At 41.1% G+C, this 288,358-nt stretch overlaps 3 protein-coding genes and 1 pseudogene across 13 annotated transcripts; 1 reads left to right on the top strand and 3 right to left on the bottom strand.

Annotated features, from left to right (window-relative positions):
* Nucleotides 1-15,952: 15,952 nt before the first annotated feature.
* CLTA (clathrin light chain A) lies at nucleotides 15,953-35,500 on the top strand. 8 transcript variants are annotated; one of them, XM_065878367.1, is made up of 7 exons: nucleotides 15,979-16,275; nucleotides 23,110-23,147; nucleotides 25,258-25,375; nucleotides 29,633-29,744; nucleotides 32,823-32,876; nucleotides 34,065-34,100; nucleotides 35,048-35,500. In XM_065878367.1, exons 1-7 carry the CDS (start codon nucleotides 16,074-16,076, stop codon nucleotides 35,217-35,219), a joined length of 732 nt encoding a protein of 243 aa, XP_065734439.1. In that variant the 5' UTR covers nucleotides 15,979-16,073; the 3' UTR covers nucleotides 35,220-35,500. The 8 variants fall into 8 exon arrangements, with proteins under 8 accessions (XP_065734442.1, XP_065734440.1, XP_065734439.1 ...); XM_065878368.1 differs by lacking the exon at nucleotides 34,065-34,100 and having other exon boundaries at nucleotides 15,955-16,275; XM_065878369.1 differs by lacking the exon at nucleotides 32,823-32,876 and having other exon boundaries at nucleotides 16,074-16,275; nucleotides 35,048-35,219.
* A 4,910-nt stretch (nucleotides 35,501-40,410) lies between these two features.
* On the bottom strand, nucleotides 40,411-73,617 carry GNE (glucosamine (UDP-N-acetyl)-2-epimerase/N-acetylmannosamine kinase). Of its 3 annotated transcripts, XM_065878483.1 has the most exons (11): nucleotides 73,421-73,617; nucleotides 59,434-59,885; nucleotides 56,416-56,568; nucleotides 53,855-54,067; nucleotides 51,387-51,474; nucleotides 50,463-50,673; nucleotides 47,814-47,943; nucleotides 47,220-47,441; nucleotides 44,649-44,831; nucleotides 41,921-42,037; nucleotides 40,411-41,401 (listed from the first exon to the last, which is right to left on the bottom strand). In XM_065878483.1, the coding sequence occupies exons 1-11, from the start codon at nucleotides 73,582-73,584 to the stop codon at nucleotides 41,166-41,168; spliced, it is 2,169 nt and encodes a 722-aa protein (XP_065734555.1). In that variant the 5' UTR covers nucleotides 73,585-73,617; the 3' UTR covers nucleotides 40,411-41,165. The 3 variants fall into 3 exon arrangements, with proteins under 3 accessions (XP_065734555.1, XP_065734553.1, XP_065734554.1); XM_065878481.1 differs by lacking the exon at nucleotides 56,416-56,568 and having other exon boundaries at nucleotides 41,166-41,401; nucleotides 73,421-73,584; XM_065878482.1 differs by lacking the exon at nucleotides 47,220-47,441 and having other exon boundaries at nucleotides 41,166-41,401; nucleotides 73,421-73,584.
* Nucleotides 73,618-91,426: 17,809 nt separating this feature from the next.
* Nucleotides 91,427-118,128, bottom strand: LOC136125092 (pro-neuregulin-2, membrane-bound isoform-like; annotated as a pseudogene).
* A 22,488-nt stretch (nucleotides 118,129-140,616) lies between these two features.
* RNF38 (ring finger protein 38) lies at nucleotides 140,617-195,814 on the bottom strand. Of its 2 annotated transcripts, none has more exons than XM_065878857.1 (11): nucleotides 195,720-195,814; nucleotides 176,710-176,903; nucleotides 168,495-168,708; nucleotides 153,210-153,377; nucleotides 151,829-151,999; nucleotides 149,658-149,819; nucleotides 149,040-149,146; nucleotides 147,587-147,671; nucleotides 143,932-144,053; nucleotides 142,276-142,375; nucleotides 140,617-140,853 (listed from the first exon to the last, which is right to left on the bottom strand). In XM_065878857.1, the coding sequence occupies exons 2-11, from the start codon at nucleotides 176,814-176,816 to the stop codon at nucleotides 140,791-140,793; spliced, it is 1,299 nt and encodes a 432-aa protein (XP_065734929.1). In that variant the 5' UTR covers nucleotides 176,817-176,903; nucleotides 195,720-195,814; the 3' UTR covers nucleotides 140,617-140,790. The 2 variants fall into 2 exon arrangements, with proteins under 2 accessions (XP_065734929.1, XP_065734930.1); XM_065878858.1 differs by lacking the exon at nucleotides 195,720-195,814 and adding an exon at nucleotides 188,479-188,628 and having other exon boundaries at nucleotides 140,791-140,853.
* Between the last annotated feature and the right edge of the window lie 92,544 nt (nucleotides 195,815-288,358).

Below are 288,358 nucleotides of genomic sequence, written 5' to 3' on the forward strand. Positions count from 1 at the left end.
AATTTTAGAACATTTTCATTGCTCCAAAAAAAAACCTTGTACCCCTTACCTGTAACACTCCAACCCCCTCATTTTCCCAGCCCTAGGCAACCACTAATCTACTTTCTGTCTCTATGGATTAGCCTATTCTAGACATTTCATATAAAATATGACCTTTTTTCTAGCTCTCACTTAGCATAAGGTTTTCAAGGTTCATCCATGTTGTGGCATGTGCCAGAACTTCATTCCTTCTTACAGCTGAATACTATTCCATTGTGAGGTTATACCACATTTTATGTATCCGTTTATCAGTTAGTTGATGGACATTTGGGTTGTTTCCACTTCTTGGCTATAAGAATAGTGCTCTATGAACATTTGTGTACAAGGTTTTGTGTTCACATATGTTTTCATTTCTCTTGGGTATATACATGGGAATAGAATTTTTAGATCAAATTTTAACTCTGTTTAACCATTTGAGGAACTGCCAGACTGTTTCCCAGAGGAGCTGCATCATTTTACATTCCCACCTACAATGTATTAGGGTTCTAATTTTTTAGTGATTTTTTTTTTTTTTTTTTTTTTGCGGTACATGGGCCTCTCACTGTTGTGGCCTCTCCCGTTGCGGAGCACAGGCTCCAGACGCACAGGCTCAGTGGCCATGGCTCACAGGCCCAGCCGTTCTGCAGCATGTGGGATCTTCCTGGACCGGGGCACGAACCCGTGTCCCCTGCATCGGCAGGAGGACTCTCAATCACTGTGCCACCAGGGAAGCCCTCACCAGCACTTTTTATTATCTGTCTTCCCAAATATAGTCATCCTAGTGGGAGAAAGTAACATCTCATTGTGGTTTTGATTTGTATTGCCCTGATGTCTAATGATGCTGGATATCTTTTCAGGGGCTTATTTTTGATTACAGTTGTTTAATAACCTTGCCTCTTCTGTGCTCAACTGTTAGGAGAGAAAGTATTACTCTTGAGGAAGAGTTCTGTGAAGTCAAAACAAAGATAGCATGGCTCAGAAACATGACAGTTGTAGTGCATTATTTCATTCAGGCCACAGAATCATGACAAGTCTCTATGCCTTCCTACCTAGCCATCTATCTTAGAATATTTAAGATTTTAGAAAGTATGTTAGAAAATATCTACTACCAAGCATGTCCTCTCTGCATTTTCACCATTCTCAGTATTAAGAAATCACTCCCATTCTCCTGGGTCTATTTGCATATTTGGTAGCATTTAAAGGATGACATAAAAAGTTCCACATTTACTTACTTTTTAAAAGAATTTTTTAAAATTTATTATTTAATTTATTTATTTTTGGCTGCATTGGGTTTTCGTCGCTGTGCGGGGGCTTCTCATTGCGGTGGCTTCTCTTGTTGCGGGGCGGGCTCCAGGCACGCGGGCTTCAGTAGTTGCGGCTCATGGGCTCAATAGCTGTAGCTCGCGGGCTCTACAGCGCAAGCTCTGTAGTTGTGGCACACGGGCTTAGTTGCTCCGCGGCATGTGGGATCTTTCCGGACCAGGGCTCGAACCCATGTCCCCTGCATTAGCAGGTGAATTCTTAACCACTGCACCACCAGGGAAGTCCCCCACGTTTACTTTCAAAAGAACAGTGTTATATCTTTGAGCAAAAGTAAATATATCAACTGTAAGTTAGAACGCTTATTGGGAATTCCTTGGCACTCCAGTGGTTAGGACTCCGCCCTTTCACTGCTGAGGGCCCGGGTTCAATCTCTGGTCGGTGAACTGAGATCCCTCAAGTGTGCAGCATGGCCAAAAAAATTACAATTAAAATTTAAAAAATCAAAACAAAATTTGGGACTTCCCTAGTGGTCCAGTGGTTAAGACTCTGTGCTTCCACTGCCGGGGGCATGGGTCTGATCCCTAGTCGGGAAACTAAGATCCCACATGCCGTGCAGTGTGGCCAAAAATAAATTTAAAAAATTTTATTATTAGAATGCTTTATTCAGACTTGTAAGAAACATTTAAAACCTTTTTTATTAGGGATATAACACACATAGAAAAGTGACAGTACATAATTGTATAGCTTAACGAATTATTGTAAATATTGTAAATATCCATGTAACCACTATTGAGTTCAAGAAATAGAATATTGCCAATACCTCAAGTCTCCTATGTGGCCCCCTTCCTGATTATATCCCTTCTCTCTGCTCTGACCTTTATGATAATGCCTTCCTTGCTTTTCTATATAGTTTACCATCTAAGTAAGCATTTCTAATACACAGATTAGTTTAGCCTGTCCTTGAACTTTACATAAGAGAATTGTACAGTGTGAATTATTTTGTGTCTGGCTTCTTTCAAATTGTTTTCACAGTTGATCCATGTTGTTATGTAGGTGTAGTTCTTCCCATCCCTCTTCTGTATAGTTTTCTGTCATATGAACGTATCCTTTCATTTATCCAGTCTCCTGTTGATGGACATCTGGGTTGTTTCCAGTTTGGACAATTATAGGTAATGCTATTCTTGTAAATGTATCTTGGTGCACGTGTACTCAAGTTTATCTGGGACATATACCTAGCAGTGGAATTGCTGTCTTCATTTCTAGATAATGCCAAACTATTTTGCAAAGTGATTGTGCCAATTTACATTGCCATCAGCAGTACATGAGAAGTCCTGTTGTTTCTACATGCTTGCCAGTACTTGGTATTGTCCGACTTTTATTATCGCCGATCAGATTATAAAGTATTATCTCCATGCAGTTTTAATTTGCATTCTCTTGATTGATAATTATAGGTTAAGCACCTTTTAATGTTTATTGGACATTTGGATTTCCTCTTTTGTGAAATCTTTGCTTTTTTCTATTTGGTTGACTATTTTCTCTTTTTGACTTGTTGGAATTCTTAATATATACTGGATATGAGTCCTTTACCAGTTTCAAATGTGGTAAATATCTTCTTCCACTCTGTGGCTTGCCCTTTCACTCATAATGGTATATTTTAATTTTAGTTAGTCTGATTTGTCTTTTCATGTTTGGTTACTGCTCGTGATACTTGAGGAAACCATTCTCTACCCAGAGGACACGAATATCCCATATGGATATATAATTGTCCCAGTACCAATTTTCCCACTTCTCTGCAGTGCCACCTTCGTTGTAAATCACATGTCCATATGTGGGTGGACATGCTTATGAGCTCTCTTATTCCATTAGTCTATCCGTCTGACCTTATGCCAATACCACAGCCTCCATTTCTATAGCTTTAACATATCCTATACAGTTTAGAATTCATTTGTCAAGATCCCCCCCAAAAAAACTTTTGGGATTTTGGTTGTGATTGCAATGAATTTACAGATCAATTTAGGGAATTTTCATATATTTAGAATATGTTTTAAAATTCACGGACTTGGTATGTTTCCATTTTGGGGAGCCTTCTTTAATTCCTCTTAAAGTTTTATACTTTGTAGAGGTCTTACACAACTTTTGTTAGATTTATTCCTAGGTACTTGATGTTTTAAAATTAACAAATATTATTAAAATATATATAGTTATGTATATTATATTCTTTTAAAAATACATAGTATTCTTTTAAAATCCATTTCCTCTTTTTATAGTTAGTCTATAGAAATACAGTTGATTTCTGTATATTCATTATGTATTTAGCAGATTGTAGGAGATGTTTAGGTTTTCTAGATGTGAGCCCTTTATCAATTGTACATGTGGTAAATATCTTCTCTCCGCTCAATATGAATCACAGCTCTAAATGTAAAATGTAAAACTACAAAACTTCTGGAAGAAAACATGGACAAAATCTTTGTAACTGGGGGTTAAGCAAAGATTTCTTAAATATGACACCAAAAGCATGATCCATTTAAAAATTGGTAAATTGGACCTCATCAAAATGAAAAACTTTTGCTCTGGGAAAGGCACTGTTAAGGGGATGAAAAGACAAGCCACATATTGAAGAAAATATTTGCAAATCACATATCTGGCAAAGGACTTGTATCCAGAATATAGAAAGAATTTGTAATAATTTATTTGGAGATATTTCCATAGTTTCCATATAAACAATTATATCATGTATAAATAATGACTTGGGTTTTTTTAAGGAAGTTCCCTCTATTCCAAGTTGCTAAAAGATTTTATTGTGATAGATGTTGAATTATCAAATATTTTTCTGAATCTATTGAAATGAGCATGTATTTTCCTTGTTTTAGGACAATTCACTTTTATTAATTTTTCAATGTAAAACCATCCATCCATTCCTGGAATAAACCTAACTTGCCTATGACATATATATTTTTATATAAAATACAATATACATTTATATAATTATTAGCTTCAGTAATTATATAATTTCTTTAAAATATTACCAGATTCCATCCACTATATATTCACTCAGGTTTTTATTTGTAAAGTTATCATATGGAGCTATTATAAACAGTATTTTCAATTTTTTAGTTTCTAATAATACACTGCTAGTACTATATAGAAATACAATTGATTTTTGTGTGTCGACCATATACCTTGCAACTTTGCTAAACTCACTTATTTTAGGAGTTTTTTGGGTAGATTTCTTGAAATTTTCTATGTAGACAATCATGTCATCTACAAATAGGGACAAATTTATTTCTTCCTCTCTAATCTGTATGCCTTTTATGTCTTTTTCTTGTCTTGCTGTGCTGGCTAGGACTTCCAGTACAATGTTGAATAGGAATGATGAATGGGAACATCCTTGACTTATCCCTGATCCTAGGGGGAGAGCATTCAGTCTTTCACCATTAAATAGGTTTTTCATAGATGTCCTTTATCAGGCTGAGGAAGTTCTGCTCCATTCCTAGTTTGCTGAGATTTTATAAAAAATGAATGTTGAATTTTGTCAAATATTTTTTCTGTGTGAATTAATATAATTATGTGAGTTTTATTCATTAGACTGTGAATGTGGTAGATTACAATGATTTATTTTGCAAATATTGAACCAGCTTTGCATCCTGGGATAAGCTACATTTTGTCATGATATATTGTTCTTTTTATATGTTGCTAGATTCAGTTTGCTAACATTCTGTAGGATTTTTGCATCTCTGTTCTTAGGGGGATGTTGATCTACAGTTTTCTTTTCTTTTTTGGTACTACCTTTGTCTACTTTTGGCATCAGAGTAATGCTTGCCCCATAAAATGAGTTGGGAAGTGCTCCTTTTTCTCTCTCTCTCTTTTTAAAAATTTTTTATTGAAATATAGTTGATTTACGATATTGTGTATTTCTCTCTTTTTTCTTTCCCCTGGAGACATTGTGTAGAATTTGTCTTACTCTTTTAAATATTTAGTTGAACTGGCCAGCAATGCCATCTGGTCTGGAGGTTTATTTTCATGAAAGGTTTTAAGCTACAAATTCAATTTCTTAGATAGTTATAGGACTATTTGGAGTATCTATGTCATCTTTGGTGAGTTTGAGTAGCTTATGGCTTTCAGGAATTTGTCCATTTCACTTAAATTGTCAAATTTATGTGCATGGAGTTGTCCATAATATTCGCTTATTATCCTTTTAATGTTTGCCAAGCCTTTCATTCTGTGATAGTGGTAATTTATGCCCTCTATCTTTTCTTGCCAGTCTTGTGAGAGATTTATTGAATTTTTTCAAAGAGCCAGCTTTTAATTTCATTAATTTCCTATTTTTCAGTTTTATGGGTTTATGCTCTTATTATTTCTTTCTTTCTGCTTGCTTTGAGTTTATTTCGCTCTTCTTTTTCTAGTTTCTTAGGTGGAAACTTAGATTAGTTACTTGAGACCTCTCTTCTTTTCGAATATAAGCATTTAATACTATAAATTTCACTCTAAAAACTACATCCCACAAATTCTATATGTTGTATTTTCACTTATTCAGTTCAAAATATTTTCCAATTCCCCTTGAGACTTTGAGTTATTTAGAAGTGTGTTGTTTAAATTCCAAAGGTTTGGAATTTTCCTAATTCTGCTCTGTTTGCGATATCTACATTAATTCCATTACAATCAGAGAACACACATTGTACTTTTTCCAACTATAATTGTGGATTTGTGTTTCTCCTTTCACTTCTGTCACTTTTTGCTTCATGTATTTTGAGATTGTTGTTGCTTTACATACATATTTAGAATTGTAGTGTTTTCTTGGTGAATTGATCCTTTTATCATTATGTAATATATGCCTTTATCCTTTGTAATTCTCCTTGCTTTGAGTCTACTTTGTCTGACATGAGTGTTTGCATGGTATATCTTTTTTCATCATTTTATTTTGAATCTATCTATATTATTATATTTGAAGTGAGTTTCTTATAGGCAGAATACAATTGGTTCCTGTTCTGTTATTTGTTCTAACCACCTCTGTTTTTTTTTTTTTCCATTGGTGTGTTTAAAATACATTTAATGCAATTGATTGATACATTTGGATTTAGGTCTACCTTTTTATTTTTTCCCCCTTTTCCCTCTTTCATTCGTCTGCCTTCCTTTGGGTTATTTGAAAAATTTTTTAGTATCCCATCTTAATTTATTGTGTTTTGACTATATCTCTTTGTATAAAGGCTTTATGGTTGCTTTAGGGATTACAATGTACATACTGAACTTAGTAGTCTTTAAAAAATTTTTTTATTTTATATTGGAGTATGGTTGATTTATAATGCTGTGTTACTTTCAGGTGTACAGCAAAGTGATTCAGTTATACATATACATATATTTTATTCTTTTTCAGATTCTTTTCCCATTTAGGTTATTACAGAATATTGAGTAGAGTTCCCTGTGCTATATAGTAGGTCCTTGTTGATTATCTGTTTTATATATAGTACTGTGTATATGTTAATCCCAAACTCCTAATTTATCCCTCCCTCCCACCTTTCCCAATAGTCTTTTTTAAATTAATATTTTCCTACTTCAAGTGGAATATAAAAACCTTACTGCCATATAGATCCTTTTACTTCCCTTCTTTATATTATAGTTGTCTTATATATTACACCTACAAACATTGAAAACCCCATCAGACACTGTTGTTTTTTTGTTTTCAAATATCAAGCATATTTTAAAGAACTCAAGAGAAAAATAATAGTCTATTGCATGTACCTAGATATTTATCATTTCTGTCACTCTTTCTTCATTCCTGATGTTTCAAGTTTCCTTTTGGTGTCATTTCCCTTTTCTCTGAAAAACTTTCATTAGCACTTCTTTTGGAACATGTCAGCTGGCCATGAATTCTCTTACTTTTCCTCCTGAGAATGACTTTATTTTATCTTTATGAAATCTTCATGAAATATTCACTGATGGTGAAATATTCTCACTGGATATAAAATTCTAGCTTGATAGTTCTTTTTTCCAACACCTTAAAAATGTTGTGCCACTTCCTCTGGCCTTCATGGTTTCTGATGAGAATTCAACATTCATTCAAATCATTGTTTCCTTGTCAGTAATGTGTTATTTTTGTCTGGCTGCTTTCAAGATTTTTTATTTTCTTTAGCTTTCAGCTGTTTTATCATGAGTCTAGATATAAATTTCTTTGGATTTATTTTGTTTGGGATTCACTGAGCTTTTTGAATCTGTAGATTTATGTCTTTGCCAAATTTGGCGAGTTTTCAGCTCTTATTATTTCAAATATGTTTTCCAGCTCTGCACCCTTTCTCTTTCTAGGAGTCTGATGGAACGAATGTTGGACTTTTTGTTGTGGTTCCACAAGTCCCCGGGGCTCTTGTCAGCTTTTTTCTTTTTTTCCCTCACTGTTCAGACTAATATCTACTGATCAATCTTCATGTTCAATAACTCTTACCTCTGTCATCTCCATTTTGTTTTGGAGTCTATCCAGTGAGTTTTTAAGTTTGTTTTTAAAATCTTCCAGTTCAAACATTTCCATTTTGTTATTCTTTATATTTTCCATTTCTTTACTGAAACTTTCTAGTTTTCCATTTGTTCCAAGGGTGTTTACAGTTATTTGTTACAGCATTTTTATAATAGCTGATGTAAAGATTTTGTCAGATAATGCCAATATCTAAGTCATCTTGGCATTGACATGTGTTGATTGACTTTTTATTTGTGAGTTGAGATTTTCCTGGTTATTCATATGCCAAGTAATTCTAGATTGTATCATAAATATTTTGAATACCATGACATGAGACTCTAGTCTTATTTAAATCCTATGAAGAATGTTGATGTTTTTGTATTAGTATGCAATTGACCTAATTAGTTTCAGGACATAAGTTCCAACTGACCTGTTGTGAGCTGTGGTTAGAATTTCATTTCAATCTTCAAAGATTTTGCAATGGTATTTGGATCTGTCCCATGTTTGCACAACCCAGTGGCCAGTCTGGGACCTGGATGATGGTAAATTCAGTTCTGGAAGTCTTTTATATGCCGACTAAGACCAGATCAACCAAACTACAGGTAAGGGCTGAGCCCAGGAATTTGTAAACAATTTTTTATGGGGTCACTCTCCCAAGCTCCTCACTCTCTATGATCTCCCTTGTACTCTTCAGTTCCCCAGGGTTACTCTTTTTGATTCGCCAGTCAGAGTAAAGTAAAAGCTAGAGCTTTACTTAGCCCACTCTGCCATGCATTTTCATAGCTGTGCCTATGTCTGCAGTCAAGTGGCAGAGGACCAGAGGATAAAAAATGGTGAGCTCGTTGCCAGTTCAGAGCTCCATATTTCAGTCTTCCCCAATTTGCCAGAGTCCTTTTCAGAGTCCTCAGATAGCTTCTGCTCCGTTTATTCTGGCTAGGTTTTATAGCTCCATTCAGTGGGAAAGACCAAGAGGGATGTGCTTACTCCATCCTACTCCCACTCAGGGTTTTTTCAACTATATTCATGAATGACTTCGCCTATAATTTTCCTTTCTCTTACTGTCTTTGTTGGGTTTTGTATCAAGATTATGCTTCCCATAAAACGAGTTAAGAAGTGTATTCTCCTTTTTAAAATTCTCTGGAAGAATTTGTGGAGACTGGAATTTTCACTAATGAAGCCAAATGAAATTTTCTTTGAAGTGTTTTATTAAGATGTTTTTACTAGTTATAGGAATATTCAGTTCTATTTCTCCTCGTGTTATTTTTAAGTTGTATTTTCTAGGAATTTCTCTATTTCATTTACATTTTCAAATTTATTAACATACAATTGTCTGTATATACTTTTATGATCTTTATAATGTCTTTAGGCTCTTCAGTGATCCTATTTTTATTCCTGATTTTGAATTTTTAAAAAACTTTTATCAGTCTCACATAGGTACCTTTATGACTTTGGATAGCCAGTAGTTTCTTAGATATTACCAAAAACATAAAGAACCATCATAAAAATTAAAAACTTTTGTGCCTCAAAGGACACCATCAAGAAAGTGAAAAGACACAAATGGAAAAAATATTTGAAAAGCACATATATGACAAGGAACCTGTATTAGAATATATAAGGAAGTCTTACAACTCAGTAATAAAAGGGAAAAAAAGCAATTTAAAGATGGGCAAAGGATCTGAATATGTTTCCTCAAAGAAGATACACACATAGCCAACATGCACATGAAAAGATGCTCAATATCATTAGCCATCAGTGAAATACAAATCAAAACCACAATGAGATGCCACTTCATACCCACTAGGATGGTTATAATAACTTAAAAAAAAACAGATAAGAAATATTAGTGAGAATGTGGAAAAACTGGAACCCTCAAACAATGTTGGTGGGAATGTAAAATAGTACAACCACTTTGGAAAAAAGTCTGGCAATTTCTCAAATGATTAAACATGCAGTTACCATATGACCCAGTAATATATATACTGGGTGTACATACCCATTAATTTCATTCCTAGGTATACATACTCAAGAGAAATAAAAACATATATGCACACAAAAACTTGTACATGAATGTTCATAGCAGTATCATACATAATAGTTAAGAAGTAGAAATATCCCAAATGCTCCACTCATAAATAAATAAATGTAGTATATCCATATAGTGGAATATTATTAAGCCATAAAAGGCATGAAGTACTCACACATGCTATAACATGGATGAACCTTGAAAACATTATGCTAAATGAAAGAAGCCAGTCACAAAAGACCATATGTTGTATAATTCCATTTTTATGAAATGTCCACAATAGGCAACTCTACAGAGACAGAAAATAGAAAATTAGTTGTTGCCTAGAGCTGGGGGATTTGAGAGTACTGAGAAGTGGAGACTGAAAGTACAAAGTTTCTTTTGGGGGGTAATAAAAAGGTTCTAAAATTGATAGTGGTGATAGATGCACAGTTCTGTGACTATACTAAAAGCCACTGAATTGTATACTTTAAATGGGTTAATTGTATGGTATGTGAATTTTACCTCAATAAAGTTATTAAAAAGATACCATGCCTCTGTCTTGGTCATTCTTTCTTTCTTGGATTACTCACTCTGGAGGACGTCAACTTCTGTGTCATGAGCAAACTTTTGGAGAGGCCCATGTGGCAAGGAACTGACACTTCCTGACAACAGCCATGTGAGACAACCTCATGAGAGATGCCCCTCAGATTCCTGACCCTCAAAAACTATGTGAAATAATAAATGTTTGTTATTTTAAGGTACTAAATTCTAATTACACAATAGATAATACAAGCCCATCAAGATCTTTAAGACATGAAGTTCTAATAAAAGTTTACTTTTTATACTTAGTAATTATTTATAAAATTTTCTGGTATATTTTGTTGCTTTGGTTAAATGTATACTACTAATAATGATGTCAATGCAAAACAAAATTTTAACACTCAGAGCCTTATGGTCATAGGATATTTTAAAAAGTTAATTATATTACATATTTTTGTTACCAGGAAGTATGATAGGGGCAAGTGCTATGCCCCTATAGCACTTGGAATGGTAGTATGTGTTATGGAGAAAAAGTAAGAATCTGAAATTTAATATTAATGAAAAGCTTTATCATTTTTAATGGATTATGGTGAGTATCAAATCACTATGGTATTTAGATGCTACCAGATACATTTAAAAGAGAAATGCAATGATTTTATTTGAAAGGATCACTATTACAAGATATGAGAAATTATATCCCTTACAACTAATTAAGTTATGAAAAAAATTAGATGTCAGTTTTAAAATGCACAAGAGGCATGTAGATTTTAAACAGTTCTCTTAGGGAGCATTTTTGGGTTTTTTTCTTTTTATCTTGCTTGGAGTTCATGGTGATTCTCTTAAATCTGTGGTTTGATTTCCTTTACCAATTTTGGGAAATTCTTAGCCATTTTCTCTTCCAACATTGCTCCATTCGTTCTCTACTCTCCTTGCTGAAATTTTTTTTAAATTAATTAATTTAGTTATTTATTTTTGGCTGTGTTGGGTCTTCGTTGCTGCACATGGGCTTTCTCTAGTTGTAGTGAGCCGGGGGCTACTCTTTGTTGTGGTGCGTGGGCTTCTCATTGTGGTGGCTTCTCTTGTTGTGGAGCACAGGCTCTAGGCGTGCGGGCTTCAGTGGGCGTGGCATGCAGGCTCAGTAGTTGTGGCTCACGGGCTCTAGAGCACAGGCTCAGTAGTTGTGGCGCACGGGCTTAGTTGCTCTGCGGCATGTGGGATCTTCCCAGACCAGGGCTCGAACCTGTGTCCCATGCATTGGCAGGCAGATTCTTAACCACTGCGCCACCAGGGAAGTCCTCTCCTTGCTAAAAGTACATTATAAAACTTGTCCCTCATATCCCATGTTTTTTATGCTCTTTTCTGTGGTTTTCATCCTTTTGATTCTGTTTCAGCTTGGATATTTTTCTGCTCTGTCTTCTGGTTCACTAATTCTCTTTTCAGCTATGTCTAATCCACTATTAAACCTCTCCATTGAACTTCTAATATCAGATACTGTGAATTTTAGTTCTCAAAATTTTGAACTGCTGAAATTCTCATTATTTTAATTCCTTGAAGTCTTTAATCATAGCTAGTTTAAAGTCTAGGTCTGATAACTCCATTATCTGAATCCTCTGGAATTTCTATCGTATGCCTGTCCTTGAAAATATTTCTGAACATGTTTTGTCTTTTCGTGCTTATTTATTTTTGGATGAAATTTTTTTCTGTCAGAGAGAATTTACTCTTGCTTTTGACAGGCAGCTCTAAGGTAAAGGCACTAGAAAGCCTGGATCAATTTAATTCAGTCAAGGCCTTTTCCCCCTTTATTCCTAGTAGGTAGCCCTTTGGGGTCCCAACAAAAAGCCTGGTACATTTATCAGGGCCCCTTCTTCTTGGTAGGCCCTCAACTATTCAGCTTCTCAGCCTCTGCTTTTACAACTAACAGTCTCCTTGAGAGGAAAAATGGCTCCAAATGTTAGGCTCACTTTTCTTGGCTTCCCTTCCCTTCTAGAACTTTGGCCCACAATTCCTCACTGCTTTGGTAGTCCTCTGATGCCTTCAAAGAGATTTTTAAAACTTTTTGCCCAGATCTTCTAGTTGTTTTCAGCAGAACAGTTGGCCCAGAACAACTTGCCCACCATTGCTGGAATTAGATCCTCCTCTCTCCTGAACTTCAGACTTAGATTTCCAATATCCTTTGGAATGTTTCCTGAATATCCCACAGGTCCCTCATGCTCAATATGTCCACACTGAACTCTTCATTTGCCTCATCTCCTCCCATTCTACACAACCGGCTTTTCCTGTTGTGGCTATTTCTGTTCATAGTTTCACAAGCTATAAAAGTTATCTGTGAATCTCCTCTCTCTCTCTGTCCCTCCTCTCTCTGCTATTACTTACAAGTATTATATTATGTATATTACCTCCATTATTTTCCTTCCACCTGAGCCCACTGCTGTTTCCTAGAATATCATCCTTGGCCCCCTGCATCTCCCTCCTGAACCACTGCAGCAGTCTTTCCTAACTGTCCTCCCTGTTTTTAGAACCCTCTGCCATGCTAACTGCCTGAGCTGCCAGAAGATTCTTCCAGAACAGGGTTCTGACAGAGTCATTGGCCAGGTAAGATCCGTCAAAGGCTCCCCACAGCTTCTGCAAATGTAGTAATAATCCTCACCTGGGCGCTCAAGTCCTCCATGATATGACTCCAACACACTTTCTTCAGCTGTATCCATTTACTTTCCTGATCTTCCATCACCTAGCCAAATCACTTCCCAGAGCACAGCCTGCCTTTCTTCCTCTCCATCATATATATCTCACAACCCTTCTCCTTTGAGATCCATCTCAAATGCCACTCCATTCCAGCAACAAATGTTTATTGAACACTTGCTATGTGCCAGGTATAATGCTAGACCCTAAGAATACAAAGATAAGTAAGGCATACATGGCCCCTGCCCTCACCCCAGCAGATCTACCTTCAATTATTCCTCTACTAAGCCCTTCAGGCCCAGCCAAACTAATTTACTCTCTGTCCCCCAAACATGCCAAGCTATGAGAGATAGACACTGCATTTATCTCCCGTATGAAACTTTTCTAGGACTTCTCAACCAAATGTGACTCGCCTCCCTTCCGTCTTTTCAGTTCTTTGCTTGCTCACCACTGCCCTCTCCACACCCATACCACATCACCACTTGCACCTATCTTAGAGTAATTTGTATGCATTTCTTACCACCCTTCTTCTGGATCAGATACTTTTTGGCTTTAGAGAGTGGGGTCTGTGTCTTAACCTCTCAACCAAGACCCATAAGACGTCACTGTGTGGCCCTTGGTCTGGCTCTGGCAGAGTGCTGTGGAAAGACCCTGCACAGTCCAATCTCTGCCTCTCCCTAGAACCAAGGGTTCTTCCCAGCTGTGTCACCCAGTACTTCCCTCTCCCCATCTCTCCCACTCCAGCCAGGAGCTCCCCTCCTTGTGTATACTTCTAGCCACCTTCTGGATATCACCTAAATCTTCTTTTCTGTCTCCTGGCAATTACTGGAACTCCCCCAGAGGGCATAAACTAGTGGCTTTGGTGATTTCAGGTATGATTTATGACCTTATCCTTTCCCCCTGCAACTCTCCCAGTCCCTACCTCTTGTGGTAGGTAGGGACTTCCCATCAGTGCTCCCCAGATCATTGAAGTCCACATCACTGCCCTGCCTGGACCTTCATCATGCCATTCCTCAACTTCTTTCCCACAGCCTCTGTTTCCATCCATCCTGCACCCAGGGATCAGATTAACCTCCTAAGCAGCACTTTGATCAAAGCATTCCTTTTTCTGGAACTTTCCATAATTTCCTATTGCTAATAAGCCTCTTTAGCATGGACTGCATTCAAGACCCCAGCATATGTCTCCATATTTACCTTCAATTATTCCTCTACTTAAGCCCTTCAGGCCCAGCCAAACTAATTTACTCTCTGTCCCCCAGACATGCCAAGCTATGAAACCTCGCACAATTGTAACATTAGGGTGCCAGGAGTAACTCTTCTAAACCTTACCCAAATATCATAACTGAACTCCAAGCCACCTCCCCTGTGAAGTCATCCCTAAACGATGAGCTGATTTCCTCAATTTTGAGTGAATAAACACTTGCTGATTTTGCATGACGAGAGATGGTGCCCCCTCTAGCAAGTGACTCTCAGAACAGCTTCCCCAGAGTTACGCGCTTGCCCCCAAGAGAATGCTCTCTGGCCCTCAGCTACTACTGCTGTGAGCAACCAAAAGTTGTCTTCCTTGGGCCCTCTCAGGGTAGTCTCTGTCTCTTATCCTCCTAACAGGGGCAGGATATATTGTTTCAAAGAGAAGAGGAATGTGAAACTACTTCATGCGTTGTTGCCAATTTCTGTTAGGGATGAGTCCATTTATGTTAGGGATGAGCATTAAAACAAAAAGGGGGGGGGAAACTGAGTCAGGTGCAGGCCCTAAAATTTTAAATTTCTTAAATGATTTTCTTCAAAACTTTCCTACACTTCATACTTTAAACGACTTTAAAGGTAAATACATGCTTTAAGGAAGCAATTACCCTTTTGTGTCAACAAAGATTAGTGTATATTTTTAGGACCCACTTTCTTGTCCCTTACTGACTACCTCTGGAGGCAACTTTGACCTCTGGCTGGTTCTTTTGGTTTGTTTCTGTTTTCGACTTTTAGGGTGGTGGTGGTGAAGGAGAAAGGTCCTTCTTTTGGCCAGTGGATAAGCCCCTCCTCAACAGGAGCACGAGAAACTGGAATCACTGGATTATCCTCCCTAGGGTGTAGACAAAATTAACTAGCCATGTTATTAACATGTCCCTGATATTAAAGAAATACTGACAGCACTTTGTTTTCTAAGCAAGTTCCTGCTGTCCTTAGGTGGGAAGGGTGCGCACATATAAGATGTTGTGGCTAGTACCATTCGGGATTGCCCAGGAGACCAGGGTTTCCTCTTGGCCACTGACTTCCTGTGGGACTGACCCCTCATGGGGGCCTCAGCTTCCCTATGAACCCGATGATCCTTAAGGAATTTTTCAGTCCTAGAAACTTCTGTCTAGCTCTGAAAAGAGTACTGGCTGCAAAAGGGCTTTGTATAAGGGGATATATTCGCCTTTTTATAACAATACTATAGGGGAGAAACGTCAGAGTGTATTTGAATTGATTACATTTAAGTCAGGCGGCTGTAGGGGAGAAAACAACCCAGACTGGGTCAATGGGTTAACAAATAAAAATTTTTTTAGAAAGCCAGTACACAGCCGTAATAGGAGTCAGTTTTCCCAGTAATCCTGGGAGGGAGATAGTGCAGTATTCTTGTTCCCATTTTACAAATGAGGAAACTGAGATTCAGAAAGCCTAAGTGGCTTGACTCTTCTGCAGTCGGCCAATCATCGCCGCCCTAACTTCACCTCACTTCCCGGTTCAGAGTCCTCTGTGAGGTGGCGGTCCCGGGTCGGTCCAGCCACAAAGGCGGGTCAGGCAAAGCTGCTCTAAGTCACGCACCACTTCCTCCTGCCGGGGGCCGGCCGGGCTCAGCACCCTCCTCGCAGGTGCTTCCCGAGTCACGAGCTTCACTCGGGGGCCCAACCCTCCTCCGGCTGATTGGTTAGCTCGTGAACCACTTCTGTCCTCTGATTGGTTATTACCTTTTCGGCTCTCCAACACAGCCCAGACCGACCGGATATTGGGGCAGGGTTTCCGCTTCCGTCTTCTCCGTCCTCCCGCTTGATATCAGTCGCCACCACAGCGGCCGCTGCCGGGCGCGGAGTTGGGTGGTCGGTTGGTGTGTCTCTCAGCGTCGGTGACTGTGCTGTTGAACTGCCCGCCATGGCTGAGTTAGATCCGTTCGGCGCCCACGCTAGCGGCCCCGCGCTGGGGAACGGAGTGGCCGGCGAAGAGGACCCTGCTGCGGCCTTTTTGGCGCAGCAGGAGAGCGAGATTGCGGGCATAGAGAACGACGAGGCCTTCGCTATCCTGGACGGCGGCGCCCACGGGCCCCAGCCGCACGGCGAGCCGCCGGGGGATCCGGGTGAGTGCGGGCGCGTTCGGGGCGGGAGCACTTGTCCGGAAACTCGGCCCGGAGCGGGTCTGAGAAGCTCTGTGTAACTCTTGTACCTCGCTGAGCGAGAGGTTAAGGAGGAAGCAAAAAGGAAACGGGACCCCGGCTCAGTCATGCAGAAACGCAGGCTCGGCAAGCCTGGTCCGTTCTGTGAGTGTGTTTGAGCGCTCCCGGGCACGGGCGGGGGAAAAAGTCAAGAAAATAGGATAAGCTGAGGAGCCCGAAGAAGCCCGTTCAATGCAGGGATCTTTCATTGAGCATTTGCTGTGCCTTGAGCCTGGCCTCAGAGGCACAGCCGCATTGGCGCACTTTGGCCAGACTTACAGGCCAGTCTGAGCCTAACACAGACCAGCTAGTAGGAAGGAAGGCCGGGGGGAAAAAAAAAAAGAATCGTATTGTTTTCGAGACAGAAACGAAAATGGCAATGCAGTTTAGTGTTTCAGCACTTAAGGTGTACAGAATGTTGGGGGGGGGGAAGGAGGAGTGAATAGGGAACGCGAGAAAGACGGTCTAGCCCTGGAGAAACTGTGGCCAAAGAGGGCAAGAGTTTTACCGCTTGTGGAACGTATCACTGCTAGGACTTCCGGAGCTCTCCTTCCTCTGGGAAGAGCTTTGGTAGGCAGTGTTGCCTAAGCAGAACCTGAGATTATCCTGGATCGGTCTTCCATGAGGTGAAGGGAAAAAGTAGTGTGGCCTTTCCCCAGCCAAGCTCCAGCAAAAAAGAGAAAGCGAGCGTGGCAGGCTGCCAGTCTGACTTCTGAATGCCTTACCTGTGTGCAGTGCTTCGGGTTGTGGCGGTAGGAGGAAAGGATGAGTCTAAGAGACCTTTTTAATCGTATAGGGAAGTAGGAAATGAGCTACAAGAAACGGGACGCAGCTTTTCATTTCTTTAAAAAACGTTCCAACTAAGGGAGAATAAGGTACAGGTGGGACAGATAGAGGTGTTTATGCTACCCTGAACTCAGACCTTAAGGGGCCAGGCAGGTAACATAAATGAGAGAAACATGCGGGCTGTGAGGTAATAAGGAGTATTGGAGACTGCAGCTTTGGTGCACTAGAGTAGTGAGTGGTCTTCGTAAAACCATTCGGACTCCGAAATCTGTCTTCAGCCAAACAGAACCTGTTTGGGGAGTGGGGTGGGGAGACTGCTAGTTTGCAGCCTGAATTTTTATACTACATCATGCTGCCTCCTGAGCAAATCAGTTGCCCAATAAGAATCTACAGGAGAATGGGTAGTATACCTGAAAATGCAATTTATATTGGGCTGAACTAGGCTGTGGCCGGAAAATGAATTTGGCTTTAGGTGATTAGGGTTTCTTTGTTGTTGTCAGGAGGTCTTCAGCATTTGCCTGAGAATGGTAATATTTTTAGATCCTTCGTTTATCTCACTCATTGAATAGAAGGAGAGAACTGAGTCCTGTAGAGAAATGACTTGCTTAAGAAAAAAGGGCAAGTTAATAGCTGAGCGCCAAGTCCCCCCACCTTAGACTGTGCCATAGTCTGTTGCAGTTGTTTAAGCAGGGGTGGCGTGGGATAAGAGATTGTCATTTCTGAAAGGCAGTTGTGGTTGCCCTGGGGAGGACAGTTGGGGGTATCAGGACTCATAGAAGACTGTCCTGATTGAAGGACAGTGTTGACTCTTGCTCACTGTTGTATCCCTGGTGCCTAGCAGGGTGTCTGGCACACAGTAGGTACAAAGGAATGTGCAAAAATGTCAGGTACAGGGGTCCTGTATAGAACCAGCAGATCTTGGTGATGGGAGGGGTAAAAGGGAAAGAATAGAGCTGGACACGCAGATCCCTTGTGCATCAAGCTTTCAGCAAAGGGAAGGAAGGGATGATTGCTGACTTAGTTCCTAGGAAGGGCTTTCTTAGTGAACTAAGCATTTAGTGACTTAAAGCCAGATCTCTGACAGTGTAGTTGAGGTTGGTAATAGTGCAGTGGTCAGAAAAAAAATAGTGCAATGCTCAGCACTTCCTTTGAGGATTAGAGCACTAGTTGGACACTTTATCTTCTTTCTTTTTCTCTTTTCTTCTCTCTCTCTAGGGGTTAAGATTCTGTGCTGTCCTAGACTGCTTGAATGTGTTTAGCTTTGTGGTCTCAGACAACTTACATAACCATCGCTGCCACTGCCCTGCCTCAGTTTTCTTCTCTGTAAAAGGTGCGGATACTCACCACACAGGATTGCTAGGATTATATTGGAGAGCACCCATAAAGTGCTTACACACAGAACCTGGTATGTTATGACTACACACAGTCCCTGCCTATTATTCCTTGGGAGTGAGGTGAGAAAGGTGTTACAAAGCCTATAGGCTTTGGGGTGTGCTGAAGACACAGCTTTTAGGAGGGAGCTCTGTATCTGATGTGTTACCGTACAGAGATATATAGGCAGGAGAGAGGAACATACCTAAACTCTCCCAGCCTTGGGGAAAACTCCCATGGAGGAGGGGCTAGGCCTGAGCCTTGGATGGCGCCCTCAGTTGTTAGGATATCCGGAGAAGAACATTAGTTTAGAGGTGGGAGGTAACCAGCTGAGTGAAGTGGCTTGGGGATACTGAGTAAGAACAAACGGTCAGGAAAGAGGCAGCGTGAGTCTAGAGCTGAGGAAAAGCCCTCAATCGTGAGGGCTGAGGATGGAGGAGGCTAAGAGAGGTGATTAAGGAGCTACTGAGAGAGTATGGCAGTGAGGCACTCATCAAAGGAAGAGAGGTACATAAAGGAAAGCTTTCTGGAGGTGGAGAGTAATTTTCTTGGTAGCAGTGGTGGAGGGAAGTTCGGGGAAATTGCATGCATGATCCTTAGTGATACTGCACATTTGCTGTGCCCCAGGTTCTCTGTGTACTTTCAGATCCATGCAGTAACTGCAGGCAGAGTGGTAGTGTCATCCTGTTTCAGGTGAGAACTGATGGTTGTGGAAGTTAAGCAGGGTTCCTAAAGTGGCAAGCTAATGCATGACTCCACAGGAATTCAGACCCAGGTCTGCTTGACTTCCATTGGTTGGGGAACATGGAAAGTTGAAGGTGGGTTTGGGATAAAGAGTCTTTCATCTCTGGAAACTTATTCTGGCCCTTGTTTCTGTCTGGAGTTCTAGAGATGCCCTAGAAAGTTTCCTTCTGGGGCATCAAGTTGGTTAGCTTAGTTGTCCTAATAAATCAAGGCCCTGGGTGGCCTTTCTTCTGCATGTTTCTGTAGCAACAGATGATCCTTTGATTTGAGCCAGTTGAATGTCAGTACAGTAGTACAGTAACTAATAAAAGCTCAAAGCACTTGCCAGTGAGTCTGGATGAATCTTCAGACCTAAAGGACAGGCAACATGTGACTTAGAAAGAGCTATGGGATGAGAATTGCTTCTGATGTTGTGTCTGGAGTAGTGACCAAGGTCTCTCCTACTGACAGTGGCCCTGGGTTGAAATAAATATTAACTGGATAGTTGGTGTGTTAGTTGTAATATATTAACCAAAACGTAGGCCTGGCCAGACTAGCCATTGTAGGCCCGAAGATTTAAAATTATCTCACTTTTTAAAATAGTATTTACTTACTTATTTATGGCTGCATTGGGTCTTCGTTGCTGCACATGGGCTTTCTCTAGTTGTGGTGAGCAGGGGCTACTCTTCGTTGCGGTGCGCAGGCTTCTTATTGTGGTGGCTTCTCTTGTTGTGGAGCATGGGCTCTAGGCGTGCGGGCTTCAGCAGTTGTGGCTCTCGGGCTCTAGAGCACAGGCTCAGTAGTTGTGGCACATGGGCTTAGTTGCTCCGCAGCATGTGGGATCTTCCTGGACCAGGGCTCAAACCTGTGTCTCACTTTTAAATTTTACTCAAAAAAAATAAATTCCAGGTGGATTAAAGAGAGGCTTTTTTTTTTTTTTAAGTACCAGAAGAAAAGTGAATGTTTATCTTAGAGTAGGAAAGGCCTTCATCATAAATGCAGACAGAGAAATCATAAAGGAAAAAAAAACTGATAGTGTCTCATACAAGTTAAGTAGTTCTAGGCATTAACTATTGTAAACCATACAAAAAGATAATGGGGAAAATATTTGCAATGTGAGAAAACAAATAATACAGAAAGAATACTTAGAAATCAAAAGATAGCAGAAAAATGGGCAAAACTCAGGCAGTTTAGTAAAGAAGAAAATCAGATGTCAGGTGATCACCTCACAGAAGATTGGCACAACAAAGCCACCTTAAGGGTTTTTTTCCTGCTATCAGATTAGCAAAAATTTTAAAACACGCTAAAACTCAGTCTCTAGTAGCAATGAAAGTCTGAAAAATGGGGCACTTGTGGTGATGCTTTGGTCCACCAAATGGTGGACCAAAGGAGGCAAATGGCTGGTGTTTAGAGGTCTTTAGAATATATATTCTGTGATCCATCAGTTCTGTGTCAAGAAATTTATTGCTGAGGAAGGATTGAATATGCCCTCTGCAAATACTTTTATTAGTTTTTTGCTAAATTTACATTTTCAAAACTTGATAGAATATTTTAAAAATGATAGGGATAGGTGGCACAGAAACAGCTTAACGTAGAAAAAAGCCACGGACAAAAACTACAAGAAACTCATTTTTGTACTTTTATAAATAAAGCATAGGAGTAAAACAAGTAAGGAAATTAAGAAAAGTACGAGAAATATGTTGAAATGATTGATAGATAACCAGCAAGTGAAACATGGATCAGAGCTGTGATGGGTTGGTAAGTGCTTAGATCCTGTGGTTTGTCTTCATGCCTCAGGTTATCAGATGATCCTTCCTCTGACTTCTCGCTTGCCCAGGTATTGCACCACTTTTTAAATGCTGATTATCTCATGATACATGCATTTAATGTTTTTCTTATATATCTTAAACATAAAAAATAAATTTAAGAGTGAAAATACTGTGATTAGTTATCTGCCCCTTCAAGAACACCTTACTTACCTCTCAAGGAACCAACCCTACATGTATTTTAAGGTCGTTTGTGAAGTGCTGATACATACAGATTTGTTGTGAGGATTAAACTTAATGTATAGAAAGTGTTTAACATTGTGCCTGGCACATTGGAAGCAGTAAGTAGTAGGTGTTTTCATACTAAAAAAGTTGAGAATTTAATGATATAGATGAATGGATTACTAAAAAGCATCTGTTATAGGAGTCATTTTGCGGGAAGAAATTTTATGTGTATGCATTAGATAAAGTAAAAAAATAGAAACCAATAGGCTGAGTAATGAAATTATGTGGCATTTTCTTCTGTCTCCATTTTCCTTTTTTTAAAACAATGTTTTGGTATCAGGGAGGCATGCTGGGGAAATGAAAGTTTTCAGTACTCCCAAAGCTAAGAGGAGGGTAATTGGGAGAAGCAAGAGAATGAGGTTGATTTGGAAAATAGGCAGTTCAAGTTGGGTTTAATTAGTTAGGAACCAAGAAAACTGGAGTGGTTTGATGAAATCTTTGCCTGTTCAAAGGAAAGAATGCGACTCAGAGCACCCTGCCTCTGGCTTCTAGGAAAACCTCTGATGTTTCTGAGGGCCTTGTGATGGTGGCCCACACTAGCTGCTCTGCATTCCTTTTACTACTTGGGTTCTTGTATCTTTTAGGTTCATCTCTTTTCTCCTCTTCCCTCTCCCATCCCATGCAATAACATGATAAATTATTTATGATAAATTATTTTATCATAGTTTGAAAACAATTGGACAAAATACTGTAAGTCCTACATAGTAGGCAGTAAATATGGGTCAGCCAACAGATAGAGAATACATAGAATATGTAGGTGGACGCTGCATTTTTATGGTGCCTGTATTGAAGCTTTCAAGGGGAGGCAGAGCAGCCACTCCAAAGGGCTGGTGTGCAGCCTGGTACAGGCTGTATCAGTGATGGCTGTTGGGTCAGGGCATAGGTTAGAAACACATGCTTATTGGGCCAGTCAGGTAACTGAATTAGTGACACACAGAATGGGTTAAAAAAAAAAAAAATGGGGCTAGTGGGGACTGGCAAATTGTCCAGAGCATGCTGCACGTAAAGGCTGCCTTCATTTAGGAATGCAGGCCCAGTGTTGCCAGATCTTCTGTCTGCACACCCACACACACACACTGGGAATCCTGATTTTGTGAAATTTCCTGATTTAGTGCTTTGTATTTTAAATAAAATATGTTCAGCCTGTGGACCACCATTTTGTACTGTATGGATTGATAATCTCTGAGTCTTAGACATTTTTCATATTTCTGAGATGGACTTTCTCATTTAGCTCATGAACAATTAATTGTGCCAATAAGATCAGATTGTATACAATCTGAGTTTTTGTAACTTGCATCCTTGAAAACACTAATTTAATTTGGTATGCCCAAAGCTTACTGTTCTGGACTAATTCCAAGTAGACTTGAGGAATTAGTAAGAAGTCTCAAGTGTAGACCCTCAGGTGCCAAACCTATTCTAGCCAAAGGATGGAGAGTCCTGACCCCAAGAAAGTACCTTGGTTTAAATATGAAGCTGCATATCTCTGCTCACTGTGAAGGATTCCGGGCCACCCTTATCCTTTGCCTTCTTTAGAACTTTGATAGAGAAACTGTTGCTCTGTGAGGCTCTTCTGCTGGGCTTCTAAGTGTTATCTCTAAGCCAGAAGACAATTATCAAAAGCTTTTGGACAGATTTGTCCACATTTTGGTGAAGTCATTTGTGTAAGCACATCTTGATTTCATTAAATAGAAAGTTGTCCATTGTTTATCTGGTACCTAGCACAGGGATAGTAACTTAGAGTACTTACAGCACTGTGTCATACTCTGTAACCCTTTGGCCCAGCATATGACCAGCCCTGATTGACAGATTGAAATCTTATGTCTTGCAGATGCTGTTGAAGGAATCATGAATGGCGAATACTACCAGGTACAGAGTACTCTGATTATGTTGCATGATAGTGTTGAGAGTCTTCCTTTCCTGTGATTTGAATTGACTGACCTGGAAAGGACCCCACTCCTTTGACTTTCCTGGATGTATTAGTAACTGGTATGTTACCTGCCAAAGTGGAAAGATTTGAAGAGAGGTAACATTGATAGAGTAGTCTTTTAAAATGTGATTGACCTGACCCTAGTGTTACCAACTTTATTCTCAAGAAATGACCCTTCATGATGATGGCAGTGGTGGTGGCAGTGGCAGTGGTGGCTGATTTAAACACTGTGCCATGTAGTGTCAAGCACTGTTTATATTGAATTTTCTTTAATTCTCACAACAATCTGAGGGACCTGAACTATTGTTATTCCCATTTACAGATGAATAAACTGAGGCATACAGAGGTTAAACCAGGAGTCTAAAAGTAACAAAGGTAGTATGTGGTGGGGCCAGCATTGGAACTTTTCAGCTTTTAGATTGTCTTGAGGGTGGGGGGTGACTGGTATTTGTGACGACTACCATTATTTTCCCTCTGTATCACTGAGTTTTTGGTCACCAGCCCAACTTGCATTGGCTTAAATAGAGAGAATTCACTAGCTTATGTAATTGAAAGAACTCTGAGATAGGCTAGGGGTCCTCGGACCTGGATTCCGACTCAGTTCCTCTAGGACTCTGGTTCTGCCAGCTGAGTGTGCAGTTTTATACTCTTTCACGGTGGCAGAATGGCTACAGCACTTCTGGGTCTCACATGTGCATGTCATACTATCTAGAACAACATGGAGGTTTCTCCCAACCACTCAACAAAAGTCCTATGTTTCCCTCTTGACCAGATGGAAGTAATCACTGTAGCCTGGGGAAATAGCGTGGTGCTTTGCTTCTGCCTGGGTTTCTGCCCACCCTTCAACCAGTTAACTGTCAGGAAGGATGAGATTAGTCTAATTGGTTTAAGCCAAAGGTGGACTAACTTTTGCTGTAAAGGACCAGATAGTAAACATTTTAAGCTTTGTGGGTCATAAGGTCTCTGTCAACCTATTCTGTTGCTGTAACATGAAAGCATCTGTAGACAGTATGTAAACGAATGGGCGTAGCTCTGTTCCAGTAAAATTTAATTACAAAAACAGGTGGCCAAGCTGGCTATAGTTTCCAGTCCCTGGTTTAGAGCTTGGTCTTTAGAGTGAGATGGAATGGGGTTCAGTCCTGGCTTTATCTCTTACTAGCTGTGAATTTGGACATGTCATTTCTCTGCGCCTCAGTTTAATCCCCCGACTGCTGACGTGGGAATAAAAATTTGACTTGCAAGGTGTTTGGGAGATAAAGCTTTTATGTGGCTGAAACATGGAAAGTACTAACAATAAGTTAGTTACTAATAAATACTACTGTAAATAATTTTCTTTCCATCTTTGTTTATAGTCTGGTTAAGTTAAGCTGGTAATATTCCCTAGTTTAGTAGGTGAAATAATTCTATAAAGATTAGATTCTTTTTGAATCTTTATGAATTTATTTATTAGCTTCCCAATCTTAACCACTATAAAGAACCTGTGTGTCTCCCTCCCCATCCCGTACGCTGTGACTCACATTGGCCTGCCTTTTTATTTTCTTTGGTGTGACTGTAGTAACTATACATTTTCTTTTGGACTCTCTTTTTCCTAGAATTCACTATATTTTGATTAGGCGGTATGAAGTGTACTTTTCCCTGTATTGTATAATAACATTTAGAAGTGTCAGGTTCTAGGCCTTGCCGTGCTGTGTATTTACCTTTGTTACTTTGAAGATATCACAATCTCTGTGTCAAGTAAGGAAAATAAAACTGATCACACTGTTTCCTAGTAAGTCCATTACTCACTTCCCCAGCTTTCCCATCTCCCACTCATGTCCCATTTATTAACAGGATAAGAACTACTCAGGCTCCCTTGTGGATTGCAAGGATTGAGTGCATAATGTTGAAAGCTCCCTATTGGCACGTAAGGTGGTGGTGGTGCTTGTAAGGTAATCCTTTACATTTACCACAGCCATCAGTGTTGCACATAAACAGCGGTTCTAACGGGTGAAGCGCATTTCTGGGAGGAGGTTTTGGTACTGATAGAGCACAACTGTGTTTTGTGTTAAGGAGAGTAATGGGCCAACAGACAGTTATGCAGCTATTTCACAAGTGGATCGATTGCAGTCAGAGCCTGAAAGTATCCGTAAATGGAGAGAAGAGCAAACGGAACGCTTGGAAGCCCTTGGTAAGGAATCCCTTTCTGTCTTTGGGTATCTGTTTTCAGTGGAATAGTTGACCTTGACTCTACTTTTATCCCTTTTTAACATGAATTAGCCATAATGTTCTTGTACGGTTTTGGGGAAGGTATCTTTCCCAACAAGGTCACAAGACCACCACATGGAGATGCTTAATCACAGGCCGCTGTGTGGGGATTCAGGCAGCCCGGAGAGCCACGGTGCATCTGTCCTCTCAGGAAGGGCAGAGTGGTGCTGTGGAAAGAGCCTTGGACTTGGAGTGAAAGACTGGGCTCCAGGCCCAGCGGTAACTTATCAGCTGTGGGCACTTGGTTGCTCAAACCTTACAGAATCTGTTTCTTCATCTGTGAAGTAAGATCAGTGTTATCAACCCCAAGGGTAGTCTGAGATGGTATTTATGAGAGTGCTTTGTAAACCTGAAGGTATCATATCCATGTGAGGGACTGCACAGTCCATTTACCATTTGAAGGCTGGATTTAAAGTAATGCTTGAGAGGAAAATGTGAAGGATGTTAGGTAATATGTACGATTTGGTTTTCTTACCCTAATATCCCTGTAAGTTTTTACTTTTTATGGGTGAGGAAAGTGAGGATCAGAGGAAGAGTAAGTTTTTGGATCACCACGGCTAGAAGTGGTAGAGTCAGAATTTCAGCTTAAGTCTGCTCTGCTTCAGAATCCATACCCATCCCTTCAGCCGCATTGCATTTAGTGTACGCCATCTCGAGGGGCAGGCCGAGCCTGAGAATCAGTGCTAGCCAGCCTGGCCTTTGCTGAAGAGCCTTCTCCATGGAGTGTCAGCTGTTGGTCAAGATCAGGAGAGACTTGGTATCTGTACACGTGGGTTGGAAAGGTGTGGCAGAGGCGGGGGGGGGGGGGGGGGGTGTTATCCAGAGGGTATTCTTTTCTCAATTTTTTATTAAAATTTCAGACACAGAATAGAGTAAAACAAACATGTGTGCCCCTTCCTCCAGATTCAGTAATGAACATTTTGCCATATTGGGTTGTCTTTGTATAAATGAGGCATGTATGTGTATGTTTTATACACTCACATGTGCATACATTTATATGTGTATTGTGAATATACACATAATTTTTTTCCTGATCCGCTTTAAGATACAGACACCACCACATACATCATGCCTAAATATTTTATTGTACAACTAGAAATAGCAACATGCTTCTATGTTACCACAGTGTCAGCATTATTATTCCTTCCTGGGAATCGCTGAACTAGTGAAAATATGACTCAGATGGTGTAGAAATAGGAAAGGACACCCAGAAATAGGAAAGGAATTGACCCAGATAATACAGCCAATTAGTGTCTCTCCAGCCCAGTTTCTGTGGCTTTCAGAACAGAGGGCACACTTACGTTTAACCTTTACAGCAGTATCCAATAGTAGTTTCTTTGATGATGGAAATGTTCTATATCTGTGCTGTTCTGTATGGTAGCCACTAACTGCACGTGGCTATTATGTCTGAGAAACTGAGTTTTAAATTTTATTTAATTTTAATAAATTTAAATGGCCACATGAGGCTAGTAGCCACTGTACTGGATAGTGCAGCTTTAGAAAGATGAAGATAGGTCTTCTTGGTGCAAACAGCCTTGGTCCTTGCTTGTTCTTCTTTGAGCATCTCTTCTGAGTAGACTTAAAGGCAAGACTTAGCAGGTATTAGTACTACTGGAGTCTTTTTCATGATGCAGAACCCAGCTTTATCTTTTCTCTTTCCCCAAAGTTTAGCAAAGTTGTCTTCTCCATGGAGGAGCGTACACTCTGGTGTCTGGAAAAGTTTCATTTTCTTTTTCAGTTATCAAATTGGACCCTTGGGGAATATTCCACGAAGTGCTATTTTCTTAACTCATGTTGCCTTCCTGAGGGAAGTCAAACATTTGGCCTCGTATTCCAGTAGAATCGAATTAAACTGGTCCGTGAATTAGGTGTTTCTGCAGTTTCACATTTTTCTGTTGCAAGAACTGTGAGAAAGTGCAAGATGCTAAAAATAGAGAAGCAATGTCCATGGTCTTAAGCTTAGCTGTGTGCTACGTTTTCCAATAATCTTCTGTGAACATTAATGCGTATGGACAGAGAAGACAGCTGTCAGTGTACCCTGCTCTCTAAGAGGATTTTTCACCCTCTCCTCTCCCTTCTCCCTCCCAGATTCAGAGACGCTGTATTACAGCTTGGATCTTTGTTCCATCAAGCTAAGCGTTTAAGAATTCTAAATTCTTATTGCCAGTGTCACTTCATAAATTTATAAAAGAAGATGATTTAAAGGAACTATTTTATGCAGTAAAATGATCATTAGACTATACAGAAAGAAAATATTCTCCAATCAAAAAGTAATTCTTTGGAAGTAATTTCACAACTCCTGAAAAGGAGACCTTATTCTTTAAAGTTTTTTCAGTTTCTTGTCCACAGGGCACCGTCGGCCCACTGCATCACAGCACCCTCCATTCCACATACACTTAATGCCATGGACAGACACACATCACAAGTTTACTGTGTATACTTGAGTCATCAGTGGAAAATTTGAGTGAAATAATTCTCCTCCTGAGCCAGTATGTCACCTTCTGATAAGTTAGATAACAGGGTAAAAAGTTCTTTATAATCTGAAACTTTGCAGGAGTTTCTAGCTGCTATTAGGTTATTTCTAGTAGTTACAAAGTCTTCTGCAGGTTGTTACTACAAGACCTTTCTTGCAAAGGCCCTATAATTGCCCCTGAATGCTTACTTTCTTCCCTTCAAGAAGTTGTTTGCTTTGTACTTTGCTCCTCAAGGACACTCATTACAGGTTGGGCTCTGGCTCTGCACTGTCCAGACTCTGGTCTGGATCACTGATGCCCATCTGCTGGTCACATCTGTGACTGTTGCTGGGCCTGCCTCCCTTTCCGTCCCTCGTCCCTCTCTTTGGAGGCAGCACAGTGAAGTAAGAATGTGTGAGCTTTAGAGTCAGACCTGGGTGTGAATCTTGGCTCTGCCACTTATTATAACCTTTGGGAACGTTACTCAAACTTGCGGAGCTGTAGCTTTTCTCACTGCTGAATATGGGACTAGTTTACCTTCTTGGGATTGTTGTAAAGATTAAATGAGATGTCTGTAAAACACCTGCCAGAGAGGACATCCTTAAGAATGTGCTTAAAGTTTAGGTATTAGGGTGACTTCCGGTCTCAACTGTGGCAAAAGTATGACCTGTATTTCCTTCTCTCTACCATTTACTGACATGTTTCTTTTAGTATCTTAGGGAAACTTGTATTTAGTCCTGAGAAACTTTGTGGGTGAGAACCCAATCTGGCACACCTGCTAGGTGTGCATTTTCTCTCTCACCTAGAACCTTTTGGATAGCTGTTCATGACGACCCTCACCTCTCCCCCCACAGTTCTCCGCATTGGAGTTTCTCCTTTAGTTCTGCCCTAGCTCTGCCACAGACTCGCTCTGTGGCCTAAGCAGGAGTAGATATTTTGTGCTCCCCTCAATTCCATCTATACCCTACTGTTCCCTGCTTCTGGAATTATCTCTACCTCTGATAATTTTTCTCATAGCTCCCTGCTTCATAGATGTGCATCCACCATTAATTGTCCAACCTGTGTGGAATATAGTTTGTGAGGAGATTTTATTAAAAGATTATTTAATATGAATAGTCCACCCTGAACTGGCAGCATCATTAAAGAATCACCTGTGGGGCTTCCCTGGTGGCGCAGTGGTTGAGAGTCCACCTGCCGATGCAGGGGACACGGGTTCGTGCCCCGGTCCGGGAAGATCCCACATGCCGCGGAGCGGCTGGGCCCGTGAGCCATGGCCGCTGAGCCTGCGCGTCCGGAGCCTGTGCTCCGCAATGGGAGAGGCCACGACAGTGCGAGGCCCGTGTACCGCAAAAAAAAAAAAAAAAAAAAGAATCACCTGTAATTGCTTTTTCCCCAGTTGGTGTCCCAAAAGCCTTTTTTAAAACTAAAAGTCAGTATTTCCACCTCTCCCCCACCTCAAAAAAAAACCCCAAACCTAGTGATCCACTAACGTGTAGGTGGACTGGGATAAATGGTGGTGAAACACTTTGGATAGAATTGCTAAGATCGAGAGCTGGACATACAATCAGGGAAAAGAGAATTTTATCTTCCCTCCCGACTGTTCTCCCTCCAACACACACATGCGCCCGCACACAGCAGGAGATTAATAAGCCCAAATACACCGTGAAGCGGACTAAAATTTCCATTTCGCCTCATTTGTATTGTCTTTCTTTTCCTTCCCTTCAAAGATGCCAATTCTCGGAAGCAAGAAGCAGAGTGGAAAGAAAAAGCAATAAAGGAGCTGGATGAGTGGTATGCGAGGCAGGACGAGCAGCTACAGAAGACGAAAGCGAATAACAGGTCAGTCCGTACTGCTTCTAGAACAGCTCGTTTGCCAAGACAAAATCAGGTCCGTTGCCACTAGCCAGTGTTAGGTTTTCAGCTGCCGCGTCTTTTAGTGTGAAATGTCTTTGCAGGTTTTCAAAAATATACTTGAAACGTAAGGGTTACAAGTCTCTTGGATCTTGTGAGGGTAATTCAGCCTGTTTTTTCGCCACACTAGTTGTAGTGAGTCTAGCTCTGCAGCTGAGAGTTTGGTTAGTATGCACTGCCTGTAATGGTATGATTCTGCAGAAGGAAGTGTCATCTCACGGGATCAAGTCCACATGTAAAAATGTAACCCTGGAATGAAAGGCCACTTTCAGGACTATTCCAGGATCTCAGTACTTTGGAGGTGATTATAGACTCAGTCATGTCACATCCCCTGCCTCTGAGGGCTGCTCCCCACAGGGTCCAGTAGTAGGGATGTATGTTTCGTCATTAGGTAGCCAAGTGACTTCAGAATTAAGGGTTCTCTGGGTGCTTATCTGTGTCTAAGAAAATCTTGAGTTGACTTTTTAAAAATGCTCTTTTCAGAATTTACTCACTTACTGAAGATTAAGTAGTTGTAGGGAGTAAACAGTGTCATTCTCCTTCACCACAGACCAGCAGCTGTGGTCTTTAAATGCTCCGTGCTCAGAGTCCACTTGGAAGCAGCTCAGAGAGAGATGGGGGCAGCACTGCTCACCTGGGCGCAGGCCGATGGGCTTGCTTCCCCTGTGAGGCTCGAGACTGGGAACTGGCTTTCACTTCATAGTCACTCCACCCATTTAAGTGTAAAAGATAGGTTAGACTTGGCCTGGGGCTGTTTGTAATTTTCATGGTAAAGAGCCTTGGGTCCTTGTTCTGAGGCAGGAGTGGGTTTAAGTACCCTTGTCTCTGGCAGCTCTTAAGTGGAAATCTGCCAGAAGAGAGGGAGCTAACCTCTTTGCTGGACAGTTTCTGCCGTCGTGGGGCGGCTGCGGCAGAACAGATGGACTGTTTGTGCAGCAGCCTTCGACTACCTGTCTCCCGTTGCCCGTTCTTGGTTCTGTCACTGCCTCGAGCCTCTGTCCTGGCCACCTTCCTGTGGGGCATGTGTGCCTGTCAGGTTCCATTTGAAGTTTTGTGACAAGTATGGTGGGGCGGCCCTCTGGTCGGGGTTGAGTTGCCGAGGGTAGTAGCGTTAGCTGCCGGGGCTTCTGCTGTGAGATTGTGGTCAGTTTGAAGTGCTGACAGGTCCAGGTTCCTTAATCCTGTGCTCATTCAGGATGATTTCCCCCAGATGCAAGTTCAGATTTCTAAAGAAGGATGGATGGGGTGCTTTGTGCAGGAACCCTGTGAGGCCCTGTTTACCCTGGCGAGTTGCCTCAGGCCATGCATCTGCTCCGAAGTACTTGGTAAAACCAGGCTGACCCTCCAGGTGTGGAGTCCCCTTCCTGCCTTGCCTGAGGATTGCTGCTTTCAGGCCCCTCCAAGCAGGTGGAAGGGCCAGCTGAGTTTTCGTGTGTGTGGTTTCCCTTTTGTTCTGGGGCTGTAGCCTCTATGGGGCTGTGCTGTCCTGTCACCAACAGCTCCTTCCTCTTGGGCTAGCTGCAAAGGAGCAAAAGCCTGACAGCAAGCTTTTGTTGTCTCAGTAATGCTTTGAACAGGAGTCATTAAACCTTTATTCTTTCCCAGCAGAGGCAAGCACAAGTTGAAATTGACTAGGTTTAGCCCTGTGTGTAAACTGAAAGGATTATGGGTTTACAAGCTGGCCTGCCTTTCCTTTTCCTCCCACTCATTGTGCCCACAGACTACTCTGTTTTCCTGCTGACTTATTTGGAGTTACAATCAGGCTGTTCTTTTTGCTTTCTTTAAATTTCTACAAAACACCTCCTATGTATAAACCAGAATGGGAGAGAAACAAGGGTATGTGTGAGTTTAAAAATAAAATTACTAGAATTTCCCTTCAAATAAATATGCGAGCTTAGGTTAATGACCGGGCATGACTGTCCTTAAAGGGTCCCTCCCACTCCTGTGCCCCAAACCCACTGGGCAAAGGAGAGGGTAAGACTCATTGAGGGAGGTTCCCCGCCCACCCATGCTGGATGAGGGGGGCTGGCTGGGCCCAGGGATTCAGCCTGTCCCCTGCTTTGTGAACTTGTCCACCAAGCTTGCCCCCCTTTCCTTCTTGTCCCAGAGTTGCCACTTTGGTCCATTCCCACGTGAGAGTGAAGCGGGGATGAAGTTCTGGCTTCTGGGCTGTACGTTGTCAAAGCAGTCGAGTCCGGCAGGGACTGAGCGGACTGATGGTTGTGTTCAGGGACACACAGTACGCCAGAGCTAGGACCCTTGCCTGCAGGTCTTCTCACTGCTTGCTTCTAGCTCCTCTTTTTTCAAAGGTGGGCATTTTGAAATGACCATCTATGTTCCCAGGATACTGGCAGTTGGTCCCAGCTAGTCAGTGTGGGGAAGCAGTAGTCGCATAATCCAAGATTGAGCTGGCTTTGGGCCCTACCGTTCCTGGCGTCTGGCAGCGTTTGTGCCCAGTGGTGTTTACTGAGGCTGGCAGGAAGGAGGCGTGGCTTCCCGAGCTCACACCAGCTGGGGATCAGCAGTAACTTACAGTGAAAAGAGCCAGACCGCCTTGGTTGTGAGTTCTGCCACCCCTGTTGCTACTTGTTGCCAAACAGGTTGCTTCATCTCGAGGCCTCCCTTCCCTATCACGTCATCTGTAAAGTGCGGGGAGAACACTCAGCGTCCTGGGTTGTTTGGGGTTGAGGATGGAATGGACACAATGTCTGTCAGAGGGCTCAGCCCATAAGTGGGTACCTAGGAAATGCTCGTGGTTGCTGGGGTAAGGCCTGGGGATGAAGCTGGCAGCACTCACCCTGGAGAATCCTGCGGGGAAGGCCAGTAGGAAGCCTCACCTGCTGGAGTGTCTGGTGCTGGAAGCCTCACTCAGTTAGGATGGAGCCTTGGGAGCAGCTCCCCAGAGCACGGTCGTGCCTCTATTGTGGATTTGAGATGTTTCTGCTTCTCAACGTTCTCTCTTTTTTCCTGCCTGCTTGCCTGCCTTTTGGACCTCTTGCTGTCTAGGGTGGCAGATGAAGCTTTCTACAAACAACCCTTCGCTGACGTGATTGGTTATGTGTATGTTGCAAAACTAATTCCTTTTCTTGTCTTGATTGTTCCTACTTTTTGTTTATAGTTAATGCTCCTTTTATGTTACAAGTTGCTTTGCTTTTAAAATTATTTCAAACTGGCACTGTGGGGGCTGCCTAAGAGTTGATAAGCTGGGGGAATGTTCCATTGATTGTCTCACAGAACCACGACTCCCTGCAACTCTGGTTGCCATTTTTCATTTTGGGGTTTGGAGGGAAGGAAGCTAACTCACTTTCAAAATGTGAGTCATTCGTGATCTTGTCTGGGAAGGTTTTGGGACTGGGGAGGGCTCTGACCTCTTGTTAACTGCTGCCACTGCTGCCTCCCTGCCCCAGGTGGGAAGGGGGAGTGTCCCCACCTGGGGAGGGGGAAGAAGCCCTGGGTTAGGAACCAGTGCAAGCAGCATTTTCTACACTGGGTTCCTTTGAAGAATGTGGGGTTGGGGCAGAAGAGTCAGCAGAGGGGGCAGTCTCCCGTGGGGTCTGTAATTGTTCCTCTGTGGTCTCATACCAGAAATTGTTGTTTAGTGGCCAGCTTCTGATGCCCTGTCCCCCACTCTGGCATAAAGAGACCCCCAGCTTTGAGGTCGAGATAGCCAGAGCTGTATGACACAGGCCACTGTGGCTTTTCCTCCTAAAGAAAACTGCAACTTCTCTGGAAAAGTGTTGTTTTGTTTTGGTTTAAGGATTTCTGTTGTCAAAGCAGTATTGCTGAATTGCTTATTTCCTCCTTGAAAATTAGGACTAGGCTTTTGATGTAAGGGAGATGAGGGTGGAATGAAGGAAGAGAGGAACTTGTGGGAAGAGTAGACAACAGGCTCAGGTCTGTAGAGCCTCTTAGGGTGCACGACCTTGAGCCCTTCATCCCGTTAGGAGATAGAGCTGGGTTTCCTGGGCCCGTGGGTGCATTTGCAATGAGACTTGTGAAATGCTGGACTTACAGGTGGTGTTGGATTTACTTTTTGCACATTCTCTCTGGAGTAGAAATGGAGACTGGAAAAGTCAAGTCTGGGTTTGCTGGGCAGCAGGGTGGCCCAGCAAAGCCAGCCGCACGTCCCCAAGAGTACAGAGTGGCAAGGGCATGTCTAGCTTACTGACCATCTGCATTGAGCTCATTCTCATTTTCTGTATCTGACCTAAAGTTTTTCTTATTTCTTTTCTTCTCTTCACCTTTAAGCACAAACATAAACCATCCTTGCTACAGCCTAGAACAGTTAAGTAAACCTTTCTCACTGCCCTTGTGTGTGCCATGAAGTCGCAGTGTTGTAGTGGCTCTGGGCTTCAGCGGTGTTTGCCACGGCCATCCCTGTGAGAGTGCCACCCCTCTGTCCCCACAGACCAGTCATCTCCATTGCTTTCGCTTTGCCTGTTTTGCCTGTTGGAGTAGATGAAGTAGTGTCTTTCCTCCTCTTAGCATTGTCCTTTTAGGCTGTAGCTCCTACAAGTTAGTTCCCAACTGGGGATGGGCTGACCTTGGTGTGAAAAAATGTTGGAGCAGCATCCTACCAAAAAGCAGTTCACACTGGTTGGCTCTCGGCCGTTGGGCGCCCACCCCTGCCAGAGTGCCCCAAGAGGCCCATGGTACCCGGCTGGAGGGAAAATGGCAAACTTTTGGCTGAGGAGAATGTCCTAACAAACCCCTTCCAGAATGGCTTTAGTCTCTAGTGCCTGCTAGCATGGGAGCTTTGTCTTGAATTCCTTTTGAGCTGCCCTATTTCTCTCCAGCCTTAGGAATAAATCCAGAGGCTACTGTGCAGTGACCTGTGGGCTTCTTTGGAGGTCTCTAAATTTACTTGAAACTCAGTACAGCCCAACATAAACTGCTGTTCAAGTTCTTGGCCAGCCTGCTGCTTTGCCCTTGCTAATGAAGGTGGTGAGTAGCTGGCTAAGGACTGGCTTTTTAAATTCTCTATCAACAGAATGAGTCCTGAACCAAACACCTGTATTCCAACATTTTACACAGCAGTCCGGGGCCCCTGTGCCTAGGAAAGCTGGCCGTATGTCTGCTCCCGATTCTGACCTGGGCCAGGGGCTGTTACTCTTTGGAAAACCAGAATGCCATTAAGTCAGGCATAAAGAGGCAGTTGCTTTCATAACAGGGCAGCTGCCAGGTAGCTACCAGGGATTCTACATTAAACCAACATCTTTTGTTGCTTCCAGGGCAGCAGAAGAAGCCTTTGTAAATGATATTGAAGAGTCATCCCCAGGCACTGAGTGGGAGCGGGTGGCCCGGCTGTGTGATTTTAACCCCAAGTCCAGCAAGCAGGCCAAAGATGTCTCCCGCATGCGTTCTGTCCTCATCTCCCTCAAGCAGGCCCCCCTGGTGCACTGAAGAGCCACCCTGTGGAAACACTACATCTGCAATATCTTAATCCTACTCAGTGAAGCTCTTCACGGTAATTGGATTAATTATGTTGAGTTCTTTTGGACCAAACCTTTTGTCTTTAGAGTTGATCATTGTTTGTGATTGCATGTTTCCTTCAACTGTGTTGTCCCTGGCATTCAAAGAGATGGGGAGGTGGCGGAGGAAGGGAGGGGAAGCCTCCCAATGGCAGCCTCAACCTATGCTTTCGTGCGTTATTCTGAGAATAAATTTCTGTTTCAGACAATAAACAAACATGAAGCTTCATTATTGACCACAAGATATGCTGCAGTTGGGAGTGAGGTTGGTGAGGAATTTCCTTTTATCCTTTCTAGGGCTGAGGCACAGCCACTGGGTGCCAACCCCTGCCTTGAACTAAAATAGCTCTGAGTTTCTATTGTCTATAGTAGGAGTCTGTGGAAGTTTCCATTGAAAAGGGAGTTCCTTGGCTAAAAGTTAACCCCTTATTGCCCACCAAAGATAGAGCTTTGAATCCCCACACCACCCTAGACATTTTCTCCCAGGTGGCTCTTGTTTGTCACCGTCCCTTACTGTAGGATCTTGGATAGTATATTTCAGCAGGGGTCTCTCTAGGAAATAAAGCTAGTGAGACCCTTACTCCTCTGGATTCAGCCAGTAAACCTGAGTCAGGATGGCATGAATGTGGCTGGCCCCATTAACTCGGAATCCCTGTAGCACACATTGGGATCTGTGCCATCCTTAGCACTTTGCTAATATTTCTATTGTCAAGTCCTTCATCTAGACCTTGCTGGCCAGTACAGCAGCCACAGGTGGCTATTTAAGTCAATCAGAATTAAAAATACAATTCTAGCCCCTAGCTCCATTTCATATGCTCTGTGTCCACATGTAGTTAGGTAGCATTCGGATTGCACAGGGCAGATTATAGAACATTTACATCATCATAGAATGTTCTGGACCACAGTGGTCCACACAATAGGTGCCTGTAGGAGACTGTGTTCCATTCAGGCATCAACACATTCATTATTTGCTCTCAGAACCTGTCACATTTTAGGTGATGGTTTGAGTGACTGATAAAGCTGTATTTCAGAAATCTGCTACTAATGGTTACCTGATACTAGTCCAAGTTGGAGATTGATGTAATGCCACATTCAGGAGGTGGAGCAGGGATAGGTCTTGCCATTGCCGAGAAGGAAAGTCCACCATCTCTCCTATGGTAATTATGTCTGGAAGGGAGAGGAACATTTACTTTTCTGCCTACCTTCCCCTCTCCAAGCATCATAGTTGGGCATTCCTTGATCTGGCCCGCATTTCTGGCCTCTTCGCTATTCCTCCCCTTTAGCCACCTCTGCTTGTAATCAAGCAGTCACTTGCAAGCAACCATTAGTTGCTTCTGGGCCTTGCTAATGCCCTTGAAAATGTTGAAATCTGGTTTAAGAACTAGCTGAAAGGCCACCTCCGTAATGCCTTTCCTTTCCCCTGAGCTCCCATGGCCCTCTACGTGCAACAGCTTACCTTTTGATATTGTCTTGGTGTCATTTGGACTTGTCTTGCCTCCCACACAGGATGGGCTTCTTGAGGGTGGATGTGGCCGTTAATCAGATGTCAGTAAAGTCTGACTTTCTCGAAATCAAGAGGTGACTGGATAATATGACAAAAGTAATGCTATATGCATCCAAGGCTAGGTTGTAAAAGGCAACACAGCTTACGGCTGGTTTGTTGGAACACACAAGCTGGTAGTCCTTGAGCCACCATGTAAAAAGTTCTACAATCCTGAAGCCACCATGCTATGAGGAAGCCCAAATCAACCAACGTGGAGAGACCGGGAAACTACAAGCAAAGAGAGATGCATGGCCAGCCCTATTCCAACCTCCTGTTCCAGCTCCAGCCACTGTCTAACTGCACGTGCATCTGATGCCCTGAGTCAGAATTGCCAGGGAGAGCCTTTCCAAAATTCCTGACCCACAGAAACCACGAGAGAAAGTGATCACCGTGTAAGCCTCTTAAGTTTTGAGGTGGCAGTAGTAGCTTTGGATTGTTTCCAACGCCTACATTACTCACATGGGGCTTCATTAAAAAGGAAGGAGTTGGTTCAGAAACTCAGTGAGTGCTCAGTATTTAGTTTCAAACCTCTTTCTTGGGACCACTTTGATTTTTATGTCAAATTTTAAATGGATTCAACATAGTATTGGAAGTACTAGCCAGAGCGCTTAGGCAAGAAAAGAATAAAAGGCATCCACGTTGGAAAGGAAGAAATAAAACTGTCACTATTTGCAGATGACATGATTTTATATATAAAAAACCCTAAAGACTCCACCAAAAAAACTTACTAATAACTACTAATAAATGAATTACGTTGTAAGATACAAAATTAGTATACAGAAATTTGTTGCATTTCTGTACACTAATAACGAACTATCAGAAAGAGAAGAAAACAATCCCGTTTACAATTACATCAAAAAGAATAAAACACCTAGGAATAAGTATAACCAAGGAGGTGAAAAAACTGTACACTGGAAAGTATCAGACACCAATGAAAGAAACTAAAGACAAACAGACCCCAAGCTCATGGATTGGAAAAATTAATAAACTCAAAATGGATTAAAGACTTGACTATAAGGCCCGAAACCATAAAAATCCTAGAAGACACAGGCAGTATAAGCTCCCTGACATCAGTCTTGTGATGATTTTTTTGGATTTGATGCCAAAAGAAAAGGCAACAAGAGCAAAAATAACTGGGACTACATTCAAACTAAAAAGCTTCTGCACAGCAAAAGAAACCATCGACAACGAAAAGACAGCCTACTAAAAGGGAAATCATACATACAGTGAAGGGTTCATAGCCAAAGTATGCGAAGAATTCATACAACTCAATAGCATAAAAATAATCCAATTTAAACATAAGAGGATTTGAATAGACATTTATCCAAAGAAGCCAAACAGCTGGCCAATGGGTAAATGAAAAGGTGCTCAACATCACTAATCACCAGGGAAAATGAAAATCAAAACCACAATGAGATACCACCTCACATTTCTTAGAATAGCTGTTATCAAAAAGACAAATAAGTGTTGGAGAGGAGGTGGAGAAAGGGAACCCTTGTGCACTGCTGGTGGGAATGTAAACTGGTGCAGCCACTATGGAAAACAGAATGGAGGTTCCTCAAAAAATTATAATGAAACTCCCATATGATCCAGCAATTCCAGTTCTGGGTATTTATCTGAAGAAAACACAAACATTAACTCAAAAGATATATGCACTCTTACATGCAGCATTATTTACATAGCCAAGGTAATGGAAACAACCTAAGTGTCCATCAATGGATGAATGGATAAATAAAATGTGTAAATATATATGACAGAATAGTATTCCGCCATTAGAAAAAAAATGAAATCTTGCCATTTGTGAAACATGGCTAGACCTTGAGGGCATTATGCTAAGTGAAATCAGACTGAGAAGGACAAATACCGTATGATCTCACTTATATGTAGAATGTTAAAAAAACAAAACAAAACCAAGCTCATAGAGAACAGATTGGTGGTTGCCACAGGTGGGGGGTTGGGAGGTGGGGAGTGGGTGAAGAGGGTCAAAAGGTACAAACTTCCAGTTATAAGTCATGGGGATGTAATGTACAGCATGGCGACTATAGTTGACAATACTATATGGCGTATTTGAAAGTTGCTATGAAAGTAGATCTTAACAAGGGAAAAAAGCTCTTAACTATGTATTGTGACGATATTAGCTAGACAGTGTGGTGATCATTTTGCAATATATATATTTTAAAGTTATATAACAATGCTTTCTATTAAAGTTTTTTGGTGGGGTGGTTGTTAAATCAATATTAAATGCCTTAAAGAAGTTATATGACCTTCAGAAAGTAAGGAGCACAACAAATCTCTTTTGGGAAGGGGAATGCTTTTAGCTAATGAGCTAATTAAGAACAAAACAAAATACAAAAATGGCAGGATTTCCACAAGGAAATACATTTATTTTTTTAGAATTTGGCTCAGAACAGTAAAATAAAAATATTTACATTAAAATAAATTAAGACGTGATCATTTAACTGTATGTAATAATTATTATGTTGGAATATATTAGCCTTTCCATGAATTTAATAAAAACTAAGATTTGGGTTCAGATTCAATACCATCCTTCCAAATATTTGGTATGAAACTTGGTAGCAGTGCAACTGTCTGGTGTATACAGTGGTTGTAGGTTTTGTCAAAGAACAGCTGATGCCCCTTCATGGTATACCGACCCGCCCCAGACACTGATGGCCAAGCCAACTAGCTTCCTTCCCAGGAATCAACCAAGACCTGGAGATTATTTCAGAGCTGACAGAGTTCTAAGAATCAGCCAACGTATCTGTTCACATTAACCCACCAGGAAGGAAGTAATTCAAATGCAAACTTGATTCCTTCATTTTATATGTGAACACAGAAATAATGTTGTAGAAACCTTCAGGTTTTCCTAAAATAATAAACAATCTGAAAAACATACGCATGTCCTTTTTTAGGTCATCTAAAAGTACCCATAAAAACCTGTCACTAGACCAAATACTGTACTGGCAAAATTTCCACAGCATACAGGAATATTTTTTTAAATTCACCACTGAGATAGTGTCAAGGATGAATCGATTCATTTGCTAATGAGATATTCTTGTCAAAGCTCTTGGTAGCCTGGAATAAATTATATATATATATATATTATATACATATATATATATTTGCACTTTGGAAGTTTTTGATATGAAGAGAGGTTTGTGTGGCTTAGCAGAAAAAACACAGAGGGACCCGGGTCAAACCCTGTCTTTAAGACTCATTAGCCACGCAGCTTTAGGCACACCACTTGACTTAGTTTGGGGTTCTATAAAATGGGAATTAAAACACCTACCTTACTGGTTGTGAGAATTTAGAATAATGCATATGAAGCACCAAGTTCAGAGCCTGGCACACAGTAGGCACTTAATAAATGGTGGCTATCAGTATTTCTTCCAGGTTGAAATTAATAGCAAGAACCTTGGCCTTTGTTATCTTGACACCAATTCGAGTGTGGAATCTTATTTAGCCAGAATCCAGATTCACAGATGTGGGCTCTAGGTATGACACACAACAAACACTGCCTTAATCAACACTCCAGGGTCATATTCAACATAGTATGAAAAGCTATTGAAGGGAGAGGTGTCTGCTTGTCAGTAGCAACGATCCTTCTGGGATGGTTAATCTTTCAGAGGCTGTAAGTCCTATGGCTTCTCAGCTGGCCTTAAGAAGATAAGGACAAGGTCACTAAGGCCACTGTAATTCAGATCCCTGATCTAAAGTTGCTCAAGATTCTGAGAGAGTAATAGCAAATAACATCTTTCAACAAGTAATGTTTGGGGGTGAGAGATACGTACACCTGATGTCCTGATCGTGGCCATGGTTTCATAGGTATATATATGTCAAAACTCAACCAAATTGTGCACTTTAAAAAATACCTCAATAAAACTGCTTTTAAAAGGTTTACTTAAGCCCTTCATGGTGAGATTTCCTTCTGTTCCCTGACTGGATCCCTTTCTGTGTTCTGAACTTAGGGTCAGAGGAGGAAGGATTAATAATCCAAACTCCAGTATCAAGGTCACACCCCAAGCAAGGCCTGCAGGTCTAAGTGGTACATCTAGTAAGCAGAGTCCTAAGGCTTCCTCGGCTACTACTGTAGCTCCTTTTGGCACAGAAGATTGTGACAAGGTTTGAGCTGAAATGACCCCACAAGGAGCAGCATCTACAAAAACGGGTGGGGAAAAGTGACTCTGGAAGAGACTAAAAGCAAAAACTCTGCCAAAGTCGCCTGCCAAATAAATTGAAATACCAAATTTGCCTTTTAAGAAATGCTCATCTAGAAGACAACCTGATTCTGCCAAGGAGCTCTTGAATCTCGGTCCACCTCCACTCTTCAGAGGACTAGTAGATCCTGCGAGTCGTGTAGTCCAGAACCATGCTGGCCGCGCCGAGCAGGGCGGGTTCCACCAAATCCGAAACCACCACGTCCACGTCCTGAACCGAGGACAAGGCTTGCTGGCGGATGACGTCTTTGACAGTGTGGATATAGTGACTGGCTAGGACTCCAGAGAGGATCACAAGGGAAGGATTCATAGTGTGGAGGATGTTCACAACCGCAAGACCCAACGCTGTTCCAGCTACAGGAAAACAAAAATTAAAAACAAGTTTTCGGGGTGAGAGCCAAATCCAAAGTCAAAGAGGAAGGTGGAAAAGAGCACCAGCCAGGAATAGTTCGTTCACACTACCTCATGGAAGCAGTACTTTTAAAGCTGTTTATGATTTATCCTTAATATGAAAAAATGATTATGTGATACTCTGAAATGAAAAGAGCTGGATATAAAACTGTACATATACTATACTATATGATCTCAACTATGTAAAAAAAAAATAGACTGGAAGGAAATGTTAATAGTTGATATCTCTGAACAGTAAAACTAAAAGATACTTTTTCTTACTCTCCTGTATTTCTCTAAATTTCCAGAAAATGAACAAGTAGTTTTTTCATAGTTGTAAAACAAAACAAAAGCCTGTTTAAAAAGGCAACGCTACCAAATACCTTGAACAGTAAGTAGGAAAATTACCTCTGCACTGGTCCTGAGGGCTGGGCGTTTGTCGGAGCCCTGGGCTGTCAGAGCTGCCCAGACCTGCGTGCTCACCTGTTCTCAAGATGCTCTGGGCCTTTGCATTGCCAAGTTTCGCAGCTTGGATGAGATGGAGTGCGCCCACAGCTTCGTCTTTTGGCACTGACATCCCTTCCACCAAGAGCTGGTCTTCTGTTTGAGCAGAGGTGAGAAGGAGAAGCAGTCATTCATGAGCTTCGGAAGGCCAAGCTCATAATTATGCCTGTGGGCGGTAAGCCTCCAAGTGGGAAGATGATAATCTCTTTTCACATTTGCAAAGCTTTTTATCATTCGTAAATATCCATATACATTTGCCAGAGGGCTTTGCTGCCTGCTTATACATCATCCAGAACTTCTCTAACTGGAAATCCTCAACTCTGACCAGAGCCTCCTTCACTTCCCCCTTCCATATTAAACAACCTTGAAGTGTTTTTTTCCCCCAAGTTACCAGAACTCCTCTGCATTCCTCTCCTTCCTCATCTATGCCAGATGCAAGGCTGCATTATTTGCCAGTGACCCACAGTGGCAGGAAGGCACAGCACCTCAGAAACGGACAGACCTGGGTTCAGCTGTCAGCTCTACCACCACGGGCTGCACTACCCTGCCCGTGTCACCTCCACGTGTTGCTCTTCTAAGACTGGGGTAATGATACCTACCCTAGCAGGATTCCTTTAGGGATTAAATGAGAAAATGGACTTAAGTACTCAAGTTAAGTGCTGGCCAGAGTAAATGCTAAATGAATGGTAGATATTTCTGTAGTTATCTGTAGTCCTTGACTTTCTGCCCCTCACACTGCCAGCCACCAACCCAGATCAAACTCCTTCCTCATCTGCTATTACTTGGGCTCTGATGGGAGAAAATCCCAACCAAGCAGACGGTTACCTAGACACCAAGTGGTGGTCTCCTATCTTCCAAGGGCCCTCACAGCTGCTCTGGCCACTCTCTCCCATTCCTGTTCATTACCCTTCTCAGCCTTCATCTCCTCAGACCGTCTATCCCAGCTCCCGCTACCAAGAGATTTTCCCATTTCTGACCTCTCAGATAAAGGATGCCTCCAGGTAGAACTCCCTTACTCCTCTGCCCCTGCTTATAAATAGGTCTGTGTTCCCACATCCCGCTGCTCTCCCTCTCTCGCCCCTCCACCAGGGCTTCACAGCTCATCTCTCCCTCCCTCCCCAGGGGCCTTTTTGTAAGGGCTCCTCCACCCTTCCCCTCCTGTGTTCTCAACCCTCACTTCTGCTCCTACTCAGGGTAGTTAGGCTTCTGCTCCTCACTTGACTGAACTTCTTTAAGATACGCATTTACCCCCATGGGGGCAAAAACTGGTTCTTGTGGGCAAAAAAATTCTTACTCTTTTTATACAGACAGTAACAAACAACAGACAAACAATGTATCTGTGGTATTAAAGTTTCATGGGGTTGAATGATTAGGAAAAATTGTCTAAACATTTAGGCTCCTTAGTGGGGGGGTGATGATAAAAATGAGACTGAAAAATAAACACTGTTTTCAGGGCTTCAAATGATGTCCTTCCTCAGGGTCAAAGCCAATGAACTTTCTGGTTTCCTCTTACTCAGCACTTGACACTACCCACTGCTCTCCCTGAAACACTCCCTTTTTGCTTCCTGTGACTTCACCCTTTCCTGGTTTTCCTCCCTGCCCTCAAGTGCTGACATTTCACAGGATTCCACCCTGGACTCTCATCTCACTGCAAGTCTCATTCACAGGTTTAATGGCCACCTCAATGCCCATGATTCCAAATCTTGACTTCAGCCCTGTCCCCTCTCCTGAGCATCAGACCCCTGCAGCCAGCTGCCTCCTGCACGCTCCCACCTGCATGTCCCACTCGTTCCCAACTGTCAGCTTCTGCCAAGCCCTGTTCCTCCTCTCATGTCCCCACCCCCAAAGCTGTCCACCCAGAAAACTGGAAGTCACTCTAGAACTGTCCCCCCTTGAAGCCAGCCTCCATTCAACTACCATTTTCCCACTAGAAAAAAAAGTGTGGTGAAGAATCTAAAATTTGGATCTATGTCTTTTCCCTAAAATTTTTCAGTGGTTTTTCCATTAACTGCTGGTCCTGGCTTACCTCTTGCTACACTATACCCTGCCTTGCCCTTATGCACCAACACCAGTTTCCTATGCTTGGAAATGCTCCCTGGCTCATCCAAACTTGCCTCATTAATTCTATTTACCCTCTTGACTCTCAACTCCCAGGACAGCACCCTAACGCTCCCTTCCCTGTATGGAGAGGGCGGGGAGGGAACACTGGTGTCCTTCCTATATGCATCTATGTTCCTTGGCCATCGTTCTTATTGCACTTGACACACCAGGTTGTAATGATATTAAATGACTCGCTCTTGAATTAGACTAGAAACCATCCTGACATTTATAACATGTCCAGGAATAGGTGTAATTCAAATAAACCTCTCAGAGTTGAAAAACTAATATATTCATCCATTTAATTCTCCATTAAAATCTCTATAAAGTACCCATCCTGTGCTAGGGGCTGAGAAGGCAAAAAGGAAAGACATCTCCCCTGCTATCCTGGAGCTCAAGACCCCGGCCCTCCCAGTGCTGGAGAGGAAGGGTATTAATATGGGTCAGGACCAAGAAGACTCTGAGCTGCAGTATGTGGAGCCCTGATTTTCCTCTAGGGAGTGAAAAGGTTAAAAGTTCTGGTGTCAGCGTTCAGCTCTCTTTGGAATATCTACTTTGAAGTACTTGTCTACCATTTGGCTATTTAATTCCTCAGGTGAAAGAAACTGACCATCATGTAGCTTTTTTGCTTCCCTCTGCAAGGCCATTCCAGAGGCATATGCTTCAATACACCCATGGCTTCCACAGGAACAGTCAGGCCCATCCAGGGACACCACAATGTGGCCAAGCTCCGCAGCGCAGAAGGAGCTACCATGGATCAGTTCATGCTGATGGATGATCCCCCCACCAATTCCTATAGTGAAAGACGACAATCACTGAAGTGGCTCTGCACCTGAAACAGAAAACTGTGCTATGGCAATGCCTCCTCTGTTTAGCAAAGCTTTGGAATGTGAGGTTCTATATGGTGCCTACTTTCCTAGATAGCTGAAACTTACTAAGTACCAAAGCTTTACCTGGAATCATTTTGTATGGAAATATTTTTAGCTGATCCTCCAATGCCCTGTGTTGCATCTGCTTGGCTCACTATGATTTCAACTTGGTTCTCACCAAGGCCTTCTCCAACACTCAAGTAAGAGCCTAGTAGCCATGCACACACAGTTGCCCAGAAGCAACTGTCAACCAAGAAGAGACAGTAGCCAGCAGATTAAGTGGACAACTCTGGGTAGTATTCTGCAGGCTTTCTGGGAGGTTCTGGTAGATTTCAACCCCCACTGTCCTCAAGGCAACTTTGATAATACATCCTCTAATGGCTCCCCTGCTCTGTCCCACTCTTCCCACTCCCTCACTCCTGCTTCTCAGAATCACCTCCAAAATAAAATACCCACACTGAACTCCTTGTCTCAGGCTCCGCTGTGGGAGAAACCCAAGATAAGACAATCTTTTTGAAAGGTTTCATACCCCACCTGCTTTTTTTTTTTTTTTTTTTTGCAGTACCGGGCCTCTCTGTTGTGGCCTCTCCCGTTGTGGAGCACAGGCTCCGGACGCACAGGCCCAGCGGCCATGGCTCATGGGCCCAGCCGCTCCATGGCATGTGGGATCTTCCCGGACCAGGGCACGAACCCGCGTCCCCTGCATCGCCAGGCGGACTCTCAACCACTGCGCCACCAGGGAAGCCCCCACCTGCTTTCTTAAACAGAGAATATGAAACATGGTTTTGCCCCTTCATAATGCCACCATGTCTAAAAATCTATGATTCAATAATTATGAATATCGATGAGTACTTTTTGTTATGGAGTTGAGGAGCTAGTAAGGGGTAAAGGGCGTTTTGCTTTAATAGGGTCTGCATTTTAGAGTTGTCCTGCCATCTCTTACTTCTTGTGGCACCTACTCATGAACCCTCACTCCTCTAATTTGCAGGTTATTACTGCTCTGAACTAGGAAATGATATCCAAGCTTGCTAAAACTGTGTCCGAGACTAAGAGAAGTGCATGAGCTCAGCATTAGGGAGGTAGTATAATGTGGAGTTTAAGAGCGCACACGGTTTTATACATATTAGGATAGCGCAGGGAACTCCACTGTACAGTAGAAACTAACACAGCATTGTAAAACAGCTATACCCTAATTAAAAACAAAAAAAGAGCATGCACGGTTTGAAGTTAGGCATATGTGGGACCAAGTGCTGCCTCGAACACTGACTACCTGAGCCCGTCTTCTCATTTAAAAAAAAAATTGGCTTCCCTGGTGGCGCAGTGGTTGAGAGTCCGCCTGCCGATGCAGGGGACATGGGTTTGTGCCCCGGTCCGGGAAGATCCCACATGCCGCGGAGCGGCTGGGCCCGTGAGCCATGGCCACTGAGCCTGCGCGTCCGGAGCCTGTGCTCCGCAACGGGAGAGGCCACAACAGTGAGAGGCCAGCGTACCGCAAAACAAAACAAAAAAAACAAATTGGGACATCAGCAAAAGTGGTAGAGTAGGGAACTCCAAAAGCCCATCCCTTCACTAAAGCAATGAACAAACTGGCAAAAACTGTCAGAATCGAGTTTTTTGGAACTCTGGAAACTAACCAAAACTTTACAACAACCAGGGGAACAATTAATCAAGAAAAAACCGGCTGAATCTTAGTAAGAGATTTCTGGCATTTTCTGGTCCCATCACACCCACCCCTCACCCCCCAGCTTGGCGATGGCCTAGAATAATAGCCTACATTGCCAGTACAGATGGCAATACTGGAGAGAGCAGAATGAACCTTCTCAAAAAATTGTGGTGGTTTGTTTTGACCTGCTTGGTGGCTCCCGGAGGACCAGCTCAAAGGGCTTGCCTTTATCTCACCTACCCCAGAACTTCCCCAGGGCTGAGGGGGCTATCCAGGGGGCACTCATCAAAAACATTTAAAGGCAAAATATAGTTATTAGTCTCTACTGCCTAGGGCAATGGACAACAGCTGTGACAAACAATATACTAACCAAAGAGAGTAGGAGGAAATCCTGGAGAATGAGAAGCTTTGGGGAATAAGGGCTTTGAATAGCTCAGACGATTCCTGGGAATTTAGAAGGCCACATGCATGCACAGGGCGGGGCACATGTTCAGAAAAGACCTGGGTGGGCCCTCACTCTCACCTTCAGGCTCTACTCAAGCAGGAAGTGAAGGTGAAAGCTGACTTGTAAACTGCCTGGCTGAGTGGTAAAGGCACGTGCCCCAACACACACCCTAGCTCCTGAAGCAGCCGTCTCTACTCCTCTTACCTGTGCCTGTGATAAGTGTCACAAAGTTTTCAAGGCCCTTTCCTTGGCCAAATTTCCTTTCTGCAAGGGCAGCACAGTTGCCATCATTGTCTACCCATACGGGGAGATGCAAAGTGTCAGACAGGGGGGTCCTGAGATCCACAGAGTTCCACTCTTGAATCAGTTTGGTTGAATGCAGCACAATTCCTTCCCGAGGATTTACACGGCCACCTGTGGAAATGCCTGAGCTCCACCACAAACACAAGGAAAATGATTCTAATGAGCAATCTCAGAAAAGTGTGCTGACTTTCTGGGCTTGGAACACAAATTAATTCACCCAAGATCTCCTAAAACAAACATTACCAAGGACTGGAAGGAAATGTAAGGCAGTTCTGAGCTAAACCTGTGGCTCCCCATAGATTGACAGTTCCATCAGTGCTTCTCTCACAATGTTTGTTGGGGTCCCAGGAAGGCCCCATGCTTGGGGCCCACAGACAGGACCTGGAGCCATCTACACACAGGGCAGACAGTGACCTGATGTTCCATCATGCATCAGAACTCAGCAAACTGTACATTAAAATGAACATTGCTTAGGTATGTAATTTACAATCTCACCTACTCCCAAAATCCTGCAGTTCAGTTTTACAGCTTCTGCTGCAGCTTCTACACACATCTGTAGGATTAAATTAATCCTCTCTTCATAGGTTTTAGGATTGAACTGAGTATACTTCTTAACTATTTCACCCTAAAAGAGAAAAAACAGATCTGTCTCATGGGTCTCAGCTAAGGAGCATACACTGAATCTTTGACCTTTTTCACAATAAATCAGACATTACTCTAGGACAGTACTGCAGAGTCAGATGACTGCTGGGGAAGGGATCCACTGTCTGGCTTGGGCCAGCCCTGGGATACACTCAGGTCATTTCCTGGGAAGACAACCTAGCATATGGCCGTTGAAGCAATGACAACTCCACAGCCAACCAGATGGGCCCTCTCTTAAACATAAGGTGAATGTTGGCTAATCTGAATCGTCATTAAAAGGTCATTTTTAACTCTTTCAGGTTGACAAAATTTCCTTGTTTAAATACTGAAGCAACTAAATAAATATCCTAAGTCATTAAGCTTTAATCATCCGCCGTAACTGAAGTCAGTAATGGTATGGAACCACGATATTTAAATTACTGTGCTTAGTGATATGTTTTAATACCAGTCAGGGACAGTCCCTCCTAATTATTCTTGTTTTTAAATTTCTTTGCTCTTCTCACTTGTGTATTATTTTAAGTAAATTTCAGAATAATGTGGTTAAACTTTAAAAAACCTCACTGAAATACTGACTAGAATTACGTTAAACTCATAATTCAATTTGGAAAGTGCTGACATTTAAAAAAATACTCAGCACTCCTAACCAGGATATTTTTCAAGCCTTTATATTTTAAAGTTTTTAGATTTTCTTTTCATAGATCACATAGTTTTCTGGTTTAGGAAACCAGAAAACTTTATTTTATAAGTTCTGTTGTTCTAAATAGGATCACTTTTTCCATTCTTCTGTTATTAATGGATTTTTATCCATTTACAAGGCTTAAAGCTGTCACTAATGACTGTCATTAAAAATAAACCTAGTTGTGCTTCTCCGCCTTCACTGTGCATCAGAATCACCTGGGCAGCTTTGAACAAATATTGATGCCTAGTCCCTCCCCCCAGACACTGGCATCTAACTAGTCTGGGGTGGGAGCCAGGCATCCATATATTTTTTAAAGCTTCCAGGTAACACTAATGTGCAATCAGGGTTGACAAATACTCACCTAGAGAAAAACTCAAATCTTTACCTACAATTTCATGTAAGTAAAAAGTTATTGATATTTATATATTTATCATATCTAGCCATTTTACTCAATTGTGTTATTAATTCTACAAGCTTGTTGGTTTATTCATATTGTCTATAAATAACATGCTTTGTTTTACCCTGTCCACAATCGCCATTTTTGCTATTTGTTCCTTGCTTTATTCCCTTCCTAACTTTGAGAATTATGTTAAATGGTGCAGAAAACATCCTTCTTTTCCACTTGATTTTAATAGGAATGCCACTACAGAGGGTGTTCGCCATTGATATGGAATATATCACCTTTATGTTAAGAAAATATTTTTCTATTAATACTTTTTAAAGAGTATTTATAAAGAAGGCCTTTGTCTTCACTAAAATTATGTTTTGTTTTGCTTTTATTTGATCTAAACAACTTTGTGTTTAAAATCCTCTGTATTTCTCATGGATTCCTGAAACTTCACACATCTACAATGCTTCAAACAAAGATTTTTCTGTTAGGTTTATTCTTCCTTGTTAAGTCATCAGATCTTTTTTTTTTTTTTTTTGCAGTACACGGGCCTCTCACTGTTGTGGCCTCTCCCGTTGCGGAGCACAGGCTCCGGACGCGCAGGCTCAGCGGCCATGGCTCACAGCTGCTCTGCGGCATGTGGGATCTTCCTGGACCGGGGCACAAACCTATGTCCCCTGCATCGACAGGCGGACTCTCAACCACTGCGCCACCAGGGAAGCCCCAGAGATTATTTTAACATGGACAGTTTGGTGTTCTATAAAGGTTCTGTCAACACTGTGGTGATGGTTTGGTTAAGAGTTGAAGGTATGCTGTATGCAACTGAAATCATGATCTAGAGGAGAAGCAATTCCCCTCACCATTTGCAGACGCCCTCCCCTGGGTAGTGAGAGTAATCAACATACTCCATGCTACAAGCTATTACCAAGTATAGAATTTCAGGTCTCCTGGGTGGCAGATGCTCTCTCTGATGCCTAGTGGATCTCCCATTGTCAACTCAAGTCTACTAACTTGGATTCCCTGAGAACTTTACTTCTTTAAAATGTTTGTGAGGGCTTCCCTGGTGAAGCAGTGGTTGAGAGTCCGCCTGCTGATGCAGGGGACACGGGTTTATGCCCCGGTCCAGGAAGATCCCACATGGCGCGGAGCGGCTGGGCCCGTGAGCCATGGCCGCTGAGTCTGCGCATCCGGAGCCTGTGCTCCGCAATGGGAGAGGCCACAACAGTGAGAGGCCCGCGTACCAGAAAAAAAAAAAAAAAAATGTTAGTGATTAGTAAAATAGTGAGACACACATTGTAATGGAACCAAAAGCCAATACTGTGGACAAATGATTACAAGCTCTTGTGTATGTTTCTAGTCCTACCTTCCAACCACACTTTTTAAAAATCAACTACTCGTATGGGATATAAAGTTAAAACCTTAGGAGTTATTTTACCTTCATGCTGACTATTGCAACTCGGAGGTTCGTCCCACCAAGATCAACAGCCAAGGCACTTAGAGTTTCAAGAATATGGTCAATATCTTGGGAGATGTTATCCTTCACAGGAGGAAAACAGAATTTCTTTTGTAGTGGCTCTTGAAGATCAATAGATTTGAGAAACTTCAAAATCCTCGGAACAGCATTTCCATCCCCATATATCTTGGAACTGCAATGTCCAAAAAGTCAATTAAATTGTACATATTAAATTATATTGAGGACATAGTATTATTGGAATCTGAAATTTCAGGTAATAAATAGTTTGAGCTTCTTCTTTTAAAATAACAACATCTGGATCTCTTCAGCCACACTGTAACTAAATACCTTCATATTATTAACAGAATATCTAAAACCATTGTTGATTGCAATACAACTATTTCCTCCTGAAATTGCCTGTAAGATCAAAGAAAAATTATCTTTGTTAAGCCAATTTCAGAATATATCATAGTTTGGGACAGTAAAAAAATTTTTTTTTGCTTTTTTGGTTTTCATCTTTACTTTTGTAGGGAAAAATTATTTTCAGAAAAAAAGAATCACATAAAGGAAAATCTGATTAATTTGAAACAGAAAGGATAGTCTAAATTAAAATGCTGAACTATACTATTTTTAAAGAAAATCGTTACATTACTTTCTAATACTTACAGAAATTCAAAATAGGCTAAAGCAGTAGTTCCTAGCAGAAGTGCTGTATTAACTGAGACAAATTATTCTCCACTGGAACCCTTGGTAGAGTAACAGGGGGTAGATTAGCAAGCCCTGTCTCACCAGCAGATAGGGACCTCTAAGGATGCAGAGAGCGAGCACCATTAGGGTGACTACACAGCTTGAAAATGGTGCCCAAAACAGCTCCTGTTTTAAATCACTTTAAAAGTACACACTCACCAAGGGTACTGTTTACCAAACTGAAGGTGCAGCGCTTGCAATATTTTGTCTTGGGTATCAGCATCCCGGACATGAAGGACATTCTCCCCTAGGTAAATCCAGTGCCGTACAGTGATTCAGAAGTGGGAGAAACCAAAGAATATAGAAATGAGCAGTGTGTCGTGCTCATAAGTAGCCCTATAACCCAGAAGGCTTCAAACAAGTCTTCTATTAGAGAGACAAACTTTTCTACTTTATACCTTTTAAAGCACTCTCAGCAAGATCTCCATATATCAGATACTTAAGGAGCCGTAGGTTCCTTTATTCCCAAAGAGAATAAATCAAGCTCTTGTTTGTTTATTGGAACAAATAAGGTAATTAACCCAGTATCCACTTGCCACTCATCTGTTCATCCAGCATGTCCACTCTTTCCATCTGCCCTACCTTCCACCTACTCAGCCAGTCGTGGGATCAACTGGTCAGGCCAGGTTGCCAGTTAGTCAACTGGCCAGTCAGCTGTTGATGCAGTCACTTCCTTTCCGTACATTTTCTGACCAATTTGAGGGAGTAAATACAGTGACAATGACATGTTTTTTCAGTAGACTTGGCTATGAAGAGGAGAAAAGCAAAAGGGTGGTGGCTGGGGAGAGGTTGTTTTGTACTGTTTTGTTTTAAAGATACCAGAGACTTAGGCATGTTTAAATGCCGAGGAGGCTAAAGATACATGGAAGAGAAACGTCCTTGAGAAGCCAAGAGGGGTGGGGATTTAGAACACAGGTAGAAGGCAGAGCAGTGGGCAGGCAGGGGTGACCCCACACCCTCCAATGTAAAGAAGGTAAGAAGGAAAGGATAGAGGGGCATGTGTTTGTGTAAGTGTGGTGGCAGAAAGGACAGACTGCCTTTTTTTTTTTGAGAAATCTTTTTTTAAAATAAATTTATTTTTGGCTGCATTGGGTCTTTGTTGCTGCACGCGGGCTTTCTCTAGTTGAGGTGAGTGGGGGCTGCTCTTCGTTGTGGTGCGCAGGCTTCTCATTGCGGTGGCTTCTCTTGTTGTGGAGCACAGGCTCTAGGTGTGCAGGCTTCAGCAGTTGTGGCATGCAGGCTCAGTAGTTGTGGCTCGTGGGCTCTAGAGCACAGGCTCAGTAGTTGTGGTGCACGGGCTTAGTTGCTCTGCGGCATGTGGGATCTTCCTGGACCAGGGATCGAACCCGTGTCCCCTGCCTTGGCAGGTGGATTCTTAACCACTGCGCCACCAGGGAAGTCCCAGGACAGACTGCTTTTGATAGAAGACCCTGGTACCAAACCCAATGTTCACATCTTATTTGAACTCTCAGCATCATTCAACACCATCTCCTTGAAACCCTTTCTTTTCTGGGCTTTAATAATATCACACTCCCAGTTTTCTGGCAGTTCCTTTTCAGTCTTCCCTCCTGGCCCTTCCCTCCTCATCAGAAGGGCTCCAGAGTTTGGTCCTAGGCTCCATTCTCTTCCCTATTTACATGTTCCCCCTGGGTAATCTCATTTCATCCCTTGGTTTTAAATACCATTTCTGGCACAGTGCGTCATTATCCTCAATATCCTTTGTACAGTAGCAGAATTTTTAGCTTGGCATCTAATCACCCAGCTAAAGGGTATATGTATTCTTCAGCTACCCTTGCAGCTGGATGTGGCCATGTGACGACATTCTGATAGGATGTATGAAGAAATACTTGCAACTTCCAAGTTGTGCTTTTAGAGGGAAGGATATCTTCCCCTCTCCTCCTTTCCCAGTGGCTAAAATGTGCACTCGACAGCAAGAGATGGAGCAACCATCAAGAAGATAGATGGAGGCTAAGTCTCTGATGACTTACCAGTGAGAAACAAAGAAAATCTAACTTATTTGAGGCACTATTATTTTGGGTCTCTCTGTTACAGCAGCTGAACTGATATCCTAACTAAACACCATCTATACGCCATCACTCTCAAATTTGTATCTTCAACTTCAACTCTCCCTGGAACAACATAGCTGCCAACCTGCCATCTCCACTCATATCTAATAGGCATCTCAAACTTAACATGGCCATTAGAGAACTCTTAATTCTACCCACTCCCAAATTATTCCGTCCTCAGGGTACTCCATATCAGGAAAAATACCCCCACTACTCAAACCAAAAGTGTAAGAGTTATTGTTGATTCCCTTCTTCATTTTACTGGGCACATGAAAACGAAAGACTGGCATTCATATAACACATTCAACCACATTCTCTCTTAAACACAGCCATCAGAGACCATAATTAACTAAGAAACTCTTAGCTCTGATATTACAAAGACAATAAAAAATTTGGTAATCATTGTGTGCTACCTATAGGTTTCAGGCTACAATTGGTCATTAACCTCATTCACTCACTTATTGATAAACACATATGCCGGCACTGATACGTGCATACTTTATAATAACTCATACAAATGTATTAAGCTTAGTCAGTTGAAATACAAGCAAAGGAAAATACCTGTTTCTCTTCCAATCTGACGTGTTCCTAGGTTGATCACAGGTGTTCCAAAAGCTCCAACCTCTCGTACCCCACAGCTGCTGTTCCCAATCATACAACCAGCATGGGCAACCAGCTGTATAAACTGGTCAAATGGGACATGTTTAACTGCACGAAAATTGGGATGATGCTCAATGCCCTTCTTCCTCATCACTCGAACCATTTCTTTGCTCCCTGTGAAAATGAAAAGAACCAACTGTTAAATGGTTTACGAGATAAAGGAACAATTTTCATCGGCAAGTATAGCCCCACTTAAAGAAATATCCCCTATAAAAACTCATAACAGTTATTAGGGAAATAGTCCTTTTAATTACTGATCTTTTCATGAATGATGAACATCCAAAACATCTGGTCAGCCCTCTGTTTCAACTCGTCTAGAAACTTTAAACAGCAGCAGTGGGTCTCTTCAAACAGCACTCCACAAAGCAAATACTAACTCCCCAGTAAAAGCTCTTACCTTACCAACTGAGAGGCTCAAGACAGGCCAACAGTCTCTATCTCTTAAGCCAGGAGTTCCTAAATGGAAAGGTCTTGGGCTCCACATACCAAGCCGATCAGAGGGCCTCTGCCTCAGCTATGCTCACATCTACATTAAGGACAGCTCAATGGGACAGCAAGCACTCCCACTTACGTGGACTAAACAAGCTCTAAGCAAATACAGACAGATTCTGATAACTGTGGCTGATATTTTACTTTACATGCATGACTTTGTTTTGAAAAGTTACAGATGTGTGAGGGGGAGACGATATTCAGTGTCCCTCTGCTTGCCTCTCTACTCGCCCTTTCCTAGTGGCTGTGACCAAGGTGGGCAAGGAGGCTAATCTGATCAGTTACAAGGCAGGACGACGACCACACCGTGTCCACTGGTGTGCAGGAGCCGCGAATTTAACAGAAGCTGGGCATGCATGTGTTCTCCTTTTAACTTTCTCCATGGCAAGGCAGGCAACAGACTCAGGTCCTTAGAGCAGGCCCGGCCACTTCTCTCCTGCCAGAACATGCCAGTCATTACCTAGAACTCGTGTAGTGCAGGGCACGCCAGAAGCTGCTACTATTCCAAGGTTCAGATTTGGGTTCTGAAGGCTTCTCTTTGGCCCTATACGACAGGCACTAAACCTGTTTTCCAGAAAAGCCTACATTAGGGAATGGGGCACTAAGTCAGATAATGAGAAAGTGATGCCTTGATTCTTATTTCCCTCTTGTTCCTTGTGTATATTTTATCCAAAACCCTGTGAAAAGGAGAGGCGAGTGGCAGACATGATTTAGGCATTCATGGGACCCTTTCCTTTCATAGGGGTAAAAAAATCTCAAATTCTAAAGTATATACAATAAGGAAGGTATATTACAAACAGAATATCACTGACAATGAATACTGAAGAAGAGATATAATTACATTATAAATATTTATGCAAAAATTTAAGGGATTAGAAAAGAATAAATATTAAGGTTTTTGAAATATTGATACATAACCTGGATGAAATCTGGGTTGGGGGTCTTAAAGTTTTTTTTCCTACTAACACCCTATTTTGTTCCCCCTAACGGAAAAGATTATTCAAGACACACTAAGGGAAGGATTCTTTCAGTGTAAGATGGTGACATCTTGGCACTGCAGAGAAGGGATCCTGCCTCCTTTACCAAAAAATGCCTAAGAGCTCAGCAATGAGTGGTATCAGCTAATAATAACCAGTATCTGAAAATCCCTCAGTATCAGGCCCTGCTCTGGCATTTCCCATTTATATATCCCTACCATTAACCTAAGGTCTTACTAGCACTGGTTCCATCCACCAGTAGGTGATCAATCAGGTTAGGCTTAAGGATCAACTGGTTGGGAGCTAGAGATCGAAATTGCTTAAGCTCAAGATTAAATTAAGGTATAGCTAACATAAATAAGAGAACAAGAAATAAAAATAATGGCTATTTTACTGCAGTCAGTAGGATCATTACTTTCCTAGAGACACTCTTTCAGCTTCTAAGGTTTATATCTCTTGGCTATTGCATTTTTTTTTAACATCTTTATTGGAGTATAATTGCTTTACAATGGTGTGTTAGTTTCTGCTTTATAACAAATCAGCTATACATATACATATATCCCCATTATCTCCTCCCTCTTGTGTCTCCCTCCCTAGAGTCTGTCATACAGAGTGAAGTGAGTCAGAAAGAGAAAAACAAATACCATATGCTAACACATATATATGGAATCTAAAAAAAAAAAAAATGGTTTTGGCTATTGCATTTTCTCGTTGATGGAAACTGGAGGGAAGAGACTAAACATGAAACTAGAATGGAGATTTGAGTTTTTTTTAAGTATTTCTTTCTTTCCTATTAAGTTTCTACTAGACAATAATATCACAAACTCCTCAATCTACTGCAAAATCGGTGATCCTTTGAAAATCAGAATGCATTTCAGAATAGAATGGCCTTCAATGATAAGATGAGCAAGATAGGAAGGTCGGTCAAAAGAAGACGTAATAGAAACATAAAACTGGAAAGGTAGGTGGCATACTTTCATTTTGAAGTTAAATTACCTGCATCAATATTTGGAAACAGAACTAGGGTCCGCTTGTTAAATGAGATAAGTGCATCCAATGTTAGTTCAAACATTTTTAGGGAATGCTTAATGTCCGTGGTCACAGGGTGCTGTAGTGCAACAATGTAATCTTTAGATTTTACATCATCACCTGTTTAAAGAAAAATCAAACCACATTGCTTCATTAGTTAAGAATCTTAAAGGAGGAAGAAGCAAATTCTAAAAAGCAAGACCCCAAAGTCTATGTTTTAAAATTCTGAGGAAAAAACAATTTGTCACGTTCTAAGCAGGGCATCCAAATTCGGATCAAAGGATAAGAACTTACAGCAACAAGTCCAAGGATTCTTCAGGGAACTTAACGTTTTACAAAGGTGCTTGCTACCACAAACAAAATATATAATTTTAAATAGGAGACACTAGACTTCATTGTCTTAAAATTCACAATATTTCAAAGCGTTAGAAAAATGTGACTCTTCCCAATTTCTAACTAGTGTTTCTAATGAATTATCAGCAATATTAATGAGTAATAATGTGTTGCAAATCAGGGCGTTTAGAGATTGACTGAGCATGAAATAAATTTCGTATAATGCATAGGCATTTCCCCACTATCGCCCACCAGATTCAACAAACCACCAGTGTTTCTAACTCTGTTCAAAGGCCTAGAAAGGCTTCACTCATCCCCAGGCTGGGATCCCAAGGACAGTTCCTCAGCAAAAATGTAAAGTGTAAAAGATTTGGATGGACAGTGCCATGCCAAATAACACAAAGAATTCTGCAACAGGGCCTATATTTATCCTATAAAACTGAAGATTAGCTCTACTCACTTATTTTTTTGTTTGTTTTGTTGTTTTTTTCTACCTTTTTTTTTTGTTGTTGTGATACGTGGGCCTCTCACTGTTGTGGCCTCTCCCGTTGCGGAGCACAGGCTCCGGACGCGCAGGCTCAGCGGCCATGGCTCACGGGCCCAGCCGCTCCGCGGCATGTGGGATCTTCCCGGACCGGGGCACAAACCCGTGTCCCCTGCATCAGCAGGCGGACTCTCAACCACTGTGCCACCAGGGAAGCCCAGCAGTTACTTTTCATGATTTAATGGTAACAGAAATTTTTTACTAAGAATCTTCAGTAGTATTTGATTTAGAAGACTACAGGCTCCAAAATTTTATTTTAAAAAATGACTGGTCCGATATCATGTTCTAAACTGGGGGTGGGGTGGGGATATAATTACTAAATTTTTGTTCAAAGTAGTAAAAAAAGAACAGTGAAAAAGAAAGCACAGAGCGATGAGCTGGAGCTACCCATCCCTGGCAATAATACGTTTTGTGCAAAGCCTGCACCTGGTCCTCGATGTATGACTTCTGACATTTATCTGCCTTTGTCTCCATAACTCAGCAGCTTCAGCCCTTCCACACAACCGTTTCCATTACGGTACCATTACTTGGTTTTGGGTCAAAAAGTTCTATATTTACTGTGGTATTTCTTTCAGTATTAGGAATGTAACATGTCTTTTTAACTTTGCTAATATCTTTATTAGGACTGTTATTTATTAATGTTTTGGTTACAAAGCTGCGAGTTCTGAGTGGCTTACCCAATACTATTTTTCTTATAAGCAGAAGGATAATGTCAGAAATTGCAGGTTGAGAAGCAGGTACAGGCTTTGCACAAAAGGTATTATTGCCAGGGACAGGTGGCTTTGGCTCAATGTCTTTCCCCCCCCCCACTGGTTTAAAAAAAAAAAAATCTAGTTTTTGCTATTTCGTCATTCTTCTTTTCACAAACTGCTTAAAAGGTTCCAAAGAGAACCTTAAGCCCTACAAGTACAATTTTGCTGTATTCTGCTTTATAAGGGTTATTTTCTATTCATTACAAGTTTTTCAGAAATACAAAGTTTTTCAGAAGACATAGTGAGCTAACACTATAATCAGAACAGAATGCAAGAATGTTTACTTAGAAGCATGCAGAAAGGGGAGATTGAAGAGACAGAAGCCTGTTCCATCAGCATTATCTTGACAGGTTCCCTGATAGCTATGAATCTGTCCAAGGATAAGAAATATATAGAATGGATTAACTTACTTATATAGTAGAAAAACCCAATTTATTTCCTGTTCTAATGTGATCTGGATTTAAAATATACACAATCACTTTGATTACACAATCACCAAATTAATTTACTATTAACTTCATTATTCAACAGATCTACCTCTTCACAGAGGAAAGTCCTAAATACCTAAATAGACGATTAGTCCTGACTGGCCCTCTAAATAGTACTCTCACTATAAATTAACTAATAGACATTGTTTGTAAACCTATCTTCTTTGCCTCTGAGTAGCAAAAATAATTTCCAGGAATCTAGATCATTGATCATTGAAGATTTCAGACCTTAAGGCTTACTTACAGAGGTAACAATCTCTAATGGTACAACTATGACTTCTGCTTTTTAATAATAATCATAATCCCTTATAACTGCTTTCAACATCCATTATCTCATCTGAGTATTCCAACAAGCCCATAAGAAAGGCATTAAAATTAAAAATAACAATTTGTTTCATTGAGCTAAAAAGCAAAATAAAGGAAAAAAAAAACCTTAATTCTACTAACCAGAAGTGAATATTATAAATGACTTGGTGCACATACTTACCGACCTTTCTACGTTACTGTTTTTATAAAAATGTATCATTATATGTATAATTTTATAGCTTGCTTTTTTTTCCTTTTTGATATATCAGGATTGGTCCCTGTAACTAATATTCACCTATAACATTATATTTAATGGATTAAAAGCATTCCATTGTATAAAAATAGCACAGATTTTAAAAATTCAATCCATTAAGTCTATTTTATAGAAAAGGTGAGTCTCAGAGAGGTGAAGTCATACCATAGGGCGAGATCTATGAACTAAAAACCTTGGCCTTCTGATTGCTAACGGAACATTCTACCCACAGTAGCTTCCAAAGGACTGAAGCATACCCAAACTTTCGGACAAAAGCAACCATTAGACTGAATGAAGTCTGATACATACCTAACCACATCCGAATGATGCTCATGTAGTCTTTGTTCTTGGCGGAGAGAAGTTTGTCATAGGAAGGGCAGCCTGCCAACAAGATGCGATCATGGTCCTCACACATGGATATCAGGTGTTGCTCTGCACTTCGGGTGCAGCACACATGATAATGAGCCAGTTTCGTTATAGCGTGTCTGATAGAGTCGTCAATGGTCCCACTGACTTCCCCCCCTTCAATGTGAAGGATTCGGATGTTCATCAAGGCAGCAGACGTAGCCAGAGCCAGGGCATCAAACCTGTCTCCATGAACAATCATGATATCAGGCTTCAGGCGGTTAAGAACATCTGGTAGCTTCACAAGGGCCAGGCCCACTGACTCCACCATGGCTGCCTCATCTTCCCCTCTGACAATTGTGTGTAGTCTGGTGTTAATGTCGAAGTCATCTTGTTCAATCATGCGATATGTGTTTCTAAAGCAGGAGAGAAATAAAAATGTGAGAGCATGTTCTTAAGTATAGGGCTATAAAAACATCAACATTAACCCTGAAGGGAGAAATATTTCACAAAATTTCCTTGTTAAAATAAATGAACTGAAGTGTAACTTACACACAAAAATAAAAGCACAGACCATAAATATACAGATCACTTAATTAATTTTTCTACACAAACACCCCTCTAGCCACCACCCAGATCAACACATCCCACACCTGGGAGGTCTCACTTGTGCCCCCTTCAGTGAGCACCTGGAGGGAGGAATATTGGAGGGAGAATGTTTTTATCAGGAAAAGAGAGAGTAAATTTTACAGTGGTCACAACTATTTCTTTCTTTTTTAAAATATATATAAATTTTTAAAAAGAAATATGCTACTTAATAGAAAAAAATTACTTATAAAAGCAGAGCTCATTAAAAAAAATAGTATGGAACCAGGATACCTGACATGTCACTATAATATAAATTTCTGAATGATGGAAATTATCTCGTGAATTCTCTTTGTATGTTACCATTAATGCAGCATAATTCTGACTGGGGTGAAAATGTAGGTTTTTAAATTGGCTGTGAAATGCAGTTTCAGGTCTGTTTCATGCTTCAGTAACAACAGCAATTCTCAATGCCTTAAAGTTTCCTGCCTGTTATGACTAGATTTTAAAAGATCTGACTTTTTCTAAATATACATTTATTATTTAAAAATTGGAAAATACAGAAAATTATCATGCATAAACCTACCACTCGGCAATATCAGTATTACCATTTTGATTTCTTTCTAGCCATTTTATGCATAATATTTCAACATGGTTGAGAACACATCATAGTAAAATTCTGTAATCTAGTTAATCCATTTAACACTGTATTTTCTCAGATCATGAAGGATTCTTTACATACATCATACTGATGCCTTAGTAGTCATTTTATAGATTCCTTTGGATTTTCCTACAAAAGCTATGATGTCATCTGTAAATAAAGGCAATCTTGTGCCTTTATATCTCTTGTTTCATTGCACTGGCTGTTACATGCAGTACACAGAGAAGGGTGAAAGTGGATGTGCTTACCTTGTTACCAATCTTTGGAGAAAAGCACAAATTTTATGTTAGCTATAGGTTTTTCACAGGTGGTCTTTATCAGACTGAGGAATTTCCTTTCTATTCCAAGTTTGCTAAAGGTTTTACCATAACTAGTTGTTGAATTTTGTCAAATGCTTTTTTAATATCTATTGATATTAAATATAAATATAAATATCTATTGAGATGAATGTGTTGGTCCCCCCCACCCACCGCCTTTTTTCTTAATTGGGGTATAGTTGTTTTACAATGTTGTGTTAGTTTCTATTGTACAGTGAAGTGGAGTTTCCTGTGCTATGGAGCAGGTTCTCATTAGTTATCTATTTTATACATATTAGTGTATATATGTCAATCCCAATATCCCAATTCATCCCACCCCCACTTTCCCCCCTTGGTGTCCATAAGTTTGTTCTCTACATCTGTGTCTCTATTTCTGCCTTGCAAACCGGTTCATCTGTACCATTTGATTTCCCCCTTTACTCTGTTAATACGTGAATCACACTAATTGATTTTCAAATGTTAAATCAATCTTGAATTCCTGAGATAAACCCACTTGGTCATGACGTATTATCTGTTTTTGTATATTGCTGGATATGATTTGCTAATTTTTTGTTTAAAATTTTTATGTCTAATTCATGAGGGATACTGATCTGAATTTTCTTATAATGTCTTTCTCAGGTTTTGATATCAGGATTATGCTGACCTTATTAAATAATCTAGGAAGTACCGTGGCTCCTCTATTTTCTGAAAAAGTTTATATAGGATCTTAAAAGTTTGATAGAATTCAAAAGTGCAGCCAACTTGGTAGGAAGTTATTTTTATAGGAAGTGTTTGATAATGAATTCAATTTCTTTAATATAGAGCTATTGAGATTTTCTATTTTTTTCTGTCAATTTTGGTAAGTGGTGTTTTTCAAGGAGTTTGTCCATTTCATCTAAATTGACTGTCAAATTTACTGGCCTAATATTCTCCTTTTATTCTTTTAATGGCTGTAACATCAAGATGATATCCTCTTTGTTATCCTATATTGGTAAATACTGTGTTCCCTTTTTCTTGTTCTGCAGGAGCTTGTCAATTTTATTATTTTAAAGAAATAACTTTTGCCTCGATTAATTTTCTCTACTGTTTAATCTACTCTTACATTTCATTGATTTCCACTCTACTGTTCCTCCCTTCTACTTACTTTGGGCTTAATTTTCTTTTTCCTGTTTGTTAAAGTGGAAATGGATCCTTGACCCTAAATTTCTCTTTTTTCACGTAAGTATTTAAAGCTATAAATTTCCCCATAAGCACTGCTTAATCTATACCCACAAATTTTGATATACTGTAATATTTGTTTTTAATTTAAATTTATTTATTTATTTTTGACTGCATTGGGTCTTCGTTGCTGTGCATGGGCTTTCTCTAGTTGCAGTGAGCAGGGGCTACTCTTCATTGCTGTGCGCAGGCTTCTCACTGCAGTGGCTTCTCTTGTCGTGGAGCACGAGCTCTCAGTGCACGGACTTCAGTAGTTGTGGCTCATGGGCTCTAGAGCGCAGGATCAGTAGTTGTGGCGCACAGACTTAGTTGCTCTGCGGCACATGGGATCTTCCCTGACCAGGGCTCAAACCCATGTCCCCTGCATTGGCAGGTGGATTCTTAACCACTGCACCATTGCAGTCTGATACACTGCAATATTTATTATCCAATTCAAAACATTTTCTAATTTCCCTTAGGATTTCTTGTTTGACCCCTGAGCTTAAAACTCAACAATAAAAAACCCGATTTAAAAATGGGCTAAAGGGGCTTCCCTGGTGGCGCAGTGGTTGAGAGTCCGCCTGCTGATGCACAGGACACGGGTTCGTGCTCCAGTCCGGGAAGATCCCACATGCCGCGGAGTGGCTGGGCCCATGAGCCAAGGCCACTGAGCCTGCACGTCTAGAGCCTGTGCTCCGCAACGGGAGAGGCCACAGCAGTGAGAGGCCCGCGTATCGCAAAAGTAAATAAATAAATAAAAATAAATAAAAATGGGCTAAAGGGCTTCCCCGGTGGCACAACGGTTAAGAATCCGCCTGCTGGGCTTCCCTGGTGGCACAGTGGTTGAGAATCTGCCTGCCAATGCAGGGGACATGGGTTCGAGCCCCGGTCTGGGAAGATCCCACATGCCACAGAGCAACTAGGCTCGTGAGCCACAACTACTGAGCCTGCGCGTCTGGAGCCTGTGCTCCACAACAAAAGAGGCCACGATAGTGAGAGGCCCACGCACCATGATGAAGAGTGGCCCCCGCTCACCACAACTAGAGAAAGCCCTCACACAGAAACGAAGACCCAACACAGCCAAAAATAAAAAAATAAAAACTAAATTTAAAAAAACATTGCAATAAATCACATTTCACTTTAAAAAAAAAAGAATCCACCTGCCAATACAGGGGACGTGGGTTCGAGCCCTGGTCCGGGGAGATCCCATGTGCTGCGGAGCAATGAAGCCTGTGCGCCACAGCTACTGAGCCTGCGCTCTAGAGCCCGCGAGCCACAACTACTGAGCCTGAGCGCCACAACTACTGAAGCCCATACTAGAGCCCATGCTCTGCAACAAGAGAAGCCACTGCTATGAGAAGCCCGCGCACCACAATAAAGAGTAGCTCCCGCTCGCCGCAACTAGAGAAAGCCTGCGCACAGCAACGAAGACCCAACACAGCCAAAAATGAAAAAAAAATAAATTTACTTAAAAATAAATAAAAATGGGCTTCCCTGGTGGTGCAGTGGTTGAGAGTCTGCCTGCTGATGCAGGGGACGCGGGTTTGTGCCCCGGCCCGGGAAGATCCCACATGCCACGGAGCAGCTGGGCCCGTGAGCCATGGCCGCTGAGCCTGTGCATCTGGAGCCTGTGCTCCGCAATGGGAGAGGCCACAACAGTGAGAGACCCATGTACCGCAAAAAATAAATAAATAAATAAATAAATAAATAAATAAAAATGGCCTAAGACCTTAACATATACCTCACCAAAGATGATATAAGGATAGCAAATAAGCATATGAAAAGATACTCCACATTATATGTCATCAAGGAAATGCAAATTGAAACGAGATACTGCTACACACCTATTAGAATGGCCAAAATCCAGCACACTGACAACACTAAATGCTGGCAAGGGTGTGGAGCAATAGGAACTCTCATTCACTGTTGCAGGGAATACAAAATGATACAGCCACTTTGGAAGACAGTTTGGCAGTTTATTGCAAAAGTAAACATGCTCTTACCATACGATCTAGCAATCATGCTCCTTGGTTTACCTAAACGAGCGGAAAACTTATGTCACACAAAAATCTGCAAAACGAATGTTTATAGCAGCTTTATTCATAATTGCCAAAACTTGGAAGCAACCAAAATATCCTTCAGTACGGGAATGGAGAAATAAACTATCATACATCCACACAATGGAATATCATTCAGTGAAAAAAAGAAATGACTATCAAGCTATGAAAATACATGAAGGAAACTTAAATGCGTATTACTAAATTAAAGAAGCAAATCTGAAGAGGCTACATAATATGTGATTCCAACTATATGACATTCTGGAAAAGGCAAAAATCTATGGAAATGGTGAAAACATCACTGATTGCCAGGAGACTGTTGGGGGGAAGGGATGAATAGGTAGAGGAGAAGACTTGGGGGGCAGTGAAATGACTCTGTGTGATACTATAATGGTAGATACATGCCATTATACATTTGTCCAAACCCAGAGAAGCTGGGTTACACCACCAAGCAGAACCCTAATGTAAACTATGGACTTTGGGTGATAACGGTGCGTCAGTGGAGGTTCATCAATTGTAAAAAACGTACCACTGACGTGTGGTAGGGGATGTTGATAATGGGGATGCTATGCATGTATAGGGGAAGAGAGGTATATGGGAAACTTCTGTACCTTCTGCTCTATTTTGCTGTTAGAGCTAAAACTGTTCTAAAAAATTAGGTCTATTTTTTAAAGACATTCTTTCTTTTACATGTATGCATGTACTTTACCATTTCTAGTCACTCCTTTCTGTAGATCTAAGTTCCCAACAGGTATCATTTCTCTTCAGTTTGAAGAATCTGCCTTAGCATTTTTTTGTAGTATATACCTGATGGTGATAATTTGCTTAGCTTTTCTCTTCAACTTTATTTTTGAAAGATATTTTCACAGATAAAAAATTCTGGGTTAACAGGAGTTTTTTTTCCCCCTTTGAGCACATTAAAGATGCTCCACTGTCTTCTGGCCTCCACTGTCAGACAGTGAGTTAGTTAGTTATCATTCATATGATTGTTCCCCTGTAAGAAATGTAATTTTTGTCTTGTTGCTTTCAAGATTTTCTTGTTTGCAGCAAACTGACTATGCTATTGTCTACAGGTAGTTTTCTTTGTATTTATCTGTTAGGGGTTGTTGACCTTTCTGGATCTGTACATCGATTTTTTTTTGTTTGTTTTTTCTTACCAAATTTGGAAACCTCTGGCCAGTATTTCTTCTAAGATTGCAACATAGCTTTAATTCTGAGACTGTCCTGCCTACAGAATGTTCATACCTAACTGTTTGAATCAGGAACCAGAATCAGAATTCCCTTGAAATAGCATCTCAAAAAACAAAACACTATGTCCCATAACACCAAATATACTTGAAGAATTTGCTAAGCCCTGAATTAAACTGAAATATTGAGTTTATTTTTAAACTAAGTTCTGTATTAAACAGGTATTAAACAAACATGTTTTAAGTATTTAGTTTGAACTGCTGCCAAACTTGAAGATTTTCAAAAACTGTGGGACTGTAACAAAACTAGGCCACCGATATAATCTCGAAATGAAATTAGACTTGATCCAGTGCATTTGTCTTAAGTCCCCAAACTGAACCTCTTCACAGCAGTAGGGGCTGTCATGGTACCCACACCACCACAACCAATCTTCTGATTAATCTTTACTGATAGTACCTCTCCTCCTCCTCTTAAATAACCTTGTCTCTAAATTTGGAAGCATCATTCTTAGATGAAAATCAGCTGAATGATCTATCAGTTGTTGTTTTCTGATTATTTCTTTTCTTTGTGCTGTTGCATATTAAAAGTATAAAGAAATATGATTAGCAGTTCTCAAACTTCACCTCTCCAATAGCAGAAGGAATCTGATCCTTGAGGGACTTAAGCTTTCTCCTCAGCTTTTACATTTGGGATGGTCCCCCTACCATGTTTCTTCCTGCAGAAAAATGCTCAGACAGCTGCATAAAGAGTGCCAACTATCTGCTGTCTTGAGATACCAAACTTATGCACAATTGTGCTTTAGATACTTATTCTGTTAGAGTCAACTAGACTTAAAAATTACTCAATTCCTCCCGAGAAGATACTCCCACCTCCACAATTAATTAGCATGTTTGACAGTCTTATTCTAAGTTTTTCACGTTAATTTGTTTTTATTTTCACTTCCTATCCAGAGCAACTTCCTTTACTTATTAGAATATTAATCCTTCTGAGTCTACGACAGTCATTTTTAACCCTCTCTAAATGAGAAACTAGTTGGTATGGGAAAGTCTTCACAAGGCAATGAGCACCAGTTGAGCATACAGCGCAGGGCACTCTGTGTTAAATACTGTGTGTTGAGGAGAGAGAGAAAGGAGAGAGAGAAAGAAGGTTATTTACTTACATACACAGAAAAGAAAGTACAGCAGATTTTTGCATGCATGACTTTAAAATTCTCAAGCATTCCTGAAATACCAGGTCGTGAAGTCATGTGCAATTTTGCTAAGCATGAATTTGAATCCCACCTATTTGACATTAACCTTAATAGGCAAGCAAGTCACTTAGCTAATGATTAAGCCAACCTTTCAGACCAAAATACAGCATTGTTCCCATCATTTTCTTCATGTTTCTGTGGGGGAAATACCATAGAGCAAGGTCTCTCAATGTCAGCAGTATTGACATTTTAGGCCAGACAGATTCTTTGTCGTGGAGGGCTGACCCGTGAACTGTAGGATGTTTAGAAACATCCCTCGCCTCTTAAAAAAATGTGCTGAGATCGGTCAAACTGGAGGAGTAGGATGTGGAGCTTAGCTTCTCCCACAAATATGGGGTTGGCCAAAAAGTTCATTCGGGTTTTCCCGTAACATCTTATGGAAGATATTACGGAAAATACATATCAAAATGTTTAAATCAAAATATATCTACATGTGGGACGATTCTCACAAAACATCTACTGAATGCTGGCAGAAGACCTCAGACTTCCAAAAGGGCAAGAAAATCTCCATGTAATTGGGGAAGACAAAAGAAAAAAGAAAAATAAAGAGAGAAAGGAATCAGGATGGGACCTGCGCCGCTGGGAAGGACCAGCAAAAAAAGGAAACGTTTCCACACACTGGGAAGTCCCCTCACTGGTGGGGAGATCAGCCGGGATGCCTCAGAAGACAGTGCAGCAAGCGGTCTGTGGAGGGGAGAGGGGAGGGAGACCTGCACCGAATGTCAGCGCTGTTGCCCGACACTCCCCAGCCTGAGACGCTCGTCCGCTGGGCCGGGTGGGGGCTGGGAGCTGAGGCTCGGGCTTCAGAGGTCACTCCCTGGGGAGAGGACTGGGGTTGGCTGCGTGGAGACAGCCTGACGGGACTAGGGTGTCGTATGGGAGAAGGCCTGGGCCCGCCAGAGAGGCAGGGTGCCGTTGCTGGGTGGCACACAAGGAGACGGGCGGGACCGCCATAGGAGCTTCTTTCTCTGCTCACACACTAGCCAGCGGCAGGGCACTGCCTACATGAGCCCCAGGGGTAGGTGAGAGCCGCCACTTCCATCTCAGACTCGAGAGGCAGGCACGGACCACTGCTGCCGCTGAGGGTCCTGTGAGCAGTCGCCGGTCACTGCCCCCACCTTCCCGGGAGCCTGCGTGGCCTGCTACCACTGCTGCCAAGAATCCCTCGACCAGGTGCCATCCGCTGCCCCCACCTTCCCAGGAGCGCACACGGGCCGTACACCTGCACACCCCCTATCAAGGGGATAACAGTGAGCACATGCTGAGGAAAGAGATGGCAAGCATCCAAACTAAAAACAGCCCTCATGCCAAAAAAAAAATTAAATCCACACAAGCTATGCAGGGATGCTCCCACATATAAATAGCCCTCCAAGACCAGGGTAGATAATTTTTCACCTAAACTCACAGAGTAAAAGAAATATAAGCAAAATGAAGAAGGAGAGAAAGCACTCCCAGTTAAAAGACCAAGAATATTCCCCTGAAAGAACAAACAATGAAACAGACCTCTTCAGTCTAACAGACACCAAGTTCAAAAAGGAGGTAATGATAATACTGAAGGAATTAAGAAAGGCTTTCACAGAAATGCAGAGTACTGTACAAAGGAACTAAAAACTATACGGTGGAGCCAAGAAAAATTAGAAAGTTCATTTGCTGAGGTAAAAGCTAAACAAAAAGCAAAGAATAGCAGGATGAATAATGCAGAAGAAAGGTAAGTGATTTGGAAGATAGAATAATGGAAATTACCCAATCAAAACAGCAGACAGAAAGCCATCAACAAAAAAAAACAAGAAAGCAATATAAGAGACCTATGGGAAAATATAAAGCACGCCAATCTATGTATAATAGGAATTCCAGAAGAAGAAGAAAGAGAAGAGGGGATTGAAAATGTATTTGAAGAAATTATGGCTGAAAACTTCCCAAATCTAAAGAAGGAAACAGATATCCAGATACAGGAAGCACAGAGGGTCCCAAACAAGATGAACCCAAACAGAGCTACACCAAGACGTATCATAATAAAAATGGCAAAAGTTGGGGCTTCCCTGGTGGTGCAGTGGTTGAGAGTCCGCCTGCCGATGCAGGGGACACAGGTTCGTGCCCCGGTCCAGGAGGATCCCACATGCCGTGGAGCGGCTGGGCCCGTGAGCCATGGCTGCTGAGCCTGCACATCCAGACCCTGTGCTCCATGACGGGAGAGGCCACAACAGTGAGAGGCCCACGTACCGCAAAACAAAAAACAAAACAAAACAAAAGTTAATGAGAGGATTCTAAAGGCAGCAAGAGAAAAACAAAGAGTTAGTTACAAGGGAATGCTCATAAAGCTATCAGCTAGTTTATCTACAGAAACACTGCAGGCCAGTAGGGAGTGGCAAAGTACATTCAAAGTCTTGAAAGGGAAAAATCTGCAACCTAGAATACTCTACCCAGCAAGATTATCATTTAGGAGGAGAAATAAAGAATTTCTCAGACAAGCAAAAACTAAAAGAATACAGAAATACAAACTCTATCCTAAAAGGAATATTGAAAGGTCTTCTCTAAATAGAAAAGAAGCAAGAAGATATAGGAAATCACCGTAGGAAAGTAAATCACTTAAGCCAATATACAGATTTTTTTAAAAAAGCCTATCTGTGAAAGTGACGATAAACACAAGTAACGGCAAAAGGATAAACATGAAGTTGTAAAAAAGGAAATCAAAATCACAAAATGTGGGGAAGGAGAGTAAGAAAATGTAGATTGCTTTTTTTTTTTTTAAGAATGTGTCGGATCCTATGAGACTATCAGTCTAAAGCAAGCAAATATAGGAAGGGGTTAACATACTTGAAAAACAGGGCAACCACAAATCAAAAACATAAAACAGATTCACAAAACCAAAAAGAAGAAAACACAAGCATAAAAGAAAAGGAAATCATCAAACCACTAAAGGAAAAAGAAAGGAACAAAGAAGAAACATAGAATCAACTGGAAAACAAGGTTTAAAATGGCAATAAATACATATGTATGAATAATTACCTTAAATGTCAATGGGCTGAGTGCTCCAATCGAAAGACACAGAGTGGCAGACTGGATTAAAAATCAAGGGCCAACAATACACTGCCTACAAGAGACCCACTTTAGGGCAAAGGACACACATCGATTGAAAGTGAGGGGATGGAAAAAGATGTTTCATGCAAACAGAAATGACAAGAAAGCAGGAGTTGCAATACTCATATCAGACAAAACAGACTTTAAAACAAAGGCCATCAAGAAGGACACTATATAATGATAAAAGGATCAATACAAGAAGAGGATTTTACACTTGTCAACATATGTGTACCTAACACAGGAGCACCCAAATACTTAAAACAAATATTAACAGACATAAAGGAAGACATTGATGGGAACAATAATAGTAGGAGACTTTTTTTTTTTTTTTTTGCGATACGTGGGCCTCTCACTGTTGTGGTCCCTCCCGTTGTGGAGCACAGGCTCCGGACACGCAGGCTCAGCGGCCATGGCTCATGGGCCCAGCCACTCCGTGGCATGTGGGATCTTCCCGGACCGGGGCATGAACCCGTGTCCCCTGCATCGGCAGGTGGACTCTCAACCACTGCACCACCAGGGAAGCCCTATAGTAGGAGCCTTTAACACCCCACTCACATCAATGCACAGATCTTCTACACAGAAAATCAATAAGGCAACAGAGATCCTAAATGATACAATAGAACAAGTTTGACTTAACTGATATTTTCAGGACAGTTTTTACATCCAAAAACCCCAGAATATACATTCTTTTCAAGTGCACATGGAACACTCTCTAGGATCGACCACATACTAGGGCACAAAACTCACCTCGGGACTTCCCTGGTGGCGCAGTGGTTAAGAATCCACCTGTCAATGCAAGGGACACGGGTTCAAGCCCTAGTCCGGGAAGATTCCCACATGCCGTGGAGCAACTAAGCCCATGTGCCACAGCTACTGAGCCTGCACTCTAGAGCCCACGAGCCACAACTACTGAGCCCGCATGCCACAGCTACTGAAGCCCACATGCCTAGAGCCTGTGCTCCACAACAAGAGAAGCCACTGCAATGAGAAGCCCGCGCACCACAGCAAAGAGTAGCCCCCGCTCACTGCAAGTGGAGAAAGCCTTGGTGCGGCAGCAAAGACCCAACACAGTCAAAAATAAATAAATAAATTAAAAAAAAAAAACAAAAAACAACTCACCTCAACAAATTTTAAAGTATAGAAATTATTTCAAGCATCTTCTCTGACTACAGTGGCATGAAACTAGAAATCAACCACAGGAAAAGAAATGAGAAAAAAACAATTACATGGAGACTAAACAACATGCTACTAAAAAACCAATGAGTCAATGAGGAAATCAAAACAGAAATTTTAAAATACCGTGAGACAAATGACAATGAAAACACAACCATACAAAATCTACGGGATGCAGCAAAAGCAGTTCTTAGAGGGAAGTTTATAGCGATACAGGCCTTCCTCAAAAAAACAAGAAAAATCTCAAATAAACAACCTAACCTACCACCTAAAAGTATTAGAAAAAGAAGAACAAATAAAACCTAAAGTCAGCAGAAGGAAGGGAATAATAAAGATCAGAGAGGAAATAAATAAAATAGAGATTAAAAAATAGAAAAAAATCAATACAACCAAGAGTTGGTTCTTTGAAAGGGTAAACAAAATTGACAAACCTCTGGCCAGGCTCACCAAGAAGAAAAGAGAGAGAACCCAAATAAACAAAATAAGAAAGGAAAAAGGAGAAATCTCAAATGATACCACAGAAATACAAAAAACCATAAGAGAACACTATGAAAAATTATTTGCCAACAAATTTGACCACCTAGAAGAAATGGACAACTTTCTAGAAACATACAGCCCACCAAAACTGAATCAAGAAAAAATAGATAATTCAGGGAACTCCCAGGTGGTCCAGTGGTTAGGACTTGGCACTTTCACTGCCCACGGCCCAGGTTCAATCTCTGCTCGGGGAACTAAGATCCCACAAGCCGCATGGTGTGGCCAAATAAATTAAATTAAATTAACTATGGCACAAATGAATCTATCTACAAGACAAAAACAGACTCACAGACATAGAGAACAGATTTGTGGTTGCCTAGGGGGTGGTGGGGGAGGGAGAGGGATGAACTGGGAGTTTGGGGTTAGTAGATGCAAACTATGACATTTAGAATAGACATGCCACAGCAACTAAGCCCGTGCACCACAACTACTGAGCCTGCACTCTACAGCCCATGAGCCACAACTACTGAGCTCACGTGCCACAACTACTGAAGCCTGCGCGCCTAGAGCCCGTGCTCCGGAACAAGAGAAACCACCGCAATGAGAAGCCCGCACACCACAACGAAGAGTAGCCCCTGCTCGCCGCAACTAGAGAAGCCCCGCACGCAGCAACGAAGACCCAACACAGCCATAAATAAATAGATAGATAAATAAAACAAAACTCAAGATACAAAAGCTTGTACAGTGAAAAGGCTACTTCTCACTTCTGTTTTACCAGTTATCCAGTTCTTCTCCCCAGAAGCAACCAATTTCTTGTGCTAGAATGCACTGTAGACATACATTTCCATTAAGTACTAGTCAAGTTTCCATTTCAGCAGTCTCACCTGACAAATACTACCTTCCCCGCTTAATTACTGTGGTAGGCAGATAAGAAACCTACCACAATCTCCTTGAAAGCCTCTCCCCCACTAGTCTTCTGCCAAACTTTTCTCACAGAAGTAAAAGAACACACTTAGACTTTCCCCTCAGGCTCTAGCTAAAATTTCTCCTTTACTTTGTCCTATCTCTGTTCAATAATGTAAGAAAACCCAAGTGGATTTTCTTAGATAGCCAGAATTCATTTCACATTTTAAAAATCTGTGAACTTTTGAGCTCTCCATAAGTTTCTTCTCTTGTCTTTAAAAGTATTTTCTTAGAGCAAATTGCTAAACTGGTTTTTGGGGGCAGGTTTTTATTTGTTTTTGCTGTTATTATCTTATTGTTAAAGGACATTTAAAAAGACAGTTTTACCTTAACACAAGCTTCTTTCATATTTAATACTTTGGTGGCTGCATTAATGTTTTCATGCCACAAGGGTGCACTAAATGCCACTTTATTACATGTAACAAAATGTTCACCTTTGGTTTATACACCTGCTCCCTCAAAGATTTCCCAAGTTTCGTTTTTCATATTTAGAGTGTGATCGATAACAAACCTAATGTCACCAAAGTAAGAATTAATGGTAACGGTATTATAAAATTCTACTTTATCTTGTGGATCAATTAGATTTTAAAAATCTTGTTCCATATCTACTACTTTATATGCATTTTTAATATAGGATTAGCATTAGAACTCACAAAACAGATTACATAGAATCACATTATAGTCACACAACATACATTTATAAATGGCATTTCCGGATATAATACCAAATAAAAGTAATAATAATAATAGCTATAATTTACCAACCATCTAACAGGCAGCATCCCTGTATAGATACTTTATGTCACTATCTCCATTCTTCACAATAACCTACAACACAAGTTTTCACTCCATTTTATAACTGAGGAACCTGAGGCTCAGAGATGCTAGGCAACTTCTCCAAGGCCACCTAAAAACTAAGTGGTAGAATTGGGATTTGAAGCCGGGTCCACACAGCTCCAAGACCGAAGTTCTCACTGGTACATCGTGTTGCAATGAAGAATATCATAAGAAAATGCTTTCATCTTACCCATAGTCATCTATCAGGTGAGAGCCAAGTACCACCACGTCAAGTTCAAAGAACTCAGGTTCCATTTTAATGCCAAACATGATTGGGGCGAGTTTAGAATAATCAGCACGGTTGCAAGTAGCAACACAAACCCGAAGCTTTCGGTTATTCTCCTTCTTCTCCATGACTTGTTTTCTTTTTGAGAGGTTCTTAAAATAGAGTTCCTGAAGTTGCAAAAATAAAAATTAATATCCTATGATAAACCATAATGCAAAAGAATATGAAAAAGAATGTATATATATGTATAAATGAGTCACTTTGCTGTACAGCAGTAATTAACACAACATTGTAGTTCAACTATACTTCAGTAAAAAATGAATTTAAAAAAGATATTATAGACACAAAAAATAAAAATTCTTTATAATCAGAATGATAGGTCCTAGATATAAACGTAAAATTTTGCAGTCTTAAGTCCTTAAGCACCGTTTAGTATAGTGATTCTTAACTTTTCCACCCCACTTCTGTGTGACACACCCACTGGTATATCAAGTTATGAAATTCCAGCAGACCAACTATGACTCCACCCTTTTCTCCTACACTTAAGAAAGCATGCTGGAATGCAATTTAAAAAGAGTTTAATATAAATCAACTCTCATTTAAAAGGCAAGCAAACATCAGCTCTTTATTATTAACTAAAAATTACTTGCCATTCCTCACAATTGATCCCAACATACAAGATTAGAGCGAAAGTTTGGTTGAGAACCACTGATCTAGTTCAACTCCCCCACTTACAGAAAGAGAAAAACACAAGTCTTAAGAGAGGAAATTACTTCCCCAACATTCAAGATCACATCCTATAAGCAATGTGAGCTATTCACCCTCACGCTACACACTATATACAAAGCACTGTGATTAGTGCTAAGGAAAAGATGAGTAAGATGAAACAAAAACCCCTACCTTCAAGGTCTCATTAGCATCCATAGCCAGTACCTACACACTTGACAACTCCAAATACCTACCAGCTATCTCCGGTCCCATAGGCACGTCAAAGTCACTGTCCCAAACTGAACTCACTTTGTTTTCCAAACCTGTTCCTCCTTCCTTATTCTCTAACTCTGTTATGAACTTCCATTCATCCAAATGCCTTGACATCCTTGTCTTCTCTGCTCCTCACCCTGTACCTCCTCAGTCCTGTCAGTTCAACCTCCGGAATGAATATCTTTCAAATCAATCTCCTCTCCATCCCCACCCACCAGAACATCCCCTAGTCCAATCCCTGATCTTAGGTCAGAGCTATTCTAACAGCTGTCAAAGTGGTTTGCCTGTCTCTAGTCTTGCCCTGCCTCCCAAAAACTTTCAGGGTGATCTTTCCAAAGTTTATAAATCTGATTACAGGATATACCACCTATGGATAAATTGCAAATTGCTGATCTGGACCTAGTTCATCCTTCCAACCATTTGTCCCCTTACAACTATCCTTACTCTGAACCAAAGCCATGCCAAAGTGCCTGCAGTTCAACCAGTGGGTCTCCATATCTCTGTGCCTTTGTAGATGCAAGCTCCTCTACCTAAAACTTGCTTTCCCTCTTGCCTGGATTCTTCCTCATCCTTTAAAACTCAGGCTAAGTGTCATCTCTTCTGGAAGGCCTTCGCATAAACCTCAGTTCCTCCTTACTCCACCCCTCTTCGTGGCTGCCTCCCTCTGAGCACTGTGGCCCCATCATACACACATATACTATTGCTCAACTCCTTTGCCCACCCATCCCCCCACAATTCTATACCCTCCTTTCAAAAAGTAAAAACCAGGAGCAAGGGATAAGAGCTATGTTTCAAGGAGCTTTTAAAACTTCCTTATATCAATGTAAAATTTCACTTCACGGACTGATCTCAATGCTTATGTCTCTGGAAGTGTATCAATATTTAGAATTTGCAATCAGGAATCCAGAGAAGCTTGAGTAAGGACGCCAATAAAAGGGAAGCTGCCTTTTCAATCAGGGCAGACTCTGAAACTCAATGGAAATCTCGTCAGTAGCCTTCTGCTGTTGATATCTCATCTCTCGTAGGCTAGAACTTCTATAATCACACAAATTGCCCATCATTAGGCCCATTCAGAATTTATAATCTCCAGTAAGAGCTAATTTCACCCAATGGAAAGCATTTTTAAGATAGTGAAGCGAGCATTCTGTCAAGTGAGTTGTATTTGTGAGATCTAAGCACTACCTAACCAAAGAGACAAAAATATTTTTCCAAAAACAGTTGTCCTAAGTGTTCTTGTACATAAATCTTTTTCCACTCATCATTAAATGTGAGCTGAATAAATTGTTGGTGATATTTAATTTGCTGGGTGAGGCAAAGCAAATCATTCATGGTTGATAAATTTGTATTTATTTTAAGAGAATAGTAAACTTTCCATTGGGCAATTCTAAAATGTTTAGTATTTACCAAGTAACTCAACGGTTATTATACCAAAACTGAAAGTAAGGTAGCCATATACACAAACTATGAAAAATAAAACAATGTTACTAAGGCCAAAACTTTTTTAAGGAATAAAGTTAAATCTTAGAAAAAACAATAATAATGGTAAAAATCCTTTGTTAGGAGGAGAATTCTTGGGCTTCCCTGGTGGTGCAGTGGTAGAGAGTCCGCCTGCCGATGCAGGGGACGCGGGTTCGTGCCCCGGTCCGAGAGGATCCCACATGCCGCGGAGCGGCTGGGCCCATGAGCCACGGCCGCTGGGCCTGCGCGTCCGGAGCCTGTGCTCCATAACGGGAGAGGCCACAACAGTGAGAGGCCCGCGTACAGCAAAAAAAAAAATTTTATTTAACTTTTTTTTTATTAGGTAGTACATTCACGTGGTTTAAAACTGAAAAGGCACAGGAGGCTATAGAGCAAAATGTCTTCTCATCTGTGTTCCTAGACATGTAGTTCTTCTCCCTGAATGCTTAGAATTACTAGTTTCTTATCTATCCTTCTGCAGATAAACTATGCATATACAAATAAATACATAGTTCTTCACACATATAAATATATTTTATAAATACATAGAGTGTGTGTCATGCAATTAGTATGCTACACTGTTGTTGCATACCTTGTTTTTTAACTGCTCTTAATTATGTTTCTGAATTAAGTAGTAAAATGGGAAAGTTCAAAGGCATTAGAAATATCAAACCTAAAAGTGCAATTTTGAAAACTGCTGGCCATCAGCTTTTCAAATATATGTAGGGTTATGAGAGCCCTGGAAGTAAAAATGACCAATGTCACAAACACTTATTGAGAACTGGCTCTGTGCAGTGCACTGTAAAGAAAACTGAGAGGGACTTCCCTGGCAGTCCAGTGGTTAAGACTCCACGCTTCCAATGCAGGGGGCGTGGGTTTGATCCCTGCTCGGGGAACCAAGATCCCACATGCCACATGGCATGGCCAAAAAACAAAACAAAACAAAACAAAAACTGAGAGACAGAGCTGAGAAAGACCTCACCTCTGATTTTTAGGAACTTACAATCTAGTACATGACACCTGGCCACATAGTAGATCTTTACCAGTTCACTTTCCCAAACAGAAGCACGAGGAACAAAATTAACAAATTTTCTTTCTCCGCCTAGTATACATTATTATTTGTTCTGTATAAAACGCCATGCCTGGGCTCCCCTGGTGGCGCAGTGGTTGAGAGTCCGCCTGCCGATGCAGGGGACGCGCGTTCGTGCCCCGGTCCGGGAAGATCCCACGTGCCGCGGAGCGGCTGGGCCCGTGAGCCATGGCCGCTGAGCCTGCGCGTCCGGAGCCTGTGCTCCGCAACGGGAGAGGCCACAACAGTGAGAGGCCCGCGTACCAAAAAAAAAAACATTAAAATGTCATGCCCAAGGATCCATTTTTGTTTGTTTTTTGCGGTACGCGGGCCTCTCACTGTTGTGGCCTCTCCCGTTGCGGAGCACAGGCTCCGGACGCGCAGGCTCAGCGGCCATGGCTCACGGGCCCAGCCGCTCCGCGGCACGTGGGATCTTCCCGGACCGGGGCACGAACGCGCGTCCCCTGCATCGGCAGGCGGACTCTCAACCACTGCGCCACCAGGGAAGCCCCCTTTTCAGCATATTTGAAATATTTTATTAAAAACAAGAAATCTTTTAAATGGACACTGAAGCTGCACTGTCCACAGTCCTTAAAGCCTAAAGCTCAGAAAGCACATGGATTGGACATTTACATCCATTTCACTCAATTCCCTAATAGTTAGTAACCAGAGCCACTAAAACCAGAAAAATACCCGAAAAATACAACTTCACCTTGATCTCACTGGCAATCTCTGAGAAACCTGCATTCTCTCAAGACTGACCATTATTAATACTGACAAAAGGTGAGTGACCCTGTCCAGAAAAATAAATACTGTTGTCCCACTCAACTATAGAAAAAGACAAACACTTGGCTCAAGCAGTCTCTGAGCAGAAGAAACCATCAAAGTAAACAATTGCCAGGCACTGTGTTAAGAGCTTTACAAGCATTAACTCACTTCATCCTCACAGCCCTATCTTATTAGCCCCATTTCACAAATGGGCACAATGAGGTACAGTGAAAACCAATTTACTTGCCCCAAATCACAGTTAACAATTACCAGAACCAAACACCAAATCAGCATTTAAGATAGTGCCCATATCCAGTGTTTGCCTGTGTCTGTTCATTTCATAAACACCCATGAGTGAGAACCTTCCTTATGCCTGGTCCTGCCAGGCACCATGGAAATGAAGGGAACATATGATGTATCACTCTCTTCCCTCAGTGCAGACGGGATGACACAGGAATCAGGAGGGTCTGAAATTCAGAACTCTATCCTGAGCTATACTCTGGTGTGACTTCTTCCTGAGATCCCACAATCGGGTTAACCAGTTATCTCTAAATGCCAAGCTGTACCCCACCCCTCTTCTCCATCAGAATTCCAATAAAAAAAAAAACTTTTTCGTGTTTTACAAGTGTGCTCCGGACTGGAGGGAAAATAAACGCATATCAAGCTTCCAAGAAAGCCCAGACTCAGAATACAGTCAGGGTGGTGCGCAGGCCCTCAAGATGATCTTTCAGTCCAACCCTTTACACCCCGGGGCCACTTGTCCGTCACGGAGCTCTCCGCCCTCTCCTGCACACCTCCGTGACGGGATGCTTGCTATCTTTCAGGACAGCCGGTGGGATGGAGTGCAGCTGGCCTCCCTCTAACACCCCGCGCCCCACTCCCGGTTATTCGCCCGGGATCCGCACTCAACCCGTCTGCTCCACGGGCCAAAGGCTGAGCCCACATAGGAACTAAAGAGCGGCCCTGGCGTGCTGGCCCGCGGGAGACAGAGCCAGGCCCGGGCCGGGTGCGGAGCCTCTAGCCGGGGAGCTGAGGCCTCGGGGTGCGGGCCCGGAGGCTGCGCTCCCCGAGCCCGCCTCCCCCGAGTCCCCGGCGGGCGCGCGGTTCTCACCAGGCGCCGATCCGCCGTTCCTCCCGCGTTGCCGCTGCCGCTGCCGCTGCCGCCGCCGGGCCTCGTGGACAAGAGCTGAGCGCCGCGCCGGAAAGCAGGCCGGCGTGAGACCGCCCCCTTGGCTTCCGCCACTCGGCCCCGCGGGCGATGACGCGCCTCTACCCCAACCCCGCACACCCCGCGCGCCCTGCGTTCCCACCCGAATCTGCCGACGTGCCTTACGTGAGCGGGGACGAATTCTGCGATTGGCTGTGCGAGGAGGCCGGGGCGGGGTGGCGCCTTCCGTGGTCGTGGCACAGCCCCGGGCGGCCTGCCAGTGTCCCGCCCCTGAGGGGCTCGTTTGCCTGCCACGCGAAAGATCGGAAGCCGAGCGCCGCACGAGGCAATTGTTTTGGCCTTGGGCCCGAGGTGCAATTTCTTAACGCCTTCCAGCCAGCAGTCATTTCATAGGCATGACCAAAACAATACGGTCGTCTGGGGGTCGACCCAGAGCCCTGTCTTGAGTGAAGCTGTGCCACTCCAGAACCGTGTCTGCTAGAGGGCTCAGTGGAGTGCTGATGATGACTCAGGCAAGGCAGAGACCAGCTGATCCTTATAATGAGCTCAGCCTCGGCCTCCCCTGCAGGGAACACCCAGGCCTTCCTGCTCCAGGGAGAAGCACAGAGGTGGCCAAGAAACTGTCGGGAAAGGCCTCACACAGCTCCTGATGAAGACTTTCTAATGATCGCTTCGAATTCCTAGTCACCATTGACAAGAAGCTTTGAATTGGTGATACAGAACATTAAAATACTTTTTTTTACAACCATTAAAGAATTTATCGCAGGCGAAACTATTTAAACAGCCTAACAATTCACTGACGGTTCTTGCTATAAAGTGAACTTCAAGTCCAATCGAACTTTTGCACTTGATGTATTTCAGTTAATGATGCTTTAATTTGCAGAATAGTTGTGAACTGTTAGTTCCCCAGCAGCTAGCTTGGAGCCACCAAAAGATCATATTAGCCACAAAAGGACAGACATTAAGGCGTTTCGTGCAAGGAAGTGCCAGGAGATTTCTTTTTTTAAATATCACTTTGGCTGTTCTGTGGAGAAGGGATTGGGTGAGAGTCAAGAATGGTAGCAGTGGAAAAAAAAAAAGGCCTCTGAAAGATACACACACACACACACACACAGACAACCTGGTACCACTGATTGCATCTGGAAGGGCTGGGAGGAGATAGACTTTTCACTGAATTCCTACTTATATCTTTTGTATTATATGCACACATTCCATATTAAAGAGAATAAAATAAAAGTAATTGTAAAAAAAATGGTGGCAGTGAAACTCATTTGAAGTGGATCGATATGATATTTAGTTTGGAAGTAGAATTGTTGCAACTTCATTATAGATTGGGTATGAGACGATGACAGAGAAAACGAAGGAAACAAGGTTGACTTCCAGATGTCTGGCATTAGTATTTGGGTGATTGGTGCCATTTACCAAGATGAGAAAAGCTGAAGGAGTGATCAGGTTTGGGGAGTTTAAAAATAAAGGTTTAATTTGTGATGTTGGGTTTGAGACGCCTATGAGATAGCCACATGAAGCTATTAGATAGGCAATAAGATATATGATTCTGGACACAGATTCACCAGACTCCAGATGGTGTATTAGTTTCCTACTGCTGCTGTAACAAATTACATAAAATTTAGTGGCTTAAAAATACAATTGTATTATCTTCCAGTTCTGGAGGTTAGGAGTCTGAAATGGGTTTTGAGGGGCTAAAATCAAAGAAGCAGTGTAGATATCATCACAAGAAAAAAATTTTATAACTATGTGTGGTGATCAATGTTAACTAGATTTATTGTGGTGATCATTTCATAACATATACATATGTCAAACCCTTGTGTTGTACACCTGAACCTAATATAATGTTATATGTCAATTATATCTCAATTAAAAAAAACAAAGATATCAGTAGTTTTGTCTTCCTTAGGCTGCAGGGGAGAATCTGCTTCCTTGCCTTTTCCATTTTCTAGAGGCTACCCACATTCCTTGCCTTATGCTCTTTCTGACATCTGCTTCCCTTGTCACATCTCCTTCTCTGACTCTCCTGCCTGCCTCTTTTACTTAAAAAGACCCTTATAATTTATTACATTGGATCCACTCAGATAGTTCAGGATAATCTTCCCATCTTAGAATCCTTAATTCAATCACACCTGCAAAGACTCTTTTGGTATGTAAGGAAACATATTCACAGGTTCTGGGGATTAGGACACGGATATCGTTAGGAAGCTATTATTTTGTCTACCACAAGTGATATTGAAAGTCCCAGACGGGGGACTTCCCTGGTGGTCCAGTTGTTAAGCATCTGCCTTACAATGCAGGGGACGTGGGTTTGATCCCTGGTCTGGGAACTAAGATCCCACATGCTGTGGGGCAACTAAGCCTGCGCACTCTAGAGCCCGCGCAACACATTTAGAGAGCACAAATGCTACTACTACCTAGCCCGCGTGCTCTGGAGCCCGCGAGCCACAACTAGAGAGAAGCCTGTGCACCAAAACGAATAAATAAATAAATAAATGTGAAAACAAAACAAAACAAAAAAAAAAATAGAAAGTCCCAGAAGATGTTCAATATGGGAATGTTGCTTTTAAAGTTACATGGCATACCACCAAGTATCCAGAATAGAACATTAATTTTTTCCTCTTGAAAGTGAATAAAAAATTTCAAAACAGTGTTAATGTTCAGTTTTTTATCTAGGGGCTTATTACATGGGTATGTGTAGTTTGTAAAAATTCATATTGTCCACCTAAGATATGTGCACTTTTTTGTATGTATATTGTAAGTATAATATGTTTCTAAAACACTTAATGCTTGGGCTTCCCTGGTGGCGCAGTGGTTGAGAGTCTGCCTGCCGATGCAGGGGACATGGGTTCATGCCCCAGCCCGGGAAAATCCCACATGCCGTGAAGCGGCTGGGCCTGTGAGCCACGGCCGCTGAGCCTGTGCGTCCGGAGCCTGTGCTCCGCAACGGGAGAGGCCACAACAGTGAGAGGCCCGCATAACGCAAAAAAAACAAAAAAACAACAAAAAAAGAATCCGCCTGCCAATGCAGGGGACGTGGGTTCGAGCCCTGGTCCAGGAAGATCCCACATGCCGTGGAGCAGCTAAGCCTGTGTGCCACAACTACTGAGCCTGCATGCCACAACTACTGAAGCCCATGCACCTAGATAGAGCCCATGCTCTGCAACAAGAGAAGCCACTGCAATGAGAAGCCTGCACACTGCAATGAAGAGTAGCCCCCGCTCACCGCAACTAGAGAGAGCCCACGCACAGCAACGAAGACCCAACACAGCCATAAATAAATAAATAAATTTGTTTATTTTTTTAAAAATCTTAAAAAAAAAAAGAGTGAGTTCATTTCTGGGCTCTCTTTTTGGTTCCATTGATCTATGTGTCTGTTTTTATATGCCAGTACCATACTGTTTTGATTACTGTAGCTTTGTAGTATAGTCTGAAGTCAGGGAGCATGATTCCTCCAGCTTTGTTCTTTCTCAAGATTATTTTGGCTATTTTGTGTTTGTATTTTTGTGTTTCCATACAAATTTTAGAAGTTTTTGTTCTAGTTGTGTGACAAATACCATTGGTATTTTGGTAGGGATTGCATTGAATTTATATATTGCCTTGGGTAGTATGGTCCTTTTAACAGTATTCTTCCAGGGAATTCCCTGGAGATCCAGTGGTTAGGACTCTGTGCTTCCACTGCAGATGGCATGGGTTCGATTCCTGGTTGGGGAACTAAGATCCTGCATGCTGTGTGGCACAGCCAAAAAAAAAAATCCAATCCATGAACACAGTGTGTCCTTCCATCTGTGTCATATTCAATTTCTTTCATCAGTGTCTTATCAAGTACAGGTCTTTTACCTACTTAGGTAGGTTTATTCCTAGGTATTTTATTCTTTTTGATGTGATGGTAAATGGGATTGTTTTCCTTAATTTCTCTTTCTGATATTTTGCTGTTCACATATAGAATTGCAACAGATTTCTGTATATTAATCTTGTATCCTGAAACGTTACCAAATTCATTGATAAGCTTTAGTAGTTCTCTGGTGGTGCCTTTAGGATTTTCTATGTATAGTACCATGTCATCTGAAAATAGTGACAGTTTTACTTCTTCCTTTCCAATTTGGCTTCCTTTTATTTCTTTTTCCTATCTGATTTATGTGGCTAGAACTTCCAATACTATGTTAAATAAAAGTGGTGAGAATGGGCATCCTTCTCTTGTTCCCAATCTTAGAGGAAATGCTTTCAGCTTTTCACCACGTGTATGATGTTAGCTGTGGGTTTGTCATATATGGCCTTTATTATGTTGAGGTAGATTCCCTTTATATCCACTTTCTGGAGAGTTTTTATCATAAATGGATGTTGAATTTTGTCAAAAGCTTTTTCTGCATCTATTGAGATAATCATATGATTTTTATTCTTCAGTTTGTTAATGTAGTGTATCATATTGATTGATTTGCAGATCTTTTTTTTTTTTTTTTTTTTTGCGGTACGCGGGCCTCTCACTGCTGCGGCCTCTCCCGTTGCGGAGCGCAGGCTCCGGACGCGCAGGCTCAGCGTCCATGGCTCACGGGCCCAGCCGCTCCGCGGCACGCGGGACCCTCCCAGACCGGGGCACGAACCCGCGCCCCCTGAATCGGCAGGCAGACTCCCAACCACTGCGCCACCAGGGAAGCCCTGATTTGCAGATCTTGAACCATCCTGGGATAAATCCCACTTGATCATGGTGTATAATCCTTTTAATATATTGTTGAATTTGGTTTGGTTTGCTAATATTTGGCTTGCTGATATTTTGTTGAGGATTTTTGCATCTATGTTTATCAGTGATATTGGCCTGTAATTTTCTTTTTTGTGATATCTTTGTCTGGTATTGGTATCAGGGTGATGCTGGCCTCACAGAATGAGTTCAGGAGTGTTGCTTCCTCTTCAATTTTTTGAAATAGCTTGGGAGGACAGATGTTAACTCTTCTCTAAATGTTTGGTAGAATTCAGCTGTGAAAACATCTGGCCCTGGACTTTTGTTTGTTGGAATTTTTTTAAATTGCTGATTCAATTTCATTACTGGTAATTGGTCTGTTCATATTTTCTATTTCTTCCCGATTCAATCTTGGGAGACTGTACACTTCTAGGTTGTCCATTTTATTGGCATATAATTGTTCATAGTAATCTCTTATGATCCTTTGTATTTCTATGGTGTTGATTGTAAATTCTCTGTTTTCATTTCTGATTCTATTGACTTGGGTTCTTTTTTTTTTTCCTTGATGAAACAGCTAACAGCTTATTGATTTTGTTTATATTTTCAAAGAATGAGCTCTTAGTTTTTATTAATATTTTCTATTGTTTTTTAGTCTGTATTTCATTTATTTCTGATTAAATCCTTATGATCTCTTTCCTTCTACTAACTTTGGGTGTTGTTTGATCTTTAGTTCATTTAGGTCTAAGTTTAGGTTGTTTATTTGAGATTTTTCTTGTTTCCTGAGGTAAGCTTTTATCAGCATAACCTTCCCTCTTAGAAATGCTTTTGCTGCATCTTGTAGATTTTGGGTCATTGTGTTTTCATTTTCATTTTTCTCCAGATTTTTTTTTTTTATTTCTTTGATTTCTTCAGTGAGCCATTCGTTGTTTAGTAGTATTTGTTTAGCCTCCATGTGTTTGTGTTTTTTGTACTTATTTTCTTACAGTTGATTTCTAGTCTCATAGGTTTGTGATCAGAAAGAGGCTTGATATAACTTCAATCTTCTTAAACTTACTGAGACTCGTTTTGTGGCCTAGCATATGATCTACCCTGGAGAACATTCCATGTGCACTTGAAAAGAATATGTATTCTGCAGCTTTTGGATGAAATGTTCTATGTATATCTATTAAGTCCACCTAGTCTAATGTGTCGTTTAAGGCCAGTGTTTCCTTATTGATTTTCTCCCTGGAAGAGCTGTCCATTGCTATCTGTGGGTTGTTGAAGTCCCCTATTATTGTTTTACTGTCAATTTCTCCCTTTATGTCTATTAATATTTGCTCTTTGTATTTAAATGCTCCTGTGCTGGGACTTCCCTGGTGGCACAGTGGTTAAGAATCTGCCTGCCAGTGCAGGGGACATGGGTTCAAGCCCTGGTCTGGGAAGATCCCACATGACACGGAGCAACTGAGCCCATGCGCCACAATTCCTGAGCCTGTGCTCTAGAGCCAGCTAGCCACAACTACTGAGCCCATGCGCCACAACAACTGAAGCCCACGCGCCTACAGCCCATGCTCTGCAACAAGAGAAGCCACCGCAATGAGAAGCCTGTGCACAGCAATGAAGAGTAGCCCCCACTCACTGCAACTAGAGAAAGCCCATGTGCAGCAACAAAGACCCAACACAGCCAAAAATAAATAAAATAATAAATAAATAAATTTTAAAATAAATAAGTAAATACATGCTCCTGTGCTGAGTCCATATATATTTACAATTGTTATATCTTCTCGTTGGATTGATCTCTTGATCATTATATAATGTCTTTCTTTGTCTCTTGTTACGATATTTGTTTTAAGATCTATTTGGTCTGATATAAATATTGCTACCTCGGCTTTATTTTTGTTTCTATTTATATAAAATACCTTTTTCCATCCCCTCACTTTCAGTCTGTGTGTGTCTTTAGATCTTAACTGAGTCTTTTCTAGGCAGCATATATGTGGGTCTTGTTTTTGTAGCCGTTCTATGTCTTTGATTGGAGCATTTAGTCCATTTACATTTAAAGTAGTTATTTGCCTTTACTGATGAGCTTTTTCATTTTGTAATTTTCATGTTCCTAGTTGTGGCCTTCTCTTTTTTTGCTCAGAGAAGTCCCTTTAACATTTCTTGTAACACTGGTTTGGTGATGCCGAACTCTTTTAACTTTTGCTTGTCTGTAAAACTTTTGATCTCTCCATCAAATCTGAATGAGAGTCTTGCTGGGTGGAGTATTCTTGGTTGTAGGTTTTTCCTTTTCATCATTTTAAATATATTGTGTCACTCCCTTCTGGCCTGCAGAGTTTCTGCTGAAAAGCCAGCTGATAGCCTTACAGGAGTTCCTTTGTATGTAACTTGCTGCTTTTCCCTTGCTGCTTTTAATATTTTCTATTTATCTTTAATTTTCACCATTTTAATTACAATGTGTCTTGGTGTGGTTCTCTTTCAGTTGATCATGTTGAGACTCACTGTGCTTCCTGGATCTGGATGTCTATTTCCCTTTCCCAGGAAGGGACGTTTTCAGCTGTTATGTCTTCAAATATTTCTCTGCCCCCTTCTCTCTCTCTTCTCCTTCTGGAACCCCTATTATGTGAATGTTAGTATGCTTGATGTTGTCCCAGAGGTTTCTTAAACTGTCCTCATTTCTTTTTATTATTTTTTTCAGTTCAGTTTCAGTAATTTCAGACAGTAATTACTCTATCTTCCAAATCACTGATCTGTTCCTCTATATTATCTAATCTACTGTTGATTCCTTCTAGTATATTTTTAATTTCAGTTATTGAATTATTCACTTCTGTTTGGTTCTTCTTTATATTTTCTAACTCTTTGTTAAAAACTTCTAACTTCTCATTCTTTTCATTCATTCTTCTCCCAAGTTCTTTGAGCAACTTTTTTTCCCCCACAGCAACTAACGATATTTATTTAGTACTCATTTTATATTTTCACAGTTCTCAGAATTTTTTCATTTAATCCTCACCAAAAATCCACAGAGAGAGGTTCTGATTTTATGCACATTTTCAGATGAGAAAACTGAAACTCAGAGAGGATAAGTTAACTCGGTAGAATCACCCAGCCAGGAAGTGGCTTAACTGGTATTCAGATCTGGGGCCTCTGACGTCAAAACTCAAATTTATTCAGTCTCCTCCTAAGGAAGCATTTCTAAGCTTAGCCAGAGCACACTGAGGGAGGCAGGTATCATCCTGGGCTTAGGAGACCAAGGAAGCTGTAGAGCCAGATCCAGTTAATTAGCACAGCTTCCTCCCCACCTGTGGTTCTGTCAATAGCCACCTCTCCAGGCAACCCCTCTGTCTGGCCCCTCCTACTTTCCTTTATACCTTCCCTGAGACCAGAGGAAGGCCTTACAAGATGATATGGTTTTCTGTGAATAACATTCCCACAAGATAGGAGCCACCTGCAGGATGTTTCAAGAGTCTTACAGGATGAGAGAGAGAGAAGGAGGCTCTTCTTTGAGCATCTTTATGATCATTGCCTTGAACTCTCTATCAAGTAGATTTGCTTATCTGCACTTCACTTAGTTCTTCTTTGGAAGTTTTTTCTTTTCCTTTATTTGGAATATATTTCTCTGTTGCCTCATTTTGTCTAATTTCCTGTTTTTTATTTAGTTGGTTGGTTATGTTTCCCAATCTTAGAGAAGTGGCCTTATGCAGGACATGTCCTATGGGTCCTGGCAGCACACTCTCCTGTGGTTACCAGAGCTTCTTGCTTTAGGGGTGCCCTCTTATGTGGGCTGCTTGGGACCTTCTGTTGCGGTCAGCTGACTACTGTGGGCATGCTGGTAGGTGTTGCTGGTCGTCATTCCAGTTGGTTGTAAGGTTCTGTTTTGTTCAGTCTGGGTCTTGGCATGGCTGACTGCACAGCCAGGGGTGTCCTGGTCCTGGTGCCAGCTCACCAGTGGGCAGGCTTGGGTCATGAGGCAACTGTCTACAGATCCTGCCTGGGGGTCCCAGGGATAGTACTAGCCCATTGGTCGGTGGAGCTCGGTCCCAGAGTGGCTGAATGCTGGGCTGGGGGGTCCCAGAGCTAGTGTTGGCCTACTGATGGGCGGGGCTGTGGCCCAGGAGTGTCCTGGGGCTGGTGTGGGACGCTGGTGGGTGGGGCTGCTTCTTGATATGGCTGGCTGAGGGTCCCAGGTGACCCAGCGCTGGTGATGGCTCACTGTTAGGTGGGGCCGGACCCTAACATGGATGGCTGAGAGGCCCAAAGTGTCCCGGAGCTGCTTTTGGCCTCCCATTGGTCAGGGCCAGGATCCAGGGCATCCTGGAGTGACGCTGGCCTGCTAATGGGTGGGTGTGGTTTTGACATGGCTGGCAGTGGGTCTGTGTGGTCCTGGGGTTTGGTCAGTCAACTGGTGGGTGGGGTTTGGGCCCAGGGGGTCCCAGGGCTGATGCCCATCCACTAGTGGGCAAGGCCAGGCCCTGGGGCTACTGCTAGTCCACTAATGGGTGGAGAAGGGTCCTGGGGTCTCTGACTGAGGGGCTGGAGGTTCCGGAGCTGGTGTAGGCCCACTAGTTGGGTGGGGCTGGGTCCTGGGCCATCTGGTAGGTGAGGGTGTGTCCTGGGGCAGGGCTGGGGCCTCAGGGGGTCCTTTCTGCTGGTGGGTGAGGTCGTGTCCCTGCCCATCTGGGGCACCTGGCCTGGGGCATCCTAGGAGGATGCTGACTGGCTGGTGGGCAGGTAGGTTCTAATAAGCTAGAGGGAGGATTCCAGTGGTGCTTACCAGTGCCAGTGTCCTCATGGTGGATTGAACTCCCCAAAATGGCGGCTGCTGGCATCTATGTCCCCAGGGTGAATTTCAGTTGCCTCCTGCCTCTTCAGGAGGCTCTCCAAGGTCAGCAAGTGGGTTTGATCCAGCCTCCTTTCAAATTACTGCTTCTTCCCTGGGTCTTGGAGTGTGTGAGATTTTGTGTGTGCCGTTTAAGAGTGGGGTCTCTATTTCCCACAGACCTCTGGGTCTCCCTACACTGGCCTTTAAAGCCAAATGTTCCAGGGGCTTGTCTCCCCAGTGCAGGATCCCTGGGATGGGAAGCCCAGTGTGGGGCTTGGACCCCTTGCTTTTGCGGGAGAACTTCTGCAATTGTAATTATCCTCCCATTCACGTGTCACCTACCTGGTGGGCATGAGTCTTGACTAATTGCATCTCTGTCCCTTCTCCCCTTCTCATTGTGGTTCCTTCTTTGTAACTGTCAGCTCTTAAAAGACCTTTTTTGCTAGTCTTCAGGTTGCTCTCATGGATACTTTGACTATAAATAGTTGCAATTTTGGTGTGCCTCTGGGAGGAGGTGAGCTCAGGGTCTTTCTGCTCCACCATCTTGGCCACTCCTCAAGTCATTAAGTTTTGTTCATTTGGTTTGATTGCCTTTGGCTTTAATCTGAGGGCTGTACAGGCTGCAAAAAAAGTACTGATGGCTTTGTAGTATAATAAAATCAGATTTTAAAAAAATTAGCAAACAACTTCTTGCAAACAAAGCAAGGCAGCTACCTTGATATTGTTGGCAGATTACTAAAGGTGTATATTCCTATTGGGCCTAATGCATATTTCAGATGATGTGTAAAGGCAGGTGTTCGTTTTAAAGACCAAACGAAGCAGCCAAATCTCTGCTTCTTTCTTCTTTCTTCAGTTACAGGTCGGTGTTTTTCTCTAGGTTGTGGCTATGTATCTTTCTCATGTTTTCACCCAACACTGGAAAGATGAGCTGCTGGCTTTCCAAGTCCTCAGATGTTTCCAAAGCATGCCCATTTTGTTATGGGTGACCCCGTCTCCTCTTGGCAAGTAATTCTATAGAATTACTCCATAAGCAGAATTATAACTTCAAGTATTTAGGGCACAATTAAACTGACAAAGAATCCTAGACTTTGAGAGATCATCTAATCCAACCTTCTCATTAAAGGAAGGGACCTCTTTACAGCATCCCTGACAGATGTTCATCTGGCCACTCTGGGGACATTTCTTCTAACAGGGACTTGTCTTGCTCTTTAACTTGGTGATTTAATTATAAAGTACTCTGCCTCTCTACAAAGTCTCCCTGCATATTAGTGGCCTACTTTTCTGAACACTATGTTCACTCAGTACTCTAAACCGTCTTAAGATACAGACTCTATCACTCCCATTTTCTTGATAGAAAAACTGAGGCACGGAAAGAAAAGTTCCCTAAGGTCAAACAGCCATTAAGCAGAAGAGCCCAGCCCTTGATCCCACACGCTTAGCCTGTATTTCCTCTCTATACTAAACAGAACCCTCACACATTATGACAGAAACCTATCTTCAGGTTGATCTCGATTGTCAATTGGGGACGTTGTTCCACTAGTTAAGAATTCAGAAAACTCTTCCACTATCCAGCCCACATCTCCCTGAACTGCACATAACGGTCTTAGGAAATTTTAAAAGATGTCTTCTTTAAGATGAACATATATGTCTATGACATTCTCCTGATGTACTAGTCTGATAAAGCCTTCAAAAAAGAAAATGAGATCAGTTTGCCACAACTATTTTTAGAAAAATAAACTTATTAAGACATAACAAAGAAACTTGCACATAAGAAGCACGTGTTGAATTTTGAATTTTCATGAAGTGAACACACCTGGATAACTACCACTACGATAAAGAAAACATTACCAGTATCCATGGGCTGCCTGACCAAGGGCTGCCTATTCATGACCCATGACAAAACCTGGCACCAAGGCTATGCTTAGTAATAGACACAATGGTAGTTAACGAAGCATGTTAAATTAGCTCTCTGAAGCATTTAGACTGTGGAATACAAAGAGGATTGGCCAGTTGGGAAATGAGGGCCCATTAAAAACAGAGACACAGATATGTTATGAGAGGTTGAACAGGTGGACCATAGGGTGAGAATCCAGTCTCTGACTTGCCTTGGATCCTGAACAACTCTCTGACTCCAAACTATGTGTATCCTTAAAACAAATCCTCTTTTTCTTAAGGTTCCCTGTTCCTTGTAATCAGAAGATACTAACACCAAAACTGTAAGCCACAAAGAATCCCCAACCTCATAATTTCAATTCCCCACTTGAACCAACTGGTAGTGGCTGCCTGGAGAACTGTGGAAAATGACTCTGAGGCTGAGTTCAATGGAAAAGAGTATTGTGGTGTCTGCCACGCGGGCTTTTTTTTTTTTTTCCTTTTTTCTTTGGTGGGGGCGGGGGTGTGTGTGGAAGAGAGGCAGGGATGGTGCCATGAACTTGCTATTCCTGTTCTTAGCCCATATGATGAAGAAATCAATAGATGGAAAAAACTGAGTAATTAATCACCCTATTAAGCTGGATATTCCAGCTTAATAAATATCCTTCCCTTAGCTGTTCCCCTTGCCCCACTCTATATCTCAGCCACAACATTTTTATTTTTTTCTTTTTATTCTGCTTATTTGTTAGAAATAACACATTCTGAACTGAAATGAACTTACCATCATTTCAAGTGTGTACTGGTTACAACTTAGCAAACATCCTTTTCAGGATGGGGTCATATTATAAAGAAGATGGACTGTCCAGTGGAATGATTTTATTTTATCAATAAAAGTGAGACTTTTAAATGCCTTTATTATCATTGTACTGTATGATATAGACTATCATTTTGTATCACATTATTCAAGATAAATTTCAGAAACATCGGAGCCTCGCACACCTATGAGTATCTCAGAGCCAACTAGGCATGAACAGAGGAAGTAATACAATTGCTTTTGTTAATGTTCTCATGCAACAGGCAGAGGCAGTCAGTGTTAGACCTGGTAAAACACATCTGGCTCTAGGTGAAAGCTGAGAGAAGATGCAGCAACAAGAAAGCAGCACCGACTGAGCAAGCTCCTATTCAGGCAGAGACAGGAAGGGAGTGGACGTACTGTAGAAGCTGGCCATTACGTAGTTTTGGCAGGGATCACCAGTAAACTCATCTGGGCACTTGCACAAGTATCTTGAGGGGTTTGAAAGGTCTTTCACCATGAAGCACTTGCCTAAATTCACACAGAAAGTTTTCTCCTTCTGGCACGCTTGACAAGATGGCTTGTCCCAGTGGTAGATGTAGATGTGGATGAAGAAGTATTTGCTCCTTCTGTTGTTACTGATATTCTAATGGGAGACTCTGAAGACACACATGTTGTCTCAGTTGAGGCTGGCATGCCAGTGATGATCTCATTTGAGTCCACAATGGTGATATTGGCAGAGGCACTGTCATTTCCTAATTTGCTGATCACTTTGCACATACGTTCTCCAGAATCAGCCAGTGATGCTTTGTTAATGCGAAGTTCTCACTTCCCTGGCCTTTTTTTGTATCTTGATGTTTTGTGGTTCGTTCTTTGAGTTTAATTCATTCCCATTCTTGAACCATTTGAATTTGAGAGAGGAGTATTCAGAACTGGTCTCTCACCGAAGCACTAGTTTCGAATCTGCTGCAGACTCCTGACTTTTCATCTCTTCCAAACGGGGAGGCAAGGCGCACCGCTTGCACAGCACCCAGCAGATCTCCTTCTTGAGGTTCCGGCCTGTCTCAAGAGGCGGGAAGGATGCTCGGAAGGCGGCCGGTGCGCGGCCGCTGCTGTTGGCATCGGGCTCCATGAAGAAGATGTACCTGCTGTCCTCCTTGAGCCGCCCGCAGGAGGGGAACGCGGGGTGTCCCCAGGCGCCCAGGTGCACGCTGAGCAGCGAGCGAGTCCTTCTTCAAGCTCCCAGCTTTCACCACCCACACCTGGTGCACCTTCACCAGATAGGGCGCCTCGTCTCCGGGCTCGGCGGCGCGGGGCCCGTGGGCCAGGAGGGCACGGTGCCGGGCCCACGGCTGGCGGCTGGCGCTCGCCTCCCCGCGCCCCTGCCTCGCCCGCCGCCCCCTTCCTGTCGAGTGCTCCCCTGCTGCCGCCGCGGCGGGTGCGCATTTCCCTCCATCACCACCACGGCGCGCTGAGCCAGCTCCTGCACCGAGCCCACGCTGGGCGGGGACGCCTAGCACACTGAGGCCCCCGCGGGAGCCGCCTCCTCGCCGGCGGCCGCCCCCCGGCGCCACGGCCGCGGTCCACAGCAGCGGCAGCGGCGGGGCCGGGGCGCGTGACCCAGTGACCGGTCGTCCCGGAGCGGTGCGGGGCGCGTCGCCGTCTCAGGGTGCGAGGTGCGTGCGGGCTCCTGGCTGTCGGTTCGGACTCTCCAGCCACAACATGTTTAACGGCCAGTCTCTTGAGCATATAAAGAGGTAAGGCACATCTTACAAACCAGATATCACTGCATAAGCCAGATGTTTTACAGCCTAACCAAGTCATATGGGCACTTCCCCACAAGAGAGAGAATTGCTCCTGTTACATGATGAGGCTTCACTACACAGAGGGGAAAGCACTTCTGTTCCTCTTGGGAGAGGCATGTGAGGATTAAGTTTACACTAGCTGAAAATAATTCAGTAACAATCTAAATTGTATGGGTCAACTTCAGGTTTGTAAGAGCATGAGATTGAAAGATATGCTTACAAACGTCCTAATTAAGATACTCATGACAAGAAGAGAAGCCTTTTTGAAATTTGTATTTCGGGATCATATATCACAATTCATATTCCCAATTACTAATCATGTCAGCCAATCAGCTTTTTAGAGCTCCTGTGATGGTGAGACATGCCTGTGCTAGCTCTCTCCCAATTATAGAAGAAAACTACAAAAAAATTCAATGACTATGTGTTTGTTTCTGTGAAATACTGCCCTTCATTGGACAATTTTTTTTTTTTAAGATGTTAGGGGTAGGAGTTTTTATTAATTAATTAATTTGTTTTTTTGTTGTGTTGGGTCTTCATTTCTGTGCGAGGGCTTTCTCTAGTTGTGGCAAGCGGGGGCCACTCTTCATCGCGGTGCGCGGGCCTCTCACTATCGTGGCCTCTCTTTTTGTGGAGCACAGGCTCCAGACGCGCAGGCTCAGTAGTTGTGGCTCACGGGCCGAGTTGCTCCGCGGCATGTGGGATCCTCCCAGACCAGGGCTCGAACCCGTGTCCCCTGCATTAGCAGGCAGATTCTCAACCACTGCGCCACCAGGGAAGCCCCATTGGACAATTTTTAAATGTATTTTTATGGGCTATGAAAGTATCACATTTTAAACCAACAAATAATTTTATTTCTTATCTGTCTGCTAGGGAAATAAGGTAAGCCAGAGAGAACTAAGTCATCCCTGACTAATAGGGGTTCAGAAAGTTTAACTGGCACAGCTATTCCAGCTGAACTGGTAAAGTGCTAAAAACTAGTTTGCCTTTAACTTTGACTCTGTTATAAAAAGTTGGGTCAACAAAATTACATTCTTAATTAACTGCTCATTAGAGAGCTAGGTGGGAAGTACGTTCTTTTGGACTTTATAGGATCTGGCTAAGATTAACTGCACATGATACGAGCAACAAGCCTTTGGAGAAATTTCATGATTGCTCGACAAAGGCTGAGGAACCAGCCAAGGTACTGGTCCAGACCTCCTGGAGCTGAGGAACAGCCCACAGTTAGGAGTCAGCATCCAGCTAGGGCTGAAGGTGGGGGCCCAAGCGAACATTGCTTTGGAATACTGCAGTGGGCTTCTTCACACCAGTGTGAAGGCTTAAGGCACACCCAAATGCACATGATGAGCGCCCATAAATCCTAAGCATGAATGTAAGGCTTCAACCTCCCTCTTCTCGTGGCTTTCATGCCCCTACTATGGAATGAATCTAATTCAACCTTTCAGATCATTTCTGGTTTTCTTCCTCACCCTGCTTGCTGTCCCGAAACGTGGGTACTCCCTTGCAATTACACCTCTGCCCCGGTTCTCTACGTGCTTGACCTTTCAGAATGTCATTCACTCTCAGACCTTCCATTCCAACTTGTGTGTAGCTAATTCCTTGGATAATAGATCCAAGATCTATTATCTAGAAAGATCTAGCCTGATCTTTTTTCCTAGTTCTAAGCCCATATCTTCAACTGTCTATTAGATATTTCCTCACCTCCAACTCAATACATAAAATTTAGTTTGGTTCTTTCACCTCTTGACTTCCCCATTTCTTTTAATGGTACCAACTTGGCACTTTCATTCAGACTCAAAACCATGGAGTCATATTTTAATCTTCTCTCTCTGACTTTTAACATCCAAATTCTCAAATTCTTCAAGATTTGTTTTTTCTTGTTGCATCTACTCTTCCCTTCTCATTCCCACCATCACCACCTTAGTTCAGATCTTCATCTTATTTCCTTAATTCTAAGATGCCTACATTTTTGTAATTTTACATACCTAAAAATAGAGATTTGTTTTATAATCAGTGTATACGTTTCATGTGAGTTTTTTATTACAAAAACTGTCATGTTGGGCTTCCCTCGTGGCACAGTGGTTGAGAATCTGCCTGCTAATGCAGGGGACACGGGTTCGAGCCCTGGTCTGGGAGGATCCCACATGCCGTGGAGCAACTAGGCCCATGAGCCACAACTACTGAGCCTGCGCGTCTGGAGCCTGTGCTCCGCAACAAGAGAGGCCGCAATAGTGAGAGGCCCGTGCACCGTGATGAAGAGTGGCCCCCGCTTGCCACAACTAGAGAAAGCCCTTGCACAGAAATGAAGACCCAACACAGCAAAAATAAATAAATTAATTAATAAACTCCTACCCCCAACATCTTCAAAAAAAAAAAAAATCTATCATGTCAATAGTCTTAGGATCAAAATCTATGGCATCTCAGACCCAGATGACTGCTTCTACTTGTTCTTCTGGCCTACATTCCCTTGCTTTTCTAATCTGTCCTGCACACTATTGCCTGATTAATCTCCTTAAAAGACTGCGTTCATTGTGTCCAGTGGTTAAGACTCCACATTTCCGCTGCAGGGGCATGGGTTCATCCCTGGTGGAGAACTAAGATCCCACATGACATGCGGCGCAGCAAAAACAAAAACAGAAACAAACAACTTCAGTGGTTCCCATTCCCTGATAGGCAAAGTATGCAAGTATTCCTAGAGGATCAAGCTGGGCATCGAAGGGACACCACAATCACACCCTGACGTCTTCCTGTCCTTACCAACATTATTCCCCTACCCAGATCTTTCTGCCATGAACACATCCTCGTCTGCCTCTGTTTGTGTCATTCCCCACAATTAGAAGGCTATTCCTCCTGCTACGTACACCCTACTCAGGCTTCAAGTCCTATGTCTGTTGTGAAATGTTATCTGAACACCCTATCCCGAAGTAATCTCTTCCTCCTCTAAATCCCTGTAGGACTTGTCTTGACTACTTATTTCACACTTATTATTAATTATCTGGTATCTTTGAATGTCTGTATATGTTTATGAGTGTAAAGCAATGAATCCGATGTTTTATAATGAACGGGAAAAAATCAGTCACATTAGTTCACATTCTATATGTCTTATTTCTCTCATCAGATCATAAATTCCTTGCAGTTAGCTCTATTAGGTATACTTGTCTCCCTTGAATTGTGATTTATTTAAGCAATATAGTCTACTAAGCACTGAGTTCAATGGGGGGATCACACCTCTCATCAGAGAGGCACCGCTACCCCTATTCTTTTCTCTATGGCTCGTCCAAATCACTTATATTCAACTTCTCCCGTCTGCCCTCCTCCAGCACCCGAGCTTATGATCGTAGTAGCACAAGACTTGCTCAGGCTTTAGAGTGAATCAAGCGTCAAGGAGCGGGTGAATTGAAGAACAAGGAGAAACTTCGCGGTGTTCTAAGACAGATGTGTGGAGGCAGAAGGTCACTGCGATGCAGCGAAGGTGAGGGGGCAAGGCCAGGTTGGCAGGGGCCTCGCATGATGTCATGCTAAGGAGGTCAGACCTTCTTTCTCCTCACTGGAATTGGGAGATTTTTTTAACCAGTGGAGGGACGTGAGCAGATTTGCTTTCTTAGAGTTGTGGAGGTAGACTGGGAAGAGGAGGAGAGACTAGAAGAAGGTAGGCCAGTTAGGAATCGTATTTCAGGACCTGGATACAGTGGCAGCTGTGGTGGTGGGAATGAAAAGCAAGAGGATGGAATCAAAAGAAGGTGGAGAAAGAATGGACAGAACTTGATGACAGAGATGAGACCGGAGAGATGACGATGAAAAGAGAATGAGTGACAGAGGTTTCCACTTCAGTCTAGGCGTGGCTCCAGTGCTATTCCCTGAAATAGAGGAGAAGCAGGTTGGGGAGGGGCTGGAGTAGGTGAGAAGACAGTGAGACCTGATTTGCATATGTTGAATTTGTAACCTCTAAAGGACATTTGCATGAGATTGGGGACATGGAGACAGATATGGGTTGGAGAGACAGACTTGTGATAGGCACAACTCACTCAATAAAATGTATATCTGTCTTGAAATACCCTGCTCACTCTTAGCCTGAGGCATCCAACTACATTTCTTGTCCTACCTGTTTCACCAGATTTTTATAATGTTCCTGGCTTGGCTCCCAGTTTGTTATACTTTTACTCTTGGCCAGTTCAGAACTCTTTTTATAATATTTTACGTAGAGTAGTTATCTAAGTCTTAGACAATCAGACTCTTAGACATTACTTAATTTAATTTCATAGACAGTGAAGTTCTGTGGAAGCTCAGGGACTTCATTTTACTGCACTTTCTGTTAAACATTCCATGGTGTTTCCTGGCCATGTTCCCCCTTTTCCAGCTCACTTCATCCAACTGCTCATGCACATAATCTTTTCTGCCCTCCAGCTTCTATGCTCTCAACCCCTTCTTTACACTTTTGGCCACTGCTTTATTCTTAAAACTTTTTTTTAATTAATTAATTTATTTTTGGCTGCGTTGGGTCTTCGTTGCCACGTGCAGGCTTTCTCTAGTTGCGGCGAGCGGGGGCTACTCTGCTGCGGTGTGCGGGCTTCTCATTGCGGTGGCTTCTCTTGTTGCAGAGCACGGGCTCTAGGTGTGCAGGCTTCAGTAGTTGTGGTGCATTGGCTTAGCTGCTCCGCGGCATGTGGGATCTTCCCAGACCAGGGCTCGAACCCATGTCCCCTGCATTGGCAGGAGGATTCTTAACCACTGCGCCAGTGGGGAAGCCCAAAACTTTCTTTTTCCTGAGCTTCATGACATCTCCCGATTTCCCGCCTACCTCCAACCTCTCTGGCTGCTATACTTCCCCAAATGCCCACTTAAAAGTTAATGTTTCCTAGGATTCCCTATTAAGCCTTCCCTTCATCTCATTTTAGTACACACTTAGTGTGACCTCATCCACTTCCGTGGCTTAACAAACAACCACTAATATTATTTCTAAATCTGAATGTCTAGCCCAGTCTTCTCAGTCCAAACCCAAATATCCAGCTCTTTTTAGGACACCTTTATTCGGATGTGTTCCACGGGTATTTCAAATCAACTTGCCACAGTGAATTTTCCTCTTCTTCCTCTTCTGTATTGGTGATGGTATTGTCACCCTCCCAGTAACCTGTGAGCCATCCCTGACTTCTCTTCCTTTCTCTTTCAAACTCAGTCTGCCAGGAAATCCTGACTATTTTACATTTTAAATGAGCATTTTCCTAGATGAGAACACAGTGTGGTTGAAGATAACAAAAAGGGAGTGAGACTAGCGTGGTGGGAGAAGTTTTGTTGAGAAATATTGGGGAAAATGGTTGGATTATTAAGTGGGAGAGTACCTTGGAAGGTAACGTTAAGGCCGCACAGAGTATTTCAGAGTTGATGTGGTTGGAGAACCACCAAACATTAGGCAGATGGATGAAATGGTAATTTCAAGGTGCATTTTTTAAAAAGTCAGTCACTTGAAGAAAGGGAGTCAGAGCAACTATTAACTTTGTAACTAGGAGACAACCATTTCTTACACTTCATTGACGACATGAGGAAAAAAACCCGAAGAAGTTACAACTAGAAGCTCAGAAAATCTGACCCTGAATTTAAATGAAGTACAAGTGCTACTAAAAAATAATAAGTTCCCTTTGAAGAAGATAAATTGAAATTACGCATTAGTGATATAACTAGAAGTAGACTGTGTTGAAAATAAGTGCAAGAATGACATCATTTGATTGAAAAGTGCTTATAAGCCAATTCCTTAACTGTAAATAATTTTAAAATTGAATACATATAGACATCTTTTAAAAAAATCACCAGGCTTCCTTGATGGCGCAGTGGTTAAGAATCCACCTGCCAGTGCAGGGGACACGGGTTCGAGCCCTGGTCCAGGAAGATCCCACATGCCGCGGAGCAACTAAGCCCGTGCGTCACAACTCCTGAGCCTGTGCTCTAGAGCCGGCGAGCCACAACTACTGAGCCCACATGCCACAATTACTGAAGCCTGTGTGCCTAGAGCCCGAGCTCAGCAACAAGAGAAGCCACCGCAATGAGAAGCTTGCACACTGCAACGAAGAGTAGCCCCCGCTCACCACAACTAGAGAAAGCCCATGCGCAGCAACGAAGACCCAATGCAGCCAAAAATAAATACATAAAATAAATAAATTTTTAAAAACTCACCAAATTGAAATGTAATGATGATTTCCTAAAACATCTGGATTTCCATATGCCTCAATAAAAAATTTAGGCTAAATAAACTCTGTTATAATATAATACACTATATGACATATTTATATATTGATAAACATGGTAATTTCCATTTAATTTGGCTTAGATACTAATTAACTCAAAATAAATGCACTCCCCTCACCAATGTAGTAAGTCAATAGGTAAATAGCTGGGAGAAAAAGTACTCCAAGCCAGGCAGCTCTGTATGTTTCAGAAGCAAAGGGAAAAATAAAAACAGTCACAGTAAACACTGCACTTCTGGAAATAAACTACATTTATGAAGCAGAAGATTCAAAAAGTAAAAGCTAACCCTCTTTATGTGGTGAAAGCATCACTGAGAAACAAATAGCACCCAGAGAGTGACTACCAGTAGTTAGCAGTAAAAAAAATGACATTAGAAAAAAATGGCAGATGTGACAGATTTAAAACCAAAGCTTTCCTCTTACTCCTTGTCATTTTCTCCTTTTTACCTGATTGCAATTTCAATGATAAAGGTCTATTGATTGCTAAGTTACTTACATGAGGGCCTGGAAAGCACAACACTCGGTGAGGATACACACTGATTTCCATCCTGTGGCACAAGCTCCGTACCTCGTGTTGTTTGAAGCAATGAGGAGGGCAGCTATTTGTTCTCTTGGTTTAGCTGCCACAGAGCAGTGATAAATAGGCATCTGATTTCCAGACTAAATCTTCAGCCCCAGCTCTCTGAAAAGGAAGGAAAAAAAAAGGTGACTCTAAACTCTTCCTGTATTTCTGGACAGTAGCTTGAAAGTAGGACAGTCAGTGTCTGAGTGTTACTTTCCAGTCTTTGATACACAATTCTACCTGATAATTTTATTTTCCACCAGAAAAATTATTTTCTTCTGAGTTTCTTGAAGGTAGAAACAAAAATCTACAATCAAAATCTCAATAGTCCTTTTCACATTGTTTTCACACAGGTTCATTTAAAACATTTATTGATGTGCTCCTTAGAGGAAAGAACTAAAAGGGATTAAACTAGAGGATTTAAGGTTCTTTAATAGTCACAGGCCTCAACATACTTAGAACCCTTAGTTTCATGAGATTGAAGGAAAAATCAATATTGTTGCACTTTAACTAAGCTACATTAGGATAGAAAACTGTTGCTACATTTTATAAAGGAGGAACCTTATACTTTTGGTGCTCAGGGACCCCACAGCCAGATTGGTGGCAAGGGATATAGGCTGATAATCTGCTTATTTTGATTTCATTGATATATGTTCATTTGAACACATCACCATCCTAGCCTTTTATACCACATAACGTTACATTCTACTTAAGGAAAGCTAAAATTAAAAGTGATCCATTTTCTACTGTATAGCACAGGGAATTCTGCTCAATATTATGTAACAACCTAAATGGGAAAAGAATTTGAAAAAGAACAGATACATGTAATGTGTATAACTGAATCACTTTGCTGTATACCTGAAACTATCACAACATTGTTAATCAAGTATACCCCAATATAAAAAAAAGTTAAAAAAAAAAAGAGTAATCCATTTTTGGGAATTCCCTGGTGGTCCAGTTGTTAGGACTCGGTGCTTTCACTGCGGGGGCCGGGGTTCAATCCCTGATGGGGGAACTTAGATCCCACAAGCCTCTTGGACAAAACAAAACAAAACAAAACAAAACCATTTTTAGGAAGAGAACATGCTATACTGCCGTTTTTAAAAACTAATGAACAGAATGGGGAGCATATAGCCTAGCATAGGCTAACACAGGCTGGCACAGGCTGAACTAGCACAGGCTGGCACAAACCAAAATATGAAATTGATTTAAAGAATCCTAAATAAAATATTAGTAAATAAAATCTAACTATGTATGAAAAGAATAATACCTAAATGACCAAATAATGTTTGTCTCTGGACTGTGAGGATGATCCAGCTTTAGAAGTCTTTTGATATAATCTGTTATATTAACAAAAAAAGAAAAACTAAATAAATTAGACTTTGAAAAAGCGTTTGCTTCACCCATTTCTAATTAAAACAAAAAAAACAAAACAAAAGCTCTTTTTGTCATGTAGGATATCTGGAAACCTCCTTAACTCATTAAAGTACAACTACCAAAATCTGTAGCAAGCCTCACATGTGATGGTGAAACAAAAAACCTCTCATGCTATTGCCACCACTATTCACATTGCGTTGAAGGTTGTAACCAGTGCAACAAGAAAAATATGACATATAAATATTGGAAAGTAAGAATTAAAGCTATTATTATTTGTAGATTATGTGGTTGTCTACCTAGCTATCCCAAGAGGATCAACTAAAATAACTATTATAATGAATGAGAGGTTACTGAGGTGACTAGATACAAAATCCCTGGTAATAATGAATAAGAAAATGTAACTGGAAAAAGAAATCCCATTCACAAGAACCACAAAGACAACTGAGCACTTGGAACTAACCCAATAAAAATTGTGCAAGACTTATATGAGGAGAACTTACTGGAAGAATGTTGATTCTTCCCCAATAATCTACACATTCAGTGGGGAGCCCAATGAAAATTTTCACAAGATTTTTAATTGAACATGAAAAGCTGCTTATCAAGTTCTTCTAGAATAGAAAATAAACAAAAATAACCAAAAAACAGAAATTGAGGGAAAAAATGAGGTGGAGAATTTGCCCTACCAGATATGAAAACAACCTATAAAACTACAGTAATTAAAACAATGGAGTGTCAGAGAACAAATAAACATATGGATTAATGAAAGAGAATAGAGTCCAGAAACCGACCCATGTATTCAAAGGAATTTAGCGTATGATAAAGGTGGAATTTCCAAACAGTGGGAAAATGAAAGATTACTCTAAAAATAGTACTAGGACAATGGGAGCCATAAGGAAAAAAAAATAAAGTGAATCACTTCCTCATCCCATACTCAGAAAAAAATCCAGATTGACTCAAGATCTGCATTTACAAAAGTATAGAAGAAAACACCAGACAATATGTTTATAATCATGGGGTGGGAAAGACACAGTCGTCAAGAAAAACCAGACAAATCTTATTAAACAGAAATTTAAAACTCCTCAGAGCAAAAGACTGGGAAAAATATTTGCAACATATACCACAGACAAATGCTTAATAACTGTAATATATATCTAGAATTCCTACAGAGATGTGACAAAACATAAGCAAGCTAATGGAGAAAAAAGGCAGGGGAGAAAAACATAATTCTTAGAAGAGGAAATAGAAATATTTCTATAAATATTTGAAAAGATGCTCAACCTCACTAGCACTTAGGGAAATATACATGAAAACAAACAAGGAGGAATTATTTTTTGTCCATCAAATCTTACAAAGCTAAAAGGACTGATAATGTATAATAATGGTGATGGTGTTGGGGAAGAAAACTCAAACTCTGTTGATGAGAGTATAAATGGTTGGAGGAACAATTTGGCAACATCTATCAGAATTTGTAATGTACATACTCTTTGACTCACTTCCACTTCAAGTCATCTATCATACATGTATACCTGCTAACATGTACAAAGATATATGTACAATTACGATCATTGCACCTTTAAAAAATTGGAGATAACCTAAATAACTCTCACTAGGAGACTGGTTAAATAAATATAGAGTATCCATACTGTAAAATACCATGTACTTGTTAAAAGGAATACCTAAGTATTCCTTTGTATCAGTATGGAATACTTCCTAAGGCATATTACTAAATGAAAAAGCAGCATCAAAACTATATGAATGGGCTTCCCTGGTGGCGCAGTGGTTGAGAGTCCGCCTGCCGATGCAGGGGACACGGGTTCGTGCCCTGGTCCGTGAACATTCCACATGCCGCGGAACGGCTGGGCCTGTGAGCCATGGCCGCTGAGCCTGCGTGTCCGGAGCCTGTGCTCCTCAACGGGAGAGGCCACAATAGTGAGAGGCCCGCGTACCGCAAAAAAAAAAAAAAAAACTATATGAAGGGACTTCCCTGGTGGTCCAGTGGTAAAGAATCCACCTTGCAATGCAGGAGACGTGGGTTCGATCCCTGGTCAGTGAACTAAGATCCCACATGACGCAGGGCAACTAAGCCCAAGTGCCACACATACTGAGCCCACGCCTCAACTACAGAGCCCGCGTGCTGCAAACTACAGAGCCCACACGCCCTGGAGCCTGTACACCACAAATACAGAGCCCACACACCCTGGAGCCTGTGCACCATAACTAGAGAAGAGAAAACACGCCCCACAACTAGAGAGAAGCCTGCGCACCACAAAGAAGAGCCCGCACACCACAACGAAAGATCCCGCATGCCTCAATAAAGATCCCGTGTGCCACAGCCAAGACCTGATGAAGCCAAAAATAAATAAATAATAAATAAATCTTTTAAAAAGCTATATGAAGTGTGATCCCACGTATGCAAAAAATTATCTAAACTATATTCTATGCATTTTATAGACAAGTATGGATATGTAACTAACCATATTGTAGTCATTAAACCACATGTTTTATTCCTAAAGCAATTCAACATTCAAAAAAGCACAATTCAAACAGGATTTCCAATCTTCATTTATGCCTCCTAAAAACTTAGAGAATTCAGATATATAGTCTTTACTATTTTAACTATTTTAATATTATGACACCCTTTAGTATTCTCTCTATTCTTTGCTTTTCCATATAAATTTTAGGATCAACTTGCCAAGTTCCATGAGAAACTCCATTTGGGATTTTTATTGGTTTAATTAATTTTTAAAATTTCTCTGTCCCTATAGACTGAAAACTGCTTGATGACAAGAGACCATGCCTGTCTTGTTCTTACTGTGTTCACAGCACCTAGCCAGTGCCTAGAGGGTAGTAAGTACTCAATAAACTCATTCTAGAATGGTTGGATGAATGAATGAATGAATAAATGACCTACGATAGCATAATGATAATATAAAATGTTTTATAGGTGTTAAAATTTTATTTTGGGGCTTCCCTGGTGGCGCAGTGGTTAAGAATCCTCCTGCCAATGCAAGCAACACAGGTTCGAGCCCTGGTCCGGGAAGATCCCACATGCCACGGAGCAACTAAGACCGTGAACCACAACTACTGAGCCTGCGCTCTAGAGCCTGTGAGCCACAACTACTGAGACCATGTGCCCCAACTACTGAAGCCCACGCACCTAGAGCCAGTGCTCCGCAACAAGACAAGCCACCATAATGAGAAGCCCACGCACCACAACGAAGAGTAGCTCCCGCTCACCACAGCTAGAGAAAGCCCGCGTGCAGCAACGAAGACCCAAGGCAGCCAAAAATTTTTTTAATTAAAAATTTTTAATAAAAGAAGGTATGCACATGCATTGTTTTAAAAAATTTTATTTTCAAACTATAGTAAATTATGGGAAAATATTCACAATGTATTAAGTGAAAAAAGTAGGCTTCAAAATTTTTAAAATAAAATGATCCTAATATTGTAAAATAAAATCTATCTGTTTATATATATTATATATAAAGTTTATGTATGCATTAAAAAAACTAAGAAGGAAATAGAAAATAACAGTGGTTGCCTGGGTGGTAAAATTGCAGATTGTAATTTTCTTATTTATACTTTTCTAAATTTTCTATAATTAGCATACAGTACTTTTAGAATAGAATAATAGACATAATTTAAAATGATTAACAAAAGAAAATATCACAATATTTAAAGCTTCTGGGATAGTAAGAGAGGGAAGTGCTAATTTGATAAGTTCAGGTGATTAGGTTGAGTTACTATATTCTATAGTTTTGAGTTTTGTTAGTGGACCAAAGGAAAATTTTAAACTTTTTTTTTCCATTTGGAGTAGAACACATATACAAAAAAGGGGCACAAATCATAAGGTGTACAGCTCATGAATCGTTACAAGGTGAACACACTGTGTAACCATTGCCCAGGTGAAAATGGACTGTTAGCAGCATCCCGAAGCCCCCTTCCAAGCACTGCTTCCTCCCTCCTCCATAGAAGCTGCTCACTGGGTTTTGCAGGACCTCCAGGCTCAGGTTGCCAGGCAAATCCAGGGAAGTCCACTGGGGAAGTGGGTAGAAACCCCTCTGGGTGAGGGGAAGAACCTTACCACCACCCCAGCCTCCCTCCCAAACTGGGAGCCCCTGGCCACTGCCAAAGTGTGATACCAAGATTTTCTAAAGGTAGAATGCAACAACACCTAAAATGAAAATTTTAAATGCCTCCAGACTCACTCTCTCCTGTCTTTCTCCACTGCATCTGCCATTGTGACCCCAGGGATGGGGAGAGGTCAAACGCCACCACAGCAAGGAGATGAGGCAGGGGAAATTCATGCGAGAGAGAAAAAGTCCACTTCTTGCAGTCCCATTGGATGGCGGGAGGAAGGTGGGAGTGGGGCGGGGAGACAGTGATCAGGGGAGCCTGACTTGTATTCCCCCTCTCTAGGCTGAAATCTGGAGTGTGCTCTGGGGTGTTGACAGGTTAAAAGGGATGACAAAAATAGAGGAGATTTGACCCAACTTGCCATTTGGGACCTGGGATGCCTTAGTATGTTTGAGCTGCTGTAACAAACTACCAAAGCACTACCATAACACATAGTGGTTTATAAACAACAGAAATTTATTTCTCACAGTTCTGGAGACTGAATGTCCAAAATCAGGGTGGCAGTGTGCTGAAGATCTGATGAGGGCTCTCTTTCAAGGTGCAGACTATGGACATCTCCACTTCTTGTGGTACCTTCACGTGGCGGAGAGCAGAGGGAAAGCCAGTGCTCCGCTCACTTTTTTTTTTTTTTTTTGGCTGTATTGGATCTTCATTGTTGCTCTCAGGCTTTCTCTAGTTGTGGCGAGCAGGGGCTGCTCTTTGTTGCGGTGCGCGGGTATCTCATTGTGGGGGCTTCTCTTGTTGCAGACCACAGGCTCTAGGTGCGTGGGCTTCAGTAGTTGCAGCACGGGGGCTCAGCAGTTGTGACACTTGGGCCCTAGAGTGTGTGGGCTTCAGTAGTTGCAGCACGTGGGCTCAGTAGTTGCGGCACACGAGCTCCAGTAGTTGTGCATGGGCTCAGTTGTGGCTCGCAGGCTCTACAGCGCAGGCTCAGTAGTTGTGGCGCACGGGCTTAGTTGCTCCGCAGCGTGTAGGATCTTCCCGGACAAGGGAATGAACCTGTGTCCCCTGCATTGGCAGGCGGATTCTCAACCACTGCGCCACCAGGGAAGTCCTCCCCTCACTGTTATAGGGGCACTAGTTCCATTCATGAGGGGCTCCACTCTCACGGTCTTAACCAATCCTAGTTATGTCCTGAAGGTCCCACTTCCTAATACATCATATTTGGGGGGGTGGTTTCCAACATATGAATTTGGGGGGGACACAAACGTTTAGTTTATAACGTTTAGTTCTCAGTATGGGCCCCCTTCACCAGGCCCCATCAACATGGGGTGGTTGCAGGAGTGAAGTAAACAGTATAAGGTTAGGCAGAGGGAGGCTTGGGCTGAATTTCCCAGATATTCTCCATCTTCTCCTGGATGGCAGTCATTCTCAAGGGAGGCAATTCCATACACAAAAGGGGTATATTCCAAAATGTGTATGGGGGCAGGTAATCTTTAGCTGTCACAATGAAGAACAGGTGCTTTGGGTTTCACTGGGTAAAAAAACTTTCTTGCAATGGCAGAAACTGTCCTGCACACTAAAAAATTCTCCTGCCCCAAATGGCAGGAATATTTCCACTGAGAAATTCTGCTAAAGTATTATGCCCACTCTCCTCTCACCATATGTAGAAAGCTTAAGGAATTTGCAGTTCCATAAAAAATAATAGAATTGTCTTCTGCAGTTTGGTTGGGAGGTTCAAGAGGGTTAGGCATCATGCATCTCCCTCCAGGCACAGAAATTCCTAGTTAATCATTATATATTTACAGACTATGAAGCAAGCCATGGTCTGAACTTGCAGCAGTGAAATCAGCTGGGCCACCAAAGAGTAATTTTTAAATAACTCAAAATTTTTCTTACATTTCCCAAATATGATGAAGGGTATACATATACATTTTTTTGTTAACTGTCCACGCTTCATTCCCATCCATTTCCTCACATCCAGTTTGCTTTTCCTCACTTAACTAAAAACTCTATTTTAAAAAGCACTCTCCCTCCTTTTCTAGTCTCTGTCACTAAAACTCAGCTCTGAGGGCTGACTCGGAGAATGTTCTGGGTATCTGGGGGCCGGACGGCTCAGCCATGAGCAGAGTCCCTGTGCAGGGCACCCAGGCGACAGCTGCCCACTGGTTGCTCACAGTTGTCAAGCACACAGCAGGCCAACGACGGGGCCTGACCAGATGAAGAGTAAAGATACAACAAGCCACTTTTATGGTGCCAACTCCCTTGGTCCTTGTCACACACACCGAACAGGACAACACAGAGACGAAAAGGGCCCGTTGACTGCAGTGTGAGATGTGGGACACCCCATTGCTGCGGAGCCTATTCTAGGCTACAGCAAGGAGTTTCACATTCTGCAGCCCTATTTTGAGGGGACTGGGGCAGGAAGCCCCTTCCTCCTCAGAACCTGGAAGACCTAAGAAATCATGCCATGATATCCTCCCGGGGAAGGTAGGGAGGTAGGTGGGAGACAGGCTACAAGCCTCCCATTCTCTCACGTCAAGGTGTCTTTAAACAGAAACACACACCAAACAAGGTTATATATTGACCAGTGGACAAAAATGTTGTGACCAGAGGCTCACAGGAACCTAAGTTTATATTTCTCTTAGGGGTGATAAACAGTTCGGTATTCACTAACTCGCCGTTTCACAGCAACGGTATAGACGCTATGTACTGCAAAAAAATGAGAATAGGCTGTATTATGATGAACACAGCAGTATGTTTGGGCTTCACACACAGCCCATCTCAGGGACCCCTCCTCCCTTCCCAGCGGACCCCAGACCACACTTTGAGAACCGCTGCTCCAGTGCACGACAGTTCAACAGGCTGGCACTGGGAGTACACTGTAAACTCCATTAGGGTCACCACAGCTATTTTGTTCATCTTTGTATTTCCAGAATCTTGCATAGTGCCAAGCACACAGTAGGCACTCAATAGGTGAATTAAATTAAAATGGGCTGGGATGAGGTATTTATGAGAAGGCTGAAGAAACCTGAGAAAGGCAGAATGGTCTCTTTGGTGCTGAAGGTCGGCTCAGTCTTTTTTTTTTTTTTTTTTTTTTTTTGCGGTACGCTGGCCTCTCACTGTTGTGGCCTCTCCCGTTGCGGAGCACAGGCTCTGGACGCGCAGGCTCAGCAGCCATGGCTCACGGGCCCAGCCGCTCCGCGGCATGTGGGATCTTCCCGGATCGGGGCACGGACCCGTGTGCCCTGCATCAGCAGGCGGACTCTAAACCACTGCGCCGCCAGGGAAGCCCCTCAGCTCAGTCTTAATCTTCATGATTTTATGTCTAGAGAAGATTATTTGATCTATTAAAAGTGATTCAACATGTTCTGGATTATTGAAAGTGAGAACAACTATATCAAAGATATGAAAGAGGATTTTTTTTTAAGAAAGAAAGTCAGATGTGGAGAAAGCATACTCATACTCAAAGAATATGAGACGTTGATAAATAAATACAAATCTATACTGATGAACTATCTTGATTATTGAAGTGGATTCTGCAGTGTGAATTTTTTTTTTTCTTTTAAGATGCAGGATTTGAAATCAGGCCTCACTTCACATTTTTCTAGTACTGTTTTAACACTTACGTAAACTTGAACTGCTCTAGATTGGTAACATCCTTGTTCCTTATCTTTTCTTATACAAACACAACTAAGCATTGGGTCCATGGCTTTGATGAAATAACGACTGGTAACTCCTTGTGTCAAATTCAGCCTCTGCCTTACTTCCATTTGGCCTATGGCTTCTTCCACAGCAAAGACCAACAAATGACACCGTGTACATTTTTAAGAGGATCCACAGTTAAATTCTGGTTCTAATATCCCGCACAATGGGACCCTTGCACCCAGAAAGTAGAGGAGGGGCAGGCACTAAGCAGATTGCTAGAAACTCCTTCTTGTGTGTGCAAGTACAAGGGTGAGGAACCACAGCACAGAAGTGAGGGAGAGGAGCCTCTCACCATTGTCCAGCTGAATTAGTTTCCCGTGGCAGCTGTAACAAGTCACTGCAAGCTGGGTGGCTTCAAACAACAGGAATGTATCCCCTCACAGTCTAGAGGCCAGAAGTCCAAAATCTAGGTGGTGGCAGGGTTGCAACCCCTCTGGAGGCTCTAGGGAAGGATCGTTTTTTGCCTCTTCTCACTCCTAGTGGCTTATTTGGCTGTGGCTACATCACTCTCGTCTCCTGTCTGTCTCCACGTGGCCTTTCTCCATCCTGTGCATCTCCCCTCTGTGTGTCTCTTGTAAGGACCCTTGTCATTGGATTAAGGGCTTACCTGGATGATCCAGGATGATCTCCCCATCTCAAGATACCTAATTCCAGAAACTCTTTTTCCAGATAAGGTAACATTCACTGGTTTCAGAAATTTGACAGGGACATACCTTTTGGGGGATATGATGGTGAATCTTATGTGTCAATTTTGCTGGGCCATGGTGCCCAGATATGTGCTCAAACATTATTCACGGATTGGCCTCCATATTGTGGGTGGGCCTCACCCAATCAGTTGAAGGCCTGAATAAAACAAAGGCTGACCTCCCCAGAGAATGAGGGAATTCTGCTAGCAGACAGCCTTTGGACTACATCTGCAATATTTGTTCTTCCTGGGTCTCCAGCCTAACTGCCTTTCGACTCAAACTACAACTCTTTCCTGAGTCTCCAGCCTGCTGCCTACCCCATCAGACTTTGGACTTGCCAAGCCCCCATAATCATGTGATCCGATTCCTTAAAATAAACCTTTTTCTCTCTATATATATTTACATCCTATTGGTTCCGTTTCTCTGGTGAACCCTAACTAACACAGCGGACCACCATTCAACCCACTACACGAGCATCTACCCCAGGGGAGGGGAGGATTTGTGAAAACTTGAGACTTCCCTTGAATGTGGGGATAAGTGTAAAGGTATCTTGCAGTGGACAAATCCATTAAGTATTAGTTCCTGACGTGGGGTGCCATGGGTGTTACTCTCTAAGTGTCTTCTTTTCCCAGTTCTTCTAATTTTCTATAAGTCAGGGTGATTTCTTATCAAATTCCGCACAGTGGCTCAGCAGACGGACTCACCACTGACCTCATGGAGACAGAAAACCTTCCAAGGAAACTCCCTCCTGCTTCCTACCCTAAGCTGAATATTTGCTATAGACTGACTCACGCTTCTCCTTGCTTGGCGGATAGTGAAAGGAGCAGGGCTGTGAAGTCAGCCAGAGCTGTGCTTGAATTCTGCTCTGCCATATACAGTTGATTGATCTTGGATAAGTTACTTAACTTTTCTAAGGCTGACAGTACTTTTGAAAAGATAATACTCAGAGGGCTGGTACCAGGTTGAAGGAGACACTGACACAAATGTATACCCAGTACCTGACACTCAGTGAATTTCTTTCCTTTCCCCCAACCAGGACAGAATGGTGACAAGGCCCTCATGAGCAATGCAGACAATGGGGGAAACAGTGCATCTTGGTCTGATGACTGCCCTATCTGCTTGTAATGTTATTTTACTTATATTTTTTCCTGAAATTAAATCAATTCTTTTTTTTAATTAGCCTTGCCCTAGACACTTGTGAAATCATGGGTTTAACTTGCTAATTATATATATATTTTTAAATTAATTAATTAATTAATTTTTTTTTTGGCTGTGTTGGGTCTTTGTTGCTGTGCGTGGGCTTTCTCTAGTTGCGGTAAGCAGGGGCTACTCTTCATTGTGGTGTGTGGGCTTCTCATTGCAGTGGCTTCTCTTGTTGCAGAGCACGAGCACTAGGTGCACGGGCTTAGTTGCTCCGCGGCATGTGGGATCTTCCCGGGCCAGGGCTTGAACCTGTGTCCCCTGCATTGGCAGGCGGATGCTTAACCCCTGCGCCACCAGGGAAGTCCTATATATATTTTTTCCAAGGCACAGTAAATACACTTAGTCACTCATTCAAGAGTGCCCTTTATGATCTCAGTAGGGTTAACAGGCTAGTTATAAATCTTTCTTCTAATATGCAATAGATGAATATGTTCAGGTAGTCATTCATTCAGCAGGTATTAGAGTGCCTTTTTTTGTGCGAACAGCGTGGCACAGCTCTAGGCTCTGAGCACCCAGGCAAGGCAGTTGACTCCAGACGCCACTCATTCCCGGGGCTGAGAGGGTCAGTCACACTGGTTAGGAAGCTCTGTCAAGTGTTTACCAAGGTACCTAGTTGGGGTGTACTAAATCCCAGGCCTCAAGTCAGAGGCTTTCTTCTGCTCTGCATTTGCCCCCATGCAATGGGAGGGAGGTAAGAAAGGGCGGTGGATCTATTTTAGACCCCGGGTGTCTTCTTGCCTTCCATCTGATTCTTCCTTATAGGTGACTGAAAGAAAAACTGACTCATGCCTGCTCTGTGGGTTTGTCCATCGTGTGTGTTTGTGTGTGTGTGTGTGTGTTTTCTCTCCCTTTGTTTCCTCTTTCAGGGCAGCTGCATGAGTAAATGGGCTCAGGACCTCACAGTGACTGGCCAGCCAGCCACACTCCCTCTCTTCCTTTTCCTCAGGGGTCCACATTCTTCTCACAAGGCTGCCCTGGGCTGCAGGACCAGGCACCCTTAAGATGGCAAGACTCAGATTTGGGGATAGCGTAGGACAGGCCACCTTTCGGCTGAGCCAAGAGCCCCAGCCCAGCTTTACCTGTGCCCATCAGAGACGCACCCAGGGTTCCACACGCTGCCTGCCCTCTCACAGTGCCTCCCACCTCCAGCGTGATCTGGGGACTCGGCTTTGTCAATACCTTTTCAGTCTGTACCTTTCTCCAAGGGCTTCTTCTCTGAGGACCAGAATGTTTCTCTATGGCAAAACCAAACACAACCCGTGCAGACCAGTTCTCCCTGTTACGTGCCCCTCGCATGTCAGTGCCGTGCCTCTCCTTCCTCACGACAGCATGCTGGGAGAATGGGGTACACTTAGGGTCTCCATCTGCCAGCCACCTGCTCGTTCCTGACTTTCCCCGGTCTGTCCTCAGGCCCCACCATCCTCCTGAAATGGCTCTCCTAAGAGTCGGCAGTGACCTTCCCAGGCTCCTCATGGACCCCAGCAGGCTGGGGCACATGGACCCTCCCTGGCCGCCAGCACGTGCTGTCCCATCTCAAGGCTCCCGGACCCATCTCCTCCTCCCTGCAGGACAAGGGCCCTCCTGTCTCCCCACCCTCGTCCTCCCCTGCAGCAGCCCCGTCTGTGCCCCCTGCCCTTCCGCCCTGCGTGAGGCCCTCGGCCTCCACGAGAGAAAGGCCGCCGCACTTGGCTGTCCTCCTTCCTTCTTGGAGCCCAGAACTAAAAATAGAAATGGCCAAAGCCTCATGACCAGGCTTCTGGGAAGGCCGGTGGGAACAGCTCAGGGTTTCAGAAAGGAAGCGTGACGTGAGCCCGGGAGTCAGGCGGCCCAGAAGAATGAGGAGATTCCTAAAGAATGGGGCACGACAGGCCTGCCGTCCTGCCCTCTGTTAACAGGGAGCCAACTGGTGAGCTGCCAGGGCCAAGTGCAGACCTGGGCGCCTGGGTCAGAGGGGCGTCAGTCACAGCTTATCATCATAGACTATGGACGAGAAGGCAACATGGGCGCCAGGTGAGGGTGAAGTCAACCTTTCACCTTTAACACCTGTGGATGGAGCCTAGGGAGAAGGCAGGGCTCCTGAGGCACCACACTGTGTCAGGGTGACCTGAGGCTCCTCCGGTAATGGTGACGGGAAAATAGAGGCCCCGGGAAGTGCTCCAGGGACGGCGGGTGAGCACGGCCCACTCCCTGCTGCTGCTTCAGGCTCCCTCAACCACCCACGCTGCACAGACCTGGAGGCCCTTACAGATAGATGCTCCTTTTATCAGGCAATGGCGATACCTGTTTTAAACATCAGCAGGTTCTGAATGCAGCCGGCAGAGAGCTCTCCACTGTTCAGGAAATAGGCGCCCCGGGGAGGAACGAAGGCTGCTTTGGGAGGAACGAAGGCTGCTTTCCCAGAACTGCGCTCAAGTGCTGCTGGAGAAGCCGAAGCTCCTTCAAACTCCTTGGGCAGACGCACCGGAATGTGATGAGGAAGTAGAAACAGGTGGCTCCCACCTACCTGATTACGATTACAGCAGCAGCTTCCAGAGGCAGAGGGGATGAGTCGGCGTCAGGCATAACTGGGCAGGAAGCCCCAGGCTGTGGTTTTTACCAACAAATATTTGTAAATAAGTTGCAGAACCCCTAACACACTGGTCTGGGCTGTGTATGTGTGCGTGTGTGTGTGTCTGTGTGTGTGAGATGGGGGACACATTTATGAGAATATAAAATAAAGCATGCAGACACAGAGGGGAGGAACAGAAGAGACAGATGGTAGAGTGGAGGGAGACCTACAGTCAGGACCCGAGAGCCAGAGGAGGAGATGAGGCCTGAAGAGACTCTTGTGGCCTAAAGCAGCAGATCTTATTCTTGAAGGGTCTCCAGGAGCTGTCCTGTACTTCCTAAGAGACGGTGTCCAAAAGCAGGAGGCATCTGTCAAGTAGAAGACAAAAAGGGCTGTTGACCAGCAGGCCAGACACGGATGAGAAGAGCCAGTGGTCTGGGAGCAGCGGGGGCAGCACCAGATCCCCAGGGCTTGTTAAGTGCACCTGGCACCGTCCCTGCTCTCCCTCTGCCTCTGTTTCTGCTGTTAGAGCATGGCTCAAAATCAAAACAAATAAGTTAAACCTCTTTCCCTCCTTTCTTCTTAACGATAAACTTATTTTGTATGAAATATAAGAGGCAATTAGAGAAGAATATAACAACCCAGGTTTAAAATTTTAGCATTATGCCATTTTGCATCAGATCTTATTCAGAGAGAAAATATCACAGAGGCAGTGGATCTGTGGATCCAATCTTTCTAAGAAGCTGCTTCATTGCCATCAGCCCCATGGTCAGTGGGGCTGCCTTGTGGGAGTGGACAGCACATCCCTTTGAGAGTGATGTAGGAAGGCAGGAGCTGAAGTGGTCCCTAAATTCACTCTCTCTTCTCAGGAAGGAGGGCAGATGGCAGAGGGTGTGTGTGTGGGCAGGTCTGTTGTTAAATGAGGTCTAAAGAAACAGGATATCTAAAGAAGGCTTCAAGCTGTATCCATGTAATTAAGAGCTCCGGCCCAAGCACTGGCACCAGTTTTTCTTGTTTAGGACTTTAGTCTTCCTGGTTATCCCTTCACTCACATCTTTATTGAATTTTATACCCTTATTTACCATGTGCCCTTTTAACTGTCAGGGTTCATGAACGATTACTGTAATTTTCCACTTTCGTGACTTGATCTGCAGATGGGTGCTACCATACTTAATCAAATATTTCCTGTTTACTCACCTGCAAAATTAGGACAATAATACCTATTTCAAAAATTTCCCAAGGGTTGAGATAATATATGTAAATCACCTAGCACAGTAATTAGCAATATAATAGTAAATGTTTTCTTCCTTTTTCTTTCTAAATGCTCATAAAGCATCTGTTTGAGAACTCCATTTAGGATTCTCGAAGAATTGCCAACGAGCACCACAGTTAGAATTTCTGGAAAATACTTTTGGCTCAGTAATGGAAATTGTGGCAATTCCTTTCTTCTGATTAACCTAGATGCTGGAAAACCTGCAGGAGTTAACAGTGTTAAGGTATGATTTTTTAAAATGTAAAAATATAACGGTTACACAGTTATAAAATGAACGAGTCAAAGATTAGTTAGTGGGTATCATACTGGTACCCATTAATTAATGAAGACACCAGTAAGATGTTAAGACTGTTTCAAAGGAGAATTTGAGAAACAGAGAGGCAATGACAAAAGATAAAATGGTTTTGCTAATACACGCAAAACTGGTTAATATTCTCATGCAATAAAATATAATGTTTGGGGTTACCTTTTCTACAGAGGAGAAATCAATTGTATCTTCACCAGACAAAATTCACTCGCATTGCTAAGGACAAGAACCTTTTGCATTACTATAAACTTTTTTACAAATTTACTTCAACTCCTCCAGAGATGGAAAGTAGCCTGGTCAATAAGAAATCAATTTGCATAAACCTGTAGAATCAGAAAACGACAGAGATTCCAGCAGGCAACGATAAGCATTCCACTGAAAGGAAACCTAGTAATCTCCCTTGTCCATTTCCAAATCTTGGACCATTTTCCCCAGTGATACCTATACAATTAGACTTATCTAGGAGGGAGGCTTTGGAATTTTCTCACCCTGAATCATGGGACCAGGCCCCTGTTATAGCCAGTGCCTCCCTCCCAGTCTCTGATTACAGGAATTCTCCTCTCCCTGAGCCATGATGTGGATTAGGGTGAGGGTGCTGAGGCAGCCAGTTCCGACATTAACCATTTTGTTCCTGTGTTCTGTAGCTCAAGGGCTAGCTATATACGTAGCACCACAAACTGCTCCAACTGGCTTCCCAGACTGCTCTCCAACTTTACCCTTGCAAACCCTCAACCCAAGCCCGAGAGATAATTAACAGACCCTGAGGGACTTCCCTGGTGGCTCAGTGGTTAAGAATCCACCTGCCAATGCAGGGGACACGGGTTCGAGCCCTGGTCTGGGAAGATCCCACATGCCGCGAAGCAACTAAGCCAGTGTGCCATAACTACCGAGCCTGTGCTCTAGAGCCTGTGAGCCACAACTACTGAGCCCACGCACCACAACTACTGAAGCCCACACGTCTAGAGCCCGTGCTCCACAACAAGAGAAGCCACTGCAATGAGAAGCCTGCACACCGCAATGAAGGTAGCCTCTGCTCACCAGAACTAGAGAAAGCCTGCACGCAGCAACGAAGACCCAACGCAGCCAAAAATAAAATACATAAATAAAAATTTAAAAAAAGCATCTGCCCTCCAATGCAGGGGACACGGGTTCAATCCCAGGTCAGGGAACTAAGATCCCACAGGCTGTGGGGCAACTGAGCCTGAGCGCCGCAAATACTGAGCCCACAAGCTCTGGAGCCCATGCACTCTAGAGCCCGTGCGCGCCACGACGAGAGAGCCTATGTGTGGCAACTACTGAGCCTGTACATTCTAGACCCTGCGTGCCACAACTAGAGAGAAGCCTGCATGCTGCAACGAAAGATTCCATGTGCCACAACTAAGCTCCCAATGCAGCCAAGTAAATAAATAAATAAATACTAAAAAAAAAAGGAAGAAATGCTTCTCAAAAACACACACACACACAAAATAACAGACCCTGAAATTTGCCAAATTTCACAAAATGGTTTGTTGAACAATTCAGCATGTACTGCCTTGGAACACCTTTTGTGTCATATTTTTTAACTTGCCTACAATTTTTTTTAACATCTTTATTGGAGTATAATTGCTTTACAATGGTGTGTTAGTTTCTGCTGTATAACAAAGTGAGTCAGCTATACATATACATACATCCCCATATCTCTTCCCTCTTGCGTCTCCCTCCCACCTTCCCTATCCCACCCCTCTAGGTGGTCACAAAGCACCGAGCTGACCTCCTTGTGCTATGCGGCTGCTTCCCACGAGCTATTTTCCATTTGGTAGTGTATATATGTCAATGCAACTCTCTCACTTCGTCCCAGCTTTGTATACAATTTTTAAAAGTTATTTCTTCTGTCATCAAGGTATACTTCTTTGATAGCAGAAACGATCCCCCTCTACCAGCACCCAATATTAGGTGTTAAATTAGGTGTTCAAACAGGTGTTTAATTAGATGTTAAACAAATATTGATTGAAGGGATAGATAGAAGGTGTTAGAATAGAGAACTTCCCTGCTCAGAAAAACTCTGACTTCCCAGCGCCTTCAGAATAACATGCAAACTTATCAGAGACCTCACTTTCCCCATCCACGTTGTCTACCTACTCCTGCCAGCCGGATGCTTACTCCCAATACATTTTTTTTTTTTTTAGCATCTCTGTATCTCCTCTCTCAACCTGGAATGCTCTTTCCCTTCACCTTCAGGGCTTAACTAAAATACCGTCTCTTCCACGAAGCCTTCCCTGATCCCTTAGATGTGACCTCATCACTTGCCTTGTCCTCTCAGCAGCTGGAGTGAGACCATGAAAGATGAAAGCTGTGGAGCCAGGTGGCCTGAATCCATTTAGTTTTGTGACCTTTGGTGAGTGACGAAACCATTCTGTGCCTGAATTTTCTAAGGTAAATTTGGGGAGAATACTCTGCTCACCTCAGGGTTTTTGTGAAGATTAAATAAACGAATACACTTAGAAGACACCTGGGGACTTCCCTCGTGGTCCAGTGGTAAAGAATCCACCTTACAATGCAGAGGACGCAGGTTCGATCTCTTGTCAGGGCATTAAGATCCCACATGTCACGGGACAAATAAACCCGCACACCACAAACACTGAGCTTGCATGCCTCAACTAGAGAGGCTGCATGCTGCAAACTACAGAGGCCACACACTCTGGAGCCTGTGCGCCACAACTAGAGAAGAGAAAACCTGCACGCCACAGCTAGAGATAAGCCTGCGCACCACAACGAAGAGCCTACACGTCGCAACAAACGATCCCACATGCCTCAACGAAGATCCAGCATGCCTCAACTAAGACCTGACACAGCCAAAAATAAATTAAGTAAATAAATAAATAAATTTTAAAAACACGAATTACAATAAAAAAAAATAAGAAGACGCCTGGAACGTAGTCAGTGCCCAGGAAGATTAGTTATTATTATTCCTTTTGGATGCTCTCCTAATTCTATACTGGAGCCCCGTCCAGTTAGTTCATTCTGTCTTGCATAGATTTTATTTACTGGTTGAAGTAAGTAAGCTCCTCAAGGGATGTTTAGGGAACATTTGCTGAATGAATGAACAAATTAAAGAATAAATGAATGGTTAAATGCTGCCCTGGCTTCCAGTAAATAACTCCTCATCAAAAAGCAGATTTTTTCCTCATGGTATGTGGGACTTTTCTTTTAAACCACCAAAACTTTTGAGCTTCTCTTTTGCAATTTCAGGCCTCTGTTTGCTCTGAAGTGTAATGTTTGCATAGATGTGACACCTCCTACAGCACCAGGATCTTTCCGGCATAAACCATATTGGGCATATTTGTTTTCTGGGTGTAATTCAGAGTAGTAACTTGATAGTCAATTTGTCTTGCCTTATAAAATTCACACATATAGTTAATTTTTTCCTATTGCAAGTCCTAGGTTGGAAGGAAGGAATATTACTGCTGGCAAGTTTTGTTACCTTGAGCAATTCACTTCCACAACTTTTCTATTTCCTTAGTTTTGAAAGGAGGTGATTTCACTGCTTATGAGGAGTGAATGGTTTGCACCACACATCTAGCCGCCCAACTTTTTTTTTCCACATAGAAATCTGTATTTTCACCTTATTTGGAAAATTGAAAATTTTGACAACTCTGAACCTTTATTCCCTCTAAGAAATATTGGCTGGCGCTGAACAGGAGTTGTGAGTTGGGTAGGCACTCTCCAGACTGTCACCATGCCACCACTCCAAGTTGTCTCCATGACACCCCTTCACTTCTCTATGTTATTTTCCTATGGCTGCTGCAACAAATTACCACAAACTTAGTGGCTTAAAACAACACATACTTATTATTTAACTCACATATTTCAGAGTTCTGGAAGTCAGAAGTCCAAAATGGGTCTCACTGGGTTAAAAACAAGGTGTCTAGCCCCCCAACTTTTCAGACTCCCACCTGAAGGACAGGTCCGCAAAACACCTAGCTCTGAAAGACAATGGGGCTGGTGTCCACAAGACCCACAGTACTATAGCAAACGAACTGTTCCTTATCCGTGCCTGAGCGTTCCCCGCAGCTATCCCTGCACAGGGCTCAGCACAGAGGGAGCTCAAAAAAACGCCCACCTCCTAGGCTTTCCATGAAAGAAGTTTGATTGCTTACTTTACAAGCTGCTGCCTGAGGGTCTGGCTTCTAATTTAGCACACAACGAGGGGCTGGCTGCGATCCTTCCTAGAGTCCAGAGTCTGGAGTTTAGGAAAGCTGGTGGACGCTTCCCCTGTCTTCTCCAACCAGTTGCTCCAACAATAACATTGTAATCAGTACCTCCCTAGAAGGAGTTTGTCCACACCCCAATTTTTAGGGCTGCCACCCAAAGGACAGTCCCCCAGATCACCCAGCTCTGAGAGCCAAGAGGGCTTGCATCCACGAGGCTCCCAGGACAATAGCAAACAAAGAAGCAGGTTTTTTTGTTTTGTTTTTTTTGTTTTTTTGCGGTACACGGGCCTCTCACTGTGGTGGCCTCTCCCGTTGCGGAGCACAGGCTCCGGACACGCAGGCTCAGTGGCCATGGCTCACAGGCCCAGCTGCTCCACGGCATGTGGGATCTTCCCAGACCGGGGCACAAACCCATGTCCCCTGCATCGGCAGGCGGACTCTTAACCACTGTGCCACCAGGGAAGCCCAAAGAAGCAGTTTTTAAGTGGGCTACCCCAAACTATCTATAGGTTCAATGTAATCCCTCTAGAGATTCCAATGGAATTTTCACAGAAAAAAACTTCTAAAATTTGTATGGAACAAGAAAAGACTCCAAATAACCAAAGCAATCTTGAGGAAGAACAAAGCTGGAGGCATCCTGCACCCTGATTTCAAACTATATTACAAAGCTATAGTAATCAAAACAGTATGGTATTGACATGAAAATGGACATAGACCAATGAAACAAACTAGAGAGGCCAGAAATAAACCCATGCATATATGTCAATTAATTTTTGACAAAGGAGCCAAGAACATATAATGGGGAAAGGATAGTTTCTTCAATAAAGGGTGTTGGGAAAACTAGCCTGCCACATGCAAAAGAATGAAATTGGACCACTGTCTTACAAAATACACAAAAAATAACTCAAAATTGGTTAAAGACTTGACCTGAAACTGTAAAACCTCTGGAAGAAAACATAGGGACTAAGCTCCTTAACACTGGTCTTGAGATGATTTTTTTGGGAATTGACACCAAAAGAAAAGGCAACAAAAGCAAAAATAAACAAGCAGCACTACATCAAGCTGAGAAGCTTCTGCAAAGGAAAGGAAACCATCAACAAAATGAAAAGGCAGGGACTTCCCTGGTGGTGCAGTGGTTAAGAATCTGCCTGCCAGGGGTTCCCTGGTGGCGCAGTGGTTGAGAGTCCGCCTGCCAATGCAGGGGACACGGGTTCGTGCCCTGGTCCGGGAGGATCCCACATGCCGCGGAGCGGCTGGGCCCGTGAGCCATGGTCGCTGAGCCTGCATGTCCGGAGCCTGTGCTCTGCAACAGGAGAGGCCACAACAGTGAGAGGCCTGCGTACCGCAAAACGAAAAACAACAAAAAAAGAATCTGCCTGCCAGTGCAGGGGACACGGGTTCGAGCCCTGGTCCCTGAAGACCCCATATGCCGTGGAGCAACTAAGCCCGTGCGCCACAACTACTGAGCCTGCACTCTAGAGCCCGCAAGGCACAACTACTGAGCCCACGTGCCACAACTACTGCAGCCCATGTGCCTGGAGCCTGTGCTCCGCAACAAAGAGAAGCCACCACAATGAGAAGCCCACACTGCAACAAAGAGTAGCCCCCGCTCATCGCAACTAGAGAAAGCTCGCGCACAGCAATGAAGACCAAACGCAGCCAAAACATAATAAATTAAAAAAAAAAAAGAGTTAAAAAAACAAAATGAAAAGGCAACCTACGGAATGAGAGAAAATATTTGCAAACCACATATCTGTGGTAATACCCCAAATATACAAGAAAGTTATACAATTCAATAGCAAAAAAACTCCCAAATAACCCCATTTAAAAATGGGCAAAAGGGGGACTTCCCTGGTGCTCCAGTGGCTAAGACTCCACGCTCCCAGTGCAGGGGGCCTGGGTTCGATCCCCGATCAGGGAATTAGATCCCACATGCCACAACTAAGAGTTCGCAATGCTGCAACTAAAGATCCCGCGTGCGGCAATGAAGATCCTGCGTGACGCAGCTAAGACCCAGCGCAGCCAAATAAATAAATATATTTTTTTAAATGGGCAAAGGACTTGAATAGACATTTCTCCAAAGAAGACATACAAATGGCCAACAAATACATGAGAAGGTGCACAACATCGCTAATCATCAGGGAAATGCAAATCCAACCCACAGTGAGATATCACCTCACACCTGTTGGAATGGCTCTTATGAGAAAGACAAGAGATAAATGCTGGTGAGGATGTGTAGAAAAGGGAGCCCTTTTGCACTATTCGTGGGGATGAAAATTGTTACATCCATTATGGAAAACAGTATGGAGGCTGGTATACAAACTGTCAGATATAAGATGAATAAGCCCTGAGGATCTAATACGTGACGTGGGGACTCTACTGATAATACTGTTTTGTACAATTGCAATTTGCTGAAAAAGTAAGAACTTGTGTTCTCACCAAGAAAAACAAACAAACTGGTAAATACATGAAGTGATGGATGTGTTTATTAGTTCAATGGTAGGAGTACTTTCACAATGTAGAGATATACAAATCATCATGTCCACATTTTAAATACCTTACAATTTTATTTGTTAATTATACCTCAATAAAGCAGAGAAAAAAGAACAAGGCCTGGCATCAAGTAGGCACTTGATGCTAAATAAATGGTTATACTCAGGGATGAAGTGACAAGGGCTTGGGCTAACTGAAAAAAGGGTTCAGATGTAAAAAATATTATAAAGAAGCACCTTCAGAACCTGGAGAGAAGACCTAGGCACGGCTGAATTAAATAACTTAGCAACGTTAAATGCATGCAAGGCAAGAATGCAAGAAATGTCATAAAAATCACAAGACTATCATCAGATAAAAAGCATAGGCAACAGTATCTCCATGCAGAGGAGAGGGCATCACTTCAGTGTGGACAGGAAAGGCTCCCACTGGGCCTCAAAGGATGGCTGAAGCAGGGGCATGCTTCATGTTAGGGTGGTGGTATAAGGCTAAGCCAGACACAAACTCCTGGAGCCAAGGGTTTACATGGGACTGTCCCTGTGGTGGCCTAGAGAGCACTGGCTGCCAGGGGAGGGAGGCCAGATTTCCACCCTCTAATCCTTCAGATCAGAACTAAAGCTCTGTCTGTTTCGCATTTATAACAACCAGCCAGGGCTTCCCTGGTGGAGCAGTGGTTAAGTGCCAATGCAGGGGACACGGGTTTGAGCCCTGGTCTGGGAAGATCCCACATGCCACGGAGCAACAAAGCCTGTGTGCCACAACTACTGAGTCTGCGCTCTAGAGCCCGTGAGCCACAACTACTGAGCCCGTGTGCCACAAGTACTGAAGCCCGCACGCCTAGAGCCTCCGAAACAAGAGAAGCCACCGCAATGAGAAGCCCGCGCCCTGCAACAAAGAGTAGCCCCCGCTCACCACAACTAGAGAAAGCTTGCGTGCAGCAACAAAGACCCAATGCAGCCAAAAATAAAAATAAATAAATAAAATAAGTTAAAAAAAATAAAATAACAATCACCCATAATGTATAGGTTATGTATAAATTGCTTTCTGATACAAGCTAACTTCTTTTTAAAAGTGTTTCTAGAAAAAATAAAAATGCACCACAAGAACATGGCTTTAAGACCTTTCTTAAAAGAGAATTTAATCCAATGATTGTGAGCTGAGATTGGTTTCATCCCCATAGCGCCAGGATACACACATACCTTCATATTCAAGGAGAATTTGGTGAATGGGTGAATAGATGCACGAATGGACCTCAGGTGGCCGTCTGGATCCCTCAGTGAACTAGAGCAGGGTGACAAGGGTGTTGATGGGGGCCAGGTGAGCCATCCAGAAAGAGGTCTAATGAACAGGTTTTTAAATCTGAGGCAAAGAGAGCAGAAGCAGACGTCTGCCTTTGTGGGTCTGGCTTTGTTCAGCCTCAGAGCTCTGTGTGCGGGAGATAGTGTGACCTTTATTTTCCCTGTGTCTGGTCAAAGAGGCTGTCTGATTAATGTTTGCAGTACCCAGAGACAATAAACATAGGCAAGTCTGGCCTCTGGAGGGAGAGGTTTGGGGTTGGATCCTTTTCTCCAGTTTTGGCAGTGCCGACGATGGGGGGAGCATTATTTTTAAATCTTTGCCAAATGACATTTTGAAACCCGCACATGTTGGGGTGCGCCAGGCCAAAGCCCTTGAAGAACAGACAGGCAAGGCCAAGGGAGCGCTCGGCTGCCCAAGGTGCACTGGCAGATTGAAAATCCCCCTATCACAGGCCCCGCTCTTTGTTTAGATGAACACTTTCTACAGCCAGAGGGAGGCAGGGACAGGCATTGCTCTTCTGGGGGGAAGAGCCCCAGGCCTAGTGGGAAGAACTTTATTTTGGACACTGACAGACCTGGGTTTGGAGTCTGACACTCATGGAAAGCTCGGGGAAGTTATACATAATTCCTGCCTCTTGCCAAGTCAATCTTAATCGGAAAATGTAACATTTAGCCCTGCATGAATAGCACTTAGAAGAGGCCAAAGGAGGTGAGAGGGTGAGAGAGAGAGAGAGAGAGAGAGAGAGAGAGAGAGAGAGAGAGAGAGAGGTGAAAATAAAGGGGGAGCCAGGCTGCAAGACCCAGGCCAGCACTACCAGGCAAAGAGCCCACTGCACAAGCCTTGACTCGGGGGCTCACAGTCAGAGGCCCACAGATAGAACCGAGAGGGTCTGTTTTTCCTTAGCAAGGGAAAAATTACACCCTGATTTTCATTAACTTCTAACTGCAATTTACATTGCCCTTCAGTTAAGCATGTGGGTAACAAACTACATGCTTCAGAGAACCTGTGACTTTGTCACAACTAGAATCACAGATGCTTTCACCATCATACTCTGGTTGTCCCAGAGACCCTGAAATATCACTTACATCCATCACTTTTTCAAAAGCACAGCCGTAATTAGACCTATTGCTAGATCGTGTCATTTAATGCATTAGTAAACTAGCATTTTTTCCACATCACAAATTTGTTTATATTCTAATAACTATATTCTCATATGCTCGGTTCCCTCTATAGCCCTTTGTGGTTATTTTACATTAGAACCAGCAATGTGAGACGAGGTCCATAGGCTTCGCCGGCCTGCCAGAGGGGTGAGTCAGAGCACACGGAAAGGTTAAGAGCTCAGAACAGCAGCCAGCAAAGGGAGGTTCTGAAAACACAAGAAGACACAAAGCCCTTTGCTGCTCATGTCTTTTGCCCTCAAAAGTTGATTGAAGGCCTGAGAACAGGATGGAGATGTAGGGAGCAGAATGGGTGGAGGGCCCCGGAGACATGCAGAAAGGGAAGATCATGGCCGATACTCCCCGCTGCCGTCCCCCAACACGCTGTATAGCCGAATCCAAGCTCATAAGTTAGAGCTGAACCAGCAGAGGCTCAGAGCCCATAGCCTTTGGGTACCCCTCACAGACTCAGCAGCTGTCTGCTCAAAACTCCCAGGCTGCTTCTAACACCTACCTGCCCAGCCTACTGAAAAACTTCCAGACCCCAAACATCTTTTCCTTAAGAAGGCTGAGATGAACTTTATGGTCTTTGTTCAATGAGTCTATTGCTATTTGGTCACTGAGTGTACGAGCCAAAGCTCAATACTAAACACCCACTTGAACTTTGCAGCTTCCGCGTTTCATTAAGAAGGCTATTGAGGAGTCTGGCCATGTGTCAAGGACACGTTGACTCTGGGGCCACCCCATTAACCCAAGTCAGTCCTGGAGGAGGGAAGGGTGTGGCCATGAGCCAACAGGGAGGGATGCGGACCAGATGGGAGAGGCTCTGCTGGCAGCTGGCAGCCCTGCCTCTCACCCGCTGCTTGACCTCGGGTGACTCTTGTCCCAGGGTGCCTCGGCTTTCCCGTCAGAAGGTTAACCATGGTTGAAGATCAGTGGAAGAGGAAGAGGGAGGACGGGCAAGGGGGCAGGTGGGTGCGGTTCTGGGGAGCCAGGCTCACACAGGGAGAACTGAGGGAGCAGCGAGGTCTGGCAGGTGGCGGAGTCCCAGCCAGAGACAGCCAGGACTCTCAAGGTGCTGGTGTCCCCACGGTGGCTGGTCAGGAGCACAGACCCGTTCCCAGTGCTGGCTGAAAGCCCCCTCCTCGGTGTGGGCAGCCAGAGAAAACAGGAGTTCTCTGGGCCTGACACCTGCTGCCCCACAGCAGAGATCGGGACTGGCCAGCTGCCGTCCTACCCAACTAGTCAGAGTTCTGCATTTAAATGAGAGAGAAGAGGGATGCAAAGCTGGTCTTTCTGGTAGCTTTCATTCATTCATTCAGTGCTATCTCTGGATATTTTTCTGCTTCTAAAAATAAAACGTGCTTATTGTAAAACAATTCAACATAATGAAAATCTGAAATCACTGGAAATAATGTTTCTCAGTACTACCCCTTGAGCAAACCATTTATTGTTATATGTTCATCGTATGTACTTTTTTTTTTTGGTCTAATCCTAAGTGAATCAGTCATTTTTTAAAAAATTAATTAATTAATTTATGGCTGTGTTGGGTCTTTGTTTCTGTGCGAGGGCTTTCTCTAGGTGCGGCGAGTGGGGGCCACTCTTCATCGCGGTGCGCGGGCCTCTCACTGTCGTGGCCTCTCTTGTTGCAGAGCACAGGCTCCAGCCGCGCAGGCTCAGTAGTCGTGGCCCACGGGCCCAGTTGCTCCGCGGCGTGTGGGATCTTCCCAGACCAGAGCTCGAACCCGTGTTCCCTGTATTGGCAGGCAGATTCTCAACCACTGCGCCACCAGGGAAGCCCTGTATGTACTTTTTAAAAATTCCTTTATTTTCGCCTTTTATGGTAACATATAAACATGTTTATTTTGGGCAATATAGAAGTATTTGGATTAAAACATCAGAGTTTCTTTCCACACCTTTTGACCCCTAATTCCACTCCGCTCTACAGAGAGAGTTGCTGCTAATGTTCAGGGTTCTATCCTTCTAGAAATTCAAATGCAGGGAGCTCACTCTCAAGCTTGCTGTCCAGCACTGTCTGTGGTAAGGCAGCTCCTGCCAGTGCAGCCCTGCCCAGCCTCTCCACGCAGCCCTGCTACACTTCTCAGCCAGGCATCAGACCCTGTCCCCTCTGTCCCCCAAAGTCCAGAGGGCACATGTAAGCCCTCTAGTCGTTCCCTGAAGGTTCCTCTCACATTACTTTAGGTAAAGGGGAAGCATCTCTCCCTCCCTGTGGGGAGTGTGGGGAGAGGGGACAGGAAGCCTCAGCACTCCAGTAACTCTCCAGCCCTCTGTCCCTTGTGGGCTGGATGGGGTGAGCATTAATGTCAGCAAGGCTGGTTTCAGGACATCTTAGCATGTCCTGCATATGTGGTCTGGCTCCTCTCTTGGGATGCAGGAGAATTAAGCCTCTATCATGTACTCTCAGCCTCTGGGGTCTCAGCTGAAACAGAGACAGAAAGAGGGTATGTGTGTGTATGTGTACATATGCTTACGAGCTACCACAGGCAGGCTTTTAATTTAGTTGCTGATTCTTCTAAACAGTTGTCATTTTGGCTTCCCCAGACCATCCCACCAGCCCTGGAATAGGTCCCCCTGCCCTGCTTCTCAAACTGGGAGAAGCTTAGCACTGGACATACCCAAGGTATGCCACGGGGTTTATGAGAGCATCTCATTTATGTAAAAGTTTTGGTGGAAAAGGTGATGTAACATGATTATTCAGTATTTAATACAAGAGGGATAAATTGGGAGACATCAAGAACATTTCTCCTTTGCAATTAGCTGCTTAGGACTTTGGTGCCAGACCTCCAGGAGATGCACAATTATTCTCCTGTGCCCCTAGAGATGTTCTCCTATGTTGTTCTCCTATGCCTCTCGGGACATCTTGAAATGTGCTGCCTCCAAGAAGGCCCCTGCTGATCCCTGCCTCCCAGTAGCCACACCTTTGAGTAGTCCCTTGCCACACTGTGCCAGGGCTGGTCTGTGTGACCAATAGAATATGGCAAAAGAGATGTCATGTCACTTCCAAGATGAGGCTATAAGCTTACCAGGTTATGAAAGACCTGAGCTCTCTTTCTTGGATCATTTGCTTTGTGGGAAGCAAGCTACCATGTGAAGCAGCCCTATGGAGAGGCCATAAGTGAGGGACTGAGGGCTGCCAACAACCACATAAAATGAGCTTGGATGCAGACCTTTCAGCCCCAGTCGAGTCTCCAGAGACTGCAGCCCCTGCTAACAGTTTAATCACATCTTCATTCACACCTTGAAGTGTGAATCACTTAAATCACATCTTGAGCCAGAACCAGCTAAGCCGCTGCTAGATTCCTGAGCCTCAGAAACTGACATGTGACATAATACATGTTTATTATTTTAACCTGTTAAGTTTTGGAATAATTTGTTATGCAGCAAAAAACTAATGCCCTGCCTTATAACACAGTTTCTTTTATAAAACAGCTTGACTACAGGTTGTCTTTCTCTTGATCTCTCTCACGCTTAGCCTTTCTGGTTATTAAAAATTTACGCTGAAGTAACCGTGGCAGGCATGGGCCTCCATATGCAACTATTTCTGTACCCCTATGTGGTTTTAACACAAGGTCAGAAATTCAGGATTACTGCTGCTGACAACTGCAATTTGAGAGGGCTAACTTCTGGAAGGATGACCTGATCAACAGCCCAGGCCTTTCAACTTGAGCACCTCTCTTCTTTCTGAGTTGCCAAGGGGACATCCAATCTGAGGCTCAGGAGAGACACAAATCTGATCATTATTGACATATGAGTAATAGCTAAATCCAGGTGATTAGAGGAATTTCCTTGGGGTAAAAACTTTGGTTGAGAACTCTGATGTTTGGGGAGAAATTTGCATAAATTGTCCTTCATCTCAAATACTAGTGCTGCTTCTGTTTAAACACGGGCACTGTTTATGGTTATCTTTTTGAAATCATGAATCCCAGAAGATGTTTTCATGGTTCTATCAGTTATGATCCTATTTTGCCAGTTACAGAAAAGCCAAATTGAACAGGGGCTTTGCTGGCTCACATGGCCAGAAGTCAGATGAAAGTGAACTTTGGTCCCATTTCTTTACAAATCTCCTTTGCCTTCATGGGGTCAGCTTCATCCTGAGGCTAATCCCTGTAGGATGACTCTGGGTAGCCAGAAGGGACACATACATCCATGTTTACATCCAGGGGGACAGAAGGCATTTCTGAACCAACATTCCAAGGAAGAGCTGGAGATTCACCATAACTTGCCCCTCAAAGCCCTGACTGTGCCCAGAGGAATGGAATGTCCTCACTGGCTTTAACTACCCAGGGCCCACCTGGAGCCAGGACTGAAGTCCATTTCCTCCTGAGAATGTGTGCTGCATGGGGAGGTTGGTGGGGACTTTAAGGAAAAATGAGGGAATGGTAGGTAATGAAAAATATCCTTTAGGCAAGCATCTAGATCTGCCATCCTAAGAACATAGTGCAGAGAAAGATGCTGCCTCTTCAGTTTCAGAAGACACTCAATGCTCTAGTCCTCTTTTAGGGGGAAAAAGAACTGATTTTTCATCCAATTCTGGGTTTCAACCACCCATCACCAATATGTGAATGACTCTGGAGTCTTCTCTCCAGATCTTTGTGGGGCCTTTGATCTCTTAGGGAAGGAGTCGATGGGAAAGTCATCAGTCACGAGCCTGCTGTGTGGGTGGTACTATCGTCAGCACTTTCCCTTGCACTACATTATCTGATTTAGTTCCTTTGATCCTGTGAAGAACCTTATTATCCTCGGTTGATAGATGAGGAAATGATGCCCAAAGAGGTTAAGCAAATTACCCATGGGCACAGAGCTAACTAGTGGCACATTTCCAGGACTGATTAGGATTCTCAGTGAGTTGGAGTGCACTTAGCCGAGTCAAAACCCTGGACATTTGTCGTAAGGATGCAAGGGTATCTCGTGGAGCCTGAGGGCTGAGACACAGGGGGGAAAAGAACCAGGGACTGAAGAGCCATCAAGACTCTCTTTTGTCTCCGCTCATTTCTGTGTTTCTGCTTCATTCTTCTCTCCTCCGGCAGACATGTTCTCTGCTTCTCCAGGCCTTGAGGCAGGAGAAGAGGCCAGTAAGTCACTGTCCTTTTCTTCCTCCCCAAATCCTGGGAAGGCACACCCCGACACAGGGGGTGAATGACGTTATCCGAAATGGCCGCTCCCCTGGCCTCCCTTTGGATGGGTGTCAGCTAAGTAAGGCCATGGTGAGCTGAGCAGATACACCAGAAGCAGTATTTTCTCTGCAGAACAGCAAAAGGGATCACACCTTTCGGCTAGTGGGTTGCTGAGAAAGGAGCTTGGAACCCACAACTTCTGCTGGTTGCCTACTTTTTTACTCTGTGGGCATTTGGTCCAAGCAGCCCCTGTGGCTGTTTATTGTGCAATTCAAAGTGGATGAGAGCCCGGGATGAAATAGTCCCTTGGGACCTCAGAGTGCTCTGCCACGCTGTGTCGTGAAGAAATTCTGGGGCATTTCCTCCAGCATGGCCTTTGGTTCCAGGTTGGGTTTGGGTGGTGGACTCCCGGGAAGGATCATAACACTCCAGCCCCTGGGGGGCAAGCAAGGCCCTCTCTGGAGAATCGGCCCTGCTGGACCCTAGGTGGTCAAAGAACTGATGGCATCTGTGTTCGGTGTCCAGGCCGGGGCTTGCTCCTGATCGGGGTCTACTAGTGAGTGAGGCCAGTATGAGGGGCGAGGCTCTCACCTGCCTGAGTTAATGTTGACCTGAACCAATTCACCCCACATGCGAATCCAGGAAGTGCGGTTCTCTCAGAACTGGGAGAGTCACTGACAGCTGGGGCAGCCTCTCCCTGGCATGTTTGAGTAAAGGAGTGTCTGTTTATCTTCCACTATTCAGAGCCACCAGGAGCCTGGCCCAGGTCAGCATGCTCTAGCTCATGAGGAAGGGAGGGTTGGTCCCCCACCTCTCGGCCAGCCCTGAGGAGACTCCCTCCTGAGGCCTCTGAAGTCAGCCTTGTCTTCTTAGCTGACACAATTGAACGCTTCCAAAACCCAATGGCCCAGGCTTCTCTCCAGAGCTCCAAACCTGGTCATCCAGTTGCCCATTGGACATCTGCCCTTGCGTGTGCACTTCACCGGGAGTCTAAAAGGCCAGGCCCCCATCCTTCACACTCTCGTCTCCCGTCCTCACTTTTGTCAAAACTGCTCCTCGTGCAGATTCATCCCTTGGGTGATTGTTCCCACCAGCCACCTACCTAACCATTCAAGCTGGGGAGCCATTCTCCATTCCTTCACTCAGGAAACATTTCTTGAACCTTTACCCTGCACCAGATTCTGTGCTAGGCCCTAGAGGTAAAGACATGCCTCGGTGCAGACTCAAGATGCTCACAGGCTAGCGAACAAACTCCACAAGTGCTGACAACGCCCTGGGGAAGAGAAATGGCTCATCCCAGCTGTTAAAGGAGTTAAAGCACCTGAGCTGACTTACAGTACCAGGAAAGTTCTTCTGGTGATACTTGAGTTGAGTCATGCGAGGAGACAGCAAGGGAGGAAGAGGCCTTCCGGGCAGAGGGGTCTGCTTGAGAAAATATAAAGAAAGAAAGAATACGATGTGTCTGGGGAAACCTTCAGCAGATTGATACTGTTAGAGGGTAAGTTACAAGGCAAAGGGGTCTTGGGCATTGAGGCTGGGACCACAGTCAGCAGCAGACCGAAATGGGGCTTTTGTTGGAGAGGGGCTCCTGCTGTAAGCTTGGACTGTGTCCTGCAGGCAATGAGAGCCTTTTAAGGGTTTGAGGCTATGGGTGGGGATGGGGGTGAAGGGAGCCAGATTAATACTTTGAAGGACTCGTTTTGGAGGCTGTGGAGAGGTCTGAATATGAGGGGGTGGGGTGCATAGCTGGAAGCAAGAGCTTGTAATGGCAGATGATGGAACCTGAACTAGGGGGATGTGGAGGAAGGGGAGAAGACAAAGGGGAGACTGATTAGATGTCACAGAGGCACAAGATGGATGAGTCAGGGACGACTTCCCTGTTTCTGGCTGTGTTATTTGGGTGGGTGGTGGGGTCAGCAATGGAAACAGAGAACGCAGGAGGAGAAACAAGTTTGGGGGAAATCTGATGAGTTCACATTTGGATGCACTGAGTTTGAGTGCCTGTGGGCTGTTCGGAACGGGGAGGCGGAAGTTCAGGAGGAAATGTTCAGTAGGCAGAAACTCTGGAGGGAAGCTGGGACCGGAGATGTGAATCTCTGGGTCATGAGGACTGATCAGTTGAATCAGTAGGACAGGATGCGGTCACTCAAGAGAAAGGGTGCGGAATGAGAAAACCAGAGGGTGAGGGACGTGTCCTAGGGAGCCCTGATATTAAAGCTGCAGGCCAAAGAAACTCAGAGAGACAGGAGAGAGAAGAAACTCAAGAGAGAAACAGGAAGAATCAGTAGGACAGGATGCGGTCACTCAAGAGAAAGGGTGCGGAATGAGAAAACCAGAGGGTGAGGGACGTGTCCTAGGGAGCCCTGATATTAAAGCTGCAGGCCAAAGAAACTCAGAGAGACAGGAGAAAGAAGAAACTCAAGAGAGAAACAGGAAGATGGGAGTGAGAAGAGGACCGTTAACAGCCAAAGGCACTTGAAGAAAGGAGTCTTTTAGCTGTAGTGATCCTGTACTATTCGGGGAAACAGATTTTTTTAATGTATGCTTTCTGTAAATAAAAGCAACCTTAAAACAGATTTTGGATGTTTATAACCACATCAGTCCTGACCTGTACATTAAAAGGCTTTTATTTGGAACCTGGTTTTGTACAACGGTGCCCCCTGGTGCAGATGTCATGCTTAAATACTTACCTTTTATTAGCATGGAGGCAATATTCTGGAAATATTGTTGCTGCTCTCACACTTTCTGTTTAACTTAAAAAGCAAATTCAAAACACAGATATTTTGGGATGGGGAAGTGTTTAATTTGGGGAGCTTAAGTTTTATGTGATGCAACATTGGGGGTATTGATGTACCTGGTATGGCTCATTTAATATGACAAAAATTTGGAGTTCCCTGGCGGTGGTCCAGTAGTTAGGAGGGCCCTGGTTCAATCCCTGGTCGAGGAACTAAGATCCTGCAAGCCATGTGGCAAAAAAAAAAAAAAAAGATAAAAATTCATTTGTCCACGTGCATTGTATACCTGTGCTTCTACCAAAGGGTCACAGAGTGGGACCTACCATTTATTTTTAAAATAAAGTTCATAAAATGATATATACAGAAAACTGAACAAATCGTAAGCATAGATTACAATTAATTTCTCAAATGAACCACTGTGCAAAGAAGCACATAGATTAACAAACAGAAAATTCCTAACAGCCCAGATGCCCCTTGTGCCCTCTGCTCCTTTCAGTCACTACCACTGCTGCCAAGGATAACCACTGTCAGGCCTTCTCATGGCATAGACCCATTTTGCTTGACTTTGAAATTTCAATAATTGGAATGATCAGTATGTATTCTTTTGTGTCTTATTCAATATATTCGTTGAGATTCATCCATGTTGCTCTGTGTATTTGTACTTTATTCTCTCTGCTGTTTTAAAAACCATTGCAAAAATCAACCATAATTTATCAATTCAGTAGTTGGTAAAAATTTGGGTTGTTTCCAGTTTGGGGCTATTAGAGTCTGCTGTGAACATTCTTGTACGTACTTTTTGTGTATGCATTTCTGTTTGGTGTATACCTAGGAGAGAGATTACTGGGTTATAGGATATGCTTAGCTTTAGTAGATACTATCAAGCAGTTTTCTAACTCGGTTGTCCCAACTTATATTCTCATCAACAGTGTATGAGAACTCCCTTTGCTTCATGTCCTCACCAACACATGGTATTGTTAATCTTCTTAATTATAGACATTCTGATGGGTATTGTGTTGTGTTTTTGAAAAACAGCTTTATTGAGATATAATTCACATACAGTTCACCCATTTAAAGTGTACAATTCAATGGCTTTCAATATATTCACAGAATTGTGCCCCCATCACAATTTCAGAATACTTTCATTACCCCAAGAAGAAACCCATACTCCTTGGCTGTCACCCCCAACCCTCCTAAGTCAGCCTAGTCAACTGCTAATCTACTTTCTGTGTCTACAGATTTGCCTTTTAACATTTCACATAAATGGAATCATACCATATGTGGCCTTTCATCTGGCTTCTTTCACTTCCCATAATGTTTTCAAGGTTCAACAGATTTTGATTCAACAAAGGAACCCTCATGGATCAAATCATACACCTGGGACATAGAATGCAGGCTTGTTCCTATTTATTCACTCCCCTTTTTAAAAAAATTGCTAATTGTTCACTTACCTGATGGTACATTTCATATTGAACTCTCACAGTTAATTTCATGGATATACTAGGAAGCTGTGCTACTCTGAATCAATCTGTGAGAGCATGACTGAGGTTTATCTTTGGCTGCAAGAATGAACTGAAGATAAAGGAAGGAGCCCCTTCAACACTTTCCAAGTCAAAATTATTTTGGTCATGCTTTACAAGAAATTCTGGGGGACTTCCCTGGTGGTGCAGTGGTTAAGAATCTGCCTGCCAATGCAGGGGACACAGGTTCGAGCCCTGGTCCAGGAAAATCCCACATGCCGCGGAGCAACTAAGCCCATGCACCACAACTACTGAGCCTGTGCTCTAGAGCCCTCAAGCCGCAACTACTGAGCCCACCTGCCACAACTATTGAAGCCCGTGCGCCTAGAGCCCGTGCTCTGCAACGAGAAGCCACCACAGTGAGAAGCCCACGCACCACCAATGAAGAGTAGTCCCTGCCCACCGCAACTAGAGAAAGCCCGTGCGCAGCAACGAAGACCCAACACAGCCAATAATAAAATAATAAATTGTAAAAAAAAAGAAAAGAAATTCTGGAATTTTGAGTTCATTGAAACAGATTCAAAAAATTTACTGAGATTGGACAAACCTGGCTTTCCCTTGGAGGTACCCCTATAGCTGACTTCTATGTAGAGGTGTGGGGACTTCCATTCAGTTGAAGACACACAGAGATGCAGGGGAGACGTGAAGACCCATGTATAGACAGGCAGAGACTGGAGTTTCGTGTCTACAGGCCAAAGAACTCGAAGGAGAAAGAAGCACGGAAGATTCTCACTCGGAGCCTCCAGGGTAAAACAAGGCTGCCAACACTGATTTTGAATCTCTGGCCCAAAAGCTGAGAGATTAAATTTGTTCTAAGTCACCAAATTTGTGGAAATTTGTTACTGCAGTCATAGAAAACTAAAACATTAAGACCTCTTGATTCTGAAGCTGCCTGGCCTAAGCTGGTGCTTAATAAAAACTTGTGTAGCATAGTCTGTTCATAGCAGACTCCTTAGGAAGGACTTGGATCTCTCCTTATTTTGTGGGAAACAGGAATTGACTGACCTTGCACTTTTTCCTTTCTGATTTGTTCCCCCAACGAAAATTTAGTAGCTTGGATTAGAGAGAGGATCCAAGTTTCTTTTAGATATTGTGGAATTAGAGTAAATGCAATCTACGTTCCTCCTCACTGATATCAAAACTGGGGCATTCTGAGCCTGAATCGCCATAGATTGAGGTACATTTTTTTCTTGGCAAGGCTGGCTTTGTTTTGGTAATGGAGGCAAGGTTATTGTTCTCTGATTTAGCTGAAGTCCAGTATGAACATATCCAAAAGCAGATGGGGAGAAAAAGAACCAGAACATGTGGACACCATATTGCTTGCACTGACTACAGAAATGTCTATTATTACCAGGATTACGTTGGCACTGTCAGAAACCTACTTGGCACATGTCTGGAGAACTCTTCTTTATTAAAAGATAATAACTACCAAGAAGGCTGGATAATATAAAGCTTATTCTCATCTAAACCTGAAATTACTGTGGTAGTGGGAAGAGGGAGGCTGCTTTAGAATCTCTTAAGTTTACTATTAAGGGAGGGCTGTGGGGAAGGGATTCTAACACTGAAAGGGAGGCTAAGAAGGCAGCTGGTAAACAAACACCTTTACTGTATACCTGGTTGGGTACTGGCAGAGTGCTGGGTGTGGGCTGTAGGTCCTTCTATTAACCAGCCGCTATACTGTGTTTCCATGTGTAGACCAAGAACCAGAGGTTTGAAGGGAATGTGGGTTCCTTCCTCCTAATTCTCTCCCCCTTTGTAGTGAGAAAACATCCATGCTGATTCTGCAGCATATTTCCAAAATATAAGATGACATTCAATATCCCTTGCTGTCACTAAGTTCATTTTTTTTTCTTCAAATCTTTCTTATTCCTACATCTCCTGCCAGTTTGGGAGGCAAGAGACAGCCACGTGAGAAAGGTTAAGAGCACGTGCACTGCATGTAAAGCAATCTCAGCTGGGATCCACCCCACCCTCTCTGTGTGGGTTGAAAGTTTCTTACTCTCTTCAGAACGCCCAATTTTCTGATTGGCAAGTTAATCTTTTAAATAGTATGAATCCTGAAGGTGCTATAAGCAAATGTTTGATTTGGGAATTAACTGACAAACAAGGAGCTTTGTTCTTGAATGTTAGCCAGGGAAGCTATATACGATGTTCACAGGAACTATGTCTGGTTTTTACGTATTTATGTATTGAATATAGCAACGAGTTACATTCAACTCTACAAAGAGTAAAATATTTCTATCACACTGTAGTTTATAAGGGCATGCAATGAAAACATTAAGAAGCCTTGGGATATCAAGAGTAACCTTCAATTATTTGGAAACCAGATAACCTGGCATCTAGATCTGTCCTGTCCAACATGGTAGCCACCATCCACATGTGGCTATTTGAGCATTTGAAATGTAGCTAAATTGAGATGTATTGTAAATACAATTTATACACTGGATTAAAAGACTTGGTACGAGAAAATACAAAGTTATCTCAATAATCTTTTATACTGACTACATATTGAAATATTTTGGGTATGCTAGGTTGAATATATTTTTTATAAACTGTTTCTTTTTATTTTTTAACATAGCCACTAAAATTTTAATAGCCACTAAAATTTTAAAAACTATGTATGTGGCTAATTACACTTCTATTGGACATCCTTGTCTATACAGTTCATTAGTCTGAAGCACACAGGAGACTTGAAACATTTGATACTGATCTGACCACAAACATTCAAAAGAATTTTATCCTGTGGTGCAAATCAGATCTTGTGATCTAGTAAAAGTTAACTGTAGCCAGTGATGTTTAGTTGGCACGTTTGAGGATTAGTATTATCAAAATGTAGTTAGAATAAGACTAAAAAGACTTGTAAAGGGGGGAAATAAACTGGCAAAGATAAAGTCCTGATGAAGAGTAGTTTAAAGGACCTCTATTTGTTGTTAGCAGAAAATCTGTGGAGTCCAGTGGCTTTCTAGGACAGCTCTCTTCCAGACAGTGGCTCAGGATCCAGGGATGCCATCAACATGGCAGAGGAAAAGAGAGCTAGCTTTTAAATGCTCCCCCATGGCCTAAGCTTATAGTCCTTTGGTCAAACCCAGCTGCACGGGCCTCGCTGCCTTACTGTAGGAAGGGGGATGGGAGAGAGTGCATAGGTACTGACTGGGCAGTAAATGCTTCTGCAGTATGACAGTACAAGTTTTGAGTCATTCAAAGTCCAACACAAACACTCACTCTTTCAAGTATGCTGGGAAAATGAGGGAAACCATCAGGACTTAGTCCCTTTTCTGAATGCTTCTGTCAAGGGAGGACTGGAGCCAGTCTGAGGGTATCACCTTAAGCCAAAGGACTGCTTCCTGAAAGAGTGAGAATTGGGATCTATTAGCTTCATATTTTTTTTTGGTATTTTACTTCTACTTTCAGCATATATATAGACTGCTTTACTTTCTTCCTTTTATAGTCAAAGGAAAGCAATTACACAAACATGTATGGAAAATGATAAGCAGAGGCTCCTCTTTCCATATTATATTGACAAGTCAGACATAGCTAATGTGAACAAATCTGCCCAATTATCTTTTTTGGTTTCCATAGTTTATTTTTTTAAACATCTTTATTGGAGTATAATTGCTTTACAATGTGTGTTAGTTTCTGCTTTATAACAAAGTGAATCAGCTATACATATACATATATCCCTATATCTCCTCCCTCTTGCATCTCCCCCAATTATCTTTTGTACTCTTATTTCCTACATCTTATAGTTGACATACACAGAAAGAAATCTAGCTGCCCACTTATGTAACCTTTATGTTCAATAAGCTTATACACCATGTGTATGCCTACACTTAAGCTATCGTCTTGGCCTTTGTAAAGATATAAATATGTACCATATGAGTTACAATGCAAGTTGCTTTTATGTTTCTAAGTTGTTTATACACAAACACAGAAACAAAAATCCGAATTACTGCCTAAAAGTTAAATCTGGCTGCTAGTAGCTCAAGAGCTCTATCTTCCTGTGAGAATCCCTCTCTACACCCCTCCCTCCAAACATACACAACCCCTACCCTTCCCTAACACAGTAACACCAAACACAACCGAATGTTTTAAGTGTACATCATACATTTATTACCAACAACCCTCTCAACTCCAAAATTGGGCACAGGGATTAAAAATAAAAATTCATTGCACTACTTAGTAAAGCATTACTAGTAACTTTCATAAAAAATGTACAAACTTTGTTAAAAATTTATCAAGCCTTCAAATGATTTGGTTACAGATATTTATAATACGTACATTTAAAACTATGTTAACTGATACAATGGAGTATGATTTGAGGAAATGACTCAGCAAATGATTCCAAAGATACACCCCTGTAAGCTTTCATAATCTGAAAGAAACAGCAAAATGAGGTAACCAAATGTACCAACAGGGGGAAAATAGCTTTCTAACAGGCCTAAAGATATCTGTGAAAAATATTCTCATAAGTGAGTTGGTAGATCTCTTTCAAAATGTTATAAGAGGCCCAAATATAAGAATCTTAACAAATCACATTTCAGAGAGTGTATAAAATCTAAATATGCTTTCACGTTTTCCAGATTTTGCTCAAAAAAATTCAGGACAGAAAATCCTAATGAGATCTTGATACCTGAAGGACTTGTTTTTTGTTTTGTTCTGTTTGGGGAAGAGGGGGCGCTAAAAACAAACAAACAAAGATGGTATTTCATGCATAGAAAAACAAAAAACACAGCAGAGTTAAGGTGGTAAAGCCAAAATTGTTTTAGGAGGAAAGAGGAAGAAGGCAACAAACCAACATCTGCCTGCTATCTGGTGCATCACCCAAGGTGTCAACAGCTGGGTATGAATCAACTGTTCTTTCTCTTCTGCTAGCCACAAAGTTGCTCACTGTGGCTAGTCTAGTCTAAGCTGGTTCAGAACACGTGCACGTATGCTCCTAATATGCACTAACCACTTAATAAGCAAGTCTGCACACATCCTTAAGAGCCCCATGCAAAGAAGACATTCCCAAAGACAGATCAGTCACGAGAGTGCAACAATTCATTCAGGATTTTACCAAAATAGACCCTGCTGCCTCCTAAATTGCCAACAACCTCTCAAAATTTTAATGGAAAAGGGGTATTAAGAATTTGTCAGAGGGAGGGAGGAAAGAGCTACTTTTCCTAGTCATTAGTACAATGTGCCTTGTTAATTAGGTATCTATATAAATTAGAAAAAGTGCTTTACTTGCATGCTTCAATAAAATGAATACTGAGTGTAGTAGTGTTATGTTAGATCTGTACAGATATAAATTTTTTGCAGCTATATAAAAGTCTATGTATAAGATGGGCTTTTGCCATTTTAAACATGATTTCTTAATTAAAAAAAATAAAGATTAAACTATACGTGATTTGTAATGTAGCTGATTATTACGCCAATAATTTTGGTCTTTAACACACTTGATTCATCAGGAACAGGTGGAGGACATTCTAATGATTTAAAAGTAACGTGCATTTTACCACTGTTTAGATGTATTTCTGATGCACTGACAAATACAGGGGCAAACAGAAGGTACACAAAATCCTACTTGTATGACTAGATAGAGGCAACAGTGTCTGGAAAAGGGCAAAATTGTGCTTCTGTGTGAATTGACTTTACTGAACTCTAAGCTGTGATGAGCTTATAGAGTCTTCAAGGGAAGGCAAGTAGCACGGCAGTAACAAGTAGTTAACACTGAGTAGAAAACGGACACAGAGCCAACTGAAAGCTGAGTGAGGCTGGCAGCAAGTCATTACAGTCCCGACTGGAGTTATGCAGCTTGTGCTACTGCAAACAGAGCAAGGACATCAACTGCAGGAAGAGGCAATGTTGAGCACACTAGAAGAATGAGAGAGGAATCCAAACATTGCTGGAAAAATGATTTTAAACAATCTGAATTATGCTCAATGAACCTGTTAAAAAAACCCACACAGCTATGTATTATTTTCAGATCAACTAAATGAAGGTCAATTCCTGTTTTACAGCATTATTTTTTATACAAAAATCAAATCTTCATTTATACTGCAAGTATTCTGGACACCTGTTAAATTAATCTTTTTCTCATTCAAACAAAAATTAAAAAGAAAAGCAATAAAACATCAAAGCACATCACGTCTAACGAACTTGAGCTGTCACAGCACTTGATCTATCCTGGAAATGAGGATTTCGATGAGAAGCACATTTACTGAGGGGAAAAGAACTAGACAACTTTCAGAACTGGAGCTTGGCAGGACAGAAATATAGTTTTCTGAAAACAATTTAGTTGCCTATGGGAGCTTGAACAAAGAACATATCAGAAGTCAAGCTGAGTTAACAGATTTTGTTCTGGTGGAAGTAGAGGAGGTGAGACTTCATGGGACCAGTGGTATTCTTAGAAATATATTACTCAAATATCTTCAGAATAGACTACAAATCTAAACATTAAAAAAAAAAATCACAAGTACTTCCGGTAAGAAGCTTACTGGAAAGGTAAAGGGAAAACAAGAGAGTATCAACATTCAAATCATTGATTGAAATGCTAATATTGCTAATTGATGATGTATGATATTGCACCTTCTTTTTGGAAACAGCAAGTTGGAGATTTAAAAATTTCTTTTTCACAACAGAATGAAACTATCAGGTTCATGGAGTGAGAATCTGTTACACTTTTTTCCTTAAGTGACCCACTTGGGATCACCAACGAAGAGAAGGTGACAGCTGCCTGAAGCAAAGGAAGAAGGCTTTTCTCATTCCATTCACTGGGAGGGAAGGGGATGGAGTATTCAATGCTTATAATTGATGCACCCTTATCAATCAGTGTGCAACAGCAAACACAAGGGAAAAACCAGTGTACAGTACTAGTGCTGTTTAAATAACACACCAGGTTATACATTGCAGCATAATTAAAACTACACACACATTCTTGGTACATGCTGGTATACAGGATCTCATACACACTTGAGCTACCATGCCCTCACACAAGTAGTTTCACACATTCTCTCTCACACACACACAGATACATTTATCACCAACAGTCATACGCTGCATTCATTTCCACTCACAGTTTCTGAAGGCTCTATATAAGGTAGATTGCTATATCATCTGGAGCTACCACTTTTTATAAAAGCACATGCTAAAAGATCACGTCCACGGTAATCTTGCAGCAACACTCGGAATGATCACACGAAAACCAGGGAATGTTAGTGCACACACAAAATTAAGCTAAAGAAAAAGTCTTTGGAGTTCCAATCACACGGTTAGTATAACAATCCCATAATTGTGAAGACTAATTGTAAGCTTTTATAGTTGATTAAGTCACACAGTGCAAAGAAAGGTCCATTGACCCTTTTGGTAAAGGGAGGGCTGGAAGCCACACAGATTAAGTTCAATGGATAGTCCATATATACATGTGATGAGGAACACCCAAGTTAAATTTGTGCTCTTAAGTTGGTCATTCTGAATCCCGATGCACTTCTGAAGCATCAGCTCGGCAGATTGGGCAAGTACGATTTGCCTGAAACACAGAAGAGAAAACTTGTTTGAATTTTGACTTATACGGTGAAACATATTAAAAGCAACAGAACTATTTTTACTTTCCACATAGTTTTTACATTCTTTGTTTCTTTAAGAAGGTACAAGGCAATCATTTAATCTTTTAAAATATACTCCACAAACCTCAAAAACAATAGCCTATGGATAATTTTTTAATAGGTCTGTTTCAACATACAGACAAAACTACCCATCACCAGTTTAGACAAATTTAATAACCGGCTTAAAACTCCATCTCAACAAATGGCACTACCATTGGCTGTGCTGCTAAAATCAGAAACATTAAGCAACACCTGCTCTCTTACGTTCTACGAAGTATTTTTCATCAAATACTCTCATTTTTACGTTATGACAGCTCTCAAATCAAGTACTCTTCTTTTCATCCAACTTCTACTGTTTCTTCTCCATCTGGCCCAGAACATCCTTATTTCAACTCTCTGTCTCTCAGAAATTATCTCTATTCCATTCTCCAAACTGTGGCCGTGATCTTTCTAAAACATATCCTCTCACATGTTTTCAGGATCAAGTCCAAACTCCCGCACACTTCACAGTGACTTTGCAATAAGCTGGCTCCTGGTTTTACCTCTGAACCCCTCTCTTCTCTTGCCTCTCTCCCTCACACTCTAGCCATCAGCCACATGGAACCTGTGATTTTCTGGTCATTCTCTGTTCTCACATGTCAGGGCTATGCATATATAATAACCTCATTTTTCTAAAAAGTCTAGACTCTTTGCCTTCAAGATTCAGTTTGGACTAAACTGGGTACCCTTAATCTGTGCTCACACAGAGGACTGATTCTATTTTATTTTAACTCATCTGTCTTCCTCACCAACCGTGAAGTTATCGATGCCAGTATTATCATCTCCTACTCAGAATAATCTAAAACAAACCATTAAGTTTACTAAATTATTTTACTTCATCACATTTTTATCCTACTATTATAAAAATTAGAAAATAAGAAGTCCCTGAAATAATTTCACCCTGGCATACTATTAGAATTTGTGTCTTTGGACTCCCCCCGACCCATATACACAAAGGAGAAAATGGTCAGAATTATGTAAAAGCACTAGAGGTTTATTTCTCATGTAAATCTCTGACAAAGAACCTCCAGTGAGGTCCCCTCTAAACTCTTAGAAGGAAGTTAGGACATACTGATTATCAAGGACAGAAAACCCATTTTCAGATTTTGCTCAATCACTCCCACGCTGATGATTGTAGTTCATTTCTACTGGTCTTTTCTCTTAATTTGCAGAAATCATACTGAAAGCTGTGTTTCAGTTTTGTCTCCTTAATCACCCTCCACCAAACCATGGACTTACTCTACATGAAACTATGATGCATAAGAAAGAAAATGCGATGTCATTCTCTTCAGATGCAATCATTTTACCTTAAGCCATTTGTCGACACACTTGGCATGGAACTCGTGGTTACAGGGTAAAACTCTAAGTAGCTGCCTTGACTCAAAATCACACATGCATACTACACACCTAAAATAAAGCAAAAAGATTGTTTAACCATAAAACCAAGTGGGGTTTCTATTTTGTTACAACTATCGAAGCCTACAAAACCAGTTACCATCTCACTTATCAAAATATTTAAATTTTAAAACAAAATAATCTATCAATACCTCGAAAAAAGCATGATATTAAGAAATTTAGTAGGAGTGCTTTGCTTTACTGAGTGAGATCATCAAGAAAATTTCTGGCTTAACATCCAAGACAACCTTAATACTGAAGATACTATTATATTCAACAAATGGGGTTGGAACAGCTGGATACCCATATGCAAAAGAATGAAGTTGGACCCCTACCTCACACAATATATGAAAATTAACTAAAAAATGAAAAGCCTAAATGTAAAAGCTAAAAACAATTAAACTTTTAGAAGGAAACACAGGAGTAAATCTTCATGACCTTGGAACAGGCAATGGTTTCTTAGAGATGGTATCAAAAGCACAAGAAACAACAAACAGAAAACACAGATAAACTGAACTTCATCCATTAAAAAAAGAAGTGCTTCTAAAGATGCCAATCTATAAAGTGAAAAGACAACTAACTCACAGAATGGAAGATATTTTTGAAAATCATAAATCTTATAAGGACTTATATGTATAATATGCAAATAACTTCTATAACTCAATAAAGACAACCCAATTAAAAAATGGACAAAGAATGTGAATACACATTTCTCTAAAGATATATAAATGGCCAATAAGTATAGTAAAAGAGCTCAACATCACTAGCTATCTGGGAAATGGATATCAAAACCTCAGTGAGATACCACTTCACTCCCACTAGGATGGCTAGAATCAAAAGACAGACAATAACAAGCGCTGGTGAGGATGCGGAGAAACTGAAAACTTCTATACACTGCTGGTGGGAATGTAAAATGGTATAGCCAATTAGGAATGAAGTGATACAGTAGGGGGCTGAGCCAGGGTTTAGAGGGTTGGGGAGAAATGGGGAGTGGTTACTAATAGATGAGGTTTCTATTGCGGGTGATGAAAATGGTATAAACTTGATTGTGATGATGCAAATCAAATTCAGAGTTGCAAAATTCTATGAATATACTAAAACCCGCTGGATTATACACTTTAAATGTGAATTGTATCTAGCAGAGTTGCTATTAAAAAAGATACTATAATAAGGAGAATCTTCAGGTAAAACCCTCAAATTTTACAGGTATGAAACTTTTCAATCTAATATAATTCTAGTGTTTGAATTAAAAACCATAAGATTTCTAGGCCACCTAAAAATCCAGAACAGCCCTGTCCAACAGAACTTTCTCAGGTGATAGAAATGTTCTACATCTACATCTTCTGATATAGCATCACTAGCTAGTGCAACTAAAAATTTTAACTTTTATTTTATTTAATTTAAATAGCCCCATGTGACTAGCAACTATCTTACTGGACAGCATAGGCCTAGAGTATGAAATAGTCACTACTTATCTTTATCAAGTTATCTTTGACTTCCAAGCTTTTATTTCACAAAAGGTGGAAAACGAAATTTAACACAGAATGAGGTCAGGAAAATATACTTACAAAGTCTGTTCTGACTGGTGGTTGTTAGGATTGAACCGGTAAGAAGGAAGTTGTTCAATGTCTGCTTTAGTCAGTCCTCGAGGCTTGGCCTCTCCCAGTCGCTCTGCTAGGTTTAACAGGGCCTACAGAGGGAAAGAGAGACAGAGCCGCATTTTTCTTTAAATTTTATATTCCAATATATATATATTTTAAACTACCTTTATTATGGAAAAATTTTAAATACATACAGAAGTAGAGAAATAGTATAAAGAAATTACTTCCATATGCTCATTACCCAGGCTCAACAATTCACAGCTACTTCATTTCATCTTTTACTGTCCACTCCTAAACCCCAGATTATTTTGAAAGAAAACTAAAACATAGGATTTCATTGGTGAAATAGTTCTGTTTGTTATCTTTAAGACAGTCTGTCAACCTCAGCATTTTGGACATTTGGGGCTGGATAAAATTTTGTGGGAGGTTTTTCTGTGCACTGTAGGATGTTTAGCAGTAACCCTGGCCTCTACAAAAATATCTCCAGATGTTGCTAAATAGTCTCTAAGGGATAAAACTGTCCCCAGGTTGAGAACCACCACCAATCTAAAAACTAAAACACTTTTTAAAAGAATATAACCACACTAACATCATCACACCCCCAGAATTAGTAATTCCTTAATGTCAAATACCTCTGATTGTTTCAATTATTTTCAAAACACTTTTTGAAATAGTTTGTTCAAATTAGGATCCAAATAAATCCATGTTACCACTGCTTGACATCTCAAGTATTTTTTTTTACTCTTTTATTTGTTAAAGAAACCAGGTCAATGGCCTGTAGAAATTCGCAGTCTGAATTTTGCTGACTGAACCTCCCCACCCCTGACTCGTGTGGTTTAATAACGTTCCTTCCTTGTCCCCTGTACTTACTATAAATTGGAAGATTTTACTATTTCCATCGTAAGGCTCAGCATGTCTAGTTGTTATGTTAGCTAGCACTGATGGAACACTGCCTACATCCATTAATTCATTAAAAATGGCAAAACGGTAGTATTTTATCACTCTTTCTTCATTAGATGAAATACTTCTACACTGATCAGCTGCCTCATATTAAACTATACTCAGTAGTTTAATTTACATAAAATAGGCAGGATAAGACCAATGAGTTTTTCTTTTATTTTTTGAAGTATCACTTATGAATTCATGGATTTTAACACAGTCGATATGTTTCAACACATTGCAGCTATTATGCTTGATTTTACACTAGTACCTCCTTTCTCCCAGTTTTCAATGGCTCTAATTGCTCATTTGCTTTATCCTACAATCAGGCAGCCATGTGCATGCTGCTTCCCCTCTTTTTTATTTTTTTAAGGCTGCCACAGGGTTAAGAGGATAGGTAACAAAGAAATAATGATGGACAATGAGAGGAATAGATTTAATTTCCCATAATATCAATAATCAGTGCTGTGATAACTGTGTTTTAACATGCTGCTGCTGCAACACTGCTTTTGGTGCAGCTTTATTTGGAGAATTGTGTCTTCTAAATAAATTGCTCCCCCTTCCCCATGCATGCCCCTAAGTCCTTCTAAATGCTAGTAGATGGTAATTTGTTAAATTTAATTGATGCTGATTACAATTAGCTATAAAGTTTATGATAGAGGTGATATATCTTTTACACCTATATTTTATATTCTATAGGACACTAGGTCAAGTAATATAATTTACGACCATTATTTTAAACCCTTATCGGATGGAGAATGTAATGATAATTGAGCCCTCAACAAACCTACATGATCTGAAAGCAAGACAACTGAAGGCAGGACATGATTAGTATGTATTGTTTTATAAGACCTATGAGAGCAAAAAGGGAGAGACTCACATAGACCTGGGAATGGGCTAGAAATGCCTTTCACAGAGGTAGCAGGTTTTTAACTGGTTCTTGAAAGATGGCCATGTGCAGGAAGGGGGAAAAGTTCTTAAGCAGAAGAATCAAGGGGAATAAAGGCACTGAAGCAAGGATGTATAGGGCAGACTCAAAAAATGGTGAGTACTCTGGACTAGGGTGTGTTGTAGGCATGTATACTATGAGACAAAACCAGAAAAGCAAACAAGACTATTGACTGGATTGAAGTATGACTTTGCAGAAGATTAAACATAGTCAACCCAAAATACAGTTTAAAAAGGGACTCCTGGGACTTCCCTGGCAGTCCAGTGGTTAAGACTCCACACTTCCACTGCAGGGGTGCAGGTTTGATCCCTGGTCAGGGAACTAAGATCCTGCTGCCACATGGCGGGGCCAAAAGATAAAAATTAAAATTAAAAAAAAAAAAAACAAGAAAGGGACTCCAATGCCAAACACAAAATATTTTTCTTATACTAGGGTGGTATGTATCACTGTTTTTTTCACTGATATGTATATGATTTAACAAAGAGCTGTCCTTTTCAGCAACATGACTTATGACTTAATTTTAATACAGAATGCCTAAAGGATAACCAACTCCTTTTCTTACTACTCTGTACAAAACTAGCATAAACAGTGTAGAAACAGGAAATTATTATAGCCCCTTTCTCAAGAAATCTGAGAATGCAATCCAAAGGACACTGCATTGTGACTGTATATGCAGAAAGTAACATAATGGCATTTAAAAAATTACAAAAGGACAGATAGCATTTGGCCTGATCTCTTCCACATGCAAAAAAAAAAAAAAAAAAAAAAAAAAAAAGGTGCTGTAAGATTGTGTTTGCGTATGTGTGTCTTTCCTCCCTATTCCCAGGTTCAATTCACCTAAAAAAATGAACAAAAAAACCCTGTTCCAGTATTCATACTGCATAAATAGAGACTCATAAATAGAGTGAGGCTGGGGTAAGGCAGTACAAAAACAGTCACATAGTCACTCACATTCAACATTTCCAAATCCAAATGTGCCTTCCAACCCTTAAACTGTCTGTCCTATTCCTAACCTCAAATAATATGACAATGTCAATACTATTTGCCCCATCATCTTTGAGTTTGCCTTCTGCACAAGCTATTGTAGTCCTTTTGCAAAGCATCTTCTCTTGCAACCTTCCCACTCATAACCCTGACACTACCACAAACCATTCAATGATCAAATCCTGCTGATTCCAGTGTTAAAATGTCTTTCAAGATGTACTCTTTTCTATTTGCAGTTCCCATAGTTCAGAACTGGCATGGTTTCAGAACATCCACTCATAATTCACCATTTTCTTTTACATTCTTTCACAGGAACTGTATGTAATTCTAATAGAGCACCAAAGTCTATCTTGTTATCATAACTGTGTGGTACATGCTGAAATATCTTTAAGGATGAACAGTATTTTTGATACATTTGTATCTTTTTTTTTGTGATACGTAGGCCTCTCACTCCTGCAGCCTCTTCCGCCGCGGAGCACAGGCTCCGGACGTGCAGGCCCAGCGGCCATGGCTCACCGGCCCAGCCGCTCCACGGCACACGGGACCCTCCCAGACCGGGGCACGAACCCGTGTCCCTCGCATCGGCAGGCGGACCCCCAACCAACTGTGCCACCAGGGAAGCCCACATCTGTATCTTGAAATATACAATGGATTTACCTAATAAATGTTTAATTAGATCAATGAGTTGAATAGCACAATATTTTTATGCATACAAAATTCCCCAAATTAATTCACATTTCACCTACTAACCTCGTAATTTTCTACTTCTCCATCTTCCACATCCAATTCAAAACTGAAAGTTGGGCCCACTGCAGGTGGCACTGGAAGCATTGATCTGCAATGAAAATAAGCAACACAAGCATTGATAATGCATTAATACATCATTTCAATGAACAGGATGAGAAGAACAAGGCCAGTGCTAAATGGATAAAGAATGGTCAGTGTTGATCAGTGACAACCTTTTAAAGAAACTGACTTCACTAGTAATAAACAATTAAAAACTGACATTAAAAAAATACCATTCACAACAGCATAAAAAAACATGAAACATTATGGATGAATTTAACTAAACATGTGCAAGACCTGTATAATATAAACTGTAAAAATACTGCTAGGATAAATTTTAAAAGATGAATAGAGAAATATACCATATAAGTAGGCCAGAAGACTCAATACTGTTAAAGATGTCAATTCTCTTCCAAAACTCACCTACAGATTTCATGTAATCCCTACCACAATGCCAACTTTTTAAAAGTAGAAACTGATTGCTGATTTTAAAATTTATATGGACATGCAAAAGACTTTAAATAAAATCAGTTTAAGAATGAAGTTGGGAGATTTATACCATCTGATTTTAAGACTTACAATAAAGCTACAATTATCAAAATAGTATGATATAGGCACATGGCCCTCTGGTATAAAGACAACATTCCCCAGCCTTCCAAGAAGGTAGTTACAGACATGAGACTAAATTCTGGCCAATGGGGCGTAGGCAGGAGTCATACATGCAATTTCTAGGAAGTTTCCTTGAGAGGAGGCAGGTAGGCAGAGAGATCCATCTTCATTTTTGCTAGCTGGAATGTGGATGCAATGGCTAGAGCCTGAGGAGTTATCTTATATCATGCAGAGGAAGCCATAAAATTCTGAAGATAGTAGAACCATTCCTCAGGGTTATGGAGCTAACGAACCATGTTTGAACTGCCTATTTCTAGACTTTATTACATGAGAAAGAAATGTCATATTTAAGCTATGGGTGTTTCTGTTACAACCTTAATCCTAGAAGAGTATTTCTAAGGCACAAAAATACAACTTCTTTCTCCCTCTTCCTCTGAGAGAAGTAGCAGCATCAAATGCTCGATAACCAAAAGAAGGTGGCAAGTGATGCCAGCTGTAAAAGAGGCAAAAAATGTAAACTTCTCTATCTTTTGATTTGTTAAACCTATCTTCTGGCTCACAAATTTCTCCCCCACGCCCCCCAACTTCTACCTTGTCCTTGCTCTTTCTTTCACCCTTAAATGGTCCCCCCTGACCCCAACCTCTTAACAATTGAAAGAGGGGGGGACCTCTTAATATTGTTAAATAAAAACAAATATCTAACACACTCTAAATTAAATATATACCACACAGAAATGTTCATAAAGGAAAGAGAATCTCAAGGATGTCAAAATTCAGAACTCATTAAAATAAAAAAGACAGAACTTACAACACATATGGCAGTAAGCTGGGATGATAAGGGGGAGGTGGTATTGGCTGCTGGGATCGATATCTACTACGTCCTGTGAGCCTCCGAGGCATAAATGGAGGATAAGACTGTAGAGAAAAAAATGGTAAAACAATTTTAAATCATTCTACTTTCACAACTTTTTAAGCTGTCGAATAAAGTCTTTTCTTTTTTAAAAACCTAGGAAGTTTACTGTTCAAGTGGTATTTAATATTTCTTAAATGTTAACACAGATGCGACAGCTTGTTTAAAACGTACACTTAGGTGTACTTCTAAATATAATTTTCCAACTGACTGCAAGAATACATTTAAAATTCTAAACATGTAGAGTTATACTGAAACACAGAACTCGAGGGGCTTCCCTGGTTGTCCAGTGGTCAAGACTCCACGCTCCCAATGCAGGGGGCCCGGGTTCCATCCCTTGTCAGGGAACTAGATCCCACATGCCACAACTAAAGATCCCGCATGCTGCAACTAAGACCTGGTGCAGCCAAATAAATAAATAAATATTTAAAAAAAAAAAAAAAAAAAAAAAAGAAAGAAACAGAACTCAAAACAAGTAATCAAGTAATAAATTAATAACAATGAATGAAAACTTACTACTCCAAAGGAAACCTCCTGATGCAAAGGATCATGTGTTAAGAACTGCAAAGGAGCTGATGGAGGCAATGTTGGGGGATGGGCTGATGGCGGGTAAGTAAAACCTCCTACAGGAAGATGTTCTCCTAAGAGTTCCACTTCGTTTTCTATCCTTTGCAGAGGCTGAGGGGTGGGAAAAAGAAAACTAATATACTTCCAATATTTAGACAGATTGTGCCTTATAGTAACAAAAATCAAAAACCCCAAAATACATCTTTAAGGTCATGCATTTCTTGATGTTTACATCAATCTAAATTCATGCATGTGGACATACACTATAGTAAAATCTTACTGCCTTTAACTGAATTTCAGTAAGAAAATCTCTCAAACATGTTATTAAATATTTCTTTCACTATTTGAACTTCTTTAAAAATTATAGAAGGAAAGACAAAAAGTCATGTAGTAATCCAATTATATGAAAGTTAATATTACTTTAGTCATGGCACACTGACCTACATCAGATTTTCAGAAACAACCTTTAACAGATGAAATCAAACACAGTACATATTGTAAATGAGAACTAAATAAGGCTAAATGGAATAGAACACAGCAGGCTGTATACTATAGTAGAAAGTTTACAGGCTTTGGCATTAGACAAACTCTTGGTACTGCAACTAATGAGCCATGTGGCTTATATATAAATTACTTATAATCTGAACCTCAATACTATCATCTATAGAACTGATATGTTCACAGCCTACTTAAAAAGTATGTTGTGAACACTGAAACAATGCTCAAAAAGCACACAGTGCTATGCAAAGCACATCTGCTATAGATTTGCTTATTCTGGATATCTCATATATATGGAATCATATACTATGTGGCCCTTGTATCTGGCTCCTTTCACTTAGCAGAATGTTTTCAAGGTTTATCCATCTTGTGTTTGTGTAGTTTGTGTATCAGTACTTCATTCCTTTTTATAGTTGAATAATAATCAACTGTAGATATGCCATGCTTTATCCATTCATCAGTTAATGGACTTTTGGACTGTTTCCACTTTTTGGCTATTAGGACATTTTGGGGATAATATTTTCATTTTGATTCTCTTGGGAACATACATTCTTAAATGTTAGTCTAACTTCTTTCCACAGTTAGAAAATGGCAACACAGTATTCAAATACAAGTAACTGCTACCACTTTACTTTGGAAGCTTATGTACGCTTGATTGAGGAAGTTTATGTATGCTTGTATGATGACTAAATTTAGTTTTAACCTTGAATTCCCAGGTATGGGAAAAGCTTCCTAAGGAACATCCTGGCATGAATCCTGTCCTGATTCTAATAAAAGATTTTTTGGTAGGAGTAACTTTAACTTTTCAGATTAGCCAGGTAACCTCACCTCTCACCTCTGCCTGAGACCGAGCATGGGGCATAAATCCTAAGTAAAGGATGGTCAGGCTCTGCTAGAGTAACCGTCAAGCTCCTTTCACAGGGCCAACCATTTCCACTCCAGTTCCACTCTAACCATTTCTATATGTTCTTTCCCCTATTCTCCCTTAATGCCTGATGGTTCAGATGGTTCAACTTGGCCTGTCCAAAAAACAATGGGGTCTTCTTCCTGTGTCTTTCCTTCCACTGATACAGTGCTTACCTCTTCCAGCCCCATGAAATAGTATGCCTCTCAGCTATATTCCATCCCCAGGACAGAGTTAACTATATTAATAGACTATCTCATATACTTTTCATCAAAACACAGTAGAAAACCAGCCTTTGGAAAAAACAGTTGAGGTTCAAAGGATTTACTTGCCTAAATGAATATAAATATTATTCTAACAAGTATAAATAATTCTATAATATTTTCATTTTCCATTTTAGAAACACATGAAAGGAAAAACCAGACTGTATTTTTTTTAGATTTACTTCCCAAAGGACTGCAGATACGAAAGAACAAATTTGATTAGATAAGTGACATATCAAATAACTAGAAAAACTTAAGAAGCCAAGATAATTCTAGATAAATTATATCTATATATATTTGTATCAGTGGGGATTCCTTAATTCTTTTAAGAACCAGAGAAGTGCCTAAGTTATAATTTTTAAATGGTAACAACTTACATCTACTGAATTAATCTGTCTTTTAGGTCTAAACATTCTGTGAAAGTTAAAGATATAAGTAAGAGTAGAGATACCTACCGATCGTGACTGCTGTGTTTGAAAAGGGACAAACTGGCCTGGAGGTGGCAAATGAGGAGGGTGATGGGGAGAAAGGTGAGGAGGATGTAAAAGAAATGGATCGCTAGAAATAAGGGGTGGAAACGCAGCGTATGGTACTGGTAAGTGCTGAACTGAACATGCTTGAAGCATCTGTAAGAGAAACCATTATTTTTTGTTAAAAGTATTAGAATATATAATTAATTTTAAAAAACCTATACAGTGAGATTGAAATGTTACTGCCGTATCCCTCCCAAAAATCATACCAAAATGTTTTAATAACCTATATTAACAATGAAATACTAGTGTATTTTGCATCTGTTAGTAAAATAATGGTAACTAGTAATTATTCTGGATCTTATATAGTTCTTATAAACCAGTCAAAACACGTACCTTTTACTTAAGCTTTTGTAACACCTATGAAATGGAGGGAAAGTGCTGCATAGGAGAGGAATCTCTTTCCACTTGGTTTAAAATATAGCAGATATTACTACTTTCCAAGAAGCTCTCCTTTTCAATCTTGTAGATTTTATTTCTAAGAGCCCAACTCACAACTAAATGCTTTATGGTCTCTCAATATTTTGGTCTGCTAATTTAGAACACTGGTTCTATAATCTATTACTGAGAAACCAAGCATGGGTAAATTAATCTGTTAAATTGGTGTTGGTATTTGTATGTATGTGTTTGTTTTAATCTCAAATTCAAACACGGATATTAGGATTATATTAAGATTTAGCAAAGTGATTTACTTTGAAGACATTATTGACCTTCGACAAGTCATTTAAATCCTCTGGTTTTCAGCAACCTCATTTTTGAAATAAGGAGGCTAGACTGGGGGCTGGTAAAGGATAAAGCATAGCTTGTAAGAGGCAGAAAGAAGTGAGCGTGAACCCCTGTTTTCTCAAGCTAATTTTTCTCTATGATATTAAGCAAGTCATTTTCAGTTTCATCAGGCTTCCTATAGTGAGGAATAAGTAAGACCAAGTATTCAAAGTGCCTGTTAAAACCCAGTAGGTGCTGAGACTATTAATGTTGATCACTAAAGTCTCTGAGACTTTATTACTAACCAGTCCAATATCCTATGTTAAAACCCCAAGCCCAGTCTTTATCAAGGTTTAATTATAAAGTGCTGATATGTGAGGAACATGCTTTGACCTTCAAAGGCTATTAAAATATGTGTAATTTAATGTAAAAACGTATCAAGTTTTAAAGCTAATTTTATTAAACTGTTACTGTACAGGTGCTATTGAAATTTGTTGCAATAAAATTGCCTTTTTTACTCGAAACTGAAAAGGTACAAGTCTCTCAGGTTTTGCTTATATAACACATTTAGCCACTCTAAAGAAGGACTGCACAGACTTACTGGAGGAGGCACACTACAGACAGGGAGGTGCTGTCCACTGAAAACCACAGAGCATCCTGGGACCTGTTGTGTACTGCAAGCAGGGATGTGCTGGCCTGTGCAGAGGGGAATCCCATGTGGTGCCACTGTTGTTACTGTGTAAGAAACAGGAACGGTGCCCTGATGGAGCTATTAGGAAAGAAAAACAGAACATTAGAACTTTTAACTGTTTGGATAAAACATCAACTATTAAAAATTAAGATCTGGGCATTTACTGATTCTCCTCTTCGCTGCACATATTTTCACAATGTACTAGTTTCAACCAAAATATTCTTATCAAAAGAAAAGAAAGGTGACTGTTTCAAGAGTACTATATTACTCAGTGACCTGGGTCTAAAGTCTTCCCTCAAAAAGACTTAAAAAGTCCAGGAGAATAATGAATTGCTATATTAACTCTTCTAGCCTGCTCTTAAGAGCAGAAAATTTTTCTAAAGAGGACATTTGGAAAAATGAAACATATCTTCTAATGACCTGGTGACATTCAACAGAAAAAAAAAACTTTGTTTAACTGCAACTAATGAAACAATGTAAAGTACTGATAGCATTTTTAAAAAGTTAAATAATTTCCTTCTCTCCTGGCCAGTTTTATTCCCACCCTACCTATCTGGAAGAAATCAATATTAATAATGTGTTCTCCCACATCATTCTCCATGAGTATATAAACATATGCTAGTATGATTATCCATGAACTATTGTCATGTTTGGCTTTGTTCTTAACAGAAATGAGATATTACCCTGCAACTTACTTTTTTCAATTAATATTGTAGATATCTCTTCAAGGAAATTAAAAGCAATTCATTCTTTTTGACACTAACAAGATATTTCAAGTACACTCATCACTTTAACACAGTCCTATCATTTATATACTAGTGGACATTCAAGTTGTATTCACTCTTTCTACCAATTCAAATACAACCATAAAAAATGTCACTGAACTTATATCCTTACATATTAGTTTCATTTATTTCATAGGGGTGACTGGGTAAAGGGGTGAATGTATTTTAAACTTTAGCAAAAGTCTGGACGGATTAAGTCACAATCCCAACAGTAACAATAGGACTCCTAGCACCTCCATTCCAGGTAGATGTATTCGCATTACAAGCATGCTCACCTACTAGAAGAACGGCGGGGGGGCGGGTGAAAAAAAAACAATATCACAACCGGCTTGCTTTAAATTTGCATTTCTCCGATTAGAAAGGTTCAACATCTTTTTTTTTTTTTTTTTTTTTTGTGGTACGCGGGCCTCTCACTGCTGTGGCCTCTCCCGTTGCGGAGCACAGGCTTCGGACGCAAAGGCTCAGCGGCCATGGCTCACGGGCCCAGCCGCCCCGCAGCATGCGGGATCCTCCCGGACCGGGGCACGAACCCGCGTTCCCTGCATCGGCAGGCGGACTCAACCACTGCGCCACCAGGGAAGCCCCCAACATCTTTTAATATGTTTATTAACCATTACATATTTATGTGAATAATCTATATCCTTTGCTCACTGCCCACTTTCTACAAGGTTGTCCATTAACATTATAGTTTGGCTTTCTAATTAGAGATACGTGTAACAAAAATATTTTCCCAGTCCATGTTTTATCTTCTGTTAAACTCTTTATTTAATGGTAAATAAACCCTCTCTTTTCCTCTAAACTGAAATACATCTTTTTTCATCAATAACTTCCCAAACATACCTGGATCTATTTCCTGCCAAATTTGTGCTGTGTCACTTCTAGTATCTTACTAGAAAAGTTAGTAGCTAGTAAGACAAATTCTTCTCATTACCATACTTTCTTTTCATTTTATTTTTGGGCCATTTTCACACATTTATTCTTATGTAAATAACCTTAAGTAATTTTATCCAGTTTCAAAACCCACTGGAATCCTAATTTATATTAATTGTATTAAATGTTATTTTACAAAGGACATAATTTTATATTACAGCTTTTCATTGGAATACATGTCATTACATGTTCACTACTACAGTACTGTACCTTCAAGAAATTAGTTTTCTTCATAAAGATTATATTATTCTTATTAAATTTCCTCAAAATTCTTTTGTAAGTTTGTAGACTTTGTTATATTGCTGATAGATTATTTTTCTCTATTTCCATGTCAAACTGCCTTTTTTCTTCTTTCTTTTTCTTTTTTGGCCATACCACATGGCATGTGGGATCTTAGTCCCCCAACCAGGGATCAAACACTTGCCCCTTGCAGTGGAAGCTCAGAGTCTTAACCACTGGATCGCCAGGGAAGTCCCCACGTCAAATTGGTTAAGTGCTAGTAATGAGAAAAGTTACTAATTTTATGTTTCTCGAATCTAACAATGTTATCCAATTTTTTAATTCTAGTACTTTTAAAAATTACAATCTCCTTTTCTATGTATACAACTATATTTGCTAAGACTCAACACAATTATTTACTCTTGTCTTTCTGCGTTACTAATGAAGAACCTTCAAAAATGATGCTCACAGGCACCTATCTTAGATCTGATTTTAATGGATATGTATACAAAATCTTTAATGTTCTGGATTCTAATCCTTTCTCAGAAATAGTATTGTGAATATTTTCTTCCAGACAGTGGCTTGCTTTTTCACTTTTAAAATACTGGCTTTTGGATGAGCAGAAACTTTTTATTTTAATGAAATCCAGTATGTTGGTGTTTTACCAAGCAGCTAGTACTTTATATATCCTGTTTAAGAAATCTTTGCCTACCTTATGAAGACATCTCTTTTATTTTATTTTCTTTATCTTTCACATTTAAATCTAGAAACCAACTTTATTTTTGTGTACTATATGAAGTAGGAGCCAAGGTTCAAATTTATCCACATAGATATCCAGTTGTTTTCACACCATTACTGAAAAAGACCTTCCTTTTTCTCCTGGAATTCCTTTGGCATTTTTGCCAAAAATTAAGTGACCAAAATATATGTCTAAGTCTATTTCTCACAATGAACACAAGTTCTTTAATTTATCAACAGTTCTCTGTATAGTTAGTGCTTTTCCTATGTCTTGAAGAAAGCCTTCCCTACTTAAGGTCATGAAGCCATTCCCATTTTACTTTCTTAAAAGCTTATATTGCCATTAACATTTACATCTTTAATCTACCTGGAACTGACATTTGTAGATGGTATGAGATAAAGGATCCAGTTTCATGTTTTCATTTGGATATCTAATTGTCTCAGCATCATTTATTAAAAATTCTGTCTTCTCCCAACTCATCTGCAGTTATATATCACATATAAAGTATTCTTAAATCTGTTAGTATATCTCTGAGCTTATATTCTATTTCACTAGCATATTTAATTATTCTGGCAAAAATACCTTCATATAGCTTTATAATTAGTCCTAATAACTGGAAGAGCTACTCTACCCACCTTGTTCTACTTCAGAATTATACACCAGAGGTTCTCTTAATTGTAGTGTGCATTAGAATCACCTGGGTTAAAACAGATTGCTGGATCCCTTACCTAGTAAGTCTATTGTATAGTCTGAGAATCTGCATTTTTAACAAATGTCTAGGTGACGCTGCTGCTGCTGATCAGCTGATCCAAGACATACTTTGAGGACCAAGGGACCTTAGAGATTCTAGACCAGAGCGTTAGTTGGCCAACTATTTCATAAAGGGCCAGAAAAGTAAATACTTTAAGCTTGTGGGCCATCCTGATCCCTGCACAAAGCAGCCACAAATGACAGATAAATAAATAAGCATAGTTGTATTCCAATAAAACTCTACAAAAACAGCCAGCAATACTCTGCTTTTCCCTGCTCTGGATAATCCCAGGTCCTTTAAAATGTCATAGAAATTACAGAATCAGCTTCTCAAGTAACATCAAAAAACTTACTGGAAATTTACTTGGGAGTACACTAATTCTACTCACCCTGTATGTCCGTTTTGAAAGCAGTTTTTACAAATTTGGATCTTTCAAGCCAAATCTTTTAGTATTTAGACAGTTTTACAATCTTCTACATAGAGGGCTTGAACATCTTTTAAAGATTCTTAACTTCCTTTGTATTATTTTGATTTTTCAATTTTACTTTCTTATTTGCGTATTTATTACGGGGAATTTCAAACATGTTCAATACCAGTATACTGAACCCCCATATCTAGCACATGCCTCCAAAACCACAAAACCATATATCCAATCCACTCCCATCAACTTCTCCCTTTCCTGTACTTTGCTGAAGCAAATCCCAGGAACCTCTCACTTCATAAATATTTCAGTACTTATTTCTAAAAGACAACACTCACTCAAGCACTCAAAGTTTTACCATTAATTATGCTGTTTGAAATAGTTATGTGGAACAAACGTAGAAGAAGGCTGTGTGGGAATACGCGGAGCTAGCATCTCCCCACAACTAGGGCACCTGCTAGCTGCTGGTGGGGGACTCTGATGGCAAGGAGATGGGAGGAACCCCAAAGTGAACTAGTAGGATGTAGGGGGACTGAGTGGGGAGGAGAAGTGCAGGCCAGACAGGATCAGTGCCCCTGAGGCCAGGGAGATCAGGAGAGGCAGGTGGGAGGGGCCCACCCAGACCAGAGGAGCAGGAGAGGTGGGAGGGAGTTTGCCCCACCCACTTGAGCCCAGGAAGCCTTCTGGGCTCCCAGGTGAGGTCCCCTGCCCTCTGAGACCAGGGGTGGGGGGCATACCTGGGTTCTTTCTGTTCCTTGAGCCTAAGCCCCACCCCCCACAGTCTTTTCCAGCCCTGTGGGTCCTGAGCATTGGCCCCACCCACCACCCAAACCTCACCCTTGCTTAGGCCCTGCCCTCCACAGCCAAGGCCTCCCCCCCACCTTTTTTTCCTTTCCCCCCCTCCTTTTTTTTTTTTTTGCGGTACGCAGGCCTCTCACTGCTGTGGCCTCTCCCGCTGCGGAGCACAGGCTCCGGACGCGCAGGCTCAGCGGCCATGGCTCACGGGCCCAGCCGCTCCGTGGCATGTGGGATCTTCCCGGACCGGGGCACGAACCCGTGTCCCCTGCATCGGCAGGCGGACTCTCAACCACTGCGCCACCAGGGAAGCCCTCCCCCCCTCCTTTTTACTACTGTGGTACTGATGTACCTTCCAGTTGTTGTTTCACCTATATTTTTATTTTTATATTCTTCCTAACATCTGTTAGTTTCCTAGTCTAATTTTATTTTTTACTTTGTTATTGTTGTGGTTCCCACCGCCCCAACCGTGCCCCAGGCAGCTTGTGGGATCTTGGTTCACAAGCCTGGGGTCGGGCTGAAGCTCCTGTGGTGGGAGCCCTGAGGCCGAACCACTGGACTAACAGAGAACCTCAGACCCTAGGGAATATTCACCAGAGTGAGGTCTCACAGAGGTCCCCATCTCAGCACCAAGATCCAGCTCTACCCAACAGCCTACAAACCCCAGTGTTCGAAGCCTCAGGCCAAACAACCATTAAGACAGGATCACAATCGCACTCATTAAAAAAAAAAAAAAAAAAAGAAAGAGAGAGAGAGAGAGGATGCAAAAAAATATGTCACAGATGAAGGAGCAAGGTAAAAACCTGTAAGACCAAATAAATGAAGAGGAAAAAGTCAATCTACCTGAAAAAGAATTCAGAGTAATGACAGTAAAGAAGATCCAGAATGCAGGCACGATTGAGAAAATACAAGAAATATTTAACAAAGATCTAGAAGAACTAAAGAACAGACAAACAGAGATGAACAACACAATAAATGAAATGAAAAATAAACTAGAAGGAATCAATAACAGAATAACTGAGGCAGAAGAATGAATAAGTGAGCTGGAAGACAAAATGGTGGAAATAACTGCTGAGAAGCAGAATAAATAAGAATGAAAAGAATTGAAGACAATCTCACAGACCTCTGGGACAATACTAAATGCACCAACATTCAAATTATAGGGGTCCCAGAAGAAGAAGAGAAAAAGAAAGGGTCTGAGAAAATATTTGAAGAGATTATAGTGGAAAACTTCCCTAACATGGGAAAGGAAATAATCACCCAAGTCCAGGAAGCACAGAGAGTCCCATACAGGATAAACCCTAGGAAAAACACACCAAGACACATATTAACCAAACTAACAAAAATTAAATTCAAAGAAAAAATATTAAAAGCAGCAAGGGAAAAACAAAAAATAACATACAAAGGAATCCCTATAAGGTTATCAGCTGATTTTTCAGCGGAAATTCTGAAGGCCAGAAGGGAGTGGCAGAATATACTTAAAGCAATGAAAGAGAAAAACCTACAACCAAGGCAAGGATCTCATTCAGATTCTACAGAGAAGTCAAAAGCTTTTCAGACAAACAAAAGCTAAGAGAATTCAGCACCATCAAACCAGCTTTACAACAAATGCTAAAGAAATTTCTCTAAGTGGGAAACACAAGAGAAGAAAAAGACACACAAAAACAAACCCAAAACAATTAAGAGAATGGTAATAGGAACATACATATCAACAATAAACCTGAATGTAAACAGATTAGATGCCCCAACCAAAAGACACAGACTGGCTGAATGGATACAAAAACAAGACCCATATATATGCTGTCTACAAGAGACCCACTTCAGACCTAGGGACAAATACAGACTGAAAGTGAAGGGATGGAAAAAGATATCCCATGCAAATGGAAATCAAAAGGAAGCTGAAGTAGCAATACTTGTATCAGATAAAATAGACTTTAAAATAAAGACTGTTACAGGGCTAAGGAGGGACACTACATAATGATCAAAGGATCAATCTAAGAATAAGATATAACAATTATAAACGTTTATACACCCAACATAGGAGCACTTCAATACATAAGGCAAATGCTAACAACCACGAAAGGAGAGATAGACAGTAACACAATCATAGTAGGGGACTTTAACACCCCACTTACACCAATGGACAGATCATCCAAACAAAATAAAGAAGGAAACACAAGCTTTAAATGACACAATAGATCAGACAGATCTAATGGATATTTATAGAACACTACACCCACAAGTGGCAGAATACACTTTCTTCTCAAGTGGACATGGAACATCCTCCAGGACAGATCACATCCTGGGTCACAAATCAAGCCTCGGAAAATTTAAGAAAATTGAAATCATAGCAAGCATCTTTTCTGACAACAACGCTATGAGATTGGTAATCAATTACAGGGAAAAACCTGTAAAAACACAAATACATGGAGGCTAAACACTGCGCTAGTTGATAACCAAGAGATCACTGAAGAAATCAAAGAAGAAATTAAAAAATACATAGAAACAAATGACAACAAAAACACGACGACCCTAACCCTATGGGACGCAGCAAAAGTAGTTCTAAGAGGGAAGTTTATAGCAATTCAATCTCGCCTCAAGAAACAAGAAAAATCTCAAATAAACAATCTAACCCTATACTTAAAACAACTAGAGAAAAAAGAACAAAGAAAACCCAAAGTCAGTAGAAGGAAAGAAATCATAAAGATCAGAGCAGAAATAAATGAAATATAAACAAAGAAAACAACAGTAAAGATCAATAAAACTAAAACCTGGCTCTTTGAGAAGATAAACATAATCAATAAACCCTTAGCCAGACTCATCAAGGAAAAAGGGAGAGGACACAAATCAATAAAATTAGAAATGAAAAAAGAGAAATCACAACTGACACTGCAGAAATACAAAGTTTTATAAAAGACTACTACAAACAACTATATGCCAATAAAATGGACAACCATGAAGAAATGGGCAAATTCTTGGAAAGGTACAATTTTACAAGACTGAACCAGGAAGAATTAGAAAATATAAACAGACCTAACATAAGTAATTAAATTGAACATAATTAAAACTCTTCCAACAAACAAAAGTCCAGGACTAGACGGCTTCACAGGCGAATTCTATCAAACATGTAAAGAAGAGCTAATACCGATCCTTCTCAAACTCTTCCAAAAAACTGCAGAGGGAGAAACACTCCCAAATTCATTCTACGACGCCACCATCACTCTGCTACCAAAACCAGAAAAAGATAACACAAAAAAAGAAAATTATAGACCAATATCACTGATGAACATAGATACAAAAATCCTGAACAAAATACTAGCAAACAGAATCCAACAGCACATTAAAAGGATCACCATGATCAAGTGGCATTTATCCCAGGGATGCAAGGATTCTTCAATATACGCAAATCAATCAATGTGATACACCACATTAACAAATTAAGGAATAAAAACCATATGATCTCAGATGCAGAAAAAGCTTCTGACAAAATTCAACACCGATTTATGATAAAAACTCTCCACAAAATAGGCATAGAGGGAACCTACCTCAACATAATAAAGGCCAAATATGACAAACCCACAGCAAACATCATACTCAATGGTGAAAAACTGAAAGCATTTCCACTAAGATCAGGAACAAGACAAGGATGTCCACTCTTGCCACTATTATTCAACACAGTCTTGGAAGTCCTAGCCACGGCAATCAGAGAAGAAAAAGAAATAAAAGGAATACAAATTGGAAAAGAAGCAGTAAAACCGTCACCGCTTGCAGATGACATGATACTATACATAGAAAATCCTAAGATGCCACCAGAAAACTACTAGAACTAATCAATGGATTCGGTAAGGTTGCAGGATACAAAATTAATGCACAGAAATCTCTGGCATTCCTATACACCAACAACGAAAAATCAGAAAGAGAAATTAAGGAAACACTCCCATTTACCACCGCAACAGAAAGAATAAAATACCTAGGAATAAACCTGCCTAAGGAAGCGAAAGACTTGTACTCAGCAAACTATGTAACACTGATGAAAGAAATCAAAAATGACATAAACAGATGGAGAAATATACCATGTTCTTGGATTGGAAGAATCAATATTGTTATCTACAGATCACAATACAGCAATCTACAGATTCAATGCAATCCCTATCAAACTACGAATGGCATCCTTCACAGAATTAGAACAAAATACTTTACAATTTGTATGGAAACGCAAAAGACCGCGAATAGCCAAAGTAATCTTGAGAAAGAAAAACGGAGTTGGAGGAATCAGGCTCCCTGACTTCAAACTATACCACAAAGCTACAGTATTCAAGACAGTATGGTACCGGCATAAAAACAGAAATACAGATCAATGGTACAAGATAGAATGCCCAGAGATAAACCCATGCACATATGGGCACCTAATTTACAACAAAGGAGGCAAGAACATACAATGGAGAAAAGACAGCCTCTTCAATAAGTGGTGCTGGGAAAACTGGGCAGCTACATGTACAAGAATGAAATTAGAACACTCCCTAACACCATACACAAAAATAAACTCAAAGTGGATTAAAGACCTAAATGTAAGACCAGACACTATAAAACTCTTAGAGGAAAACATAGGAAAAACACTCTTTGACATAAACCACAGCAAGATCTTTTCTGACCCACCTCCTAAAGTAACAGAAATAAAAACAAAAATAAACAAATTGGACTTAATTAAACTTAAAAGCTTTTGCACAGCAAAGGAAACCATAAACAAGACAAAAAGACAACCCTCAGAATGGTAGAAAATATTTGCAAATGAAACAACCAAGGATTAACTTCCAAAATATACAAACAGCTCATGGAGCTCAATATCAAAAAAACAAACATTCCAGTTAAAAAATGAGTGGAAGACCTAAACAGATATTTCACCAAGGAAGACATACACATGGCCAAGAAGTACATGAAAAGATGCTCAACATCACTAATTAATATTAGAGAAATGCAAATCAAAACTATAATGAGGTATCACCTCATGACGCTCAGAACGGCCATCATCAAAAAAATCTACAAACAGTAAATGCCAGAGAGGGTGTGGTGAAAAGGGAACCCTCTTGCACTGTTGGTAGGAATGTAAACTGATACAGCCACTATGGAGAACAGTATGGAGGTTCCTTAAAAAACTAAAAATAGGGGCTTCCCTGGTGGCGCAGTGGTTGAGAGTCCACCTGCCGATGCAGGGGACGCGGGTTTGTGCCCCGGTCCAGGAAGATCCCACATGCCGTGGAGCGGCTAGGCCTGTAAGCCATGGCCACTGAGCCTGCAAGTCTGGAGCCTGTGCTCTGCAACGGGAGAGGCCACAACGGTGAGAGGCCTGCGTGCCGCAAAAACAAAAACAAACAAACAAAAAAAAACTAAAAATAGAACTACCATATGACCCAGCAATCCCACTACTGGGCATATACCCTGAGAAAATCATAATTCAGAAAGAGACATGTACCACAATGTTCACTGCAGCACTATTTACAATAGTCAGGACATGGAAGCAACCTAAATGTCCACTGACAGATGAATGGATAATGAAGATGTGGCACATATATACAATGGAATATTACTCAGCCATTAAAAGAAACGAAACTGAGTTATTTGTAGTGAGGTGGATGGACCTAGAGTCTGTCATACAGAGTGAAGTAAGTCAGAAAGAGAAAAACAAATACTGTATGCTAACGCATATATATGGAATCTTAAAAAAAAAAAAGGTACCAATGAACGTAGTTGCAGGGCAGGAATAAAGAGGTAGACACAGAAAATGGACTTGAGGACATGGGGTTGGAAGGTGAAGCTGGGGCAAAGTGGGAGTAGCATCGACATATATACACTACTGAATGTATAATAGTTGGCTGGTGAGAAGCAGCAGCATAGCACAGGGAGACTGGCTCAGTGCTTTGAGATGACATAGAAGGGTGGGATAGGGAGGATGGGAGGAAGGCTAAAGAGGGAGGGGACAGGGGGACATGTGTATGCATATGGCTGATACGCTTTGTTGTGCAACAGAAACTAACACAGTATTGTGAAGTAATTATACTCCAATAAAGATCAAGAAAAAAAAGAAAGAAATAGATTATGTGAACTCACTGTAGATCTATTTCTGTTGGTTTTCATTTGTAGTCCTTTTTTCCTCACATACTTGGTTAACTTTGTTTACTGCTTACTGTCCTTGAACTTTTTGAAAACTAGCCTGAAGATTTCTTCCTCCAAAGAGAATCTGCATGTTTTCTAGGCCCCTGCCATCCCAAGTACTTTCACTAATTTCAGTCTGATACGAATTTGGCCGCAAATTACATTTGTTTCTGATCACTCTTATTCTAAGGATACAGCCTTTTAAGGTGCCTATTTTACCTAAGAAGGGTCATCTATGTTGGAAGGGACTCCTTAAACAGTGGTCTCTGATTCCTGTTCTCTTGTGCCTCATGATGGGACTTAAAATTGAAGTTCAAGTTTGCATAAATGAACAACATGCCTTCAGGATAGAACTATCATCCCTACTATCCCTTAAATTTTGACCTGGCAATTCCTCTGATCTTTAAGCTCTTCTGATGCTTTTAGGATATTAATAATTTATCTAGTGTAGTCAATTGTCCTCAATCAATGGGGATGGTCTCAATAACCTTGCCTACCAGCTCTAGAAAATAAAACTCCCTCTTCCATTATTATAAGACCTTTTATTGGACATGATGGCTAAATTTTATATTTTTGCATCTATTAACAAAACATTCTCCCTTTAGAGTGTTGATGAACTCTATTACCTTAAAACATTTCCTGGGCTTCCCTGGTGGCACAGTGGTTAAGAATCCGTCTGCCAATGCAGGGGACACAGGTTTGAGCACCGGTCCAAGAAGATCCCACCTACCATGGGGCAACTAAGCCTGTGTGCCACAACTACTGAGCCTCCACTCTAGAGCCTGTGCTCCACAACAAAAGAAGCCACCGCAAGGAGAAGCCCACGCACGGCAACAAAGAGTAGCCCCTGCTCGCCGCAACTAGAGAAAGCCCGCGCACAGCAATGAAGACCCAACGCAGCACCAACGCAGCCCAAAACAAAAACAAACTAAAAAAAAGTTTTCCTAATGTTGAACTTATCCTGCATTGCCAGGATAAACTCTAATAATCATTATTTCAACTTCGCTAATAGACTATTTTAGTATAACACTAGCTATGGTTTATTATTTAAAGCATCTGCATCTGTATTCAAGAGGGAAACTAGTTGAACGCTTTCATCTGTTGTACTGTCTGAGGTTTTATTATTAAGGTTATGTAAGCTTCACAAAATATACTTTGAAAATTTCTATCTTTGTCTATGATGTGGAATAGTTTAAATTGGAACTTTCAGTTCTTTATAGAGATTAGACAGAATTCAGATGTAATCTATAAAGACAGGTTTTTTATTATGCCTTTAATTTCTTCCATTGCTATTGGTCTGTTCAGGTTTTCTATGTCTTGTGTTGTTCTGGTGTTTACATATGCAATTGTTTCATTTTTCAATATGTAGACCCAATAAGTAACTTTATATAAACGAGATACCATCTTTTCTGAAATTAAGTCTTTTCCTTTTCTTTCTTTGGTTCCATCTCTACCCTCCTTCCCTTTCCCTTCACTTTAGCACTCACCCCTCTCACGCCTGGTATATATTTCTCCGTATTCTTCTCTATGTTCAGAGTCCTATGTATACAAATATTTAATCACCACGTTTTACAAAATTGAACGTAACACTTTCCTCAATTTTGTTTTTCTTGCTCAACCGTATCTTGCAGATATCACTCACATTCCTGGCATAATTCTAAGTAATTCTTTGTAACAGATTCATTCCATGGTATGAAGGTATCCTAATTTATTCTACTAATGATAAGCAATCACTTCATTCATACTTTGTTTCTATGGATTTGCCTATTTTAGACATTTCATATAAATGAAATCATACAAACTGTGAATCTGTAGCCTTTTGTGACTGGCTTCTTTTACTAAGCATGTTTTCAAGGTTAATCCATGTGGTAGCATGAATTAGTACTTCACTACTTTTTGAGTAATATTCCACTGCAGAGATACACCGTATTGCATCTATTCATCAGCTGATCGACATAAGTTATTGCTTTCTGTACACGTAATTTGCATTTAGGCACTGTATCAAATTCTTTCAAACTAGAATATCTTGTGTTTTCTTCTACTACAATTATATAATGAGAGGGAGAAAGATACAATGATTTCTTTCAATGTTTTATATCCATTACAATATCATTCTGCATTTGGTAGAACTCCTAACATAACACTGAATAAATACGAACAGAGCAAGTATCTCTCTAGTTGCTGATTTGTCACTCACAGATTAGGATACTTGCTATTAGTTTTATTTATTATAATTAATTTCCTTCTTGCTCTATTTTGTTAGAGTTCTTAGTAAACTTTAACTGACTTTTCAACATCTTTTGATTATAATCATATGCTTTTTCTTCTATTATTTGCTAATGCGATATGATTTTCATACAAAACTATCGTCTCTTACTTGGAATAGATCTTATTTGGTCACAGTTTATTACTCTTTTGATATGGTGCTATAGTGTACTTTCTAAACATCTATTTAGAAATTCTGCCTATGCATTAGGGAGTTTGGGGGGATTACTATCTTTATTTGCTTTTGGTATTAAAACTATGCTGGTTTCACAAAATAGAGAGTTTGACTTATTAAAAAAAAGCCACCTAGAATTATTTGAGCACTCTCTAAAGGTTAGAGAAAACAGCTGTGAAGCTATCTTGTCACCGTGCCTTGGTAAATCTCTGATTAGCTTTCACACTTCTGTGGTAATTCAAATTTTCCTGTTATTATTGGGTCAATTTTTGGAACTTCAAGTTTTCTTTTGTCCCCCCCAGGGTTATATATAAAATTTCATTATAATAGTTAATAATGAAGCAATACTTGAGCACTTACCACTTGCACTAGTTTAAGTGCTCAGAATGGATTAACTCTTAATTCTTTCAACATCCCTTATGAAACAGGTGCTATTTTCATTTTACAACTGAAAAAATTCTTTGAATGTTTCCTACATATAGAGATGTATCTTTTTATCATTCCAACTCTTCTTTACATTTGTTCTTTTTTCTATAACCAAGCCCAGAAGAGGTGTGCCATCCGTACCAACTTTTCAAAGCACTAGGATTGGGTTTTCTTTGTGCTACTTCCCTTATTAAAAGAATAGATTTTCAAATCATTAATTTTAGTTGTTTGCCTGGTAAGTTATTCATCCCAATTCCTTTTGGTTTATTCTGTAACATTTCACCCTAATTACTCAAGCAATTAGTGTTCATAATGAAGGTTTATAAAAATTTCTTGGAGAACAGCTTTGGCCTGTCCCACTGACTATGGTATGAAGATTTTTCCTTTACAACCTTGCCTCAAATATTTCAGTGTCATTTTTTAAAAATCTTTTTTTAAAACTTATGATTTAGTTTTATCAGATTATGACCACAAAAAATATGGTCTGGAACAACTTTTCTTTTTAAAACTTATTATGTGATTAATTTTTTTTAAGTGTTTCATGAACATAAAGGGAAAGAACATGGCTGAAGGAAGAAGGATGTCTGAGCAAAATCACATTTTCTTTCAACTGTCAGTATACGGTACTTTCATTGTTTTCCAGCATCCAGTGCAGTAGATTAAAAAAAAAAAAAAAAAATCAAACGCTAGTCTGATTTGATTTCCTTTCCTTTGTAATTTCTGCTGTCTATAAACTTGGAAAATTTTTTTTCCTTATCCTTAAAATCCAGAAACTTTATAAGAATATGCCTAGATTTGTCTTTTTTTTAATAATATTTATTTACTTATTTATTTTGGCTGCGCCGAGTCTTAGTTCTGGCATGCAGGATCTTTTAGTTGCGGCATGCATGTGGGATCTAGTTCCCCGACCAGGGATTGAACCCGGCTCCCTGCATTGGGAGCATGGAGTCTTACCCACTGGACCACAAGCGAAGTCCCTAGATTTGTGTCTTTTTTGACCTCAGAAAATCATACAATTTTGGTCTCAGGCTCTAAGGACTGGCAAACCCTCTTCTCAGCTAGTCCCTCAGTTCCTGGAAGGAACAAAGGGAAAGGAAGCTCTGTACCTGTCATCTCCATGGAGACCTAGAGAAACTTGTAATCAAAGATGCACCCAACTGTCTTGCCTACTGAATTACTCCAGAAGAAACCGGAAGGGAGAGGGAAACAGGAATATAGACTCAAACCACCAGCTGTCTGATATCTGCTGTAAATCCTGTATTGGTCATTTTAAACCAACTATTATAATGAAGTCATTCTGAGCTTTCACAACCTTGATCCTAATTTTTTAAAGTTCAACCTTCTTCTAAGGAAGCTGTGTAGAATTTAAATTTTAATCCTCAATGAAGAATGATGAACTTACCTAAAATAGCTTCATTTTGGGTAAAACTGTTTCCTTTTAGGTAAAATTAAAAGAAATCTACAATAAAAAACAACCAACCTCAATAAACTGCTACCAACTTTCAGCATCTGTATTTCCTGGGCATTCTGTTACTATACCTGATCATGTATGTCAACCATTACTGCATTCTGCTGGGGTGGATGAGCAGCAGGGTGTAATAGACGGGGAGATACATTCGGAGGGTGGAAGGCTCGAGGTTCCTCTATTGCTTGCTGCTGTGCATAAGGGAGATGGTGATAATTTTCATCTTGACTAATGGAATTATGTCGAGACAGACGATCCCTTCTTCCTCTCTGGCGCCTGACAGGAGGACTGTAATATAGCAAAAATGTCAAAAAAGTTGTTATAATGTTTACTGTTGTGATCCATCAGGATTCTGTATTGTCTCTCGTTGTAATCCATTAGTAGTATATGCTAAGGTAGGCTTGAGTATTAAAGAATTGCTGTGGTTCATCATCAGCTCTGAACACTTACAAATTTAAACAGAATGTATATGTTTTTCAAAATATAACAGAAGTAAACAAAATTGATAATCAGCTCTAAGATTATTTAGAAATCAATAGCCAATCACTGTCATTTTGGGGGAGGGGGTTTAATTGTATAAAATTGATCCTTTTATAGGCAAATATAGTCAAATATCAGCAATTTCATATGGTTTAACCTATTATTTTGCCTCCTTTATTTTATAAACATTTTAGAACAAATTTTAATTTGCATATGTACCTTGACCGTAATCCACATATGCCTAATGGGCATTTTATGTTTGTCTATCTGGCTAAGACACATAGAAAAGACATAGTTCCTATATGCCCAAAATGACAATTTTTAAAAATGAGAGTAGAAAATACATAAAATAACTAAAAAACATTTAATTTGTTGACAATTGCAAATAATCGAGTAATTGGGTAAATGCTGAGAATGGAAATGATGGCAAAATAGCGTCAGCATAAATGTTCCAGTAATATACAGAATTTTTAGGTAGAATCTGGTTACTGAAGGAAACCACTTTTACTCCCCATGCACTTGTCATGGACATAGTTTAACACAAATAACAAGTTATCATGAGTAGACTTCCATCTTCCACTTCCCTACAATTCCACAATTCAGCTCCACTGCTTTTTACAATGCCTCAGCATGCATAACAATTCGAAAAAGCAGCAGGCCTCATTAAAAACGTACTCCACATTAGGCAAAAGAGGCCGAACAGCCCCCTTCAAGACACAGCTGCACACAGCCACCTCAGCAGCATTTACTGAGGACAGGTCACCTTTCCCTTAATTGTTGCACTCTGCACCTCTAAATCTGTTTCTTCTCACTCTCAACTGCCCAATCTTAAAAAGAAAAAGGGACATTCCTTTGCAACATCAACTCCTCTACAGTGCTCTTAAAACTAACCCCCAGGTTCTTGCTCCATTTATTGCTTCCTCTATCTTTATTTTCAGCATAACTCTTTTTTGCATTTCTGCTTCAAAACTGACATACTGTACTTCACTGATTTTCAGATGCCATCCACCTTCGAACTCACTTTAATGTTTTATTTTGAGATAATTTTAATATAATTTTTGTGTACCCCTCACCCAGCTTTCCTTCATGTTAATATCTTCCATTAGAATAATTATCAAAATTAGGAAATAAACCTTGGTATCATACTGTTAACTAAACAACAGAATATATTCAGACTTTACCCAGTTTTTCTACCAATATCCCCTCACGGTCTAAAAATCCAGTGCAGGATCCCATTATTGCATATAGTGGTCATGTTTCCTTAGTCTTCTCCAATCCATGACAGTTCCTCAGTCTTTCACGACCTTGATACCTCTGAAGACATATTTACTCTGCAGAATACCCAGATTTGTCTGATGTTTTCCCATGATCTGCATGACGTTATGCATTACTGGAAAGGATATCACAGAGGTGATAGGCCCTTTTCAGTGCATTGTATCCAGGGGCACATGACATCACATGCATCACTCATGCCTATGTATTTACCACCAATCCCTTGGCTAAATTGGTTTCTGCCAAGACCCTCTACTACAAAATCATCATTCTTCCCTTTGTAATTACCAAATACTTGGGGGGGAGGAAATACTTTGAGACCATGCAAATATTTTGCTTCTGCTAAAAGTTTTGCCAATAACTTTAGCATGCATGAATGGACCTTCAGCTATCACTATTATAATATTCTAATGGTGATTTTCTACTCCCCTCATTTCTTCCACATGTATTAACTGGAATTCCATAAGGAAGAACTATTCCCTCTCTCCCATTAATATTTGTTTATTCACTTATTTATGAGTATGGGCTAATGGATATTTATTTTATTCTTTAGGTTATAATCCACACTATTGTTTTATTTTATTGTTAAAATTATTTCAACTTTGTCCAATGGGAGCACTTTCAGTTTAGCTCCTGTGCCCTTTTACTACTGTTCCTTACTATATGGACAATATGCTCTAGGCTTATCTTGTATTTTCCCTATACCAATTCTGGAATTAACCAGTTCTCCAGAGCCCTGGTTCCTTTGACTGTGGAATGGTATTTAGAAGGTAAGTGTGCTGACTGCTACACTATTTCTAGTCTCTCTAAAAGAAAAGAACAAGAAAATTTATCTATGTATACTAATTCATGTATATGTACATATCTTTATACCTGTAAAAATATTTCAAAGGACTGTTTAATGTATCACTAAAAAGAGGAGGAAAGCTGCCAATTAGATTATACTACACCATCAATTTAGAGACATTATGATGTGAAAAACTGTGTACCTTACAATCAAAATAGAAAATATATGCCCAGATCACTCATCTCCCGAAAAAACACTCAGCCTTTCCACAAACTTTAAGGGTCCCTTTTAATATTCTTTATTCTGTTGTTGCTTCTTGCTCTCACTTCCCTACTCAAACATAATTTCAATAACTCAAACTTAACACAAATTAAGACCCAAGCTCTCACGCTGACACATAAGTTCCTTGACAATTTTGGTCCTTGTCTCTACTGAATTGCCTCATTAAATCTGTTATGTATGCCTTTGTAGTAGAACATTTAGAAAGCTGAATTATTGGAAAATCTAGAAATAATAAACAGTGATAAGATGGACAAATATTTCTTTCAGTTGACTTTTATATCTATGATAGGTACTACTTTGTCACTTTGTTTTAGATGTATCACTTGTGAACAGCACAAAGCTCTTCCCTCCTGGTCTCACTGACCTGCCTTTTGTTGGATTGCATTTTCTATATATGTTGTTTATCTGTTTCATTGTGTGGAAGCTATATGTTCCAGTTCTATTCTTCTAGTGACTACACTTGAATTTTTAAACACATAATTCAATTTTTCTAAAAACATCTAGATTGCACATTTTTACTCCTCTCTGCTCTGTCCCCACTTTACATTCAGATCTTTCCTGAAATGTTTTCTCATTTTTTGAACAGACCTTTATTCAGACTTAGCAGTATGTCTTTTTTGTTTCCTTTCCTAATCAAATGGTATTAAATCCTACTTCTTGCATTTATTCTTCCACTTCCTAGAGTACAGTATTTAATAATCCTTTCAAGAAGGTTCTTTTTTTTTCTTTTATTATTTCTTTTTTAATTGTAGTTGCTGTACGATATTACAGGTGTACAATACAGTGATTCACAATTTTAAAGGTTATGTTCCACTTATAGTCCTTATGAAATACTGGCTATACTCCCTGTGTTGTACAATAAATGTATCCTTGCAGCTTATTTTATACCTAATAGTTTGTACCTCTTATCCCCTACCCTTATATTAGCCCTCTCCGTCCTCCTTCCCTCTCCCCACTGGTAACCACTAGTTTGTTCTCTGTATCTGTGAGTCTGCTTCTTTCTTTACATTCAACTAGTTAGCTGTATTTTTTAGATTCCATATATATAAGTGATGTCATACAGTATTTGTTTTTCTCTGACTTATTTTACTTGGCATAATGCCCTCCAAGTCCATCCATGTTGCTGCAAATGGCAAAATTTCGGCCTTTTTAATGGCTGAGTAGTATTCCATTGTGTGGAATACACACACACACACATCCTTTATCCATTCACCTGTTGATGGACACTTAGGTTGCTTCCATACCTTGGCAATCGTAAATAATGCTGCTATGAACACTGGGGTGCATATGTTTCTGAATTAGTATTTTTGGTTTTTTTGGATATCTACCCAGGAGTGAAACTGCTGGATCATATGGTAGTTTTGTTTTTAGTGTTTTTGAGAAATCTTCATACTATTTTCCACAGTGGCTGCACCAATTTACATTCCCACCAACAGTGTATGAGGGTTCTCTTTTTTCCACACCTTTGCTAACATTTGTTTTTTGCGTTCTTTTCAATAATAGCTGTTCTGCCAGGTGGTATCTCATTGTGGTTTTGATTTGCATTTCCCTGATGATTAGCAATACTGAGCATCTTTCCATGTACCTGTTGGCCACCTGCACTTCCTCTCTGAAAAACTGTCTACTCAGGTCTTCTGCCCATTTTTTAACTGAGTTTTTTTTTGACATTGAGTTGTATGAGCTGTTTATATATGTTCGATATTAACCCCATATTGGTCATATCATTTGCAAACATCTTCTCCCATTCAGTATGCTGTCTTTTCATTTTGTCGATGAATTTTGTGCTGTGCAAAAGCTTTTAAGTTTAATTAAGTCCAATTTGTTTATTTTTGCTTTAATTTTCTTCTCTTTAGGAGACAGATCCAAAACATACTGCTGCAATTTATGTGAAAGAGTTCACCTATGTTTTGCTCTAGGAGTTTTATAGTATCTAGTCTTACATTTAGCTGTTTAATCCATTTTGAATTTATTTCTGTATATTGTGTTAGAGAATGTTCTAATTTTATTTTTTTACATGTAGCTGTCCAGTTTTCCCAGCACCATTTACTGAAGAGGCTGTCTTTTCTCCATTGTATATTCTTGCCTCCTTTGCCACAGACTGACCATACTGCGTGGGTTTATTTCTGGGCTTTCCATCCTGTTCCATTGATCTATGTGTCTGTTTTTATGCCAGTATCATACTGTCTTGATGACTGTAGCTTTGTAGTATATAGTCTGAAGTCAGGGAGCATGATTCCTTCAGCTCTGTTGTTTTTTCTCAAGATTGTTTTGGCCTTTCAGGATATTTTGTGTCTCCATACAAACTTTAAAATTATTTGTTCTAGTTCTGCGAAAAATGCCATTGGTATTTTGATATGAGACTGCACTGAATCTATAGATTGCCTTGGGTAGTATGGTCCTTTTAACAATATTAATTCTTCCAATCCAAGAACACGGTACATCTTTCCATCTGTTTTTGTCATCCTCAATTTTTTTCATCAGTGCCTTACAGTTTTCCAAGTACAGGTCTTTCAACTCCTTAAGTAGGTTTATTCCTAGGTATTTTATTCTTTTTGATGTGATGGTAAATGAGACTGTTTCCTTAATTTCTCTTTTTGATAGTTTGTCATTCACGTATAGAAATGCAACAGATTTATGTATATTAATTCTGTATCCTGCAACTCTACTGAACTCATTGATGAGCTCTAGTAGTTTCCTGGTGGCATCTTTAGGATTTTCTACGCATAGTATCACATCATCTGCAAACAGTGACAATTTTACTTCTTCCTTTCCAACTTGGATTCCTTTTCTTTTTCCTGTCTGACTGCTTTGGCTACGACATCCAAAACTATGTTAAGTAAAAGTGGCGAGAGTGGACATCCTCGTCTTATTCCTGATCTTGGAGGGAACGCTTTCAGGTTTTCACCGTTGAGTATGATGTCAGCTGTAGGTTTGTCATATAAGGCCTTTATTATGCTGAGGTATGTGCCCTCTATGCCCACTTTCTGGAGAGTTTTTAAATCATAAATGGATGCTAAATCTTATCAAAAGCTTTTTCTACATCTATTAAAACGATTATATGGTTTTTATTCTTCAATTTGTTAATGTTGTGTATCACACTGATTGACTTGTGGATACTGAAAAACCCTTGCAACCCCAGGATAAATCCCTCTTGATCATGATGTATGATTCAGGGAGGATCTCTTATTGTTCAACATTCTTCATCTCTGAATGTTTGTGCATACTCTTAAATTTCACCAAGATCTTGCTCAAGTCTTTCTTCAATTTTTAAAAAAATATTTATTTACTTATGGATGCATTGGGTCTTCGTTGCTGCACACGGGCTTTCTCTAGTTGCGGCGAGCGGGGTCTACTCTTCGTTGTGGTGCACGGGTTTCTCATTGCAATGGCTTCTCTTGTTGTGGAGCACAGTCTCTAGGTGCGCGGGCTTCAGTAGTTGTGGCACATGGGCTTCAGTAGTTGTGGCTCGCAGGCTCTAGAGCGCAGGCTCAGTAGTTGTGGCGCACAGGCTTAGTTGCTCCGTGGCATGTGGGATCTTCCCGGACCAGGGCTTAAACCCGCATCCCCTGCATTGGCAGGCAGATTCTTAACCACTGCGCCACCAGAGAAGTCCCTCTTCAATTCTTGAAAATGATTTTGTACTATTTCTGTCTAAATTGTTCCCTTCTATTGTTTCCGCCTGGAAATATGATTAGACATATTCAGAACTGATGACTCTTGCCTATATTTAAATTTCTTTTCCACACTTTCCATTTTGCCCTTTTACACTACAATCTGGGAAAATTCCTTCACTTGATCTTCCAGGGACCAAGATGCTTTTTCTGCCTGTTTATTAATTTTACCAACTAAGATTTCCAGTTGATTTTTATGGATACAATCTCTTCCACTTCTCTCATGCTACACTTATTCTAAAATTCTATTTTGTTTATTCTCTTAATTGTTTTCTTTCTTCTATTAATGGTTTCTTCAAGTTCTTTCTTGTATTGAGTTTCAGTGCCCTTCTTTCACTTTGTTGGCTTTCCTCAAATGTTTGCGAGTGATGACAAATCACAGGACAGGGGTTATCAGAAGGAGGGTTTTTAATGCTCTATTTTAACCTAGGTGTTGGGCACACCTGTGTGTTATCCTTTTAAGTGTACGCTTGTTTTCCAAGTTCTCCTGAATGTACGCCACATTTCGCCATAAAGCAATAGGAAAGATTACAGCAGGGGCTCAGGCTGTAACCTTGAAACAACCAACCTTATTTCCTCATGCTGTAACATTTAACAGCTATAAAATATTTTACCTGGTTGGCATAACATTATTTTACTTAAATATTCCCATATAATTGGGTAATACTGCACCAGATAATGTAAAAGTCTTAGTGTGTCAACAGAATACAGCTCAGGAACAGGTTTATCTTGTCTTATTTGGAACAATGAATGATGGGTTTTAAGACCCCTTCAGTATCAGTTTCCTAGGGCTGCCCTAATAAAATACCACAGACTCACTTAAACAATAGAAATTCATTTTCTCACAGTCCTAGAGACTATGTCCAAGATCAAGGTGCTAGCATGGCTGGTTTCTAGCGAGAGCTCTCTTCCTAGAGTCTCCTCTTATAAGGACACTAATCCTCTTGGATCAGGGCCCCATCCTTATGACCTCATTCAGCCTAAATTACTTCCTTAGAGGCCTCATCTCTAAATACATCCACACTGGGGGCTAAGGCATCAACCTATGGATCTTCAGGAGACACAAACATTTAGTCTGTAACACCACATCCTGGACATATAAACAGTCGCCTCATCCCAAGTATGCTCTATTTCCTTGGAAGAAGAAAGGTATGACCTCAGACAACTTCTAAAGAGGAAGCAGCTCAGGAAATGTATTCCCCTGGGAAGGAAAAGCAAGGGGCAAGTCCTATATGGAAGACAGGACTGAAAGTCAAACTAAATTTCAGTCACTCTTCATATCACAGGCTCCACAATTTTAAAGAAACTTAATTAAGCTCCCAGTTGCCTTAGAGGATACAGAAGGAATATCTGGAGAGAGGTTATTCATTTCTAAGAATGGAGTGGATAAGAATTGCGTGAAAAAGAGGTTGCTCATTCCTAAGACCATGGTTCTATATTTCTTTACAGTTATAAACTATAAAATGCATTTTTCAGTAATATGGATTGAAGGCTAGCCCACAAAAAGTCTTAAACCTTAAGGTAGTTGAATTCACATATAATGGTATGGATTGATTTTAGGTAAACCAATTTAGCCTTTCAATTTCTTCTTCTGTCAGCCACAAGCTAAATGAACTCTCATGATGGACTGTAGAAATCTAAACAACTTGTAACGTTGTTTCTCATGTGTAAGCGTAGAAGTAAAAAGGTGTTGATGTGTTTATAAAATTCCTACAGAAAAAATGTTTTCTGATGTTAAAAAAAATTCACAAATCTACCAATGACCACAAATTTAATAAGTAACTGTAACCAACTAACCTTCTTCTGTTGCGTGCAGGTGTGTTGCATCGTTCCCCTGAGAAGTGATGTTGGCTTGGTCGAACTGAAGGGGGCTGCCTATTTGATGTCATCTCCCATGGTCGCATTGGTGGTGAGGGAGCTGGTGATGCTGATGTATAATCAAAGACTGAATGAGAGAGGCGCTGTCTCTTGGGACTTGGACTATCTTCACTCTGCCAATGCAACAAAATCAATCAACTGAATAAAATCTTTTAAGGATTTTTGCATTACTGTTTACATGCATAGGTGTTTAAGTATGTTTACCACAAAGTGTAAAGGAGGGAAAATACACTATCAACCTGAATTAAATACCTTTAAAAGATACGAGGGGTGGGGTGGGAAAGGGAGATACACAGTAAATAATATCAAATGAAAAGTTAACGTTTCTTTAAAATATCATAAAATTAACCAGGTAACAACACACAAGGTACACAACAGGACAATAAACAATTTCTATGGTACATGACCACCTCTTTAAAGCTCTAATTCAACTGAGAAAATCTACTATCCTCCTATCAGTTAACAGTTACTCTTTTAGGCATTAATTCTTAGCTGAGAGATCAATTTAGGAGGGGGTATAATTTTTTTTAAACATCTTTATTGGGGTATAATTGCTTTACAACGGTGTGTCAGTTTCTGCTTAAGGGGTATAATTTAAGTAGGCCCTTGATTTGATTTAAAATCACACTTGTCTGCCTCTTTATTCCTGTTATTTCAGGCTATTACATTTATTATTTAATAATGTTTATGTGGACAAAGTAAAATTTATTTAAAACATTAAAAAACAGTCAACTGATCTAGTTCTTAACTAGAATATCACAGAATATCTTTGGGAAGGACATGGCATTTCAGGTAGATCATGGGAGTGGTAGATAATTAAAAACCCATACTTGTTAATGTTGAAGCACAGTCTAAAGTTTTCAAGGGTTTAGCTATAAAATTGGTATGGATCACTTAACTGAATTATTAACTCTCCAGGATTCCCCACACAACTCAATTTTCAAATTGAGTCTCTCATCAAAACTGTCAAAATTACAAGTTAACTGAAAGTCTGATATGGGCTGTGTGTTTTCTAATAGAGCCTCTCCTATCTCCAGTCTACTCCTGCAAATTCTAATCATTTGGGCATTAGGGAACTTTTGATTGGCACCTGCTGCTAGAACAAAAATGTTAATATTAGCTAAAGAATATATGAGGTTACAAACTATGTTAGATTTTAAAATATAAGCATATAAAACAGAACTGATTAAACTGATAGGAATGAAGCAAACTGCTAAATGGTTACTTTTGATCATTCTAAATTATTCAGCAGATGTATTCAAAAAACCATGTCATTTTCCTTCTATACTTAAGAATATTATAATTCACGTTTGTTATAACTAAAATAGAAAATAGTTTTCAGAACCATATACAAATGCTCTTGTAACTTTCCTCACACTAACCTTATTTTCTCCCTATATTTAATGGTGCTATTAAAAGTAGTTGTTTTTAAACCCTTGATTTTAATAAGAAAATCAGTTATGTTCTGATAATCCTAAAACTTAGAAAGTGAAAAATAACCATTAATATTTAGATATTCTGATTAAAACAAAACAACAGAACAACTAAGACTTGACAAACTCATACATGAACTACACATAAGCATTAGAAATGTGATCTCCACGTGTGGTAAAACAGACTTGATTAACATTGACTTTTTGAGGTACAATATGCTAGCAACCAATCATAATCATTGGCTTTCATATGTATAAACCTGTACCGCAAAGCTTGACGCAAGCTAAGACATGGAACTGAATTCTAAAAATTCACTGCCCAAATGGAGGAGAATACTACAGATCCACAAAATAACTAAGTATTGAAAAAACACTTAGGCTATCAACCTTTACATATTTTCAGTGATGTTCAGGTTGTGGGTTAGCATATTCTTATTTTACAACAAATGCATTACTTTTAAGAGTGGAGATAAGGAAAGATGACTGAGAAAGTTTCCCATCCCTTCTCTTTGTGTTGTGAAAGGTTCTCAGTGTGTAAGAGGAGACAAAGACTAGGAAGTGGGGCTCCCCTGGTGGTGCAGTGGTTGAGAGTCCGCCTGCCAATGCAGGCGACACAGGTTCGTGCCCTGGTTCGGGAAGATCCCACATGCCGCAGAGCGGCTGGGCCCGTGAGTCATGGCCATTGAGCCTGCGTGTCCGGAGCCCGTGCTCCGCAACGGGAGAGGCCACAATAGTGAGAGGCCCACGTACAGCCAAAAAAAAAGACTAGGAAGTGAAGGGAAATATGTGGAAGTGAGCTCTTCATTAGGATTATGGTAATAAGCCTTAGTTTTTCACTCAAAGTAACAGGAAACCACAACTGATATTTAGTGACATGGGATTACTAAAAGGTTATTTTACTATATGCAATATGGTTTCATCATATTCCTTATCAAGTTTAATACTCTAAGGAACTGCATAAAAAATTCTCAGTTTCCAGAAAAAGAAAGGGGGAGTAACCTACAAAGAAAAAGAATTAGATTAGCATTAGACTTCCCACAGAAAACAAAAGATGCTAAAGTGCTCTGGGGGAAAATAATGTTGAATCTAGAGTTTTATACTCCAATCAAACTATTAGTCTAGTATAAGGGAAAAAAACAAAGACCTTGCCAGATGTATCAAGATTCAAAGTTGCTTCTCACATATCCATTCAGAAAATTTTACTTGATTGATTTTTATGTATGCGTGCATGCTCTCTCCTTCACCTGGGGACATATATATAAATACAGGACCAAGAAATAGAAGTAACCCAGAAGTGCAATGAAAAGAAATCCCAGGGTGATGGCAGTACAGCAGGTCTGAAAAACAATCATTACAAATTAGAATGAATCAGAGGACTCTTGAGAAAAATACCATACACAATATGGATTCAAAAACAGTATGATTGAGAACTTACAAGTTCTTAATAAAACTTAAGCCCACAGCTCTCTTATCATAAGAAATATAAAAAGGCAATCACGGACTTCCCTGCTGGTCCAGTGGTAAAGAATCTGCCTTCCAGTGCAGGGGACGCGGGTTCAATCCCTGGTCGGGCACCTAAGCCCGCGCACCTCAACGAGAGAGCCCGTGTGCCACAAAATACAGAGCGCATGCACTCTGGAGCCTGCGCGCCACAACTAGAGAGAGAAAACCTGCACACCACAACTAGAGAGAAGCCCGCGTGCCCCAATGAAGAGCCCACGCGCCTCGATGAAGACCCCGTGTGCTGCAACAAAGACCCAATGCAGCCAAAAAAATAAAGAAAATAAATATTAAAAAAAAAAAAAGGCAATCAGAGAGTGGAGGACAAAGATGAAAACAAATCCATATCATTTTGTCACCTAAAGCATCCTCTCAGTAGGACAGGTAGTCAAAAGATTACAACTCCTCCTCCATGGGCCAAACATGCTACTTGGTTCTGCAATGACTATACAAGTATCCTAATACTATGAAGAATGTTTATTGGTTTTCAATTATTATAATCAACATAGGACAAGGCATGAAAGATCACTGTTGTAGCTACAGAACAGAAATAAGTATAAAGAAGTATAATAAAATAAGTATTTTATCAAATAAATTTTGATATAAAGTAACTATAACGACTTCTGTGACAAAATCATGGACTAAAAGTGAAAATCCTAACATAAACATGTAGAAATAATGGTTTAAATACAAAAAAAAAAAAATTTTTAAGGTATTGCTGGATTCAGAGAAAAAGAGAAATTTCCAAGGACCAGAAACAAAGAGGAAAACTGAAAACCAGGTTTGTTTTTTGATATTCGCAGGAGGGAGAGAAGATAAGGTCCTATCGCTGAGACCCCTGCATAAGGCCAAAATTTCCAAAGTACTATGCTTTCAATAAAAGGGAAGACTAGAAGAAGTCAGCCATTGGCACAGAGTGTCTACTCTGTATGTACTGAGAACTGGAAAAGGGATCACATCCCTGAGAACTCAAACCACAGGTTAGCTCCTCACACTAAGGCTGGGGTTCAAATTTTTCACTACCCATGTTGTCTGTGAACCTCTAAACTTAGAAATTAATATAAAAACTGATCTAGAATTATGCTACCACAACGACTCTTGACAGAAGTAAATGCAAAGCAGAATCTGGAGGAATACTCCTATTACCTAGGCCAGTGGTTCTCAAACTTTTGCATGCATCAGAAACACCAGATTGTTGGGTCCACTCCCCAGTCTCTGATTCAGACAGTTTGGATTGGGACCCAAGAATTTTGCATTTCTAACATGATCCCATATGATGCTTGGTATTGCTCGTCTGGGACTACACTCTGAGAACCACTGAACTAAGAGATAAGGGACTCTCTTAAGAAAAGGCCCTAAGGATAAATTCACCATTACAGAAAAATTTATGTTTTGAAATCTCAGGGGGGAGCAGTTCCCTCCTGTCCCTGCTGACTCTGTGCCTGTAGGCTGACTTTAGAAAGTACCAGATGTTGACAACTTAAACCTGTAAGATGTTGAGTGAAGTCAGGTACTAGTACTGTCTCTACTGGTACAGAATACTGTAGAGATATTACAGTACAGAATACGGATGCAGATTCAGGGATCAAGGGAGGAAGGACAGAAGAAAATTAGCCAGCTAGCTTTTATACTCAGTATTCAGCATCTGATAAAATGAGTACAGGATTACACCTCTGTAACACCAAATCTTCATAACCAAAACATCATTATTAGCAGTGAAAACAACCCATAAGAAAGTATTCCACAGTTTCGAAAAAAGCAAATCAGAAATGATTAAATGCTAAATACCATGGGAGAAAAAAAATACAAACACGTGCATACGTATAAACACACACACATAAAATATAAATAATATTTATATATATGTCAGTCAGGAAGTCTTGAAGATAATGCAAACTTTCCCCAAAGCATAAACAGGTTCCAAGTTCTAGATTAAAAATGGTGATTGAAAAGTGCCTCTGATTTCAGCAAACACTAGTGAGCCCCAAGGACTTCTCAAAGGAACAAGGGGGCAACTAGAGTCGGGGAGATAAAATCTCCAATAACCTGGTCCGCTCTCCCCTCATTATTCAGGACTACCATTCATCTCAGATTTACAAATAAATAAGCATAGCAAGATTTTTGAGTTCCCAATCCTCTTTTAAACTTCCAGACTCTATTTGCCTTATGCTATCTGACAAAAGATTAAGTTTCTCATTCCACAACCATTAAATTTAAATGGCCCGGGAGAGGAAATACTTACTGAATTCCATTCATGTAAAATAAGAGACATGAAAGCACTTAGAAAACTGAAACACTCTACATAAAGCAACTTGCTAAGAATAACCACCAAGACAGATCCCTTTTTGTAAATAATAATTAATAACTTTACATTTGAATCACATAATGTACAAAATGATCTCTATACATTCTTTCATTTAATTTTCCACAAACGAAGTCTTTGTTTAAACTATATTCAAATTTATGTAAAATATGTTTCTATTAGTGAAGATGTACAAAAGACAATTCAGTGAATATAATGCCTTTGAACTACACAACATATATATAGTCCTGTTTCATATACTTCACAAAGGACTTTAATTTTCTAACGCACAGCTTTGATTCCTCAGCTCAAAAGATTTCAGAACAAAATCCAACCTCCTAACCACTCAAACAGTACATCCTCCTGGAATGTTATTTTACTTGTAGGTATGGCAGGGAAAAGAGACTTTCAAATACTGTTTTCAAAAGTTACCAGACCATGCATTAAAAAAAAAAAAATCAGAACTTTGCTTTTTGACATGGTCCAAGTCTATGTTTTTTCATAAAAGGCCAAAGAACAGAACAATTTTATGTGCAGTGAGTGCTTGCAAAGGGAATGTAGTGGTATAACATATTGCAATTCCATCATAATGAAGAGGATAAAATACCGTGTGAAAATATTATGTTTCTATATTCATTGGCCATAACTGCTAACCCAGCAGTGGCTTCCTGAGTTTAGGGAGGGCTGTTTGGCTAATTTCTGAATAATGTATTAACAACCTTAAGTCCTAGATTTTTCTTAGAACATCACTGGTTCACAAAAACTGATTTACCTTGATGCTGTAATTGTACTGTTTTCAAATGCTATATTTAGTTCCACAGAAGCTATAAACAAGGATCAATGAAATAATCTGAAGCATAAACATGAAACCAACAAAAACAGAAAAGCTGCTAAGAACAACCCGAAATCAAGGGATCCCTGTGAATCAAGGGATCCCTCCACATGGAGTCATTCTGCAGACAACTGAAGCTCAGACTAGATATGCTAATTCAGGACTTTTTGGTATACTACAGATAGATGGTACGTCAACGAAGTTACAGGCATTGACAAAAATTGTTCAAAATAGTTTATACAATGAAAAGGAAGCCCAATACTGAACCCTGAGAAGCTCCAACATTTTATGTTGAGTACCTGATGAGAGGAGAGTGGAGTGTGATGGTGAAAGCCAGTGTAATGGAGTTTCAAGGGTTCAACTAAGAGGTCATGTAGAATGAGGGCTGCAAAACATCCACTGTTGTTTTTTTTTCTAACATCTTTATTGGAGTGTAATTGTTTTACAATGGTGTGTTAGTTTCTGCTTTATAACAAAGTGAATCCGTTATACATATATTCCCATATCTCTTCCCTCTTGCGTCTCCCTCCCTCTCACCCTCCCTATCCCACCCCTCCAGGAGGTCACAAAGCACCGAGCTCATCTCCCTGTGCTACGCGGCTGCTTCCCACTAGCTATCTACCTTACGTTTGGTAGTGTATATATGTCCGTGCCTCTCTCTCGCTTTGTCACAGCTTACCCTTCCCCCTCCCCATATCCTCAAGTCCATTCTCTAGTAGGTCTGTGTCTTTATTCCTGTCTTACCCCTAGGTTCTTCATGACTTTTTTTTTTCTTAAATTCCATATATATGTGTTAGCATATAGTATTTGTCTTTCTCTTTCTGACTTACTTCACTCTGTATGACACTCTAGGTCTATCCACCTCATTACAAATAGCTCAATTTCGTTTCTTTTTATGGCTGAGTAATATTCCATTGTATATATGTGCCACATCTTTATCCATTCATCCGATGATGGGACACTTAGGTTGTTTCCCATCCACTGTGTTTTAACAACATGGAACTCACTGACTTGAAACTATTTCTTTACAATATGATCTAGTATCTTTACGGTGTATTTCCCTTTATGACAATTTTTGGAAAAGTTTTTGTTCCTGTCTTCCCTGGTGGCGCAGTGGTTGAAAGTCCGCCTGCCGATGCAGGCGACATGGGTTCGTGCCCCGATCCGGGAAGATTCCACATGCCGCGGAGCAGCTGGGCCCGTGAACCATGGCCACTGAGCCTGCATGTCCAGAGCCTGTGCTCCGCAATGGGTGAGAGGCCACAACAGTGAGAGGCCTGCATACTGAAAAAAAAAATACATGCACCCTTACGTTCACAGCAGCATTGTACACAACAGCCAAGACATGGAAACAACCTAAATGTCCATCAATAGAAGAATGGATAACGAATATGTGAGGGGGGTGTGTGTGTGTGTATACACACACACAAATGGAATACTATCCAGCCATAAAAAAGAACGAAATAATGCCATGTGCAGCAACATGGATGGAACTAGAGATTATCATGCTAAGTGAAGTCAGAAAGAGAAAGACAAATACCATATGATATCACTAAAGTATGGTACCAATGGACCTATCTACAAAACAGAAACAAACTCACAGACATAGAGAACAGACTTGTGGTTGCCAAGGGGGACAGGACTGGGGGAGGGGTGGAGTGGGAGGCTGGGGTTAGCTTTTCTATATAGAATGGATAAACAACAAGGTCCTACTGTATAGCACAGAAAACTATATTCAATATCCTATGATAAACCATAATGGAAAATATTTTTTAAAAGAATGTATGTGTATGTTAAACACACACACACCTGAAATCAAGGGTTGTGCCACACCTGAAATTCAAGTTCCCCACGATGTACATGACTTTTTAATGAAAGCATACAATCTTCAATCACAATCACTGAATTGGTTGGTAGCACGAAACTGCTAATTTTAAAATTATAGGGGGCTGATAGCAAACAGACATGAGGGAATTTTGGGGGGTGCTGAAACTATCCTATATCTTGATTGTAATGGTCCCACATCTGTATGTGTTTGTCAAAACTCACAGACCTGTACACGGAAAAAGGTGAATTTTACTGTATGTTAATTATACCTTAATTTTAATTTAAAAAAATTACAGGAGGCTTTGATTCTAATTTTACATATAGGCTTATTTTTATAGAGATGCAAATGTGCATCTACTTAAACCTCTTTTGTAGGGGAAAAAAAAAGAGCAAGAAATACACAAAGCCATCATTTTTAAAGGAACATTAAAATACCAACTAAATGTGCACCAGGAAACATACAAGAATATTCATGGCAACACTGTTTCTAATAATAGTAATAGAAAACTGGAGACTACCCAAATGTCCATCAAAAAGAGAAGGGATAAACTATAGTAGAGTACATTCATATAAATGTAACGCTAAAAGCAGGAAAATGAATCTACAGGACACAGCCACATGCATCAATATGGATGAATTTCAAAATGGCAAAAACACACAAAGTATGATACCATTTACAATAAGTTCAGAAACTAAATAGTATAGTATTGAGGTATACTATATGTAGTAAAAACCACACAGAAAAGCAAAGAGATACTGAACACAAAATTCAACAGAGGTTTACCCGAGGCACAGGTTTGGGACAGCACCTGAATATAATATGGAAGCTTCAAAAACATTGGCAATAGTTGATTTCTTAAGCTAGATGGTGATTTTTTAAAACTTATACATATGTCTTCTTTATATTTTATAACTTGCATATATGAAATATTTCATAATTTTTAAAATTAAAAAACATACGAAATTTGAAAGATTTTGACTAGAAAAACAAGTAAAAAGCAGCAAAGTGCAAAAGTCTTTAATAAACAAGGACAGTGACACAAACTTGGTAAGTAGTGGAGATGAAAAAAGAGATCAAAAACAGGATGAGGGGCTTCCCTGGTGACGCAGTGGTTGGGAGTCCGCCTGCCGACGCAGGGGACACGGGTTCGTGCCCCAGTCCGGGAGGATCCCGCATGCCACGGAGCAGATGGGCCTGCGCGTCCAGAGCCTGTGATCCGTGGCGGAAGGGGCCACGACAGTGTGAGGCCCGCATACCGCAAAAAAAAAAAAACCAGGGTGAGCTTTTTGTTGAAAGAAGATTAGTGATTAAAAACAAGGATCCAGGAGTGTATCAACACTTTCCTTCACCTCTATGACCATCCTACCTACTAGCTACATACCCAATCCCATGCTTGGAGCAGGAAAAAGCAGTAATTTCTTTACCCTTAGAAAAGGCTACAGGGAAAATGATGTCCTCGTAAAAGAGACTAGTTTCAGCTACAATATGGAAGTGGAGAGGGTGCTTTAAGAAAAAAATGGAAGAGGTAGGTGAGTCTGTTTAGAATGGATGGAGTCAAGGGGGAAGGAAAAGCAGAAAGAGTTTGGAGGAAAGCCGAGAGAAAACTGCATTAAGGGAATAACCTTCTGAGGATACGACGTGGCTGCATAGGTTCTAGTTTTTACATGGCAACTAAGTTTTATAAGGATGAGAACCATAACTGGAACTAAGAAATCACACCTAATCATGGTATCAGAATTGGCTGAAGGTATCTGACAATATCTCGAAGGGGATATGAGAAGGATTTACTTTGCTTCATGTGGAACAGTGGTAGGGTAATAAGTGGGCAAAGAAAATCTCTAGTCTCTCTTGGGAGCAAAGTACATTGAGGGCCTTATTCTAAAGTTAGAGAAAAGTAAGATTTAAGTTAAATTAGGACTATAAATAAAAACTTAACAGTAACACCTTTCACCTTTCTGCAACATCCAATGGAACTGGGTCTAACTTTTTGGTTTTATTTTCAAAACATGGGTTTAATTCTTTTTTTAAAAAACTAAATTAATTTATATATTTATGGTTGCTTAGGTCTTTGTTGCTGCATGCAGGCTTTCTCTAGTAGTGGCGAGCGGGGGCTACTCTTTGTTGCGGTGCACGGGCTTCTCATTGCAGTGGCTTTTCTTGTTGCGGAGCACGGGCTCTAGGCGCGCGGGCTTCAGTAGTTGTGGCACACGGGTTTAGTTGCTCTGTGGCGTGTAGGCATGGATCAGGGCTTGAACCCGTGTCCTCTGCATTGGCAGGCAGATTCTTAACCACTGTGCCACCAGGGAAGTCCCAAAACATGGGTTTAATCTATTGCATTTGGCAGCTACTCTTTGAGTTTAAAGTTAATATTGAGTTAATGCTTAAAGACTCAAAGGAGGTCTGGAGAGCACAGAAAGTGTCAAATAACTGTTTATTAGTGGCAGTAGTGACGGTACAAAGTCAATTTCTTCCTTAGCTATATTGGTCTATTGTTAAAGATCAAGCTCTTGCAAGCTAATGCTGTATCCAAAATGGCAGTCAATATGCCATTCAATTCAATACAGATGATGTCTCTTAACATACACTGAACTGTGTTTACAGAATTATCTGTTAACATCCAAAGCTGGTATGATATAGTAGACAAGAAATAGCAAAAGTTGGATTTGAATTTCTGTTCTGCCAACAACTAGATATGTAATTGGGCATCTCAGCGAGATTCTCTGACCCTATTTCTTCATCTAGAAAACCATCCAGGACTAGTTTATTATGACGGTTAAAAACAAAAGGAGACAATACACACAAAGCAGAGAACCTGGCACAAATATTAACAAAGAAAGCAGATTAAAGAGCCCTAGATCACCTAAACACCTACCCTAAGAAATCCTACACCTCCAATTTAATGTGTCACAAGCATTTCTCTTTCAGAACTAGTCCCAATTCCCAACCTGTCACTCCCACACAAACAGAAAATGAGCTAGCTCTATCCAAAAGTCCTAGATTTGATTAGCAACTCTCACTACCTCAGGTTTATATACACATGTACAATTAAATGACTTGGCCCACAACCCTAGTATACAATTACATGACTTGGCCCACAACCCTAGTATACAAAAGCAATTCTGTAACTTAGTTTCCTTTGTGGTAATAACGAATTCCATTACTAAAACTTGCTTCTCTAGGAATAATGGATTGTAAATGTAGTAGCCAATGATTTATGTGAGCATATCCTAGTATTCTTGTTAATAACCTAATGACAGTTTAAATCCATTCATACCTTAATTTGTTTTCATTTTGTATGTAACCAAATTTTTAAACACATTTTACCCACAGGTATAAAAAGTTACAGAAGCCAAGTAACCATGTTTTCTCTTTGAAATATGCATTACTATCAAACTCTGGATGTTAAGCAAATAAGTAGTGATGACTTTAAAAAATACCTTACATGCTTCCATTTTCCTTCCCTATACAATTTCACATATTCTGTAATATCTTCTACCTTCCTACAGAACTAGACCTATTAGGACAAGTGATTAAGACCAAAAGATAAAAAAACAAGAATATTAAGTGGTCAAATAGTAACAGCAGCTCAAGACAAGACAAACATTCTTCAGAAAAGCTGGCTGAAAAAGTTATGTTAAAGACTCCCTCTAAGAAGAATACTTATTCCCACATATAACAGAAAATAAGAAGTAAGAAGATTCTGAGAATTTTGTCTCAAGCCTTCCTAGAAACAACCTAGAATGTATCTTGTGGCTTTCAGCCCTATGAAGGGAAAGGGTAAATATATAAGAACCTGGAAGAAAGCTTTGAAGTGAGCATCCTCTTGAATGGTAGTGTTCTGATCACTTGGGAGGAGAGGGAACAGGCTCTGAAGTCTCACCCTTTCACAAATCACCTTGTTAGGATGGCCAGGTAGAGGTGCTGAATTGGCCCCGGGAGATATCTGGGAAAAAGAGGGAGAAGAAAAGGATAGTTCATGGCTAGCTGCACCAATGTGGAGAATTATGCCTATGAAGGACAGTCTGGATTTTCTAGGTATCTGATGATTTTGTTAGCAGAGACTGAAAAGAAATAAAAAATTAATCTTAAACATCAAAACAAATATAAGGATGACAAAGGTTGCCTCTGGCAATGGATCTCTCTTATAAAAACTTTCTTTAAAGGCAAAATAGCACTGCTCAAGAACGCAAAGTCCTTCCTATGTTTCCCATATAATATCTATTGTATCTTTTCTGTTGGCATTAATTCTGAAACCCTAAATGACAGATAAGACTTCATGTCAAGAAAACCTGAAGTAAAAATCACTTAAGTACAGAAAGATTAGTGTCTACCTGGCGATGATTAATTTTTCATTCTCTTTTTAAGCTAACATTCCAAATGATCATGCAAGGGAAGAGAGATTTCAGAACATCTATGGCAAAATTTCTATAGTGATCCCAAGTATAGAAAACAAGATTTTCATTGTGGAGATCTCAGCTCTATTCAACACAAACCTAGCAACCTTCCTAATGAATAAAGGACAAGATCATAAGCCTCAAAGTAAATGACTGCATGTTTTAAATGCTTGACTAGATTGTGAGTTAATCCCCTTAAACTCATATGTAAGTATACTTAATCTGTAGCATTTTTGATCACAGACATCATGAGTATCACCTGTTCCACTGTGCTGTGGCGTGAACTGCCTTTGGGGGTTAAGGTTTATGTAGCCGCTTGTTCCTACACTAAAGACCATGTCTTTAAGGCTGTCTTGTTTTTAGTTTCATTGCTGCACTCATTCCCTTACATGTTAAGTGTCTATTCTGTGACAGGCACTAAAAACAAAAGATAGTTATGATTTCCTACCTTCAAGAAGTATATGCTATAAAAAAGAAACAAAAGCAAATCACTGTATAAAAAAGTATCTTTCGGGCTTCCCTGGTGGCGCAGTGGTTGAGAGTCCACCTGCCAATGCAGGGGACACGGGTTCATGCCCCGGTCCGGGAAGATCCCACATGCCGCGGAGCGGCTGGGCCCGTGAGCCATGGCAGTCTGAGCCTGCGCGTCCGGAGCCTGTGCTCAACGGGAGAGGCCACAACAGTGAGAGGGCCACGTACCGCAAAAAAAAAAAAGAAAAAGAAAAAAAAGTATCTTTCTGTGATAATGGTCCATACTGGTGCTTTGGAGAGGTAATTGCTAACAGTGTAGTCAAGAAACTACAAAATGTTCAGTGTAACTGGTCAGTAAGGAAGCAGCCAGAGAGGAAGGCAGAGACAGATCATAAAGTGGCATGCTAATTACATGAATAATCCTGCTATAATAACCTTCTTTAGCCCCTTTATAAATTTTGGTTTCTGGTTTGCTACGAGCCTGGTAAACAGATAAATGACCAGGCCTGTTGCTAACAGTAAAATTACTTCCAAAGACCTTCCTAGGATTGAAAGTAAAATTGAGGGCAGTAACTTTAGAATTCATTAGTACTACTCCACAAAATGTTTTGGACATGAACTAAAGCTTTTCTCTGTACTATAAACATGAATGTGCCAATACCCTTTACCACTGTGATGAAATATAAATGACTGAATCAAGGAATATTTATTCACACCCTCTTATAAGCAAAGAGTTATGTTAGAAAATGAAATAAAACATGGATCCCACCCTCAAGGAACTTATTCTAGTTTTAAAAAGAAAGATGCAGGGCTTCCCTGGTGGCGCAGTGGTTGGGAGTCTGCCTGCCGATGCGGGGGACACGGGTTCGTGCCCCGGTCCGGGGGGGTCCCACATGCCGCGGAGCGGCTGGGCCCGTGAGCCATGGCCGCTGAGCCTGCGCGTCCGGAGCCTGCGCGTCCGGAGCCTGCGCTCCGCGGCGGGAGAGGCCACAGCAGTGAGGGGCCCGCGTACCGCAAAAAAAAAAAAGAAAGATGCAAGCAGCCAACTACAGGATAATGTTTTAAATGCCATAATACAGGCAAAAATCAGAATAGAGGTAGGAGCCCTGGGTTTATCTGAGGGCAAGAGTAGAAAATATTTCAAAGGAAGAAGTAGTTTCACATTCCTGACTCATTTAATGTAAGGAGTGCTTTTACTACTTTAAAGCAGTTCTCTCCTCTCTCAAAATGGTCTCTGTTCCTTGATGCAGGCTTCATATTCTTTCTGCAATCTTAAGCTTACACTTTTCACAATAAGTACATTTGAAGAGTGTTTTAACAAGGCCATCTACCTTCAACTATCATACTTAAAGCAGTCTCACAAACTGCTAGTACAAGAGCTGGCTGGGAAAACAGATTTCAGTAATACGTGTAAAAAAACTGGCAAACCCTGGTCCTTGCAGGGGGAAGTGGGGTGGCGGGGGGAGTAGGGGGAGAGAAGGGAAGAAAGAATTCTAAGATGGTCTCCAAGATTCCCACCTCTGGTGTTTATCTCCTGTATAATCCATCCCTCCCTGGTGTGGGGGTAGGACTGTAAATATGGTGAATTTCATTCCCATGATTAGGTTAAATTATATGACCTAAATTACACAAACCCTTTCACAGAGGTGAAGGGATTTTCAAATATAATTAAGATTCCAAGTCACTGAATTTTAAGTTAATCAAAGGAGAGATTACCTTGGGTAGGCCTGACTTAATGAGAGAAAGCTCTCAAAAGAGAAGTTGAGCCCTTCCTAAAGAGATTCTCCTGCCAACCTTATAGACTAAGCTGCTAGGTTCTGAGAAGTCATATGAAGGGGGCCATGTGGTAGAGACCTGAGGGCACCTAGGAACTGAGAATGGTCACCAGTTGACAGCTAGCAAGAAAATGGGGGAACCTCAGCCCTATAATCACAAGAACCACATTACACCAACAACAGTGAGCTTGGAAGAGGCCATCAAGTCTCTAATAAAAATCATAGCTCCAGCCAAATAAGACCCTGAACAGAAGACTCTACAGCTAACCCATACCAGGACTTCGATCCATGGAAACTGTGAGATAACAGATCTGTGTTTTAAGGTACTAAATTTGTGGTTATTTGTTACACACAATAGAAAACTAACATAACATACATGTACATAATAAAAACTGTTGTACCACACTCAAGGAGTTTCTTCTCCAAAATTCTAGCTGTATTAGTTTAATTATGAAAGATGACTTTTTATCTAAGCAATACAGCAGTTTTTAAAACCTCAATCTGGTAATAGTAAACTTCATGCCAGGAACCAAACTGGGCTTTCTGATCTTTACATACTGCAAGTTAGGGTTAACCAACTTGCTTAAAGCGAAACATCTCATAAACACCAGAGCCATAATTTGAAGCCAAGTCTAGCTGGCTCTAAGGTTCAGACTCAACCCACTAAACCACCTTCTAACTGAAGAATTTTAAAAGTAACATTCTTTATAATCTATCTAGTTGGATTAGTAAGGAACAACTATTCCACAATGCCTATTTAAAGCTATTTTAAGCATTTAAAAATAAATTTGTTTCCTTGTAACTTGTTTCTGACTTCCACTACTTCCCTAACTCTCCCTCATTAAGATTACTGAGGTTATACTATATCTGAAAATCAATAGTTCTATTTTTCCCTAACCTACCAACTGCTGAGCATTACAAGGACATGGTAACTTCAGCCTTCTCTCAGGATGCACCCATATTTAAAAAGTCCTGCCATGAAAATATTCCTGAGATGGGACTGAATCTGCAACTCCCTACACATCTCATTTCTAATGTTTATCTACATATAACTATATGACTAATTCGCCCAGCATAACTGTTTTCTATTTCACAAGACTAGAATTATAGAAAACAGTTTAACCTTTTAAGCAATAACACATTACTATTTTAAGGACATCTTCTGTTTAATGTGGCCTTCCCTGTCTTGGTAACCATAATATAACCAACAATTTAACCTTTGTGTTAGAGTGTAGTATTATTGTTACTGTGGCAAATTGTTGCAGTTATTGTGTTAAAAATAACATTGGACTTAGGTCTACATATTGTCCCAGAACTTGCATCCTCCAAAATCACTTCTGATGACAGCTTCCTTCATTTACATTTTTCTCATATAAGTGAAGTAGAGGATATACAGGTGTATGATCTCTAGGCCAGTATTAAATAATGTACTTTCCACAAAATAAATTGCTCAAAAGGCCAAACGGCCTTCTCCAAAATGGCCACATTACCCTCCAGAAAAAAAATTGTTCACTGTTACAAAAGCTGCATACCATCTGCTCAAAGGCACTCAAATCATAGGCTAACAGACAAAGGGAAAAAAAAAAAACAAAAAATGATGAGTTAGGTGCTTGGTCAATGTTGACTCGAACAAGTGCCTTACTCCTCCTCTAGGTCCAAGTCTGGGTACCTAAAAAATGAAGAGGTCGAATCCAAATTATCTAAAAATCCAAATATTCTCACTGCTTCCACGATGGCAAATATTAATCTCCTGGAAAATAATCAAGGAGATTTCATTAACAAATTAACAGTTCGAATAATTGATCTTTCATCTGACAAATTCTGAGATTATATTCCAAAATATGAGAAAAGCCATAAGCACAAATATGTCCATCACATTACAGCAACAATTTAAAAGGGAACTAGAAGTAACCTAAATGTTTAACAAATAAGTATTTGTTAAGTGAGATTATGGTATGTGTGCTTGGCGGACTATTATGCAGTCATTAAACCATTCAAGAACTGGTACTACTTACCGGGGAAGGATCATTACTGTCCAGCAATGGGACACTCTCTTTTTAAAATAAACTATTATTCCCATTATTGAGTTAAGGCAAACAACAAACTGGGCCCATGTCTTTCTGGGAACAGAGCAGAACCAGGGCTGGTGAAAATAGCCGAAAGGCTCCACCCTCCTTTCTCACCCCACAGTCCAACAAATTAATGGGAAAGGGGGGAAGGGAGGCATGTGCAACTAAGGAAGTCTCTAACCATTACATGTACTGAGCAGGTGAACATAAAGGTTAGGTAGGAAAAGTTAAGATTTACACATTCTTTTAATAAATTTTTCTTTCCTTCACTTCTACAATCCAGATTTGCATGCACAAGGATTATTTTCCCCTCAAGGAAGTATGTCTAAAATCATTTTACTTACGCTGGTAACCTCAAAGTAGATTGCTCTAAACCATCTTTTCAAGATTTATCTTTTAAGAATTACATGGATTTGGAAAATATCTAGACCATGACCAGTCCAAATCAATATAAAATTTATACATATATACACACATATACACACATCTGAAAAGATGAAGTGTGACTGAGTGCTTTGTAAGTCTTACTGAATAAAAGTCACAATTAATTCAAATACTTATTGCATTTCTACCATGTGCTAGATGCTGTGAAAACAAAAAGAAGTATTTCTTGCCCTCAAAGAGATTCAGTCTAGGGAGGGACAAATTCAACAGGAATAAATGAGGACAACAGGGTCCCCTAACATAGAGGGGAGAAGGAAAGGTGTTCAGATCTTTTAAAAACGAACATGAAAAAAAAAAAAGGAACATGAAATGACAGAGGAGCTGGGGGAAAAATAAGACTGTGTACATGGCCCCTCTTTGTCTACTTGCTCAAATCTCACTCGTTAATTCATTATAGAGTTCAAGCATTTGCTTCATCTACAGATAGACAATGTGATGTTAGGAATCTAACATTTACTGAACAAATTAACTAGACTACAACTATAGAGTTCAAATATGTGTTTACAATCCATACACTCTGTCGAGAGAAAACATAAAGCAAACTATGATTTAACCAAAGATGAACCGACATGAAAACAGATGCCTGATATATGTGGTTAGCAGGAAAACAACCAGAAAACTAGTGACTAAGACCCAGACACTACACAACAATCACAGGACTAATCAAGAACTACCTTACCGGGACTTCCCTGGTGACGCAGTGGTTAAGAATCCGCCTGCCAATGCAGGGGGCACAGGTTCAAGCCCTGGTCCGGGAAGATCCCCCATGCCACGGAGCAACTAAGCCCGTGCACCACAACTACTGAGCCTGCATTCTAGAGCCTGCGAGCCACAACTATTGAGCCCGCATGCCACAACTACTGAAGCCCGCGCGCCTAGAGCCCATGCTCTGCAACAAGAGAAGTCACGGTAATGAGTAGCCTGTGTGTGCACCGCAAAGAAGAGTAGCCCCTGCTCGCCACAACTAGAGAAAGCCTGCACGCAGTAACGATGACCCAACACAGCCCAAAATAAATAAAATAAACAGTCTAGCGATGTAACTAAAAGCCTCATCCAAAGCAACTGCAGACACAACAGGTCTACACTCCACGTTATGATGCTAACATATTCAGTTATGTCTAACTGTGCCATCCTCTGTCCACCCTTGCTCAAAATTCAGATTGCTCTAGTACAGAAAATTCTCAATATTTACTCAGACTAATAACTTCCAACTTAAGTTTAGCTATAAAAATTGGATGGGTAGATAAAACTCAACAAGTACAGAAACACACTACCTTCCAGAGTCACAGAAGATATCAGAAGTGGAGGGACCACAGAGAACATTTAAATCCAACTCTCATATTTTACAGATGAGGACTTGAGGAGCACATGGCTAATTTGTGGCAAAATTTATTCAACTATAGCCTCTCAAGGCTACCAAGTCTTTTAGAAACAAGCCTTACAAAAAAATTACAAATATCAACTTAAAATTGAACCCCTATAATGAATAGATTTAAGGTTTAATAGGTTTTCAAGTGAAATATACTATGCCAATACGTTTATGAGCCAGCAAGAGCTGGAGTACATTAAATGATACAATTCCTACTTAAAAATCCAGTTAGCAATTTTCACCTATTTACTGCAAGTATTGAATACATGCCAGCTGCAATGTAACTGATCTGACCCCTATATTTGGTCTTGTATTGTTACTCCTATAGAAACCCAATTTCTTCCAATGGAAGACAGAAACAATTTTACTTTGATCCCAACTGTCCCTAGATCCTCATTAAGTTTTGATTTCTTAAGAACTGAGAGAATGGCTTTAAAAAATAAATTTAGACTAGTTACCAGGGCTGCTACCTACTTAAAGGAATTTTGCGGTAATTGTGTTAACAACAGTACCTGCAATCGAGGCCAAATAGTATCCAAAAAGGCCTGCAATTCTAAGGTAATAAACGACTGTGAATGATTTGCATACTTAAAATTTCGTATATTAAGTGCGCCTCGTAAGAAAAGAGAAAAGGCAATTCAATATTACATTATTCGTTTCTATTTACGGTGCAAGAACTAACATACCCAACTTTTAATGTTAATAGTATACATCATTTTTGCAGCATAAAGAAAAAACAAGGTCTTACAAGTCCTACACACGTAAACGAAAACTTTACTCTCTTTGGCCCTCAATACTTTGAAAAACTCTCGGCTCAAAACCAACCTCTTCCATTCTTCAGCCCTGAAAGGAAGAATTCCCAACCCGAGAACAAAACGCAGCCTGTTCAGAAACCCGCGGCGTCACAAGGACGGAGACAGGACCCTTCTGACTGGGTTCTGCGTTGTCCTGAGTGACATCATTTTACCTGCGCCTGGGCAAAAAGGGAGGGAGCGAAAGAGCGAGGCCATCTGCCAGACGCGGCGGGCCGGCGCTCCCGAGGGCTGTGCCCGCACCTCCTCGCCGGTGCCTCGGGAACAAAGAGCGCCGGGCGGCCCGGCCGCGCCCCGCTGAACACCAAGCAACCTCATCTCTAGCGCGGTCCCGCAGGCTCCCAACAGCCCAAGGCTCGGCCCGTCCCGCCCTCGTGCGGGAACCAACGGCTGCGGCAGCCAGTACCTGCAAAGGAAGGCTCCGCCCTGCGGGGCTACTCCCGCGGCTCCTCGCTGGGCCACCGCCTCCTATTGTGACCGCTCGTCCAGCCAGCGGCCAGCTCGCCAGATCCTCTGTTCCCGGGCCTTCTCAACCCTGGAACCCGGGCTCCGACCGACGCGCTATCACGGCGCTTCCTTCCTCCCGGCACCATCACACGGGCCGCGCCAAGAAACGACGGCTGCACGCCCAGAGCTGACAAAAGTCGGCTAACGCCTCGGGGGCTCCATCCTCTCGGCCCCCGCGCCCTAACCGCCCCGGCCGCCGCACGACCCCGCACCGCTGCACGAGGGGGCCCCGCCCCGCTGCGCCCCTCCCCGGTGCTCGCTGACCGGACGCGCCGGCGCAGTACCCTGCGCTGCGCGCGCAAGCGACACCCCCCCACCGCTAGGCCGCAAGATGCGCGAGCACGCGGCCCTCCCACTTCTCGGGTCTGGGTCGCTCCCACCCCACCCCGCCCCCTCTCCTGAACAAACCTCGCGATCCCAGGGCGCGAGACCGCCAGTCGCTCCGCCCCTTTCCCCCTCGGCTTATCTCCGCGCGCGGAGCCCCCTTTGTTTCCACCCGCGGAGGGAGGGGGCGGGGCAGGCTGCGCACGTCCAGGCGCGCGACTCGGACTAGTTCCGGCAACAGAGCCGTCGCGCCGCACCCCTGCGCAGCCCCGCCCTGCCCCGCCCCCCACGCCTGGCGCCCGGAAAGGCTGCCGCTATGCCGGGCCGCGGGCGGGCCGAGCCTACGAGTTCTATATATTTCTCCCCAAGTGTTGCTGCAAGTCCGTGCGTACCGCCTCCAAAACTCAGCCATCAAACAGTAATTAACCTCACTCAAATTCCCAATATAGTATGTATTCATGTGGCCCAAATGTTAGGAATTTTTATTGACGTAGAGAGAGGTGATTTGGCCAAGGTGTCTTTGGCCAAGGTGTCTCAATGGAGAGTCAGGTTCAAACCCAACTTGTACTACTGTAAGGCTCAATTAAACAGTTATTCATATTGTGCTGAGGACAGGAAATGAGATAGGTACGAAGACCGAAGCTGGCATGGTGCCTGTCCTAATCACGTTCGAGATCTAAAAGAGGAAGTAAGATCTTCCATAAAAGCGCAATAAATACAAGGACAAAATAGTTTAAATGGTATCGGAGGAAAAGAGGGCAGTCAAGGGGACAGTATCAAAGAAGTGGGTTTTAAGCAGATAGGAATTATGTCTTCAAGGATGGTGATCATATTTCAGTCCAATCATCAAAAGCCCAGGTTCTGGTTCTTTTGGCATTACTTAAACCAGTCTCCTTCCTGCTGTGGGCCTCAGCTGCCTCCTGTAGAAAATTAGGGAACCAGACTAAAATGTTGTTCCAGGACCCTCTGAACCTCTATGCATTGATATGAATAACACGAAAGGGTAATTATTTGTGAACATCTGTCTCCCATATCACACTGGGCGACCTGTTTTGACTCTGTAACCCTAAGGTCTAAACCTACAGCCTGAAATACAACAGCAGGTGCTTAGCAACTGCTGAATTCAAAGTTCCAGCAATAACATCACAGGTTTTTACAACTCCTGGACAAAGAGAGGCTAGAATGAGATAACTTGCCCCCATGAACAAGTCCCCTCCCCCAGCCCCACACCCCCATATGTAGCCCAGTTATCTAGCTGACTGTTCTCCCAAAGCCCTCTCTGGCTAGTCTTCCAAAGCAGCCAATTTGGAGATGATTACATCCAAACTTTTAAGGTCCCCCCCCCCCATTTCACAGCACAGAGTCATAAATCCCAACCACACCTTTAGGTGCATCCAATGTAATCCACTTCTAACATCTGGATCCCCCATAATACCCCCTTTACGGCTGTGGATTCACCTAGCATTACAGATCTTCCAACAGAATCTCAGCTATATAAGCTTCCTTACATAATACAGACCACCCTGAAACAGCTTTTCTTGTTTACTTGGGCATGGGCTATGTAATGATAGGGGGAAATAGAGACAAAAATTGGGAACAGGGAGGGAAATTACCATTTGGAAGCTGTCCAATCCTAAGAGTCAGGTTCCTCAAGTGCTGAATTTCAGCAGCAAATATCTATTACACTCCTCCAGGGTTCCTAACCCTTAAGCTTATGTGAATTCCCCCTGGGCTTCAGCCAATCCTTTGTTAGGCACTCTTTGAGAACCCTTCTCAAATGGCTGAGATCTTAGTTAACTGGGATCTGAAGGCTTCACCTAAGAAGTCTGTCTACATGTAAACAATGCTCCCACACCTCAAGGTTGAATTGTTGGAAATTCATACTGCAATTTCTTTTCTAGTTGATTTTCTTAACCAGAAAATCTGGTACCCTGCTAATAAACACCTGATGAGTGGGTTACGTTTTAAGGTGGGCCACTGACCACCTAATGTGGCAGGAAGTAAATTATGCCAGAGCAGTGGCTCAACCCCAGTCCACCTAAAATTCTACTTGGTGTCGGTCCAAAAAGGTGGGAAGCCTTGTTGGAGAGGTGTCCAATGGATCTTTCTGCAATGATAGAAATGTTCAACATCTGCAGCATCCAAAAGGTAGCCATTAGCTACATACATATGGCTACTGAGTGAGCACCTAAAATGGGGCTAGTGCAACTAATGCATTAACCAGGATTGTTTAAATAGTCACATGTGGCTAGGGGACAGTACAGCACTTGTGCGAAAAGTAGTTGCTTGTAGCAAGAACTTTTGAGAATTCTGACTCCAAGACTGCCCTTTAAAATTCGTTTTCATGACAGAAATGAAAACTGTGAATGCCTACTAAAAACTTCTTCCTGGGGTACCTAAGTCATTTAAGTCCCCTCAACTTCTAAAATAAAAATATACCAGTATGTTGCTTACCAAAGAGGAAAATATTGCAGTTCCTTCAAATGTATCTGGTCACTGGGATTGTCTACCCTGGTGCCCTATCAGTCTAACACATGGGAATGACAGCGGAGATTTTTTTATTGGGCAGCATGGGATCCAGAGATAAATTAGGTGGTATTGATCTCTTTACAATATTGAATCTTCAATCTGTAAACAGGTAAGATGAACCCTTCTATTTACCGGAGTTGCTGATTTTTTCAATAATGCTTCACAGTTTTCTGTAGAGATCTTGCACATTTGTTCTAGGGTCTATTCTAGGTTTTATATATAATTATTAATTCTAATAGTTTTGTTAATTTTTTTTCAGTTTTCTACATATACAGTCCTGTTGGCAGAAAATGACTGTTCAATTTCTTTCTTTCCAACGTGGTTTCCTCTTGTCTGCACTTGCTAGGACCTCTAGTTCAATGCTAAATAGATACAGTGAGAGCATGCATCTTCATCTTATTCCAAAACTGGAAAGCTGGGCTTCCCTGGTGGCACAGTGGTTGAGAGTCCGCCTGCCGATGCAGGGGACACAGGTTCGTGCCCCGGTCCGGGAAGATCCCACATGCTGCGGAATGGCTGGGCCCATGAGCCATGGCCGCTGAGCCTGCGAGTCCGGAGCCCTCAACGGGAAAGGCCACAATAGTGAGAGGCCTGCATACAGCAAAAACAAACAAACAAAAAAACTGGAAAGCTTCCAACATTTCACCATTAAGTATGATGTTGGCTGTAGGTTTTTTGTAGATTCCTTTAGCAAATCAAGGGAGTTCGTTCTTATTTCAAATTTGTTAAAAGTTTATCATAAAATGGATATTTAATTTCATCAAAATTTTCTGTATATGAGATAATCATGGATTTTCTGTTACTGGGTGAATTACCTCGATTGTTTTTTGGAGGTTAAACCAATTTTACATTCCTAATAAAATCATGTCATACTGCACTACTCTTTTTATATATTGTTGGATTTGGTTTGCTAATATTTTGCTTAGAATTTTTACATCTGTGTTCTTAAGTGAGATTAGCTGTTATTTTCCATTTTTTGTAATGTCCTTATCAAGTTTTGTTACAGATATTATGCTAGCCTCAGAAAATGAATCACAGAGTATTCTCTCTCTTTCTATTCTCTACAAGAGTTTCTATAAGATTGGTGTTATGCCTCCTTTAAATGTTTGGTAGAATTTGCTGGTTAGCTATCTGAACTTGGAATTAGATTTCTTTAGTAGTTATGGATTTCTTGTCAGATTTTGTCTTTTCCTTATTTCTTTTCTTTTCTTTCTTTTTTTTTTTTTGGCCACACCGAGCAGCATGCGAGATCTTAGTTCCCCGACAAGGGATCGAACCCATGCCTCCTGCATTGGAAGCATGGAGTCTTAACCAATTAGACTACCAGGGAAGTCCCTTTTCCTTATTTCTAACAAAAGAAAAACAATTATAATCTTAGGACATATATAAGGAAGATCTCATTCTGAAACTCACAGGCAACAAGAGAAAAAAATAGATAAATTGGATTACTTCAAAATGAAAAGGGAACCTACGGAATAGAAAATATTTCCAAATCATGTCTGATAAGAGGTTAATATCCAGAATATATAAAGAACTACAACCAAACAAAATCCAAAACCTGATTATAAAATGGGCAAAGCACTGAAATAGACACTTCTCCAAAGACATACAAATGTCCAGTAAGCACATGAAAATATGTTCAACATCACTAGTCAGGAGGGAAATGCAAATCAAAACCACAATGATACTACCTCACACTCATTAGGATGGCTACTATTAAACAAAACAGAAAACAACAAGTGGTGACAAGGATGTGGAAAAACTGGAATCCTTGTGCACTCCTGATGGGAATGTAAAATGGTGCAGTCACTTTGGAAAACAAAATAGTGGTTCCTCAAAACATTAAAAATAGAAAAAAAAGAAAGAAAGAAAGAAAGAAATGATCTAACAATTCCACTTCTAGGCATATACCAAAAGAGTTGAAAGCAGGGTCTAAAAGAGATATTTGTGCACCTATGTTCCAGCAGCATTATTCACAATAGCCAAAACATGGAAGCAACCCAAGTGGCCATCCATGGATGAATAAACAAAATGTATTATACACATACAATGGAATATTATTCAGCCTTTAAAGGGAAGGAAGTTCTGAGGCATGCTACAACATGGATGAACTTTGACAACATTATGCTAAGTCAGTCACAAAAAGACATTATATGACTTCACTTGTATGAGGTACATAGAGCACTCAAATTCAGAGACAGAAAGTAAAGGGCGACTGCCAAGGGTTGGGGGGAGAAGAGAGTAAATTATTGTTTAACGGATATAGTTTCCATTTTGCAACATAAAAGAGTGCTACAGATTGGTTGTATGATGTGAATGTACTTATTAACACTACTGAACTATACACCTAAAACTGGTTAAGATGGTAAATTTTATGTTGCAGATTTTACCACAATTTTTAAAAATTCTTATCACAATAGGAAAAGGGATATTTAAAAAAATATAACATCACTCCTTTGCTTAAAACCTTCCAAAAGGCTTCCATAATACGCAGAATTGAAACTTCTTTCCCTGGCTTACCAAGATCCACTTGATCTAGTCTGTGCCTACCCCTTCAACCTCATCTCATACCACCACTTCCACCCTCATCCACCTTGCTTGTGCACAACAGCTTTCCTTCTGTTTGTTTCAATTTCTAGCCTTATGGCCTTTGCACTAGATGTTTCCTCTCCCTAGCATGTTCTCCTATGGTCCAGATTTTCTCGATTTGTTCTTTTCCATCTGTCAGATCTTAGCTTAAGTGTCATCTTCTTAAAGGCCTTCCCTAACACCTAATCTAGAGTAGCCAACTGCCCAATTACTTGCACAGTACTTAAGAGTGTCTGATTATTTACTGGTTTACATATACAGTTCATTTTCTGTCCCATCCACAAAAAATAAGCACCCAAAGAACAAGGACCTTCTTTGTCAGTCTTTTCACCATGGTACTCTGGTGACTCAATTATCCCTGGCACATAGTAGGCACTTATAAATATTTGCTGAATGAATAAATGCACAATTTTTAAAAAATGACCTAAAGCTCCACAATTGAAGACAAGTTAAATAAATTACCATGTACCCTTATGGTGGAACATTATGTAGACATTTTAACTGATGTTTAATGTATATATAATGTGCAGATTATATTTTTCAATATGGCCATGATACGTTCTCCCATCCTTCATTCTCTTCATATTATGTAGACATTCCTCCCCAGTGGTAGGATTGATGCTCCCTCCTCTTGAATTTGGGCAGGTCTGTAACCATGGTGGAAGTGAAGCTTTGTGACTTCTGAAGTTAGGTCATAAAAGGCCATGCAGCACCTGTGTGGTCCTCTTGGGACAGTCACTCTTAGAATCAAAGCTGCTGTACTGTGAGGAAGCCCATGCTACATATAGGTGCTCAGGCTGAGGGCCCCAGTTGAAGTCCCAGCTAACAACCAGCATCAACCATCAGACAAGTGAGTGAAGACATCGAGATGACTCCAACCTTAGCCACCATCTGACTGCAACTGCATGAGAAATTCCAAGCAAGAGCCCACCTAGCTGAGCACAGGAAACCCCAGAACCATGAAAGATACCAAAAGATATGCTTTGCACCACTGAGTTTTAGGATAATTAATTACACAGCCATAAATAATCAGTGCTTTAGTTTTGTTTTAACCATGCAAAGAAAAATTTGAAGAAAAAAAATGTATGTTAAGAGTGTTATCTATTGAAAGATGGTATGTTTACTTATGACATATTCTATTTCCCCACATTTCCCTAATGGAACACATGTAACGATATAATACGAGGCATATGGACTTCCCTGGTGGTCCAGTGGTTAAGAATCCACCTGCCAATGCAGGGGACAGAGGTTCGAGCCCTGCTCCAGGAAGATCGCACATGCCACAGAGCAACTAAGCCTGTGTGCCACAACTACTGAGCCTGCGCTGTAGAACCCGCGAGCCACAACTACTGCAGCCCTCATGCCTAGAGCCTGTGCTCCACAACAAAGAGAAGCCACCACAATGAGAAGCACGACAAAGAGTAGCCCCTGCTCACCGCAACTAGAGAAAGCCACACACAGCAATGAAGAATCAAAGCAGCAATCAATCAATCAATCAATTTATAGAAGACAACCAGGAAAAAAGTATTGGCAAGTATGTGAAGAAATTGGAACCCTCACTTGGAATGCAAAATGGTGCAGCCACTTTGGAAAAGTCTGGCAGATCCTCAAATTGTTAAAATCATGTGAAAACAAAAACACACTCACAGGCAAATGTTCACAGCAGTGTTATTCACAATAACCAGAGCATGGAAACAAATATCCACTAACTGGGGAATTGATAAACAAAATGTGCTAAACAAAATATTCCACACAATGGAATATTATTCACCCATAAAAAGGAATGAAGTACTGATTTATGCTACAACATAGACAAACCCATGAAATCATCATCCTAAGTGAGAGAAGCCAGACACAAAAGGCCACATATTGTGTGATTCCATTTATATGAAATGTGCAGAACAGGCAAATCCATAGAGACAGAAAGATTAGTGGTTGCCAGGAGCTGGCGGGAAGGAATAATGGGGAGTGCTTGTTAATGGGTATAGGTTTTTTGCGGGGTGGTGGTGATAAGTGTTCTAAAATTAGATAGTAGAGATAGATGAACAACTCTTTGAATATACTAAAAACCACTGTTTGAAAAGATGGAAAATATTTTACACAAATATAACTTTAAAAAATCCGGTTAATACTAAAATTCTAATTGCTGTTACTTCTGGGGAGAGGGATTGAAGGTAGTGCTGCATATCTTTTTACAATCAACATGTAATTTTTTTAAAAACTAAAAACTTAAAAAATTAAGATAAAAGGAAGTATACAGTCATGGAAGAAAAACCAGTATAGCACATTTCCCATCTTTCTGAAAGCAGTCTGTGTGCGAATACCTGTACACAAATCAGATTGGTACCGTCTTCCATGACAAAGGGACTGAAGGCTAGCAAAAGGAAGTTTTGTCCAGAAAAGACTTCTACTGAGGAGCCATTCACATGCAGTTTAGAAAGAACTCTCCATTTCCCTCTCTCAAATGGCCAGACTTCCCAGAAGTATTACCAGGCCACTATGAAAGAGAGTACCATTGAGGCTACAAATTAATTCATCTCACCTGAAGGAATAGTCTCCTTTTATCATATTGTTCAATGTTTTATCTCATTCTCAGGACAGACCTATTCCCCCATGTCAAGCTTGTTCTCACTGTGAAGATGACTACTTAATAATCCCCAGGTGACATTAGCTGGTTTAGGTTAACTTCAATATCTAAGTGAAACATAAATATGCTATCACAATCACATTTTTGTGTTATTCTTTATACTTTTAAACTGCTTCTACATAACCATCACATTTGATCAGTGCAATACAGCAACACACAATGTGAGGTTTCTTATAAAGAAGCACAGATTTCTGAGTATGAATCAGGGCAGGGGTGTCAGGTTAGAGAAGCCTGGAGTAACAAATAGTCATGAATCACAATGGAGGCCAAAAGGAGCTGGGCAAGAAAAAACTGACAGGCAAAGATTACCTGCCAAGTGACTTGGTTCACTGTGATTCTCCAGGGCCTTCTCCACTTGAAGATATTTTCCCCTGAGCATGTCAGAGTTGAGTGGGTAAAGCTACATTAGGAACAGATTTCTTCAGATGGTCAAGCACAGACTCTGGAATTAGGTAGCCTGTGTTTGAATCACAGTTTTACTACTTACTAACTGGGTAACCTTGGGGAAACTACTTAATCTATGTCTCACATTCCTCACCTACAAATGGGGATAAAACAACCCCTATTTCAAAGGGTGTTTAGAAGGTAATCTTCTCCCAATACTCTTATATCCCTTACCTGATTTATTATTCTTCATAACACAAATGAACTAACAGTATCTTTATTTATGTCTTGCCATCTCCCTAACCCACCTACAGAGAGCAAGTTCCATAAGAGTAAAGATTCCTGTCTGTTTTGTTCAATACACTGTCCCCAATGCCTAGAACAATGCTTAGTTCATAGTAGGTACTCAAATATTGATATATAATAAGTGTTTGCTACCTGGAAATTATAGGGTATGACATTGTGAATGAATATAAAAATATTGCTGGAGGGCTTTGTGTCAATTGCTATGCCCAATATAAACTGAACATGAGAGTATGTAACTCACAGTAGTTAACAGTAAACCTCAGAGCTGGAAACAGCTCCTTCCCACACTGTAGTGACAAGCCGATGTACAGCAGCAGAGAAACTTAAGTTGGAAAACAAGCCAAACCATGGAATTTGGGGGCTTGCCACCACTTCCAAGGTTGTAGAATGGAGGTCCGACAAATGGACTGGCCCTTTTTCTCCTTGGTTCCACCCACATCACACATGAATTAGTTAAAATTCAGACAATGTTTAAGAAAAATCAACTTTTGTTCCCAAATCTGAGAAACGGACCATGCCTGAAAGCTAAGTGAGGATAATAAGCAAAGCATCAATATGTGTTTTGACAATGTGTTCAGAATAGCTAGACAATTACTTTACATGGCTTGTATGAGGGACAGAAGATGTGATCTAGCTGCAGCACTCCAGGGTGACTCCTGAACAAGTCTCTTCTCCCACTGGGGTCACAGCTTGCAAGTTTATTTTAAAAAGAGGGTTGAATTAGCTGTGCTCTATAATCCCTTCAATTCTCAGAGAGAGAGAGAGAGAGAGAGAGAGAGAGAGAGAGAGAGAGAGCGAGAGCGAGCACACATACCTATCCAAGTGGCATATATCAGGCAGCAGGTTTTGTTGCTGCTTTTGCAAAACCAATACCCATTTATTATAGAAAGAAAGAAGTCAGAAGCTGCTACAAACACAGAGATCTGATTCTTGTCCTATCCACCACTCTCCTCCCCAGAATGATGTCTAATGATCCTATTCAAAGCTGCAATCTGTAACATCCAACTCATGGTGGTCCTCATCCCACTTATTCTGCTGTACGTTTCTTTAATCCATTGTGCTTATTGTAGCATACTATATTACTTATGTGTTATGTTTATTTTTTTTGTCTGCCTCCCCCAGTTAGACTGCACTCATGAAAAAACAGCAATCTTTGTTTTGTATCCTGATATATTCCCTAAGTGCCAAGAAACATAGCTGCCTATCAACAAATATTATGTGCTGACTGAACCAGTTGAATCAATTATAAATATAGTCAAGAGACCCTAATCCATTCTCTCCATTTCCCTCTGGTAAACCATCATAAATACATGCATGGTAGGCAGGAGAGGAGAGCAGTCTCTGACAGTTCTTTGATCTGCTAATCAAGTGACAAAAATCCCTAAAATTTCTCTGCCCTCTACCCATGTATTTCAGGAAAGATCCCATCCTAAAAGCACAAGATGAGTCATACAAAGATTCAGAAATTAGGAGGAAAACCATTTTAAAGTAGATAAAAAGTATCTGACAGAAATGGACAGAAATCTCGTCTCTTGACTCTAAACCTGGAGACAGAACAGAGAATAGTCTGGCTTCTCCACTGTAAATGAACAATGGATAGAAGCATATTATACCTAGCTGCGGAAAGAAATTTTAACCCCCAAACATCTTTACAATGATGTAACACAATTCTTTGTAATATTACTGACCAAAAGTGATTTTGCCTTTTCTATCAGTCTGATTTTCAAATGCTCGTCTAAAATCTGTGGTATACTGAATTTTAGGGAGCTAACTATATAGTCTAAGAGTCTTTTTCAGTGGCTTGCTTCTAAAAGAAGTTAAAAGTTAAACCCATGCCTCTGGATTATTATCATAATAAGAGAGAATCTGGAATACTAAAATCATACCACTCTCTCTGTAAACAGACTGAAATCTGACTGAGCAAAGCTCACAAAGACAGAGAGAGCAACACACAGAACAAAAAGGCCATTTGGAAAATCCCAATGATCAACCAACATCTTGATCAAGCTCCAACAGGATGAGGGAGGAGGATCTTGATTACAACAGTGCAGAAAAACAGCACTTGGATTGGTCTGCCTGGGGAAACTACCAGGCGGCTGATACATTCCTGCATACAAGACACAGGAAATGGGAGGGAGAGCACTGGAAACTGATGATGGAAAAGACTAAATTTAAGCCCATCCAATATCAGCAGCCAGAGGTTCCAGACACCAAGCCCACATTAGTATCTACTTCAAGGGCTGGGCCATCAACGGTGCTGATGAGTACTGGAAAGCCCCCAAAGACCAGTTTCTTTAGAGATAAAAAGAACAGAAGCAAAATACCAAAAGTCTGGACCTGATTTAAAAAATAAAAAAGGCCCAAAGCAGGATTCTTTTGCATGAATCAGACAGGTTCCACCGTCATTCCTCAACATTTAAATTGGGCTTTGGAAACAGCCAAAAAAAAAGTAAGCATGAGAATAAGCCATAATACAATCAACTACAAAACAAACCAAATCGGAATGTCTGAGATATTTCAAATTGAAAACAGACACAAATTGTTGAAATAGTTATCAGCTTTGGGAGCACCTGTTCATATATTAAGATAATCCATCAAGGCTGTGCAGGAAAAGAAGAAGCGCAGTGACAGAGACAGGAATGGGGGTAAGGAAATGCGTTATCAGGAGTCCAGCCCACCTCCTGGGAATTATCTGCAAGTTTTCTGGAGCAGTCTAGTGAGCTGGCACACAAACCAGCAAGGCTCTCTGCATCTCAACATTGTGCCCCCCAAGTCACACTCTTCTGCCCCTACGACCAGTTATGCAAGTGAATCCAGTGATGTAAGGGCAGCATGCATTTTCACCATTGTAGACATCAACACGGACCTCACCTTGTCACTGTCATCATGACAAATGTGGTCGTGATGGATGGACTGGCACTGAAAAGAAGCACCAACACTACCTACAAGAGAAAGGGAGGAAAAGTTAAGATGCAGTAATTCCTTATATTTAAACGGCTTTACCAGTTAAAAGTGCCTTATATCCATCATCCCATGTAATCCTCAACAATACTCGGAAATAGGCAGGATAGGGATTGTTATTCATGCAGTTTGAGCAAAACAAAACACAGAGAGGCTGACTTGCACAACAGAGCAGTCAGTGAAGTTGCAGGTCTGAAACCAGAACCCCATTATTCAAACCCCTAATTCACCACTTTCTACTACACTAAGTGGTTAGTTTTCAGAGTAAGGCCACCTAAGTAAGCACAACAGCCCTCAATAAGGCAAACTTCTATTTAGAAAAAAGTATACTGCTTTTCAGACTACACAGTTTCTTTGAGAAAAAAATTGACCCTATAAATTTTCAGCATACAAATAACACAATCTAATACACAATCGTAAGATTATAAATAGGTTTTTATTACTTTAAAAAATACATTTTTAATATACACAACCATTTGTTAATTTGAAGAACTATCTCCTAATAACTGCTCTATGACAACAGTGACATTTCTAATCAATAGGAAAACAAATGACATTTAAAAAATAATCTTGGAGTAAGAAAAACCTTCTGAAAGATGATACTAAAACAAGAAGGTATAAATGAAAAATCAGCATGCATGACTGTGGACCAAAGATGAGCAAAACCCGTTCTCCCAATGTATGAGAATTCAACCTTGGGTTAATCCCTGTTAACCTGATTAAACAGCATACCACCTATGTTACCTGGCAACATTTCTGAAGACAGAAATTACCAAATTAGTAAATTGCATCTGGACTGGAAGTACAATAGCCACTTAGTAGGAAGCCACGTTCTTTAACTTCTCTGAGTATGGTGACATGTTACCTAATTAGGCATGTCCTGGCAAAAGACCCTGGAAACTATGCCCATGGAGTTCTCTGCACCACACAATGTGGATCTCATCTCTTTGAACCTAAGCTGTGAGAAGAGCACTTCAGACCTAAGCTGTGAGAAGATCACTTCAGAAAGAATGAACTGCTGCAAGGACTCCCACTGTCTTACTGATAAGTTATAGCTTCTGTCCTATATTCTTCTGAATAAATGTTGCCAAGTGAGACCTATGGTGGTTTTACCAGTCTGAATGTGCAAATGTTTAGTTGAACCTAAGAAAACATCCCCCTGTCACTCCTGTGGACGTTACACTGACAAATAAAATTATAAAATTTACAATACCATCAAATCAGATGTCCAATTATTCTATATGCTTGAGAAAGAATGCTGCCAACTAAACTTTGACACATTTTCTTAATAATAAAAATTTTGGTTTTACACTTATTGAAATAACTCTTTTAGACTTTAAAGGCAGATTTTTATCATATATTACTCTTATGCATTCATAAAAAGAAAATGAGAAAATAACTGGTTATAACAGAGAAAATTATTAAAAACTACAAAGGATAAGTAGTCCTAGGGGAATTCCCTGCAGGTCCAGTGGTTAGGACTCTGCGCTTTCTTTCACTGCCAGGAGCCCAGGTTCAATCCCGAGTCAGTGAACTAAGATCCTACAAGGCTCGTAGCGTGGCCAAAATAAAAAAAACAATAGTCCTTACTAGATAACTTTACCAGATAATTTCTTCAAATGTACAGAATCAATAATCCCAGTGACAGTGACTACTCCTAACTTCCCAATATAAACTGTTGTTTCCCAACTCATTTTATATAACATTGATTATAAAATATAAAAAGGATCAAAATAAGAAAACAACCTCACTGAAACACAGGAATAAAAATACTAAATAGAGTTGTAGCATACAGTATATGTGTGTGTGTGTGTGTGTGTGTGTGTGTGTGTGTGTGTGTGTGTATATATATATATATATATACAGCATACTGACAGCATATGTAATATAGTGTCACTATAATCTACTCAGCCTGATCCCTTAACTAATTCAATAAAAGAAAATTTATCAACCAAGTATTAGCATAAAAAAACAATTTTAAAAAGTTTGATCACATCAAAAGATCTTTCTAATTTCTATTTCTCAGAAATATTAATAAGCTTAACAAGTTTTTGCCACTGGATGACAATTCTGGGAAGGATGAGATGGCGGAAGGTACAGGTGCCAAAAAGTTACAATTATGGATAAGAATAATATAAACCATAGAGTTCCCACTGGTACTGATAACAGTTAACATCATTTAACATATTCAACAACCATAATTTGGAAGCAAGAATATATATACGACAACGTCCCCAAATACTAAAATCTCCTGGGAGAGTAGAATGACAAATCTAATCACAACATAAACTATTCTGTCAAAAATTTGGTAGGTGAGGGCTTCCCTGGTGGCACAGTGGTTAAGAATCTGCCTGCCAATATGCAGAGGACATGGGTTCGAGCCCTGGTCCGGGAAGATCCCACATGCCACGGAACAACTAAGTTCATGCGCCACAACTACTAAGCCTGCACTCTAGAGCCTGTGAGCCACAACTACTGAGCCCAAGTGCCACAACTACTGAAGCCCGTGCTCTGTAACAAGAGAAGCCACCGCAATGAGAAGCCCACGCACGGCAACGAAGAGTAGCCCCCGCTGGGCACAACTAGAGAAAGTCCACGTGCAGCAACGAAGACCTAATGCAGCCAAAAATAAAAATAATTTTTAAAAAAAATCTGAATTATAGGGGCTTCCCTGGTGGCACAGTGGTTGAGAGTCCGCCTGCCAATGCAGGGGACACGGGTTCGTGCCCTGGTCTGGGAAGATCCCACATGCCGTGGAGCGGCTAGGCCCGTGAGCCATGGCCGCTGAGCCTGCGCGTCCGGACCGTGTGCTGCACAGCGCGAGAGGCCACAACAGTGAGAGGCCCTCATACCGCCAAAAAAAAAAAAAAAAATCTTTATTATTAAAAAAAAAATTCAGTAGATGAGTTTCAAGGAGTTAGTAAAAATTATACTTTCAGTCTCCTATTAGTCTAATATCATGTAATACTAAAGTTAGACTGGTGAAAAGAACCCTAAGAACTGATGATTATAAGCATACATTTAGATACCTTTCAAAGAGGTACCAAAACATTTATCTTACTCTTATGCAAAACCGTTGTATTTAACGTATCATGTTATGTGTGTTTCTCTTGGACACAATGTAAGAAAAATGAAACTTTGTTAGAAACAGTTCACATAATACCATCTAATAACTATGAGGGAGACCACCATTTGGGACCATTGTCAAAAACTTGGACTCCATGTAGTTGGAAAGATGAAGGTTGAGATACATTATTTAGCAACTTAAAAATCTCTTCCAAAAGAGAGTATTAAAAATAAGTGAATAGACATCCACATACAAAAAAAAGAACCTAGACACTAACCATACACCTTTCACAAAAATTAACTCAAAATGGATCATAGACCTAAATGTAAAACACAAAACTCTAAAACTTCTAGAAGATAACAGGAAAAAATCTAAGTGACCTTGGCTTGACACCAAAGCATAATCCATCAAGAAAAAAATGGTAAAATGGACTTCAATAAAATTAAAAACTTCTGCTCTGTGAAAGACACTTAAGAAAATGAAAAGACAACGCCACATGCTGCTAGAAAATATCTGCAAAATGTGTATCTAATAAAGGACTGATACCCAAAAGTATTCAAATAACTCTTAAAATTCAACAGTAATGGGAATTCCCTGGTGGTCCAGTGGTTAGGACTCCGTGCTTTCACAACGGGACCCTGGTTTGACCCCTTGGGGAACTAAGATCCCACAAGCTGTGCAGCCAAAAAAAAAAAAAAACCGAAAAACAAAACTCAACAGGAAGAAAATAGAACCCAATTTTTAAATGGGCAAGGTTTCTCTCTTTGATTTTTTCCCCTGAATATCAGAATTCACTCCTTTGCCACAAAGGGAAGGGCCCTTTGCTGGAAAACAATGCAGAAGCATCCTAGAGGCAAATGAAAGCACAAAAGCACCAGTTTCCCTCTCCAGCTGTCCCTGCCCCATAAGAAAAAGAATGTAGACAGATCACTCAAACTGAACTCCTGAAGAATAAAATACAGATCGTAAGCAACTCTGGATAGCTAGTCAGGGAAAGAAGCACACAGAGGCAAAAGAAGAAACCTTCTATACTAAAATAAAGGAGCCACTTTTTGAAAATTGAAAGAATCTAGCCACACATACGTTAAATGACAGTGTTTACCACGGGTTTTCTGATTTTTTCAAATGCATTTTATAAAGTTATTATTCCTGCTCAAGAACCTACCCTGGCACTCTACCACTCAAGGCATAAAGTCCATGTCTGAATCCTCCACTCCCCATGAGAAATGTGGTAGGATGCTTCCATGCAGACCAGGCTTGCTCCTTCACCTGGTGAGCACTCAGTGCTCTCCTCACACTTGCATGATAGTTCTCTCTCTAGGTTCTTAACCAAGACTTACATGGGAATAAAATTTTATCTTTATTTTCATTAACTTGAAACTAAATGTAAAAAATCTACTCTATTATTAATACAACAACAAACCACGTTAGGATTGATAGTACCTGCGATTTTGTCTCAAATAAAAACCACATATATTTTCATATAATACAGTTGCTGGAGGTATACTGCAATATCATTTACACTTACCATTACTTTAAATTTACAATAGCTATTAGGCCCACTGCTAGAATGTGTTATTTAATACATTAAATATAACAAATATATTTTTATCACAAATTAGTTTTTAATATTTTGATAACTACATTCCAGTATGATTGGTTTTCTTTGTAATCTCATGTATTTTATTTTATGCAATTAAAAGTATTCTCCTGGAGAGGGGCCTACTTCATCTGATTACCAAAGGAGTCCATGACACACCCAAAATAGTTACAAACCCCCAAAATGGTTAGCAGAAAGTGCTGGGACCAGAGGGAGAACCAGATCAGGAGCATTATAAGGGAAAATAGATGTGCAACATCCTGGGAAGAGTCAGACAAGTATGTGAAATTGAGGGAAGAGAACAGAAGTGAGGGCTCAAGTCGGGGTATGAAGCCCGTAGTTTAGAACTAGGAAACACAAAGACGTCGAGGTTGAAACAGCTGTGGCAAGTGGAGAAGTTTCTGAGCAACTACCAAGAATATCAGATAGTGTTTTAAGTCCACAAGGGTAAAGGTAGTGAGGTAAAGCAGAGGCATTATTTGTCATGTTCCCGGAGACCACTATACCGCAAAATCTAATGGTCAATTCTGAATCCTCACCTTTCTTGATCTACCGGCAGCATTTGACCCAGCTGACCCTACTCTCCTTCGTGAAACCCTTTTCTTCACTTGGCCTCACAAAAGCTTCCTACGTCACTGACTGCCACTCAGTCCCATTTGCTGGATTCTCATCTTCCCATTACAAAGGTTGGAATGTCCCGAGGATCGATCCTCAGACTTCTCTTTTCTATCTATATTCACTCCTTTAGTGATCCCAACTAGTCCCGTGGCTGATGACACCGAAATCTTTATTTCCAAGCTCTGACTCTCCCACCTCCCACCCAAAGGAAACCCAGATTTCCATATTCTGCTACCTATTCAAAATCACTTAGATATCTAAACAGCATCTCAAACATAACATGTCCAAAACTGAGCTCTTGATCTTCTCCTCTAAACCTGCCTCCAGTTTCAGTAAATGGCAGAACTATTCACCAGCTGCTCTGGCTAAAACCCTTGGCATCTTCCTCAACTCCTCTCTTTAATTCACATCCCACATTTGATGAGTTGGCAAATTCTGTTGGTCCCACTTCAAAAATGTGCCTGAAATATAACTACTCAGCATCATCCACTGCGGCTACCCAAGCCAAAGCCTGAACTAATGCAATGGTTTCCTTAGTGGTCTTAGTTCCACTCTTTCCCCATGAACTTTCCCTACCTCCTCCCCAGTCGATTCTCCACGTAGAATGACCCTTTTCAAGGTTCAGACAGATCATGTCATTCCTCCTTTGAAAATCGTGTTCCGTCTCTCACTCAAAATAAAATACGAAGTCCTTACTCCTTGGTCTACGAGGTCTCACATGACCTGGGTATCCTAGACCTTTCTGATCATGTCTCCTACCTCTTCTTCTTTCCTAAAAGGGAACTAAAACACAATAAACACACCTGTAGCAAATTATCATGCTATTATGTTATATCCTTAAGACATTGTCAAACAACACCATTTCTTCATATGCAGTAATAAGGCCTCTTAGTGCCAGGCCCATCTAGAACCCACACCCTCTTTATTGACATGCAGCATGGTTTTCCAAATGTCATGTTCTCTCAAAGATAATTGGAATGTATCAATAACTGAAGCTCTTCTGCATATTGCTTTGAAGAAAAAAAATGTACTGAGTTTGTGAAACATTAACATATAATCTTCTTAGATAAACATCAGCAGAAAACCATTGTTGAGATATATGCATATTCCTCGAAATCTGGGTATAAAAAACGAGGGGCATTAAACCACAAAACTGAACTGCAGAGACCTGGGCAAAATGTGCACATCTCTTTAAAAGTGGTTAAGGCTCTTTAAGTTGTCATGAAAATGTGGCATTTTGAGCACTGTTAGAATTATTCCTCAATGTGCACATGTGAGGATGGGGGTTTGCATTGTAATAGTAGTGGGTTAATCTAGAAGTATGAAGTGAGCCCCTCTCAAGCATTTCCTAGACTCATTTTTGGTTTTGTTTGTTTTTTTTGGCCGCACCAGGCAGCTTGCGGGATCTTGGTTCCCTGACCAGGCACTGAGCCCAGGCCCTTGGCAGTGAGAGCGTGGAGTCCTAACCACTGCACGCCAGGAAATTCCCAAAGATTTGAGGATTTAAAAGTAAAGGTTTTGAGCTACAAAAGTGGACAATGGGGAGAGCAATAGCACCAACCTAAGCACCACATGCTTTCTGAAACCTGTTCTACAGGACCAAAAGCGGCTCCCACTGGCCAAACTTTTACCAGTTTAAGCATTAAAAACAACAAGAAAAGACTGTAGCTAACCAAAACACATATCAATGAAAATCTGGGAGTCCCTTAATAGCAACTTTTTAAAACTCATGCATTTATCCTACCTTTTAGAGTAACTGAATAGCCCTAGTTCTACATTGCAGAAGAATGGCAGCTAATAGATACAGAAGGAATTTCAGAATTAGAAAACATCATTTTGCAAGCCCCATAAAACTGTTGATTCAGGCAAGGGTCACCAATTAGGCTAAAGTCGTTAAGTGCATGGTTGATGGGGGTTTGTAAAGTGCCAAAGTAACGCTACCCACGTTATCTATGGTTGCACGGAGAACCTAACTACACTGTAAAGAGACCTAATCCCATCACCTTAATCCAATGGCCAATCTTGGCATCGTTAACAGTGGGCCAACCAGATGTGACTTCTGATGTGATACACTGTGAAATTCAGATATAAGCTCTGTTTGGCATCCAAGCAAAAAATACTTTCCTTGGCTCCATCAAACTATTGGATATAATTGGCAGTTTACAGGAAATACAAGGGATAGACATCACAGGAAGCAATCAGCTCATCCAAAGTTGGTTCTGCAGAAGTTCTCAATAAGTCGGTGTTATTATTATTATTAAATGAAAAAGAAAAGATAGGAACTGTGCTAGATTAAAAGAAATTAAAGGAAATAGATACAATGTGCATACCAGATTGCATATTAGTTTAAATAAACTAGTTAAAAAGCATATTTGGGAGAGAATTGGAAAAATCTGAATATGGTAAAATTAGATGAGATGAAAACTTACTGAAATAAAATGCTAACTTAAAAAAAAAGCGGAGCTTCCCTGGTGGCGCAGTGGTAAAGAATCTGCCTGCCAATGCAGGGCACACGGGTTCGAGCCCTGATCTGGGAAGTTCCCACATGCCGTGGAGCAACTAAGCCCGTGTGCCACAACTACCGAGTCTGCGCTCTAGAGCCTGCGAGCCACAACTACTGAGCCCGCGTGCCACAACTACTGAAGCCCGTGCACCTAGAGCCCGTGCTCCGCAACAAGAGAAGCCACCGCAGTGAGAAGCCCGTGTACCACAACGAAGAGCAGCCCCCACTCGCCGCAACTAGAGAAAGCCCGCGCACAGCAACGAACACCCAACGCAGCCAAAAAGAAAATATAAATTTATTTTAAAAATAAAATAAGATTTAAAAAAGCGGAATAGAGAATATGAATACTATGCTTTCATGATGGTTAAATAAATATGTATATGTGTACACAGATATACAAAGGAAACATTCAGAAGAATATACACCATGATACTAACAATGGTAATCCCTGGGTAACAGGAGGAAATTTTTTTCTTATTTTTGCTCACTAAAAAAAGGGCCTAAAAAATAAAAAAAATAATAAAAATTAAAAAAGGGCCTAGCTCCAAGGCTAGCTCCCAGTATCCCTAGAATACTAGACCAAATAGGAGAAACTCAAGAAAAAAGACTCAAAAAAAAAAAAAAAAAAGAGGGAATTCCCTGGCAGTCCAGTGGTTAGGGCTCCTAGATTCTACTGCAGGTGGGGCACAGGTTCGATCCCCAATTGGGGAACTAAGATGCCACAAGCCACATAGCAAGGAAAAAAAAAAAAGAGGACTCCAACAGCACCCCCATGACCATGAGCAGGATTCTTGAGGTTAACTATCCATTATCTTCTATCTCCTTTGAGACCCTGTCTACAAAATAATCTTGGTGGCAACTGTTAGGATGTTCTGCTAAGATGCAACTGTTAGCCTAAGTGTAGGCAGGGATATTTTTACTCCATTCTTTTTGTTATTAAGCTCCAGTCCAAATCTGTAATGGCTTCTGACAAAAGTACCTTGGAGAAGGCAGTTGAGACCAACCTATGAGCGCTTACCTGGCTCGTTCATGAAGCCCCTCAAAGGTGATGTCTCTCTCCTCTCCATCCCATCCTCCCCCAAACACATACAGAGAACTGGTAGTAGAGACATAGATAGAATCACTCACCTGGCCTGGCTCAAGGACAGCATTGGGCAGGTAAGGACTGAACCTCATGACTCAGTGATCTACCTAGGGCTTTTTATATACCAGTTAAATACATGAGATGATGATCAAGGCTTAGAACAACTACTGTCCACACATCCCAAGGAGGTCAAGAGATTAACTAGGGTCACAAGTGGGCCAAGATGGAAGTCATGTCTCAGACAGAATCTCCTTGATAATCCAAAGACTAGCAAGGGAGAACTCAATTATGCATTGCAGCAGATGGATTTATAAGTTCCAGCAAGGAGACAGTAAAATTCAGATAAAAGATGCTAGGTCTTACACTGCTTTTAGATTCTTTAGGACACTGGTACAGGCCCTTGCACAGAGTGGGTGTTCTATAAATTTAATTAATTATTCTGAAATCTGGTCCCATTTTCTGAGGTATTAACAACCCTTCCAAATCAGTCTTTTGAAAACTTAATTAGCCTACCAGCCACCACAATCCAAATAATTGGCATAGATACTAAAAAGCATCTGAACTCAATCAATAATATAAAAAAACCAAACAGCTACTTTTTTGTTCATTCTACAATAAGACAGACAGGTAGACTTTGTAAAAATCCACCCCCAGGAACTTGCCTGTACTTTATAAGTAACTGTCACTGTAATTACTGTCCAAAAGAGACTCTCAGCACTTAAGTCTAATTTTTTGGTTCTGCTCCTATCTACTGTTTATTCAGGGCTCTTTTCCTTTCACTCTAGCAGAAAGAATTTTTTTTAAGTGCCTGATTTTGTAGCAGGACACGAAAACATATTGAGCCTTATCCAATACTTGGCCTGGGGGCTGCTACACTCTGCAACATGATCTCTCTGGGTTTTAATCACATCACTTGCAGCAGCCTTCACAACTGCTACGGGATACCAGAGTCTATGGCACGGCTTTGAAGGAAAGTGCCAGGAAGGTTCCGAGTTTTAACAACCAACAATTTCCATATGTCTGCTCCAAAGATTTAAGTATCAACCAATTGTTAAAACCCAACTTTATTTACACATCTATCCTCAATGCTTCAAACTTTCTCCAAATGAACTTACAAAACAGGCTGCACTATTTTTGGAAATCTTACTTAAAACTTACTAGACAAACTCTATTAGCTAATAATACACTTTAAGACATTATTAGGGACTTCCCTGGTGGTGCAGTGATTAAGAATCTGCCTGCCAATGCAGAGGACATGGGTTCGATCCCTGGTACGGGAAGATCCCACATGCCATGGAGCAACTAAGCCCGTGCACAACAACTACTGAGCCTGTGCTCTAGAGCCCGTGAGCCACAACTACTGAAGCCTGTGCACCTAGAGCCTGTGCTCCGCAACAAGAGAAGCTACCGCAATGAGAAGCCGGCGCACCACCACGAAGAGTAGCCCCCGCCTGCTGCAACTAGAGAAAGCCCGCATGCAGCAACTAACACCCAAAGCAGCTGAAAAAAAAAAAGACATTAACGTAAAGTAAATGTTGATAAATAACATGGGAGGAAAAAGCCAGTCTTACTCTGTAAGTGACGATCAGTTGCTTATTTATTTTTACAATAAGTAATGATACTTCTAGCTACCTAGAGCAGAAAATTCAATTTCAGAGTCTCAGGATGTTTTGTTTTAAACAATTTTGTTTAAACAATGTTTTGTTTTAAACACATACCATTCAGTTCATCCATTTAAAGTATGAAGTTAAAAGGTTTTTTTTCTTAGTATATTCACAAAGTTGTGCACCCATCACAATCAATTTTAGAACATTTTCATTACCCTAAAAAGAAACCCCAGGCCATTACCTCCTTTTCCCCTTCTATGAGCCCCTGACAATCACTAATCTAACTTGTAAATATGCCTATTCTGGACATTTCATATAAATGAAATCATAAAATGTGGTCTTTGTAACTGACTTCTTTCACCTAGCTTAATGTTTGTTTGCAAGGTTCATCCATGTTATAGCATGTTATCAATTCATTTCCTTTTTATGACTACATATTCCAGTGTATGGATAACCATTCATCAACTGATGGACCTTTGGGTTGTTTCCACTTCAGAACTATTGTGAATAGTGCTGTTATGACATTCATTTTTGGGTCGATGTTTGTTTTCATTTCTCTTGAGTGGAACTGTTGGGTCATATGTACCTCTACTCAACCTTTTAAGGAACTGTTTTCCAAAGTGGCTGTATCATTTTACAATTCTACCAGCAATATATAAGGATTCCTCTAGTTGTTTCTTGAATAGAATGATCCTTGGAGTCAGACCTAGATATAGTTGTCACTTACTGAATATGTGGTCTAAGGCATGTCATTTAACATATCACATGCCTTCCTCATCTCTAAAGTGGGAAGAGTAATATCTACTTATACCTACTTCACAGAGTTGTTCTGAGGATTATTATTAAGAGTAAATATATAAAAATGCTCACAGCACAGTGCCTGGCACATTGTAATTCAAGAAATGGTGTTATAAGTAACACTTCTATTCAAACCAAGGCTGCTGATTTTCCTGTGAGATACTGCCTAACTCCTTAATTTTTTGCTAGAACTCTTTCATCGCACTCATCATACTGTAATTTTTTGGTTACATGTCTGTCTCTCCAACCAGACCATAAGATCCTTAATTTATCTTTTCAATTCTGGCAGGTAGCACGTTTCCTGGCTCATGGCAGGCACTAGGTAAATGCAGAAACAAAGGAAGGCAGAAAGGAAATAAAAGAGTGAAAGGCGGGGGTGAGGTGGGGAAGAGAGGGGAACAGAAAGCAAAGGAAGCCTTCCTGATTCGTCCCCTCCCTTCCCTGGTCTGCACTTTAATCAGTCTCTCTACCCTCCCACCCTCTGTGAGATTTAATTATGCCTTCCTCCTTTCTCCCACACAAGCTGCTTAGGCCTCATAATATGTTTTGTACATAATAGTTAAACACACAGAAATTTGATTTCCCCTTCTGGACTATATTTTCTTTGGAGTCAGACACTGAGCCTTATTCATCTTTATAACTTCTATAGAGCCTAATGCCAAGTTTTGTACATAGAAAGCCCTACTAAAAAAGTTTACTGAATATACAAAGACTTTGTGCAATTGATTAGCTCTGATTTTATGCCTAACAAAGGATCAACCAAGTTAGGCAAGGAGTATGCTTCAGCTGGATAGATGCAACAATACACAAGCTGAGGGAAGTACCCTTACTTCTCGCCCTCAAGGCTATAATTCTTGAATTGTCCATTTTAAAGAGAGCCCTGAGCATCTGCTGGACACCTACTCTATACCAGACACCTATGTACAAGACACAACAAAAAGCAAGCAAGACCCCTTGCTCTATGTAGTTTACAGCTCAGTGGAGAGCATGTGTCTTCTATCCTGAAGGTTCTAATCTCATTCATACTCCAGAAATTTCATCTCTGCAATTGCTTCATTCATTAAGTATTTATCAAACCCTCACTGTGTCAAGTCTATCCTAGGGACATGGGATAAATAAGACAAGGTCTCTGCCCTTCATTTACCTTATATTTTAACCAATTCTATAAAGACGCATTTCCCAGTCAACTCTGTGAAATGCCATCATGTAAAAGTAACACATGCACGTAAGTTTAAAAAATAAAAAAGAATGAAGTGGTTTATGATGAAAAAAGAACTCTTCTACTGCCCGCACCCCCCAACCCAGTCTCCCTTCCCAGAGCAAGTATCGTCAAATCTTCTAGGCATTTCCTCCAGTACTGACCTCAATTTTCCTACATAATATGCATATATGACGATTGTTTGGCTATCAAATTTTATGAGTTATTTATTGAATTTCTGTCATGCCACTATCAGACGACTAAACTCTTCCATCCCTCCTGTTTCACTTCCTATCTCACCCAGTCCTCCAACATAATTATGTCACATTTTGTGTTTGTATCAAAATGATAGTCATAGAAATTTCAGAAACAGATAAGCCCTCCTAAGGAGAGTAGGGTTTTCTAGGCAACAAATATAATCTAGTTCTTTGCAATTCTGTGTTTTCTTACCTAGCAGGGCTTAGAGATTTTTATTTCTTAAAAAATATAACCTGTTTCAGAAACAGACTCACAGATATAGAGAACAGACTTGTGGTTGCCAAGGGGGAAGGGGGAAGGGGGAAGGGAGAGGGATGGACTGGGAGTTTGGGGTTAGGAGATGCAAACTATGACATTTAGAATGGATAAACAACAAGGTTCTACTGTATAGCACAGGGAACTACATCCAATCTCCTGGAGTAAACCATAATGGAAAAGAATATAAAAAAAGAATATATATGTGTATAACTGAGTCACTTTGTGTACAGCGTAAGTTAGCCCAACACTGTAAATCAACTATATACTTCAATTAAAAAAAAATTCTCTGGGCTTCCCTGGTGGCGCAGTGGTTGAGAGTCCGCCTGCCGATGCAGGGGACACGGGTTTGTGCCCTGGTCCGGGAAGATCCCACATGCCGCAGAGCGGCTGGGCCCGTGAGCCATGGCCGCTGAGCCTGCGCGTCTGGATCCTGTGCTCCGCAACGGGAGAGGCCACAACAGTGAGAGGCCCGCGTACCGCAAAAAAAAAAAAAAAAAAAAAAAAAAAAATTCTCTGACTTGCCTCAAAAAAAAAAATCACCTGTTTCAAAATCACAAAACAATTCGTTTAAATATTAAGCTTCCCACATAATGCTGTCAGCTCCTAATGCTAAAGATAGCCTTCTGAGGGTATATTCATAATTGTGTAATAACGTTTTATAGATGAATCTTCCACTAAAATTAGGCTTTTATCACTCCTAAGTGGTAGCAGGGTGTTCTGTTTTGTTTTTATGAGGAAGGTACCAAAATGTGAAGAGTGAGTAGAAAACTAAAAAATTGGGGAAAGTTCATTATAAAGTATCCAGGGATGTACTAAATGATCTACATGGGAAAGCTGACATGAAATTCATGATCCAAACGAAAAGACAGCCCAATTCAGTTTGGAAAGAGCTAAACCACTCAGCTCCTTTTCTGAAACATCACTTCCCATTATTAAAATAGTAATGATAAACTTAAATAGCATATTTTGAATTATCATCTTAGATTCATTTATATCCATTTTTTCCTTCTGTAATGTGTGGAAGATATTCTAATTTACAGAAGCATAATCAATAGCAGGAAACAGACACAATAAGATTAGCACTAAAGAATGGGAACATAAGAATAAATAATATAAAAATGAATAATCATCCATCTTTTAGCCTTGCCATGGCAACCTGGGTCACTAATCTTTGAAGTTTGTTTCCTGACCTGCTAGATCTGAAAGAAAGCAGCTTCTACCACCAGCAAAAAGTCAGGCCCTTCCTTTTTCCCTTTTGGTTGCCCCTACACAGCTAAACATTGAGGAAGCAAATAGGACATGAATGGCTACTTAAAAGTCCACTAGGCTGCAGTGGCACATGGCCAGACCCTCCCTCCCTCTCCTGGCATTTCAGCTGATCAGGGCAAGAAAAGTGAGAGAATTCATGCATCAATCTTACTATCGAAGATGCCACTTCTCACCCAGCATCAGATGGGTCACATGTATACTATCTGCTTTTTTTCAAAACAAATCTTACAATTAAAATATCTTCTTATATCAATTCTTGGTTATCTATGATGATGTTAGTGAGACCAAATATAAATGCCAGTATGTAAAATCAACTCAGAAGAAAATCTACCTAAGCTTGGTCAGTTACTGCTGTATTTTGCCTAAAATTATTCGCACATCCTTAATTGTAAAATATTTATCCTCCATCTGGGTAACTAATCCTTTCCACCTGAATTCAAACCTTTCTAAGGGCAACACTCTAAAATCCAGTGTTGTTCACTTATCACCTGATGAGTGATAAGTCAATTAATGCTACTTGCTGTCAGACTGAGCTTGGTGCTGGAAGGAGGGTAAAGGCAGCAAAAATATGGTCCCCATCTTCAGGCAGCTTTCAACCTACGAAGGGAAACAAGGCCTAAATATCAGAGGTTGACCCTAAAATAGCTTGTCAAGAAGTTTTACTTCGGACTGTAAGTGAATGGTTTTTAACAGATCCTCTCAGGTTCACTACTCTAAAATCAAGTATTCAAGATTTCTCCCCCCACACTTCATCCCAATCCCCTTACAAGCAGGAAGAGCTTCAGGACATACAGTACAGTACAGAGAAGAGCTTTCACTGAGCTGAGCAAAAGGCCTGGAGGTAGGAAAGCACGCTCACTCTCAGATACATTTACTTCCACAAAGCCAAAGAGGTAGGGGGTGGGGCAAGTGTCAACGCCATTCCTAACTGGAAGGAAAAAAGTTCCCTCTACCCAGCTGGCTAAGTAAGAGGCCTGACATCTTCCCCTGCTTGGGTAGAGATGCCCTCTCTCTTGCTCTCACTACCTTAGAGTGCCATGGCCTGGGGGAGGGCAAAGCAATGCACAAGGTAAAAAGTTTTACAATGCAGACCTCAGAAGCTTAAGAATTATTATTAGGTGCATGTATCTTTTTGAATTATAGTTTTTGTCTGGATATATTCCCAGGAGTGGGACTGCTGGATCTTATGTTAATTCTATTTTTAGTTTTCTGAGGAACCTCCATACTGTTTTCCACAGTGGCTGCACCAACTTACATTCCCACCAACAGTGTAGGAGGGTTCCCTTTTCTCCACCCCCTCCAGCATTTGTTATTCAAAGACTTTTTAATGATGGCCGTTCTGACTGTTGTGAAGTGGTACCTCACTGTAGTTTTGATTTGCATTTCTCTAATAATTAGAGATGTTGGGGCTTCCTTAGTGGCACAGTGCTTAAAAATCTGCCTGCCAATGCAGGGGACACAGGTTTGAGCCCTGGTCCGGGAAGATCCCACATGCCGCGGAGCAACTAAGCCCGTGCGCCACAACTACTGAGCCTGAGCTCTAGAGCCCATGAGCCACAATTACTGAGCCCAAGAGCCACAACTACTGAAGCCCGTGCGCCTAGAGCCCGTGCTCTACAACAAGAGAAGCTACCTCAATGAGAAGCCTGTGCACCACAAAGAACAGTAGCCCCCGCCTGCTGCAACTAGAGAAAGCCCACACACAGCAATGAAGACCCAACATAGCCAAAAATAAATTAATTTATTTTAAAAAAAAATTAGCAATGTTGAGCATCTTTTCATGTGCCTAATGGCCATCTGTACTTCATCTTTGGAGAAATGTCTATTTAGGTCTTCTGTCCATCCCTATGTTCGTAGCAGCACTATTCACAATAGCCAAGACATGGAAACAACCTAAATGTCCATGGACAGATGAATGGATAAAGAAGACGTGGTACATATATACAATGGAATACTACTCAGCCATAAAAAAGAACGACATAATGACATTTGCAGCAACATGGATGCAACTAGAGATTATCATACTAAGTGAAGTAAGTTAGAAACAGAATGACAAATACCATATGATATCATTTATATGTGGAATCTAAACTATGACACAGGGACTTCCCTGGCATTCCAGTGGCTAAGATTCTGTACTTCCAATGCAGGGGGTGCAGGTTTGGTCCCTGGTCAGGGAAATAGGATCCCACATGCCGTGCAGTGCAGATAAAAAATAAAAAAAAGTAAATAAACTATGACACAAATGAACCTATCTATGAAACAGAAGCAGAATCACAGACACAGAGAACAGACTGGTGGTTGCCAAGGAGGATGGGGTTGGGGAGGGCTGGAGTGGGAGGTTGGGGTTAGCAGATGTGAGCTTTTATGTACAGGATGGATAAACAACAACGTCCTACTGTATAGCCCAAAGAACTATATTCAATATCCTATGATAAACCATAATGGAAGATATTTTTTTACAAAAAGAATATATATATAACTGAATCACTTTGCTGTACAGCAGTAATTAATACAACAGTGTAAATCAACTATACTTCAATTTAAAAAAAGAATTATTAATTAGACATTTCTCTCAGCCTTGAATACTGCTGCATAGTATACTGCTACTCTCTAACCCACAAACTAGAATAGGAGATAGAATGAGCCACAGGGGCCAATTCCTATTGCCATATTTCAAATCTACACAGAATAGAGCTATGCATGAAAAGCAACAGAGAGGAAAACTACAGAACTACAAATAAATAAGAAGTGAATTTTAAATTAGAATATGAAAATTATATTCAAGCTAATTCTAACAACATCACTGGCAGAAAAAAAATTTTTTTTTACTTGCTAATAATATATTTAGACTTAGAAATGAGAAGTGGAAAAGGAGCAAGGTTTTGTGATGACACAGGCTTGGGTTTTAACCCTTGTTCTTTCATTCATGGGCTGTGAGACCTTGGGCAAATGAGCTTCAATTTTTTTCCTTACCTGGGAAGGGGTGTTAACACCTATGACACAGGTTGTTGCAAAGTTTATACGACGTATGTAACAAATTTAGCACTGTGTCTGGCACAAAGGGGGTTAATAAGTGGTTATTCTTATAATATATCAAAGAAAAAGTTAAAGTACCAACCTCCTTTTCCAGACCTCCAGAAATTGTCTGGCATAGTCTGTAACTAGGAAAATCTTACCAGTATCCATCAATATGAAAGTGGTTAAGTAAATCATTGCTATTCCTTCCTATGATCTACTTATTATACAGCATTCCTAAAAGTTACTGACATAGAAAGGCCACCAAGATATATTGTTAAGTGAAAAAAAGCAAGCTGCATAACAATAAATACAATAAGGTCCAATTTATCTGGGAATATATACAAACTGTTAACAATAATTATCCTTGAAAAGGATAATGGGACTGGGGTTATTTACATATTTTATATTGTTTGCATCTCCAATTACAAGCACTACTTGCATAATTGAAAACTAATAACAAAAGAGAAAAAGGTATTACTTCTATAATTAAAATGAAAATTACTCGTACAAAGCACTTATATAACTCCAGATACTGATTTAACCTCTCTATCCAAAACATGTTTTTCCTAAAGTAGCTCATGGTCTGACACCCCATGAGCAGACTTATTTTTGGTTCCATCTGCCAGCCAATCTAACACAGTCCAGGCAAAGCTGGGCATGGCTCCTTTAACCACAATAGTGGCTAGGAAGTGGGAGAATGGGGTGCTGGTGTGGGTAGAGGAGAAAGTGGTAGAAGAAATTATGAGAAACAAAAAACGAGCACCCTTCTCTATTTCATACCATACTGTTGGGGTTACAAAATGGTCTCTGCCCACATTGGTAGGCACCTATTGTGGCCTCAGCCATCCATATGACACATAGCCAAACTCTCCATGAATGTCAGCTGCTAAGTAAAGATGTAATTTATGTAATTTCATTTAGCAGGCTTTTTACCTGTTCAGGGTTACTCTGCCAAATCTTTCTTAACATTGAATCATATCACCTTGGATGGATTCCAAAACTATTTTTCTCATCTCATTTTGTCAGACACTACAAACGGTCCAACATACATTCATAAAAACAACCCTTAATAAAAAACTTGTACACCTCCTTCAAAAAGGCTTGCTTTGGGAAGTTACTTCTAACGCTAAAAGATGACTCCAAGTCCATCTAAATCAGCCTATGAAGCAGCCTTCTGTTCAAAGAAATCACAGCTACTTAAGGAATGACTACCTTCAAGAAAGATTATTTCCTATTACATCATTTGTGCTTCCAAAATGATTTACAGTGAAGATTAGGCGGTACTAATAGCTGTTACCACTGAATGTTAGCCTACTCTTAGACACTAATGATGATATATTCTTGTATGTATTATACTTTATTGAAACATCAATTCATAAAACTCTTTCCTAACATATAACTTTAACATTACCATTCCTCTACATAGGAACTGTCAATTGTTTTCTGATACTTATAAGATTAAAAAGTCAAATTTCTCAATCAGGCATTCAAAGTCCTATACAATCTGCCCTGGTCAATCTTCCTGGTCTCATCACTACCAACATCTTACCAAAGCCTTTTGCTCAAGCCGGCTTGAACTTGAGTTCAAGTTCCTGTTCTTTGAACTCATCTTCATCTGCCTGAATTTCTCAAGTCAACACATTTTAAAAATCCTACCTGAATTCTGCCATCTCTCAATACTCACCTCAAACCTCAAAAAAGCTAGCATCGTGTTCCCTATGAACATTTTAGCAAGGATTACCACTGGGGTTTAGGGGATCATTAAATAAAATCCCTTCCTCCCAGCTACCTACCTACCTACCCACTTCTGGAATAATTGAGAAACAAGACAGAAAAGTCAAATAGATGGAGATCAAACTGTCAGCTTTATTATAGCTAAAGCTCATATTTCTAAATGTAACTTAAAGGCATAGCAACAATGTCTTCCTAAAACTTCACCCAAGAACTGAGCTAGGGCTTCCGTGGTGGCGTAGTGGTTAAGAATCCACCTGCCGATGCAGGGGACACAGGTTCGTGCCCCGGTCTGGGAAGATCCCACATGCCGCGGAGCAACTACGCCGGTGTGCCACAACTACTGAGCCTGTGCTCTGCAGCCTGTGAGCCACAGCTACTGAGGCCCGCACCTAGAGCCCATGCTCCACAACAAGAGAAGCCACAGCAGTGAGAAGCTGGTGCTCCACAACAAAGAGTATCCCCCGCTGGCCGCAACTAGAGAAAGCCCGGGTGCAGCAATGGAGACCCAATGCAGCCATAAATTAATTAATTAATTTTTTAAAAAAAGAACTGAGCTAATTCACCAGCACAATCACAGTCACAGTCGGAAAACCACAGGTTTCCCCACACAGAGGTCAGTTTCTGGAAAACATAGAGGAACAGGCTACCGGTACCTTGCTCCCCAGGAAAGGAGAGAGGAGAGGGACTGAGAGCTAGGCTCTGACTAGTTCCTTGCCCAAATTATCCAATAAGATCAGCCACTCCTCCCTGGACAAAGATGGGCCAAGGGAATTACATGGAGTGATATCCCTCTACACGGAAACATGAATCTAGGCTGAAAGAGATTTCCACCCTTCAAAAAACTGCTTACATAACTTTATTAGCAATTTATCAAACACAGACCTATGCCACTTCTTCTGTAGATGACTTAAAATGTTATTTTTATGTAAGACTTTTACTGTTTTTATGTACTTACTATGTTTGTTATCTCCAAGTAGATTTTAAGCTCCTAGTGGGCAGCATATCAAATGGATTGTCCATAGGCATAGCAGTGGCAAGATTTAGAGTGAGGATAGCAATACTATGAACCAGATGACAAAATCTCTCATGAATTGAGGGGAACAGGATGAGAGAAATGTCTGTGCCAGAAGTTTTAGTGGATGATCACAAAGAGGGGTAAAGGCAATATTGTATAAACCTCAAAGACAGGTTTTTACACAAAGGTATTAAAGCAAGGGTAGGAAAGTTGCAAGAGTAAGAAAAATGACAATGCTGCTGTATATATACTTACATTAAAAAGTAAAAACAAAGCAATTTAATCTTTATATCGTTTATATGCACAATACGACAACCACTCAGTTGCTGGGACATGGTAGACGCAAATGACAGTTGGAAATCACTATAAGCAGATAGAAAGTCTCAATTAACATACATAGCCAGAAAATTGTTTCAAGCTATCAAACTCTATAGATCTGAAAGCAACGAAAAGAACATCATTAAAATGCAAAGAAGAAATGAATTCAAACATTGAAAAGCAGGCATAACCACTGAACTGAAAACACATTCCTTAAGATGGCAAACAGACTCGTCCGCCTGGCTTTCGCGACTGATAGAGGCAGAGGTGCTCAGGGAGAGCATGTGGAGAGGAGAGGAGAGGCCTCAGATGAGAACCTGGTGAATATACCATGGAAGACGGGCTGCAAATGCAACGTACAGATGCTAGACGACAACAAACGAGTGAAATGCACAGCACGGAGCCAAAGCACTGGAGCAAACATGTGCCCCTCCCAGAGGAGCAGCTCTGAGGATCACTGCCACAGGGGAACGGCCACCCAGTGCAGCCAGGTCACTTCCCCCCAAAAGTTACATTCAAATTCTTAATATAAAATATTATATTTTTATTATTGGCAACTACTATAAACATTTTCAAAACACATTGAGGGCCAAATAAAACATGTCAACAAACCAGATTTGAACCACAGATTGCCAGTTTGCCATTGCAGATTTGAGGCATGAACAAAGAAAAAGCCACCAAAGCACCTAAAAAGAAATACAAAACAGAGACAGTGAATGATCAGGACAGAACAGTTCACTGAAGCAAAGGCAGAAGGATTTCAAGAATAGTGATAAACAGGAAGTTCAGCTAAAAATCAAGGCTGAAAAGTGTCCAAAGAATTCAATTCACTAGAAATTCACTGATAGAATAAAGGCCTGGAAGAGACAATAACCTGACAGCTACTTTGTAGCAAAAATACTTCAGTAAACTGCCATTTTTGAAAACTCAGGGTTCAGAAAATTCTGCTAATCTAACAAAATTTTCTGCATATCCCTGATTAAAAATCAAACGTAGACCGTGGCTTTACAAATACTACAACCGTATAGTTTAGCTTTTCAGAAGAAAAAAAAAGTAAAATCTGAATAAACAAAGGAATACTCTCCCTCCCCTCCCCAAATGCTGTTATTTCTCTTTATTAACCTGAAGACAAAGCATGATTTCATACAACTTTAAGAACCATTCTCCTTTCTTTTGACAGCCAGCTCTGAAGATCACTTACGATACACTCTGGTTAATGCATTATCCTTTAGGCCCCAGCAAATTCTGCCTAGATCACAAAGGCTTAAATCTCCTAAACTACACTGGCTGACCCAGGACACATGGTGCCTCACCAGGGTTCAGCATCCACAAGGGTGGACCACCTCATTCTTTCTTATCATGGGACAGCATGTTATGATGATACTCCCACCCTAGAATGGCAGAGAGGGTACACACAAATGATGTGACTTAGGAACACTCAAAGACAACTTATCAACAAGAACCAACAAGTAGAGGCAAACAACAACAACAAATTCCAGATGGGAAGAAATTAATCATGAGATCCTTTCTGAGAAAATTTATACATGGCAGAGAAACTGAACATGGTTAGGGAAAAAGACAATAGAAATACAAAGTAGATTTCATGGCCACGTGTCCCCAACTTTGAGAGAAAACATTTTCACATAATTTTTTTCTTTTTAATAATGGTTACTTATTAACTGAATAGTTAAATGAACTTATTTATTACTTGTTCCAATCTCTTTCATATTCATAGTTTTATAAATCGAGAAATCCTCTGTCAGACGGTGTGCACAACTTGAGATTGGATAACTGGTTGCCATATGTATCAAAGCAATGGAGGCTACAACACTGGTATAAAGATGCTTACAAATAAATTATGGAGTTGGGATGAGAGAAAGTGCAAGCAAACAGTCCATGCTAAGACAGGGAAGTCAAGCCATAGACCAGAAAGACCTGGGGAGGGTAAGAGGGACAGAACCAGCTATTGAAAGACTCTCCTTAAGCACGGCGGCACATGGCTCTCTGAAAGCCAGGCTACAACTCCTTAATCCAGGTTTTCAACTCAGAACTTCTGAGTGTCAGCTGATCTCAAGGAGTGTCACAAAACAATAAACACCAGCAGTGAACATGTTCCTTTACGAAAACAACTCACAGCTTTAACATGTCACCTGAAGTGACAGCCTAGAAAAAGATGTATTGAAATTCTTCCCCCTTTCATCCAGGCTTGAAACACATCACCTTGAAGTGGAACATGAGAGCCAGTCCCACACAGTGCAATGCTTAGGACTTCAGTTGCCTAGGCCTCCCATACTCATTCTGCCTCTAAACTAGTCCTTGTTTTCCTTCCTCCCCTTCCCCCAAAGTTTTGGCTCTTGCATAGAAAAGTCCACCAGGCTTTGTGATGCACTAAAAACTCACATGCTGTTCTGTGTGGTCCACATGCACAACTGGACCTCACTCATGTCAGGGAGTTTCTCTGTGAAACAGCCCTCAAAAGTCCTAACTATGCTAACAGCCTCCAGGCAGGACTTCTGGCCCTTCAAGCATAGGCTCTGGCAATGTTGCACTGATTTTTATCACATGAAGGGTTATTTTCTGTTCCTGGAGTTTTAGGGCAAGGAGTTAATATAAAGGGCTCATAAACAAAGTGTGCATTTTCCTGACAATTTCTTAAGAGCTGAGGACAATGTGAATTCAGTACAGTAGTTTATATGAAATGCTTTTTTTTTTCTCCCCTATGCTTCTTGGAAAAAAAATTTTTGAATAAGGGAATGGTTTGGAGACAACTGTTTATTTCTTTGCCTTAAAATAAAAGTGAAATCTAAAAACCGTTCATTATAAAGTTTAAATGATGCACATTAGACTGATTAAGCTCTGTGATGAAGTGTGGTTAGAAATTTTGACTCCAGTCTCATCACTGTGCCTGAATAGCATGATCTAGATACTCCTCTGTGCTGCCACAGACCTCTGCATAACACGTCAAAACACATCACAACGCTTTGCTTCTCCTGCTACACCAGGAGCTGAGTGACAACAGAGCCATGACTTAATGTTTTGCTAAACCAAGCCCAACACAGTGCTGGGCACATAATAGATGTTAAATAAACACTTCTGAACGGAAAAACACGATACTCATTCTGAATTCAGAAGACAAATTTCTAACTAAAATTCTGCTATCTCTGAAGGATTCCAAATTAGCAATAAATATCTACACATCTCAAGCCCTAGATGTGTGGGCATTTGGTAATGTGATATTAGTAAATGTTAAGTAAAAAATGACCTGATAAAATAGATAACAAAGGAAAGGAATAAGCCCTTAGAGAAGCAAAGAAAATACAAGTGTACTTTATGGACTCTGAATTTTTTTTTAAAACAATCATTTCAATTTTTTTAAAATTTATTTTATTTTTGGCTGCGTTGGGTCTTTGTTGCTGCATGCAGGCTTTTCTATAGTTGCGGCGAGCGGGGGCTACTCTTCCTTGTTGTGTGCGGGCTTCCCATTGCAGTGGCTTCTCTTGTTGCGGAGCACGGGCTCTAGGCTCACACGCTTCAGTAATTGCAGCACGTGGGCTCAGTAGTTGTGGCTCAAGGTTCCAGAGCGCAGGCTCAGTAGTTGTGGCGTACGCGCTTAGTTGCTCCGCCACATGTGGGATCTGTCCGGATCGGGCTCGAACTTGTGTCACTTGCAGTGGCAGGCGGATTCTTAACCTCTGGGCCACCAGGGAAGCCCTGGACTCTGAATTTTGGAGCCCCCTTAGCAGGCTTGGGATTCAAAACAACTATTGCATAAGTAACAGAAATGTAAACCCAGAAAGGAAATGGTCTTGCCAACTACCTTTTACTTTCCCTGTTTTCTTTTCAAACCCAATAACCTTAGGACCAAGGCCAAGAAGAAGCTTGAGATTTCCACATTCAAAAATCTATTAACTGTATTGAGACCTAAATAAAAATTTATTCATGTGAACTTCAAAATTGGGTTTGTTTTCACTATGTGCATAATTACTGTCATGGGCAACCAAGAGTAGCTGCTTCTATCCTAAGAGTTTTTTTTAACTAAAAGCATGGAAGAGGGTGATTCTTCACTGCAATATTGAAGCCTACATTCAGCTTAACAGCTCTGGATGGCACTGCTGAAAGGAACCTTTAAAGCTCATCAGATCTAGGGAATTCCTTGGCGCTCCAGTGGTTAGAACTTCACGCTTCCACTGCAGGGGGCATGGGTTTGATCCCTGGTCAGGAAACTAAGATCCCACAAGCTGCACGGCGTGGCCCGCACCCCCCCCCAAAAAAATCTACCTCTACCAGTTTCTACTGAGCACAAAACTGAGGTCCACTGAGGTCAAGATACTTGCCCTGGGGCATAAAGAGAGCTAATATGAGAGAAAGGGCAGAACAGGTCTTAAAGCTGAGTGAAGCCAGTGATTTACTACCCCAAACCATCTCTCTGCAGCTACTAAATTTGTGTTTATTGTGATAAACTGTGTCAAAGTATTATGCAAATGCAACACTGAAATGATCAAATATAGCAAAATCTTCCCAAGCAGACTTCTCAGAAAAACTGCATATTCTAGTTGATTTAATTTTCTGGTTACCAAAGGTTTGTTTTGATAACTGAACTTCACTATTGTCAGGAAAAAGAACATGAGAAAAGGGAAAAAGCAGAATGAATACATACTATCTTGCTCCTAGACGTGCTATGAAGTAGTGATGGTACAGTACAAACAGCCCGGCCTTACCACTGACTGACGAGCTGTGAGGCATTGTTCAAGCCAATCTCTCTGGAATTCAGTTTTCACATCTTTAAAAAGAAGAGGTTGAACTAAATAATGTAAGATTCCTTCCAGCTCTGAAACTCAAAGCATCTAGAACACTAAACATGTTTTCTTATCATTTGCAATGTTCTCCAGAAAGTGCCTACGTCCCATGCCCTCCTCCCATAAAAGTTTTGAGTATATGATTATCACACGTTGAACTAGACCTGAATGGTAAACTGCTTAAAACACCCAACTAATACCTGGATCTCCACTACAAATACTTTTAACTCTAGTGAATAATGGTTTTGGTTCATAAAGGAACTGCTCAGAGATCTGCCATGGTTTAAAACATTTTGGGCCTTACAATGGGGTGTGAGTGGAGGAAGTTGCTCAACTAGATGGAAGAAGCTTTCCAGACCCCTTGCTATATCTAAGGAGTTCCAATTTTGTGTTTTATTTATCATGTTTTGCTGTTCAAAGTAATTCTGGAAGCTCACTAGGTCTTTCTCCCAAAAAAAGAAGACAGCATAACAAACACATATTAGTTATTTTCACAAGAACCATACTACTGACTCTCCTCATGTATTTATATGCTATCATATACTGTTATGAGGTTGTCCCCCTCTTTTGTATTTTTTTATTGTAGTGAAATATACATGACATAAAATTGACCATTTTAACCATTTTTTAGTGTATAATTCAGTGGCATAGATTTTATTCACAATGTTGTGCAACCATCACCACTATTTCCAAAACTTTTTCATTACCCCAAACAGAAACCCTGTAACCATTAAGCAATAGCTCCTCATTCTCCTGTCGTTTATTTTTTATAATTATAGTCTCAAAGGCCTTAATAACTTTCAAACTATGGTATGCTGCCACCAGGTGGCAAGAGAGTGTCATGGCTGCCAAGATTGGAACTTGTTTCAAAATAATCCAAGATAGGTATAGGGGAAGCAAGTAAAAGTGTAGATGAAATAAAACTGTCACAGTCTGGTCAGGAGTTCATTATACTAGTCTCTCCAAATCTGTACGTGTTTGAAATTTTCTATAACAAATATTAAAAGTGTGCCTACAATATTACAAATACAGAGATTTCATACATTTTTAAACCCTAGAAAGCAAAATATACATCAATATTGCACAGATAATTTTTTTCTTCAGCTATTTTTAAAACCTGGGAAGACATTTTATACCTAAGTATCGATTATACATTAATTTTAAATCTTGTAATTAGATGGCAGATTTCCAAGATTACATATTTAAACTAGTTAACAAAAACTTTGTGTTATATCCAACTAAACCTCATCAGCTACAAATGTGAAAAATCAAATTTATCAGCATTCAATTCCCACATGTATGTAGAAATAAATTTCTGAGTAACTGCAAATGCAATATTGGACTTTATCTCAATTAAGAAGCTTTTGTTTCTTTAATAGTAAGCACAAATATACAAAGAAGCCTCTCAAACATCTCCAGGGGAAGGAAGCTAGGAGGCAAATAAGTCAGTTTAAAATTGTACTTGTGGGCTTCCCTGGTGGCGCAGTGCTTGAGAATCCGCCTGCCAAGGCAGGGGACAGGGTTCAAGCCCTGGTCCGGGAAGATCCCACATGCTGCGGAGCATCTAAGCCCGTGAGCCACAACTACTGAGCCCACGTGCCGCATCTACTGAAGCCTGTGCACTCTACAGCCCGTGCTCCACAACGAGAAGCCACCGCAATGAGAAGCCCGCGCACTGCAACAAAGAGTAGCCCCCCGCTCGCTGCAACTAGAGAAAGCCTGCGCACAGCAACGGCTTTCACAGCAACACAACACATCCAACACGGCCAAAAATAATAAATTTATTTTTTAAAAATAAAACTGTACTTGTTTTCCTTAATTCTATTTTTCTTTCATAAATTGCCAGTTGACCAGATCACAGAAAAGTCAGCTCAGTAATTTTTAATTTTTCTAGCATCAGTAGGGAGTAGAGGCTGCACCTGGATGAATTTTCTTGATATTTAGCTGTTCTAACAAATAATTTTTATTTCTACCATCTTTACTGATATTATTCCAAAGTATAATATGCATTCTTCTGCTTTATAAAACATTAAAAGTAATTAAAAATTTTTCAGTATACATAATCATCATTAACATCAATTATCAAACTCTGATGTTTGCTGCTGTAGAATCAAGGGAGACAGACATTTGCTTTCCTGAATGCCAAGCTCTTGGTTGTTCTCTTCAATGATCTATCCTAAGCTCTGACTTGCAAGGGAAACTGCCTCCCCACCTGGGCTGAGGGTTTCTCTTAGCCTCTTCCTGCAATTCAGCTCTCAGCCTACTGAACTCAGTGAATCTAATGAATGCCCACTGCTTCTGTTCCTAGCTAGCTCAAGTGCCCCACACCTCCATGGGTCCAGAATGGCTACCTCCACATCATGCCAGTTATGAAGACCAACAGACTGGGTTGTTTTGGCCACTCACCGTGTTTACCTATTTAATGGTGGATGTGTTTTAGTATTATAAGATATGAAAATCTTAGTGATAAGAGTTCAATCTTCCTGTTTTATACATGAGTAAAAAGCCCAGGAAGATGAAGTGACCCATCCAAGGTCATAGGATTATTTACTGGCAGAAAGATATTAACAGTCAGAACTGCTGGTTTCCAGTACAAGTGCTTTTTGCACTACTCACATGAACATTCACATGCTCCAAGATTATCATACAATAAGATACAAGCTGATAAGACTATTAAGAGCGCCAAATTTTACCCAACCTCTTTAAATTCAGGGACACTAGTCCTTCTAGGAATAAGACAATAAAATCCTGAATTCTGATTTCTTCTAGGTGAACTTGTATTAAGGTAGGACCAGCTTGATCACAGGTATTTGCTTTCTTCCAGAACATGGAAACACTGAACTCATAGGAATCAATCCTAATTAAACTAAACAGGGAGTTCCCCGATGGTCTACAGGTTAGGATTCAGCACTTTCATAGCCCGGGTTCAGCCTCTGGTCGGGGAACTGAGATCCCACAAGCCGAGTGGCACAGCCAAAATAAGAAAATAAACAAACAAACATAAAATAAAACTATCTCACAGAACCACACATCCTACATATAGCTAACAGTTTAGAGTAGAACATGCTTTAAACAGACTCCCTCTGACTGAATTTAAACCATCTAATTGGCAATTCATCTTTTTTTTAATTTTTGGCTGCGTTGGGTCTCCATTGCGACGCGGGCTTTTCATTGTGGTGGCTTCTCTTGTTGCGGAGTATGGGCTCTAGGCCCGCAGGCTTCAGTAGTTGTGGCTCGCGGGCTCTAGAGTGCAGGCTCAGTAGTTGCGGCACATGGGCTTAGTAGCTCTGTGGCATGTGGGATCTTCCCAGAACAGGGATTGAACCCATGTCCCCTGCATTGGCAGGCGGATTCTTAACTACTGCACCACCAGGGAAGTCCCAGCAATTCATCTTTTAATTTTTAACTCATTTTTTACTGAGTTATGAGAGAATAGCATGCACCTATCCTTTCAAAAGAACTACACCTCACACCATGGAATTCTGAAAGTCTGCAAATGAGCACAGACGTTAATATTTATTTAAATAGTTTAAATGTCTTTGTTCAGAATAACTTAAAACCCTTATGTATAAATTTGATGGTAAATCTCATTCATGTTACTCTTTAAGGCACAGGTTCTAACATTGAAGTCCACAGCCCTAAAAAAAAAATTTATCAATGGACTTTAGGAGATCTGTGAACTCCCAAAAAACTGTACATAAAATTCTGTGTGTATATGCACAGATGCATGTGTTAGGAGAGAAGACCTACAGCTTCATCAAAAAGATCAGCATCACAGCTTTCAGTAAAACAAAGTTTGCAGGCCGTGGGGGCAAGGCAGCTAGTTCACTGCTGGCTGCAGAATGGCCAACAACAAAGGTTTGCTCTCTTTACTCACACCAACCCTTCTGGAATGCAGAACCTCAACAGAGTGGTAATCTTGAGAGACCAAAAGTTTCCTGGTCACAAGACTGGGAAACAAATCCACTATATACACTAAGTCCACTATATCTTCCCACCAACCTATCACCACATTTAGTCTCTTAACAAAAGAGCATCAAGATATTTTTTAAATTTTATTTTATTTTATTTTATTTTTGGCTGCGTTGGGTCTTCGTTGCTGCGCACAGGCTTTTCTCTGGCTGCGGTGAGCGGGCCTACTCTTCGTTGCTGTGTGCAGGTTTCTCTTTGTGGTAGCTTCTCTTGTTGTGGAGCAGGAGCTCTAGGCACGCGGGCTTCAGTAGCTGTGTCATGTGGGCTCAGTAGTTGTGGCTCACAGGTTCTAGAGCGCAAGCTCAGCTGTTGTGGCACATGGGCTTAGTCACTCCGCAGCATGTGGGATCTTCCAGGACCAGGGCTCGAACCCGTGTCCCCTGCACTGGCAGGCAGATTCTTAACCACTGTGCCACCACAGAAACCCAAGTTTTGTTTTTTTTTTTGCGGTATGCAGGCCTCTCACTGTTGTGGCCTCTCCCGTTGCGGAGCACAGGCTCCGGACGCGCAGGCTCAGCAGCCATGGCTCACGGGACCAGCCGCTCCGCGGCATGTGGAATCCTCCCAGACCGGGGCACAAACCCATGTCCCCTGCATCAGCAGGCAGACTCTCAACCACTGCGCCACCAGGGAAGCCCCCCAAGATATTTTTTAAGAAAGCAAGATTGCCCTCTGTGGCCACACACTAAAAAGGTGGGGGAAGGGTGGAGACATGATGGGGGAGTCCCTAAGGTAAAGAGCCTTCCAGCATCCATGAACTAGCAAAAGCCCACCCTGAAAATACTTTATCTCAACTACTACTGCCACCTCTTAGAGTTAAATTTACCAATCTGTGTTAAGATATTAACTCCTTTTATTGTCCAAAAATAAAACCTCTTTGTCAAACATCGGGGATGGAATATTTCCTCATTTGGTACTTTGAATATTTAGTATTGTGAGAATAAATCGATTACCATGATTTTGTAAGTGTGATCACAAATCCCCTTAGAATTTTATGAGAATGAAGAATTATTTTATATTTAACACCTTGGACACATATGAGAGAGGGAGGGAAGGAAAGAAGGGAGGGAGGGAGGGAAGGAAAAGTATATATATGTGTGTGTGTATTAGAGAGTATGTGTACATACTCCATACTCCATCACATACAGACCACATAAAACATTAACTCTAAATACTGTATGTTGCTTACACAGAAATCCTTTCCTTCCACCACCATTCAGTAATAATTGTTCACTTTAGAGGTCTGTTAAGTTTTGAAATTTTTATTTTCATATTCTTCTTCTACCATGTAAAATGCTAAGAATGAGTTTTAACTGATTTCAGTATTCTTGCAAAAGAAAATAAAGAAAGGATTATTTAGTCAGGAAATCTGTGAACACAAGATTCTCCAGTGATTGGTAACATCAGCATAAATGCTGTTTTACACCTATGTATTTTTAGGCTATTACTCTCCAACACTTCAGAGGAAAAATTTTTATCTTAATGCAAAAAAAAAATTTTTTTTTTAACTTAAAAGGCAGAGAAATTCAATTCATTCACCAAAATCATGCCTCTTAATATCTGAAAACTATACTCAGGGCCAAAATCAATGCCTCCAATTAAAGATCACAAATGTAATTAACAAAACATTTCTCTTGTGGTTTATTAAGATCATGATCAACTGCCTACAAAACAATATTGAAAATTAAAAACTGTAATGACCAATAAATACATTAGAAATTCCAATTCTCCCATTTATAGGCACAGCATAATTGTTTGATATAAGCACACAGAGTTAATTACCTGCACACCTTCTCCACAACTCCATGCAGGTGTCTGACAAACAAAGAAGGTAGTGGAGAATATTAAAAACAGGTTGTTCTTAGCAGAGGGGAAAGAGCGGGGTGGAGGTTGAAATGGATAAAGGGGATCAACTGTATGATGATGGATGGAAACTAAACTTTTGGTGGTGAGCATACTATAGTATACACATTAGTAGAAATATAATGTACACATGAAACGTATATAACGTTACAAACCAATGACACCTAAAAATAAATAAATAGGAAGGAAGGAAGAATAGGTTGTGCTAGTTGCAAAACTGATGGTTTACTTCTCTAGCGTAAGTGACCGTAAGTAGGAAGAAACTCACCTAATCTAAAACTTAAGCAACCAAACAGGAAATTCAGAGGCAGGAATAAAAAGAACTTTCTTTCATTTCTATTGCTTTAGTCAAGGTATCATATACACATACATACTGGAGTAAATGTAAAAAGAGTGACAACAAAGTGTGTGGGTGCAAGTGCCTGCCCCACACCAGCCCCTACCACAAAAACAGGGTTTATTCAGAGAGTAAAGTAAAACACAGTGGTAGAAAACAGGTTTTTCCTAGGTCCAGGAACACTTAATGGACTGGGAGAAGCAACTAGCTTAATCAGTGACATAAACACATAACATATAAAGAAACACACGGTCACGGGCTTCCCTGGTGGCACAGTGGTTGAGAGTCCGCCTGCCGCTGCAGGGGACACGGGTTTGTGCCCCGGTCTAGGAAGATCCCACATGCCGCAGAGCGGCTGGGCCCGTGAGCCATGGCTGCTGAGACTGCGCTCCGCAACGGGAGAGGCCACAACAGTGAGACGCCCGCGTACCGGAAAAAAAAAAAAAAAAAAAAGAAACACAGGGCCACCTAAAGGCGGCAATAAGCAATGAGAAACACATTCTAAGACCACTCGTGTCATGTCCAGCTCTGCCCAGAGGAGAGGACAGACACAAATCTGGATACTAGAGGCATCTACTGCTGAGAGGAAGAGATTTTTCATCAAGCCCCTTATCACTGAGATGAAATTCTCACAAGATGAACTACCTGTTTTTGCTCTAATTCCATTCTATGCTTATTCTATACGGAGCAGCTACTAAGTGCCAGGCACTATATAAACCCTGGGCACATCATGATGGTGAAAACAGGAGACATTAACTCCTCATGCTACTTACAGTCTAGTAGGGAAGACAATTTCTAAAGGGGCGGGGGAGGATAGGGGGACCCGAGTCCCCTTCATTCCTTCTATTCTTCCCAGCCAAACTTGTGGTCAGAAGGAGGTACTTTCGGATAATATACCAAAGTTAGTATTAGGAGAGCTGGCCAAATAAGAGGGAGGTCTTGGTCTATCCTATAAATGTTGTTTTGAAGAACATAATGATCAAAACACCTTACTGGCTGAAGCCAGGAACAAGTCAACCCAGGCTTGAACACAAGCTGTCAAAGATCTCCCCAGTCTTGGGCAAAAAAAAAAAAGGTTATAGAAAAGGAAGGAAGATCAGAGAATGGGCTTCTGGGAACTCACCCAAGACAAAATGGAAAATTATCTGCAGCCTCTTCTGAATTCACTTTCTCTGTGATCAGTTACAATGAAGACCAAAGTCTTCTGCTAAAGGACAGGACAAGTATCTGGGCCACATATGCAAACCCATGAATGAGTAATTGTAAATTGTGTTTAAGAGCTATGAAGGAAAAAACAGGATGTAATAAGAGCAGAGAAGTAGAACCTCCTTTAACAGGGTAGCCAAGGAAAGCCTCAGAGGAAAGCTGAGCACTAATGGATGAGCAGGAACTGAGCACTCAAAGGGCAGAATGAGAAGTTTATGCAGAGAAAACAGCTCGTGAGAGGGAAAGGAAAAATTGGGTAAGTTCAAGTGCAACAGGAAGCCAATGAATGGCTTTAAGTAACCATGTGACCCAGTCTTTTAAAAGCTCTCTGGCTGCTGTGCAGAGAAAATGGGAGGGAAGCCAGAGAAGTGTGATGACCAAATGAAAGGCTAGAGTGATAGTTCGGGGGAAAGGTGAGATGGATACGATGGAAAGAAATGGAAGGGTACAAGATACATTTTGGAGGTGAGTTGAAAAGGACTTGGTGAAGGATGTAGAGGGAGGGGGTGGGAGAAAAACAAAGGTGCCAGAAATGACTCCTAGGTTCCCGGTTTAAGCAACTGGATGCCATTATCTGAGGGGGAAAATGGGGGGTAGCGGGGGAGACAAGTTCCCCCTCAGTTTTGGCTGGATAATAAGTTTAGTTTTTGACATGTAAAATATGAGCTCCTTGTAAAATATAAATTTGGGAATTCTCAGCATATAAATGATATTTAAAATCCTTGGGAACAAACGTTATCATTAAGAGAAAACAGAAGAGATGAGGGTACAGGACCAAGCCCTGAGCAACTCAAACCTGTAGCGATTGAGGGGAAGGGGCTAACAAAAAGTACACACAAAGGTGAGAGGAAAACCAGGATTATGTAATTACAGAAGTCAAGAGATAAGGATTCAAGAAAGAGGGAGAATTCCATGGAGAATTCTGGTAAGACACGTACTGATATGTGGCCTGAACCACAGGCCACATCAACTCACCATCATTGATCTTGGCAAAAGCAGTTTCCAGAAGTAGAAAAAAGGGTCAAGTAGATGAGGGCTGACTTCCCAGCTATAACCAAGAAGCAGGCAAATCACTTCATCTCCTGCTCAACCAAAACAGCCTCTTAACGGCTTTTCCTCCTTCAATCCTTACCCTTCTACAGCCCATTATCAACACAGCTGCCAGTGACCTGGCTAAAAAGAAAGTCACATCATATCAACATTCTCTGCTCAGTGATCTCATCTAACTCAGAACAAAGTCAAAAAGAAAGTCTTTATAATGGCCTAGAAGGTCACTATCTACCTCCTTCCACTCTCCTCCTCTAGCCGCTCAGAATTCCCTCCTGCCCCTTGAAGCCTCAGGGCTTCTACACCTGCAGTTTGACTCCCCACTTCCTTCAGGCCTCAGTTCAAATGTCACCACAACAAAGAGGCCTTCTTTGGCCAATGGATTTAAATAGCACTTGCTCCTTTCATCCTTTGCTCATCTTTCCTTACCTACTCTATTTATCTTCTTAGCACTTACCATCCTTATGACATATTATATATTTATTAGTTATTGTTTGTCTCACATCATCAGAATGCAAGCTTCATCATAAGAGCAGAGGTTTTACCTGTTTCTGTTCACTACTGTATAGCCAGTAAGTAGGCCTGGTACACAGTAGACATTCATATTTATCTGTTGCATTTAAATCATTAGAAAGGCCCTTTCACATTACAAATTAATGAACTTGTACTTTCAGTATGGATATAAGTCTTCTGTTATTTAGACAGCATGAGTCTTCTGATCACCTGTAGACATGCAGAAAAAAACCCAGTTTCTGGGCCCATATAATTGAATACTAGCCCCTATGCCTTGGAAAACTCACAATATCATCCTGTGGGCCATCCCCTATAGACTCTTCAAGGAGTATTTCCATTTAGATTTCAATATGAACTGTTTTCAATATGAACTTTTGGCTAAGGCAAAGTACACTGGACAAAAACTATTTGTAATAACTCAGAAAAGGGGTCATGGACAGAATAGTGGAACTGATGAATCACACAAATATGAAGACAGATATATACATATTATATTTGAACAAAGGCAAGTAGATATGATGCTCTGGGATTAGTTGATTCTTCCAAATAATGGAACCATGCTCTCCGGTCTGTCCATCTGGTTTCCCTATTTATCTCTCTGATCACAAAGAAACAGACTATATCATTTTTCTCTGCAAACCCCCTACCCCAGGCTGTTCTCCCTGGAAGGGTAACTGACTGAAAAATATTACCTTGAAACTCCTGATGAATTTGGAGCAAACAAAGCTCTGAATTACATCAATGAAATGAAAATCTTAACCATACCTTTGAAATGTTTAAATAAGTCATATAGATCAACTCATGTAATCTTAAACATAATCTGTGAAAACATGGATCCTGAAAACTACAGTACTCACCCAACGAAATGATTCACAGTACTCACCCAATGAATTGATTTACATTTATTGCATAGCGAAGAATGGAAGGCAACAGCAAAACAATTTAAAATTCTATTGTAAAGGGACTTCCCTGGTGGTGCATTGGTTAAGAATCCACCTGCCAATGCAGGGGAAATGGGTTCGATCCCTGGTCCAGGAAGATCCCACATGCCACGGAGCAACTAAGCCTGCGCGCCATGACTACTGAGCCTGCGCGGCACAACTACTGAAGCCCGTGCACCTAGAGCCCGTGCTCTGCAAGAAGTGAAGCCATCGCAATGAGAAGCCTGCACACCTCAACGAAGAGTAGCCCCCGCTCGCCGCAACTAGAGAAAGCCCACACACAGCAACAAAGACCCAACGCAGCCAAAAATAAATAATAAATTTAAAAAATAAAATAAAATTCTATTGTAAATCTGGCTACATGAAAACATTTAAAAAATCATTTTCAAAAGAAAATATGTAATTTATAAAAACAGATAAATAGAACTATAGAGTATATTTATATAGAAAAAATAAAGAGTGGAGAAGTACAGATGTACTGAAATGCTTGTATAAAAATTATGAGGACACTAAAAATACTATTTAGCTCTGCCTCTGACAATTAGAGAAAGTTTAAAAGCCTTTTTAAAATCTACATGGATCAATAACACATGAAAAGATGCTCAATATTATTAGCCACTAGGGAAATGCAGACCACAATGAACTACCAATGCACCCCCAGTAGGATGATTATGATAAGAAAGACAGACAGTAACAGGTTTTGATGATAATGTGAAGAAATCAGGACTCTCATACATTGCTGGTGGAAATGGAAAATGAAATGGTACAACCACCTTGGAAAACAGTTTGGCAATTCCTCAAAAGGTTAAACACAGAGTTATAATTTCACCCAGTAATTTCACTCCTGGAGTGATGTGTGTGTGTGTGTGTATCTTAAAGAAATGTAAACATATGTCCATGCAAAATCTAGTACACAAATGTTCACAGGAGCATTATCATATTAGCCCAAAAGTGAATGCAACCCAAATGTCCATTAATTGATAGATGAATAAATAAAATGTAGTATATACATACACTGAGTATTATTTGGTCATGAAAAGGAATGAAACGTTGATATATGTTACAACATGGATGAACCTGAAAGCACTATGCTAAGTGAAAGAAGCCAGTCATAAAAGACTATATATTGTATGATTCCACTATAAAAGGTCCAGAATAGGCAAATCTATAGAAAAAGAAAAGTAGGTAGTTGTTTCCTAAGCTTGGGGTGGGAGGAAATGGAGACTGACTGCCAGTGGGTACAGGGTTTCTTTTCTGAGCAATGAAAAGATTCTGGAATTAGACAATAGTGATGGCTGCACAATTATGAATATACCAAAATACTAAAAGCCACTGAACTGTACCCTTAGTATGGGTGAGCTGTGTGATATGTGAGTTATATCTCAACAAAGCTGTTAAATTTTATAAAAGAATGAGGTAGGGGGCACAATGGAAGGTGTCTGGGGTAACTGTAATATTGTATTTCCTGACCTGACTGTTGGTTACAGAAGTGTGTTCACATTGTGATGATTCACTGATTGGCAAACTTACAAGATGTGCATGTTTTATAAATATATCACGTCAAATAAAGGTTTTAGCAAAGAATAACTAGGTCTATAAATACTGACTTGGAAAGGGATCCAAGATATAAAGTGGAAACAAGAAAGTTTCAAAACCATATATACAATATGGTCCCACTTTTTATAAATTTATACACATACACATATATGTATGTGCAGAGTAAAACACACACACACACGAGTATACACATAAACCTGTTCTCACTGATCTCTGAAGAATTCAGATAAAGGGACTTAATTTTCTCTGATACATATTTCTATAATGTTTGAATTTTTTGCAACGTGCATTTTTATAATCAGAGGACAATAAATATATACATTTTAAAAATCTTTTAAGGTGTATAGACAGAATTTAATAAAGAACAGAAATTCCTCAATCAGTATACAAAAACATAGAAATAATAGATCTAAGAATAAAAATACTCATTTAAAAAAAAAATAACAGCAACAATCATTTGATTGCTTACTATGTAGTTGGCACATATATTAGCTCATTTTCATTATACCTATTTTACAGATGAGGAAATAGGCCGGGAGATTTTAATCTAATCAAAATAGAACAAAATATAGCTTATGAAGAAAGTTCATAAAATCATTTACAGAGAAAATTTTAAAAAGTAAAAGAACATACATAATGAACTCACTCATACTTTTTTTTAAATCTGGAAAAGAATTTAATTTTCTTAAAAAAACAATTTGCCAAAATTGACTACCCCCCCGCAACACACATACCCACACCAAAAACCGAAAACTGAATGGAATAAGCTAAAAAACAAAATAGAAATGGTTACTGTCTTTCCTTCCAAAAGGCTATTTTTCCTTGCTACCAAAATCCTTATATCAAGAATGGTACGAGGAAGGAAACTTACAGGCCTTCTCTCTTGTGATTATATACCAAAGCCCTAAATACTAACAAATCAATCCAGTACTATGAGCTCCATTACAGAAATTTAGGGATAATTCCATACTAAAAATTGATTAATGTAATTCAGCATATAAATAAGTAAAAAGAGACATAACCTCCAAGGGTAGATAACTGAGTTGGAAGGCATTTGACAAACTTATTCTTTCTAAGAAAAGCACTTAATAAATAAAAATACTACTTCTTTAACTTGTTAGCTTTCAGACCCACAGTCAACCCCACAATGAACAGTGAAACACAACTGAGGCAGCCTCTTTATGCTACAGTCAAATACTGAATATGACATTTTCTGGATGTTACAGTGTAGCCAATGAAATAAGAAAGAAAAATAACAGAGGAAAGTATTGAAAAGGAGCCTAAATTAGCAGCATTGTCCAATAATAGAGTTGTCCAACTGGAATACTCAAGAAAAATCTATGAAAAATTACTAAAATGACTGAAAGAGCTCAGGAAATTGGCAGGTATTTAAATAAATATACAAAAATCAACAGCTTTTCCTAACATCAGCAAAGCTCAAAATATATGATGAAAAACATCCCACTGTCAAAGTAAGAAGAGGGGCTTCCCTAGTGGTGCGGTGGTTAAGAATCCACCTGCCAATGCAGGGACACGGGTTTGAGCCCTGGTCTGGGAAGATCCCACATGCCGCAGAGCAACTAAGCCTGTGTGCCACAACTACTGAGCCTGCGCTCTAGAGCCCACGAGTCACAACGACTGAGGCCAAGTGCCACAACTACTGCAGCCTGCACACCTAGAGCCCATGCTCTACAACAAGAGAAGCCACTGCAGTGAGAAGACCACGCACTGCAACAAAGAGTAGCCCCGGCTCGCCGCAACTAGAGAAAGCCCGCGTGCGGCAACAAAGACCCAACACAGCCAAAATAAATAAATAAATAAATTTTTTTAAAAAAGAAGAACATAAAATACTATGGAATTGACATTATGTGAATTAAACTACAAAGCCCTACTAAGGCACATACTATGGCACTACTAAGCTCTACTAAGGCACATACTATATAAGAAAAGGGGAAAGAAATCATGTTAATAGATTGACAGATGTTAACAGTGCGATGAGGTCAACTATTTCCAACCTCATAAATTTAATGCTTTTCCAATCTCTGTATCAATGGGATTTTTGCAGTAATCCTGACAAAAACTTTTAAAAAATATATCCGGACGGTGGGGAAAAGCATGTAATGAAAGGCAAAAGTCTTTTTTCAAAATAATAATAACTACAAGGAGATGCCCTACAAAGCATTTATCCATATAAAACTACAATAAGTAAAACATGTAATATTGGTGCCAGAATACTGACAGAGCAATAGAACAGTGAGAAACAGATCTAAGTATTAATGAAAATTCAGTATATGATTTAAAATGTCATGTTAAATATATAAGGAACTGGTTAAATTGTGGTACATTCATTATCAAATACAATGGAATATTACAGTTATTAAAAATGAGGTAGATTACACTGATGTAGAAAGCTGGTCGCAATATAGTATGATGTAAAAAAAACAATGTAAAGAATAGGAAGTACAATATGATCCCTTGTGTTTTATTTATTTGTTTATTTGACAGCCACGCTATGTATAGAAAATGTATGGAAAGATACACATATCTAAATAGCACTGTCACTACCTCTGGGATTATAGTAAGGAGAGGAATAAGAATGGAGAGTCCATCAGTCATTACCCCAACAGTGAAGAGATGGCAAACTCAAATTAGAATAATCTGAAGGGGGTTTATTTATAAAAGTAATAATTACAAAGTTGGGAGGTGAGGCCTACAGAAACGACAGGGGATGAACAGGACTAGCTATAGCATAACAATTATCACTCTGGCTCCCAAAAAGACAGGACACAGAGTACCAGAACCCAGGTAATATAAGGCCGGCTACCCTGAGTGGAGAGAGAATAAATATTTTGACCTCATTCTTCTTCCCTTCAATATCCTCTTAAGGCTGAACCCAACCAGAAACCAGAAGACCTGGGAACTCTTTCCCTGGGGCAGAGAACCAGGTGGAAATGGGTGAAGGACAGGCGTGGAGAAGTAAATAGAAGGTACAGGCCCAGATTTCTTTTACCTTTTTATAAAATTACTTACATAAATAGAAGTAAAATATCTTCATTAGAAATGAAAAACTTACATAGAAAGCTAAAATCCCACCCTCCATAATGCTGGATCTTTCTCCAGAAGTAATCTTTACTTTTCATCATCATTTTGATGGGGTTTATCACTGACTTTTTTCTAGACAGACACATACTCACCACAATAAAACACACAAAATTGCTTTAGGAGGTGTTGTTTGCTCAACATGAACAGTATTAATCACCTTATTACTTTCTGCAACCTTTTTTTTCTCACCATTTTCAGTTCAGTTATAAAATAATGCTCAAGAAACCAAGAGGAACAGTTTGAATCTCCTCAGGGTTGTTTACACCCTACCTCAGTGGTTCTCAAAATATCCCCACACTCCCCCAACCGCTGCATTAGCATCACCTAGTAATTTGTTTAAAAGACCCCACCCTAGTACAGTGAATCAAAAGCTCAGGAAGCGGGGGCCTAGTAACCTTCCTTTTAACCAGCCCTCCACGTAACTATCATGCAGGCTAAAGTTTGAGTGCCACTACTCCATCACCTGTGCCCTTGCTAGGAATCTGCTTTTTAACTAGATCCCGGGGTGATGCGTAAGTAAACTGAAGTGTTAAAAAGCCGGTCTACCTCTGAGCCATAAACCTAACCACAATCCATATTACCCGCACCTATCCACACACAGGGTATTATGAGTGGTTTCTGGGGATGGGAAGGGGGGAGGCCAGCAAAAAGAGCGGTGGTTTTTAACCTCTTTGAATTTAAATCTATCACTCCTGTGGGAAAAACATCAGCACTGCATGCCCTAGTTAGGCAGAGCATGTTAGCAGTGTCATCTTTTGTGCATGACAGATAGCACATAACTACCATTAAAACCACCCTGGAAATGTACCGCTCTTAGGTGTCAATATTATATCATAAGTTCTCATTTTTCTTTTAAAATAAGTTAATTTGAATGTTAACTCCAGGCATAATAAAATTACGTACGAATAGCTAACCTCTGTTTGTATCACAAATACTGTAATGGGAATCCATCATTTTAAAACAAAGCGCAGGGATACATACACCTTTTCTGCTCTAACAAGGATACTTTTATCAACATTTACAAGTGTATCTACCCTCCACTTCCATACTGCAGCCTCCACCTCTACATAGCTTGTGGGGAGGGGAAAATGTCCCCAGAATTCCACCTTTAACTTCCTGCTGCCTCCCTCAGAGGCTGACATTTTCTTTCAAAACCTGCACCCTAAAGCCCTTCTTCCTTTGCTCTTCTCTCATTTTTCTCCACGGAGTCTTCAGGTCTGCCCTGAGTCACAGGCAAACATGTTGACTTTCTCAGGAAATCTGCCAAAGTAACGACATATACATGTGTGCTTGAGAATCCTACTGTCTCACTGCTTAGCCAGCCTGACTCGGGCTAACACAACGATCTGCTCTTTTAAGGCACTTCCAGTTTCACTTCTAGTTCCTACCAGGCTTATGCCCCGCCCCAAGGCAGCACAGCCCCCTCTCTCTGAGCTTTCCAGACACAGGAAGTAGCACAGTCAATTCTGTGGGGCCCAAACCCAACTTGACTTGCCTCTCCCTTCTTAAAGCAATCTCAAAATCAAAATTTCTAAAGCTCCTTTTCCATTTGATAACTTTTCTTCCATACAAAGAAAGTTTTAATCAAGACAAGATAAATTTGGGCCTTGGGTTTTTAATTACATAGCATCAGGAAAAATAATATAACTATTCTATCAAACAATTCTATTTCGAAAGGAAACATGTTTCTAATAAAGATGTTAAAAAATGAAAAAAAAGAAAATGAAAAAAAAAGAAAGGAACATGTTTACATCTCAAAAGTGCTATAAAAAGATTTTGGTATGGTAAAACTAGTTTGATTTCTATCCCCAACCCACACAATTGTTTCTTAAAATCATTTATGGCAATTGAGACAGAGTTCATTTTTAAAAGATTTTCTTCTACCAAAAGCTAGACTCAAAATATGTACAGAATTACCTAAACATTCTAGAGTCAAATTCTGACTTTAGTTTTATCTCATGGACATTAATAATTTCATGAATTAAACACAGATTCACTTTAAGGCAAATCTTTTGACTTGTTGCCTTTGTAGGGTTTTGGGTTTAACTGTTGTTGTTTGTTGTTGTTGTTAAGCACACAACGGTGGCTTTTATTTAAAGTTAAAGCTCAAAAATATCATGGAATAGTAATTTCTGTTTTCAATATATGCACAGTTTTTAACAGAAATACTGGATAATTAGATCACAAGAATTCATGACTCATATTCTTCATATACAGCAAAGACAGTCAACAATGTCTTCCATTAGAGTCCCAAACATACTGTAACTCTAGAGGTGTTCTGATGCTAAGGTTCTTAAAGAAATGCAAACCAGTAAATGGGTGGAAATTCCTCAATTATCTCGATTTAATCAGCTTTTATCCTGCCTGAATAGAAGACTATCTTCCTCCTATGAATTAATTCTCATATTGCTTAGTAATTTGAAAGGTGGAGAATTCATTTTTCTTTTCCAACTATCCATAAACAAAGAAAAAGACTGAGTTGGCAGTGCTCAACTCAAAAACAGGACATGTTCCAAAAGTCTAAAACTACTGTACCTTGTTTTGACCTTAGAATCCCATTTTCCCATTGAACATTTTCTAAATGGATGGCCCACCAATGTCTATTAAGCCCACAACATAAACGAAATAATATTAGAAACACTATAACTGCTTGAGAAAATTTAATCTCAGATTCCAACTTTGGGCCACCTAAAGACAGAATTTTCAACAAGCATTCCAACCAAGTTTGAAGTAGTTCATTTGGGAACCACTATGCTACATTATCTTCCTCAAATAATCTACTATGTCAGACAGCATCAACACAGCACCAGGCTCTCCAACTGATGCCTGAAATATTCATATTCTATACCACTGAATAAAGGGATATATTTATGCTTTAGCTTGTGACAAATCAAAGTTTATTATGGAAATTAAGAAGGCTAAAAAGAAGTCTAACATCCATTCTTACACTAATTTCAGAGAGGGAGGTACTCATATCCACAAAAAGGTGGGATTCTGAATAGGGCCAAATTTTTCTATGAGAAGTTTTGTATCTGCTTAAGTGACCAAACAAGCACTGAGTTAAGACCAATGTTCAGAATCACAGAACATGGGAGATTTTCCAAGAAGCAATTTAAATATGCCTGATCTGAGGTGAACCCACTCCAATGCAGGTACTCCTACTCCTTATTATGTGAAAAAGTAATGAATGACTAAAAAGAAATTTAATTAAATAATCCTAACACAAAAATTGAGAACTTAAAAGGAGTGTATTTCTCAGGAGGAACAAAGGTAAAACTGAAGACTGCAAATTCTCTCTAGTGGCTAAGACAGTGGTCACCTTTGCTTATGTTCAATCTTGTTACCAAAACTTAACTGCTATGTTTGCTTAGGCTATCTATAAAGTGAGACGTAAAGCATGATGGCTAAAAATACAGACTCTGGAATAAGACGGCTTGGGTTCATATCCTAGATAACACTCTTAATAGCTGCGTCATCTTTAGCAAGTTATTTAACCTCTCTGCTCCAGTTTCTTCATCTGCACAATAAAGATGATAAAAGCATCAACCTTAGAGGACTGTAGTGAAAATTAAATGAATTAATCCAGGTAAACCACTTAGAACAGAGCCTTGCATATAATAAGCACACAGTAAGTGACCACTATTATCTAGATATTCAAAAATAAGCAGGATTTGGAGAAGATAGGAAAAATTAAAGCTGAAGCAACAATCAAACAAACAGAGGTGAAAAAGTGATACACACACATGGAAACAGGGCATTACACTTCCCTGCAGAATATTCACGAAGAATAGTAGAGACTGGAATAATGAAGACCCAATTATGCTGGCCTTGAATGCCAAACCAAAAAATATTTTACTTACAAGGCAGCCAGTTAAATTTGTGACCTGATCAGATCTGTGCTTTAGCAATGTTAATTATAATGATTATATCATATCACTACTATTTATGCAATTTTGATGTTCTCAAACCCAAAAATTTGTTTGGTCAACTAACACACTGTCGGAGTCTATTGCTAAACTGTTGTATATCTGAATCAAATCTGAAATCCTCACTGTGTCTGGTACATAGTAGGCATTCAATAAATGTTTTATTGTTACTTTTACTGGCCACCAGAGCAGTGAAGTAAACAGTCAGAGGTTATATGTATATGTATTGTAAGAAATATGTATTACAAATGAAGCAGCCAAGTAACAGTTGGTAAAATGTTAAGTCACTGCTGAGCAGTATACTTGCCTAAAACAGGGGTAATCATCCTTACTTTTCATTAAAAGCAGATAAAATGGAACCTTGTATATTTTTAAATCTCATAAAATTTAGCTGTCAGATTGATACAGTCTTCCTAAGGATTATTTGGGCAATATCTTTGTAATGGACTACCCAGTGTTCTTATATGATGATAAATTTAAGGCAGACTTCCTCAAGATATCTGCAATCCCCTGTTCATTGCAGCATTATTCACAATAGCTAAGATAGAGAAAGAACCTAAGTGTCTGATGAATGAGTGGATGAAGAAGTTGTGGTGTATACAAACAATGGAATATTATTCAGCCATGAAGAAAGGAGTAAATCCTGCCATTTGCAACAACATGGATGAAACTGGAGGACATAATGTAAAGTGAAATAAGCCAAAGAGAGAAAGACAAATACTTTAAGATGTCACTTATATGTAGAATCTAAAAAAATAATAATAGTAATAATTTGGTTTTTAATATAAAAGTCAAACTCATGGAAACAGAGAGTAGAATGGTGGTTACCAGGGCCTGGGGAGTGGAGGAAATGAGATGTTGGTCAAAAGGCACAACCCTTCAGTTATAAGATAAGTTCTGAGGCTCTAATGTACAGCATGGTGACTATAGTTAATAGTATTGTATACTTGAAATTTGCTGAGAAAATAGATCTTAAGCATTCTCACCAAGAAAAAAGGTAGTTATGTGAGGTGATGAATGTATTAATTAACCTGACCATGGTAATCATTTTGCCATGTACACAACTATCAAACCATCACACTGCACACTTTAAATACATACAATTTTATTTGTCAGTTAAAAAGGGAGAGAGAGAGAGAAAGGAAGGAAGGAAGGAAAGAGAGAAAGGGAGGAAAGAAAGAAGGAAGGAAGGGAGGGAGGGAGCAGAAGGAAGGAAGGAATGAAAGAAGGGAAGGAGGGAGGGAGGAAGGGAGGGAGGGAGGAAGGAAGGAAGAAAGACATTTGACACACTAGTAAAAGTAATATACTAATAGTTAACATAGTAAAAAAAAGTGTTCACTAGAAGATTGATTGCCAACAGATCTTAGAAGCACATCATGACAAGATGGTTGATAGAGGCTAAACACATATCCCCAGATTCATTGATTTTTTTCTGGTGGTGGGAGGGGGAAATCAGCTTCCCAAGATGTCAGTCAGTGCTAACTTTTAGAAACTTAAAAAAAAAAAAAAAAAGATTAGTAAGAACATGCCATGATTTGGCTTTCTTGGGCAATCAATCATTCTGGCAACACAAGCATAAAACAAAGTAGGCCTGGATTTCTACATACCTTCTTGTAAAGTACTTTTAAAAAAAAATTTGTTTATTATTTATTTATTTTTGGCTGTCTTGGTTCTTCGTTGCTGCACGCAGGCTTTCTCCAGCTGCGGCAAGTGGGGACCACTCTTCATTGCAGTGTGCGTGCTTCTCACTGTGGTGGCTTCTCTTGTTGTGGAGCAGGGGCTCTAGGCACGCGGGCTTCAGTAGTTGTGGCACGTGGGCTCAGTAGTTGTGGCTCACGGGCTCTAGAGCACAGGCTCAGTACTTGTGGCGCACAGGCTTAGTTGCTCCGCGGCATGTGGGATCTTCCTGGACCAGGGCTCCAACCTGTGTCCCCTGCATTGGCAGGCGGATTCCTAACCACTGTGCCATCACGGAAGTCCCACTGTAAAGTACTTTTCAGTTACAGTTTTAGACTAGAAAAATAAAGTTCCGGCTGTCTTGTGCTTTTTAAAGCTTCACGTATCTTGCAAGTATTAGAATTTAAAACCTTGAAATGTACTCACTTAAACACATTCCTGTCAGCATTACCAACAACGCTCCATTATCCATTTTGGTACTGTCTCCAGATGCTTTTAATCCCCGCCTGACTTCTCCCTACCAACAAGTACTTGGATACCATCTTTACCCTGTCTGCCCCCATTACTTGGTTGTGCTTAGGGAATTATAATTACAGTGATCCCGCCTTTAAAACATCCTCAGAGCACAAAGCCTCTTTGTATGACTGGGGGTGAGGGGGGCACCTTCCAGGCTCCACAGCAAAGTGTGGGTGGTGGCAACATAGGCAGCAACGAAAGAAGAGGAGCTGGGGCCGCTCTGGAGGCCTTCGGGTCTGGTTCAATATTGTTCGAGGGGTTTTACTTGTAGGTGTCCAGCCCAAAGGTTCTACAAAGCCTCTGTACCCCTCCCATGAGGAGAGTAAAGGACAGGACCTGTTCTGACAGATGGAGAGATCACCACCAAGCCCAAAAGGCCAGGGAACAGAAGGGAGCATGAAAAGGGGGAGAAAAGAAAGCAGGAGCTGAAACATACTCCTTTGTGCTGTTCTCAGTACTTCAGGTAATGAACTCTCTGACAGTGAAGCTATCACCCCAATGAATCAGTGGCTAGTTCTGGTATTACCAGCATCCAGTAGGTGCTCACTCAAACATGTATTCAGGCGGCAGCAAAAATCTACATAGGAAGACAAATCTATTAAAAATTTTTAAAAATTAAATAGTCTAAAAGCCAAATGAAAATACTTTTTTTAAATTATTAGAGTCCCATCTTCTAGTTGCACAAGTGATTATGAAATGAATACTTGTTTTACTTTACCTCCCCTACTACTTCAGTGTAGTCTTCAAAACTGCTCGCTTTCCAGCTCTGTGACAACAAAACAGACTTCAACTAAAGATCAGTGAGCACCATCTGCAAACACTGAAATCAAAGGTGCTGAAGCAGAACAGATACTGACAGGTGACTTTCAACTCAAGGTACATCCCAGAAGCACTACAAAATGTTCTACTACTTAATTGCTTGCAGCTCTCTCTTCCATGCATGTATTTCTTCCTCTTTACCACTTCTTCCCTTCTTTCAACAGGGTCAAATGGTTATATCAAAACTTACAATCTCTCCCTCATTTCTACACATATTTTATCACAAAAGCAGACAATACAGTGACAGCTTTCCATATCATGACTGGAGGGGGCTACTGATAAACTCTAGTATAATCCCATCATTCTCCTCCACCTGACCAACATGGTTAACTGTCCCAAGCAGTCCCTAGAATAGCAATAATATCCATTTAAACTAAGAACAGAAAAAAAACCCTGAAACTGCTTTGGGTGAGGCTTATAGGTGAGAACTGTTTATTCTCCTTGCGTGGGCGTAAGACTAGTTCTGTTAAACATTTTTAGTTTTATTTACATACATTTTCTTTAAAAAACAATTTCTTCAAGACAGCAGCAAAAGCACAATGGAACCCTCTATCCATCACCCTCAATTATGTTTAAAAATAATAATAAAAAAGACAATAGAAACCACTTCCAATTGTACCTCTCCCTTGAGCCCGCAGAACAGCACTCTTCCATGACAACTGTTCTGAAAAACCACACTGCCATTATTTGCAAAAGCAGTAGGAAGTCCAGTCTTGCCCTTGGTTCAGCACTCCCCCTTCCTCTCTCTCCAAGAAAAAATGAAACAGCAGGAAGCGTAAACAACCGCTTTATGGAAAATACAAATGGGAAAATATTTTCAAAATTGGCTAAAAAGCCTGAGGTCTTAAGAAATTCAGGAATACTAGTGTAGGGGGAAATAGGAAGAGAAAAATAGTATCGTATTTCCCCCTCAAAGTGAGCACTATGTGGCTGCATGAGCAAATGTGGCGCATAGCTACTTTCTCTCCTTCACTTACCAGATGCTTTTGTCTTTTTAATGATTTCTTTCTCATTGTCTTTCCATAAATAATGGTATTTATCAAATTGTTTATTCTGTACAATTTCTCCAGACCCATAACAAATTTTACAATTTTGAGCTGAACTCTTTGGTTAAACTCTTTGGTTCAACTGAGCATGGTAATGAAAAGCCAGGGGTAGGCCCTTTCCCATGAAAAGCTCACATGGAGAAAACTCTTTTGGAGTCTCAGGCCTAGCAATGACCAGCCCTCTTCACAGAGCCTGTGGTGAGTATGGACGGGTAACAGCTGGACCAACAGTTACAAAGCCGCAGGGCCATGCTAGGGCCTTTGTGAGGATTAGAAAAGGGTGCCCCCACTAAGGGGACACAGTTTCCACACAAGGTGTTCATCTTGGTAAGCGGAGCACAAAATGGGTTTCTACTCCCACTTGCGAAACAAAACAAGCACCCAGTGCTGAGGACAACCTATACAACCCTAATCAGCGCCCTGGGGCAAAACTGCACCTCCAAAGTAGGTTTCCAAAAAGAAGAATGCCACCAACAACAAACAGCATTTCACAAATTTCATTACCAGAAATTCTCACACGTTAATATAAATTCATTCATAAACATATTAGGACCAGAGGAAAAAGGGTCTAGCAAAGAAGGAAAACTAGCAAATTTGAGAGAAAGGAAACTCTTCCATCTAGAGGAATAATCAGTTGTTCCTAAAGCCCCCAATCTTTGACTACAGGTTCAAATAGCTGAATTTCAAATTCATGTGCTAAGCTAAAACATGCAAACAATCACTATCATCCGCAGAGAAAGGCATGATCACATACACTTACCTTTGGGGGTTTACTTTCTCCAATTTGCTAGTTTTCCTTCTCAGTCAGACACTTTTTTGCTCCTATCCTAACTATAAAACCATACACAGTGATACATGTGGTTAAAGTTTATAAAACCTGATAAACAGCCCTAGTGGGTGGTGGGCCCCTTAGCTACCTGCATGAAAATAAGAGGAATAGACAACCTGGATTATGAAGGGTTTAACATTCAATGGCTTCCAACCCGATCACTCTTTTATGCCCTACAAAAGAGCTAAATATCACATGGGTCCAAATTAGTCCCAGTCATGCAGGAGGGGCAACAGAAGGCAGCCTGGGGACTAGGCTGGGCAAAGCTGAGAAGAAGTACAGCCCAGAGTCAGAAGAAACCTTAAGGCAGTGGTTCTCAAACTTTAGTGGGCATGAGAATCTACTAGGGAACATGTTCAGAATCAGATTTCTGGGTCCCTCCCTACATTTGATAGATCAGAATGCCCTGGAGCACTTATATTTTGACAAAATTCAAACTGCTGACCTAGGTCCACCAGGAAGTTTAGAAAGACTGGGAAATCCTCCACGTGCCTATCAGCTGTTCCAAAATAAAAGTCATCCATCACAAAACTAGGCTTTGTGGGTCAGAATGAGGTGAGAAAAGGATCACCAGCCAGCATGCCTAACAGGCTGTGCTGGGTGGATCCTGTAGCTAGAGTTTCACTATTAAGGGACAAAAATCCTCTACTATGTAAACAAGAAATTATTTTGCATGTTGAGAAATATTTCAAATATCTGAAAAATATTTAAATATCTCTGTACCCTACATCCAAGATAAGCAAATCTTAATTTGCAATTATCTGATTCAGGTTTAATAATAGAATACTAGATATAACTAAAGCCCTCTGTGTACCCCTGATCAATCCCATTCCTCACCCACTCTCCTGAGAGATAACCACTACTCTGAATTTGGTGTTAGTTGTTACCATGAATGTTTTTATACTACTACTACATATGTACACAGACACAGACAATATTATTTTGCATGTTTTCAGATTTTATGCAAGTGGAAACATTCTCTAATAATTCTTCTGTTATTTACTCCCCCAGCCCCTGTTATGTTTGTAAGATTCAACCATTTTAATGCATGTGGCTATAGTTTATTTTTCACAGTGCTCTAATATTCAATTGTGTGGGACTATCTAACAATTTATGTATTTCCCTATTGGTGGACATTTAAGCAGCAATAAACATTCCTATACTTCTTTTGTACTTATTTTCTTGGACAAGTGTGCAAAGATTTCTTAAAGTATATACCCAGAAATGGGCATTTTAGGTGAACGGATTTGCTTGCCCTCCTTCAGCTAGACATCACTATGCTACTCTCCAGAGCGACTGTATCTATTTACATTTCCACTAGCAGTATATAAAAGTGATTTCCCCATAACCTTACTAACACTTGGTTATCACAGCATTTAATTTCTGCCAATCTGATGAGTGTGAAATGGCATGTCACTGATGTTTCAATTTGCACTTCCCTGATTTTAAGTCTTTGACAAGTAAATTTTCATACTTATATATATATCTGTCAAATATGTTTTTCTCAGTTTTTTAGAAAAATTTAACCCATCTTGTCTGAATCAGGGCAGCTCTTCCCAAAGAACCTTGCCAACAGCCACCACAACTGGAAAGGGTGCGGGAGGGCAGCAAGAAAACAGCTGACTTAAACAAGGAATCATCTTGGACAAAGAGCCCTAATTAATGCATTTGCTAATTAGTCTTTCCCTTCCCTCTTTTGTCAAGGCTTACTTCCAAGACAATACTACGGCCAGCAGCCTTAGAACAGGAGAGAGAATGGGGGGGATGGGGAGTACCCAAAACATTATGTAAAAGTACTTACAACTGTCTTTACTCAAAGAAAATGATGTGATTGCAGACCAATACCTATTACTCAACCTTGTAAGATACCATCCACCTCTAACAGACTCCTTTCAAGCTCATTACCTTTGGCTCCCTCTTTAAAACAGCCCAATCTTTTTCTCTACAGTAGACACTGTCCCCCTCCCTTCAAGCAACCCTTTCATCTCCCTTCCCCCACAATGACTAAATTTCCTCCTTTTCCCCCATTCTACAGCTTCTGTTTTCTAACTCCACAGGACCCTCTTCATTGACTATAACACTACTCTCTCTCCGTTGCCTCTAGAACCCCAAGTCCCTTTCCAAGATGCATCCACAATAAAAACAACCCACCCGAAAGAAAAACGGGAATCCCATGCAGTACATGGCCCTCTTCCATGCCAGGCAGGTGGGTGACCTGTCCCAATCCTCTCACTTCCTACCCCTTCACGCCTGGGATAGCTGTGCTTTCTCTGGGGGTTCCCCAAGTGTGACAGGTCCAGACCACCTGGGAAAACCTCATTTGGCTTTCTGTGGCAGAAACGTCTTTACTAGGGCCATATATACACTTGTTTGGGGCAGGAACGAAACTCGGGCCATTTCGTGAAAAAGACACCTTACAGGCGTCTCCACAAAAGCAGGCAGGCCTCCCACCTATTAATTCCAGCTGGATTGGTTTCGTCCGTGCAGTGGTGGGAAAGGTGGCCTGGCAGAGACCAAATGGTCCCCGCAATAAGAACTTTCCAAAGCTCTGACCCACTCACTCAAGAAAGCCCTCTTCCCAGAGAGAACAACCTCACAGGAGACTCTCCCCCTGCGACTCCCCAGGACACCACGAATCCCCCAAATCAGCCGCCGCTCTCCTCCGTCCCAGCCTGCAAGAGATCCTTTCTCCTAAGCCAGCCCCAAAAGCGCTGGGTGGGCGTGCCTGGGGCCGAGGCCTAGCGCCCCCTCCTCCGCGATCAATCTCTCTCGGTTCTCCGGGGCTAGGGGCTCTTCCTCATCCCAGCGCCCCCTGCTCCGGGCCCGCGCCGGCCCATAGTGACCCTGGGTCCCAGCCAGGTTACGACTTTCGCCGGCTATGTGACCTTGGGCAAGTCACTTCCCCCTGTAAACCTCCGTTTCCTCCGCCGCCCAGAGAAGACCTAGAGAGGTCCTGCCCTGACCACCCTAGGGGAGGGGGTTACCCACCAGGGGGGAAAACGCTTTGTGAGCCGCTCCGCGCAGCGGAGACACAGGGCTCACAGGACTAACCTGACCCGGACAACGCTCCACCCCCGCCGCGGGGCCGGGCGGCTGGACCACACGCCTCTGGGCGGCCCCCCAACACACACACCCGAGACCAACCCACGCCCCTCCCCGCCTGGCCCGCTCCTGGACCCCGTACCTGCTCCCGGCGCTCGGCCGCAGGCGCCGCCACCCTGGGCGCCTGCCCGGAGAGGCCCGTGGCCCGGAGGGCTGAGGCGGCCGGCTGCAGCGGGCTCGGGCCGGGGCGGCGGCGGCAGGGGGCGCGGACGGCGCGGGGGCCCGAGCTCGGCGGGGCCCGGCCTGGGAGACGACGACTGAGGCTGGAAGTGCGCGGCGGCCGCGGCTGCTGAGGCGGCGGCGGCGGCGACCGCGGCGGCGGCGCTTCCGCTCATGGCGGGGCCGCGAGCAGCAGCTCCGGCTGCGACTCGACTCTGGCGCGGCGGGCGCTGGCTGGGCCCGGGCCGGCGGCGGCGGTGGCGGCGGCGGCGGCGACGGCGGCGACGGCGGCGGCGGCGGCGGCGGCGGCAGCAGCGGCGGCGGCGGCGGCGGCGGCGGCAGCGGCAGCGACAGCGACGGAGGCGGTTCCCGAAGGAGGAGAAGGAGGAGCCGGGAAGCGGCGGCGGCAGCGGAGGGGGCGGGGACGCGGAGGGGGGTGGGGACGCAGCGCCGCCGCCGCCAATGGGCGGCGAGCTCCTCGGCCGGCCGAGGCTCACGGGCTGGGCGGGCGGCGCCGTGGGGCATCTTCTGCTGCTGAGGCGGTGAGGCTTAGGGCCGTCCGCCGGGAGAGCCCAGTTTCGGGGGCTGCTCCGCCCCCGGTCCGCCTCCGGGATAAGGCCGCGGGCCTCCGGGGCAAGGCGTCGCGCCACCCAGGCCCGGCGGTGCCTGGAGCTCCGCCGCGGCTGCCTGTGGCGCCGATGTCGGCGCCCGCGAGTTTGGCGGGGGCTTGTCCCGGGTAGCTGCTGCCCGCCGGCGCGCCCGCCCGCCCGCAGGCTCCCATTCCACGGGTTGTGCCGCCTCGGCCTCCTTCCTCCACCTCTCCCCACTCTAGAGCCACGGACTCCGCTCCTCTCCCTCTCTTGGCTGTTTCCTCAAAGTTTTTCCTTTTCAGACACTTAGGAAAGAAACTCTCCCTTCCCTTCTTGGGCTGTGTCTCAGTGGTAAATCAGTCCCTGTGGACCCAGAGAGGGTAGCAGAAGCAGAAACGAAACAGATGGAGATGCGCTGCCTTCTCTGAGTCCAGAGACCCATCTTGAATTATGAGCAGAAGCCAGCCTGATCCCTCGCCCCTTTCTCTGACTTTATCTTCCTCTTTCTTACTTTAAACCCCCTTGTTGTTAGAAGACAGGAAGCCATCCAACTCGGCTGTGCCTAGTCTCAAGAAAGGGAGAGACTGTGAGGTGCAGAAAGGCTTTTGAGATGCGCTGACAGTTTTCTTATGAGAGAAGAACTCTGCAGATTCATGACCCCCTTGCACCCTCCTCTCCTTGGATGTGATTGGGATGTGATTGATGTTAGTTACTGAACCCATTTTCCTTTCATGTTTCTCTGACTCTCAAATCAAAGCCATAGGGGGAGCAAAATAAAGACAGTCCTGTACTAGGGGTGCCTCTAAGTACAGCCGTGGGGGTAGGAGTGCAACTAAACTGCTGAATAGATCATTTCAATAAAATATGATGCTCAGCCTTTCCCAACATGCAGCCACCAACTGGGGACTGAGCAGGAAGAGAGAGAACTACAGGTTGACAAGGCATGGTGCTACAGTGGTGGGCTGGCCGCATGAGAGAAGTGGGGATGAATCTTCGGCAGCATACATTTCATATTACACCCTAACACTTAACTAAGTGTATGATCTTTTCATTTATACAATCGTGACCAATGCTAGACAGTAGGATACATTGATAGAGATACAGTCCAGGACTTTAAAGAGTTTACCATCTCCTTGGAGGCTGGTGAGATATATTCTTAGAAGTTAAGAATTTAAGAATGAGTAAGAGTTTACCAGGTGGAGCAGACTGGGGGAAGACATTAAGACTATAATCAGCCAAAGCACCTAGTATTTCCTGAATCCCACCCTTGACTTTCTGGTCGCAGAGAAGGCAGGTAACATCATATCACTAGCTGGGTTTGGTTCCCAATGCCTACTGTAGAATGCCCATAAGCTATAGCGTTCTTATCTCTTTTGATAGGTCTCACAGCCTTGAATGAAATCAGGCCTATTTCCACTCCAAAGCCCAAGCTCCAGTTTCAGCTCTTACAACTTCAGTTTGCTCACATGTTTTGCCCACCACCCCTAGAAGAAAAGGGGCAGGAAAGCAGTTTGATCCAGTAACTAAAGAAGCCCACTGAGGCTGCCTTGCAGGACAGGAAGAAACAAGGGAGAGGGCCAGGCCAGGCCCTGGGCCGCCTCACCTTGACAGTTAAAGAAAGAATGGATGACATCCATGTGTCCTGTGACCTTTATCTCTGAAAATTTCCATCCTCCAGCAATGATCTGGAAGAGAGACGAGCATGATGTGTTTAGGAAACCGCAAGTTTAATAGGGCTGGAGCCCAGCCTGGGTGGTGAGCTGAGAGATCAGACTGGAGAGTTAAGAATAGACCAGAAGACCATGAAGAGTCTTGAGTGCCGGGTTGAGGCATTTGAACTTACCCCAAGTAACTAAAGGGAGCTATTGAAAGGTTTAATGAGAGTGACGTGATCAGATTAGACTTTGGAAAGACTCTGGCTGCTTTGTAGAAAATAGACTGGAAGGGAATATGAAGAGAGGTAATAAAACCAGGTAAAAAGCTATCATAATAGGCAAGGGATGAAAGTGGCCCAAACTGAGGCAGAGATGGTAGGAATAGAGAGATATTAAGGTAGTAGAATCACCAAGACATAGCTGTTGAGGGAGGTGAGAGAGAATCAAAGATGACAGATTTTTGGCTTGGGCAACTGGGTGATAGTGGTGCCATTCCTGAAGGTAGGGAATACAGGATGGGGAAGAGAGAACTACGATCCTGGTTAATTCAGTTTATTTCTCTAATCCTCACTAACCTCATTCATATAAGGCAGAAGGGCTGAGGGAGTTGCCTAGAGTCACTACTATACAATTACTAATGTCCTAAGATTGGCACCGGCAGATTTACAAAGAGAGGCAAGATACCAGAATTGCCCTTTTCACTTTTTGTTTCCATTTTGTTTTATTGTGGTAAAAAATACATATCATAACTTTATCATTTTAACGATTTTCAGGTATACAACTCAGTGGCATTAGCTACTATCTTAGTTCGGGCTGCCATAACAAAATACCATAGGCTGGTGGTTTAAACAACTGAAATTTATTTTCTCACAGTTCTGGAGGCTGAAAGTCCAACATCAAGATGCCAACGTGGTCAGTTTCTGGTGAGAGCTCCCTTCCTAGCTTATAGATGCTGATTTCCCACTGTGTCCTCACATGGTGGGGGGAGAAAGAGAGCAAACTCTCTGGTGTCCCTTCTTATAAAGGCATTAATCTCATCTTGAGGGCCCCACCCTCATGAGCTCAAAACCTAAAATCTCCCCAAGACCGCATCTACAAATCGTATCACATTGGGAGGTTAGGACTTCAACATATGAATTGGGCGGGGGTGGGGGGGCGGGAGGGGTGCATAATTCGGTCCATAGCAACTACATTCACAATATTCAACCATCACTACCATATATTTCCAGAACTTTTTCATCATCCCAAACAGAATCTCTGTATCTATTAAACATAATTCTCCCACTCTCCCCTTCCCCGAGTCCCTGGTACCTCCCTCCATTCTACTTTCTGTTTCTACGAATTTGCCTATTCTAAGTACCTCATACAATATTTGTCCTTTTGACTTTGGCTTATTTCACTTAGCATAATGTTTTCAAGGTTCAACCATGTTAGCATGTATCAGAATTTCATTTTTTAAAGCTGAATAATACACCATTGTATGTATACACCACATTTTGTCTATCCATTCCTCCATCAATGGACATTTATGTTGCTTTCACCTTTGGCTATTGTGAATAATATTGCTATGAACATTGGTATGCAAGTATTACTTGAGTCCCTGCTTTCCATTCTGTTGAATTCTACCTTGGAGTGGAATTGGTGCATCATATGGTAATTCTATGCTTAACTTTTTGAGGAACCATCAAAATATTTTCCACAGTGGCTACACCATTTTAACATTCCCATCGACAATGCACAAAGGTTCCAATTTCTCTACATCCTCATCAACACTTGTTATTTTCCTTTTTTTTTTTTGCGGTATGCGGGCCTCTCACTGCTGTGGCCTCTCCCATTGCGGAGCACAGGCTCCGGATGCACAGGCTGCAGACGCGCAGGCTCAGCGGCCATGGCTCACGGGCCCAGCTGCCCCACGGCATGCAGGATCCTCCCGGACCGGGGCACGAACGGGGCATCGGCAGGCGGACTCTCAACCACTGTGCCACCAGGGAAGCCCCCATTTTTTATATTAGCCTAGCCATCCTAATTGATGTGAAGTTGTATCTCATTGTGGTTTTGATTTACATTTCCCATTTCACTTTCCAGCCCAGCATATCTATTACTTGCATTTGTCTTCCAGCATGGTTTGCAAAAACTTGGCGGGGGGGGGGGGGGGTGTTGGTAATGGAGGGAGATTGTAAGAAAATACTGAAAGAGTTATTTCCTGAAAACTTGTAACAATGATAGACTAACTTTAACTTTATTATTTATTTATTTTTGGCTGCATTAGGTCTTCGTTGCTTCGCGCGGGCGACGGGGGCTACTCTTCGTTGCAGCGTGCAGGCTTCTCAATGCGATGGCTTCTCTTGTTTTGGAGCACGGGCTCTAGGCACAGGAACTTCAGTAGTTGCAGCACGCGGGCTCAGTAGTTGTGGCACACAGGCTTAGTTGCTCCACAGCACTTGGGATCTTCCTGGACCAGGGCTCGAACCTATGTCCTCTGCATTGGCAGGCGGATTCTTAACCACTGTGCCACCAGGGAAGTCCCACAATTATAGACTTCTAATATGTAAAACCAAAAGAAGAGCAAGATAGTCTTGGCTATGCTGCAGAATAACACTCTGCAACCTTAGCAACTGAAGGACTCCAGATGAGTGACAGTGACAGTCATAACCATGCCCAGAAAAGGCAGTGGAAATAGCAATGCCAAATGGAAGGGGCTGGAGCTGGAGATGATGAATTTAAGTACCAATACCACGTGACTACACTTGTTCACAAGCATATCACAAACACCTGTGAAACACCTCTGAGGCTTCCCTGAAACACCTGGGGATATATATTGCAGGGTGTGGGTGAGGGCAAAGGAACACATGCTGACCATTTTTCTCACTGTTACAACACTAACAAGTGTTAGTTTCTATTTGCTTAGGCTAGATTCCTAAAAGTAGAATTGCTAGGTCAATGTTTTTAAAGATTTTACTTTCCAGAATGATTGTAGTAGCAATTTATTTATTTAGTCATTTGTTTATTTTTACTTAAATAGAGGGGATTAACTTGATCTTATTCCTGACTTGCAAAGCCTCTCACATTGGTTTATTTATTTTTTATTCTCTTTTATCCATGTTTTCCAACCTCATTCCCCTTTCTCACCGTAGGAAAACATTCCAGTCTGTTTAGTGTACATCCTTTTGTCTGCAGGTGTCTATTTGAAATGTGTACCATTGTTTTAGATGCATGTGTTTTTTTCTTATGTAGATAGTATTATAAAATATATTTTTTCTTTTTTTCTTCCTTGCAGCAACATGTTTTTAAGATCTAGTCCATTGCTTCTAACTACTGCATAGTACTTATCCACCACATTTTGCTCAAGGACTTCTTCAGTTATGGACACCCACATTGTCTCCAACTCCCAACAACCAAAAACAATACTGCTGTGAATATATTCATATATGCCCCTTATTGTGACCTGTGAGAATTTGGGGGGGGTTATATATCCAGTAGCAGAATTGAATATTTTATAGTTTTTTTCTCCTTTATATAGCTTTGATTTTCATTTTTTGATTACTGATAAGGATAAGAGTGTGTGTGTGTGTGTATTTCTTTAACCAGTGTATTCTTCCAGGAATTTTCTGACCACATTCTTAGCCCTATCCTCCATTACTTCTTTAAAGACTAACTTGGTCTGTAATTGATTGTAACACATTGAATAAATGTGATACATGAGTCCACATGTGAGTCCATAATGATACTCAAAGAGAGAACGAGTGAAAGGAGAAAAAAACTCATTTGCACCAATGGAAATACTATGACACCAACTTCTTTGTCTGGAAATTGATAATTAAAGAGAAAGAATGAAACATTTAACCTGCCATTTTTGGAAGAAATTAGGTTCATTCCCAATTGATGAGGGAAAACTCTCCTTTATAGAAGAATGTAGCTAATAAATGTAGAAGGACTGATAGAATTAGAAAATCACCATTTTGCAATCTCCAATAAGATAATTTATTCAGGCAAGGATCATCACTGAATGTTAAACTATTAAAAAAGAAAGAAAGAAAAAAGACCAATCTACCATTTTATCAATTTCGTACCACTCTCTTGCCCTAGAACACTTCCAGTTTGGCTGCTGCTCCCACCATTGTATTGAAACTGCAATGCTTAAAGGACAATGATGACTTCTCAGTTGCTAACCACAATGGCCTTTTCTCATCCTCCATGATCTCTTGATGGTATTTGACATTAGAGGCCACCTCCTTTTTCTTGTAACTCTTTCCTTTCATCCACAAAGGACTGATTATCTGTTGCTATATAACAAACTAACTGTATTATTAATAAGTTATTATTATTTCTCATGATTCTGAGGGAAAACTGGGCTCAGTTGGATGTTTCTCACTCAGAATCTCTTATAAGGTTGCAGTCAGATTCTCGCTAGGGCTAGAGTCATCTGAAAGCTCAACTGGGATAGATATCCAAGATGGCTTCCTCACTCACTTTTCTGGTCCCTAAGCTGAGATGGCTGGAATAGCTGGGAGTTAACAGGGCATCTCTTTTTCTCTCAATGTGGCTAGTTTGGGCTTCCTAAAAGCACCGTGGTCTCAGGATAGATAGACTTCTTACAGAGTGCCTGGCTCCCCCTAGAGTAAATGTTCCAAGTGTCCCAGGTCAAAGCTGCAAGGCTTCTTATGAGACAATTAATGGTCTCCTTCTCATCCACTATGTATCATCCACTATGTCCAGCATTGGGCTCTTTAGAGGGGAAAAAACCTAAAGACCCTTCCAAAGATGAGTGTAAAATCCATCCATATTTTTATTGTTTCATTTTTAACTACGTGTGTATCCATATCTAAACCCAAAGCAATTTTGAAATACTTTATATCAAGTCTTTCAAAAGCATTTAATTTAGTTTTCATAGGACCAGGAAGTCTATCTTTTTGCACTTGTGTTTCTGCAGTTACTTAATATTTAATTAATTAACAAAATTGCAGTAATAAATACAACTAACATAAACAGTTTGGGGGACAAAATACCAGAAAAGCAGCCATTGGCTGTGAGTGTTCAGTATACAAGGGCATAAATCAGTGTATTTTATATAGGGAATGAAAAGCATTGGTTAATCTGGTTAATCAGTTAAAAGAGTTTCTAACTTATCTTTTATTGAACATTTTGAATTGGAAGTAACAGAAACCACGTTAAGAAACATAGAATGTATTGGCTTCATTCAGGGGCTCAAATGATGTCATCAGCTCCCAATCTTCCTCCATCTCTCAGCTGTGATTGCCACCATGTTGGCTTCATGCAAGATCCCATATGGTGGCAGGATGGTGATGGTAGCTCCTAGTACAGAAGAGAAAACATGTATTCCTCTCAGCAATCCTAGCAAAAGACTCACAACTCATTATTGGCTAAGATTGGGTGTGTGCCCACCTCTGTACAAATCTGTGGCCAGGGCACTGTGTTAACCTGATTGATTAGGACTGAGTTCCATGCTCCCCTGAAGCCCTACCTAACCCCATGGACTAAGAAAAATTGCCTTGGAATGTTCCAGCATGCAACTATAGAAGTCCATTGCTGCAGTAATTATTGAAGGAAGGACAATGTGCTCCTTGAGGGCAAGTATAACTTCTTGTTCCTCCCTGTGCTCCCTCCCCAACTAACCAGCACCCTGTCCGTTTCCCTCCACACAGCAGGCATTACTTACGGAGAACTAAAAATCGCAGGCATCTTCCTCTTCATTTACTGTGCACCTTAAGGCAGTTTATAGAAGACTTGCTCTTGGTATGCAAAATGCCAGTCCCCATTTGCCTGAATTTTATCTTTTGATCTCTCATGCTGTCAAAAGGTCTCAAAGCATGGGCTTCAACAGGGTTTGGACTCAAAGACCCACAGAGCTGAACTCTGTATAGAATCCTCTGAGTAAAGTCTTTCCTCTCCATCTCAAGTCTTGCATTTTGCCTTATAAGGCTGGTTATGGTGAGGCAGTTTTAATTTCATCTTCTGCGTTTGTACTAGAGCCACTTTTAAGGACTCTCCTTAGGTCTTTCCTGTAGTCCTCCTCCTCCCTTCCCCCTTCCCTGGGTCCCTCCCTTCCCTGTAGCCACAGCTGCTTGGCTCCAGGGCACTCAGGCACTGTCGCCTAGGCAACATAGGAGGGGGCTTCAATCTACAGTCTCCCCAGAGGGGCTGGGCTGGCCCTGAGCCAGGAAGAGGCAGGGGGCAGGGGACCTGACTGGCCCTGCGCAGAGTGTGTCGGGAAGTAAACAGACCATTGGTGTGTTGCCTGCCAGAAGAGATGGGGAATGTCATGGCTGTGATTGTCTGTGTTGTACTAGCAAAATGCCAAGGATGCTATGGCTGGCTGAGAGAACAGGAATGGGACAGGAAAAAAGAAGGCCTGATGCATCTTGGCTTGATGCAGTATCAGGGGGTTAAATGGCTGAGGTTCTGCATTAGTTTCCTGGGGCTGTGGTAACAAAGTATTGTGAACCAGCCAGCTAAAAATAATAGAAATGTATTGTCTCCCGGTTCTGGAGGCTAGAAGTCCCAAATCAAGGTATTGGATGGACCACTCTCCCTTCAAAACCTGTAGGGGCATCCTTCCTTGCTTCTTCCTAGCCCTTGGTGGTTTACTGGCAATCTTTGGCATTCCTTGGCTTGCAGCTCAATAATTCCAACCTCTGCCTTCATGGTCACATGGAATTCTCCCTGATTGTCTCTTCATGTGGTCATTTTCTCATAAGGACATAGGTCATATTGGATTAGGGGTCCACTCTACTCCTGCAGGACTTCATCATAACGAATTACATCTGCAACGATGCTATTCCCAAACAAGGTCACATTCTGAGGTATGTGTTGGACTTCAACATACGTTTTCTAAGGGGACACAATTTAACCTCTAACAGGTTCCCAAAAAGGTATGAACGACAGGTTTAGAAGTTCCTGTAGTATAAAACAAAGGCCTGGAAAGGTTATTTGACTGAACTAAGGAAGATTTGGAACACCAGGCTGAGGAGCTTGGCTTTTACTTAGCAGAGGGGAGTCAAGAAAGGTCTCGGAGCAGGCGGCAGTGTGACCACCTGTGTGACGGACTACATATGAGACCCAGGATTTTGAGTCATTTGTTGCTTTTTATGTTTTAGTACCAGTGGAATGAACCCCTTCTTTCTTCAGTGCATAATCCCTAACTGTCTAAGTCTCAGCCCAACCACATAGTTGAAGCCTGGAAAAGCCTTCAAAATGAATAGCACAGAGTTTGGCACAGTTCAGAAATAAGACTGCCACTTGGCAGCTATGTCAGCCTTAATTGCCTCATAGTCAAATGAAGATAATCAGAGTACCTATCTCATAATATATATCATATATATGTGTGTGTGTGTGTGTGTGTATATATATATATATATATATATATATATATATATATATATATATATATATGTTAGAAGAATTCCTGGCAAAGTAAGAGCTTAACAAATGTTCACAATTATTATGCAAAGATGAACTGTTCATTTGGCGAAGAAGGGCAGGAAAAGCAATTATTATTAGTGGTGGTTGTTAGACTTTAGATCCTGGAACTACTGCCCCTTCCTTCTCCCTTCCAGGAATAACAGTCTCCCACATCTGCATAGCACTTTTCAGTTTTCGAAGTACTCTGTCATTCATTCTCCTTCTGTGTAATCCTCTTGACAATCTTGTGAGGCAATCAGGGCTTTCATTATTGTCTCCATTTTGCAGATGAGAAACTGAGACACAAATGGAGTAAATCAGCTGCTTTCAACATTTTTTCTTCTGGAACATTTTGAGAGATGATGCTTTCAGGTGGACACACTCCCCAGTGTAATTCCTGCCATATCTTCATCTCTTTCTCTACCTTTGGAAAGTATTTGATGTTACACAGCCTTTAAGAAAGGTAAGAAGAGCTATATGCAATTCATGTGGAACTATATCTTTGATATATTGTTGATGAAAATAAATCAGATTGCAAATTTACTATTTACAGTAATATTCTATGTATGTTTACACATGCCTAAAGCTGTCAGAAAGGCCACACAGGAAACCGTTCATAGTGGTTAACCCTGGAATTGAGGAGTGAGATGTGGCAGAATGGATGGAGGGAGCATTCACTTTTACTTTACACGATTTGTAAATAATCATGTATTATTTTTATAATGAAAACCTTATTCAGTTTTGAAAATAAAGCATTCAGTATGCAAGCAACATTATTATATGCATACCTTGAAACTGCTCTGATTTTCTTCAAGGAAATCATTCACGAACATGCATAGAATATCTCTGGAAGGGTATTTACGAAGCTGATGACAATGGTTGCCTCTCAAGAGAGAGAATGGGGGACTGGTGTTCGGACTCAAGGATGAGAGGAAAATGGACCTTTCACTGTATACTCTTTTATAAGATTTAATTTGTTTTTAACCAAGTGCATGTATTATGAATTCAAATAAATTGAGAGAAAATTCCTAAAAGCTTCAGTGATTTATAATTACCAATGAATAATTTGTAACTCACCTCATGACCGATTACAACGCACCAGTGCTTCCCACTGTATTAGATACTAAGCAGAGTGCTAAGATCCAAACTCAGGACTTCTGACTCCAAGTCTGTGGCTTTTTATACTACATTATTGCCCAATGCAGTTGCTTCAAGGGCTGCACCCTCTCATCCCCAAAACTCCTCAGGCCTACCCGCCAGGCTCAACAAACCATGGCAGTAACAACACAATTGTCATGGCAGAAAAGTCAGGACTGTGGAATTAACTCCCAGCTAGTCTTTAACCAACCACACTTCTGTATTGTTTCTTTTTTTCACATTGAGATATAACTTACATGTGGTAAAGTGTACAAATGTTCAGTGAATTTTTATATATGTTCACCTGTGTAATCACCATCCAGTTCAAAATATATACCATACCATCTTTCCAGAAGGCTCCTTCAGGCCTCTCCTGCACATACCACCCCCTAAATATAACCCCTATTCTGGCTCCTAGCCACCGCAGATTAATTTTGCCTGTTTTTGAACTTCACATAAATGGACTCATAAAATATCTACTCTTTGGTGTCTGTCTTCTTTTGCTTAACGCTATATTGTGAGACTTATCCATGTTGTATGTAACAGTTGTTTGTTCATTCCAGGAGTGGAAGTGCTGAACCACAGGGTATATGCACACTTAGCTTTATATATACTGCCAAACAGTTGTTCAATATTGTTGTACAATTTATCCTCCTACCCGTAATACAAGAAAGTTTCAAATGCTCCGCATTCTCACCCACACTTGATACTGTAAGTCTTTTTAATTTAAGCCATTTTGATGGGGGTCGCAACTCAATCTTGATCCGCCCTGACACACCTCGCTTCTCTGGTTCCCCATCTGCTCAGTGTTCTGGTCTAACAGCCCCTGAATGGACGTTTCCTACTCCTGATCAATGCTTCCTGCTCTTCTTTCCTGGAAGAGAGCCCTATTCTGCTATAACCCCAGCTATGGATTGAACTGTAGTGCTCACCACAAACAAATCTGATTTCTGCTGCAGGCTGAGACCTGATTCCAGTACGGACTGAGCCCTAATACTGATCACAGACAGGTCTCTTTCCTAATCACAGACTACATTCATAGCCCACCACAGACTGAGCCCTACTCACAGCTACCCGGTGAACCCTGACACCAAACACAGTCTGAGCCATGACCCCAGTAGTAGACCAAGCTCTAATGCTAGACGTAGCCCGAGCCCTGAACCTACTTACAAACTAACCTGAGCCAAACTCAGACTGATAAATACAAATGGATCAAGCACAGTGTTAGAACTTACAGTTGACATTTGAACAACACAGGTTAGAACTGCAAGGATCTTCTTACACGTGCATTTTTTTCTCAAATACTATAAAATCCACTATTGAATCAGCGGTTAGTTGAATCCGTGGACGTGGAACCGCAGATATGAAATACAGTAATTGGGAAATGAAGGAACTCCAGGTGAGGAGCGCAGACTGTAAGTTCTAGAGGGATTTTCAACCGTGCGGTGGGTGGGCACCGCTAACTCCCGCGTTGTTCCAGGGTCAACTTTATTAGAGAAAGAGAAATTACAAGAATAAAGTGCACTGTGAAGTGAATTACAATCTCTACGGTCTCTTCTTGGTTCACTTCAAATTTTAACTGGAACTAAATTTTGCTAAGTTAGGGAAAAAGACTATAATCAACCCCACCCTGACATGTTGTAAAGAACAGGCTGGAGGCGGGGGAGTGTGGCTCAAGGAAGCCTAAAGCTGAGCTAGCCCTGCAGATGGTGGTGGAAAGACAGGCAACCTTCTTCCTGTCCTCACAAGATGGCAGGTTTATTTTAAGGGTGTTTTTAACAGCTTAAAAAGAATGGATTCAGAGAGCACTGGGGGAAGCCTCTGATTTTTGGGCTTCTGCCATGGTGCCTTTTTTAAAAAAAAAAAAAAAAAAAAAACAATGGTATTTGACTCCTAGTGAGATTTGTTCCTTCGTTACATTCTGATCATATTGCTTTTTACATCCCTCTCCCTGCAGTGGCTGTTGGAAAGGAAAAAGGAACCAGAGCTTTCAAGAATGAATGCTTAGAGGTTCTGTTTGTCATTTGTCTGCTAATCAGCAGCAAGCTAAGAACACAATTTTCACTTTTTCTCATGCCCTTGAGAAAAATCTTGATTTCACCCATAATCCTAGGAGAAGTACCCTGAATGGACTGTATTCTGTGAAGGACGGGTGACGAGTCTGCCGTGCAAGATCGACCTTCACAAACGTTTTCTCTCCTGGACAAAAATACTAATTGGTTTGAGATTTATGATTTTCTACACATTAACTGGGTAAGGAGCCATGTGCTATTATGGACAGGCACTGGGCTGGGAGTCAGGAGACCTGAGCATTTCTGCCACCATTTGTGACCTGGTGCAAATCCCTTTCTCTCTTTAAGCTTCCTCTCACCATCTATAATAATAAAGTTCAAGTGTAGCTGTTCATAATATCTTTTACATACTTTATCTGATTTAATCCTTACAACAATCTTGTAGAGATAAGAACTATTATTATTCCCATTTTACAAAAGAGGTAGCAGGGATGTAACAGAAAGTAAGACTTGCCCAAGATAACGTAGAAGTCAAGTAGTTTTGTTGTTATTTATCATTAATTTGCTCATTGACAAACATTTATTAAGCATCTTCATGTGCCAAATACTGATTCTAACTCAAGGAACAGGGACATTTTCAGACCTAACCTTGTTGGTTAACTATTCTATAAAGGTCAGCATGTCAGCTGAAGGGGGTATGAATAGAGCATTTTACGTTCTCCTTCTCTTAGGACAAATTTGGGCTAACTTTACAGCTCTGTCTCCCTGGAAGTGTAATAAAGGTGCAATATCAGCTGTAGTAGTAGGCAGCATTGCTTATAGTAAAAATAACCCCTGATTGGTAAAGTGCATCTGGCCCAGGATATATAAGTACGTGGTGAGAAGCCATGGCCCTGGGCCACCTTAAGCACAGTGACTCTTGGGACTAGGTTCATCTCCCACAGAGAACCTGAAAGCTATGCCTGTGGGACACAAGGGATTGATTCCTATTTGGGACAGGGCATTTCTAAGCTAAGGCTGTTGTCCCATTCACTGGGGTGATTTTGTCTCCTTGGGCCGGGGGAGCCAAAGAAGACTAACCGCTGGATTACCACAAGAACTCCTGCTGAAGAGAAGTACCAGGTGCTGTCCTGTTGGCATGCTGTTTCTTACCTTGGCCCCTTGTTAGTTAATGTGATGCCAAATGAGGCCTATGGTAACTGAGTGAGGCCAAATGTCTAGTCGAGCCCAAAGAGCACCTGCTGATGGACATTCCAGGTCACGAAGATAGGATTCCAACCCTGTTTTTTCTGACTCCAGAGCCACAGTTCTCAATCCTGGCCACATACTAGACTCAAATTGAAATATTTGAATCACTTGCCACAATCGACACAGCAATGGAGAAGAGCAAAACACTGCTACACATGACATGGATGGATCTCTCTGACATAATGGTGAAGGAGAGAAGCAGACAAAAAAGTACCTACAGGCAAATTCCACTGATCTGAAGTTCAAAAGCAGGCAAAACTAACCAGAATAGTGGCAATTGTTGAGGGGTAGGTATTGACTGGAAGGAAGTACAAAGGAGCCTTCCAGGGAGCAATAAATATTCTGTCTTGATCTGTGGTGGTTACATGAGTGGGTGTATATATTCATAAAATATGTGAAAGCAGAGTTAATCCGGGAATGCAGAAGCAGAAAGATAGGCTGGACCCAAAGGTGGGTGGGACATTTAAGGGGAGATCAGGCAAATTTGAGGCCTTGGGTTAGAGGCTGTATCTTCTAGAAAAGCTCCCACTGATTCTTCAGGGTAGAGAGTGTGAGCCCCATGGTACAGTGTGTGAATAGTGTTTCAATCAGAGAGACCCAAGGCTTTGAAGAGAAGAGAGATAGGGGTACATGACCTGCATGATCAACTCCCACGGGAAGCAGGGAAGCAGCACCTGGAGCTGGAACCAAAAGGCAAATCTCTACTATGCCAGGAGCTATTCATATAAAACACAGGGGAGGTAATATTTTGTGAATATCAAGTAACAGCTTTCGGGATGGTGTTTTACTTTGCATGTGTCTCCCTTTTTTCCATCTTTTTTGTAAGAGGTTTAATTGTAGGGAAATTTAATAAAATAATTTATAAGGCCTCAGTTTGGAGACCAGAGAGTACCTGAAATTAAGTCCTGCCTATGGTTGAAATGGATTCATTCATTCCCGGCTTCAGGCTGGAACAAAACTGCCATAAAACCAAATTGAAAGGGAGAACCCAGGAGTCGTGTCTTATGAGAAATGGCCGAGAGGGTGGAGGTCATGGTCCTGGAAAAGTAAAGATCGGGGGGAAGAGGACAGGGCATGAGAAGTGTCTCCAGATATCTCAAAGTTTGCCCTGTAAGAAAAAGGCTGATCTGCTCAGGGTGACTTCAGAGGGGAACAAGGATCAGTGAGTACAAACTCTGGGAAATAAGAGTGCAGTGAGGAGAACCCTCCATGAGGAATTAGAGACCTCACAATTTCCCCAAAATGCAGTTTATTCATGCATATTTTCATTTACTGTGCTAGGCTCTGGGATACAGGGAACATGACCCCCAAGGTCACTTATGGGGTTTACTAAATGTGGCAGAGACTGCAGATTGCCTCTCTAATATTTATTCTCCTCTTCTCTCTTACTGACAAAATTCTGATTTTGTTATGGGCTTTAATGTGTCCACCCAAAATATTACATTGCCCAATCTCTTATTTATTTATTTATTTATTTATATATTTATTGGCTGCGTTGGGTCTTCCATTACTGTGCGTGGGCTTCCTCTAGTTGTCGAGGGCTTCTCATTGTGGTGGCTTCTCTTGTTGCAGAGCACAGGCTGTAGGCATGCAGGCTTCAGTAGTTGTGGCACACGGGCTCCAGTAGTTATGGCTCGCGGGCTCTAGAGTGCAGGCTCAGTAGTTGTGGTGCACACGCTTAGTTGCTCCGCAGCATGTGGGATCTTCCCAGACCAGGGCTCGAACCCGTGTCCCCTGCATTGGCAGGCGGATTCTTAACCACTGCACCACCAGGGAAGCCCCTGCCCAATCTCTCTTGTAGCTAGGGATGACCAGTGAGTTGTGAATGGAAGTTGTAGGGTGAACTTCCAGGACATCACCTTAAAAGAGGCTCACTTAGATAACAGAGGTACCATTATTGCCCTCTTCTTATTTCTGCTTAGAATATAGATGGAAGAGTTGAAGTTTGAGCTGCTATCTTGGGTCATGAGCTGCCCTTCAGAAAGGAAACCACTAAGGATAGTGGAAGAGAAAGACATAAGGATCTTGGGTTTCTAATGACTGTGAAGTCTCCATATTAGCTCTATATTGACTGTCTGTGGACTTTTTTTACAAACTTCTACCTTGTTTTTTAAATTATTTATTTAGGTTTTCTGTTGTATGTAGCCATTTCTACTCCTGATACACTAAGCAAAACTTTGTTTTTAAACTAAACTTGTATAAAACTGAGATCCACTTTAGCTCAAACAGCTGTATACTATGACTGTTATTCTCTGAGGTCCCAGTATGGTATCACCTTCTATATGAAACTTTCCCAGATTTTTTTTTTTTTTGCGGTACACGGGCCTCTCACTGTTGTGGCCTCTCCCGTTGCGGAGCACAGGCTCTAGACGTGCAGGCTCAGCGGCCATGGCTCACGGGCCCAGCCGGTCCGCCGCATGTGGGATATTCCCGGATCGGGGCACGAACCCGTGTCCCCTGCATCAGCAGGTGGACTCTCAACCACTGCGCCACCAGGGAAGCCCTCCCAGATTCTTTAAGAAGGTTAAATCTCTCCCTCTTTAAGTCTCCTACAGTACTTTGTTTATTCTGCTAGGATAACACTTATCAAATTGAGTCTTATGGCAGGTCCCTGACAGACACATTTATGATTTCTGCTCATTATTGACTGTATAGGCAGAGTATGATGAGTGTTTAAATGGGGAGGGCACTTGTGTTGCTGTCCAACGTCCTGAACCTTCAAACACACTAGGACACCAGTTGCTTTCTCTAGTCTCTGAGACACTAATTTTTTATTTTCTTAAAAAAAATTTTTTTTAAAAATTTTTGGCTGCATTGGGTCTTCATTACTGTGCATGGGCTTTCTCTAGTGGCAAGCGGGGGATACTCTTCATTGCGGTGGCTTCTCTTGTTGCGGAGCACGGGCTCTGGGCGCGCTGGCTTCAGTAGTTGCAGCGCTCAGGCTCAGTAGTTGTGGCTCGCGGACTCTAGAGCGCAGGCTCAGTAGGTGTAGCGCACGGGCTCAGTTGCTCCGCAGCATGTGGTATCTTCCCGGACCGGGGCTCGAACCCGTGTCCCCTGCATTGGCAGGCGGATTCTTAACCACTGGGCCACCAGGGAAGTCCTGAGACCCACTCTATCTGAGCAACCTCACCAAACAATTCTTATGAGGCAAGGAAGAAGCAATAGCAGGAAAAAAAACAGTAAGAGCTGAAAGAGAGAGACAAATGGACAGAGAACAGAGGCTGCTCAGAACATTTTTGATGAAAGGAGGCCAGGGAGGAAAAAAAAGTTTTCTTTTGACAATTTCAAATAATGTCATCAGAGTTAACAAAGATTGATAGATAAGATGAGTCATAAATTTGTGTTCTAAGTGATGCAAAGCTGTGTAAGTATTGATATGAACAACTATATTTGTGCAGACAGGGAAGCAGAACTTTATCTAGGTGGAAATGGCAGGAGGAATGATCTTCACTGGATTTACGCCAGTGTGCTCACGCTTCTTCTTTTCAATCCTTTTTTTAAAAAAATTATTTAATTAATTTATTTGTTTTTGGCTGCGTTGGGTCTTTGCTGCTGCACGCAGGCTTTCTCTATTGTGGCGAGCAGGGGCTACTCTGCGTTGCAGTGCGCGGGCTTCTCCTTGTGGTGGTTTATTTTGCTGCGGAACATGGGCTCTACACGCGCGGGCTTCAGTAGTAGTGGCTCATGGGCTCTAGAGCGCAGGCTCAGTAGTTGTGGTGCACGGGCTTAGTCACTCCGTGGCATGTGGGATCTTCCCGGATCAGGGCTTGAATCTGTGTCTCTACATTGGCAGGCGGATTCTTAATCACTGCGCCACCAGGGAAACCCCTTCTTTTCAATCTTGATAAATACTTTGTGATTTTTAAAAATAGTGCCATGTAAGAAGTTGGACTGTGACTTATGTTTTACAATTCCTACAATTGATTTCATATATTTTTTCATGTTCTACCATTTTTCCATGTTTTTATTGGTTGTATGTATATATGTCATCTCTCCCCCAAACTGGAGAATGGATATTCTGCCCATAGTCCCTCCTCCTTGCAACCATCCCAGTTACCCTGTGTTTGGCTTGGCTAGCTAGCCACATGAGTCCCCTTGTACAAGATTTTTACAGTGCTCTTGATTTAAATACATCCTAGGGGGCTTCCCTGGAGGTGCAGCGGTTAAGAAACTGCCTGCCAATGCAGGAGACACGGATTCGAGCCCCGGTCTGGGAAGATCCGACATACCGTGGAGCAGCTAAGCCCATGTGCTACAACTACTGAGCCTTTGCTCTAGACGTGAGCCACAACTATTGAGCCCATGTGCCACAACCACTGAAACCCACGTACCTAGAGCCTGTGCTTCGCAATGAAGCCACCGCAATGAGAAGCCCACGCACCACAATGAAGAGTAGCCCCTGCTCGCTGCAACTAGAGAAAGCCTGCGTGCAGCAACGAAGACCCAGTGCAGCCAAGAATAAATAAATACATTTATTTTAAAAAATAGATGCATTGTAGGTGCTTAAAAATGCATTATCTCAGTTAATCCTTTCAACAGCCCATAATATCAGTATAATTATTCTCAATACAATTAAATTCATGTCATGGATCTTTGAGGCTGTTTGTGAATTGAATAGTTGAAACAATGAATAGTAGTTCACAAATGTCAAGGGTCTGTTCTAATTTACCTGTCTCCCAAAATAGCCTATGAAAACCTTGAAGTCATGAACCATATCGTATTCATCATCATATTTTCAACAATATCTAGCATGGTTCCTGACACATAGTAGGGGTTCGAAAGTATTTTTAGAATAAATGAATGAATTAATGGAAATATATAATCATTAGCATTGCATTTAAATCATTTAAATAGGGTGCATTTATGAATAATAGGTCAAAGACACATAAGGGAAATTTCAAAATAGTCTTAACTATAGTGAAGGATTAGAAAAACATCCTACATGATATTTCCACTATATGAAATAGTGCATTCTTGAAAATTAAGACAGGGAGCAGGAATAGTGAAAAAATACCCTTCACATCTAGGTGTCACTCCTGTGATGAACCAAAATGATTTAGCTTACTCTAAGGAATAAAAGGGGAAGCCCTCGGTCCCATTTCCTTCCTTTCCCTTCTTTCCCTCCCATTTTCCCTTCTCCTTCCTCTCCTTTCCCTTCTGTTCCTATATTCAAACATTTATTGAGATCCTACTGCATTAATGCCCTATGAGGATTTCAGCCCTTGCCTTCAAAGAGTTTACTCTCTAGTCAAGAGGGGGAAAAGTTCACAAATAGCAATATCTACAACCATAGTGATAGCATCTGATTCTGTACAATAACATCAAACCCACAGTTTTGCCTGGAGCTGCCCTCTTGCCCAACATGAATCCCACCTTGGAAGACTTAGCTGATCTTACCTCCTAAGCAAAGGACAAAGAAAATTCTTTTTTTTTTTTTTTTTTTTTTTAAGAAAATTCTTTTCCTCAGTATCTAAGTACTCATTTGACTGAATTACAATAATAGCAAGGCTTTCCTCTGGGATTAAAAGCTAGGAAAAGCCCCAGAATTATATCCAAAATGACTAGAGCTACTCAAAAGAAGGATTATAGCAAGTAAAAGGGGACTTTATAGCTCCTCCAATCCAACCCCCTTATTTTTCAGATCTGGAAGCTGGAGTCTAGAGAGGTGGAAAGATTGCCTCCAGTCACACAGCAAATCAGTGGCAGTGCCACAGCTAGAGCACAGGTTTATAGGCTCCCGCTAAATACTCTCTTTATTTTCCACTATTTTTAAAGTTCCCAAGGTTTACTCAGGGTTAACATGTACATCCACAGGCTGTGCCCTGAACAGCTGTGATGTGACCATGATGCAAATGGCACCCTTAGACTTTTGCATGCAACAGCCCTGGTTTTACCAACGTGCTCCTCAGATTATTTTAAGTAGTTCAGGACAAACATTTAAGGATACTAATAGTTATGCCTTTATTTTAATGTTTAGGAAACATAAAAAGCACACTAAACTTTGATTTTATGGATAGGGATATTACATAGTAATCTAAAGTTTACTTTAAAATTTAAGTTGAAAGGTGAATGAATTAAAATAAAAATATTTTTTACAAGGCATGCAACTGGTAACAGAATGTGATAAAAATCATGAAAGAAGTATACAAATTACTGAAGTTTAGGAAACTTTGTATTTATCATATCGTGCCGCATCCCTCCAAGATAAGATAAAGTATTTTTATAAATTTACCTGCTCAGGACATTGTGAGAAGATGAGTTTTTAATGTGAAAGTGATGATTGGATGGTTGGATATATGTACATTTAGTAGAAACAGGTTAAAAGCAGTTAGGAGAGGATATTTTATTCAGGAAGGTTAGAGGGTAACTAGATGGGAGATTTAGGCCTGAGTTTTGGCATGTCATAGAAATGATTATGATTTTCAGATATGCACTCTTGGATTAGCAAAGGGTTAGGTAAAAACCTTGTGACCTATTTCCTGTAATTGAATGTGAATATTTATCAGAAGAGATAGGTTCAAATCCTGCTTCTGCCACTTCCCAGCTTGTGCCCTCTACCAAGTCACTTAACCCCTTTGAATTTATTTTAAAAAGCTGTGTTGTGAGGAATAACTATGAGAGTATAAAAATGCCTTGAAAGGAGAGTGAGAGAAAGACTGAAAGAGAGAGGTAGAAAAAGAGAAGAATGATGAAAGAGAGGAAGCCAGGTTAGATGGACTGTCAGAAAAATGGGAGCTGGTGAAATTATCTCAGACTTTATGTGCTGAAATAGTCATTCTTGTCACAAGCTGCTAGATTTTTTCTTATGAAAACATTTCTAAGGTGGCAGATGAATATATATATATATATATTTTTTAGATGGATATATTTTTAAAAATTTTCCTGAAACATAACACTCCAAAAGGATGTGTTAGAGAAATGCCAAGAAAAGAAGGCAGAAGGAGGTAAAGTCCTTGGATGAAGAGGAAGACAAAATGATTTATACATGGACCTATGGAGGCAGAAGTCTCACCTCCTCCACGAACCTTCCTGACCTCCTGGGTGGAATTGACTATCTCCTCTTGGACTCCCACTAGACTTGCACACTTTCTACTAGAGTTGGTACAATGGTTTAGGAGCTTCTCTGTTTGCCTGTCATTCCCATTAGATAATACAGGCATGCCTTGTTTTATTGCACTTCACTTTATTGTGCTTTGCAGATACTGAGTTTTTTACATATTGAGGGTTTGTGGCAACTGTGCATTGAGCAAGTCTATTGGCGCCATTTTCCCAACAGCTCACTTTGTGTCTGGTTTGGTAATTCTTATAATATTTCAAACTTTTTAGTTATTATACTTGTTATGGTGACCTGTGATCAGTGATCTTTGATGTTACTGGTATAGTTGTTTTGGGGTGCCACGAACCAGGCCCATATTTAAGCCCCTTGAGTACTGGGACTACATCTTAATCACCTTCTGTATTCTAAGTTACTTCCACAGAACCTGGCACATGTAATATGCTTGACTAATGTTTGTTGAACGAATGAGCCTGGGTCAAGGGACTTAACACCATGTCCTTTGAGGGAGGCAGTCCAGAGGACATTTAACCTGGAGAAGAGATAACTCTGAGGAGGTATACTCACTATTTTTCCAATATTTGTAGCACTAACTTGGGGAAGTGTATTTGACTGCTTTATTTTTGGTTGTGCCGTGCAACATGCGGGATCTTAGTTCCCTGACCAGGGATCAAACCCGTGCCCCCCTCATTGGGAGCTCAGAGTCTTAACCACTGGACCGCCAGGGAAGTCTGGAGGAAGTGTATTTGAAATGGGCTCTGTGGTCCCCATGGCATAGCTAGGACTAAGAAAGCGACCTTGACTCGTTATAAGGAATTCTAACCATCAGAACTGGCCATAAATGTTATGGCTTATCTCATTGAGGCAAGGGCTCATTTCTACAGAGACTAGATACCACCTTTCAATGTTTCAGATACTGGATTAGATGATCTCTGTAGTCTACCTGTCTTCTACTCTTCTTTTTTGCTTGTTAGGTTTCTAGCTGATTTTAAAACATCTTCCCACTGGGCACCTCTATCTATTTTTGGAAACATAGACCTTACAGCTGGAAGGAACTTCAGAACTCATTTGGTCCAATCCCTTCTTCGTACCACTCTACATATGAGAAAACTAAGACCCAAGTCAAATAGCTAGTTTATGCTGGAAGATAGCCCTAGAGCCCAGTCCTCCAGGGTTCTCTTCATTGCTGACCAAGATATGGTGCCACTGTGTCTTGAGCGGTAGGACTCTCTTCCCTTTCCTTGTAGTATGTCAACAGGTACTGTATCTCTATTTCCCATTCTGTCACTTCAGAATAAAAATTGAAAGAGAGAAATTGCAGAATGAATGCAGGCTTATCCTGAAGTAAGACAGAGAAAGAAAAATACTGTATGATATCACTTATATGTGGAATCTAAAAAATACAACAAACTAGTGAATATAACAGAAAAGAAGCAGACTCACAGATATGGAGAACAAACTAGTGGTTACCATGGGGAGGGGTGGGGAGGGGCAACATAAGGATGAGGGAATGGGAGGTAAAGAAAGTATTGGGTGTAAGATAGGCTCAAGGATGTATTGTACAACACGGGGAATATAGCCAATATTTTGTAATAATTGTAAATGGAAAGTAAGCTTTCAAAATTGTATACAAATTAAAATTTTTTTAACAAAAAAAGAGGAAAAAATACAGACATCATAATGAAAATGCCATTCTTTTGATAAACCATTATTGCATAGTGGTTAAGGGCTACGAGCTTGGAGCACAATGCATGACCGATGCACAGCAGATGTACCCATGTCCATGAGCTCTGGTGCAGGGCTTCATGTGCCCAGAGGCACCTGTTTTTAATTTACACAGGTGACACAGGATTGAAACTTGAGGGTCAGAGAGACCTGGGTTTTAGTTACTCCACATTTCTAGTAGTGTGACATTGGGCAAGTTAATTAGCTCTCTGATCCCCAGTTTCCTTATTTCTAATATGAGAATAACTATACCCCCTCCCCAGGGGAGTGGTAATATTAAGTAAAATAGCATGTAAAACTCTGAGCACAGTATAGTAATAAGCACTCCGTATATAACTTAAAGTCAGCCCTAGTCTTTTTGTTTTTCTTTCCAGTCTCTTATCAGATATAAAAAGAGATAGTTGAATAAAACTTCTCCTCAACATTCCAGCCTCTTCCATTTCTACTGGAAATAATCCAGCTCAATCCCAGTGTCTGTCTCTGTGAAAACTTCCCCTGCACCTTCAGTAGGTGACATTGCATAGTCACTTTACTCTATGAGCTGTTTCTTCACCTGTAAATGAAGGCAGGAGAGGAAGGAAGGTCTATTTGCTATTTATAGCAATCTGTTACAAGTATATCTTAATTTTGTAATGTAAAAAAAAAAGGATTTTTGAAAATTGGACTAGAGTGGTATCTAAGGTCCCTCCCTGCTCTGACAATATTTGAGTTTGAGAATCTAAACCTTCCTCTCTTTCTTCCACTCCCATTCCTTTCCTCCATCCCTACTCTCTTCTCTGGCCTTAGAACATGAAACTCAGTAAGAGTGAACCATGCAGGTGGAAGGATTGTAGGAAATGTATTTCTTTTTGAACCAGTCCCAGGAATCACTGTAGCTGGAAGCGCAGGGAAGCCCAGGACAGATCCAATTGCTTCCCTTAGCTGGAACACAGCCTATCTTTTAAATTGGAGTGCTTTTCTTTACAATTTCACTATGTCATCCCTATCCAGTATCACATTTCCTTTAGGGAAATCCAGCAGTTGAGTTAGAAAAATACAGACCTAGAAGTGCACAACCTGGGTGATACAGAAAACAAGTTTCGGGACTTCCCTGGTGGTGCAGTGGTTAAGAATCCGCCTGCCAGTGCAGGGGACACGGGTTCGAACCCTGGTCCGGGAAGATCCCACAAGCCGTGGAGCAACTAAGCCCGTGCACCACAACTACTGAGCCTGTGCTCTAGAGCCCGTGAGCCACAACTACTGAGCCCGCATGCCACAACTACTGGAGCCTGCGCGCCTAGAGCCCGTGCTCTGCAACAAGAGAAGCCACTGCAACGAGAAGCCTGCGCACCGCAATGAAGAGTAGCCCCTGCTCACCGCAACTAGAGAAAGCCCGCGTGCAGCAACAAAGACCCAACACAGCCAAAAATAAATAAATACACCTATAAAAAAATCTAATTAGACTTATTATCATAGAGTAATGCAGGTGGGGTGATATCACATAAAATGTAGCTTTAAGCTGTCTCTGAGAGCTCCATCTCTGACATTCCACCACCTTCTAAAAACCCACTTTTCCAACACCCTATTCCCAGCTGCTTGTCTGACAGAGAGCAGTCTTAACAAATCCTTTCCTAATCCTCCAGGAATTCTGCTGAGTAATGTTACCTCCATCTTCTTACAAGAGGTGTTTTTAAAGTGGGAGTCCAGAAGAGTTATGGACTTTGTCTGAGGATGAGGGCAAAGCATCACAGGGATTACTGAGGAAGGAACCTCCTTATCCTAGGTTTCATGCATTCCAGTGGAGGGACCCCCTTACACAGAGAAGCAGTGGCTTATGACTTGTGCCTGATGCGTCTGGAGGAAGGAATAGCACAGACAGGGCTTTTTGTTTGGCACAAGCCCACATGGACCTGGCAGATATTCTGAACTGTTCCTTTAAACCTCATGTGTTACTGGAGATCAATGATTGCTGGGAGCTGAATGAGGAGAGGCGCAGGAGGTGCATTAGAAAAGGGTATGGGGGCTTCCCTGGTGGCGCAGTGGTTGAGAGTCCGCCTGCCGATGCAGGGGACACGGGTTCGTGCCCTGTTCCGGGAGGATCCCACATGCCGCGGAGCGGCTGCGCCCGTGAGCCATGGCCGCTGGGCCTGCGCGTCCGGAGCCTGTGCTCCGCAACGGGAGAGGCCACGGCAGTGAGAGGCCCGCGTACGCAAAAAAAAAAAAAAAAAAAGAAAAGGGTATGGGATACTTTTAGGGGTGATGATGGCTATGTTCATTACCTTGATTGTGTCGATGGTTTCATAGTATACAGATTGTACACTACAAATATGTACAGTTTATTATATCTCAATTATACCTCAATAAAGCTGGGGAAAAAACTAAATAGGTAAATGCAGAGAGGGTTGTAAAGAAGCATCTTCTGTAACAACATGATTTTATTGTAAAAATCAATGAGAGTCACCTATAAAATTTACATATACACACATAGAACATGGAAAAAAAATGGTTAACCAGTTTTAAAATCTTCGAGATAAAGAGCATCATTGGGTTTTTAAAAACTCATTTGTTAGAATTATTGTAATGCCACATCTTGCAAGTAGTTTGCAGGAAAAACTGATTAACATAAAGGAAGATGGAAATTTATTAGCTGAATTTCAACGAAAAGCAGTAGGAGTGTAAAATTGAAAGAGGAAATCAGGTTTCAATATACATATCAAAGTCTTGGATCTACATATCGCTGTGAAGCATCTTTTACAGCTAGGACAGCCTCAAAACAAATATCCAATAAAGCTGAAATGAGAATAGACCTTCAAATATCTATATCACAAATTATTTTAAAAGTTTTAAAAACAGCAAAATACATTCAATATATGGTACTCACTAAAATATTATCATTGGTTAAACAAATGCTTTTTTCTATGACTAATAAAATAAGGTAAAACTAATTTTTAAAATAATGTTTGAAATAGTACTTTTAATAGATAAAATTTTAAAAATTAAGAAATAAAGTCTGACTAATTCCAGGGCCAAATATTAACAAAGTCATTTGGCCTCAAGCATAAGCCATGTTCTCCAACCTAGACTTTATGAATAATAAAAATGACATTTTACTCTCAATCAGCCAGTTCCTCTGTCTACATCTCAAATAGTTCTGAACTGAGCAGGGAAAAGGGGAGAGTCATTTATTAACCTCCCAACAGTGGTGACATTTTGCTTGATTTTTGAAGACTGAATAGAAGATCACCAAGTAAAGATGTGGGAGAGGGCATGACAGGTAGCAAGAGAAGCATAATCAAAGTTACGGAAGCATTAAAGAACCTGGTGCACCAAGGAATTGCACGGCTGGAGATTTAGGGTGTATGTTGAAAAGTGGCAGGAAAAGAGGGCCATACCCTTGGGTCTAGATCAATGCTAAACATTCATGTCTTAAAAGCAGGGGTCATATCCATCATGTTCTGTGCTGACTACCTGGTGCCTAGAACAGTGTCTGGCTCAGGGGAAGGAATAAGTATTGTTTTGCACTATGTTTAATGAATTTGAGTATTTCACTGGGGGTGATGGGAAACATTCCCTGTGGGTGATGGGTGAGTTCAATTCTTCAGCCTTTCCTTTTCTTCTGTGAGCTAGCCCATATCGTTTTTTCTTAAGTTAGCCAGAGCTGATTTCTGTTGCTTGCAACCAAAGAACCCTGCCTGATTCAGCTCCCTCAATATCTCTTCCATGAAGTATATCAAGGGCATCCCAAGTGTTTGCAGTAGTGGGCTACAAGTTCAGAAATCCCTGGGTGTGTGCCACTGGTATTTAAACTAATAAACATAGAGAATAAAGCAGGTCTATATGTGTGCTAGATGGAAGTCAAGTGTGTGTGTTTAAGTCAAGTGTGTGCAACATATGAATGAGCAGAAACATTAAACATAACCTTTAGGAAAAGACAACAGGCAAGTCCAAACCAAAAGAAAGCAGAATATGCATTATTCATATTACAAAATAAATTCAAGGAAAGCAAAATCTATTTAGATATTTACCAAAGGGAGAGCACTACATAACAAAGCTTTTGGGAATGGGCCAAATCTCTACTTTCAGGAAGATTAAAAACCTTAAATTTCCTTATTATAGAAATAAGAATGAAATGTCTGAACTGAGCAGTCTAGTTAAGAAACTTGATGAAAAAAGGGAGCAGACAGAGTAAGAAAGGTGTTTGGCTGCAGTCAGGTCCATGGTAGGGGACAGGGTGAGGAAGAAGGGCCTCTCAAATGCATAAATCATATGGTCAGAAGGGTTCAAGGACAACCAAAAGAGCTCAGTGTCACAGAAGCAAGGAAACAGAGTTTTAATGAAGTAATGAGTTGCAGAAAGGAGAGAAACCAACAGCATCAAATGCAAAAGAGAGATCCAATAAGAAAACTACTTAAATTTCTACAGAATTTGGCAATTACCAGCAAGAGGTCATGAGAGTTTCTTCTAGCTTCTCACAGAAAGAAAAGACTTTTTCAGAATTAAAAAAAGGACATGGAGTTAGTGGTTATTTCTCATGTTTGCCATCCGGCATCTTATTAGCCTTCTTATGGTAATTGCACTCCAATTTTGTTACAAAAGAGAAACTTGCAGCCATGTTGTTCAGATGAAGGTGACATGTTTCCATGTCTGGGGTTGATGTGGCACTGTGGGTTGGATAACCTAACATCATTCCCATCCCTCTTCTCTCTTACCTGCTCCCTGCCCTGTACTCACTTTCCCGATTACTTTATAGCAAGCAGTGGCAACGCGATGTGTGATGCAAAGGAGATATAATGTCTAGACAGACATGATGACTAGAACTGGGGCATCCATCTTGTAAGAAAAAGTAGAAAGATCAAGAGAATCACAGCTCTACCAGTCCTGAATCGTTGCTCACTGGATAGACACCAGTAGCTGTGTGACTCTAGGCGTTTTATGATGTGAGAAATATAAATTCCTGATGTATGAGAAGTATAACCTCACCCTTCGGTGGGAGGCATATTAATCACATTGCAAGAAGAGAATGTGCAATGGGATAAATATATTGATGCAGCCATTTCTGGAAAAAACAGTCTGCTACAGACTCTATCAGTTTCATGTTACAGAAACTCCAAGACTAACTGGCTTAAAGAGAATAAAAAGAAATTGGGTTTGGGCTTCCCTGGTGGCGCAGTGGTTGAGAGTCTGCCTGCCGATGCAGGGGACACGGGTTTGTGCCCCGGTCTGGGAAGATCCCACATGCCACGGAACGGCTGGGCCTGTGAGCCATGGCCGCTGGGCCTGCGCGTCTGGAGCCTGTGCGCCGCAACGGAAGAGGCCACAACAGTGAGAGGCCCGCGTACCGCAAAAAAAAAAAGAGAGAAATTGGGTTCAAATGACATAGCTTAACATTTATTCAAGCCTTACCTGGAGTCAGCCCTACCCTGGAGTTTTCACATATGTGACTCAATAAATTTCTTCTTTGTTTGAGCCAGTTAGTCTTGGGTTTTCTATTACACAAAACTGAAAGAGTGTAGC

Source organism: Phocoena phocoena, chromosome 6, assembly GCF_963924675.1.
Source record: "Phocoena phocoena chromosome 6, mPhoPho1.1, whole genome shotgun sequence".
NCBI classification, from domain to species: Eukaryota; Metazoa; Chordata; class Mammalia; order Artiodactyla; family Phocoenidae; genus Phocoena; species Phocoena phocoena.

Bases quoted from the DNA above. Each gene is read 5' to 3' on its own strand.
- CLTA (XM_065878367.1), top strand. From the start codon at position 16,074: ATGGCTGAGTTAGATCCGTTCGGCGCCCACGCTAGCGGCCCCGCGCTG. The intron at 32,877-34,064 runs GTATGTTGCAAA...TTCACCTTTAAG, and splicing joins GCTGACGTGATTGGTTATGT to CACAAACATAAACCATCCTT. The intron at 34,101-35,047 runs GTTAAGTAAACC...TGTTGCTTCCAG, and splicing joins CCTTGCTACAGCCTAGAACA to GGCAGCAGAAGAAGCCTTTG.
- GNE (XM_065878483.1), bottom strand. From the start codon at position 73,584: ATGGAGAAGAAGGAGAATAACCGAAAGCTTCGGGTTTGTGTTGCTACT. The intron at 56,569-59,433 runs GTATGTATCAGA...TTCTTTAAACAG, and splicing joins CATCATTCGGATGTGGTTAG to GTGATGATGTAAAATCTAAA. The intron at 50,674-51,386 runs GTGAGTGTGTAC...TGGACATTGCAG, and splicing joins TTTGGTAAACAGTACCCTTG to TTCCAAGATATATGGGGATG.
- RNF38 (XM_065878857.1), bottom strand. From the start codon at position 176,816: ATGCGACCATGGGAGATGACATCAAATAGGCAGCCCCCTTCAGTTCGA. The intron at 153,378-168,494 runs GTATAGTAACAG...CTTTCCTAATAG, and splicing joins TGGTTGACATACATGATCAG to CTCCATCAGGGCACCGTTCC. The intron at 140,854-142,275 runs GTAAAATGATTG...TCTGTGTTTCAG, and splicing joins GTGTCGACAAATGGCTTAAG to GCAAATCGTACTTGCCCAAT.